The sequence below is a fragment of the Lissotriton vulgaris genome, chromosome 3_1 (assembly GCF_964263255.1).
Source record: "Lissotriton vulgaris chromosome 3_1, aLisVul1.2, whole genome shotgun sequence".
NCBI classification, from domain to species: domain Eukaryota; kingdom Metazoa; phylum Chordata; class Amphibia; order Caudata; family Salamandridae; genus Lissotriton; species Lissotriton vulgaris.
Window position 1 is genome coordinate 1,200,911,132 of NC_141689.1, and position 288,358 is coordinate 1,201,199,489.

Here is a 288,358-nt window from a genome sequence, read left to right on the forward strand (position 1 = left end):
AATCACTGACATGTTTATACCCACCTCAAAAATAATGGGCCCAATTCACAAAAGTAAATGTAGACTTTTGGTCTAAGTTTAGACCAAAAGTCAAACTTTACTACTTTTTGGAATTCACAAAGGTAAGTTACGAATAGAATCTTTCCAACTGCAGAGTTTCTGCACTCATGGTGGAAACTTCGCACTCAAGGTAGAATCTCCGCACTCGGGGCAGAGGTCTGCCCCGGGTGCAGTAACTCCTCTGTCGTAAGGACAGTACTTGTAACTTACATTTATGAATATCAAAAAGTTGTAAAGTTAGACTTTTGTCCTAAACTTAGACCATAAGTCTAAGGTTACCTTTGCCCAATGCTGGCTATAGCCTTACGGATGCAGTTCTTGTAATATCTTTGACTCCCATGGCATAACACTGCTCACTCCTTTGAAATGACTGAAATGGCATAGTTGAGGTTATTCCTTATATGTTATGGACATTGTTGTGCTAATGGTACCCATGTTTTGTGTAGCGTAATATTGGAAATCTTTAGCATTTGCGCCCATCCCTGCTATCACACATTTATCCATAATCCAAATTTTTTCTACTTTCCTTTCAAGCGCTTATCCATTCAAATATCCATACATGCATTCACTTACCTATCAATTATCCATTCCTTGAAACAATTATTTATCCATTCATGTACAGACCCATTAAACTTTTTGCACATCCTCACATTCACCAATTAAACCACTAAAACATTGCACAAACTCGGCAATAAAGAAGCAATGTCAGGGAGCATATTGCCAGACTTATTGGTTAAACCAATGCCTATATATTTTACCAAACACTAAAGTATTTTGCTTTACTGTGGCACATACAATTCTATTGATTCAGTTTGATCCTTAGTGCTAGCTTCCAAGTGTAAACACTTTAACACTCATTTACCACAGCTTCGGTGACGGAAAAAAGCAAGGCAGAATGCACAGCAGATAGGAAATTCTAGTTCCATGAGCATGTCATTTGCGTTTTTTTCCTCAATAAATGGGAGTGTTTTCTAAAAAAAACACTTAGGCGCATTCATATTGTGCTCGCTGTAGTTTTTTCTTCGGTTCGATTAAATCAAAGATAGATTGTGCGGACTTCTGCATAGGACGATATGGCGAGATTTCTCGAAGCTATCTTGTTTCCGACGCACAATGTGGACTTCTAGCAATAACATGAAACTTGGAGATATCAGCGGCTCTCAAATGTTTAACAGAGATAATTCCCTGTGAAGATGAAGCCGTTTTTCCTGCAGCCAGAACAATGACAGTCTTCCTCTTTTCAGCTACAACATGCAGATGGGATCTTGGAATGTAATTGTATGACTTTTTTTAAAATATTAACATTAGAGTTTTATGCAGATTACCACATCCTTCACAGGGGAGGTCACCCAGAGAATTTAATTGGTAAAACAAGAGACACTGCTTTGCACCTTAAACATAGTTTCCAACTGTATTGCAGATTATAGTAGGGATACATTGTAATGTTCTTTAATGATCAACGTTATTGATTCATCGATTTCTATCCCGGCCATGAGATAAAGTCATTTGTCTATATCACTGTTGAGCTTCCTCTGAAACTGTAACTCTGGGGAAGAATTATGTTGCATCTTCATTCTCGGAATTAGTTTATCTGTCAGCAGCAATAAGGCGCAGAAAGACATCAAATTGCGTCCATACCCCGTAGGAACTCACGTGACATCCAGATTATATTGAGTTGCTGATTGGTCTCAAGGGTAGACGTGTTTGCTTTGACGTGCACACGTCTTTAGGGGGCCTGGCTAGAGACAGCTCCAGCTGTCTATAGCAGAGAGCATTGCACACAACACTACATTGAGTGTGGACTTCATACCAGCCCTTCGACATGATTATACCTTTCTTCTCAATCTTAGCACTCTGTCCTTCTTTGATTGTATTCCCTAATGTTCTATGTTTATGCCTCCCATAGAGCACAGCTGGTTTACCCGTGTTGTTGATTAAATAGCGCATGATTTTCTGTGTTGACGTCAGGGAACTTTTTTTTCCCTTTACTTTCATTTATTAACCGCTTCAGCGCGGCACGAATTTTCGCGCTGTGCTGAAGATTCGAAAACGGGCGTGGCCCTGATGGAACTGTTCCGTCACCAGCACAGCCCAACTGACGCTCGTGACGGAACTGTTCTGTCACGAGCATCGAAGTGAAATGAAATGAAATGAATGAAACTTATATAGCGCACGACTTACCCTGGGGCATCTCCGCGCTTGCTTAGGGAACCCGTCCTGGTATTCCCCTGTGAGATAACCCTGGCAGGGTATCCACAAGGTGAAAGCCAGGCATCCCACCGCGAGGGGCCGTTGTGGAGATTAAGCAAGCTATTGCCCAGAATCGCAGAGTGTGAACCCGTGAGTCGAGAAGGCACCGGAGCGAGAATTATCGAGTCCGTGGAATTTTTGAGCCCAAGACCCGCCGAGGCTGGGAATTGAACCCTGGTCCAGGGCCGAACTCAAGCTCCAGGTCTGCCACCTCTAACCCCTGAGCCACACTTCTCCACTTCTCCACTTCTCCAAGTGGTTAAGGACTCCATCGGAATGCACGTCTGTTGTGTTGTAGTATTCTTTGCTAGAATGTTTAAGTGTTCTTAGAATAGGTGTGCATGCGTGGGGTTCCAGGCAGGGACAGTTGATGAGGGAACGGCGACATGTTGTGATCGTCTATGCTGTGTTAAACAGAGTTGCCAATAAAGAGCTTGATAATGATTTTGGAGTAAGAGCCATCGTTACAATTTTGGCGACGGAGGATTGGGCAACTCTGCGTGAACCCACGGAGTAAAAAAAAAAAGCCAGAAGTGAAGTGAAAAGAAGATACAGACGGAGGACGAGGATAATTAGAAAGAGGAACTGAGGAGTGAAATTGAAAAAGACGAAGGTGAGCGGAACAACGGAGTGAGAAGTATATGACCTTTTTGTTTAAAGTAACGTGTTACCGTGTGAAGCAGCGCATGTCAGCTGAGAGGCATGTGGAATCGAATGCAGTGGCAGAAGCAGCAAGAGGCGCGTGGAGGGTGATTCAGGCACTGCGCACGGCACGGAAGAGGCAGCGTCTTTGTGATTGTGACGCGTGAAAAAGGAAGCGAATGTGCACACGCTGATTGGCTAGCGTGTGACGTTACCACGTTGGCGGCCATTTTAACGAGTTGGAAAACTCGTATTCGTTTTAAAGAAGGAAACGAATGAGAAGAATCAGAAAAGCAGTTTAAAAGTCAAAAAGTCAAGTGTCTTTTGAAGAATGAAATTGGAACAATCAATCAATCAATCACAGCATTTATATAGTGCACTACTCACCCGGAGGGTCTCAAGGCGCTGGGGGAGGGGGGTCCGCTACTGCTCGAACAGCCAGGTCTTGAGCTGCTTCCTGAAGGCGAGGTGGTCCTGGGTCAGGCGGAGGTGGGTCGGGAGGGAGTTCCACGTCTTGGCGGCCAGGTAGGAGAAGGACCTTCCTCCTGTGGTGGCTCTTCGGATCCGGGGGATTGCGGCGAGGGCGTGGTCGGTCGATCGAAGTTGGCGTGTGGGAGCGTAGAAGTTGAGGCGGCTGTTGAGGTATCCTGGGCCTTGGTTGTGTAGGGTCTTGTGTGCGTGGGTGAGGAGACGGAAGGTGATTCTCTTGTTGACCTAGAGCCAGTGCAGATCTCTCAGGTGTCCGGAGATGTGGCTGCGACAGGGGATGATCAGGATGAGTCGTGCTGAGGCGTTCCGGATCCGCTGGAGTCTCTTCTGGAGTTTGGCAAAAGGTTAACAAAAGGTTAATAAGAGAAAGGAAGAGGAAGAACAAGCATAAACAAAGAAGAGAAGTTTATTAAAAGCATAAAGAATACTTTAATAAAGAGAAAATGTGTTCACTTTGACACCACCAATACCATTCTTAACAGAGCCTGGTAAAAAATTGCAACAATAAGGTAAATAAAAGCAGAATAAAAGAAAGGAAAAGGAAGAACAAACTCTAACAAAGAAGGAAGGTTTATTGGAAGCTTAATTAATACTTTCTGAAAATGTGTGCGGCACAAACATTTACATTAACGCCACCAATACCATTTTTAACAGAACCTGGAGAACCAAAAATAAGATGGCAAAAATGGAAAGTATATTTCAATAATTACATGTTCACTATCAAAAATGAAGAAATGACACCGGAAATAAAAAAGGGATATTGCTACATTCCTTAGGACCAGAAGGAATCAGGCAATATGTGCAGATGCAGAAGAAGGAAAGAGGTGAAGATGAAACTTGAGAATGCGTTAGACGACTTAGAGAGATATTATGCACCAACGGTATGTGCGGCAATTGACAGATACAAGTTTTTCAGGAGGAAGCAAGAACAGGATGAGAAGATTGATGATTATTTGAGCGTATTGAAAAGAATGGTGGAAAAAGGTAGATTTGGACAGATAGAAGAAGAGTTAATAAGAGATCAAGTCATTATGCTCAGAAACAATAAAAGGGTGCAAGAAAGATTATGGACCATGAGAGATGGAACACTGAATAAGGTGCTAGCGGTAGTAAGAAAGGCTGAAGTATCAGTCAGATGTGCAAAAGCAGCCCTGGAAGAAGAGAAAGGTAAAGATAGAGAAGAAAACTATAAGAGCAAGCAGCGTTGGTGCAGAGAAAAAAGATAAATTTGATGAAGAGAAGACGGAGAAGAAATATTTTCAAGCAACAACAAATGAATATAGAAGAGAAAGCACAACTAATTTAGCATGTTTTAGGTGTGGAAGTTATACACATCTAGCGAACAGCCAAGCATGTAAAGCAAGAGATCATAAATGTACAGTATGTGGATTAATTGGTCATTATGCAAGAGTTTGTTATAGAAGAGATAAAACTACAAGGATAAAGTATGTGACAAGGGGAGAAGATGAGTTGAGGAAACAAGTTAAAGAAGACTATTCAGATGAAGACGATTACATTTTTATGATAAGAGATTTTATTTTGGATGTAAAAAGTAAAGGAAGAAGTAAACCCAAATGTGAAATTGAAGTGGTGGGGTAAAGGTGATATTAGTGGCAGATTCAGGATCGCCATATACTATAGTTAATCTGGATATGTGGAAGGGAAAATTTGTGAAGGAGATTGGTGTTGATCTAATGAAAAGTGACATAAATCCAAGAGGATTCACTGGGAAAAGCATTCCAATCGTGGGGTGTCGAGATGTGACATTTGTGTTTAAAAGGAGAGTGGCAGAGTTAAGAATGTATGTTGCGGAAAATGGACCAAGTGTTTTAGGATGGAAAGATCAGGCAAGCTTGGATATAATACTTAATCCGAATGCAAAAGAGCAGGTTATGGTGTTGGGTGAGAATTATGATTTAGCGGAAGGAATTAAAGAGGATGATTTAGCGGAAGAAATTAAAGGAAAGTATAGTGATGTGTTCTCAGGAAAAATTGGCGTGCTTATGGAATTCAAACATGAGATAAAATTAGAAGAGAATGCTGTTCATGTAAATTATAAAGTAAGAAACGAACAGTTTACAGTAAGGAATAATTTGGGAAAGGAATTATTAAGGTTGGAGACTTCAGGAGTAGATGAGAGGGTTGAGTCATTGGTATGGATGGGTGCGGTTTTAACACAAAATGATGGTGGAGAGAGAGTTGTTTTTAAATTTGCATCAAGGAGTTTGACACCAGCAGAAGAACTTTATTCTGCAATAGTAAGGGAGACCCTTGGTTGTGTGTGGAAAATTGAATATTTCAGAACAGCAAGACTTTCAATGAGATTGCAGGATTACAATTACAGGATAAAATATGTTCCTGGTGTACGAAGTAAAGTTGCGGACTGTTTGTGTAGAATGCCCTTGCAGATTAAAGAAGTACCTAGAAGTGAGTGGAATGGGGATCACATTGCTGTGGTGGAGGAAGAGTTTGAGAAGTCAATTGAGTGGCTTCTGCATTATAAAAAAGATGGGTTGACGGAGAAAATAAAAGAGAAGGTTTTTGAAGTTGATGAGGTGGAAAGAGTGGCGAGAGGGTGCAAGGTGTGTGCTGATTCGGATAAAGGTTCAACACCTTTGTCACCTGTAAAATGTCGTGAGATGGTTGAGAATTTGATTGCCATTGATTTTGTTGGTCCAGTCAGGAATGGAGAGAGTAGGTTTATTATAGTTTTAAGGACTACTTTAGCAAATGGGTTGATTCAGACTTTGTCAACAAAGCTTGTGCAGAAACAGTGATAGGCTTTCTTTATGGTGTATTGGTAAAGAAGAGTGGTAGGGAACCGGTAACGAGAGACAATGTAGGATGGAGGGATAGTACAAAACATGTGGAATGGTCACCGGTAAGAGTTAAGGGGAATATTATAAAAGCACAGCAAGTGTGCAAAAAGAACCTTGACAAAACGAATGTGACAAGGGTGGAAGAACTTGAAGTAGGCGATAAAGACTTAGAAGTGGGAAAAGTGGCAAAAGGAGGAAGTGTATTTCCAAAGCCGTGTGGAGTTGTGGAGTGTCTGGTATGGCTTGTTAGTCGAATAGCTAAATATAAAAATGTAAAAAAATGGAAGAGGAGGATGTTGGGGGAACTGCAGCTATGTTCTAGGATTGGTTGTGGTTGTGGGAAGACGAATTGGAAGATGAAGTAAGAACTGAAGAAGATAATTGTATAGGAAATGAACTGGGAAGATTTGGAAGAATACTTCTCACAGACTTAAGGACTGTGTGTTAATTTAGTTTGGTTTATTTTCTTTTTTTCTTCTTCTTGCGGACTATTATGTTGTATATAGTTTTTCCTTTGCTCATTTATTATTGTTAAGGGGGGTGATGTGTTGTGTTGTAGACCATTATGTTGTATATAGTTTTCCTATGCTCATTTATTATTGTTAAGGGGGAAGATGTGTTGTGTTGTAGTATTCTTGGCTAGAATGTTTAAGTGTTCTTAGAATAGGTGTGCATGCGTGGGGTTCCAGGCAGGGACAGTTGATGAGGGAACGGCGACATGTTGTGATCGTCTATGCTGTGTTAAGCAGAGTTGCTAATAAAGAGCTTGATAATGATTTTGGAGTAAGAGCCATCTTTACAACATTTTTGGTTTGAGCTTGTAAAATGGGATGTCTAAATCTAAAATCCACATCATGTGATAGAGCGCACAGGTCACTTGACTATAACTTTATCATACTCACCTGAGCCCATAAATCATAACTCAATAAATTAATCAGGTAACCTTCGCTCTAGTACTAGTCTATTTTATCTACTAGGTCCTATACCATTGACTTACCAATCTTTGTCGCTGGTACCTGTAACCTATTGGATCAGGGAGTTAGAATAATAGAAAAAATAACATTTGCACTCATATAATAACCACAGACTTTGGAAAGTTTTAAACTCTTTATCTAAATTTCTTAAATGTTCATGATCCAAAGATTAAACACCACAAGACTCTCAATAATGAAAATCAGAACCAGAATGTAACTATGCAAAAGATGTATTAAACTGATTTCGATCATCTAGCAATAAGGGAAGGTAAGAAAAAGGAACATGCTATATATTCAAATGATTTAACATTTATACTTTAGATAAGGTAAGAAAAAGGAACACGCTAGGCAGTCAAAACAATCTAGCAATTTTTCAAAGGGAAGGTAAGAAAAGAGAACATGCTATATAATCAAACGATTTGAGCATTTATTCAAAGGGAGGGTAAAAAAAGGAACATGCTATTCAAGAATTTTCTAAAAGATTTTAACCATAGGGCAGGTAAGAAAAGGATATATATATATATATATATGTAATCAAAACCTTCACGTATAGGAGGGTATAGAAAAGGAACAAATATACGGTAACAAACCCACACAGATTCATATTTACCTAGAATGGTGTGAAGACCAACCCTGGCCCACGGGTAAGTTGAAAGACAGGAGATCCCCAAAAAGTTGCAGTTGCCAGTAGGCCAGCAGGTGCAGATCAGATTTAGGACAGGGAAACCCCAGATTTGGATCAGCACTGGACCACCAAAGGTTAAGACCGGCACCCGCAGTTCAATTGCAACGCCTGCGCTACTCCCTCTCTGCAGCGAACAGCCTGAACCCCCATCGGGTTATCGATTTCACTGACAAAGTGCTTCACCAGCACCTCAGCTTTCTTAACCACGATTGGATCAGCGAATCTTCTGACAGAGTGCTTCGCGGCCCCTCTGCTCTCGATCACCTATTGAGTGACAGGTCAGCTATTTGGACAAGTCGGACAAATTAACTTACTAGGCCTACCCTAGTTATACTATTTTTCAGGTCAGTGTACCACCCCCCAAAGTTGCAAGTGTAAGGATCCCCAATTTTGATTGGACAGAGAGTGAGGAGAGGTCATCACACCACACCAAATTTTGAAATCTCAGTGTTGAATATTAATTTTACGTTCCCGCCCATCAATTTTATTTTGACACAACATTTTTTTTTATTCCACCCAACAACGGTGAATTTAACATTAAATACATTGTAATACATTGGGTACAGTTTAGCTTCCTCTGGCAGGGTTAAAGTTCAGTTTCTCAGGCGCATCTTGGCTGTGACTGTCTTATGCTCTCATTCAATGACAAATGTTCTAAGCTTCTCTCTGGAGCTTGTCATGCGCAGAAGGACTTTCAAAATGGAGTTATGATGTCACCCAGGTCCAAATTTATCGTTTCATAAAAGAATAGAAAGAAACAGTTTTAGAACACAGAATAAATTAATAGACTGTATACCATGCATCTCTACTCTATACCCATTATTTTATATTTAACTATAGCATTAGGATAAGGCAGAACGAACAGCGTAGCAAAGCAGCAGTGCAAGCGTCTCGAATGTGAAAACATGGAGCAGCCATATTAATACCAGTGCGCAGAAGCGACAGATTCCCTCCAAAGCAAAGAATACGTCATGCCACTTGAGTATGACAGACTCATGCGCAGTAGAAACCTTCGCGTAGCAGCAGCCATTTTAGTTGCAAGCGTATTAGAGTTAGTAAAACACATAAGCAAGCTTCTCTCGGACACCCCTTTGAGTCGGGTAATTTTATAATAATTAGACAAACATATTGATTTAGTGTGTTAACGTTATTCGAGGTTCATGAATACATGCAAGTCGCTTCATATGCGAATTCTTGCTCCCTCACATGCACCCTGTCGCAATCCATAACAGTTCCAATGTAATATTTCTGCCATAGTCTTGTCCCTTGTGAGATCACGAGTTCAATCTCAGCTCTGCACGTGCTGACAATACTCTGTTATGATAGTGTTATTTACTTTAGAATGCTATGAAAAAGTCTCTCATTTTAATCACCAAGTAGTTCTGTAGTAATGGCCAGTTGAGTCCTTCTTTTATTCACTAAACATAATGAGGCGATTTGATCTATTTGCATTGTCTGCCTTATATTTCCACATTGGAAATCCCCATTCTAAAATAAATGCCATTCCGATAGAACGTCCTGCTTCTGTTGGTTCAGAGGCGGGATTGTTGGACAGATGGGATAACAGTGTACAATTGTGATGTTGTGCATTGAGCAAGGTCATCATTAAAATGAGTACAGTTGCTCAGAATGCTATATTGTTACAGTATATTGAAAGTTGATTGTGAACAAGGGGCTTATTTGTGAGAGGGTTGCATGTGTGACTTACACTATAAAGAGCCTGATTCCGAGTTTGGCGGTCTGTGGATCACCAGCAGTGGCAGTGCGGCTACAGCTGAACTGGCAATCCGACTGCCATATTCTGACTCTGGCGGGTCGGATTGCCAACAGACAGCTACAACCCTCAGGGATCCGTGATCCGTCGGTGGTGGTGCAGCAGTATGTGGTCTGCAATATGCTTGGCAGGGCTGCTGCAGCACCAACAAGCATATTATGAGTTTCCTTAAGGCCACAGTTTTCATGGCTGTGAGGAAACTAATTGGGCTCTCCAGTGCCCCATATTGCCTCAAGACCAGGGTATGCATGCAGGAGGGCACATGGTGTGCCTCCATGTCTGCATGCACCCCAGTTCCAGGACAGCATGGACTTCACTTTTCATGCCATGCTGGAACGCGCTGTGGCGGTCCCACAGTGCTGCCTCTCTAAGATTCTCCTATGAGCCTTTGAAAGGCACTGCTGTGGGACTACCATGGCAGGACCGCCCACCAGGATCGCCGGTCGGCTTTAGTGGTGTGGGAGACAGCAGTGGCATAGCAGCCCGCTCCCACACCACCAAAGTTGTAATCAGGCCCTAAGTCAGATTTTTTAAGCCACCCAACGCTACTTTGCATGACTCTCAGGGACAGATGTACGACCATTTAGTTTAGCGAGTCGCAAATTGCGCAGAATTGCGACTCGCAATTTGTGATTCGCTAAACTGAATGTACAACAGTGTCTCAGACACTGTTTGCGATTCCCAAAGGGTCGTCGCACATTGCAAACCTCATCAACATTCATGAGGCAAGAGCAATTTGCGACTTAATTGGGAATGGCTCGCACTCACAGGGATAGTGTCCTGCTGGGGTCATCAGACCACCATGTCTGTGACTGCATTTTCGATAAAGAAATGAAAAAAAAATTCAACCCATTTTCCTCGAAGGAAAACAGGATGCATTTAAAGAAGAACATTTTAACTTTTCAGTTTCATTTTATGAAAGCGGGCAGTGGCCCCTTGGACCACTTCCTGCTCTTAAAAAATATTTTTGCACCCATTCAAAAAGTGGAAGGGGTCCCCAGGGGACCCCTTTCCTTTTGCGAGTAGTTTACCACCTGCAATTGTTTTCGCAAAACAATCATCCAATGATGTTAGACTCGCTATTAGGAAGGGACAACCTTGGCACCCCCTTCCTAGTACTGAGCCGCAAATCATATTTTACGTGTCGCAAATAGGTTAGCGACTCGCAAAATATGGTTTATGTATGGGGTAGAGCAATTTTGCAGTCGCAAACGGGCCGAATTCCCATTTGCGACTGTAAAAAACGGTCATACATCTGCCCCCTGGTTGCTTAAAAAATCTGAAGTAATGCAATGCAGTGCAAATCACTGTGCTGCATACATTGCCCTGGAAAGGAGTTACATGGGCATTGCTTGTGTGTTCCCATGCAACTCCCATGGATTTTGATGCGCTAAAATCTTACGCCTTCCCTGGGGAAGCGTAACGAGGAAAAATAGCTTTATTCTGCCTCGTTTCTTTTACTTACTATGTGGGCTGCAATCTGACTGTTGTTTCATGAAGCCTGACAGTCAGGATTTTTCTAGAGAATGCATCTAATAATGTTTCTGCTCTGATAATGAAAAATATAAAGATTAATATCTCTTTTTTTAATTTGGAGTAACAACCTTTATTGAAATTCCAGTGCCATAGCAGTGATGAAAATCTCAGTAATTACGTTTTCTTAAATTTAAATATCATCCTCCTTTGGTGAAATAAGAAATCTGTGTATTATGTTATGGATCCCATTTGATTTGCACCAAGGTGCTTAAGATTGTTTTAAGGGTGAATCAGATCCTCTGTGAGGACTTGGGGATTCGTTTATAAAAGAAATTGGTGTAGGGCAGTGCTGCAAATCTTTTTGCTGCGCTGTCCTACGCCAATTGGAAAGGGCAGGAATGCACTGTATTGCGAGATATGGTACGTTCCTGTCCTTTCTGCCTGCACACAATTTAGTGCCTAGTGCCAATGTAGGCAAGGTGCAAGGGTGTCTGTGTTGTTGGCAGGATTGCTTTTGTGCAGGAACGGGCACCTTCCTGCACATAAAAATTCCCTAGAGGAATTTTTCTCATTCTTTGTGTGCGTCAGAATGCAGCACACATGGAAAGAGGGAAAAACGAGAAATTAAAACATTTCTCCTTGGTACCTTTCTCTGAGAGGCATAAGGTTTTGGTGCAGCCCCAGATGTACGTTATTTTGTAAATCTGGGTCAGCGGCAAATTCCATGGGTGTTGCATGGGAACGCCCACCGCAATGACCATGGAATGCCTCCTTGAAGTAGAGTAAGGCAAAGCAGCAATTTGCACTGCCTTGCCTTGCTCCATATCATTGAGGCCACACAAAGCCATGCAGGGTGGCTTTGTATCTTCTCATAAATATGATTAAGAGGCCTGCACCACCAGAGTGTCTGAAAAAGTGATGCACCAGCGGCTCAGGCCTCTTGTAAATATGAGCCTCAGTTCTTAATCTTCCTTCAGATTTATGCCTGCTGTAACTGCCAAAGCAAGGCTACCCCTATCACTGATCTCTCCACATAGCACTTGGTAGGAAATTTGCAGTTCCCCACAGATTCTAGAAGTTTTCCTCACAGACTTGTGAGGAAAGTGTTTATTTTTAATCAAAGTTTGCGGTTTGCAGGGCATTGTGTGTCAGAAAATGTTGTAGGATCGATGCAAAGCATTCCTGCCTGGACTCCCCTTGGGTGTCTAATTTTCAGAACTGTCTGGGTCTGGTATGTTTTCCCAGGTGGCCGCTTACCCAAGTCCAATAAGTACAGTCATTCACTGTTGCAAGTGGTGTGATATTGGAAGTTAGCCACACTATTCAGGCCCATATGTAAAAGCAGCACCAAAAGAAATCAAATGTCCTCTTCTTTACCATTGGTATGGGATTTATTAGTCTGCAGAGAAGCAGAAATACTATTTAGGTTTTAGGGGTGATGGTGGGTGGATAATATAGATTTTAGGATGGGCTAAACCCATATTACTGCCATACGCTGCCTGGCCCCCAGGGGCAAATTGGAACAAATCTCCTGTTTGCCCAGGGCGGTGGGCAAGATGACTGGTTTGTCCCTTTTTTGGTAGTGGGGATGTGGCCAGTGCCAAAGTGCCACACCTGCACCACATTCTTTTTCCACAAAAGCAAAATGTCAGGTGGACTTTCTACCCCCGGGTGCATATTTGGGGCAATCGCCCCAATTGGGACAAACCTCCTACCCGTCTCCAGGGGGGCCAAAATACAATATTGCTCCTTCAGAGGCAGGATCATGGCTCGATGCCAGGGTAGGCTACACCCTCTTTTGTTTGTTTTTGCTCCTTTTTGAAATGTCTGTTGTTGTGTGGGCGTTTAGCCCCCACTGGAAGAGATGAGGGATAAATATCTCCATCCATTCCCTTGAGAGGGCAGGAAGTCTATTGGACCATGAAGTGGGTGAGAGCATGTGACCATGCCCGGGGGGGCCGCTTCCCCACTCCAAAAATAGTACATAAATGTAATCCATGGTGTCTAGTGGACTATCTCCCCCAAGGGGGAGGCAAATTGGGGTATTTGCACCAATCCACCCTGAACAGGGCAGAAAGACTGTCTGGCATCTTGTTGAGGTGGGAGCAATGCAATGCCCATTATGGGAAGCCCCCACCCCTATATTTATTTTAATAATAGAACCCTCAGGGACAGATTGGGGGTAATTAACCCATTTAGCGACCAAGGAGGGCAGAAACACTATCTCATTTGCTGGGCAGGACTTTAACCAAGCCCATGATGGACAGCCCCCACCCTTATATATATATACATATACATATATATATATATATATATATATATATATATATATATATATATATATATATATATATATATATATATATATATATATATATATATATATATATATATATAAAAAGAACAGTCCAGGTTCCGAGTTAGTATCAGAGCCAGAGGTCAGGACCTCAAAACACCTTGTACCCAGCAATCCAAAATAGCCTCGAATAAGAAATACATCCAACAATGGAGAACAGGGAAGACATTTTAATGTAGGATGACGCGTTTCACTCTGCAAGAGAGCTTGTTCACACAGCGCGCCAGAAACAGGGAAGTGCTTAAATAGTAAACAGAAACAAAGGGCAAAATGAAAACAACCAATGTTACACGCCTTCTCACAGTAATAAACACAGTATATGGACTACAAAGTAACGCAGTGTAGAAACAAAGTAACAAAAACCATATGAGATAAATGCTGAATATACACGGTCCCATAAATTTACATGTTATTCATCAAGAAAATAGTAATAAGTAGTAATAATATGTACACGGGGTTATTTACAAAAGGAAGGATTATTTACAACCAACAGTGACGGCAAGTGCCTGATATTATCCTCCTGAAGCAATACTGTTCAAAAGAACATGAAAAAGTAAATGATGACATAGTGCCAAAATAACATTGCCAAGCCCAGCTTATACTTAGCAGCTAAGTAAATGCCCTGTGCAAAATATTACAAACGTACTAAATGAGAAAAGGAAGTAATCATGTGAATTGGACCTCAGCAAAGTAGATGTACACTATAAAGAAACAAACCAATATCAACCAACACAACTAATCAGAGAAAGCAAGAAAAAAGTGATAATAAAGTAAAGATAAAAGGGGAAAAAAGAAAAAGTATGTAAAGCCACAGCTGAGAAAAATATGCTAGACAGAACAAACAATAATCAAATGGCATAAGACTTTTCAAATAGGTGTCATATCTAAAAAAAATAAGCACAATTCAATATCATAGAGAAGAACACCTGAACAAAGTATATACATGTGAAGGCTAACCAGCCGGCCAACCACTCAGTGATAATCTACGTCACATCAGAAAAAATTGATAAATAAAGGGAAATAAAGACATCACCAGTCACAACACAGTTCACAAGAAATTGCTCAAATCTTCGGTCAGGTTCAAACCATTAGGTGCCTTGGTATCTAAGGCAAGAATCAAATGAGATTCTTTCTGCCGAAGAAGTTTCATTCTGTCACCTCCCCGTCCGGGTTAAGGTACCGAGCACAGAACTGTGTATTCGAGATCCCTCAATTTTTTATCATGTACAGCTCGAAAATGTCTAGCGACGGGATAGTTATTGTCGCTATTGACAATTGCACGGATGTGCTGCAGAATCCGTTGGTGTACCAGAAGTTTAGTACTTCCGATGTACTCCAAGTTGCACGTGCATTTGAGTTTGTATACAACATATTCAGAACTGCATGTAAGGTATTCTCGAATGGGAACAGGTGTGGAGCAGAATGCGGTGACATAATGCGTACTATTTTTGGCAAAAGTGCAGGCTCGACATGAAGTGCACCTGAAGAACCCAGTTTTGGTGATCTGGCTCTTTTTAGGTGGGTATATATATTACCTACTGGCGGTCGCCAGTAGGTATATATAGTTAGGAATTTTTTCCTATGGGATTTTTGAAAATTCTATGTCTAATAACTTTGGCGTTTGTGGAACGGAATTGGCTGACATTTTCAGAAAAATGGCACATTTTGTTTCTGAGCAGCCCCTGAAAATTTGGGGGGGGTTTCGTCAAGGGGGGGCCGAGAAAAAAGGGGGGTCCCAAAACGCGTTTTTAACATTGAGTTTTCCATAGGGCGGTTGGCCTCACTTTTAGCTCAAACGGCTGAATGGATTTGCACGAAACTTGGCAAAATTGTAGGGACTGTTAGCCCGATGTGCCTTTGCTAGGTCTCAATATATGTGCTCCAGTGGATTTTGAGAAATTAACGTTTAAAAAACAGATATATCTGTGACAGCGTCCCGGGTAGCGCTCCGGTTCGCGTACTTTTCGCGTAACGGAACTTTGCGAAGCGAAGCTGATTGGCTCTCCGGTGTCTGTCAACATTCTAAACAGTCCGGAGCGGCCGCCATCTTGTCTCTCGGTAGGATCGAGAGACAAGAGGAGGCCAACACAAAGGGGGAAATGACCATAAGGGGGCATAGTAGATCCTCCCAGACCCCCTAGGTTTGATGTGGAGGCTTTAAAAGCGCCCCGCGGGGCAAAAAAAAATAATTTTTTTTGCGTGGGGTGCGCCAGGTACGCGCACCGGAAAGCGGTCCGGGGAGCGTACTATAAGGAAACAAGAATGATAGACTTTTTAAATATTGTATGTTTATTGATTGTTCGTTTTGTTGTTTTTTTTGTTTTTTTTTATTTAAGTAGCAAAATGTAGGTACCAATGCAGTAACATAAAAAAGTTGCACAGTATACTATAAGTCTGACTTTACATTATAATCAATTTGGTACTAGTGTATGAATTACATATAAAAATGATTAAATACTCGAACAATTTTTGATTATTAAATATAAATGTATTCTTCTGATTCTTTTTCAAAATTTAATAGACTGTCTAACATTTGACTGTCCGAAATGTCCTCTTGTTGAGTGAACATAACTTCCCACATTTTATCGTCCTCATAATGAAGTAACAAATCCACAGATTCTACACATTGTAGAAGTTCTTGGTCTCGTGATTCGTCCATGAATTCCAAGTCAATGCTTTCAATTATTTCCTCATTTTTTTATCTCTAGGGCAATTTCAAAGGAAACGTTCTGTTCTCCTTCCATTTTTGTGCTGAAATTTGCATAAAAAATAAATATATCAGTAGAGATAGGGCAATGTTGGGTTTAAGTTCAGACAGGTACTTGTGAGTTTATAACAGAGAAGTTATCTATGGGCTCTGTATGGTTTCAGGCGTGAAGTAGTATTATTAAAAAGTGCTTGCGAAAAAGCCTAAGTAAATTCATAATTATAACACAGAAACGTAAATCAATCCATAATTATAATAAACAAGCCTTTCTCAATGTCTAACTCTTACAGAGGGATAGTATATAACTATCTGAAAATGTTTTCCAAATTATTTTAAATTGTATAACATAGTTCTCCGGTCAAATTTTTAAAATATCATCTTACCTTTTAAAAACAAGTTTAAGTTGTCAGTGAAAATGTTCTTGCAATGTACTTCAGGAAGTAGTAGTCAAAATGGCTGTGTTTTTCTCTCTTTCTTTATATATATTCAGGTAATAATAAATCAAATGTTAGGTAAAAAAAGTAGAAAATGAAAGTAACATTTTAATTGGTTGTCAATTCCAACACTTCAGATGTGTTTTGTGAAGTAATTTACCTCAGGGAATTTAGAGAGGTCTACATGCTAAATGGCTGAATGGAATTCCAACCAAATCTGTGAAAATGGTAGGGATTGGTATGTAGTATGAGCTAATGTATATTTGGTGAAAGTGTCTCCAGTGGTTTTTCTGTAAATTACTTTCCCACCTTTTTTAAGCGAGCGCTTCTCAGTGCGTGCCCCGGTACGCGAACCTGCAGCGTTACGGGAGTCCTCCATTTTGTGTTTCGGTAGAATTGAGATACAAGATGGAGGGTAAATAATGTTCAGAATGGGTAGAAGGGGGCACAGTAGACGTATCCTGACCCCCTAGGTTTTCTGAGGGTGACTGAGGAGTCCCATATGTGCGCGAAAAAATATTTTTATTTTTTTATTTTTCGCGCGGTTAGCTGCCGGTACGCGAACCGGGTAGCGAACCGGGAAGCGAACATAAGTGAAAATTAGTGAAAAAAGGTACATTCAAAATTTTTAAAGAGTAATTAAAGTTAAGGTAGCTCTGAAAAGAGCTTTTGGGTTCTGTGTAAGTTCTAGGTACTTATAAGTAGGTACCAATACACAGTCTTAAATTTTGTATAAAAACTCTGTTCCCCTCATCTGAGAAGTGCACGCCATCTCCTCTGTAGATATCTTGCATGTAGTAACGCAAGTTATTGTTGTAGATGCAGCCCATTCCATGGTCTCTCATGTAAGCTGAAACAGACTTATTTACATGCTTCCTCGATTTTTCAATTTGTGGACAAAATTGATTGGACCACCTCCATTTTTGTCTTTGGCATATATTGGAATATACCAAGGCAGTTTGAGGAAAAAGTGCCATCAATTGCTCAAAGGTGTCCTTTAAGAGCATTTCCAGACCTACCCCAGTCAAAGTGCCCAAATCATTTCCTCCACAGTGCACTATTAAGAGGTCAGGGTTTGGCAAATGCAAAAATGTTTTCACCAATGGTATCAATTGGTGACATCTCAATCCTCTTTGCCCAATCCATTTGCTTTCCACATTTTGTAAATTGAGGTTGTGTAAATTTCTGTTATCAGCATACCTGTGAGCCCAGTGGATGTAGCTATGTCCTAGAATCCAGACAGAAAACATGGCGAGAGGAGGTTCTACTGCAGTCAGATGAAGTGTGGGAATGAAATGGCAGTTGAAACAGTGGAGTTTGTAAAGAAAAAAAACTGTGGAGTTTGAGTGCTAATGATTCATTAGCAGTGATTGGTGGATTTTCATTGCTGAAAATAGAAAGTTAGGGTGCACGGATGTGTTCTTTGAAAGATGTAATTTGAATGGTTAATAAAAAATGATTTTATGAAAGATTGCAGTGGATTAGCAGGTGTAGTGAGATTTCAGAGTTCATTTGAAACATTGTTGTGTGAACTTGTAAACATGAGAGGTCTGGCAGAAGGTAGTTGCTATGGAAAAAGGGCAGAAAGGGCAGAGGGGGGAAGGGTGTTGATTTGAAAAAAGTGAGGGAAGAGTTTTGATTGGCTAACATGAGAGATATGTATGATGAATATCAGCATTTCTGTGCCTTTCTTGGTTGCAGCCTCTGGAGTGCATACCTTTTGTTCTGCTAAAGAAAAATTGGTGTGTTTCTGAGACTGTTTTGAAATTCAAAAAGCATTTGTTAAGGTGAGATATTGTTTCTTTATTTTAGATAGAGACTAGTATGTTTTTTTGAGAAAATAAGAAAGCCAGCTGTGCATTTAAAATGATGTTTTGAGTCAAGTGTTTGCATTATATTTTCAAAGAAGATTTTGCATTCTTTTACAAATTGTAATTGCAGATAATGTAAAGTATTGGTACTGACAAGGTGTGGTTGTACATAGGAGCTGTGCTGTGTTTTCAAATTATGATTAGAAAATCGTTTTTAAGGAAAAGGAAAGCTTTTAAAATTTATGAGAATTTATTTACTTGCGATGTGACTCCTGCAATGCGTCGCTTTTGCGGAACAGATGCATGATGCATCTGTGCTGTTTTTGCTCCATGGTGCTCCACAGTGTACATGTTAAAAGTGATGCATAAGTGGTGCAAAGGCCTTGTAAATACACCCCTATGTGTGCTTGGTCATTTTAAGTCACTTCCCCCTGGGGAAAGGGTCTTCTAAATATGTCCTCATGTGTACTTTGCAATTTTAAGTCACTTCTCTCTGGTGCAAGTTCTTTGTAAATACGCCGTTATGTGTGCTTGGTCATTTCAAGTCATTTCCCTCTGGTGCAAGGCCAGGGCCTTGTAAATACGCTCTCATGTGTGCTTGTCCATTTCAAGTCACTTCCCCCTGGTGCAAGGTCCTTGTAAATACGTCCCCATGTGTGCTTGGCCATTTCAAGTCACTTCCCCCTGGTGCAAGGTCCTTGTAAATACGTCCCCATGTGTGCTTGCCCATTTCAAGTCACTTCCCCCTGGTGCAAGGGCCTTGTAAATACGTCCCCATGTGTGTTTGGCCATTTGTAGTCACTTTCCCCGTGGTGCAAGGTCCTTGTAAATACGCCCCCATGTGTGCTTGGCAATTTTTGATTTTGATTGTTTGAGTTACATAGCCATGTTAAAAGTGATGGAAAAAAAGGTGCAAGGGCCTTAAAAAAACATTTTCTTGTGTATTAGGGCATTTTAAGTCAGTTCCCCATAAATGTAGGTATATATTTGTTTTACATAAAAGGTTTAAAAACGTTTTTTTAAATCAATTAGGTTTCTTGATATGTACTGCTAGTGTTTCATAGGTTGTTTGGGGCATATTTACAAGGCCTTTGAGTCCCTTTGATGTAATTTTTCCCATTTTAATTTAAGACATTTCCCCTGGAGCAAGGTCCTTGTAAATACGCTCCCATGTGTGCTTGGGTAATTTAAGTATTGATAGGGTGTGCTTCTACATAGGACGTAGACTACATCTGCACAATGAGATAACTAAGCTGAAGAAATACAGGGGATGTGATTGTTAAATGTGCAAAAATATTTGCACGTTTTTCAATTATATCACTTGTGTTTCCTAACATTACGAATCATATTGTGCAGATGAGGTTTAGTCGTGTTCAGGGAGATAGAGGAGGTCTGACCTTTGTTCAAGAGTGCAGTGGACATGATTCACTTCATTGGTAGGCTTGTACATGTATTATCACCTCTGTACTCTTCAACAAGCCTAAATTTCATCTGCAACCCTGAGTAGGCCTCACCTCAAACAAACTTCTAGATAGTCCACACCTTATCGTCATCCTGAATCAATCATTTAAAGTGTTAGGAGCAGATTTATGATGGCTGTGCGCCTCTTTTGTGCTGCTGTTGCGTCACTTTTATAATGCAGCAGTGATTTATAAGAGGCACCATGTTGCAAGATAGCAGCCGCGGGTCGTGGAGGGAGTTACGGTGGGGCAGGTAGGTGGGGAGGGGGAGGGGCAGGGTGGAGGGACCTAAACACTGGCATATGGATTATTGCAGGTAAGTACACAATTTAACGTGCGTCAAGTTTCATGTTGGGCTTTTTGTTGCAGGGTGGGCAGTCATTTGCATGAAAGCCCTGTAAAACTAACACAGTAAAATTAAGAAGATTTCACTGAATCATCTTTATGGCATTGCTGAATCAAATCCTTACTGTTATTGATTTACTGTTTGGTAATAGTGGTTAATAGCATTTTTAATTATATTTTACCACAGATTCAACTGCAGATTATTTAGAAATTAGACAATGCCGTCTAAGGATAGAATCCAAAAGGCTACGAAACGTCAAAGACAGCAGATTACTAAATGCTTGCAGCAGTCCTCTACAATAAAATCTCGTCAAAGCACGAAGAAAGCTCTGGGTAAGAGAACGAAATCATTCCTTAGAAACATTTGTAGAAACAAAAGTATAACTATAGAACAAGTTTTAGTCCTGAAAAAGAGAGCCAATTTAAATGGAAAGGAAAGGCCCGTCAAAAAAGTTTCTGCTAGAGCAGGAGATAACTCTGTGCATGGCAGTAGAAGGGAAAATACATTCAGGGACATTCGTAGGCGAATGTTCCTCAACAGGATAATTGTCAATTTGCTAAAACAATTTAAGAAAGGCCAACAGAAAGTGGCATTTTATAAGAAAAAGAAAAATGTAGAGAAAATTATTGATCAGGCTTTCGAAATTAAGCGAAAGTTATTTATTTTGGTAATCAATAGAATTAGGAAACTAAACAAGGTAATTTATGATTTCAAATCAAATAGTAGATTGAAGAGAGTAGTTAATCGAAGTAATTTTTGTGAAGTTTTCTCAGGAGAATGGATGCATAGTTCAAGTTGTGAGGCATTTTTTAATGAGGAGAGTTATTTTCAGGACAATGATTTGGTGTATGCAGTTGACACCAGTGGTCGAGCATATGAGGTAAAAGATGGTCTCCGGTTGAAAAAGAAAAACTTGTGTCTGCAGATGCAGAAGAGGTGTTAAGTGATGAGGTTTTAGGGAGACGTCCTAAGGGACCAGAGTACACCTGGAAGTGTAGTTCTATTTGCAGTGTGCGACAGGATTCCATCAATTTGCTTTGTGATTTTGTACGGACATTTAATAAGAAAAGTTTAAAACAAAAAATAAAGTTGTTGCAAGAATTAGATCCTTGCAGAGTGAGACAAGTGACAGGTTTGCATGGTCATTCACTGGCTTGTCTTTCCAGGAGAGTATGCCAGAGTGTTTTTCATCATTTCAGGATGCTAGCAGTGCATCATAATAAAGTGAGGAAATTAGTTAGAATGTTGTATTATGCTAAGAGTCCAGCAATTATGCTTAAACAATTAAGCAGTGCTCTTTTGCATGGTTCTGAAGTAGATGTGAAGAATATTTGTCAAGAAATTGAGTTCTGTTACTTTGCTGGTAAAGAGAACAATGTTGAAATTGACCCACTAGAAGAAGGTAATGTGGAAGAGAGTGTACAGATTTTCAGTACAGATAAGTTTCACAAGGAAATTTCTACGTTTATGGTGAAATCAAGTGAGAGGCCTAATTTCACTTGAGTGTGTTGTCGACGGACTTATTATAAGAATCAGACTAAGTTAGTGGATTTATATGCAAAAAGTGATATGGAAAACAATAGTGAATGGAAGGATTTTGCCACATACTTGATGGTAGAAAATTGTTTTGATTTGGGAGCGGACCAACGTATGTGTACTTATTGTTTTAACAAATTAAACCAAAACCAGATGCCTGCTAGAGCGGTTCATAATAATCTGGAATTGGTTGACATTCCTTCTGAATTGAAGGATTTAAATACTTATGAATCTATTTTGATTTAAAGAGTCCATCCCTTCCAGGCTATTGTATGAATGGAGCCAAAGACAGGGAAATTCCCTCCATCAGATTTACAAAGAGGATTAAAGGGAAGAGTTGTTATTTGGCTTTAGATTTGAAGAAAAACATTAATACAATTGGAGTAGAGAAAGTGGAAGAGGAACCTCTGGTTATCATAGTTAATGGGGTTCCGACAAAGAGTAATAAAATCTGGCAAGATTTAGTGGATGTTAGGAAAGTCAAAAAGGCAACATTGTATTTGATAAAAAACAATGAGTACTACAAGAATGTATGTGTTGCAGAAGAGGAAGTAAGTGAAGAAGAGGACAGCGATTTGTGTGCTGGACAAATTGAGAAAGTAGAAGCCTCTAAAAATGAAGAAATATATGAACATTATAGTGTTCATCCTTTGCATTCCAAGGAAGTCATGGGGAATGCTATTGAGTTGTTTCAAATGAAACAAGCCAAAGGGAGTCCCATTAGTGTTTGGGAGGAAAGTTTGGAAGCTCGATGTTTGCCACAGTTATTTCCCACAGGTCAAGGAGGAAGATATGATGAGCAACCTGTTCAAATTCCTGCTTCAGAATACCGGACTTTACGATTGTATGCAGAAGATCCTAGGTTTCGTCAATGCATTCCCTATTTGTTTCATCTACTGTTTGAAAGTGATCTCTCTGGATTGTCTTATGCAGTGAACCACATCTTGAAAAGTGGTGTACAACTGCGAAATATCTCGGCAAGGGACTTTATGGATAAAGTCAATGTGCAAGACAGTATTTTGATTCTCACCTGATTAATCTCATGGCTTGTCAGCGTGGTACTAATGAGTATTGGTACCGCCGTCATGGTGACTTAAAATGTATGCTGAGGAACTTAGGAACTCCCACATGGTTCCTCACTCTCAGCTGTGCTGAGTATGGCTGGGAAGACTTACTTGAATTTCTACGAGAGGCAAATGGAAACATTGAAAATATCGAATTCAAGACACCCGGAGAACTGTGCTCTTTGGATCCAGTGAATGTATGCAGGTACTTCAATAATAGATTTGAAGCTATGATGTCTTTCATCACAAACACGAAAAATCCACCTCTTGGAGAGGTGTTGGATTTCTTCTGGAGAAAGGAGTATCAAGCAAGAGGTGCTCCTCGTATACATATGCTGCTATGGATCAAAGATGCAACCAAATTTGGAACAGATCCGGATGACTTAGTGATGAGTTTCATAGAACAGTATTCTACATGTGCTGTTCCAAAGACAAAGGAAGATAAAAGTCTAAGAGAACAAGTTTTACGGTTTCAAAGCCATCGTTGTGGAAAGTACTGTCGTCGTAAATTCAGAAACAAGGACAAGTACTACACCAAATGTCGTTTTGCATTTCCACGATCGGTGATATCTAAAGGAAGAGTGAACAATTTGATGTCTTCGCTGCGACATAATGTGACGAGGAAATCACCCAAAAACACATACAATTTGAAAAGAAACAAAGAGTCCAAGTACATTAACGACTACAACCCAATTATTTTGTCCATGTGGAATGCTAACATGGATATACAGTTTGTGGCTGACAACTGTATGGCTGTGGCTCGGTATGTGACGTCTTACATCACCAAAAAAGAAAAGACAGAACTGAAGGATATGTGGGATTATATTTCCCATGAAAAGAGCCTCAGTAAGAAGTTGTACAGTTTCAGTCTGAAGATGTTGTCGCATCGAGAAATCGGAGCTTACGAATGTTCTGACCGGTTATCTTCAGCAAGTCTCTATGCCAAATCTAGGAGTATCATTTGGGCGAGTCTTGGTCTTGCTGCAACGCGTAATCGAGTTCTGAAACCTGTACGGGAAATTGAGTATTTGGCGGAGAAGGAGCCAAGCAGTACAGATATTTTGACGACCAACATGTTGGATACATATTATCCAAATAGAAGCAGTCACCTGGAGAATGTTTGTCTGTATGAGGTTCTACAAAATTACATTTTCAAGAGGAACATCAAAGAAGATATTGATAAAGGAGTGTATGCTGTAATTGGAAGTGATAGAACAAAAACAATGTTGTACCCCAGGATAATTTTCTCTCACAACTTTTGAGAATACAAGCAAGGGAAAGGAACCTATTGTTTTTATGGGTTATTTTATTTAAACCCTTTAGACAATTAATTGTTAAATCATTTTTAAAGACATTTTAAGGTAGAGAAAAGACACTACTTACACACATTTACACTATTTACACTATCATACAAGCAATTCTATACACAAGACAATATATACAAATGAATTCACAATTATAGGCAAGCTTCTTTTACAATAAGAAAAACAACAATTCTGTTCACACAGAAAAATTAATCTTTGTGAAAGATTCAACTTATTAGAAAGCCCAACCAGGGTCAAAACAACAGGGAAAGGCAACAGAAAAATCACTTTTTACTCAGCAATCAGTCACAGTTAACAAATTACTATTAATTTTGTTTAATCAAAAAATGCCTATTCGCCGTTATGCCGACGCGTTTCAAATCTGGGGGAAGTCACAGATTCTCTTCAGGGCTCTGTCAGTGTGGAATTCTATAAAGATAAAGGAAGCTTGATTTAGCCACTATTTACAAAGATTGAAAACCTTCCCCTAAAGCACAGGGGCAGAAGTCACAGAATTTTACCTGTTCATGTGGGTAACGCGGTCCCGCGTTCCAATGATTCAAATAAAGAGGGGCCTTTTGTTATGCAGGGATTCTGTTAAAGGATTACAACAAAGGATTTAGTACCAAGCGTCTCAGAGACATGCAGGTGGGTGGTCTCATGATTTAAAGCACACAATCCGTACCTTAGAATGTTTAAACGGGGGCACCACTAGTTATTTTCTCCAGAAGTGGTTCATCCGCTGTATGCCTATTTGCACAGCCGCCTGTAAAGCAACAGACATTGCGCTTACTTGATGGCCACTCGCTTGTGCTAGATAGAACTAAAGCGATTTGCCTAGCTGTTAGCGTACCTGAGTATCTTTGTGGAGGGCAGTGGGGGATTTCACAATTGTACTGACTCTCGCAGATGGGCCAGGAAGCCTCCACGGTGTTTCGCTGCGTGCTTCATTCTCGCTTGGATCTGAAAAAGTTATATTTGAATTGTAAAAGCGCGAAGGGGCTACTTGTCTAACATACTACAGGAGACGCGCTGACACTCACCTCTCTTTCCAACCACATATCAGGAAATGCGAACTCATTGGTGGAAAGCCACCATGTGAGGCTGTTACTTCATAGCTAATCCGCCGCTAAGCATTGTGGACTTTGTAGTTAACCAGGTACTTCAAGTTCATAGGCGGGATATCTCTGATAAAGAGTTGAGCCCCGTTTGGGTACTATTAAATTTTAGTATCAAATATGCTTCTTTTCGCAAAAGCATTTGATCGCTGCTTCCACTCAAATTAGTTTGGTTCAAGTTGAACAGCACAGTCCACTTGAACTCATTTTCCCCATGATTTTGATCGATAAAATGTTGGACAAGGGGCGCTGTGAGTACTCTGTTTTTAATGCGTGACCTATGTTGCGTCATGCGTGTGTTGGCCTGTTGGTTCGTTTTACCTATGTAAATCTTTGAACAAGGGCAAATGATCGCGTAAACCACGTTTTTGGTTCTGCAGTTTGTGAAGTTTGAATGGGTCCACGTTGTGGTAGTGTGGCAGAAAGTTTTCCCTTCGATCGTTGTATCGCAAGCGATACAATTACCACATCTGTGGTGGCCCTCGATTGGTTTGAGTCCCCATTTAGACAATAAGTCGCTTTTTGGTTTTGGTATTCTAATGTCTGCGCGAACTAATTGTTGGCCAATGTTCTGGTTTTTTTTAAAGGCAAATATGGGACGGGGGAATGGCATTTCCAAATCTTCTAACAGATGCCAATGTTTCAGAACCATCTGTCGAATTTTGTGAGTTTCCGCACAAAACGTGGTCACGCAAACTAAGCTTTCAAGTTCACGCTTCTGTTTTATCTCAAAGAGACATTCTCGTGGTGTGTAACGAGCCCTCTTAAACGAATGTTTTAGTAATTTACCTGGGTAACCTCGTTTTACCAATTCATCGCAAAACTGTTGGCCATGTTCCTTAAATTGGTCAATTTCTGAACAATTTCGCCGAATTCTCAGGAGTTGTCCATAAGGCAAGTTCGCCCTCAAGTTTCTTGGATGCGAACTGCCATAATGAAGGATGGTATTTTTATCCGTTTTCTTCCTGTATAAGGATGATTTCAAAAAGCCTCCCACATTACTCATTTCCACATCAAGAAAGGTCATTTTGACATTGCTTGAGTCTAGTGAGAATTGTATGTCACGGTGTCTCGAATTTATCCATTGGTGAAAGGTACTCAAGTCGGCGGGGCTCCCCTGCCACAGGAGCCACACGTCGTCGATGTACCGGTACCAATGCATTATATTTTGTGAGTAGGGGTTGTTTGTCTCTATGAATCTTTTTTCATATTCCGCCATGTAAAGAACGGCCATTTCAGGAGCATAAGGGCACCCCATCGCGGTGCCCTTAACCTGCATGTAGAAGTCGTCATTAAAACGAAAATAGTTCTTTTTCAGAGTGATCTCTGCCAATCGCAGTATAAAAGATGTGGGGACTTTGTGGGGTCTCTCTCTGGATTCCAAATACAGTTCAATCACCTCAAGTGCCTCCTCTTGGGGTATTTGAGTGTAAAGGGACGTAACGTCCATTGTCACCATTAATTGTACTGTATCATTAAACACAGTTCCCTCTACTTTTGACAGAAAATCCGTTGTGTCCCGTAGGTATGCCTTAACTTCAGTCACAAAAGGCTTCAAAAAGAAATCCACGAATTTGGATAGCGGCTCGAGGCACGAGTCGCAACCCGAAACAATTGGTCTTCCGGGGGGATCCGACGAATTTTTATGAATTTTGGGCAGAAAATATGCCACTGGGGTTCTAGGAAACTTTTTGATTAAAAACTCAGTTTCCTTGGGGCCTAAGAAACCACTGTCTTTGCCGGTTTGCACAACATCAGCAATCAAAGATTGAATTTGCTGTAAGGGGTCTTCCGACAATTTCCGGTACCAATCTTGGTTGTTTACATGCGAACAACCTTCAGCTAAGTATTTATCTCTAGGCCAGATGACAACGGCACCGCCCTTGTCAGCCTGCTTTATCACCAATGAGGGATCTTCCTTAAGGTTTTTTAATGCTGTCCGTTGTCCCTTCGTGATATTGGGTTTCACAAATTTCTGCTGATGTTCCAATTTATTAATAGATGACAAAAGAATTTGTTCAAATGCAAGTACTTGCTTGGGCACATTCTGGGTGGGTATGAAAGTGGATTTATTCCTAAGTCCCGTCGTCTCCATATTGCTACTTGGAGGTTGGTTGGCAAAAAACGCTTTGAGACGGATTTTGCGGCAAAATTCTAATGTCTCAAGTTTTATTTTGGTGAAGTCTGTGCGTCTAGTTGGAACAAACTTGAGCCCCAAGTTTAACACAGACTCTTCATCTTTTGACAATGCCCGAGTTGATAAGTTAACTACGGTGGACGGATTTTCTACGACTTGTAGTAATTCCTCCGGGTTCGCATTTCCCATTGTGGTTTGAACCTTACCTTTGACTGCTGGCCTTTGTCTAAAAAAGGAGTTTGTTTCTTCCCTCCTCTTGAGTCAGAACTAGATGACTCAGAGGACGAGGTTTCTGAAAAAGTTTTATATCTATTTCGCGATCTACCTTGAAAATTTGAAAGTGCTCCTCTAGATTCTGGTTGGGAGTAGAAATCGTCTTTTAGGAAGGGGTATGCTCTTTCTAATGTAAAGGATTTAGAGTCCCTTTCGTACTGTGCTGTCTTGTTATTGATTGTATTGTCTTTGAAGGATTGGATCTCTTTGTCGACCTAAGGGGTGGGACCATCCCGTGGGGGCTCCAGGTGAAAAATGTCCCAGTCATTTTTACTGAGGATGCAGACTATAAAAAGGGATTTAGCTGCATAAACACTAAGTGCAGCAGGGAGCTTATGGTCCACAACATCGAAACCGCCCAAAGAATATGCGCGAAAGAACTACAAGAGATTGAGGAACTTACCACAGCCATCAGAGACAACCAGGTGGTATCGGATTCCAAAGCACTTTTAGAAAAAATCGACAAAGAGATCCAATCCTTCAAAGACAATACAATCAATAACAAGACAGCACAGTACGAAAGGGACTCTAAATCCTTTACATTAGAAAGAGCATACCCCTTCCTAAAAGACGATTTCTACTCCCAACCAGAATCTAGAGGAGCACTTTCAAATTTTCAAGGTAGATCGCGAAATAGATATAAAACTTTTTCAGAAACCTCGTCCTCTGAGTCATCTAGTTCTGACTCAAGAGGAGGGAAGAAACAAACTCCTTTTTTAGACAAAAGCCAGCAGTCAAAGGTAAGGTTCAAACCACAATGGGAAATGCGAACCCGGAGGAATTACTACAAGTCGTAGAAAATCCGTCCACCGTAGTTAACTTATCAACTCGGGCATTGTCAAAAGATGAAGAGTCTGTGTTAAACTTGGGGCTCAAGTTTGTTCCAACTAGACGCACAGACTTCACCAAAATAAAACTTGAGACATTAGAATTTTGCCGCAAAATCCGTCTCAAAGCGTTTTTTGCCAACCAACCTCCAAGTAGCAATATGGAGACGACGGGACTTAGGAATAAATCCACTTTCATACCCACCCAGAATGTGCCCAAGCAAGTACTTGCATTCGAACAAATTCTTTTGTCATCTATTAATAAATTGGAACATCAGCAGAAATTTGTGAAACCCAATATCACGAAGGGACAACGGACAGCATTAAAAAACCTTAAGGAAGATCCCTCATTGGTGATAAAGCAGGCTGACAAGGGCGGTGCCGTTGTCATCTGGCCTAGAGATAAATACTTAGCTGAAGGTTGTTCGCATGTAAACAACCAAGATTGGTACCGGAAATTGTCGGAAGACCCCTTACAGCAAATTCAATCTTTGATTGCTGATGTTGTGCAAACCGGCAAAGACAGTGGTTTCTTAGGCCCCAAGGAAACTGAGTTTTTAATCAAAAAGTTTCCTAGAACCCCAGTGGCATATTTTCTGCCCAAAATTCATAAAAATTCGTCGGATCCCCCCGGAAGACCAATTGTTTCGGGTTGCGACTCGTGCCTCGAGCCGCTATCCAAATTCGTGGATTTCTTTTTGAAGCCTTTTGTGACTGAAGTTAAGGCATACCTACGGGACACGACGGATTTTCTGTCAAAAGTAGAGGGAACTGTGTTTAATGATACAGTACAATTAATGGTGACAATGGACGTTACGTCCCTTTACACTCAAATACCCCAAGAGGAGGCACTTGAGGTGATTGAACTGTATTTGGAATCCAGAGAGAGACCCCACAAAGTCCCCACATCCTTTATACTGCGATTGGCAGAGATCACTCTGAAAAAGAACTATTTTCGTTTTAATGACGACTTCTACATGCAGGTTAAGGGCACCGCGATGGGGTGCCCTTATGCTCCTGAAATGGCCGTTCTTTACATGGCGGAATATGAAAAAAGATTCATAGAGACAAACAACCCCTACTCACAAAATATAATGCATTGGTACCGGTACATCGACGACGTGTGGCTCCTGTGGCAGGGGAGCCCCGCCGACTTGAGTACCTTTCACCAATGGATAAATTCGAGACACCGTGACATACAATTCTCACTAGACTCAAGCAATGTCAAAATGACCTTTCTTGATGTGGAAATGAGTAATGTGGGAGGCTTTTTGAAATCATCCTTATACAGGAAGAAAACGGATAAAAATACCATCCTTCATTATGGCAGTTCGCATCCAAGAAACTTGAGGGCGAACTTGCCTTATGGACAACTCCTGAGAATTCGGCGAAATTGTTCAGAAATTGACCAATTTGAGGAACATGGCCAACAGTTTTGCGATGAATTGGTAAAACGAGGTTACCCAGGTAAATTACTAAAACATTCGTTTAAGAGGGCTCGTTACACACCACGAGAATGTCTCTTTGAGATAAAACAGAAGCGTGAACTTGAAAGCTTAGTTTGCGTGACCACGTTTTGTGCGGAAACTCACAAAATTCGACAGATGGTTCTGAAACATTGGCATCTGTTAGAAGATTTGGAAATGCCATTCCCCCGTCCCATATTTGCCTTTAAAAAAAACCAGAACATTGGCCAACAATAAGTTCGCGCAGACATTAGAATACCAAAACCAAAAAGCGACTTATTGTCTAAATGGGGACTCAAACCAATCGAGGGCCACCACAGATGTGGTAATTGTATCGCTTGCGATACAACGATCGAAGGGAAAACTTTCTGCCACACTACCACAACGTGGACCCATTCAAACTTCACAAACTGCAGAACCAAAAACGTGGTTTACGCGATCATTTGCCCTTGTTCAAAGATTTACATAGGTAAAACGAACCAACAGGCCAACACACGCATGACGCAACATAGGTCACGCATTAAAAACAGAGTACTCACAGCGCCCCTTGTCCAACATTTTATCGATCAAAATCATGGGGAAAATGAGTTCAAGTGGACTGTGCTGTTCAACTTGAACCAAACTAATTTGAGTGGAAGCAGCGATCAAATGCTTTTGCGAAAAGAAGCGTATTTGATACTAAAATTTAATAGTACCCAAACGGGGCTCAACTCTTTATCAGAGATATCCCGCCTATGAACTTGAAGTACCTGGTTAACTACAAAGTCCACAATGCTTAGCGGCGGATTAGCTATGAAGTAACAGCCTCACATGGTGGCTTTCCACCAATGAGTTCGCATTTCCTGATATGTGGTTGGAAAGAGAGGTGAGTGTCAGCGCGTCTCCTGTAGTATGTTAGACAAGTAGCCCCTTTGCGCTTTTACAATTCAAATATAACTTTTTCAGATCCAAGCGAGATTGAAGCATGCAGCGAGACACCGCGGAGGCTTCCTGGCCCATCTGCTAGAGTCAGTACAATTGTGAAATCCCCCACTGCCCTCCACAAAGATACTCAGGTACGCTAACAGCTAGGCAAATCGCTTTAGTTCTATCTAGCACAAGCGAGTGGCCATCAAGTAAGCGCAATGTCTGTTGCTTTACAGGCGGCTGTGCAAATAGGCATACAGCGGATGAACCACTTCTGGAGAAAATAACTAGTGGTGCCCCCGTTTAAACATTCTAAGGTACGGATTGTGTGCTTTAAATCATGAGACCACCCACCTGCATGTCTCCGAGACGCTTGGTACTAAATCCTTTGTTGTAATCCTTTAACAGAATCCCTGCATAACAAAAGGCCCCTCTTTATTTGAATCATTGGAACGCGGGACCGCGTTACCCACATGAACAGGTAAAATTCTGTGACTTCTGCCCCTGTGCTTTAGGGGAAGGTTTTCAATCTTTGTAAATAGTGGCTAAATCAAGCTTCCTTTATCTTTATAGAATTCCACACTGACAGAGCCCTGAAGAGAATCTGTGACTTCCCCCAGATTTGAAACGCGTCGGCATAACGGCGAATAGGCATTTTTTGATTAAACAAAATTAATAGTAATTTGTTAACTGTGACTGATTGCTGAGTAAAAAGTGATTTTTCTGTTGCCTTTCCCTGTTGTTTTGACCCTGGTTGGGCTTTCTAATAAGTTGAATCTTTCACAAAGATTAATTTTTTTGTGTGAACAGAATTGTTGTTTTTCTTATTGTAAAAGAAGCTTGCCTATAATTGTGAATTCATTTGTATATATTGTCTTGTGTATAGAATTGCTTGTATGATAGTGTAAATAGTGTAAATGTGTGTAAGTAGTGTCTTTTCTCTACCTTAAAATGTCTTTAAAAATGATTTAACAATTAATTGTCTAAAGGGTTTAAATAAAATAACCCATACAAACAATAGGTTCCTTTCCCTTGCTTGTATTCTCAAAAGTTGTGAGAGAAAATTATCCTGGGGTACAACATTGTTTTTGTTCTATTATATTACGGTCCAGTTGAACCCCTGTCCCAGGACCAAACTCCGTTTCTTTTCAAAGTAATTGGAAGTGAGGGATGTCTGGTCAAGCAAAGAAAATGTCAATTGGTAAATCATCGAAAATTGAATTGCTAATCTCCAGAAAGAAAAGAGTTTTTCTATTTAGCTCTTTTGCAACTTTTCAAGCCTTGGCGTGCAGAAGAGGAACTGCTTGGAGATTTCCTCTGTTACGAAGACTCTTTTAATGCAGCCAAGGAGTCCATAGAATGTCCTGTTTTTCCAAAATATCTAGAAATGTTGAATGCAGAAATCGAGCAGGAAGCAACAATTGCAGCTGAGATTGCTAGAGACAGTTCTCAGGACAGTCAGAGTTATGTTCCATTGAGTCAGGATCCACTAGGAGAACCAGTTATCGAAAATGGAGCTGCCACTGCTATGATTGAAGTGGAAAGAGCCATGGCACATGCTCAGGAGGATGCGGTTAACTTAGAAGATTTGGAAAGACAACTCAACGTTGAGCAGAGGAAAATATATGACGAAGTTACCAACCAAATTGATCATGGATTAAGTCATGAGAAGAAAGAGTGCTCATGTACGTCGTTGAAGCCTGTCCGACTGTACATGAGTGGAGAAGCAGGAACTGGAAAAGGTTTCCTCATTAAAGCAATTTCATGTTATCTGCAGAAAAGGACTGAGTCATCGCTGTCTTGTGTTGTCACCGCTCCAACTGGACTGGCAGCACATAACATTAAAGGTATTACTTTGCATCGGCTACTGATGCTGCCAGTGGAGCATGATAACAAATTACAATACCACAAGTTATCTGGTGATGATGATGATGAAGAAAATTTATAATGCGCAAAAACAATAACCCGCAGGTATCAAGGCGCCTAAAAATATGATCAAAAGTTGAAACAGACGTCCTTACATATAGGCTTGCCGAAAGAGGAGAGTTTTTAGGGCAGTGCGAAAGTTCTGTAAAGACGGAAGGGATCTCAGGTCCAGGGGAAGATCATTCCACCATTTAGGGGCTAGAGTGGAGAAGGCCCTGCCACCCCATCTAGCTCTTCGTACGCGGGGGCTGTCAGAAGCAATTTCCCGGAGGAACGCAAGTTCCTTCCAGGGATGTAGTGGGAAATGATGGACCCAATTCCCGTGTCACTATTTTTGGCGATGGCTCTGTAGGTCATGCATAAGACTTTGAACCGGATTCGATGTTCTACCGGTAGCCAATGCAGCGTTTTCCTGGCCGCAGTGGCCGAGGAGCGTCTGGGAATGTCCAGAACAAATCTGGCTATGGCGTTTTGGACTACCTGTAAGCGCTGCAGGTGGCTCCTGTTTAGCCCAGCATACAGCGCATTACAGTAGTCCAAACGAGAACCAATGAGTGCGACGGCTATTTGTATTCTAGCCTGCAAGGATAGATATTTCCTAATCCTTTGTAAGGTGTGAATCAAACCCCAGCAGGTGGAAACGGTTCTACTCACCTGGCTGCCCAAGTCAAGGGCAGGGTCTATCGTCACCCCGAGATTCTTGGCAGATGTTGTAGGGGAAGGGCATGTTCCTAGTGAGTCAGGCCACCAGTTGGCTGACCAGATGTTTTCTTTCCCCCCAAACACCATCACCTCAGTCTTCTCCCCATTCAGTTTAAGAGAGTTCGGAATCATCCAATGACCAACCGCCTCCATACAAGATCTAAACTTGGAGGCGGTTAGTACATCTGAATGGGGGAGAGAGACGAGTATTTGGGTGTCATCTGCGTAAGAGACTACCTCCATCCCGAAAGATCTTATTAGTCTGGCTAGTGGGGTCACATAGATGTTGAAAAGGGTCGGGCTAAGCGCCGACCCTTGGGGGACCCCACACTGCACTGGTCGGGATGGAGATAGGAACTCCCCCAGCTTGACTCTTTGTTCCCTCCCCGTAAGGAAAGCGGTCAAAAGATCCAAGCCTGCGTCCTTCACCCCCACCTCCCTCAGGCGAGATGAAAGTACTGAGGGGGAGAGGGTATCGAAAGCCGCAGTTAGATCTAGCAGGACCAGGAGGGTGGTCTGGCCCCCATCCACTGTCGTGCGGATCTTATCGAGCACGATGCTGAGGGCTGACTCGGTGCTGAATTCCCTCCTAAATCCATGATGGGAGGAGTCCAGGCATCCCGAGCTTTCCACAAAATCAGCGAGATGCTTGTTAAGATGTGCCTCAAGCATCTTCGCTGGGGCAGGAAGCAGAGAGATAGGCCGGAGGTTTTTTAGGACCTCCGGGTCCAGGGAGGCCTTTTTTAACAGGGGTTTTACTACCGCCTTCTTCCATTCCATAGGGAAAATACCGTCTCTAATGGCTAGATTCATTACCTCTAGCAGCGGTGGCAGGAGGGTCTCCCTACACTGCTTGATGACTTTCAGTGGGCAGGTATCCAGGGGAGAACCAGACTTGGTCTTATTTAGCAGTAACTCCAGATCTTGCAAGGCCAGCGGAGGAAAAGAGTCCAGGGTGCACAGTTGGGAGATGTCAGTAGTAGTCATGCTCATCTCAACCCCTGCAGTGGGCGCACTGATACAAGCTCTTTGTACCTCGAGGGCCAGGTGAATTTCCTGAATTTTGGTGTGGAAGAAGGAGGCAATCTTATCACATAGGTCCTGCGAAGGAATGACAGGATCAGGGGCTTGCAGTTTGACTAAAGAGTCAACAGTTTTAAAAAGCTCCTTCGGCGAGGAAAGCGAGGTAGTCAAGGTAACAAAGTAGTCTTGTTTAGCCTGCACAATCTCAGCTTTATATTTTTTAACAAGGAGTTTATGGGCTTCCTTGTTCTTAAAGTCCCAACTAGCACGCCAGAGCCTCTCCTTTCTCCTCACTTCTTGCCTAAGAAGTCTGAGGGAATCAGAGAACCAGGGGGCAGATGGTCTCTTTCTGGCTCGGCGGCGGGACTGTACTGGGGCCAATTTATTCAAGGCCTCAGTGGTAACCTGTTCAAAATGGCCGACTGCAGTCTGAACGCTGTCTAAGCCAATAATAGAAAGGCTTGCAGCCCAGGGCACGAAGGAATCACTGTTGATATTCCTAAAATTTCTGGCAGTTTCCATTATGTGATTCCCTTTTTTGCGGAAGTCCACCCTATGGCGTTCCAAAAGAAAAGGAACTGCCAAATGGTCAGACCAAGATAGATAGATCGGATCCTTAATAGTCAGACGAGGGTCATTGGAAAAAATACCATCCAGTGTATGTCCTGCACGATGGGTGGCTCCGGTAGAGCCTCAATGAGACAGGAAGTATCAGATAGGTCGTGCTGTTCTAAACGATAGTTAAAATCACCCAGAATAGAAAAATTTTCTTGGCCAAAATAGGGTTCAAGGGACTGGAGGAGGTTGTGCGTAAAATGAGTTTTCGAACCTGGAGGTCGATATACTAAGATTCCATTAAAAAAGGGACATTGCGCTTCCTTTATTGTAAAATAAAGAGCTTGAAAGCTGTCCGAGAAATCGGGTATAGGTACGATATGCCATTGCAAGTGGTCTTTATGAAGAATCGCTATCCCCCCTCCCACTCGACCCTGTCTATCAAGTCTGACCAGACAGTACCCATCAGGGACCGCCTCGATTAAATCAGGGTCAGACGAATCCTTGGCCCATGTTTCCGTAACAAACACTATAGTGGGTGTTCTATCCAATACCATCTCTTTAAACATTATCTTGTTCTTAACAAGGGAGCGGGCATTAATCAGAATGCCCTCTACTCCTACTATCTTAGGGCTAGATATGGCGGAATGGCCAGAGTGAAGGTGGTTAGGGGCGGGATTAGGAGGCCTACGCGTGGAATGACAGCCACATCGTAAGGGGAAAAGAAGGTCGTCCGGCTCATAGGAATGCGAGCAGCGTTGTCTGCGAGGTTTCAAGGCCAACATTTGGTGATGGGAATAACTGTGGGGGGAGGAATGAGTTTCACCAGAGTCCAGAGGCCAGCAGCCCAGCGCGTCCTCAGCGCGGACGGGCGCAGACGGGGTGGACTCTGGCGTGACTCCGGCGTCACTATGGCGTCCCCGCTGCGCGTACACGCTGCGCGCCATGTCCTGCTGTCTATGTAGGGCTCTGGCCAGACCATGTGTCTGCTTCAGCGAATGGCTGAGGAGCGCTAGTGACCCACCCAAGATGGCGTCCCAGACAAACAAAGCGCGGGGACCGGGCCGCCCGAGTGGCGGTGAATGCAGAACAGTTAAATGCAGCAGTGCGATCCGTGTCTAAGGGCACAGGTAGGGACCTAGTAAATTCTAAACATTATTTTCTAGCTATTTAAAAACAGGGGATAACGAGCGCAAATCAGAGAAGTAAATACAAAACGGGGTTTTAAAATACAATTACAGGCTTTCAATGCTTCCAGCGCATAGCACTATATGCAGTAATACAAAACGGGGTTTTAGAATTCAATTGCAGGCTTTCAGTGCTTCCAGCGCATAGCGCTATATGCAGGACGGGAATCAGGCAAGAGTGAAAGACTCTCCTACCTGGTTTTAAATACTGTCGTCAATTACAGCCGCTGGCCAGACCACGTGTCTGCTTCAGCGAATGGCTGAGGAGCGCTAGTGACCCACCCAAGATGGCGTCCCAGACAAACAAAGCGCGGGGACCGGGCCGCCCGAGTGGCGGTGAATGCAGGACAGTTAAATGCAGCAGTGCGATCCATGTCTAAGGGCACAGGTAGGGACCTAGTAAATTCTAAACATTATTTTCTAACTATTTAAAAACAGGGGATAACGAGCGCAAATCAGAGAAGTAAATACAAAACGGGGTTTTAAAATACAATTACAGGCTTTCAATGCTTCCAGCGCATAGCGCTATATGCAGTAATACAAAACGGGGTTTTAGAATTCAATTGCAGGCTTTCAGTGCTTCCAGCGCATAGCGCTATATGCAGGACGGGAATCAGGCAATGGGGATGCTTGTTGTGAAGTATCTAGAGTCCTGAAGAAGATGAAACTTCTTATCATTGACGAAGTAAGCATGGTTTCCAATGTCATGCTTGCCTTTGTGCATTTGAGAATGCAGGAAGTTCTTAAAACAGAGTATGATGTGTTATTCGGTGGCAAACACATCATTGTTTTTGGTGATCTTCTGCAGCTGACACCAGTGAAAGGACAACCAGTGTTTAAACTGCTTACGCATGAAGATACCAGGAAGTGCCTAGGGAGCATTGGCAACGTTAACATTTGGTTAAACTTCAATTATGCTGAGCTGCGTGAAAATATGCGTTAGGCGAAGGACGAAGATTACAAGAATATTCTACAAGATGCTAGAATCGGGAAAGTGACCGAGCGTGGAAAAGAATCTTTACATGCACGATTACTGTCAAATTTGTATCCAGAAGAAGACATTCTGCCAGAGGATATTTTTCAGAAAATTACTGAGAAGAAATCTGGAATATGTTTGATGCCAACTCTTGCAGAACGTTCCATCTTCAACAACAAAATGTTGAATTTAGAAAACCAAGAGATTGTGAAACTGGAAGCTATTGACAGAATAGAGCATATGCGAGCAACAATTATTTTGTCTGAGAATTTGAAATCTAAATTGGATTCATTAGAGAAGACTATATCTAAAACTGCGGGTTTTGAAAAGACTCTGAATGTGTGCTTAAATTGCCGTATCATTTTGAGAAGGAATTTACATGTTGAAAGAGGTCTGGTAAATGGATCAATGGGTAATGATGTTGATTTTGAGAAATACAGAAGTAGAGATGGAATTGAATTTTTAAAAACTAAATTTGATGTTATTGAGGAAGTACAGCTAATTGGTCGTTGCACAGCTAGGTTTTTGCTTGTAAAAGACTTACATGTTCGCCGTAAGCAGTTTCCTGTTTGCTTGGCATATGTGGTGACAATTCATAAATCACAAGGTTTAAGTGTAGACACTGCTTTAGTGAATATTGGCAGTTCTGTGTTCAAAGAAGGTATGGCTTATGTAGCATTGTCACGAGTCAGAACTTTATCGGGATTGTACTTGATTGACTGTGATGTCACAAACATTTGTGCGGATCTAGATTGTGTTAAGGAATACAATAGGTAAGGAAGAGAGTATGCGCCACATTTGCCTCAATATCCTTTGTTTGAGAAACGTGTGGTAGGCCGGAAACGAACAAATATCAGTAATAGTAGGGAGGTTGTAGCAAAAAGACCAAAAGTCGATGAACCGAAAATTGTAAGCAGAAAGAAAATGAATTCTGTTGAAGATGTTGTTGGTTTTCAATTTGAAAATAGTTCTGGTGTCAACTGCTATGCTAAAGTAGTGGTTAATGTTGTCTTTTCACTAGAGACTTTAAAAGAACAGATTGTGATCAATTAGGAACAAAGTTTATGCTGTTTGTTGAATTCTGTGTTAGAGAAATGTAGCGCTGATAGAACAAGAGTAGAAAGTGTGTCTGAAATTCGTTATCTGTTAGACGAATGTTCAGGTCAAACACAATTCTCTCAAAATATTCAGCAGGATTGTCAGGAGTTTTTAATGTATATGCTTGATGTATTGCAAGATGAAGGTGTAGATGTAGATTATCTGTTTGGCCTTTCTTATCAATGGCAGACTGATTGCGAGAACTGTAGGCTATCAAGTACTACTAGTGTAGACTCAGAAAGATTTATATATTTAACTTTGCCTGACAGTAAATCAGTATCCTTCAATAAGCTAGTAAAAGCAGCCGATCAAAACATGGAGTGTAGTCAATGTAAGTCTGCAATGCTGTCCACGTTAATTATACGAAGTTATGGCCAGTATGTCATTTTAATGTTCCAACGATGTAGGCCTGATGGAACTAAATTGACAACTTTAATTAATAATTTTGTGGCTTCGCAGTTGTCAATATCAGGAAGGACTTTTGTAACTACAGCAATTATATATCAAGACGGTCCTTCAACAACTTCAGGACATTACACAGCTTATTTAAAATCTGGAAACGGCTGGTCATTCTGCAATGATTCTGTTTTAACTTTCAAAAAAAGATTGCCTTTCCACCTTCAAAATTCTTACCTGGTGTTCTTACAACCAAAATTTTAGGGAAGGAATCTTGGGATTTGTTCTGAGGAATTTCAAGAGGTTCTAATGGCTCCTACTCTATATGGCCTTGTGGATAAGTGTAGTACAGAGCGAAAACTGTTTGTGTTTATAAGCTAATTCAAGCAGCAGATCAAAACAAGGAGTAGAGGAAATGTAAGTCTGCAATGCTGTCCATATTATTTATGGAAACTTATGGGTGAAATGTCATTTTACAATTTCAACTACATAAACTGGATGAAAATAAGTTGTCAAGTCTAATTAAAAATGTTTTGGCTACACAGTCATCGATTTCAGGAAGAACATTTGTAACTGCAGCTATTATATATTATGATGGTCAAAATGACAAGATCAGGATATTACACAGCTTATTTGAAATATAAAAAAGGCTAGTCTTTCAGTAAACATTACCAATTGAGTATGAAGCAATGTTGCCTTTTGACTTGTTTTCTGAAGTGAGAATTTAGTGTAGGTAACTGGACTATAATGATTCTAGGTGTTGATGTAATTTAGTGTGCTGTTTTAAATTGCTTTGTATGTCTCATTTTTCTTAAAACGATGGAGTTTATCTTTCAGAAAGTGGCGGGCAGAAAATAGTAACAGCACAACGGAGTATAAGCTGTTCATAGGACATCCTTTGACGTCATAGAAAGTAAGTTACTTTTGAGGAGTTCTTATTTCTGATTGATTATATTTTAAGGGTTTTTTAAACACAATCATTTTGATTGTGGTTTTTTTTCCCCGCTGTTATATGATGAATACCTTCAACTCACTGTTTTCAGTGAAATTTGATATATTCTGAGAACAGCAAAAATAAACCATTAAATATGCATAAATAATTTTGTACTTTGAATTGTGATTTATAATATGTATTCATCTTGTCTCATGCTCACTCTTTTTTTACTACCTTCTATTAATTTAAAAATTTTTGTTCTTTCTTACACAGATTAAAAGTATAAAAATTACAATTGACTAAGTTAACAACAATTATAAGGTAAGTGTTTAGTACTCTTTATGTTACATCTCTATCAAATTTAACTTTTATTAGTTCCACTGCTTCATTTCTTTAACCCTGTTTCCTGCCTTTGCTACTTCCCTCATTTCTTTTTCTATTACTTACTTATACTACTCTTTCCACTACTTTTCTCAGTCCCTCTTTCAACAGTAACTGTGTGTTACTCCCTCTATTTGTCTTTCTTTTAACATTACTGTCTGTTTACTTACTCTTCTTTTTAAAAAAAAAAAACTTTTTTTAGTTTGCTTCCGGTTCTCGTACCGGCGCGCGAACCGGAAAGCGAATCAAAAGAAATAGAGGTTGCTAGAGTGCTAAACATTCTAGCAATTTTTTATAAAGGGGAGGTACTTCTGAAAAGAACTTCTTTTTATTATTTTTGTTGTTTTATATTTTTTTCTGTTTTTTTGGGGGGAGGGAACAAACATGATTCATTAGAAAGGGCTCAACAGGAGCAACAAAAAAAAAAGAAAATTTATTTTCTGGGACGTTTTGTACATTGATGATGTTCAAAAGCTCTATTGATTAGAGTTACACTCCTCTCTCCACAGGAAATTAATTTGCCGCAAGTTAAACAGGTTAATTTCATTTGGCCAAAGTTCATCTGTAGATTTGGGACCGTCTCCCTTGCCTCTGATCCCGTCACTGCCTCTTCATTGATGGATGTACTGGCCACAGGTCGGGGGTTATCCACCAGATCACGTATTTGGGCAGCACTGTAATTTATCGGGTGCCACCTCTCCATATGGCGATGCATGGTATAATTACCACAACTGTATTTTTTTCTGTTCCTCTGGACAGTTCATTGTGGCAGATCAGGCAGGTAACGTACCAGGCATTTACCTTTTTTTGATGTGGGGGAAATGAAAAAAATTGCCAAATAAAATTTTCTTTTATATGGGACCTCCTTGGCTGTTCTTTTAAAAACCTCCTTGTCCCTTGCTCCTCTTCCTCTTCTTCCTCTTCTTCCTCCTCTTGTTGGAGGATGACGTGAGGAGATGGTCCTCTCTTCCTTGGAGGTGGTGGTGGTGGTGGGGGTCCACCAGCTGCAGCAATCATTGAAGCCATTTGTAAGGTCGTCAATGTAGGTCTTTCTCTCATAAAAATGAAAGTCAGAGTGAGGAAAAAAGGTGGGACTTTCATCATTTCGGAAAAAAAACATGTTCTAAACCAATGAAAAGTGTTAATTTTAAGTCATCTGCCCAAGCCTTCCATCATTAGGAAACTAAAAGTAAAATGAACCAATGAAAAGTTTTATAAACAAGTCACATGACCTGTTATGCTTACGTTACGCGCTCCGCGCCGCGCCCCGGATCACTTCCGGGGCGCTGCGCTTCGCGCCTCGATTCGCGTTCCAGAGCGCTTCCGGGTGCGCTAACGCGGCGCGTCATAAGACGCATTACGCAGTAACGCGATACGTCGCGCTTACGGGACGCGTCACGATGTTGCTTTCTAACGCGGTACTTGCGCTAACGGAACGTTTACCGGTTGGCGGACCGGGTCTCAGAACAAATTGAAGCTAACGGGAAGCTGCCTGGTTCGTGGACCGGCAGTGAAACAAAAAAAAATAATTAAATAAATATTTAAATTAAAAAAATATAATACAAAAATATAAAAAATATATTTTTGAATTAGAATAAGAATACATTTTTACAGCTTTTGATATTTGCTATTAAAAAACCATTGAAATTCACTGAAAAAACCATAGCTTATAGACCATATATAGTTAGGAATTAGCATTTACAAAACCTTGAAAATTCACTGAAAAAAACATAGGTTATAGACCATATATAGTTAGGGATTAGCATTTACTAAACCTTATTTTACTCACACAAAACCATTGAAATTCGCATATATAGTTAGTTGCACTAACTATATATCGCGCACCCGCAATCCACTGCTGATGATGTCACATATTACATCATTCATGACATGGTCAGTGACATCACTGATGACATCACTGATGACATCTCAAATGACATCACTGATGACATCACTGATGACATCTCAAATGACATCACTGATGACATCACTGATAACATCTCATTTGACATTACTGATCACATCACTGATGACATCTCAAATGACATCACTGATGACATCTCATTTGCCATTACTCATCACATCACTGATGATATCATTCATGTGATAATATGATGAACCTCTTCAGATTCTAATATAACCTTAGATACAATCAGTGTAAACAGACACTCACAGACTGTCACTCATCCATGGAGTTACTCACATACCTAGTCACTCATGCAGAAAATCAATCACACCTCCATTTCCTCAACTATACAGTTATACACACCTTACTTATTCAAACATATACTAACACATATTTACTCTCTTATACAATCCCTGATACAAGTTTACAATGATCCATACAGCCACTCACACATTCACTGGCTCATATGCACAGTAATTTATATATGACAACTCTCACATGTACTGTGTTTTACATATGTACTTACTTTGACATGTAGCACTGAGATATACATTCACTCACCAATACACCCATGCACACAGTCAACAACCCATACAGCTGTTTCCACATGCAGTTTTGAATCCATACATCTAGTGAATCAACTGTTGACACATCTATGCACAGAGTCACACACCTCCCAGCCACCCACACACACACACACTCTCCCATACAAATACTTGAGCAACCAATCAATAACCCATATAGTTACTCATATAGCTACTGATCAACACATGCAGCAATTTACAGAACAACAGATATGATTATGCACAAATTAAGACAGTTTAGTCACTAACCCATGCACTCAGTGAGACTAATTTAATCACTCTCTCATACAGTCAGTCATGCACCTACTAAATCCTTCATCCAGACACTTATACATCCACTCATTCTTCAATATGTAAGACATATTTTAACTTTACAGAAACATACAGTCACTGGATGTTGTCATCAGTGATGTCATCAGTGATGTCACTGACCATGTCATGAATGATGTAACATATGACATCATCAGCAGTGGATTGCGGGTGCGCGATATATAGTTAGTGCAACTAACTATAAATGCAAATTTCAATGGTTTTGTGTGAGTAAAATAAGGTTTAGTAAATGCTAATCCCTAACTATATATGGTCTATAACCTATGGTTTTTTCAGTGAATATATATATATATATATATTCACTGAAAAAACCCTAGGTTTTACACACATTATAGTTAGGAAGTAGCATTTAAAAAACCTATGAAATTCACTGAAAAAACCATACGTTTGACACATGTTATAGTTAGCTGCACATTTTACTCATATAAAACCAATGAAATTCCCCGTTATAGTTACTTTAGCTAACTATAACTCGCGCGCCCGCAATGCACTGCTGATGATGTCACACATCACATCACTCATGACATCATCTATTAAATGGGTTAGTTTTAAAAATTACATACATTTTACATATGTAGATCTGAAAGTTGATTGAACAAAAATGAAGTATATAAATGTATAACCGGTTGTTTTTTGGGTGAAAATAGATTCTATAACTGACTGATTAAATATATCTTAATGAGTACATGGGTTACTGAGTAATATTTAAATATATACATATCTGTGTCTGTCTATCAGTTTCTATTTTATTGGCTGAATGTGTTGATGAGTAGCTATATCATTGAAACATTATATCTATATAGGTTATTGTTTCTTTATTATTACCAAAAGTATCTCAGTGTCTAAGTGTTAATATACTACATTAGGAGATTTTACATATTATGCTACATTAGGAGATTTTACATATTCCATTCATGCAAGAATCAGTGACATACTATTCCTATATGTTGTAGACAGCATATGTGAGATACTAGATATTATCAGTGTTATCAAGAGTAATGTCACTAACCATGTGATGACTGATGTAATATGTAACATCATCAGCAGTGCATTGCGGGCGCGCGAGTTATAGTTAGCTAAAGTAACTATAACGGGGAATTTCATTGGTTTTATATAAGTAAAATGTGCAGCTAACTATAACATGTGTCAAACCTATGGTTTTTTCAGTGAATTTCATAGGTTTTTTAAATGCTACTTCCTAACTATAACGTGTGTAAAACCTAGGGTTTTTTCAGTGAATTTCATAGGTTTTTCAAATGCTATTTCCTAACTATAACGTGTGTAAAACCTATGGTTTTTTCTGTGAATTTCATAGGTTTTTTGAATGCTAGTTCCTAAGTATGAAAGATATACCTGAAATAAATATCGACATACCAATCTTACGTGCACAACCGAGTGCACGCACCCACCTATTTATTTCATGAAAGCTTTCCAATTTAAACCTAATGAATTTCTTCATAGACCAATGAAAGAACTTATAGTACGTTAAGACACTGAACCTAGGCTTTTTTTGTCATATAAACCTTTTAATTAAATGGAGCCGATTTTTTTTTAATCGTTCGTGCGTGACTGGCTGTACACACCTTTATATTTTTAAAAAAAATATAAAAGGTTTTATAATTTATTAATTGTATACTTAAATCGAGCTCTAAAAATATGTCAAATCCGTATGTGTTTGAATTCACTTCTTTTCACGTTTTTAAACTTCAGTAAAGAACATCGCTACTTCCAAATCACGTTCGTAACGAGAAAGTGTCACCGCCTACACGTCCTGAGAAGCGCATGTAAAGTCATGTGACTTGAAAACAAGACTTCCAATTGGTTCTTAGTAGTTTCTGTTCTGGAATTTACACGAAGCACTCCACCCACTTTCCTCACAATCTTTTCTACTCTCAAGAGACAACAACGTCGAGCATCTTCCGGAAAACTTTGCTGAAATGGCTGCCCTTCCGCATTCATCTTCCGAATCTGATGGAAATGAGCGACCACCTTTAAGGAGAAAAAAGGAATCTTTCATTTGGCAATTTTTCACTTATCCTGAAGATCAAAAGAAAGTGAATGCGCCAAAAGTAACCTGCACGATATGCAATTCGGAGCTCTCAAGGGGAAATCCAAATAGAAAATATTCCTTTTCTATACATACCATGCAGCGGCATGTTAAACAAAGGCACCCTGAGCATTATGCAAAAGCATCGACAAGAGCCCTGGCCACGCTATTACCATCAGAGGTGGCCAGAACATCTTCTGGTGGACGACCTGTATCTCCATCGAGTGCTGAGATGGACTTGAGACCATATCTTGCGAAGGTGCACATGAAATGCAACGAGTGTGGAGGAATTCTTTTGTATGGAGAGCAGAGCCTCGTTCTTATTAAACTCAAAATTGAAAATCACAAATGCCCCAAGAAAAGATACATTTCTTCACTTCATTTTCATAGTATTACATACTGAAAAATGTTGTTGCAACTTTAAGAAATTGAAAGCATCATAACACTTGTTTCCAAAAAAAAAAAAAAAGTTCTTTTCAGAACTAACTCTTTGAACCAAAACGAGCTCCAAGAGCATAATATGAGATGTTTTTTTGCCGCTTTCTTTTAGTGCGCGACCGGGTGCGCGCACCCACCTATCGCGTACAGGACCTGAGACTCGCATGTGAAGTCATGTGACTTGAAAACAACACTTTCAATTGGTTGTTGGTAGTTTCTATTCTGGAATTTACACGCAGCACTCCACCCACTTCCATCACTTTCTTTTCAACTCTCAAGAGAGAACAACGTCGAACATCTTCCCGAAGACTTTGCTGCAATGGCTACCGTTCCGCATTCATCTTCCGAATCTGAAGGAAATGAGCGACCACCTTTGACAAGAAAAACGGAGGCCACGCTATTACCATCAGAAGTGACCAGCACATCTTCTGCAGAACGACCTGTATCTCCATCGAGTGCTGAGATGGACTTGAAACCATATCTGGCGAACGTGCACATGAAATGCAAGAGCTGTGGAAAACTTCTTGTATACGGAGAGCAAAGCTTTATTCTAATTAAACACAAAATTGAGAGTCTAAATGCTCCAAGAAAAGTAAAATTTCTTCACTTTATTTGGATAGTATGACATACTGAAAAATGTCGTAGCAACTTTAAGAAATCAAAAGCATCATAACACTTCTTTCCAAAAAAAAAAAAAAAGTTCTTTTCAGAACTAACTCTTTGTACCAAAACGAGCTCCAAGAGCATATTAGCTGATATTTTCTCGACGCTTTCTTTTAGTGCGCGACCGGGTGCGCGCACCCACCTATCGCGTAGAGGCAGCGAGACACGCATGTGAAGTCATGTGACTTTAAAACAACACTTCCAATTGGTTCTTACTAGTTTCTATTCTGCAATTTACACGGAACACTCCACCCACTTCCCTGGAAAACCAGTTTATCGAAAAACTTTTAAAGCCTCCTCTTATGAAACATTCGACATCGTTCACATAGCAGTGTAGTAAATAGCACTAGATACACTCCGTCCCTTAATTATAAGAGACTTATTGCTATGTGAGAACAACTTTTTTTTTTCACGCGATAATGTGAAATGCTGAGCCTTTTACAGAATTTTCTTTCACATATATGTTACTATTCTCCTTCGAGCACTAACACCGTAGAAAATACCACCAATAGCGTTGATATTTTTTACACCGAGAACGGGCGATTTGTATCGCTTAGAGCCCTTGCTATTATAAAGTTTTATTTCCTAAGTCTCTGATCTCCAACTGTGCAACGTGGCTCCCCTGTGTGTCGTAATGAGGTGCTAAGAGCACCACGTACACTCTACTGTGACTAAGCATCCATAAATTTCACGGACATCTGTACCCTGCTATCTGCAATTGTAAACATCAAAAGGAGCTACGCTGCGCCCCTTGGAGAGGCCTCACTCCCACTGCTACAACGGCTTGGCAGTCGCCAAGATGCACAAGAACAGCGTCTCGGATCCATTGAACTTCTGTGACGGTCTCAATGAAAATAAGCACTAAACAATATTCAAGTATGTAGTAGTCCTTCTACTTGGTTAGAGACTAAAAATTTACTGCAGTGCTGCAGCGATTTCTACCGCAAATAAACCTTGGTATTAATGAGGTTTAACGCAAATGCGGTAAAAATCGTTGCAAAGCATGAGTATCACAGAAAAGTCAGCATTATTCATGCATAGCGACCTAATGCTATTAGCCATGTTATCCACCTCCCATTGGATAACATGGCTAAAAACTGCTCAGGGCAGGTGTTAGCTTTTAGAAATATTCCCGCCTAGCGCAAATATCTCCAAAAGCTAGTAATAAGAGATAGCGATGGTAAAGACTATTTTCAGTCGCTAACATCTTAGCACGCCCACTTTGCATCTCATTAGATATAAATGCAACTGACATGCAAAGTGGGGCCCAAAATGTTCACTATCTCCTAGTAAGTGTCCCTAACTGGTGTTAGCAGCAGCTAGGTAATAGAGAGATAATTTTATCTCTGCTTTCTTGGCGTTTAAAGCAAAAAACTACAGATAAACACCCTTGATAATATACCTCTATATTCAAATTGCTGCGTCAAGACCTACGCCTACTTCAATCACATGCACAGTTTTGAAACAACATGGTCCAGAAAGTCACTGAGTAAAATCTCCTAAATTACAGTCAGCCACTTTCACGACGCATTTCTTCAGAGGAACACTTCTTTATGATACAGGGCTCTAGAATGACACACATATCTCGTCTTTATAGAAACCCCTCAGGTTTTTTTAACAGCTGTTAATTGCTTCCATACTCATCACAAAGCTGCTCCATCATGAGCATTGCCTCATCTGTCCTCAGGACGGACAACATTTGTGATGAACTTGCCGCTGTGCATGCACAACACTAACATTGTGCTTCCTTAACACGTTCTATTCACTAAGCAGAACCATGACGGAACCACTCTATCATAAACACACCTGAACCATGGCTCATAAAAGGAGTAGCTCTATCATGACCATACAAGTACCACTAAGCCCCCCAGCCCCCTAATCTTGAGGCAGAATTGGCACTGCAACACAGGATTTAAAGTCCTGCAAAGAACACCATGTAACATTTAATATCATATCCACTATTGTTTTCATATATCACTTTTGCTAAACTCACTCAGTGAAATGTCGCTCATTTTATTAAATCACTTTTAAAGCATTCCTTCTAACAATGCACCCAATCCTATGTGGAAGTGTTCAATATAAAAGATGACATTGCTTTAAGAAGGATAGAGAAATAAATAACACAATGATTTAAAAATGTATTTATTATATATACTTACCTAATAAAAAGAAAAAAAAAGTAAATTTCTTATTAAAACGTAGCACCTCTGGAAAAAAATTAACAATAAGATTATAAAGTATATTATTTAAAGAAAAAACAATAGGAAACAATAAGAGAGATGCAAAGAAAACTGTCAGATATTATTAATTAAACTTACCTTATAAATATAATATCTGTGGAGGAGAGTAAAAAAAAAATCTGTTATAATACATACTTCTGAATGCAATGTAACAAAATAAGTAAACAACATATTAAATGATTTATTTTTGCTGTCCTCAGAATACATTGATTTTCACTATCAAGAGTGATTTCAATATTAATCATCATATAACAGCGGGAAAAAAAAACACAATCGAAATGATTGTGTTTAAAAAACCCATACAAAATCTGCATACATATTATAAATATTTGAAAAAACATGTCTTAAATGTTTTCCTCAAATTCGCAATTTCTTGAGTAAGCACACTACATCTTCCTCAGTTACAACCTAAGTAAAGTATACCACTTATTTTTCAAGATATCTCAACAAAGCCCCGTGCAGCAATCTCCTATAAAAATATGTATTTGAAAGAGAAAGTTTCTTCTCTCATACCTTTCCGTGTGGCCAAATTGTATAAGCTAACTCATTATCTTTTAAATACCTCTCCCAAAGACTTGCGTCCATATAAGTTTTAAAATAATTCTCAAAAGTACTCATTTTCTTCTCTCATATTTTTCCACGTGGCCAAATACTATGAGTTAAGTAGTTTTTTTCTGAAATTATTTAATCTTAGTCTTATCTATTGTTTTCTGTACTTTCACAATCAAAATTTGTACCATATTTTATACCATCAAACATTAAGTACATTTGTACCTGATGTTATCACTATGCAAAACACAAATTTCATTTATAGATTTGTACACCCTCATTTACATGATATTTGTAAACTAGTAAGTTTCAGATCTTCATAGTATACATATTCCTACAGCAAATCATTCTACTGAAATTTGGGTTCCAAAAATAACAAATAAGAGTTACTTAAGGCAAAAGGCAAACGTTTTTTAAAAGTCAATTGGCTATCATTGCAAAGCGTCCAGCCACTAGCACACTTCAAATAAGCTGTATAATGTCCTGATAATGTAGAAGGCCCTTCATGAAAAATAATGGCTACAGTTACAAATGTTCTTCTAGAAATAGAAACTTGAGAAGCCACAAAATGTTTAATTAAAGTTGACAATTTACTCCCATCAGCTCTGCATCGTTGAAACATTAAAATTACATATTGTCCGTATCTATGGATAAATAAAGTTGATAACATTTCAGACTTGCATTGAGAACAGACCATGTTTTGATGCACATCTTTAACTATTTTATTAAAAGGCACTTCTTTGCAGTCTGGTAATGTCAAATATAAAAATCTTTCACTGGGTATCTCAGTACTACTTAAAAATGAGCAATTATCACACTTATGTTCCCATTTATAAGAAAGCCCAAAAAGACTGTCAATATCTACACCTTCATCTTCCAAAACTGTAAACATATACATAATAAATTCCTGACAATCTTGCTGAATATTCTGAGAAAATTGATTTATTCCTGCACATATGTCTAAAACATTCCTTAGTTCCGAAACACTTGCTACTTCACTATCACCACTACTACACATTTCAAATATAGAATTTAAAGAATAGCAAAAGGTATGCTCCTGATTTTCTATAATCTGTTCCTTAACATTTTTCAGAAAGAAAACAACATTAACTACTACATTTCCATAGCAGTTGACACCAGACCTATTTTCAAACTTAAATCCAACAATCTCTTCAATACTAACAGTTGTGCTACGGCTACCAACAACAGCTACATCTTTTTTTCGTCGTTTCTGGACTACTTCAGCACATTTGTCGTCATTTTTCCTTTTCTGACCAACTATACGCCTTTCAATTAAAGGATATTGAGGTAAACTTGGAGCATATTCTCTTCTTAACCTATTATACTCCTTCACACAATTTAAATCTGCACTAATCTTTGTCTCATCATAATCAATTAGATAAAGTCCACATAAAGTTCTAACACGCGATAGAGCAACATACGTCATGCCCTCTTTGAATACAGTGCTTCCAATATTTACCAAAGCACAATCTACACTTAAACCTTGAGATTTATGTATAGTCACTGCATATGCCAAACAAATTGGAAATTGCTTACGACGGACATATAAGTCTTTCACAAGCAAAAAACGAGTTGAACATCGACTAATTTGTTGAACTTCCTCGATCCCATCAAATTTTATCCTCAAAAATTCAATCTCATATCTATTGGTATAATTGACAAAACCAACAACATTACCCATTGCTCCATTTACCAATCCTCTTTCTACATGTAAATTTCTTCTTAAAATTATCTGACAATTTAAACATACATACAGATTTTTCTCTAAACCAGCAGTTTTAGATATAGTTTTTTGAAGAGAATCCAATTTTAATTTCAACTTTTCAGACAAAACAATAGTACTACCTTCATGCTCTATTCTATCTTTAGCTTCCAGTTTCTTAATTTCTTGATTTTCTAAATTCAACATTTTCTCATTAAAAACTGAACATTCTTTCAGAGTTGGCATCAAGCATATCACTGACTTATCTGCTACCTCTTTACTATATATTCTCTCAGGAACATTATCTTCATTAGGAAACAGCTTGGAAAGTAATCGAGTTTGTAGAGTGTGTTTCGCATCTTCAGTTAATTTTCCAATCCTAATATCTTGAAGAATACTTCCATATTTAGTATCCTTTGCCTGTCGCATATTTTGAATCAGTTCAGTATATTTGAAATGTGACCATATATTTACATTTCCAATACTGCCCAGGCACTTTCTGGTCTCCTCATGTGTAACAGTTTCAAATACAGGTTGTCCTTTCACAGGAGTTAGCTGCAGTAGATCTCCAAAAACTATGACATGTTTACCTCCAAATAACACATCATACTCTGTCTTAAGTGTCTGTTGCATTCTTAAATGCACAAAAGCAAGCATTAAATTGGAGACCATGCTTACTTCATCAATAATAAAAAGTTTCATTTTTTTAAGGACTCAAGAAACTTCAAAACAAGCTTCTCCAGATAGCTTCTGATATTGTAATTTATTTTCATGTTCAACTGGCAGCATCAGCAAACGATGTAAAGTAACACCTTTTATATTATGTGCTGCCAATCCAGTTGGAGCAGTAACAACACACGACAGTGTTGACTGAGTTGTTTGCTGTAAATATGTAGTAATTCCTTTAATTAGGAAAATTTTACCAGTCCCAGCTTCTCCACTTACATATAATCGAATAGGTTCAAATGACATACATGAGCAATCTTTTCTCTCATGACGAAAGCCATGCTCAATGTGCTCTGTCACTTCATCATATATCTGTCTTTGCTCAACATTAAACTGCTTCTTTAATTCTTCTAAGTCGATTACTTCCTCTTGACCTTGCTGCATTGCGCTTTCCACCTCATCCATGGCGGTGGCTGCTTCATTTTGAATAATTGGTTGTCCCAGTGGATCTTGACTTAATGATGCCGAACTTTGACTACCTTGTGAACTATCTCTAGCAATCTCCGCTGCAATTGTCGCTTCTTGCTTTATTTCGTCATTCAACATTTGGAGATAATTGCTGAAAACAGGACATTCAATACTACTTTTAGATGCGTTGAATGAATCTTCATAACTATCAAAGTCTCCAAGTAGTTCCTCTTCTCTACGCCATGGTTTAAAGAGTTGCAAAAGAGCAAAATAGTAAAATTCTCTTTTATCAGGTGTTTTGCAACTCAGTTTCCGATGATTTATCAAGTGTCCTTTTCTTTGTTTTACCAGACATCCTTCATGTCCAATTACAGCATGTACACCTTTATCAATATTCTCCGTAACATTTCTCTTAAAAGTATAATTTTGAAGTATTTCATACAGACAAATGTTTTCAAGCAGAGTACTTCTATTTGGATAGTATGTATCCAACATATTTGTTTTCAAAATGTCTGTACTGTTTGGTTCTTTCTGGGCTAAATACTCAATTTCTTGCACAGGTTTCAGAACACGGTTTCATGTTTCTGCTAGGCCCAAACTCACCCAGAGAATAGTCCTTGATTTCACATAAAGACTTGCTGATGATAATCTGTCACAACATTCATATGCTCCAATTTCTCGATGAGACAGCATCTTCAAACTGTACGTATATAATTTCTTGCTCAGGCTCTTTTCATGAGAAATGTCTTCCCACATCTCCTTCAGTTCCGTCTTTTCAGATTTCGTGATGTAAGACGTTACATATCGAGCCACAGCAATAGAGTTGTCTACAACATATTGTATGTCCATGTTAGCGTTCCACATGGACAAAATGACTGGGTTATAGTCATTAATATATTTGGATTCTTCACCTCTTCTTAAATTGTACGTATTTTTAGGTGACCTCCTTCTGATATTATGTCGCAAACATGACATCAAATTGTTGACTCTTCCTTTTGAAAGTACCGGTCGTGCAAATCCAAAACGACATTTGGTGTAAAATTTGCTCTTTGATTTGAATTTTCGCCGACAATATTTTCTTTGAAAACGTAACACTTTTCCTCTTAAGTCCTTATCAGTGCTACTATTAGGAATGTCACAAGTGGCATACTGTTCAATAAAAGACAGTACAGTCTCATCCGAGTCTATTCCAAATTTAGGAGCATCCTTGATCCATAGCAGCATATGAATATGAGGAGCACCTCTTGCTTGATATTCTTTTCTCCAAAAGAAATCCAGTTCTTCACCAAGAGGCAGATTTTTCTTGTTAGTAATGAAAGACATCATAGCCTCAAATCTATGATTGAAATACCTGCAAACATTAACTGGATCTAATGAACACAGTTCTCCAGGTGTCTTGTAGTTTATGTTTTCTATGTTTGCATTCGCCTCCCGAAGAAATTCAATTACATCTTCCCAAGCATACTCTGCACAGCTTAGAGTTAAAAACCATGTTGGTGCTCCTAAGTTTCTAAGCATGCACTTCAAATCTCCATGACGACGGTACCAATACTCATTAGTACCCCGCTGACAAGCCATTAAATTAATTAGATGAGAATCCAAAACACTATCTTTCTGTTGCACTTTATCCATAAATTCCTTTGCTGAAATATTTTGCAGATGTACACCACTTTTTAAGATATGATTTACTGCATAAGACAGACCAGATAAGTCACTCTCAAACAGAAGATGAAACAGATATGGAATGCATTGGCGAAACCTTGGATCTTCTGCATATAATCTTGTTGTCCGGTACTCAGATGCAGGAATATGCATAGGTCGATCATCATATCGTGTACCTTCACCTGTAGGAAATAACTGTGGAAAACAACGACCTTCCAAACTTTCTTCCCAGACACTAATAGGATTTCCTTTCGCCTTTTTCATCTGAAATAATTCAATAGCATTCCCTATTGCTTCTTTGGAATGCAGTGGATGAACACTGTAATGTTCATAAATTTCTTCAGATCTGGATACATCAACTCTTTCAATTTGTCCACTAGACAAATCACTATCCTCTTCTTCACTTACATCTTCTTGTTCTACGTATACATCTTTGTAATACTTATTATTTTGCACTAAATACAACGTTGCCTTTTTCACTTTCCTAACATCCACTAAATCTTGCCAGATTTTCTTACTCTTTGTAGGTACACCATTAACTAGAATAACTAGAGGTTCCTCATCTACATTTTCAACACCAATTGTTTCCATATTTTTTTTAAGATCAAGAGGCAAATACACAACTCTACCCTTTAATCCTCTTAGTAAGTCTGAAGGATTTAATTTACCAGTCTTAGGCTCCATTCGAACAATAGCCTGAAAAGGATGTACACATTGAATCAGAATCGTCTCATAAGTATTTAAATCCATCAATTCTGATGGAATATTTACCAACTCTAGATTATTATGAACAGCTCTAGCAGGCATTTTATTTTCATTTAATTTATTATAACAATATTTACAAACACGTTGCTCAAAACCCAAATCAAAATAGTTTTCCACCAACAAATAAGTTGCAAAATCTTTCCATTGACCATTACTTTCATCTTCACTTTTTAAATATAAATCAACTAACCTCGTTTGACTTTTGTAATGAATGCGTCGGCAACAGACACAAGAAAAATTTGGTTTCTCACCTGCAATTACCTTAAACTTTATTATTTCCTGTTCAAAATTTTCAATATTTACATTCCCAACATTTTCTAACACATTTCCTTCTATAATTATATCACTTTCTGCATTATCTTCCTCTGGACCAAAATAACTTACCTGAATTTCTGCACAAATCTTCTTAACATCTAATTCACATACAAAAGAGCACTATTTAACTGTTTAAGTTTAAGTGCTGGACTTTTTGCATAGTACAACTTTCTCACTAATTTTCTCATTTTAGTATGATGCACTGCTAACATCCGGAAGTGATGAAACACACTCTGGCATATTTTTTTAGAGAGACAAGCCAGAGAATGGCCTTGCAGACCTATTTTCTCGCGCACTCTGCATTCATCTAATTCTTGCAACATTTTAATTTTTTTCTTTAGACTTTCTTTAGTGAACTTACGTAAGAAATTGCGAAAGAAATCAATTGAATCCTGTCGTATACTACAAATGCTACTACAATTCCAACTGTAAACAGGAGCATTAGGATGTCCCTCTAAAGCTTCCCTACCCATAACATCTTCTGCATTTCTAACCACAATTTTCTCTTTCTCAATAACACAACCATCCTTCACCTCATACGCTCGACCAGTGGTGTCAACTGCATGCAACAGATCGTTACTTTGAAAGTAACTCTTTTCATTAAAAAATGGCTCAGAAGTTGAAATATGCATCCACTTCCCAGAAAACACTTTACAAAAATTACTCCTATTTATATGTCTCTTCCGTTTACTTTTGCCTTTGAAAACTCGAATCGCCTTATTTAAAATATTTATTCTATTAAGTATTAAAATAAATAATTTTCTTTTTGTCTCAAATTCGCGCTCAACAATACCCTCTATATATAGTTTTTTTAAAAGAAAAACAGATCTTTTTTTAGAAACGTTCTCCTTTTGTAATAAATTCGCAACGACTCTGTTGTAAAACATACGCTTCCTGATTTGGCTGAATTGATTGCTCCGGGTTTTACTGTACTGACTTTCATCTTTCCTAATTCCTGTATTAGTACTCTGTTGAACTCCAGATCTCCTTTTAGATGGTGAAATCGTTTTCTCCTTCTGAACTTCAACATTTACATTTTTCCTTCCCAAAAGGCTTTAAAAAAACTTTTTAGTTTGCTTACCAGGAGCACTCTTCTTTGTATCCGTCCTCTCAGTCTTTGAAAATAATTCTGTACTTTTCTTCTTTAAACTGTACGTCCGTTTGTAGAGTTTCTTTTTTTCAATTCTGGTCGGCATATTAATTTAAAATTTTGATGAGATTGTGAACCTGTAAGACACAAAAATAACAAATATTATAGTTTACTACTAGCATATACCGTACAAATTAAAACCACACATTCATTTTCTAATAAAATACAGATAATAACAGAAAATCTCTGAACAAAGTAGTAAATCCTGTAGTGAATTTTCCTTGTAAATTTATAGAATTTTTTTTTATTTTTTTTTAAAGCATACAAACAGTACACTTTTTTCAAGAACTATCGGTCATCATAAGTGTTTTAATCTTTTTTTCTACAATCTCTTTTACATTTTATGAGAACATATCTTATCATTCTCATGAAGCACTTCATCGACGAATATATCAAGAAAACTATCATCACGAATGCTTTGCTATCATTTTTTTTTATTTATTTAAAAGTTCATAATTTAAAAGAACTTCTAACATCAGTTCATCAGGGACTTCTTCAAGTCCATTGTCCTCCTCTTGTATCAGCACTAAATATGCTGAATCTAATGAAATGTCCATAAAATAGTCATTTTCATCTGCTTCCTCTCCAACAACCGCGTCTAATATTTCCTCCATCAGTTCATTTATAATTTCAAAATGTACTTCATTTTCTTCACAAAAATTCTCCATTGTATTTTTTCAATAAATTCTTCTTTATCCTTTTAAAAAACATATAAAGACTAAATTATATCTTTGTCCATAAGTGTATAATTGAAAACTACCTTTACTAATTTTTAAACTACAGATAATTTTATAATCTCTAACTTATTAACTCTATAATTTGTAAGATACCACATTCCTCTTGTTTTGAAAAAGAAATTGGCAATATAACTCTAAACATTGACACTGTGCTTTTTTTAAAATTAAATAATTACTGTTGATAAAAGACATTTCACTGTAAAATTTATTTTTAGATTTTCTACATATTTGAAATATTTATTAACTGTACAATAATTTTTAGAGACCCATTTCTTTTATTTCATCACTACAAAGTGCAATATAAATTTATGCACTCTAAAGAAAAGGATCACACTATACAAACCATTTAATTCACTTTACAGATTACTACTTCCCACAGAGACAGTTCCATTTATATTACAACAGTATACTCACCATGTCAATGTCTTAGCATATGCAAAATGTCATACTTACCATGAACAACCACCTCATAATAAAGCTCTACATTAATATGTAAAAAAGTGCCTATACATAGTATATTCACAGATATGCAGGAAACATGAGCATTACATTTAGATCCATATCATAATACCTCTCTGTAATAAAAAATGGAACACTGCCAAACATAATACAACAAGATTTCAAAAATAATGAGCACTTCACAAGTATTATTAAAACAAACCTGAAAGAATTATACTCCAATGATTTCTAAATCTGATTTCCTTGCAAAAGAACACATATCCCAAGCTCATTAAAAATAATTTGAACTGTCAATGGAGAACATCTCAAAAAACATATGTAGTATAAGCAGATAGAACCACATGTGAAAAATGTAAGATAAAATTATGTTCAAAACATTTACAAATTATTCTTTATTATTTTCATCACCACCCACAGAAATTGCCAAAGCATAAAAAGGAACTCACCTGAAAAAAAGAATATATACTCTCAATATATATCTTCAAATAGGAGGTTGATCCTTACAGGCACCAAACACTCTAAAAATGGAAATAATAAAATGTTATTAACTTATTACAAACTTATTTCCTACACAATATACAATCATTATAGCATTGAACAAGCATAACTAATAAGTTTCCCAAAATCCTCTCCATTAAAAATAAATACAAAATTTCTCATTTATAAAAGCATTGTGCCACAGATATGTCACTTTTCCCCATGTTAAAATTCATGCACCTAGAACAGTAGGCTTTCAAAACTAAAAGGCCGAGTCACAAAAAAAAAAGCCTTATTTATGAAAACATTGCGCCACCACTGCGTCACTTTTAGCATGGGAAAAGTGACGCACAGATGGCACAAGGCCGTCATAAATAAGGCCCCATTTCCATAGACAAAAACTACAGTGCCAGCATTATACACATGCAAGCAGTACACTTGCACAGAACCACAAAACACCAGGAGCCACCATGTTAATATATATCCTTAATATAATAAACCTCTGAGAATGGATACATATTTCTGTGGCACCCCATAACAGAAATTTGGCCTCCTCTGACTCTGCTCCATTACCAAACACCCTAACCCTCTCCCCCCCCCCTCCCTCTTCACTAAACTCCGCACTCCACCCCACCCGGACCCCCTATTACAAACCCCCTACCTACCCTCCCTGCCCAAGTCCACCATGAGCCTCAAACCGCCCCTGGTAAAGTTATAAGACACAGTATTACTAAAATTCAAAGAATAGGCAACAGGCAGATAATCTAAATAGTACATAAAGACACATATTTTTTACATAATACTATTGAAAAACATATAGGGGGTCATTATGATTGCGGATTTTCCGCATCCTCGGGGCCGGCGGAAGCCACCGCCGGCCCGAGGATGCGGACAATCCGCAGCGGACTGACCAAAGACCCACCGCCAGATTAGGATGGCTGGTGGGTCCTGGTTTCCGTCCGCAGCTTTTCCGCCGCGGTCGGATTACAACCGCGGCGGAAAAGCTCTAATATGGTGACGGTGTCTTCCAGACACCGTCCACCATATTAGGATGGCCAGTAAAGTATGCTTTTCCGTGGCAGGTTTTCCGCCGCGGAAAAGCATACGTAACTTCACTGCGGGGGCCCGTTGCGGGCCCCCTAGGTGAAGGGGGGGTGGGGGGTGCACATGGGGGGTACCTATGGTACCCCCCTGCATTTGCATGCAGAAAGCGGCAGGCACCGCGCGGTGCCTGCCTCTTTCTGCATGCAAATGCAATGCATGCATTTTTAACATTGCCGCGGGTGCAGCTTGAAGCTGCACCCGCGGCAATGTTAAAAATAGAGGATGTGACCGCCAGGGTGGCGGTCACATCCTAATTGCACAGGAGGGAACTCCGCATACCATGCGGAGGTTCCCTCCTGCTCTGGGGTCGCGGACGGACTAATCGACCCCATAGTATTTTTTTTAAATCTATCATGCATCTGGACCTCTAGAACCGCTTTCAAAACGTGAACTATAAACCTTTACATTTCATTTTTAAACTATACAATTTCAATTACATTATTTTTTTATTTACAATTCATGTAATGTTACACACCTTTTCTAAAATACACCAGTCCCTGTTATTTATAAGGATTTATTTTCAGTCTTCATCAGTGATACTTTCTTAACATATAATGAAAATCACTGTAACTTTTTAAACGACAATGCTAACGCGGTAAAAATAACCCTCCCTTTGCTTTCCTTTAAGAATGTAGACTATCCACCCCACGCATGCGTTTCTTGATATTTGCATTTGGCAGCGAATACCGACCTTGAATCGGAAGACATGAACAAGAGCTCCATTGTCACATTTAAAACTGAACGTAGCATCTGCTCTCACACATATCTTTCACTTAGCTAACATTCATAGAAAACAGCATTGCTGTAAAAAAAATTGACCTTGCTTTACAACTTGCTCAAATGACTCCCTTATTTTTTAACGCATCCTCCACTTCAAGACAGGCTACTTTTTTGATAACTACTAAGCAATATTTAAGTGACTAGACTCCTAGAAAATGTATCAAGTCATTCTGCTCCTCTCCACTGCATAGCCGGCGACCTAATTCTGTGGAGTTGCTATACAACCGGCACTGCTGCGCCGTTTCCTTTACCATCTGGATAAATTCAAAATGGATGTCCCTCCTGCCTTCGCAAACGAGCCGGACCACTTAGAACTATTTCGACAGAGAATGCTTCTCTACTACGGCACCTTAGCACTCTCAACTTTGAATACTTCATATCGATTATCATTTCGATATTCGTATTTCACCTGTGTGCAGCCTGTATTTCATTGCCTGAGCTGTGATTTCACGTGGGCCCTGGATTTATGTCTCTGCAATTTGGTACCTCCTGAAGCGAATTACAATCACCTCATGAATCCGTTACTTGATCATGAACAGCTTTGTTACAACGGAGGATTTATGGCCTTTGCAGCGATACAAGGAGTTCTGGGTCATTGGAATATATTCGCAGCGGCGCAAGATTTCCTAACAGAGAGCTACATCGAAAACCCACCGAGCTGCCCACTCATGGTAAGAGACGCTCCAATAATGACAGATCATGAATGCTCCTTTCCTCTTCTCAATTGGATGGCTGACATGTTTTCAGATAATAACAGTGATTTCCTGTTAGAAGCACTTGCTGCCTACTTTGCCTACACAATGGACGGTTAACTCTTTCCTAACAGAGAGCTACATCGAAAACCCACCGAGCTGCCCTTTGATAATAAAAGAGGCTCCGATTTTAACAGATCATGAGTACTGCTTTATTCTTTTCCATTGGATAACTGACATACTTTCAAATGATAAAAGTGATTTCCTGTTAGAAGCAGAAGCTACCTATTTTGCCTAAACAATGCTTCGATAACTCTTATGCAAGCCATTGACGTCCTCATTTCCTTTTCCTTCCCTATATTCTTCACGTTCTTTTCCATATTTTCTTATGAAGAACAGACCTATTGGCTTTAGTAACAGTGGACATTATGATTTCGTGCTGGTTACATTTTGGTCTTTTATGTGGACTACATTTCTCTCTTCAGCTACTCGATTTTCAACTTTATTTTTTTACAGTCTAATCTCAACCATTCTATTGCATATCTTATCTAAGGTTATTTCAAATGTACTCGATGCAAAACTCGTTAATATATGCTACATGTGCCCTAATTAATGTGTAAATTTTAAACGAGTTTTTTATAACTGTAAACGCCATTTCGCATCTCAACTGCTTATTTCCGCCTCACACGCCTCTGCTCCTTTAATTTTCTATAAAATTATTTTTTAAAAATACTTTACAGAAAAATATGTTCTTTCAACAATATTTCCATTGTTACTTGTGCTGTATTTCAAATGCAATACTGCAACCTTCAAAAGATATCTCAATACAGTAGTTCTCCTCAATAGTGATTTGTGCACCATCCAGCACATTACATACATGCACCTCTCACCATTTTGTCGCTTTTGGCGCCTTTTTTTTCCCTCACACAGTAACATAACACAAACTTGATAGTGCTTCGCATGTAGACAACTTTTTTCCCTCACACAGTAACATAACACAAACTTGATAGTGCTTCGCATGTAGACAACTGATTGATAAAGTAATGATATAGAACCACTTGCATTTTCATATATCTTTCCTAAACTGAAACGCCAGAGACCTCTCACCATTTTGTCGCTTTTGGCGCCTTTTTTTTCCCTCACACAGTAACATAACACAAACTTGATAGTGCTTCGCATGTAGACAACTTTTTTCCCTCACACAGTAACATAACACAAACTTGATAGTGCTTCGCATGTAGACAGCTGATTCATAAAGTAATGATGTATAACCACTTGCATTTTCATATATCGTTCCTAAACTGAAAGGCCAGAAACCTTCTTCCATTTATTAAAATATAATGTACTTCCTTATAAGAGTGTACAATGTTTTTTTCCAACTATATTCATTTTTCTTCAACTATAGTGTTTGTATTCCATGTGCTACTGACAATACCAATTACTGTGTTTTTTTTGCAATTTCTGTACTCATATTACATAATGATTTGCCTTCAAAACAGTACTTTTCTAAATAAACATTTCAAATATTCACGTTTTCTCTTTTAATCCATAATCTCAACTGAAATGATTTCATATTGAAAAACGAATCATGGGTTCCACGTAACCTCAACTGTAGTAACTGAGGACCTTATTTATAAAGACCTTGCGCCGCCGGTGCCTCATTTTTTAAAATGGGAAAACGTGACGCACCGGTGGCGCAAGTCCTTCATAAATAAAGCCCTGAATGTTTTCTTTTCTCGACCTCACTTACTGATACTAGAACCTGCAAGCCAATTACGGCCCGTGAACTCTTTCTTAGTAGGTCGCGCACCGTACAGACAGTTATACCACTGTTAAAAATTTTTTTTTACTGTTACCAAGCACCACCACAGTTCCGCTTCACTCAGAGTTAATCACTGCTCCCACGCTTCTACAGGCCAGACGCTATGTCGTATTTCTCTCCTTATCACCCTTTCATCTCCACAATAACAAACAGTTCTCCGCCAGCCACCAGAGAACAGAGTCAGATGCAGAGGCACCAACGAGTGAAATACGACAAACCGTCTGCTCTGAGAAAGCAACCAAGCGGTAATTGTGAAAGAAAACATTCAGTAGCGCTTTAAAAATACCAATGCAATTATATAATTATTTTTTTGAAAACGTTCCAATTACTTTGATAGGACTATCTGTGTGTGCCTCCACAGCAAACTTCCTCAGCATGGACTGAAGGCAGACACACACAGACAATAAGATAACACAGGGCAACGGAGATTGAAAACAGAAGGGACATGAAGATGCAGTCAAACAGCAGGACTGAGAGAGATATTTATATACTCCGTTTCCAACCTCAATGTACGAACACATTTACTGCACAAATCTCTGTACAACCTCATGGTCAAAACTTTTCATTTTATTTCACTCGACCACCTCCCTCACCCCACCAGTGCAAACGGCGACCAGAAACCGCACTATAATTTTGACGTCTAACAGAAACTTTGTGAATACCTTACTCATTACCACTTTAGCCCCCTTCCCCGTCCCTCTCGCCCCACCCCCACCAGTGCAGGCCCCGGCCACCAACCAGCCTGAAATTTTGTCGACTGACAAAAAGTTTACAAATTCATTAACCATTAGCATTTTTGACAACGGTATCACTAGTAATTTACCATTTCTCTCTCTATCTGCATTATCTGTCTCTCTGCTAATATCATTTCTTCATTTCCTGAACAACTTCTCTCATTATATATAAACGCTTCAAAATTTCAAAAATAATTACTCTCTATATTAAAAATACTTTTTACTGCGTATTCAACATTTAAATGGAAGAAATTACTTTTAGAAATAGAACACATTATGACAGCCAAAAAGTTAGTTTTTACATGGAAAATCAATCATTGTTTGTGATTAAACTATATTATACGGTACATGACAAAACAAAACAGTTACACACTTACCTTTACCAATGCTTTGAACGATGTAGAACAGTGAAAGTCACAAAACAGATATTCGTTTGTGGAACTCTGAATAATGCTACTATCACTGCAACCAAAATTCAATGGCACAGATATCCAGTCAATACACACTCATATAACTCTCTTCAGCCAATCACTTTTTCTCACGCAAAATTGTAAAATCAAATTTACATTTCAATTGGTTGTCCTTCACAATATTTTCAGTCTCACGTGAGAGTCACCCATCACCAACTGCCATCTCCGGCTGTTTCCATGGTAACACCTCATTCTGCACCTTGCTGAAGGCACAGGTCAAAAGTTCATGTCTCAACGTTCTACAGCAAACTAAAAAGACTGTTTTCCCTCCAGAAACACCTGCCAATCCACAGCTCTGTTACATGTCTTTTTTTTTCACACCCAATAGTACTTTTCGTTTAACATAAACATTAACATGCAACGTACTCTTCAATCTCCACTTATTACAATGAACCAATCATTTTTATTTTTTTAACCACACCCAGCCTCATCCTTTTTTTATATCCTGACTTTCAATTTCTAACTACCATTCCACTTCCAGAACCGATCGGAGGACGACTACAAATCCCTTGAAAATGAAGGTCTGGCTAATAGGACACAGTTATATTCACTGGAGTGAAAAATATGCAGTAAGCAGACGAATTTGCAACCTCGGCTTACCAAATGTACACATAACATGGATTGCCAAAAGAGGATTGAAATGTCACCAATTGATTCCATTGGTGAAAACTTTTATGCATCTCCCAGAACCAGACCTTATAATTGTGCACTGTGGTGGGAACGATCTAGGCACAATCACTGGGGTAGGTCTGGAAATGCTTCTAAAAGACACCTTTCGACAATTGATGACACTTTTTCCTCGATCTGCCTTGGTATATTCCAATATATGCCAAAGACAGAAATGGAATTGGTCCAATCAACATTGTGCACAATTTGAGAAAGCAAGGAGACATGTAAATTAATCTGTTTCTGCTTTCCTCAGAGATTATAGCATGGGTTCTATTTACCACAACAACTTGCGATACCACATGCAAGACGTCTATAGGAGAGACGGTGTTCATTTCACGAATGAGGGAAACAGAATCTTCCTCTGCAACATCAGGCTCTGCATCGGTACTTACTTATAAATGCAGAAAACACTCAATTAACACAAGGGCTCTTTTCAGAGCCACCTTATATCTAAGCACTCAAACTTCTGATTTATCTCCATTTTCACACTCTTGAAAATAGGTGTGCGCAACCGGGTGCGCGCACCCCGTAATTTTTTTAAAATAAAAAATAATATCTTTTCGCGTTTAAGGGCCTTACTGCACACCCCGAGAAAGCCTACGCAGCAAGACTATCTCTACCTTCTCCCCTTCCCATGTTTCAACGCTTTGAAATGAACAATATATTTCCTCGCAGTGACAAAATGGCGGTCAAAACTTCCTGATTTCCTTCGATTCGAACGTTAACAGACGTCACGCAGCAGAAAAAAAATCCGCTCACGCGTAGCCACTTGGGTGCGCGCACGCGTGCGCGCCTATAGATATATAATTGACTTTAACTTTAATTTTCTCAACAACTACTGAACGGATTTACACCATTCCAAAAAAAGCGTAATCTGCGAACCGGACTCTACAGTTTTGCCAAATTTCTTATAAATCCATTCAGCCGTTCGACCTGTAGCCGAGTCTAAAGGTCCTATGGAAAATAACATGGAGAAAACACGTTTTGGGACCTCCTTATATCTCAGCCCCCACTTGACCAATCCCCCCCAATCTTTCAGGGAAGGAGCGCAGCGGACCGAGCCGTCTTCTTTGAGAAATTCGCTAAGATTCTTCAACCAGGGCCAAAGTTATTCCAAATAGAATGTTGAGGATTTCCTATGGAAAACAATCCTAACTATAACTACCTATTGGCGACCGCCAGTAGGTAATATATATATATATATATATATATATATATATATATATATATATATTTTTTTTTTTTTTTTAATGTCCTTGGTGTCTAGTTGACTTTCTGCCCCTCTCCCAGGGGGCAGATTGTCGGAATCATATCTGCTCTCTGGGGAAGGGAAAGACTGTCAGCATTCATTTGGGTGGATGGGGGCATGGCTATGCTCATAGTGGGCAGCCCCCAACCCGAAATGTATTTTAGAAAAAAAAGCTCTGGTGTCTAGTGGGAATTCTGCCCCCTGGCAATCAGATTGGGGTAATCACCCCATCTGTGTATCTCCTGTTGGGGTGGGTGCATGTCCATGACCATGGTGGGCTTACCCCACCCCCTATATAGATTTATTTAAACTTCCTTGGTGTCTTATGGGCTTTCTGCATCCCGGGGCAGATTTTGGGTACTTGGGGAAAGACTATCACCATAGTTTTTAGCGGGTGGGGGAATGGCCACGCCCATATTTGCCAGTCCCAACCCTATATTTATTTTAAACAATTACCCTGGTGTCTAGTAGGCTTTCTGTCCCTCTGGGGGCAGATTGGGGTATTTATCCCATCTGGCCCCCGGGGGGCAGAAAGACAATCTATCCGGTTGGAGTGGGAGCATGGCCATGGCCATGGTGGGCAGCCTACCCATATATCCTTTTTATTTTATTTCCTGGGGTCTAGTGGGTTTTCTGTCCGGGGTTTAGATTGGGGTTATCACCCCTACAGAGGGAGCAGAAACTGCTGTTTTAGGGGGTGGGGGCATGCCCATAGTGAGCAGCCCCCACCCCTATTTATATGTTAAAAATAGACACTGGTGTCTAGAGGCCTTTTTGCCTCACTGGGGAGAGTATATCAGGGGTAAATACCCCCATTTGCTCACCAGGATGAGAAGAAATACTGTACCAATATGGGTGTGGGGGAGCACAAGCCCTTGCCCAACCCTGGCTGGTCCCCAAAAATTCCTGGTGTTTAGTGGGTGGATCCCTGCATGGGAATCACTCTCATATGGCACTCCCCAAGCAGGAATCCAGTGGGGATGGATATCACTGAAAAGGGGAGATTCTCCACTTTCTAATGATACCTCTCCCATCCCAATCAGTCCTAGGGACTGAGATGTGCCCCAGTACACTGATGCAGTGACTGTAAAATGAGCCCATCAGCTCGTTTTACTTTCACTTTAGTGTAACAACGTCATCGTGCCCTAGGCCCTGATCGGCATTGCACCAAGCAGCTCGAGTTCAAAAAACATAATAACGTTATACCTCTGCACCTGAGAGGCCTTTATTTACCTCACAACAGATACTCTGGGGAGGTAGTACGCAGTAAAGGGGTTAATGGGTAAAAATAATGTATATCTATATAATGTTTTTGTTGCAAAGTCATCCTGTGCCCTGGGCACTCCCAACCTTTTGCTGACTAATACTGGTGGTAACTGACTCTGACTGACCCTGAGCTCTGCCTGACCAGCCCCAGGGCCAGTGCTATGCTGAAAGAGACACATTAGAATACAGTAAAACACCTATATATACTAGGGTACACAATGGTATGGTGGGGTACCCCTGTGATTGGCATGACCTATCCTATATGCCCCTAGTATATAATAAGGCAGGGGGATTGAAGCTACCTAGAAGTCCCTAATACCATAGGGCATGGCAGTTTAGAGGCCAGCAGCTCTTTTTGCACTTGCACGTGTCCACTGCTGAATCCTGAGGTCAGTTTAAAAGCAGCCCTGCTTGCCAGGACTCATTTTAAAAAGTAAATTTTGCCCAAACTGGACTTTGGGGTTTGGGGCATTTAGAAATGGATAGCCTACAATATTGTGGCATAATAAGAACCCCCTGGATCTCCCCTAGGTATTCAAGGGGTGGGGGTCAGATATGCATAAGGTACCCCCTTATAAAATGAGTTTTATATGCCCTGGGTTAAGTGAAATTTAACATTTCACTCCCCACATTGTGGTAAAGTGCTGCTCAAATTTGACTTTGATGCTAGGAGCACCTTGGAGGGAGGATCTGCAATACTTCTACAGATGCAGAACCCCTGAAGTCTCCCCTATTGCACAGGGGGTGGGGTTCCTTTAGACATAAGACAAGTACTTCTAAAATATGTTTTTGTAAATCCTGGTGCTGGAAAAATGGCCCAAATCATTTTTCCCATTGCAAATCCCCTGTTACAAAGGTTAACATGGCAGGAAGTTATTGATTAATAACTCTTTGATAGGAGAGTGCTAGAAAGGCCATTTAAATACTTCCCCGAATGGTATTAGTACATCCAACAATATCATATTGGTAAATTTCTCCTAAAGTGTACATATAAGAAGTTATAAGACTTTTTTTTATTTGTAAGTCCAAATTCAGCCTTCCAGTGGCCTGTCCTGATTAGTCAGAGTTAAGTGGATTAGCCAGGCTGTATTGAAGTGGTGATAAAGAGCCCCTGGGGTTAACCAGCTCTGCTGGCAGGGTAGAGTGCTGTTCCATGCCAGGCCAGGAAGTCGTAAACTATGTTCTTCAAAGAGGAGAGCAGAGAACAGTGTCATTTACAAGTCTGAACTGCCCACTTTAGTCAGATGTTTGGATTAAGGAAGGTATGAGCAGATGCAGAGGGGAGAGTATATGTAATTTAGCCATCCTAAGGGTGTGTTTAGTCAGCTCTTACCTCCTTGCTGGAAAATCAGCCATTATAAATTTAGAAAATTTGATGCACTCTGGGACAAAAGAATGCCACACTTTACAGGATGTGGTCATATATTGAAGGAGTTACCCTTCTCCCATTGGTCAGGAGTGACCTCCTGCCTGATCAAGGAAACTTGGAATAAGTATCTGAGAGGGGCAGAGCCATCCAGATCTGCTGCTTGAAACTTACTGAAGCAAGACATTGCCAAGCTGAGAATATTGCTCTGCAAAGATTTCTAAGGCCTGACCTCTGAAGACTGCACCATCTGAAACTACAGCCCTGTGGATTATCCTGCTGAAAAAGATCTACAGAGTGGACTCTCTGAAATCTACAGGTTAAAAGAGCTCATCTGGAACATCACCAACTACATCTGCACCTTGGAGAACTACCAGTGGATTTGTAAGGGTTTTGTACCAGTGGATTGTGGGAACTGAAGTCCTCAACTTTCAAGGACCTTCTTGGTGCTTCCAGACCCTTGGAGTGAGTTTGAGACACTTTAGGACCCCCCGAGGGACCTCTGGAAGAAGTTCAAGAAGTTTGGGGAACTTTGAAGCAACTTTGGAAAAAAGCTCTATAGAGGGACCGACTTAACCTGGCCAGCCAGGCCACCTCGCTTCAACCACGAGCCGGCCAAACCAACCAGGTTCATCCCGCTAAAAGCTTCAGTGATCTAACTTCCAGAGTTTGACCGGGACTAGAAGAAAACTGAAGCTGTTAAACCATCACCAGATCCGCCTACATGAGGAGCATCGAGAGATCCTGAGAGTAAATGCTCCAGAAAAGTTTATAAGTGCGCTTGTAGAAAAGGTGACCAGGAGCAACCGTGAGAGCCAGGCCGCCTGCCTTCCATTGCCTGCCGCACTGGATTTCTGGGTTGCCCCACTGAAGCGCTAAAGGAAAATTATCTACATTCGCTCCAGGGAAGTGGTTCTGGAGCTCGTCGAAAGGCAAGCCAGCGAACCCTTACCGGATCCGGATTGGCTGAGAACTTTGAGGGCCCTCGGGAATTATAGCTCCAGAAAAGTTTCTAAGTGTGAAGGTAGAAACCGAGACTGGGACCTGCCACTAGCTGTAGTCTCTCAGGGCTCCATCGTGCCTGGCCTGAAACTTTGACTTTGTCCCGGTCTATCGCGAGCAGGTATCACAATATGATGCTATATGTTTCTAAGTGCTACATTTGATTAAATCTTTGAAAATTCATATCTCCGGTTCCCTACATTGGATTATTGTCATTTTGGTGTCATTTTAAAGATAAGAATATTTCATTTTTATATATATTAGTATTGGATTTTTATTATGTGTTGTATCTTAATTATTCACTGAATTGGTGTTTTAAATGTTTTACAATCCTGTCTTTGAGGTTAGGCCTGCCTGCTCGCAGTCAAGCTACCAGGGGTTGAGCATAGGAATAATTTTCTAAGACCTATGCTGAGTCCTACCATGTTTTAGTGGGCTTATTGCCAGTGGCATACATACATTTGCCCCTACCAATAACCCTCTGCTGTCAAACAGTTTTTCAATAGGGTGTTGGGTTTTTAGGGGCTAAGGGAGGGGACAGTTTTATAAAGTGATTATTTGTATAGTGGGAAGGGGTTCTGTCTCTCCTTTAGTTTCCAACACCTTGTCCAAATCGGTTTATATTGGGGTGAAAATGGTATATGTCACCAATTTTGTGCCCCACACCTTCCCCAAATTGGTTAAGTGGGAATAGTAATTGTCACGCCTTTAGTTTCCAACACCTTCCCTAACTTGATTTAGATTGGAGTGGTAATAGAAAATGTCACTCCTTTAGTGTCTAGCACTTTCTTCAAAATGGTTTATGCTGGAGTGTGATTATTTAATTTAACTATTTTAGCCAGACATTTATGTTGTAGGATTAGTGCAGTGGCGACTCCTCCGCTCTGGTGGAGGAGTGTCACACCACAGCGTTTGAGCAGTGTAAAGGAAAGGAAATATATACTGAGAATAACTTTTCAGTTATTATAATTTTATGTTTCCATTGCTGGGGCTGCGCTGTTCACAGAGCAGGGCACGGCAGGTGTGGTTTGGCCACTTCTAAGTGCACAATATATGTTCGGTTGGCCCTCTTGGGTCGCCTAACCCATTGTGGGCACTTTCTCCACTCTCCATGCAGGCTTCAATACAGCCTGCATGGAGAACAAGCCCAGGCTCCCATTTCCTGGTTGAGCATTGAACCAGGAAGCTCAAAGCCATTCACAATGCTGCATTGCAGAGTTGTGATTGGTCACAGGAGCCTGGGTGCTTTCCAATCACAAAACTGCATTGCAGCATTGTGATTGGTCAGGGGAGCCTGGCTGTTCTTCCTAGCTTCCTGTCCCATGACGAGAGTAGGAGCAAGGAACAGAGACGCGGTGGTGATACTGGCAGCAAGGTAATTCCATAATTTTTTTTTAACATTTTGATTTACAGCTACCTTAGGCCCGTGCCTCCCTCATCCCCCCATGTTTGCCCCTGCTCCACCACCCGCGAGTCATGCAAACCACCACAGGATTAGTGTATGTCATCTAATTAGTGTTGCTAGTGCTTAGAAAGACATGACAAATAACACATTTTTTGGAGCTCCTGGCCCTGATGGTGTAACGACCGACTTGTTCTAAAATGATAGGGCACTTTGGCTAGAGTACATACTTGTTCTAGCAAATGCAATATCTATTGGTGCACCAACTCCCACTTTCTGGAAGGGCACAGAGATTTTACCAATATATAATAAAGGCGGTCGTTCCTGCCCGGTCAATTATCGACCAAGCAGTCTTATAGATGCCATCCAAAAAGTCATAGCACGAATGGTACTTAAAAGAATATTAAACTGGGTTGTTGAAAAGGATATATTGTCCCCATTCCAGGTAGGGTTTTGCACCAATGTAAGTACTGTAGATCATGTCTTTAGATTTGTCTTAATATATTGGCGTGTAGTTGTGCTGGCTGGAGGCACTATTTACGTCGCATTTGTGGATTTAAAATCCGCTTTTGATTGGTGTGTCGAAATAAACTGTGGGAAGTTTGTAGAGATTTAGGTATGCCTGTAGAAATATTAACAGTTGTGATACATTTGTAAAGAGATAACTATGCATAAGTATGCTGGAGTCCACAGGGCAATGTGACCAATCGATTCCCTGTATCTTAAAGGGTGAGGCAGGCATGTGTTTTGGCGCCAAAACTATTTTCACTGTTTATCAATTGAGTTATAGGATATTTTTCCTCATTCCTGACTAATGCACCAATTCTGGCAGGCGTAAGAACACCTATACTTATGTTTGCCGATGATACTCTCATTATTTCAAAAACACAGAGCGGTTTGCAGAGGGGCCTGAAAAGATTTGAGGGATTTTGCAAGGAATGTGGGCTGGAGATAAATGCTAGTAAAACCAAGTATATGGTCCTCCATAAGCACCGGAGCATTAAAGGAAGGGTGTCGCTAAATGGAGATCACCTAGAACAAACCGAACCTTTTAATTACCTGGGGATTACAATAGGGATTAAACTCAGCTGGAGGCCCCAGATAGAAACTATGGCTATAAAGCATGGTAACCTCACTGATGCATTAGTGAAGGAACACAAGTTGTCCCTGGCCCAACCCATTTACCCACTACTTTTGCATACCAGGCCCCACAAAGAAAATGGGTACAGCAAGGGTACATGCAATAGCAATGAGAATTTTATTAACCTGCAAAGAAGTACCATGTGTAATAGCTGTCCCTGAATTCCTAAGTTGGATGTGGCTAATTCGTGATAAAAAATTTGAAAAACTGAATAGGCCGAGAAACTCCAATGGCTGTACAGGAAGATAACAGATAAAGGAATGGTTAGGTTAATAATCTTGTTGTTAGCAGCTTAATGCATAAATGGTGTGTTGTCCCAGGCACCAGGATCTTTCTTCTTCCCTTTATAAACATTGTGATTTAAGATTTGCCACTGTATGAATTTGTATATACTTGCTATTTAATTATTCCGAATAATTGTGCTCATCAATGATTGTATTTTGTTAGATTTTTAAATAGTTAGTAGAATGGAGTTTTACTGGAATTAAGATTTATGTCTTAATATATCTATGAAATGTAATGTCTTTTTAATAGAAGAATGTCCATTTTTATATATGTTATGTTTAAATATGTTGTAACCCCTAAATGGTTTGGTTAATGTTATATTTGTCAATGTCTTTTATGATCTTAAGTGATCGCAATAAAAATTATATGATACTGGTGAATAGGACATTTTTTGTTTTTATTCATTTTTTGAAAGTGTATTTATTGCATAATTTTACATTTGTAAACAAATATATTACAAGTTCAAAAAATATCTATTGATAAATAAATATTGTTATTAAATAAACAGTGTAAACCATTTTTAAATACCAGTGTATATTGTATATTTTTAAGGATTTTTTTCTGTTGCTTTACATTATTTAGCATTTCTTAAATTCTTTCATATACACATCTTTAACAAAATGTTTACATACTTTTTGTATATATGGAATCATTTTTTGTATATTATTATTTTACTTATATGTTACATTTTTTTAACGGAAAAAGGCAAAGGTAGCTACATTTTTTGGTGTTTTGGTGTTTTGCCCTGGTTGCAGGTAACAACTCGTCCCTAGGTGTCATTAAGCAATTGCTTCTGCCTCTGGGCGTAGTTCAGAGGATACATTTAGTCCCGGGGTGTCGGTAGGGGATAGCCTGGCTTTAGGCTAGGACCATTGTTTGCCTAGACCCAGGGTATCAGCAAGATATAGCTTATACCGCTGGACTTGTTGACAAGTTGGTTCACATAGGCTCTGAGTGTGATATAGAGCCAAAACCTCAAACTTGAACTTTAGTTTTAAAAGCACTTAGGGCTGTCAATTCTGACTGTGATAGCACCTGAAACAAGTAAGACCTGCTCCCTTTTTTCTCTCTGCTTTGATCACTGGGCATTAGGAAGTAATGAACATAACCCCTGGGTGTAATATAGGGTGTAATTCGGCAATTAGGGAATCATTTTGGTCCTGAATGAATTGGGTATAGCTGGTGTCTGGCCATGGTGAGCTGATACTTATCAGGTTATTCTTGTTTCACTGTTTAAATGTTTACTAATTTTTGTCAGCCGTGCCGATAGTGACAGACTATCAGGCTCACCCTTCTTCACCTACTGTGTGGAGCATCCCCTCTCCTCTGGCTATAAGCATTAGGAGAGGGCTCAGATCGCCTTTACTGATGGTGCAAGAGTGAGGTCAGCATTCTCCACACTAGATGGGCACTACCAGTACCGGGTGATGCCCTTTGGGATGAAGAATACCCCTGCCACCTTTCAGAGGTTGGTCAACCAGGTGTTGGTTGGACTGGAAAAGTTCAGTGCTGCTTACCTGGATGACATTGCAGTGTTCAGCACCAGTTGGTAAGTACATCTGCGCCACCTCTGGAAAGTGTTGATGGCACTGCGGAGGGCAGGCCTCACGATCAAGGCGAGTAAGTGCCAGATCTGGCAGGGTTCCGTGGTGTACTTGGGACACCAGGTTAGGAGGGGCCAGGTGGCGCCCCTACAGCCCAAGATTGAACCCATCCTGGATTGGGAGCACACTAAGACCCAGACAGAGGTGAGAGCTTTTTAGGACTCACTGAGCATTACAGGAGGTTTGTCAAGGGGTATGGCAGCATTGTTGCACCCTTGACAGTCCTGACTTCCAGGAAGCAGCCCAAGAAAGTAATTTGGACTGACACCTGTCAGAAAGCTTTTGAGGCCCTGATAACTGCCATGTGCACAGCGTCCGTGCTCCTGACACGCAACTTCTCCAGACAGTTTATCGTTCAGACAGATGCTACAGAGCATGGTGTGGGGGCTCTTTTGTCACAGATACATTAGGAGGGCCTAGATAACCCATAGCCTTCATCAGTAGGAGGTTACTTCCATGGGAACAGAGGTGGAGTGCGATTGAGCATGAGGCATTTGCTGTGGTCTAGGCACTGAAGAAGCTGAGACCATACTTGTTTTGGGACGCGCTTCCAGGTTCAGACAGACCATAGGCCCCTCAGATGGTTGATGGAGAAAAGGGGTGAGAATCCAAAGCTGTTGAGGTGGTCCGTTTCCCTACAGGGATATGGATTTCACGGTGGAACACCGCCCTGGTACAGAACACACCAATGCTGATCGTCTGTCCAGATTTTTCCGCCTTAGTGATGAGAACTCCCAGGAGGTAGGGTAGTTCTCCCCACATTTCAGTTGGAAAGGACGCGTGTTAGACCTAGCACCTTGGTGTGGGTATCCCTTCCTTTTTTTGTAGTTGCCTCATGTGTTTTTGCTGGTGTTCGATGCTTTGGGCACTGTGCAACTGCTATTCAGTGCCACAGTGCAAGTGCTCCCTTTGGTTAATTGATGTATGGATTAGTGATTCCATAATTGGCTTGTTTGGTTTACCTGTCAGACCCTAGTACAGTACACCGTGGGTGTCCAGGGCTGGTAAATCCAAATGCTGCCCATGGGCTTGCAGCACTGGCTATACCACCCACAGAAGCAGCCTGTAAAATTCTGCCTAAGGCTTTCCATTGCACAGACTGTGTGCAGTCGGGTACTGCCATGCTGACTGGGCATGTGCACCCACTTGCCAGTCCCTAAACCTTCCCTTTTCTTAATATCAGACACCCCTATTGTAGGCCCAAGGGCAGGGTGCATTGTAGGTAAAAGGTAGGACAAGACCTGATGTGTATGGCATGTCCTAATAGTGAATTAGAGGCATTTTCGTTTTTCACTATTGCAAGGCTACCTGTGCCCCATAATCCAGAATGGCCAGTTTGATTATTACATCTTATAATCCTAACTGACTCAGGGAACCTGGTCGAAATTTGAGTTTAGTATGCCTGAACTCAGAATGATAAAATACATATTTTAGTGAAGTTGGTTTTAACATTTTGTGTTTGAAAATACCACTTTTAGAAAGTAGATATTTTCTTGCCTAACTATCGAAGCCTGCCTCTGCTTGGTTGTGTATTCCTTGTCTGGAGTTTGAGTAACAGCGGCTGGAGATTCCAGGAGACAGCATGAGTCAGCACAGGGTTGAATAGAGAGATCTGCATGCAGATGGGTGGGAGGAGTTGCACCTGGGACCTGAATAGGACTGTACCTTCCCTCCACAATGCTGACTCCACCTCCTGGGGTGCGTCTGATGTCCCTGCCCTGCACTGTGAAAGGAAAGAAGGAGTCATGTAAACAGAGTGCTCCAGGACTGCCCAAAACTGGTTTGGACTAGGCAAAGGCCTCTCTACCTTCAGAGAACAAAGAGAAAATGTATAATAAAAGTGGGACCCAGACCCCCAGGACTTTAGATTACTTTTGGGAAATGAGAAGAAACCTTTGCTGAGGAAAGGAACCAGAGAAACTGAGGAGAGACTAGCCCTAAGCTGAAATTCTACATGGGGGATTGGCCTGCAGTGGTTGCCTAACTGCCAAAGAGAGGAGAGAGGAACTTTGTGTGTACTTTCATCAACTTGTGAAGGATCTCCAAGGGCTTTAGAAAGTCTCAATGACAACAGACTTCACCAACCACCTCCCCAAGAGTTCTTTGGAAGTGCCTGCAGTTGTGTTGGGCTGTTTGAGGGACTGTGTGTTGCAAGGAGCTGGAAGCGCGACTCACAAGGAAGAAGTGTGTCGCCGCCGTTGTCATTGCATTACTGGAGAAGAGCATCGCCGCTGCAGCTGTCGCTTCACATCGCAAAAGCATCTCTCATCACCGGAGAAGCATGTTGCTGCCACAGCCACTGTTGTCGCATCACTGAAGAAGGGTGTGGCCGCTACAGCTGTCGCATCGCCAAAGCGTCTCGCATCAGCGGAGAAGCTTGTCGCCTCCGCAGCTGCTGTTGTCGCATCATTGTAGAAGGGTGTCACCGCTGCAGCTATCGCATCGCCAAAGCACCTCAGATCACCAGAGAAGCTCGTCAGGGCCGGTCGCTACTCAGAAGAATTGTTGCGTCGCTGTACGGCCATCGGGTGTGCAAGCATTGTGTCGCATCAAGAAGAAGACGACATCTTTGTTTTCATTGCACCAGATCTTCATCGCTTCATGGCATTGCGGGTTGCACCGCCATGGAAGAGCAGTAAGAAACCAACGCATCTCCATTCCTGCATGTAAGGAACCGACATATCACCTTCCCTGCAACACTTTCGTTGTATGGCGCTACGCATGTACATTGAACGCAAAGTGTCGCATTTTTACATCTAAAGAGAACTAAGCGAATTTAAAGTACAGTATTGTGGATTTTTATTGTTGTGGTCTTGTGTTAAATCTATATAAAGGATACTTATTTTTAATATACAACTGGTGTGGTGTCCATCTGTAGTGATGTCACTGGGTTACTGTATATGTTCACAAATGCTTTACACACTGCCTCTGAGATAAGCCTATCTGCTCATGCCAAGCTACCAAAGGGGTGAGCAGGGGTTCTTTTAGGAGTGTACCCCCTTACCCTGACTAGTCGCAAGGGTCCCTATTCGTCAAAGGTGCCTACCTCTGCCAACTAGAGACCCCCAAATCTAACACAGAGAAATGTAATTAGCGCATTATCCCAGCGAGAGCAAGGTAAGGAAACATTTAGGTGCAGAGATGCCAAAGTACATGAATGGTCAAATCATCCCTTTATTTTTATTTGAAAGGGATGCTCTTCACACGTCAGAAATTCATTATTGGAACTTACTTTGGGGCATATTTTCAAGGAGGGCGTTAATATTATCGCCAGTTTAGCTGCAGAAAATTGCTGCTAAAGCGGCGGAATAAAGAATTCCAATCGAAGCCCATGTTGACGCCAGAACATGGACTTCTATTGGAATTCTCATGGGCATATTATCAAGACCATTATTGCCGCTTTAGTGGCAGTTTTCTGCCACTAATCCGGCGATATTTTTAATGCTGTTCTTGATAATATGCCCCTATATGATTACAATTATCCAATAACATGTGGGAAGTTACCTCATCATTTAAAAATTAATTAAATTCTGTAATATTACTAATTAAAATGTCTTTTGAGTTAAGTTAAGCAGATAAACTCCTGCCCATTTGATTCTCATCCCATTACACCTTGTGGGAATGATGTTACTAACAACAGAGGGAAATTGGTAAGTAAGTCAAACTGGGAAGCGGTCCTCTTTGGACGCCATCCTCTTTCTGAATCATGTTGGCAGCCTCCTTTGAGGAACACATTTTTTTCTTTTTTTTTTTTTTAAGTTTTCCATTTCAGAATGCAAACAGATAGTGGTCTGCTGTCCTTTGTATTTGTAACAATTACCCCCACTGGTAATTTTGTAAACTGACATAATAATAGATAGATTGCTTCATTAAAACAAATATTAGTCACAACAACCTGGTGCCAAATTTATAACCATTTTTCACAACCAGTCTGATAATTCATTTGGCACCAAGCTCTTTAGATTTGATTGTAATTGATGTGAATGTATTAAATTATAGATTATGTACTTGTGGATAATTATTTGAAAGCCATGAAAAGGGTTTTGTATCATATCCTCACTCATCACTCAATTACTTCCTGCTGTGATTATTATCATTGGTATTTGTAATTTAAAATTAGTCCTCTACTGTTGATATCTCCATGTCAGAATATTTATGGTAATGCAACATCCCATTAGCCTGATTTCCTCTAGGCACTTGCTCTAAATGGTCTTCAATGATGTGGTTCTTGATTGCTACTCTCTGGATGCTTTGTTTCATCATACATTCTAGGATTGCAACCAAACCTGTGTAACTACTTTTATTTTTATCCCAGCATGTATTAATGCAATCTTTCAAAAGTTAAAAAGGCCTCAATAAGAAGGAAGTGATCATAGGCCAGTGCAGGGTTTTCTTTGTCTTCCTTTAGGACCTCAGAGTAAATGAGTTGACTCCATTCGAATTCAAAAATCCCCAAAAGTTGACTCCAGATTAGATGAAAATCACATATTGCTGTTCCCCACTCAGGATATGCTTCCCCTGGGGAATTTTTTTCACCCATAGAGGACAAACAAATTGGTATAACCTGATGATAAATAAGGTAGACACATGTTTTGCAGCACCAGTTAAGAAGTGAAATGGCCCTCCTGAGAAGCTCTTTTCAGAGTTCCTTAACCAGAATAAATAGTTTGACAAATCTTATCAACTAATGAAAAGTTTGTTGAAAGGAAATCCCCATAAAGCAAAAAGAGTGTAAGAGTTGGTGTCACAGCAGGAGATAACGAAGTTTCAAAAGAAATATGGATCACTTATTATGGAAAAGAAAAAAAGCATATGAACGAATCGTAAGTAACTGAACCTATTGAAGCAAATCACCTGAGAAAATTCTGAAGATTAGTAAGATTAGGATGTTGAGGATTAGAGGGGTTTAGGTGATGAATCTGTATGATTTTGTAGGTGAAGCCTTAATGAGGTAAACTAAACAATTCATTATTAGGTTATTGTCTTATTTTCCTTGCAATCAATAAAAGATAAAAATGATATCAATTTGTTTGAGTAAATCTGCTGGCCCCGCCATTTTATTGGCAGTTGTTTTAAAGTCTAATGTGAATTGGTGAGCTCAATAACTTTTGATTTTTTTTCCAATGAGTGATTGAAGCAGGGCAATGTGCTTTTTGTGGAAAGATGCAGTTGTGAAGCCCATATTTAAGAAAATGGATGATAACATTCCTTCTGACTCTAGGAATTAAATTTGATCAGCATCTCCACCAAAGTTTATTAAAATATAATCTTACAATATAGGAATGCTTGGATCACTAACTAAAATCTAATAGCTTCAGAACAAACCAACTTTATTGAGGGACACTCTACCATAGACCTTTGTGTTGCTCTGTGGGAAATAGCACAGAAGTTGGTAGAACTAGTATGAACTTTAAGTTGTTGTTCTATTGCATTAGATTTGGTGAATATAGAACAGCTTTGAACAAAGCTTACTGCCTGTAATATTTTTCTAGTTCTTCTTTATATTATTGCTGTACTCATTCTTCTAATGGAAGCAGATCTGGGATGACTTTGATAAGTGTCTTTCTCAAGGGTTCCCAGTCAAATCAAATCAAATTTACTTTATTCGGTTTCTTTTCAAGACTTAAAAACCATAAAAGCGTAGCATACAAATACAGAATGTAAACATTTAAATTCTTTAGTTTAAAAAAAAGAACCATCCATTGTATTATAAAAAATTGTCACGTGTTTCCAAAGCAACGGTCTAGTCATTTCATCTGAACAAATCCATAATTTACAGAAATGCTTTATACAAAATAGACAAGTCTTTTTTAAAAATAGTATTAAATTTTTCTGTGATTTGATAACAGTTTTTAAAAATAACGCTATATTTTTTTGCATAACAATCCTTCTCCAATAAATAGTTCAAAGTAAGCCGGGCGACATTGCCTCAGACCCCACATTTTCAAAATTGGGATGATCCATATTTTTCCATATACCCCATAATATTTGCAAAATAACACGATGTGAATTGTTGATTGGGCTGCAACCCCATCACACGGGCATGGTCCTAAGTTTCTTGACCAGTCGTTTGTTTCATGGAACAACACTAAATGATAAAAGCAATCTAGTCTGCATCTGACCAATACAAATCTTTCATATCTAGTTAACTGATAAGTCAGATATGGTTGCATTCCTAAGGTGGAAAGAATCGACTGGTTTTGGCGAACTGTGGGCCTGTGAGCTTCACTTACATGTCTCAACTTGTCCATGTGAAGCATACACTGTTTTTTAAAATCTTTTCTGGAAATGCTCTTCAGCTTTGCTGGATTACTGAAATACTCAGGCTGTCCCAAGTCCATCATAAAATCTTTAATATATTTCAGCCATCTAATATCTAGGGCTTTCTCTAGTTTAAGGGAATCGCTTATAACGCTTTAATTAAAAGTTGTCTTTGTTGACGTCCATATACGATGCCACAATAAGGGTGGCTGGACTCTTATTTTTTTCCGTAATATACTGCAGTCCCAGCTCTGAATGACAGACAAACGTTGAAGTAGAGGATTGGACTGCCAATACATAGCGGATCAAAGCGTTTTCTACTTTTTGTATTATCAATACATTACAATATCCCCAAATCCCCACCCCGTATAAAACTGCACTAACGCATTTGGCCTCGTATATCTTTATAACTCCAGGGTTGATCTTTTTCCTAGCTTCTGGGCAAAATTTACAAGAGCAGTGGCTTTCATAAATAAGAGTTTCTTTGCCCGTATGGCCTCCTGCCAGGAACCCTTATTATCCATGAAAATACCCAGATATGGATATGATTTTGTGTATTCAAGTTTACCGCTACCGATAAAAATAGATTTCTCTTTCCTGGTAGCTTTCCCACAGGCCATTACAAAGGTTTTTGTAGCATTTAGCTTTAGGTCAAGACTTTCCATGTATTCATTATATTTATGCAGAGCCCGCTGTAGCTCTATTGATGTTAGGGCCATTATCACGGCATCATCGGCGTAGAGTAGGGTCGGTATCGGTCTATTTTGAACAAGGGGCAGTTTCTTGCACCCCTCAAGCATCACCCGCTCTAAACCATTTGTGTACAAAGTGAATAAGAAGGGTGCCAGGACACAGCCCTGCATGACCCCCCTTTTTACGCCAAATGAAGTGGTGATTTCTCAGGTAGGTCCAAACCTTACCCTTGCTCTGGCATTCGAATATAATCCTCTTACCACTTGTACTAGAGCCGCTTCGACTCACATTGCTTCGAGCGTTCTCCACAGTTTCTCGTGACATACACAGTCAAAGGCTGTGGAGAGATCAACGAAGGCCAGGTACAGTCTCCCATTCTTTGCCCTCATATATTTTTCTATCATAATAATTAAATTTAGGCTTCGTTCTATAGTTTCCAGGCCTTCCAAAAAGCCAAATTGCAGGTCGGTCAGTATTTTATTGTCCTCAACCCATTCCTGTATATGATTTAAAATGATGCGTCCCAACACCTTCCCCACCGAGTCAAGTAAAGAGATCGGTCTATAGCATGTTGGATTTGATCTATCGCCTGTTTTGAAAGATTGGGACCATTAGTGATTCTGACCATGAGCCAATTAAACCAACTTTGCATGCTGCTACAAGTACCTGTTTTATAATGGGGCCCCATAGCTCTGGATTATATTTAAATATATCTATGGGCGCCCCATCTGGTCCCCGAGCCTTAATACTCTTACTGGCTTTCAAGGCAAGTTGTACATCATCGAGAGTAAAATTAATATTAAATGGGAATGAGACTTTGGTAGGGCTAAGTGATAAAGGACAATCATATTGACGGTTGACTTCCTTCTTTTTTGCATACATTCTGGAAAAGTGCTCTACCCATTGATCCTCGCTAATGGCAATTTCCAATCTCGGGTTGTCTCTGATCTCATAAAAGGCTATTTGACCGCACGCCAAAACGCAGTCATATCCCTATCTAGACTTGCCTTGTGCAAGACAGCCCACGAGCCCTTTTTTAGTTCCTTTTTTCTTACTTTAAGGGCTTGATTGTAACTTTTCCTTCCTTGAATTATTTCGACTTTATCTCGTTCTTTCTTGTGTAGGGCAATCTTTAAGTTGTTATATGCCTTTGTACAATTCTTGACAAACCAACCCACTTTCTGTCTTTTCGCTTTTTTTGCTTCCTTTTTCAAAGAATCCGTAATGGAGTCTGTAATACGTACATATGCCCCCAGTATGTCTTTGTGCGATGCATACTCCTCTAGGCATGTAAGAATATCATCCATGCTTTTTTCGACCACTATTTTAGTTCTACCTGGCCCCATTTTAATGAATACCCATGTAATTTGTTTAATTGTAAATGCTGTGAATTTAGGGTTCTTTCTGGGCATACTTTTCGTGCTTTTGTTTCCACGGATACCATCATACTTTGGGGGAAATGGTCACTTAAAGCATTTTTGTGGGTTTTAAAACTTTGTACCTTCACGGCCATCCCATTTGGAATTATTATAAAATCAATAATGGTATTCGTCGCTCTACCATGAAAAGTCTGTGAAAAATGTTTGGGCAGCGAAGTCATGACATTTACAAAACTCATATCTAAGAAAAACAAAAATTTGTTTAGGGCATCACCCTGTGGGGTATGTACAAAGTGTGGAATACTACATTCTCTCACGTCTATTAGGCCACACAATATTTCATCACTAAGTGGGCACAAAGCTGTATTAAAATCACCCATCAAACAAATATTAGATCTCTCATATGTTCATTCAAATTTTTTAACATTACTTTTCTAAGGGCCAGATGTAGTTCGACCAATACCGGTCGGTAACAGCAGAAATTACCGAATTTCGGCCGTTACCGGCCGTTACCGACCGGTATTGGGCTTTTTAGATGTAGGTGGCATTTTCTTAGGATTCAGTATTTTACCGAATTGGTAATTTAAGGATTCTGTAAAATACCGAATTCTTAACATACCGATTCGGTAAATTACAGAATCCAGGATGTAGGGAGCACCCAAGTTAGTGCATTCCTTAGTTAAGGATTCATTATTTACCACCAACTACAAGTTGGTGGTAAATAATGAAAACCTTTAAAAAAGCATTTTTTTTGCTTTTCCAACAATGCGATGTGGCAGACATATGTTTGCCACATGTGCACCCATACACAATTGAGGGGTGCAACAGAGTCTCAAAGTGACACCCTGCCACCCGTCAATGTTTTCCCCCTTTTACCGAATCGGTAATTGCCATTCGGTAATTGCCATTCATTCCTTTGGGCCTGAGCCCATAGGAATGAAAGGCAATTACCGAATCTGTAAATACCGATTCGGTAATTACCGAAACTTACTGATACGGTAATTATTAAAGAAAAATTTCCTACATCCCATTTGCCTATTCTTAAATACCGAATTGGTAAAATTTGGTATTTAAGAATAGGTAAATTGAGATTACCTACATCTGGCCGTAAGTTGTTTTAACATACCTATTACAGTCAAATATCACCTGACTTAGGGCTTTGAACTTGCAGCTATCCCATTTGGTCTACATCTTAATGATGTGCAATGCAAATTGATAGGATCTCTGTTATTCTTCTCTAACATAGATGGGGTTCATGTCTCTTGGTTAGTTTATGCAGATTTTATTGGATTATCTCCCTAATGTTCTGCAAAGGATTCTGATGGCTTTACACGATTGCTATGCTGATAATCAACAAACAGTAAATGTTGATAAAACCAGATTCTCATTTTCAGGCAAAAGCACAAAACATTTTCTTGGTAGTTTGCAGGAAATGGTGTGGGGAGACTAGAGTGACACAGATATCCAAGTCTGACATTTTAAAATGGTCAGATCACTTACAGCATTTGAAGGCTCAGGCCAGGGGCTCATCAGTTGGGCAAGTTAAGTTTCATTCTGAATTCTGAGGTTTATTGGGTTATCATTTTTGCCTCTTGTATTTTCTTTCAAAATATACATTCCTCCATTGATTCTGGTGCACAATTACTGGCCTGTGACCGTAGGCTTTCTTTGAAATTTATTGAGAAATGCATCTCTAAATATATGCTGAATGTCCCACCTAATATGATCATAAAGCCAGATAGAAGTGAGCTGGGGATAACATCAGGTATGATATGACAGGAGTCCACTTTATTAGATTTATTTTGTACATGCCCTGCCTTCTGTGAATCATATTAAAATGAATCATATGTTTTAAAAGAACTGTGAAATGAGGTATGAACCTCTTGTATTCAGTTCCTTGTCTAGTGGTCCAGTATTTTGCTAACAAAGGATTTGTTTTTCTTTTTTACAGCTTAAAATTTTCAAGTTGATTAAATAATAACATGTGTAGTTATAACGTGTTGAAGCAGATATACACACGTACCATAATCAAATACAAAGCATTAGCAAGCCATTGAAATGTAACAAGCAAATATAATAAAAATGAAGGAAATTATTTAGGCATCATGTATTAAAAATAAGGATGTTTCCATAAATTGATGGATTGTCATCTGCTTTTATCTTTGTGTTCACAGACCATAAACTTGTTTTGCTAATTATAGTGTTTTGTCCTGGTCAACTACTAAGAATATTTTAGTAGGCATGAGATATCATGTAGATGTGGCCAAGCTTGCCCATGTTTTATTATCTGTAACAATTTTTTTTTCCATTTATGATTGTACATTTTGATTGTATTTTCCATGATGTATTATAGTTAACCGATATCTGAAATAAATGTGCTGTTATATTGCTTTGCTTCAGGTTATTATGTTGTGTTCTATAGTTACTATAGAGACAACTTTAGAAAAACCATACCACTTTTAAGGTGAAAGTTGGACGTCCTCTTTCTATGCCTGTTGTTTGCATACTGGGAGCTACCCCGGAAGGGGGTTGGCTTCAGTAACTGTGAGCTTCTGTTCAGGCACTAGGTGTGAGGACCTCTCAATCTGGTAAAGGAGGGGTGGGAGCAAGCTAACAGGATGGCCACGACAATTTGCTCAACTACATGCTGACAATCTGTACCCAGATAAACCAATTTTGGAAACAAGCTAAGGTGAACCTAGACACCAAAAAGGGGGTCATGAAACAGCAGTATGACCAGAAGGTCACTCTGGTTATGATTAAGCCTCGCAAAAAGTGTGGGTGATAGAGGCTGTGGAGCTCCGGGCCCTGCAAGATTGTTCGTCTGGGCCTTATAAGGTGAAGGAGCACAAGAATGAGGTCACCTACTTGGTGAACCTCAAAACTTCCAGTAACGTTTTAAGGATTTTGTGCATCAACCACCTCATACCCCACTTTCCTCTATATTCTCCCTTACTCCAGGACTCACTATATAATGGCCATTATATAGACAGAGAAAAGCACACCGGTGAAGAGTGAAATCTACTGATTGTCTGACAAGGTGAGAGGAAGCATCAAGGAGGAGGTCTCCAAGATGCTGTAGTTAGGGGTTATTGAGCCACCAAATAGTCCCTGGTCGAGCCAAGTTGTGTTGGATCCCTAGGCTTTTCCTCCAGGTGCCACCAAAGAATGTTAGTTCTCGGTGGATTACCAGGTGCTAAATGTAGTCACCAAGACTGATGCACATCCCATCTCCAGAGCTGATAAGCTCATGAACCTGTTGGAAGCTGCAAAGTTCCTCAGAATATTGATCTGACATCAGGGTATTGGCATATTGCCTTAACTGAGGAGGCTAAAGTGAGGTCTGCGTTCTCTACCCCATAAGGGCACTTTTAGTTCTGGGTAATAACCTTTGGTTGAGGAATGCCCCTGCCACCTTCCAGACGTTGGTCAACCAGATTCTGTCTGGGTTATAGAACTTCAGTGCTGCCTATCTAGATGACATGTGGTCTTCAGCTCTATCTGGGAGGACCATTTGTATCTCCTCAGAGTAGTGCTTCAGGCTCTGCAGAAGGAAGGCATGACTATCTAGGCCAGTAAGGCCCAGATAAGGCAGTTATCAGTGGTCTACTAGAGACACCAAGTGAGAGGAGGCTCCATCCAGCCTTTTTAGGACTCACTCGCTAATACAGGAGTTGTAAGGGGGTTTGGCACCATTGTTTCTCCCTCCACATTCCTGACTTCCAAGAAGCATTTTCGTCAGGTGATCTGCAAGAGGCATGCCAGAACCCTTTAGGCACCCTGAAGAAGGCCATGTACACAGAACCCATACTGAAGGCCGCTGACTTCTTCAAGGAGCTCATTGTCTAAACAGACACCTCAGAGCATGACACAGGGGCTGTGCTCTCACAGCTGAATGGAAGAATGGAAAGGGCCTGTATCAGCCTGTATCCTTCATTAGGTGGAGTTTACTTCTTCAGAAAAAGAAGTGGAGTCTAATAGAGAGGGAAGCATTTTCAGTGGTCTGGTCATGGAAGAAGCTGAGACCATATATAGGAAAGTTGGATCTACTTTTATGGTTACCCACACTTTTTGCTGGAGTCATTCTGTTTTTCTACTAGTCAGACTGCGATCCTGCTAATCAGGACCCCAGTGACTGTGCTTCCTCTTTAAATTGGCTGTTGTGAGTACCTTGGTACATTCCTAATTGGCTGCTGGTGTACTCTAGGAAGTCCCTAGTATATTGTACTAAGATACCTAGGGACTAGGTATACCAGGAGTCCCCCATGGGCTGTAGCATGTATTATGCCACCCAAGAGGGACCCTCCAAACTCTGACTACAGGCCTGCATTGCAGCCTGTGTGAGATGGCGCTTGCACCTCTCATGAAAGACATGTTTCCTTATATTTAACAGCAACGTACTTAAAACTTCTAAGTCACCCCTCTAGTAGGGCTTTCAGTACCAAAAGCAGGGAGCTCACTTCTAAAGTGTGAGGGTGTGCCTGCATGATCAGGACACCCCTGCAACCATCAGGGTCCATTCTCCTTTGTTGTCAGTGCCTCAGCCATTACAATATGTAGAGTGGCCATGCGTCATTACGCAATGACATCTCTAAACAGGCTGTAACCAACCCTATCATGTTTGGCATCAACCATGTTGGAATCATGTCCCCACACCGTAAAGGGTGTGTGAGGTATGATTCCATGCACTGTAAATCTCCATCTGGAGGCCCTCAGAGCTCCCGGTACCAGTCTTCCAGAACCGGCCTGCAAGCTAGGGCTACTGCCGACCTGAGACACAATTCTGCCCTCCTGCTGCTGAGCCAAGCTTGAACAGAGGAAGGCAGAACAATAGGTATCCAGTCACAGGGAGATGTGACCACCTCCCAGACAGGGTTTAGTGTATTGGGACAGGGTAGGGGCATTAGCCAGTGCCACCCAGACTGCTTGAGGGGTACATTTGGTACCCTCCCAAATGATGAAAAGTTTCACTGGGAGGTTGATTTTCCTCACTCGTGGTCGCCAACTTAACATTGAAAGTTGCAACTTTTTTAAAACTCTACGAGCTCTGCGTAATGTGGAGTGCGGGAAACTCGGCAAACTCCCCGAGCAGAGCGTATTCACTGCCCAGCTTCATACCTGAAGGTTGGTCCCTTGATTTATTGTGGGATTTGATTCAGATGTAACTTTGTGCCTGAGACTGCAACAGGAAAGACTCTGTCTGCTCCTGAACACTTTGATCTGCAAGCCCACTGCACTGTCAGGTTTTGTGCTCCATACAGGTCCCATCCAGGACCTGTGGACATCCAAGGGCAACCGAAGGAATCTCTCTTGGAGTGAAGGAGTCACTCCCCTGCATTGGCAGGCACCGAAACTTAACTGACTAATTTGCTGATACTGGGGCTCCTACAGACCCAACAGGGTCGGTAACACAGGTAGCAGTTCTACAATTTCCTAGAGGCCTGCACTGTCTTCAGACTGAGTCTGAAGCCAGGATCCCTTGTCGACAATGCCGGAACCGAGTCCCTCTGCACTGTGTCGACTGGCCGTTGCTAAGGCTGGGTGACTCTCATCTCCAGAGATATTCGGGTCCTGTTGAGGGTCTTCTTTGATTACAGCAGGCTCCCCTGCTTGCTCGTTGTGAGAAGTTGGCATGACATATGCTGTCCACTATTCTAGTGGGCACCTTGCACCAGTTCAAATGACCCTTTTTGATGGTAGGTTAAAGACAACCTTTATTGAAAGCTATCCTAGTGGTAGCTATGGAAAGCAGCCTTCAGGTTAAGTCGTGGATGAATGTAAAGCAGCTTGTTTTACCAGTCTGTAATCTTCTGAATGACCAAATGAAAGGAGAACCACACCAGGTATATATTTATGAGGCTAGAGGCAAAATTAGATACAGAAAACTTAATAGCACACAGTAAAATAGCACAATATACGTTGAGCCCTAGGGGTGTACCAAACCATATATTAAGAAAGTGGTATAAGAACCACGACTTGACTAGACACAAGGCCTAGAGCCTGTAGAAGTGCTGGGGCTACAAGGAATCACCCAAGGTAGTGACACAGGGGACCGAGAGGGGACGTGTGCAGTATATAAACACAGCCGCGGATTACCATTAACTTCAATAGGGAAAGTCGCAGTTGGAAATTTAAAGATAAAGGACACTTAGGGGAGGACTTTGAGCAAACCCCTTTAGACTTAATGGGTTATAGGGCAAACACCCATGGAAGCACAGAAGTACTCGAGTTACCTCACCCAGAGAAGCCGGGTGCATAGGTGTCTTTGGTGTCTGGAATCGTCGTCGTTTCCAATGGCTATCTGCTGCAGAGTGCTGCTGCCGAAGAAGTGGAAAGTGTCCAGGGTGATCCAAGCCTGAATTGAAGATGAGAAGAACCTGAAAGCAGAGGGGACAGAGTCTGGGTCACTAGCCAGTGACCAGGGGCACGGAAGTCGAATACCCACAGATGTCAGGTGATTTCAGGTGATAGAGGTGAAGCTTGACTCTTCAGCCATGAGGATCTGGAGACATTGACAATGACCAGGTTCTGGAATCGAGCTGTCACACAAAGTAAAATTGAGTGCTGCAGTGTCGATGCCCAGATTTGACCCAACAAGCCTTGGCAACAGCAACCCACACAGAATCAAAGAGATGCTTCGGTGTAGACCAGCAAGGTCCGAGGGACTCACCACTTGGAGGGGAGTCTGGGCTCATCTGGAGCAACCAGGGAAGCCCAAGGAAAATCAAAGTTGCTTTCACAGGGACCCAGCAGTCGACAGACCAGGGATCGTGAAAGAGCCTCAAGCTGAAACGGGCTCACGGAACAGTCGTGGAGTGTAGACCCACAATCTTCAGTGCAGATAGTCGTTTTGGCTTGAGGTACAAGTAACCCCAAAGCACAACTTCAAGAGATGTCGATACGTTAATGCACTTGCAAATGTGCATGGTATCCAGGTGTTCCGGTTCCACGTCACTCATGATGGCTGCGGGTCTCAGCATTGCCATCTGAGAAGTCTGAGAAGTCTGGAAATCCTCTTCCTGTGTTGCAAATACTTCAGAGTAAGGCAGGAGGTTCGGAAATGCAGACCAGCAAGATGCTTCTTTATTGCCTGCAAAGCAGGGGAGTCACACCTTGACCCCAAGGGAGATTCTTCCGTCCTCTAGTCTTTAGTAGAGGGTTGAATTCCAGGATTCAGTTTCAGAGTTTCGTCCAGGTATAATCTAAAGTCCTGTTGCTAGGGGCTCCTTACTTATACTCAAGAAAGGAGTTTGATATACTCTGGGGACCCACCTATGGGAGGGTCTGGAAAGACGGGTGGCTACACCCATTTCTTTTGTCCAGTTTTGCACCAGAGCAGAGGCTGGTAGCCCCTGCAACCATTTTGACCTGGACTATGCACAGGGACACAAAATGTGCCCCCAGTGCTGACTTCAAAGCACTCACAGAGTGTACCCACCCAGCCCCAATACACTAAAGCCTGTCGAGGAGGTGGTTACACCTACCTGTGACAGAAAACCTATTGTCCAGGCCTCCCCTGCCGGCTTTTCAGTCAGCAGCAGGAGGCCAGATTCGTGTCTGTGGCTGCAGCATCCATTTTGTGATGCCAGGGCTCTTTTAAACTATTACCTGTTAGACCAGTGTGTACATGTCTCCCTCTCTAGAAGGGTGGAATTCTACCCCTGATGCCAGGAATGGTGGGGGTAGGATTCTAGTGTTTGACACCAAACACAAGATGTTTCCATGCAGCCATTATAAAGTTAGCATTTACAGCAAGGTTATAATGCACATAAGAGTATATGGTCTGGCTGCATCACAGAACAGCCCCAGAGAATAGATTTGAAAGGCTGAAGAGGGGTCCTGCTCATGAATGGGCACCCTCTCACATGAAACCAAGCACCCCGCCTTCAGGATTGATAAGGCCTGCCATAGGGGTGACTGATAGGTTTCTATGTGCAGTGATTTAAAGGTAGATATAGGTAACTAACCCTGGGCGAAGGACTTCGCTACGTCCACGGAGTGGGCGTAGTGTTGCCTACTTCGCCCTTTTTTAAAGTAGGCGTAGCAGGCAACACTACGCCCACTCCGTGGGCGTAGCGAAGTTGCCCGCCACCCGCCTCCCTCCGGCCCTCCCCTACATACCTAATTTGTGTTCCATTGTCTTAGAAAAGTAAATAAAAAGCACTGACCTTGTCCGCCGCGTCCCGGGGCTCCCTCTTCTAATTGCGCCGCCGTCTTGGATACCAATGCGCATGCGCGGCCACCCGCGTATGCATATTTCTTGCGAGAAATGCGCATGCGCGGGCGGCCGCGCATGCTCATTGGTATCCAAGACGGCGGCGCGATTAGAAGAGGGAGCCCCGGGACGCGGCGGACAAGGTAAGTGCTTTTTATTTACTTTTCTAAGACTATGGAACACAAATTAGGTATGTAGGGGAGGGGGGCAGGCGGCGCGTAGTGGGGCTACGCGAAGTGCGTAGGTGGCAGTAGTTTCTCGCCCACTTTGCGTAGCTTCGCGTAGCCCCACTACGCATACTACGCCCAGGGTTATTGGTAACAGTTATCTTAGTAAGGGGTGCATGCACCACCTTGCCCAGGCTGCAGTAGCAGTCCTGTAGTGTCATTTTGGAAGGCTTCCCAGGGGTGGCATAATACATGCTGCAGCCCCTGGTAGGCCTCTGGGGTTCCTATACCCTTAGTACGTAGTGTACCATATACTAGGGACTCACAAGGGTACCCCAGTAACCAAACTGGAGTGTACCTAAAGTACATGCAATCAGTATAGAGAGGAAGCAGCTAGGCTGGGGTCTGGGATAGCAGGGCCTCAGTCAGAATAAAGCTGGAAAACAGTGAAACACCAGCAAAAAGTGGGGGTAACCATAGTAAGCAGCTCCTACTCTCCTACACTCGGGGCCTACCCTGACTTACTTGAACGTGATGAGTCACTTGGAGCTTGCTGGTCCTGACACTGCACCTTTTAGTCTTCTCTTATGTGTTGCTGTTGCCAAAGCCTGTGGGTGCTCCTGCCGGACTACGTCCCCCCCTGAATAGGAACATCCGATGAGGGACAGCTCGTATACCATTCCTGCTTGTCCTCAGCGCCACCACGCCCACGTTCTTGCAGAGACAAGGGAATAACAGTCTTTATTTAGATATAACACAGATATCTTTAAAAGAAAATTACAAAATTCACATTATATACAAGCTGTTTAAAATTCGATAAAAAGCTGCAAAACTTCGATAACCATTATAAGAATAGAGATCTCCCACAACCTGAACCTCCTGATTCAATGACATTTTTAAAAAGATACAAAGCAGAATTTTAAAAAGTAATGTACAAAACTATTCAGCCATTTTTTTGTTGCTCTGAAAATATGCAACATACATATAAAAGACAAACCAGTGTACTATGAGGTACTATTTGATGGGTTGGCCTATCAGGTCACAAAATATAATGATCATTTCATTTCATCTTCCCTGGAATTTTATTAGCAGGGCCTCTTTTGGATAAAGTTGCGATATGCTTGCTGAATAAAAGTTATTAGCCTTAGGTTTAGGTCTGTATTTTTGAGGTTCAGAGCAGCAATTATGGCTTGCCTACATGTCCGAACACCCAGCCTATGCCACTCAACTTTAAGTTTACCCCTGCATTGAGAATTAAGAGCTGGGCAAAGAAAAAACCACGTGCAACAGAGTTTCAGCTGTCTTGCTGCACCCTCTACAGATTAAGTTTTCCACCGTACGTCGCCAGGGGGGCAAATCGTGAAGAAAACGCCAGTCACCCATTCTGATTGCCATGAAACTACGTTTTAAATACAATGAATATGTGCAAGACAGGTAAGTGGCGGGGGCTAGCCGTCTATATGAATTTACAATGGCCCAAGCATGGCTTCGTTTGGTAAAAAGTGCCTTATCAATTATAAGGGAACTCCTTCTCATGCATTTTTTAATGCCGGTTTTAAAAGCTGACCGACTGGGATTAAGGACTCATAGATCACTCGCCGACATTTGATGGATGTAGTCCTTGAAGAGGCAACCAAACGTACCTCCAGGGTTTTTCTGGGTGATTTCTAGCCAGACTAAAGATTCTAGTGTACCTAGGTCCGCTTGCCTCAGTTTATGACAGAGGTTTAGATATGTACCGATGTTAGAAGCCTCATAATTTAGTATCCCTAGCTCTAATCTTAACTGAGCTGCGGATGCGGAGTACAGCAGATGGAGTACCTTTTTTATAAATTTTGGTCGTGTGTTGATTTAAGGCAGTGTTCAATTTGCCCCTGAATATCTCTATGCCGTATGATAAGGTGGGGCCAGTTTTTGCTCTCAGAACTTCTAAGAGTGGCGAGAGAGTTGGGCCAGAGAGATTTTTCGAGAGCTTAGCTAATGACACCGCAAGGGTCATTGCTTTAACTGCGATCTCGTTACGATGTTTAATAAGGTTGCCCCTAGATTCCAAATGGACACCTAGGTACTTGTACGAGTAACTTATGACGAGGCTTATGTTGTTGTATGACCAACCTCCAGCAGTGTGCCGTTGCAGAGACAAGGGTAACATCAACTCTCCTGCAACAGCCAAAATTGGTGGGCACTCGACTCCCGTGCCACCTCGACACTGCTGAGTGACATAGACTCTGTCCCCTTTGCTTGCCAGTACTCCTCTTCTTGAATCCACTCTTGGATTCCACTGGAGTCTTCCAGCTTTTTCGCCTGAAGCATCTTGCTTGAAGTCCTCCATTGGGATCTATAGCTGTTCCAGACGTCAATTCGTACCTATGCACCTGGTTTCCCTGGGGCAGGTAACTTAGGCTCCTGAGTATCCATGGGTTGGGTGACTTTTGAACCGTCCATCTTCCACAGGGTGTCTTCCAAGTCCTTTGGGAAGGGTCCTTTTTCCTAAGAACTGCAACTTACCCATTGACTTACCTTGAGCACGCAGTCATGTATTCACTTAGCACACTGCCTCAGTGCGGTTCCTGGTTCCTTACCTTGAGTTGTTCCTTGGTCCCCCTGCACTTCTATGTCTTCTGGGTCCACTCTTGACTTCGGTCACCAGTCACATTCCACTATTTTTGTATATGGTTTGGTCTCCCTCTGGAGCTCACTGTATTTTCGTGCTACTTACCTGTCATATTATGAAAGTGTTGTGTGTATTGTAATTATATCTCATGGGTAGGAGATATTGCACTGGGTTAGTGAGTGTCTGTAATAGATAACTATTATTATAACTACAGTGTGTGGCTCTTTTTCACTTAATCTGCACTATAGGATTAGATGCTGTTTTATTAACAGTTGTCCTTCACAGTACCTGATGTTTGGACCCTGACCCTGATAAAGCGCTTAGAGACCCCTGGGTTATAACGCGCTATATAAGTCGAATAAATAAATAAATAAATAAAAATAAATAAACAAGCTGCTTTATACTCCTCCTAGACTTAGCCTGGAGGCTGCTCTCCACAGCTACCACCTAGAGAGCCTTCAAAGGTTGACTAAACCACTAAAAACACCATAAGGGTTGTCCGGATTGGTGCAGGGTGTTACACTTGAAGAAGTGTGCACCATATACCAAGCCAGCCTACTATACCATGGTAATGGTAATGGTAAAAAGTATTTATAAAGCGCTAACATTCATCCTAAAAGGATATCATGGCGCTAAAATTAACAATGTACATATAACTGGTAGTTGTTGATGATGATATTGTGATTTAGTGAGTATTAGGGAACAGTGTTGTTTTAAGTTTTTTCCTAAAGATAAGATAGTCATCTGTGAGTCTCAGATCTGTCGGTAAGTTGTTCCACAGGTTTGCAGCTAAATGTGAGAAGGCACGGCCTCCCGTCCTAACCTTCTTTATTCGAGTGGTTCTCGCTCTTGCTGTGTGTTGGGAGCGAAGATTTCTATTTGGAACATAGAAATTGATTCTGTTTTTTAGGATGGTTGGGCCTGTTTTGTGCAATGCTCTGTGGGTGATGCACAGCATTTTAAATGTGGCTCTTTCTCTCATTGGCAACCAGTGTAAGGCTCTCACTCAACTTGTAGCGGAGTCATATTTTCTTTTGTTACATACGGCTTTTGCTGCCGCATTCTGGACAAGCTGTAATTTAGAAAATAGGTAATCTGCCATGCCAACGAATAGGGAATTCCCGTAGTCAAGTCTACTAATTAGTAGTGACTGTACTAAGATTTCTACATTCCAGGGGAATCCATGGAAACACTCTTCGTAGCATTTTCAGTAGTGCAAAGCCTTTACCACAGATAGTTGTCACGTGGTTTTTCATTGACAATATATTGTCAATGTAGATTCCCAAATTCCTCGCCATCTGGGTTGGTTTGGGGGGGCGCCAAGAATGTTGGGCCACCAGGTGTCATCCCAAAGTTGTTGGGAACCGTTGAACAATAAAATCTCCGATTTATCGGCATGTAATTTCAGACAGTGATTATGCATCCATCTGGATAGTTCAGAAAGGCAGTTGAGCAGTCTGTTTTTGGGATCTTCTTCACCATCTAAGGCAATCATTAGTTGTGTATCATCGGCGTATGAGCAGATGTTAACGCCCCACTTTTTCCCAATAGTAGCCAGTGATGATACATAAACATTAAATAATGTTGGACTTAATGATGCCCCCTGTGGTACACCATACTTGATCTTACAGGGTGTAGAGGTGTAACTGCCTAATCAGACAGATTATGATCTGTCTGATAAAAAAGAATTCAACCAGGTCAGGGCTTTTCCCTGCAGTCCTTTTGCAGCTAACATTTGCATCAGGAGGTTATGGGATACGGTATCAAAAGCCTCTGATAAATCTAACAATATCAGGGCCACCGTTTTACCTTCATCAACCTGGCTTCTGATGTCATCCAGTACTGCCAAGAGAGTTGTCTCAGTACTATTATTCGACCTGAAGCCTGTCTGCGAGACATCGAGCAGGTCATTAGTTTCCAGATAGTTTGATAACTGTTTGTTCACTAACTTTTCCAATACCTTTGAAAGGTATGGCAGCTGCGAAATGGGCCGATAGTTGGCAGGGTTGTTTATGTCCGTACCAACTTTTTTAAGTAAGGGGGTCACTACTGCTGTCTTCCAGATAGCTGGAAATTCCGCTTGGTCTAATGACTGATTTAATGCTTGCGTCACTATTGGACCAATTAAGGGGATTAGTTGTAGAAAAATGTGATGTGGACATGGGTCCAATGGTGAGCCCGATTTAATTTCTGACATGACTTTATTTACTTCTTCATCTGAAAAAGGGCCAAAGGCAGAGCAGGTGGCCAGCGGGAGATGCTCTGCATCAATATGGTGCTCAGTCAATTCCTGGTCATTACTGGTGAAGGATGAATAAATTGTATCTATTTTATCAAAAAAGTAATTGCTGATTTTATCACATCCCTCCTGTGAGGGTGGCAAATGTGTTGTAGGGCTAGGGGGGTTGCACAATTCTTTAACTATTTTAAAAAGTTCTTTAGAGGAATGTTTGTGTTCTAATATTTGTTGGGAAAAGTGATCTTTTTTTGCCTTTCGAATAGCTACGTTATAGGCTTTCAATTCTTTTTTATAAATGGATCTATCGATCATGGTTTTGCTTAATCTCCATTTATGTTCCAGCGTAGTGCATTTTCTTTTGAGTACCTTGAGATCAGGACCATACCACTTTTCCGACATTGTTCGCCTAGTTGTACATTTAGTGGAGTTTATTGAGCAATGTTCAAGTGCTTCACCAATACTTTTCTGTAGTTGGTGTATTTCTTGTTCAGTGGAGGAGCCTAAATTAGTATAGTGAAAATCCTGTTGAAACTTCTCCAATGAGAATTTGCTCCAGTTTTTGGTTGTAACTGGTTTCTGTGTCATTGGTCTCACTTTATGTATTGGTAGTCTAATATTAAAATCTATTCTATAGTGATCGGTCCATGTAAGAGGCATAATATTTTTAATAGTAGTGGTCTCGATATTTGTAAATATCAGGTCCAGTCTGTGTCCCGCTCTATGTGTGTCCTGGTTGACTAGTTGTGTTAATTGTAGGATTTGCATATTATCTGCAAGGTGCCTGGTGAGCGGATTATTGTATGACTCAAAATGTACATTAAAGTCTCCTAATACTAAGATATTTTTGTGCTTTAAACATATCAGTTTGTTGCTCACTTTCGGGTTCACACAGACCACAGATCCCTCAGATGGCTAAAATGCAGACGAGGGGTGTGAATCCCAAACTGTTGAGGTGGTCAATCTCCCTACAGTTAATAACCTTTAGGGTGAAACACCATCCTGGAACATACCATGCCAATGCTGATGGTCTCCCCAGGATCTTACACTTTAGTGATGAGAAGTACCAAGGGTTTGGGTAGTTCTTCCTGTTTTCAGGGAGGTACATGTGTTAGACATGGCATCCCAGGCATGTTTTTTTCCTAACTTTCTGCCTTCAGACCTCCTGTTTTTGCTGAATTTGTTTTTGCAGGCCTTAGGACTCTGCTCACTTTACCACAGGTAACGAGTTCTAAAGTGTGTGTGCTCCTTCCCTAAAACATGCTAACATTGGCTTATACACAATTGGCAAATGTAATTTACTTGCAACTGCCTAGCAAAGTGGCACTACCTATGCCCAGGGCCTGTAAATGAACTGCTACTAGTGGGTTTGCAGCACTGATTGTGCCACCCACTTAAATTGCATTTTAAAGAAGTTGCATGTGAGTGCAATTGTAAACTGTCATTTCAACCTGGAAAAATAAAGCTTTTGACAGGCCCAGATCTTCCTTTTTAATTCATATGTCACCCCAATGTAGGCCCTGGACAGTTACAAGGGCAGGGTGCACTGTAATTAAAAAGTTGGACACATACTTATAAGTTTCACATGTCCTAGTAGTGAAAAATTCTTAAATTTAATTTTTCACTACTCCAAAGCCTACCTCTTCCATAGATAACATTGGAATTACCTTATTAATATGATACGTGAAATGTCCAAATGAGTAAATGTAAATGTAAAGTATTTGTAGAGCGCACTGCTACCAAGCGGTTTCGTGGCGCTATTACTCATACCGCTGTGGAACCCTTCCTGGCTTTCCCTGTGAAGTGTCCACTCCTGGGCACCCCCAGGGTGAAGCCAGGCATCCTAGCGCTGTTGGGGCCGTTGTGGAGATTAAGCAAGCTATTGCCCAGAGTTGCAGCGTGGGACCCATGATTGGAATAGGCACTGAGGCGAGAATATCTGGTCCGAGGAATTTTTGAGCTCGAGACCCACCGAGGTGGGAATCGAACCCTGGTCCCGGGCCAGAGCTCTGCATCAAGGTCTGCCACTCTAACCATTGAGCCACACTTCTCCACAGTACAGGTAATCCCTACATGCTTGCTGTCATTGAAATCACAATTTAATATCCTAACTTATGGACAAGCTGTATTTTAAATTCCAGTTCTGGAAATACCACTTTTACAAAGTTACAAAAAGAACAATTGATGGCAGAATGCAGAACAATGTGATACATTCAGCCCAGTCCAGAGATCTGGGCGTAAATCCATCGTTTTTTTGCTCACCATCCCTTTCCAGTTTGGACCCAGCCATATGCAAATCAGTCTTGACCCTGCGCCCAGTGGGAACAGTCCTGCTCGAACTGGCAGACCAGGTCCTCCCTGGACTTGAAACAAGCATCTTGGACCGGTTTTAGGGTTTCACCCCTCATCAGCCAGGATAGCTGGACTCCAGTGGCTTGGAGAGCACAGGACCCGTGTTTGGGTATACCCGGCCCACTCGGGTGATAAATGCAAAAAGAACAATTGATGGACAGAATGCAGAACAATGTCATACATTCACCTCAGTACACAGTGCTGGGCCTAAATCCATCATTGTTTTGCTCACCATGCCTTTCTAGTTTGTACCCAGACATATGCAAATCAGTCAAGACTGATTTGCATATGGCCAGATCTTAACTAGGGTGGCATGGTGAGCAAAAGAATCATGGATTTAACCCAGATCTCCTGACTGGGGGGGGGGTGAATGCTTTGATTTGTTCTGCATTCTGTCCATCAATTTTGTGTCTCTTGCTTTCTCGCCCTAAGTGCGCCGAGTATGCCCAGACTTGGGTTCCGGGCTCACTGTGCCACTGGATTCATGCTGATGAGGGGTGAAACCCCAAAAGCGGTCCTAAGATGCTTATTTCATGTCCAGGCAGGACCTGGTTTGGCATTTCAGGCTTGACTGTTCCCATGAGGCACAGGGTTAAGACTAATTTGCATATGGTCAGGTCTTAACTGGGGTGGCATGGAAAGCAAAAGAATATGGATGTAACCCAGATTTCCTGACTGGGGGGAATGTTTTGATTTGTTCTGCATACTGTTCATCAATTGTGTGTCTTTTACTTTTAGAAAGTTGTAATTTTCTTACCTAAGCCATTTGGTACCTGCAGCCCATCTCTTTATCACATTACTGAGTGTGGGTGACAGTTGGACTTTGTGTTGTGTATTCCTCTTAGACAGGCACACACAATAGGTAGCTTAGATGTAACTGGATGGGCCATGACTTACAAGATGAAAGGGAGGAGGTGGGACCAGACCCACTCACACTTGAATAGAATATATCCTGTCTCCACACAACGGCCTGCATACCACCTGTAGTTAGTCTGGAGCCAGAGCCAGGGTGGCAGGGTACCAATGCACTTCTAAACATACATGCCTTTAAAAGCTTTTCCCCACTCCAAAGGCACAACTGGGTGTGAATACTGGTACACAGACACCACCACCTCAGTAAAATACTAGACCTCTGGACACTCTGCCAAGTAGAAGGACTGCTGTGCTGCTAGAAGGACTGCCACTTTGCTAGACTTCTGTGCCAAAGGAACTGCTGCTATGCGCTGCTGATCTGCTGCAAGCTGCCGTTGTGGCTGGATAAGAAGGACTGGACCTGAATTTCTTATACCCAGAGTGTCTCCAAGGGTGAGTTGGCGGGCCTCCTGATTTGAAGCCCTAGGGACACAACAGGCTTCCAACAACCTTGCATCTGCACCTGGACTATGCCATCTGTGAGTCTTACCTGCCAAATGATGACACCCCAGTCCTGGACCGATAGAAGTGAATATACAGTGCACTGCAAGGCCCCTGTGGATCCAGCAGAACCAATGCATACCCTCTACTGCAAGGTTCAAACCTGAGAAGAACCGAGGCATTCCACTCCTGCATGGATTGGACCCGTCGCAAAGACCGGTTTTGCTTTGCAGCTCTTCAGATCCGCTGCCTCGCCTGATTGTATGACGCATCCTCGGCCCAGGCAATTGCATCCCTCATCAACAGCAGCCTCGAAGCCACACTCCACAGCACAGCATCATAGCTCTTTGGAACCAATGCATCGCCCTGACTGCATGCCGCTACCCTGGTGCTGGACTACCCATTGTAAGCCTCGTTGGCGGGTTCCTCAATGATGAGGCAGGCCCTCTTATCACAGCCTTGCTGCATATTGGAACCGACTCATCTCTTTGACTGCACAATACATTTTCGACACAGATCCTTGCAACGCTATGCAAAACAGGATTTAAGGTACTGTCTTCAGCAGCCCTTGTCTCGGTCTCTGTAGCCATATCCACAGTTAGCGCTTTGCCCTTTTTGGTGCTATTTTTACTCAAATATTTCAAACGGAATATCTCTGGTTCTACTGGTTGGATTTGATTTTTTTGGTATTGTTTTGTTTCATAAGGCACATTCTATTTTTCTATCCTGGTGGGAGCCACTTTTATATGAGTTTTTTCACTTTATTAGGATTTGAAGTGTTGCACAAATACTTTACACATTGCCTGTAAGTTAACCCTGCCTGCTCTGTTCCAAGCTATCAGCCGGTTGATAACAAGCTAATTTAGGGTTGTAGTTGCTGGTGGGTCACATCACTCACCCCAGTCAACCAACAACCCAATATCTCACAACTGGCAGCCAGATGGTGAGCAATAGTGGGTGCAAAAGCCACACAGTGAATGTTAGAATTTGGAGCACATGGCAGGATGTTTGTGGTGCAAAAATCTTAGGCTTGGTCACTTCTACCTCACCCTCCACTAATCCTCATCACTGATCAGCCCCCTTTCAGTCTCCCTGAGACAGCATGTCACATTGGGTGGATCAGAGTGGTGGTGTTATAATCATTTTCCTTGGCCACCGTTGTGGTGCGACCATGGGGAATCGACCTTGGCAAACCTGTGCTACGGCAACCTGGTGATATCATTTCATCTGTCCCAACAATTGTCTTTATTGGTACGTTTCACTGGATGGGTCACTCTAGCAATATTTTTTTTCAAAGGCCATCATCACAGTGGACTTATGGGGTATACTCTGAGAGGTTGCTCCTTAATAACCCTGTCTTGAAGCACCCCTTATTGACTTATGGTCATTATTTTAAGTTCACCTCATGCTGTGGGTCGCTACTCTTCAGGATAAGAAAAAAATGGATAGTCCTTAGTAAATGTTACCAAGTGAAGAGACCTATTTCAGTTTCCTACCTTTCCTCTCATAAGAAAAGCTGTTACTGCAGGTGCTTTATTAATGAGCAATGGTTATTGTATTATCGATGCGAGGCTTTGGAAGAATCAAGGTGCTCTACAGGCAAACTTCATTGTTATCAGCAAAACATTGTATGCCAATATCAGGAGGATACCCTGAGAAACCAGAGAATTCAAATACGATGATATTGAAGATTTCTATCAATTCCAGGTTCTTGTGGTGCAAAGCTGCAGCTTTGTCTGCTAATGGTGCTAACATGTACCAAACAGTTTTTCACCATTGTATAGCTTTTAAACATGCTCTCACACATTTATACCAAGTGTATAATGGCAGGGATTGGCTTCTTTTGTGAAAGAGTACTTAAATAGTGGTAACGTAAAGATACTGTGGTTGGACAGACTTGAATGCAAAGGTGATGGACAGCCATATGGCACCTTTTGTGGATTAAAATTGTTCTAACCTGATTTTGTGTGGGTGTGGGGCTGGTTTGAGGTGAATATATTTGGCCAGAAGAGGGCCTTTTCCTCCTAACTGTACCCAAAAGTTTGCTCACTTCTTCATGCGTTCTTTTCTGGCAGGGTTGTGATGGTGTTCCATCATGGGTGGATTTCCCTGCTATTTGGCCTAAGTATTTTGTAAATTAAAGAGTAATGGCACAGTGTATGGAACTGACATCATATTTTACCCAATGCTGTTAATGCTATTGAAAGGAATGATACCGTAGGGTACATGCTCTGGTAATTTGTCAATGAATGTAAGTTTATCATGCATCATTTTGAATGTATTGTGCCAAAGATTATCATTAACAAGTTAAACGACAAATATAAGCTGGCACTGGTTTCACTGATACCTTTCATGTTGAGGTTTTGAAATCAAAATTACCTACCGCCCCTTTATGACCCAAAGATGGTCCTTTCTTCTACAATGTGTGATATCTGAGTGCCAACACTAAAAGACAGTGCAAGATTACCTCTCAAGGGAGGGTGGCTTAGGTGCAGAGGAGGATGTACCCCTGTTAGAGGAGCTCCGTGGTGGCTCGGGAGGGTTGTGGACTCCTGTCAAGAATGAAAAGGAAAATCCATAGGAGTCGACGCTAGTCCCAACGCCCCACCACCTCAACAGCCACCAGATAATAAATATCGAATTAACTCCTAAAGCGGGGGGAAAGTGGAAGTTGAAGAAAAAGAGAGACAGCCTCTGCGTAGATGATGATGGTACTTCTAGTTGGTCCACCCAGGCTCTTATGTTTGCGCCCAGCAGAAAGACACAACATATAACACCAACCAACCCAACCAGCAATTGTATTAACACATTTGGTACATTAGATTTACTCTCACCCAGGACTCTAGGCTATTGCTGCTCTCTCTGGATTTGAAGTTTAGGAATGCAGGTATCTGTAATTCTGTGTAAACACAGCACTATCAGTAATGTTTCTTTTTAACTAAGCATGACTCTATGCAATTCTTAATTTCCTTAAATACCTGTCACAGATTTGAATCCTCAGAAAAGAATCTTCAACTGTGGTTGAGCAAAGACTAGGGAATGATGTCGCTGTTCTCAGGTTGTTATATGTACACCCTAATTATGAGTAACTAAATGTTTATTTAACCTACTCTAAGAAAACTAAGTACTGCAATGTATCTTGACTAAGGTTTGACTCTGATAAATAATTTAGCTAAAGCAACAAAGAAAATACTTGGGAAATCCTTCACCAGGAGCCTGGAAATGACAATCCCACTGTAGCGTTGACCACTGCTTCAACAGTCTCTAAAACTTGGTAAATAATCTCTTACAAGGTATCCCACGTTGCGCATGCAATTTAAACTGGAACTTGCTTGACGAATCTTGAACTGAAATACGCTGACAGTAACAGTTGAAGTGCGTAGTTCGTTATTGGAACGCGCACCTCATTCCCGCTGCCAGCTGCGAGCCAAGAACACTAGACAGGCAACCTTGAATAGTGCCGCGTCTCAAAGCTTCTCCATTACCTTCCCCATGATCTTGCAACACGGACAGACACTGTCCTAAAAATAATGGTGACACCACATGATGCCTTCTCCATCGCGAATATTTAAATCGCGCATTAACATGAGAGATGTTTCTGGATTTTTGCTTGTCAGATAGTGTTCAGAAAAGGGGGTGGTGATGAACAGAGTGTCTGAATTAAGCAGACCACTCTTACCCAGTCCAAAGATCAGGGCTTGATCCATCACCGTTATTTAGCTCACTGCACATCCCAGCTCAGAACCTGGCTATATGCAAATTAGTCTGTCCCTGGCCCAGTGCATCATGGGAACAGGGCAGGCCAAACTACCAAGCCAATTCTTCACCAGAAAGGAGACAAGCTTCCGGGGACCGGTTTCTGGCATTTCAGCCGTCGTCGGCCCGGCTTGCTTGAATCCTGATGGTGCAGTGAGCAAGGGACTCATGTCTGAGTATACCCTGCCACACCTATAGTGGCCAAAAACGATTCAGAAAAGGGGGTGGTGATGAACAGAGTGTCTGAATTAAGCAGACCACTCTTACCCAGTCCAAAGATCAGGGCTTGATCCATCACCGTTATTTAGCTCACTGCACATCCCAGCTCAGAACCTGGCTATATGCAAATTAGTCTTTCCCTGGCCCAGTGCATCTGTCCTATCTGAGTCGCCATGCCAAGCCACCAAAAATGTCGCTTAACCAACTCCATGGTTTTCTTAACTCCCTTATGACCAGCAAGACGATCATCGTGACAACCTCTCATAGCTTTCTCTTGCATTTCTCTTGATGGTAGGTACAGCTTCCCCTCATAGAATGGAAGGCCACCTACAACAGTTTTCTTACAGTCTGATTCTGCCCAATCCTTTAATTTCTCCGAGTAGTTCTTCTGAATTTCATTTGTAAATTCTTCTAAATTAATTGCTCCAATTAGCTTACTCGAGGGAATAATTGGTTCTGGAAGTGAAGTTCTGACATCTTCAGAAGAATTCAATCTCGACAGAGCGTCGGCCTGACCGTTTTTTGCGCAGGTCTGTATGTGATCACAAAATCGAACTCAGAGAAATACAGGGACCATCTTAGTTGTCGTGGCGTGAGTGTTTTTGCGGATTTTAAAAATTGCAAATTACGATGATCTGTGAACACAGTCACGCAATGTTTGGCCCCTAAGAGATAATGTCGCCAATCTTGAAATGCCTCCTTGATGGCCAACAACTCTTTATCTGCAATAGAATAACTGCATTCGGGCTCTGATAGTTTCCTTGATCGGTAGACTACCGGATGGAGCTGTCCTCTGTTTGTTTATTTCTCCGGAATAAAATTCCTCCTGTAGCAAAGTCTGATGCATCGGTTTCCACATAAAAAGCTTGTTCAGAATCTGGGTGCATCAAAATGGGAGCCGTAACAAAGGCCTTTTTTAAGTTCTGAAAGGACATCTCTGCTTCATTGGACCATTCAAATTTCTTCCCCTTTTTATGCAATTGTGTGATGGGCAAGAACTTGTCTGAATAATTAGGTATGAATCTTCAATAACAATTAGCGAATCCGATGAAACTTTGTATCTCTTTCACACTTCTTGGCGAAGACAACTCCTGGATAACTTGGACCTTTGAATCATCCATCTCCACTCCATCAGCGGACAGAACGAATCCCAAAAATTCCACTTGATATGCATGAAATGAGCATTTTTCAAGCTTGACATACAGATGATTCTCCAGCAACTTCTGCAAAACTGCCCTTACATGCTTCACATGTTCTTCCTTGCAATTTGAAAAAATCAAGATGTCATCTATACACTACAGCCACTCGATCCAAAAATTCCCTAGGACATCATTTACCAAGTGCTGGAAAGCGGCTGGGGCGTTGCTTAAACCGCAGGCCATTACTTGATATTCAAATAGGCCATATTTGGTCCAAAAAGCCGTCTTCCACTCATCGCCTTCAGTTACTCTCACCAAATGATACTCCCCTCTTAAATCTAGTTTTGTATAGATCCTAGCCCCTTTGACCTGATCCAAGAGTTGAGAAATGAGTGGTAGAGGGTATCTGTTCTTAATGGTGACATGATTCAGGGCTCTGTAGTCTATACAGGTTCGAAGAGTTCCATCCTTCTTAGGCCGGAAAAACAAAGGCAATGACACCGGTGATTGAGATGGCCGGATAAATTCGATTTTTAAAATACTCATCCAGATATTTTTTAAGATAAGTGTTCTCGGATTCAGTTAGAACGTAGATGCGACTGCAAGGCAACACAGCTCCCGGCTCAAGTTCGATTTTGCAGTCATAATCTCTGTGTGGAGGAAGTTTTTCCGTATTCTTTTTGTCAAAAACACTAGCGAGATCTTGATACTCTTTGGGTATTTCCTGGGTTTCCACAACACAAATGCTGGTGGTGAAGCTGGGGACTCTTCAACCTTAAGTCTTGTTCTAGAAAAACAATTCTTTTGACAATGTTCAGAGTTCATCTTCACTGTTCTTCGATCCCAATCTATGGTGGGATTATGTTCGGACAACCATGGCAATCCCAGTATTAGTTGAAATTGCGGGGCATCTATAAGGTTGAATCTTATATATTCACGATGACCCTGCTACGCTACCAATTCCAATGTCCCTGTTTTGTCCACAATAGAACCTGAGGTAAGTTTAGTACCATCTACAGCCTTCAACACTTCCGGATGTTTCTTCTTGATGGCGTTGATACCAATTTCCTGTGCGTCCCTCAAATCGCAGACGTTCCCCGTGGCCCCAGAGTCAATCATGACTGACACTTCTTTAATCTCTTGCAAACCAAATTTCACAGAGAAAGAGACTGTAAGATGTGGAGCCGACGACTGCAATGTGTTGACCAACTGTTGATGTTCAAGAGTTGACTTATCGCAACATCCCACCAGGGCAACTCCCTCTACTAATGGGATTTGTCTTTTAACCCCTGATTAATTTTTGTTTTTTTAGAAGACCCTTTCACAAAATTTCCTGGTAACTATAACTGGTGTGAAACCTATGGTTTTTTCAGTGAATTTAATAGGTTTTTTAAATGCTAATTCCTAACTATAACTGGTGTGAAACCTATGTTTTTTTCAGTGAATTTAATAGGTTTTTTAAATGCTAATTCCTAACCATAACTGGTGTGAAACCTATGTTTTTTTCAGTGAATATATATATATATATATATATATATATATATATATATATATATATATATATATATATTGCCACAAAACGAGTAGAGAAACCACATGCTGGCGAGACCATGTACCAGACAAATGAGTTTATTTGTCAACCCCCGGACGCGTTTCGCCTGACCAGCAGGCCTCGCCAGCGTGTGGTTTCTCTACTCGTTTTGTATCAGAGGAAAGAAAGTGTTGTTTGAAGGCGGTCTCTAATTGGGTTCATGACAATAATTTAGTAGGGTCTTCGAAAGTATAAGTAGGCAATGCTTGTGACTGTACACTGCACACCACACATAGCGCTTAAAATTAGGAGCGGTTGTGACCTCTGTGCCTTACATTTTCCCCATTCTACTTGTATGGCTTTATGCTATGCAATACTTTATTCTGAAACTTCTACTGAAGTTTAATGCTGACATCTTGTGTTCATTATATGAATCTAATCTAAGTTGTGTTTAACATTTTATAATCTTCCTGCATCATAGACAGGAAGATCGAACTTTTCAATCTTCTTATTCTGTTGTTGTATTGTTATTCTTTAGCATTGTTTCTGAAGTTCTCATTGGTTACTTACTATTGAGAATTAACTTTATTCATAGAGCTGGAAACCAATTGATAGTTCTGTATTGTTACGCAATATTATTGAGACTGATTTATATTACCCTGAATATAAATTTTTAATAAATATAAGCATAACCTGATTTTTGACTAGGGGTTTTAAAGTGTAGCCACATGGGTTGCACTGTATTTTGAACTTGAATTGAATACTACCTCATTATTTCTTCAAGCTCCCTAAAACTTTCAGGACCAGATAGGACAAAATGGCCCAAATCCCCACCCCTGGAGTAATTGTAATATCACTGATGCTTCTCAACGGCAAAAACTGCATACATGGTTTCAGACATCTTCTTGGATATCACATACTTGTTAGAATAGCCATACAAACGGATCTTCATAAACTGATGTGACAAGTGATGAAAGAATGCAGGATGCGGACTAGTGCTCAATAAAAATGCTTCCCATTTTGGAGAAAGTGAACCTAGAAAAGCCTAGGGAGGAATAAGCAGACATAGAAGACGTAGATGTTAGAAACAGTGTGGGAACATTTCATTTGAAAGAGTGTACATAGAAGGTCAACTGACAGCAGAAGACAGACATATTTACAATTAAATAGTTTTTAAAAAATGGTTTCAGATTGTGAGGAGGGGCTTTGAAAGGGGGAAGGACATTATGCCAATAACCGCCTAAGTGGCACTTTTGCCCATTCTGACCACCACCCAACCCTCTGCCCCCCAAATAAAAGTTTGCTGAGGATGTCCTGGGTCTTTTTAAACCCCATAAAGGGCACAGACTGATCAAAGCCTCAAAGGGTTTGCTGGAAATCCACTTTGGGCAGTGGTTTCCAGCTTGTCTGCCCTGATACCTTATGATATGGACTCCTCACTGAATGACCATGTGAAGAATGCTGATAAATTGTAACACACAGTGACATTGTGTGAGATGGCAGGTTTGGGAATAGCAGGGCAATGAATTGATAACAATGCAGGTAAGAAAATTGGGAGAGAAAATACAGAGCTGGAAAAGCACTCAATGCTTTGACGAAGCAGAGCCCAACATGGAGTTAACAGGTCGGGTTCAAAAAGGAGTGAATGCTGGCACTGAAGCAAATGGGCCAGTGGAAACACAACCACTGGCATAGCGAAAGAGCAAAGTGGCTAGTGCCTAATTTGTGAAAAGGTAAGTGTTCAGGTCCTCAGCAGGCCACTGCAGGGCATTAGTAGCTGCTACCAGACGGGGTTGGTGAGGTGGGGTGGGGGGATGAGGGTTACATATTTGAAAAAAACACTTACCTTGGAATGTCCGGCTGGACACCACCTTCCATGCGTATTCTTCCTTTCTGCAGTGAGGCTAGCAGCAGGAAGCACCCAGCATACAGGCTTCCCTGAGTCAATCACAATGCTGCAATGCAGCATTCTTATTGGTCTGATCACCATGAAACAGCACCCAGACTGGAGCAGGGACCCTGTGCATGTTCCTCACCAAGCTGTCTAATGCAGCCTGGTGGGGAACATGCAAAATGTGCATAAACTGTATGGTCGGCCCAAGAGGTACAGTCAAACAGTTCATATGCACTTTGGGAGTACAAACTACTACTCCCCTGCTCTGGCCAGCCCCGCCGCGCCCCACACTGCACAAAGGCCACTGAATGCATACAATAGGAAAAACTCCACCACTTTTAGCGGAGGAACCGCCACTGCTGCAGGGACCGAAAGGTGCTCCACATTTTTTTTCAGGTCCCTGAAACTCCAGCCAGTCCACAGCCCTTCTAAGTCACCAATAGGAAGCATGGGGAGGGCATTGCAGTAGGTGTACTATTTCCTAAAAATCAAGATTGATTGAGGCATTAAACTTCTTTGTGCATGCAGACAAAAGTAATGTCTTTTGAAATACATGTTGCATGACTTTCATTGTTATTTATAACCCTTTGCAAATATAGTAAGGTTTCTGTTGTTATCATGACCTTCAAAATATTGACCTGTCTGCACGTGGAAGGTCACCTCATGCTTATGGTCATATCTATCTCCTTTGTCAAAATCAATGATCCTACCGATAGATTTTGTCAGCCTTAGAGTGTAATTAGTAAACACAATGTGTGTGTGTGTGTGTGTGTGTGTGTGTGTGTGTGTGTGTGTGTGTGCCATACCATTACACATGACTACCCCAAAACAGGTTCTTTATTCAGGATTACACACCCCAAGAGCATGAACCATGGAAAGAAATAGAATCTTCCACTGAACTCTTTAGCTTCCAGTTTGCACTGGACTTTCTTTATTATCCTAGAAAAAGGCACCTCTGACATCGACATGTTCTTTTTTAACTCTATATTTATGATTTGCTTCCATTTAAGCATCACAGACAGGCCAATTGAAATCTTTTTACAAATGAGGTGAAACTTTCCTTTACTCACTCCTTCAGTCTATGACATTGAAATATATCTAGTGGAGTGGCATGCCCTCTGCCCAGAGAGTCAGTATTTAAGATTAATTGTCTGTCAACATCTAATTTGCGGTATGTTAACCAATGTCCTTTTGTGTAATTTCGTCATTTTTGGTTCATGAGTGATCGGCAGCTTAGTTTTGATATCTAGCTGCATATGAGGAGAGTATAGTGTATCCACTCCACACTTCTGTGCTAACCAAAAAAAAAACAAGCAACCATGACCAAGCCCATATTGTGCAGTCCAACATGAGTATTTTGTCCTGTGGTCTTATAGGGGTCTTTATTATTGCATTTCTTAGCTTATGCGGCTGGGACAAATCTTATTGTAGTCCTTTGGGTGAGACCTGTCTTTTGCTGTGTATCTCATGTAAGGCAAATCGTACCTGTGTAACTGCTTTGGTTGTATGGATTTTGGAGTGTTTTCAGACTGATGCGAGTCTACCCATATCAGTTTACCAGCAGGGGCTTTCGTTGATCAAGATATGTTTGTGTTAAAGTGATTGGGATATTATCGAATAGGTATACTACTTGCAGTCGAAGTTCCATTTTAGTTAGGGGGAGTTTGATCCATGTGTTTTTGTTGTTTGTTGTTTTGCTCACTGCTACAACATCATTTTCCCTCCTCACTATCGCTTGGTCGCTGTTTCTTGCCATTTCAGGAGATAGCTTAGGACGGGGATGATGTACCATTTCTTAGTGGCTTCATTACTGATCATTTCCAGTTATGTCTTGTTTATGATAAGCTCTTACCATTTTCCAAACTGTTTTATATCGTCAATTGTAGGTTCCATATTAACCTCTGTTTTTGTTTATGATCAGCAAAGTGTCTTCTGCATATAAGAAGACAAGATGCTTTTACCTGCCAAATTGTGCTCCCGACGGCTACAGACTTCTCTTCATAAGTATACTAATATGCTAATTGGATCTATTGTGATTATGTATTTTAGTTTCTTATTTTGATATTAAGGAGCAAATTACTCCTCTTCCTTCTTGTTCTAACTAGGCAAGTGTGACAATTACTAAGTACTGATGGATGGACACCAACAAGGTCAACTGGCAGGCAGGACTGTGGCATCTGAGAACCAGCCTCCCTCTTCTTGTGGTCTCTCTCAGACCCTGCATAAACCACCAGGAGTCTCCCTTGCCCAGCGCAACCAACCGCCTCTGGCATACATGGTTGCTTTTTTGGCTAAAATCAAAGGAGGTGAGCTTTGGATCAATGAGAATTAAACCCGGAAAATAGAAATTCATCCATTTACTACATGTAATGCCACTTACTATTGATAAACACAAGGGTGGTGGGTGGTATTTTTGTAAAAATCCAAGTTCCAGTCAATTTGATGAAGATCAAATAGCTTTATTTGAGAATCCAGGCAGATACCTCCAGCACAGCTTCACAGCTCACAGATCAACTCCTATAATCAAAAGCTAACATTCTATCCTAGCAACATAGCTAACATTCTAATGATGACATGCAGATACACTCAACTCTACACATCTCCCTACTTAACATAAACTAAATAAATTATACTTTTTTTCCATATAAATTATATTTAAGGAATATAATACATTTAAATTTTTTATATACAAAATACATCAATCTTCAAAAACATGAACTGGAGCACAGCATTTGCATATATTTCCAGTCCTCCAAGCTGATCCATCGGATAGGATAACAACATTTCTTTTTATAGACTTCATTTGAATCGGTGCAGAAAATTTGCTGTCACCCTTTGTAGTTACACCAACACATATTATGGTCACCCAATCACCAATTTCAAACTTAATATCTTTCACACTCTTCCTATCATTATAATATCTAGTAGATTCAGCTTGCATTTTAACTACTTTATCTTCCACAGCAGTTCTGTCCACCCACACACAATCTTTCACTTTCAACCAACCAGGAACCTCTTTGACACCAGGTTCACTTCACTTTAAAGATATAAATGGAGAAACCCCTGTTATTGAATGCGGCGTAATCCTGTAAGACCACACCAATTTTTTTAATTCTTCACGTCAAGACAATCCATTAGACAGGGACAACTGAATATTATCCATAATCAATCGGTTAATTTGTTCCACTAAACCATTAGCTTGTGGCCTAAATAGAGCAACCCTCTCATGAATGACCCCAAATTTTGAAAGAAATTCCTGCATATCTTTCGACACCAATTGCACACCATTATCGGACCCTAGTGTCTTGGGTATCCCTTCATTCATAAACACCCTTTCCATAAAATCAACAATTCTTTAAGTATTTAAAAAATCTGTGCTTTCCACCACAAACCACTGTAACCCTCAACACATAACATAAGCTCCGCATATTATCAATAACAACACCCACTACATGTACTTGATCTGATTGCGTCTGTCCCGACTGGATCTTGGTCCTAAAAGTTTTGGCAATATGTCCCCTTTTTCCACAAATTCTACACAAGGGATTCCTCGCAGCACATTTGGGAATAGAAACAATGTGACCAGGTGCCCCACAATGGTAACACTTAACAGTCCTCATGTCAAATTTTGGAATATTAATATTACCTACAGATCTATCAAGTTTGAGAGGATTTTTATAGGATATTTCTCTATTTGCTTAACTAATTTAGTTTCATCAACTTAGGCTTGAGTTTCACATTTCTTATTATTCTGATATCTACTTAATTAATCACTACAAACTTACATTTCCTTAATCCATATCTGAGTATGTTCTAGACTTTTAGCAATTTGAATTGCCTCTTCTAGAGACGGATCTTCAATGAGAAGTTTTTCTTGTATTCTCTTATTGTTAGTACATCTTACTATCTGGTCTCGAATAAGAGAATCTGCTAGGTTTTCAAATTGGCATGTAAGAGATAGACGCCTTGCAGCAAAATAGGTACCAATATTCCCAGCTCGTCGCCAATTTAAAGATCCAATTTCCAGTCAATTTGTTGAAGTTCAAATAGCTTTATTTGAGAATCAAGGCCGATACCTCCAGCACAGCTTCACAGCTCACAGATCAACTCCTATAATCAAAAGCTAACATTCTATCCTAGCAACATAGCTAACATTCTAATGATGACATGCAGATGGACTCAACTCTACAATTTTCTTTGCCAAAATTGCCAGTGGGTCCATATAGTTCTTTCATGTACCTCTGCTGAAGAACTAAGACTGCCTACAATTTTCTAGACTCATTTTCATCACAAAGGGCAGCATTTTTACTGTGACTTATAAAGGACAAATTTAGCTAGAGAGCAATGAAGTGATGCCCAAAGTAATGGCAGGGGAAATGATTTATGCATGCGCAACGCCTAACTTAAAGGGTGGGTATAAGTACCAGACACATTTGGTGACACAGACTTATTTTTCATCATCACACTATTTGGCAAAGGGCAAAATAGTGAGAAAGACAGAACAGGGAGAAAGAAAGAGGAAGAGAAATATAGTGACCGAGAATGATAGCAGAGATGAAAAAGAACCAGAAGTGAGGAGTAAAAGAGACAAGAAGCACAAGGGGGAGAAAAAAAGAAGCATGAGGTGTAATCAAAACTAGGCAACGTTGGTATTCCTCAATCCCTAGCATTTGGCAGCACCAGTGGCAAGCTCCTAAGAAAAACGTAGCCCTCCTGCTCCATTTGCAAAATAATAAAATCCCGAAAGGGGCTTTCTTTCTAAGCTACACAGTTGTTGGCAGATTATGTACTTAGTAGTGTATGTAGCTCCTTTCAGAACTGCTAAAGTAGTAGGATTAGTATAATATGAGGGAAATAGTTTTACAGAGCCTGAGTTACAGCTTAAGAAGCCTTGGGTCAGATGTAGGTAAATACCATTTACCGATTCTAAAATACCGAATTTTACTGATTCAGTATTTTAGAATGGGTAAATGGTATGTAGGTATTCATTTGGTAATTTTTACTGAATCGGTAAAATTCGGTAAATACCAATTCGGTATTTACCGATTCGGTATTCCCCATTCATTCCTATGGGCCTGGAGGGCCATAGGAATGAATGGAAATTACAGAATCGGTAAATACCGAATCAGTAAGAGGGGGAAGACCTACAAGGGTGGCAGGGTGTCACATTGACACCCTGTTGCACCCCTGAATAGTGCATGGGTGCACATGTGACACACATGCATGCCCTAAAGACATGTATGTCTGCCACATGGCACTGTTAAAAAAGCACAACATTGCTTTTATAAAGTTTTTCGTTATTTACCACCAACTTGTAGTTGGTGGTAAATAACGAATCCTTACAAGTGAAAAGCACTCACTTGAGTGCTTCCTACATTAAGGATTCGGTAATTTACCGAATCGATATTTAAGAATTCAGTAATTTACTGATTCCTTAAATTACCGATTCAGTAAATTACCGAATCCTTAAATTAGGCGCCTATGGGCCCGATGTAGGTAAACGCGATTTTCCGATTTCAAAATACCGAGGCGGGCCGAATCGGTATTCTGAAATCGGAAAACGAGATGTAGGAAAAAAATACCGAATGAATACCGATTCGGTCGGCATCGGTAATGAGATTCGGTACGTTCCGATTCTGCTCGGTCCGAATCGGAAATTACCGAATCGGCCAACAACGAATCGGAAATCACCGAATCGGCTACCACCGAATCGGATATTCCCGAATCGGCGAATACCGATTCGGTAAAAGCCGAATCGGTAAAATCCGATTCGGCAATCATAGACCCATGGCGAAAAAGCCCATAGGAATGCATTGAATGAACCGATTCGGCTTTTACCGAATCGGATAATACCGAATCGGATTTTACCGATTCGGATATTACCGAATCGGTAAAAGCCGATTCGGCAATAGGCGATTCAGCCAATGAGGTGGCTCCCCCTCCCCCACCCAAACAGGGAGTGGCAACCCTGGCAGGTGCAGCTAATTAAGAAGTTTCTAGAAGTTTCTGGAAAGCCTGCCTGAGCCCAACACACACAGTTAGCAGCAGTGGGAGAAGGAGGTTGCAAACTGAACAGGAGAAAATGGCAGATCAGGCAGGAAGCCAGAAGTCCTCCCAAAAGAGGAAGCCCAAGTTCACCACCACCGAACTTCAGGTGCTGGTTGAGGAGGTGGTGAGGGTGCACCGCCAGCTGTTTGGCAAGCTGTCCCTCAACGTGCCAGACAGCACCAAGAGGAGAATGTGGGCCGACATCGCCCAGAAGGTCAATGCTGCTGGTGTCACCCCCAGGTCCATTGAGGAACTGAAGAAAAGGTTTTACGACCTCCGCAGCCTCACGAAGAGGAAGCTGGCGGACATTCAAAGGCAGGCTGGACACACCGGAGGAGGCCAGAACCCGGCGCCACCCCTCACCGAGCTGGAGGAAATTGTCTCCAGCACCATCGAGAGGGCGAGCATCGTAGGAATCGGGACCCTGGACAGCTCTGCGAGAGCCACAGCTACAGGTAAGAAGCATGCGCATCATGACACACCCTACCACACACCTCCCCATTAGACACAATGCATAGGCAAACACCAGCACTGTACTGTCACCAACATACAAGAGACAAGCATCATGGTACATGTAGTCAGCAGAAGTTAGCCAAATATGTCAGTGCAGAATCTCAAGACAGGAAACAGTGTGACACAGTGTAAGGAGATGCAAGGACATGTGGAATGCCATAATTGTACTGACTGTAATACATCGGCACTCAGTTTACAAATGCTTCTTTGTACCTAGGGGCACCATCAGGCGGCACAACTGTGACAGCAGAGGGAGCAGCAACGTCCAACACTGCAGTCGCAGGGCCGAGCACCAGCCAGGCTGGCCAGGAGGAGGAGGAGGAGGATGAGGAAGGAGACACCCCAGGGCTAGGAATGGAGGGAGACCTGGTGATTGATTTCCAAGCAGTGCACTCCCCAGTACTGTCCAGCACACCCCCCTTGCTATTCTCACCAGAAAACTCCCCTAGAAGGCAGACCATTCCGCCTACACCAGCTCCTGCCACAATCGTGGCCTTGCCACCTGTCCAACCAGTCCTGGGAGCAGGGGCTCAGGGACCGGCCAGCACCACACCCCCACCAGTGGCACCCCAGCCCACTCAGCAGGCCGGAAGCAGCAGTGCCCGACGCCGTGCCACCACCACCACCACTGCTGCACCAGCACGGGAGGGCAGTGTGTTCCTGGGCCTGGAGGGACAGATGGTCAAAATCCAGCGCCAACAGGCCAGATCCACCATGGCCTGCCAACGCCAGCTCCTGCAGCACAACATGCAGATGGGGGAGTTGGTGAAGGGTTTCCAGGCTGTTGTGGACAGCAACAAGGAGGTGGCAGCAGGGTTAGGCAGGCTGACCACTGCCATCACCCACTCATCTGCCCGACAGGAGGAGCATGAGGTTGCGCGCAGGAGGGATGCCCGGGTGCTCAACCGGGCCATGGCCCGCCTTGCAGCGGCGACCGCACAACTGTGCCATCGCAGCTCCAATCAAGAGTCTGTGCTCAGTCAGCATACGGCTGAGCTGACTAGGGGGATGGCCAGGATCACCACGGCCATGGAGGCCATGATAATATCAAACACCGCCTCCAATCCTGCCCTGGACCTGGGTGATGCTGGAGACAGCAGCAGCCGCAGCAGCCCAGCCAGCGCTGCATCAGAGCCACGGAGGAGCACCAGGCGATCCGCTGATGCTGCTGGGCATTCGGAGGGGGCCGAGGGACACCCCAGTGGGTCTGGAAAGCGGGCCAAAAAATAGCCTGGCAAGGGGGGATGAGCAAACCAGAACACTGGACTTTATTTGAGTTTACAATCTCCATTTTTTGATGCACATCAGTGCTGTAACTGTGGTGCATCACTATTAAAAATTTATTTTTTGCAAGCAACATTTAGCTGTCTTTGCATCTGTACTCAGTCAGAAATAGTTCTCAGTGATCTCCTCACGTCTGTATCTGCCATCACTTGGCGTACACACCCCAGCTGGCTGTGTCAGTGGCACAGCTTCGTCGTCGTCATAGTCCTCGTAGTCAGACAACTCCACCTCAGTGCCCTTCTTGACCGCAAGGTTGTGTAACATTGCACATACAGCTATGATCTTGCAGCAGGTGATGGGGGTATACTGCCTTGCACCTCCACTCTTGTGCAGGCATCTGAATCTACTTTTCCAGATGCCAAAGGTCCGTTCAACAACATTCCTGGTGCGTATGTGGGCCCGGTTATACCTCCTTTGGCTGGGTGTGGAGGGGTTGAGGTAGGGGGTGAGTATGAATGAGCGGAGGGCATATGCACTGTCGCCTGGAAGAGAAAGGGGTCACATTAGACACATGCATACATGTATTACACCTACCTACTATGTGTTATGGGGGTCTGATGATGTGGCTCACCTAGGAGGTATCCTTCTCCAAAATCGCCAGCCATCAGCCGTGCATATATGCCGCTCTGTTGGAATATATAGGAGTCATGGGTACTTCCTGGAAATTTTGCTACCAGGTCTGTGATGGTGCACTTGGCATTGCAGATCACCTGCACGTTGATGGTGTGTGTAGATTTCCGATTGCGGTATATGTATTCGGTGTCCGCTGGTGGGCAAATCGGAATATGCGTGCCATCTATGCAACCGATGATTTGGGGAAATTGTGCCATCTGGTAGAAGTCAGCTTTGGTTTGTAGCAGTTCTGCGTGGGTTGCAGGGAATGAGATGTATTGATCCATCCTGTCTATCATGGCGTCAAGGAATATGTGGAAGAACCTTGACAGGCTGCTCTGGCTCACCCCTCCTGCTGCTGCTACTCCACTTTGATAGCTGCCAGACGCTACCAGGTGTAGGCTGCATAGCACCTGGACGTGCGCAGGGATGGCGTGTGCCCTTGGGGTGTGGTGGTCCAAGTATGGCTTAAGGTCCCTGATGAGCTCAAGTATGGTGTCAGAGTCCAGCCTGTATCTCTGTAGGATCTCAGCCTCAGTGAGCATGAACAGGGTTATCCTCTGTCTGTAGACCTGTTCATTTCTTAGCCATTCCCTCTGTCCTTCCTGCTGTAGCCGTAGCCGCCTCGCAATGACATAGAAAGCTGCCATCCTGCAAGTTGCAATGCATTTTGGGACTGTTTATATGGGTTGGAGTTGGTTACCACCTGATTGCAATCCATGGTAAATACCGAGTGAATTCTACCGATTTTGAGCCGATTTCGGTGTTTCTGTGCCTCCCTACATCTCCCCAACTGTCGGAATCGGGGAATTTCCCGATCGGAGAATCATACGAATCGGCATGTTTTCCGATTCGGCTCATGTCCGATTCGGTATTTTTTCCGATTCGGTACATGGACCGAATCGGTGATTTTCCGATTCGGTGTCACTTACGAATCGGTAGTAGGACCGAATCGGTGATTTTCCGATTCGGTGTCACTAACGAATCGGTAGTAGGACCGAATCGGTGATTTTCCGATTCGGTGTCACTAACGAATCGGTAGTAGGACCGAATCGGTGATTTTCCGATTCGGTGTCACTAACGATTCGGTACATGGACCGATTCGATCTTTGTAACCGATTCGGTGTTTTTCCGATTCGTTACATATCCGATTTTCGGTATGTACGTATCGGATTCTTTCCCATTCGGTACTCATTCCGATTCGGTTTTCTATCCGATTCGTTCAGTTTTTGGTTCCCTACATCTCGATGGCTGTTTACCGATCGGTAAGGGCCAAAAATCGGTATTTTCGGCCGATACCGATCGGTACAGCCCTACCTACATCGGGCCCTATATCTCAAATGCCTAATACCGGTCGGTAACGGCCGAAATTCGGTAATTTCGGCCGTTACCGACCGGTATTAGGCTTCCTACATCTGGCTCTTTGTCTTTTAATTCTTGCCTTGCATTGGAATCTTGAAATAGTGGGGGAAAACCTAATCCAGCATGGAATCAGTAATTATGTGGTTCTGTGGCGTTTCCTGTGTAATTATGGATTTGCATGCTTGCCACTCAATCCACCGTCTTCTGCATACCTTGCAATTTTTACAAAAAATTAGTTTCTTGCTTAAATGGATCAAAGTTACTATAAAATGCTACCACACGTGTTACCACACATCGGCAGGCTTTCTGTCGGGCAGAGGCAGATCACCTTTATGTTGCAGTTTCCTATATTCAAATGTTAACCTGATATTAATGAGATAATCCTTCCCTAAATCATGTTAACATGTGTAATAGAGAAGTAACTCTGCTTCAAAATGTGCTGCATTACGTCGCATAATTCGTTTTTCTTGCCACATCATTTATTCTGCCCAGCTGTATAATTTGGTCTTCCCTGGCCACATAATTCCGGTAGCCATAATCATGACTGAAGAGGCCACTTAGACCTGCCAGTTCAGCAAAGGGCCCAGGTTTATAACTAATCTGCTCAATTGGTAGAGGACTGCCCGCCATATGGTGAGAACCACATCAGCCTCATAAGGATCTCACAGCCTCCCCTGTATCCGCTACAAAAGGGAAAAAAGTTTGTCAAGCAGGTGCGATGACATTTTCCTCTCACTTGGCAAACGTTTATTTTCAGGAACAATATCCCCCACACAAATCGAGGATGTGTTCCCGAAAAACAATGTAAAAAAATGGTCCAATGTGCTAAGAGATTTCCCCAGTGCCCGGTAATGTTTCCTGTTCGATACCACAGGGCATTTTCTGATTCTTCCATACAGGAAAATTTTATGTGAGAAGGACCACTATAAAAAGGATTTGTTGTCATGCGCATTGACCTATAGCCCTGTGGTGAATGATTCGCCAGGCCAAAAGTTTCCAATGGTAGAGCCAGCAAGACGAGGCTCCACCATAAGAAGTGTGTCTCTTCGCTCATATCTAAATGAGTCTGTGGGTTGGTTGGGGGTTGGGGCTCTGCGAATTTACTACAGAGCTTCCTCCTGACAAACTCCCTTATCAAGTAGCTTTGAGAGTGTGCTAGTAGATTTCCAAGCAAGTAAATGGTTCTTCCTGATTGGGTACTGCAACTGTTGTTCACTTTTTAAATGTAGCAATTTATATATGTATATAAAAGTTTCAGTAAGTTATAGTCCTTACCATCATAAAAAAAAATTCTCACCAGAATACAGGAATTATGCAAATCATGGGCATGCATCTGTAGAGTGATTTTTCTGTATTAATGAAGGTCAGATCTACTAGAGTTCATAAGACAGCTCACGTTTTAGCAATACTACAATTTATTCAACATGTCCTCCCGAACACACAAGTCTGGTACACTCAGGATATTCCTTTGAGGTGGGATGATAAAGCTTTGTCCCTTTCATTTGGATTAAAATACTGGTGCATTCATTTCCTCACTAAACAATGAAAAACATACATTAAAATCACAACTCTGAGGTCACAATTACGATCAGAAAATACGTACACATTGCTGCATCTCTAAAGTTGATTTCCATCCTTTTTTCCCTCTTCTGTTTCATCAAATTACTGCAATTTCTTTCAGTCCCCTATCTTATGCAGCTTGTTCATCTTGGTTTGTGTTTTCCTGTACTGAAGGGGGTGCTTTCACAAAGAAATGACGCAGCATTGCACTATTGGCAATTTAGCAGTGCACCGCCACATTCTTTCATAAATATAGGGATGCGTTGTATCCACAAGAATACGGCGGAACCCTATGTTTTCTTTGCCCGGCGCTAAAAGAGCTGCTTAGCGCCAATGCAGACACCCTTGCGCCATGGTTCAAGGGTGCCTATGTTGCTGGATGATTGTTTATCTGCAGGAAGGGTAGCTGGAATCTTATGATGTAACTGGATGCGGTGGAATAGCATCACAGTTAAGATTCCAAGAATGACCAGAATTGAATCTGTATTCCTGAAGGTTGCTGGTATTTATTTCTCTTCAAATACATCACTTTAGGAACCCTTAATTGGAGCTGTCTGGATTACTGCAGACATCTTCCTGCTCATTAAAGGCAATTTGCTCCTTCTATGTGTACTGCAGAATGCACCTCACATAGAAAGAGCAAAAAACAATGCGCCCCTCTAACGTCTGCTTGGCGCTCCCTCAGATTTACAGATCCTTGTAAACCTGGGGCAGCATAAAAAATCAAAGGTATCTACGGGAAAGGGTATTATATTTACAAAGCAGCGTTAAGCCACACAAAGTGGCTTAGCACTGCTTTGTAAATATGTAGCAGGGCATTGTGCCACTGGATTTTTAGAAAAGTGATGCTCCGGTGGCACAATGCCCTTGTAAATATTTCCCTAGGTTCTCTGAAAAAAATGGACCACTTCATTCAGTTTGTTTGCTGATCTACATATCTCTCAATCACACTGCTGCTCTGGTCAATATTATTCGAGCTAACCCTAATTACGGTGCTCCTGGAGGACAGTATTTGGGCCTGCACACAACCGTGCTCCTTGTCAATGTAGCTCCTTCCTGGCTGGCTAAATTATCATTCTTGGAAGAACAACATTGTGTGACAAGCGTGACAGTTCTGGGATGTTGTCATTAGGCATGATTGGGCTTATTTCGAAAGAGTGCAAGTATGGAAACCTGCCATTAACTTAACTGAGACAGAACCAATTCCAGCTGGAAGACTGCCAAAAATTGGATACCTGCTCATCAACTTTTTTAGTATAAAACAGCATAATGATAAACAGGCTAAATAAAACAATAAAAGCAATACTGGGAATTCTATCTAGGTCAACACCTCTTGAGAAGGATACCCAAGGTAACTGCCAAACTTGTTCATTATAACTTTTTGACAATTTCTTCAAGACCATTACTTATATCTAGCTTTAATATGGAGAGAGAACATTGAATGGCTAGATGGTGAGATTATTCTGTGGGGTTTTTATTTCAGTCTTGTGCCGGCGTGCAATTGGTTCCTTAAGATGTGAAGCTCTGCGTGGCCAAATAAAAAAGAGCATCTTGGATCCACCCCCAAATAGTGCAAGAAAGAAGCAGGAGTACCTTTACCAGCATATCAAGAAATAATGCCCATGGCGAGTTGGAATTTAAAACATGGTTTACTCTTATTGTATGTACAATAGGAAGTTTATCATTAGGTTGAGCCTATAGTGGAGCGCGCATGCGCTGCTCGCTTTGCGAGGCATGCAGTTTTCTAGTATGGAGTGGGTTGATTTGAGTTGAGTTATTACTTATTAGTCGCAAGAATGCTGCGGCGTCTTGGCACTGACTGTGGTACATGGAACTGAGAGCATCGCGGGTAAGACATTAGATCGTGGAGAATAGCCAGGTTTCAGCAGGAGCTCTGTGGAAGCTCTGTCGACTCCACGCCCATGTTTTTAATAGGCTTGTGTAATTGTCTTTCGTAAATGTTGTCTTCTGATTGTTTATGAGGCTTCTTAGTATTGCCTTCTTGTGCCATGTCGTCATTTGTATCCTTCCATGGCTACTGGCCCCTTTACTTCGAGTGTTAGACTGTAAGGTATGTGATATTTAGTGCACTATATTTTTCCCCTCCCCCGCCTGCACTCCCGCTGTCAGTGCCTTTTCGCAAACCCCCACGCCCCCCGCCCGCACTCCCCGATTGCAATGCAAAAGGTCCTGCGTAATGTTAGTCCTATTGCATTGCAAATGCTTGTTATTGTAAACAGTTCATAGGATACAATAGAAGCAATAAAGCAGCATAGTAATGACACGGTCTGGTTCCATGTTTGCCTCTGTGTATCTCCTCGTCAGCGCCTTGACACTCTTCTGAGCCTTTAGTGCGCTTCAACATTTCACAACATAATATGAGAGGTATTGAAAGTTAACAACCAAAACAGGCCCGAGGCAGATATACACACATGCCTTAATAATACACACATGCCTTATTAAACTGGCTCCCTTCGCCTGGCATATGTAATATCCCACCCACTCGAAAAACCAAGGAGCTGTGACAAACAGAGACTGCAAGGACACACACACATCTGTCGGGTTCACGGAGTACTTACTCCCAGGAAACGAAACGCCTGCGGACATTTACAATAAAGAGAATTATTAGTCAGAAAAGAGTCCAAACCCCTGTGAGTGCCTTGAAAGATGGCTACTGTCCCGGCCGAGCAGCGCAGCCAGGCCCCGCCATTCACTGGCCCCTCAGGCGATGCAGAGCCGGTGCGTCACACACAAGCTTGACAGAAACATTGACCAGATTATCTTAAAGTTTATTGTCAGAGTAGGCCCCGAACTAGTGTTCTCGCTTCCGAAAAGCATAATTATGGTCTGATTTCTAATTAAAAGTACTACGTGCAGCGGTCAAAGTGCATCTAAAACAAGCATTTGCAATGCAATAGTTCTTACAATTACGCAAGTTTGAGCTATTGGCATTCTAAATGACAATGCCTTTCATTAATGTTTTCGTTTTTAAAACATAAATAAAAGGCATTGTCATTTACGTAAATGCGAGACCTATTGCATTGCAAATGCTTGTTTTTGGGTTGGTGATCCACCTGTGGCAGTGATGAACAGCCCTGATAGAAACATAAGAACTCATCTGAAACCCAAAATTGACAAAGGTGTTTCTGTGTTCTTGGTTAGTGAAAGATATCTCAATTATCTATTGTAAAGAATAGTGCATTGCAAAAGGCATGCTTACTTCCCCATGCATCTTCTACACTTGTTCGGTCCATTTCCCTACTCAAAGTGACCTAATATGAAATAAAGGAGCATTACGAACATTATAAGAGTTCCAGAGGCACCTGTCTTTAACCTGCACACAAACCCAGTGTGAGGGGGAAAGTCATTGTAAAAGGAGTTGAACTACTTGTGCTGTTCAGCACATTAGATACTGAAGACATATCGGCCTAGAAGAACTAAGAATATATGATGCACAAGAGAAAACAGTCTCAATTTCCAGTGGACAGTTTTCCTGCTGACAAATATTGACACTCATAGGGAATTTCCTATATATTTAATAAAGTATAATGCTTCTAAGCGACCTTTGCACTTATTCATTTCTTATTCAGGAATGAATAAAGCCAGAATATAGTTTATGCAGGAATAAGTGGGCAAATGTTTTGCTGTCTGTGAATTCAGCTTTAGACACTAGTGTTATCCTATAAAACTATAGGTTAATATTGCACAATGGACAGTAGGCTCTCAACAGATGTTAACTTTGGACAACGCAGTCCAGCAGCAGCCCGCTACACAATTTTAGGTCTAGCTGCAGATAGCTTAGTTGTTTACCAGACTTTTAGTCATTTTTAGGTCGAGGACCGTCGCACTGCGTAGCAGTGGACGGAGTCCGAAGATTTTATGTTTTTTAGTTAGGGGGGCTTGAACCCGCCCCTCTTCTCCATTGGCTGGCTTCCTAAACAGAGGCCAGCCATTGGAGGAGAGGGGCGCCACTCGGTTGAAGCCCCCTCTTTTTCGGATTCGGGGGCGTGTTTTTTGCGTTCTTTCGCCCTGTGACGTCATCCGTCACTCAGAACGCAAAAAACACGCCCCCGATTCCAAAAATTTTGGACGTTTGCGGCCGTCATTTTTTTGTTGTTGTTTGTTGCCCGGAACAACCTCGCTGCCAATCCAGGTAAGTTTTCTTCTGCCCCTGATTGTGCTGTTTTTCTTGTTTTTAATTCTCCTTACATTGTTGTGCTTGGCACAAAATAGATAAGTGAGCGTAGAGACGCCTGCAGGGGCCTCGATAGGCGCTGTGTGCAGCCGCCTCGTAGCAGTTAGGAGCCCAGGACACACCCAAGACACCGCCTCAGTCTTCCTCACACATGCACATCGCCCCTCCCCATGCCTGGAGGTGGCATCGCGCTCTTTTGGATGAGCGCCACGCAGCAGTATCATGCGCCAGCCAGGGGCGCACCGGCCTGTATGGAAATGGACATTATTGAACTGGAGAGAGTCAGGTGCGTGCCAGTCTGTGGCGCCAGCTACCTCCAAACTTTAAATTGGAAGTGAGCCGGTAGCAAGTAGCCCCCACTCATGCCAGCCACTCCTAGCTTCCAAACCAGTCACCATCGGTGAAAGACTTCTCCCCTTCAGTCCCAAAGCACTCCAGCACTTATGTTCGTCGGGCCGGGGAAGGGACCAGCACCGAGGAGTTAAAACTGCAGCGTGCAGGGCTGGGCATCTGTCTGGGGAGATGGACAGACAAACTTAGCTGGGGGAGAGGTCCCATGGATTATTAATAGCATCTTGCCCACACACAGGGGACGGCCAGTGTGAGTCTGGTGGACGAGAGGCCAGAGACCGCAGGGTCAGCGTGACGCAGCATGCTGAAGGCGCTATACCAGCCGCAGAGGCATGCCGCTGACGGAAGATCGACTGCCGGGCAGAGCAAACTAATCCACTGCATAAAACGCCAGCCACGCCATCCTCGCCCCCTCTCTCAGCAGAAAATGATGCCCTTGCACTGGGGGCTGAGATGGACTTCCCAGATCACTGACATAATATCGACAGACAAAATTTTGACCTACAAAAATATCGAGTTAAAAATATAGAATGCCAGAATATCGACTGCCTATCTACAAACAGGTAAGTACAAAAATATCGACTCCAAAATATCGATTGTAAAAAATATAGACTGTCAAAATATCGAATTTTTTAAATGTCTTAAAATTAATTAATAAGTAATATAATAATAAACAAAATTAATTTAAACATACTTAAAATAATTAACTAAATCTCAAATTAATAAATAATTAATGTAACTTTAAAATACCCCCCAAATTTTTTGGGATATATATATATATATATATATATATATATATATATATATATATATATATATATATATATATGTATATATATATATATATATATATATATATTACCTACTGGCGGTCGCCAGTAGGTAGTTATAGTTAGGATAATTTTCAATGTTAAATCTCAACATTCTATTTTGAATAACTTTGGCGCCGGTTGACGAATCTGCCTGAAATTTTCAGGAAAATGGTCTCATGGCGGTCCGGTCCTTCCCTGAAAGTTTGGGGGGGATTCGTCAAGCGGGGGCCGAGATAAAAGGGGGGTCCCAAAACGCGTTTTCCCCATGTTAATTTCCATAGGGCGGTCGATTTCACTTTTAGCCCGAACGGCTGAATGGATTTCCACCAAACTTGGCAAAATTGTAGGGACTGGTAGCCCGATGTGCCTTTGCTATGTCTCAAGATATGTGCTCCAGTGGATTTTGAGTAATTTAGGTTCAAAAAAATATATATATCTATAGGCGCTCTCCCGTGCGCGCACGGGAGTGCGCTCCAGGCGCGACACGCGACTTGCGCGCAGGAAGCTGATTGGATCTCAGTTGTCTGTAAACATTCTAAACAGTGCGGAGCGGCCGCCATCTTGTGTCTCGGTAAAATCGAGACACAAGGGGTTTGAAAAAAAAAGGGGCAAATGACCATAAGGGGGAAGAGTAGACCCCCTCTGACCCCCTAGGTTTGATGTAGGGACTAAAATAGGGTCCTGCAGGGCATTAAAAAATTTTTTTCGTTTTGCGCGGGGGAAGCGCATGGTACGCGCACCGGAAGCACGGGGAAAATTCAGGACCATATTTATGAAGGCCCTGCGCTGTTAGTTTTGCGCTTCCTGTGCGTCAATTTTTGTGACGCACCAGCGGTGTAAAAAAATGCGCATTGTTATGCAATATTTAAAAAGTGACGCATCTATCTAGATGCGTCACTTTTTAAATATAGTGCAACGAGGTACATTTTATTACACTGCTGGTGTTATGCGTCACTTTTCTGTGCGCACTCCTTATGACATTCCAGATGTGTCATATTTAATGTATGACGAATCATGTTGCAGATACAATATGGCGCAGAGTTTTAAAAAGTGACCCATGTACCTAGATGCGTCACTTTTTAAAAATAGCGTCAGGTATAATGTATGCAGAGGGGGTGTTCTCCCGCAAAAAGCTTTGTAATAGCGACGCAGTGAAATCTTTGAGATTTCACTGCGTCAGTTTTAGGATGCTGTTGCGTCAAAATCTTGTGCCTGCTTTACAGCAGGTGTTAGACTGAGGCAAGACCTTTCATATGCTGCTTTCCCCATTTGAAAGGACACATTACTGGAGTTGCGTCACTTTTGTGACGCACTCCAGCAATGCGTTACTTGGAATGTCATAAGGAGTGCGCACAGAAAAGTGACGCATTGCACCAGTAGTGTAAAAAAATGTGTTGCGTTGCGTTATATTTAAAAAGTGAGGTATCTAGGTAGATGGGTCACTTTTTAAAATCAAGCGCCACATTATATCTGCGTGAGGTATAATGCATGCAGAGGGGGTGTTCCCCCACAAAAAGCTTTGTAATAGCGACGCAGTGAAATGTTTGAGATTTCACTGCGTCACTTTTAGGATGCTGTTGCATCCTTTAAATATAGTGCAACGAGGCACATTTTATTACACTGCTGGTGTGATGCGTCACTTTTCTGTACACAGTCCTTATGACATTCCAGATGTGTCATATTTAATGTATGACGAATCATGTTGCAAGGAGTTACAGATACGTCAGTATTTCTGACATATGTGTAAACATAAAAGTGATGCGAGGCCGGCGCAAAATTTTGACGCAATAGCATCCTAAAAGTGACGCAGGGAAATCTCATAGATTTCAGTACGTTGTTATTACCAAGCTTTTTGCGAGGGATTGCCCCCTCTGCATACATTATACCTGATGCAGATACAATATGGTGCAGAGTTTTAAAAAGTGACCCATGTACCTAGATGCGTCACTTTTTAAAAAATAGTGTCAGGTATAATGCATGCAGAGGGGGTGTTCCTTGCAAAAAGCTTGGTAATAATGACGCAGTGCGTCACTTTTAGGATGCAGTTGCGCCAAAATCTTGCGCCTGCTTCACAGCAAACCTTTCACATGGTGCTTTTTCCATGTGAAAGGACACATTACTGGAGTTGCGTCACTTTTGTGACGCACTCCTGCAATGCGTTACTTTTGTGTTTACAGATATGTCAGAAATACTGACGTATCTGTAACTCCTTGCGATATGATTCGTTATACATTAAATATGACACATCTGGAATGTCATAAGGAGTGCGTCCAGATAAGTGACGCATCGCTATTTTCACGTAGCGATGCGTCACTTTTCAGAAATGAGGCCTCCAGTTTATTCACTGTGTCATAACTTTCTTTTCTAACACTCACCTTCTTTCAGTCCTCCTACTTCACTTCCTTTCACCTCTCATACCTTTCTGTTCTTTCTTACTCATTCTCCTTTCAATTATCAATGCACTATATTTCACTTACTCTTCATTTTTTAAGATTATAGCTCTTTGATGAGAATTGGAGGTAGTTCTGAAAAGAACTTTTGGTTTTCTTCTTTTAACTGAAGAGGAACAAAAACAGGGAATAGAAACTGCTCAACAGGAGCAAAAAGAAAAGAAAAAAATTAGGGGTGGGAAGGGCAGTGATGGTTCTCTAATGCCCGAACCATGAGCAGGACACTTTGCTCCCCATAGGTGAGGAGTTGATTGCAGTATCTGCATCTGACGACCCCATGGTTGAATGCAGGTTGAATGTTTGCTACCTGCCCCTGAGATTGTTCTCTTCCAGAAGAAGTTGCTCCTCCTGTTGATGTAGAGGCCCCATCTCTGGGAACCTCCTGTGCCAGAGCCCTGACACTTTCCCGGGCAAAATTCTGGGGGTGCCTGCTCTTCACATGGCGAATCATGGTGAAGTTGCCAAAAGAGTATTTTTTTAGGGGGTTACCCCGTGACAGGACATGTTTGCAGATCCTGCACTCTACTTTTGGTGCATTCACCTTCTTCTGGCCTTCTGGAAACTTAAAAAATTTCCAGATGAAATGTTCCTTCACCTTTGGGGTAGGAGGCTCTTCATCAATGAAATCATTGGAGTCATCTTCACTGCTGGATGGTCTGGCAGCCATGATGAATCCAGGAATATGGAGCAGCAAAAAAGGCAGGTCTTTCAGTCACAAAAGTGAAAGAAGAAGTGAAGGAAATGGGTGGGGATTTCATTCATTGTAAAAAAAAACTGTTAGCAACCAATGAAAAGTGTTATTTTAGGGTCACATGACCCGACGCGCTTACGTTGCGCGCTCAGGTGCACTTCCGGGTGCGTTTACGCAGCGCGATCGTAGGCGCTTCCGGGGCGCAAACGTGGCGCGATCGTAGGCGCTTTTGCGTGCGTTTAGGCGCCGCGCACGGAGGCGCTTCCGAGGGCACGTACGTTGCGCGCCGAAGTGACGTCATCAATCTTTAATAGAAATGCATAATCATTTTCCATATTAAAAAAAACAAATTTTATTTGTATGGTACGAAATGTTTTGCATTATTATTAACTTTTCATTCATATTTTTTTTTCACGAACGACAGTTGCGCTCTGGGTGCGCTTTCAGATGAGCGCACGGAAAAGCTTACAGGAGAGCTTAGCTGAAAGCTTCCCCGAGCGCGCACCCAGAGCGCAAAAGAAAAAAATTATAAAAAAAATGAATACTTAAAAAAAAACAGCAAATTGTAAAAAAAAAAAAGGTTAGAAACTCGATATACAAAGGAATTAGCATTTAAATAACTTTGAAATTCACTGAAAAAACCATAGGTTTCACACCAGTTATAGTTAGGAATTAGCATTTAAAAAACCTATGAAATTCACTGAAAAAACCATAGGTTTCACACCAGTTATAGTTAGGAATTAGCATTTAAAAAACCTATGAAATTCACTGAAAAAACCATAGGTTTCACACCAGTTATAGTTAGGAATTAGCATTTAAAAAACCTATTAAATTCACTGAAAAAACCATAGGTTTCACACCAGTTATAGTTAGCTGGAAATTTTACTGATATAAAACCATTGAAATTCCCACGTTATAGTTAGATGGACTCACTATAACTTGCGCGTGCAATGCACTGCTGATGATGTCTTATTAAGCCAGTTAACCAATCAATTTTTAAAAACCATCCATTTAGACACTTATTTAAACATTTATTCTTCCATCAACTTTTACATATACATATATAAAATATATTTATTTTTCAGAAAGACACACATTCACTGGATGGTGTCATCAGTGATGTCATGAGTGATGTCACTGACCATGTCATGAGTGATGTAATATGTGATGTCATCAGCAGTGCATTGCACGCGCAAGTTATAGTGAGTCCATCTAACTATAACGTGGGAATTTCAATGGTTTTATATCAGTAAAATTTCCAGCTAACTATAACTGGTGTGAAACCTATGGTTTTTTCAGTGAATTTAATAGGTTTTTTAAATGCTAATTCCTAACTATAACTGGTGTGAAACCTATGGTTTTTTCAGTGAATATATATATATATACACACATATAATTAACAAAACATATACAATATTTTTTAACATAGGACAGCAAGAGGTTTAAATTTAATATAACCACTCCAGTGAGCGCAACAGTAGGAAAAACATTGGATAGAGTAGAGATAAAAATTACTATTCCAACTCCAAAGAGCGCAATAGTAGGGAAAACGTTGGATAGCGTAGGGGTAAAAATTACTATTCCCACTCGAAAGAGTGCAACAGTAGGGAAAGCGTTGGATAGCATAGGGGTAAAAATTACTATTCCCACTCCAGTGAGTACAACAGTAGAGAAAACGTTGGATCACGTAGGGGTTAAAATTACTATACCAACTCCAGAGAGTGCAACAGTAGGGAAAGCGTTGGATAGTGGGAAAGTAAAAATTACTATTCCCACTCCAGAGAGCGCAACAGTAGGGAAAGCGTTGGATAGCATAGGGGTAAAAATTACTATTCCCACTCCAGAGAGTGCAACAGTAGCGAAAGCGTTTGGTAGTGGGAGGGTAAAAATTACTATTCCCACTCCATTGAGTGCAACAGTAGAGAAAGCCTTGGATAGCGTAGGGGTAAAAATTACTATTTCCACTCCAGTGAGTGCAACAGTAGGGAAAGCATTGGATAGCGTAGGAGTAAAAGTTACTATTCCCACTCCAGTAAATGCAACAGTAGATACCATAGGCGTAAAAATTACTATTCCAACTCCAGTGAGTGCAACAGTAAGGAAAACGTTGGATAGCGCAGGCGTTACAATTACTATTCCAACTCCAGAGAGTGCAACAGTAGGGAAAGCGTTGGATAGTGGGAGAGTAAAAATTACTATTCCCACTCCAGAGAGCGCAACAGTAGGGAAAGCGTTTAATAGCATAGGGGTAAAAATTACTATTTCCACTCCAGAGAGTGCAGCAGTAGGGAAAACGTTGGATAGTGGGAGGGTAAAAATTACTATTCCCACTCCAGTGAGTGCAACAGTAGAGAAAGCGTTGGATAGCGTAGGGGTAAAAATTACTATTCCCACTCCAGTGAGTGCAACAGTAGGGAAAGCATTGGATAGCGTAGGGGTAAAAATTACTATTCCCACTCCAGTGAGTGCAACAGTAGGGAAAACGTTGGATAGCGTGGGGGTTAAAATTACTATTCCAACTCCAGAGAGTGCAACAGTAGGGAAAGCGTTGGATAGTGGGAGAGTAAAAATTACTATTCCCACTCCAGAGAGCGCAACAGTAGGGAAAGCGTTTTATAGCATAGGGGTAAAAATTACTATTTCCACTCCATAGAGTGCAACAGTATGGAAAGCGTTGGATAGTGGGAGGGTAAAAATTACTATTCCCACTCCAGTGAGTGCAACAGTAGAGAAAGCGTTGGATAGCGTAGGGGTAAAAAATACTATCCCCACTCCAGTGAGTGCAACAGTACGGAAAGCATTGGATAGCGTAGGGGTAAAAATTACTATTCCCACTCCAGTGAGTGCAACAGTAGGGAAAACGTTGGATAGCATGGGGGTTAAAATTACTATTCCAACTCCAGAGAGTGCAACAGTAGGGAAAGCGTTGGATAGTGAGAGAGTAAAAATTACTATTCCCACTCCAGAGAGCACAACAGTAGGGAAAGCGTTGGATAGCGTAGGGGAAAAAATTACTATTCCCACTCCAGAGAGTGCAACAGTAGGGAAAGCGTTGGATAGTGGGAGGGTAAACATTACTATTCCCACTCCAGTGAGTGCAACAGTAGAGACAGCGTTGGATAGCGTATGGGTAAAAATTACTATTCCCACTCCAGTGAGTGCAACAGTAGGGAAAGCATTGGATAGCGTTGGGGTAACGATTACTATTCCCACTCCAGTGAGTGCAACAGTAGGGAAAGCGTTGGATAGCGTAGGGGTAAAAATTACTATTGCCACTCCAGTGAGTGCAACAGTAGGGAAAACGTTGGAAAGCGTAGGGGTAAAAATTACTATTCCCACTCCAGAGAGTGCAACAGTAGGGAAAACATTGGATAGCGTACGGGTAAAAATTACTATTCCCACTCCAGTGAGTGCAACAGTAGGGAAAACTTTGGATAGCGTAGGGGTAAAAATTACTATTCCAACTCCAGAGAGTGCAACAGTAGGGAAAGCGTTGGATAGTGGGAGGGTAAAAATTACTATTCACACTCCAGAGAGTGCAACAGTTGGGAAATCGTTGGATAGTGGGAGGGTAAAAATTACTATTCCCACTCCAGAGAGTGCAACAGTAGGGAAAGAGTTGGAGAGTGTAGGGGAAAAAATTACTATTCCCACTCCAGTGAGTGCAACAGTAGGGAAAGTAAATACTTCATATATATTTGAAAGTAAATTAAATATTAATACCAAATACAAATTAATTAAAATTAATTCCCAATTTAAGATATTATAATATTTATTCAATTTAAAACAATAGCATTAATTTAATTACTAAAAATTAATAACCTATTAATACAAAATATTTACAAATAACAATACATTATTAAAACATTTAAAAATAATTAACAATTATTTCAAATTAAAAAGCAATTTATATATTCATAAATTTAATTAATTACAATTAAATGACTTCCCAACCAATTCCCCTATAAACCCACAACCCACCACAAAAATTAAATACATAAAATCAACATACTCATCAATTAATCAATTAATATAAATTAATTACCAAGTAAAACTAAATAATTACCAATTACAAATTAAATTAGAATTAAATCCAAATAAATTCCAATACTAAAAATATATTCAATTATTTATAATTAAATTACTTCCCACCCTATTACCCCATAAACCCACAACCCACTCCAGAAAATAAATGAATAAAATTAACATAATTATCAATTAATAAAAATTAATTACCAATTATATTTTAATTAATTTCCAAACAATAATAATTAACAATTATTTGAACATAAATACCAATAATTTAAAATATTTAATTAATTATAATTAAATTACTTCCCACCCTATTCCCCTATAAACCCACAACCCGCTCCATAATTATATTACGCAAAAATTAAATACCATAAATTGACTTAGTTACTTACCTAAAATTTGATATTTTTGTTGTCTATATTCTGTCCCTCGATATTTTTTTTTGTCTATATTCTGTCCCTCGATATTTTTGCTATCTATATTCTGTCCCTCGATATTTCTGTTGTCTATATTCTGTCCATTCGATATTCTGTCTATTCTATATTTTTATGTTATGTTATGTTATGTTATGTTATTTTATGTCTTTTATAGTTCTCAGCTACTCAGAAGAGTGTCCCGGCGCTTTATTGACAACTTAGGAAGACAAACACAACACAACAGATTAAAAGAAAGCAGGGTCAACAGAACACGGAAATCTAGGAAGCAAAAAGCCAAGTTTTCAGGCCCTTCCTAAAAGCCAACAGATTTGAGGTGCTACGTAACGTCAGGGGCAGAGAGTTCCAAAGCTGAGGGGCTCGGAGCATAAATGAACGACCTCCCATCTGAGGCCTCCTCACACGAGGGACAATGGCCAGGAACTTCGACTCTGACCTCAAGGATCGGGCAGGACGATAGGAAACGAACCTCTTCTGAAGGTATTTAGCCCCTGTGGCGTAGAAGGCCTTGTGTGCAAGGGTTAAAGCTTTAAAAACTATCCGCTGTCGGATCTGCAGCCAATGAAGCGACTGCAACAGGCCAGAGACTTTGACTCGCCTATGCAGGCCAAAAATGGCACGTGCTGCCGCATTCTGGACCACCTGCATCCGTTGCAGGAGATATTCGGGCAGGCCAAGATACAGGACGTTGGAATAGTCCAGTCTTGAACCGATCAAGGCCTGCACCATAATCCTCCTGTGGTCCTCCGAGAGCAAAGGAAAAAACTTCCGAAGCATGCGGAGAAGACCAAAGCAGGTGCCAGTGAGGGCGAGGATCTGAGATCTTAAAGTCAGACCGTTGTCGATTTTAACCCCCAGATTCTTAGCTGACTGGGACGACCGCCCTGGAGGAGACATGTCAGCAGGCCACCATACCTGCCAGTCCAGATCGGATTGACAACCGAAGAGCACCTCCGATTTATCTGAGTTGCACTTGAGGCTGTTCAGTTGGAGCCATTTAAAAACAGCCCCAAGGCACTCATGGATATTCTCTCCATCGAAATCCTCTCCTTTCCGGCAGGTAAAGAGCAGCTGGGTGTCATCTGCGTAGGATACGATCTGGGCCCCGAAGGAATCGGCCAGAGCCGCCAGAGGGGTCATAAAGATATTAAAAAGAGTCTGGCTCAATACAGAGCACTGCGGGACTCCGACTCCCAATGGCGGCATCTCGGCAGAGCTAGAAGAGGCCCAGACCGTCTGACGGCGGCCGGCCAGAAAAGATGTAAACCAGCTGAACACCGTCCCCCTCAGACCGATCTCATGAAGTCTGACGAGCAGATCCTCATGGGGGACGGTGTCGAAGGCCGCCGACAGATCGAGCATGATCAGCATAGCTCTACCACCCAAATCTAGCGTCTCCTTGATGACCTCAGACACCTCCAGCAGCGCCGTTTCCGTACTAAGATTGGGGCGAAAGCCCGATTGCGTGGAATGAAGCAGATCGTGTGATTCCAAGAAATTGGAAAGCACGTTATGCACGTGCTTCTCCACGGTCTTGGCCAGAGCGGGGAGAAGAGAAATAGGCCTGTAATTGGCCAGGACCTCGGGGGCCAGGCCGGGCTTCTTGATAAGGGGAATAACCATAGCTTGCTTCCAAGCCGAAGGGACCACACCCTGGCTCAGAGAAAGATTCAGAAGGGGGTTGACCAACGGGTTTACCACTGCCGCCATCTTTGCCAAAAATTTGGCCAGACATGGATCGAGCGGCGATCCAGATTTGAGATTGGCCAGAAGTGTCAGGGACGAAGCAGTTGAAATAGGCGGAAAGTCTGACAAGACTGGCCCTAGGGGAGCCGATTGAACTAAACTGACCTCCGGACAAAGGACGGCACCAGCCGGCCGCGGTGGAAAGGAGTCCTGTATTGACTTGATCTTTGTAGTGAAGAAACAAGCAAGATCCGATGCCCACGACTCTGTGGGAGCAGTCTGGCCAGCATTCGACCGTGGAGCAATAAATTCCCTGACGATGGTGAAGATCTCTTTGCAGGAATTTTAGGCATCCTCAATCCTCCTAGCAAAGTAGCCCTTCTTCTCGAGGAAAATATCTCGGTGGTAGGCTTTGACCACGGTTCTGTATTCGAGTCTGGCGGCTGGATTGTACTGAGCTCGCCAGGCTCTTTCCACCACCTTGCACTGCCTGCGAGAGGCAAGTAGCGCACCAGTGAACCATGGAGCAGAAACTCGTTTAGGCAATGGACGGGGAGCCGTCAAGGGGGCCAGGTCATTCAACCTGTCCACAAACCAAGCCTGCAAGGACTCCAGGTCCCTGTCCAAAACCCCAGTAAGAGGGCAAGGATGTTCGCACAGTGCCTGTGACAACATTTCAGGGGTCACCCGGTGAAATGCCCTTGACGCTGATCCCAGCTGCCTAGGGGCACTACTCAGGGGTTTCTTATTGGCCAGTATGTAAAAATTAACTAGACGGTGGTCAGTCCATAGGACCGGCAGAAGTGCCGCCACCTCTATGGGGGAGGCAGAAAAGACCTGATCCAAAGTATTGGATATTATTGTCCTTCTATTCAATATTTTGTAGTCTATATTTTGTCTTATCGATATTCTGTCTACTCGATATTTACAACTCGATATTTCACTACCTCGATATTTTTGTACTCGATATTATGTCTGTATACCGGAATTCCCACCTGGTGACAACGGGCTGCATCCTTGTAAACTTGGAAACTCTGCATGTGGTCCTGAGGCTGCGTAACTAAAGCGGCTTAACATGACACAACACACCTCTCCTGCTCGAGCTGCGCAGGCACATCACACTTGGGCCGGTACTGAGGAGCCCAGTGCAGCATACCATGTATTACAGCTTCCTGCCAAGAACGCAGCCAGACCTGTTGTTTCCCTTTAAGGCATAGCGGGACCACGATATGCAACTTGGCAGCGATGCATTAGGTCTCAACCTGACCCGCTCCCATGACCCTGCGGGGAGTTGGCATTTCTCGGGGCAGCCCTACATGGCCTATAACTTCCCTGGAGCGTTGTCTGGGGTGCCTCTGCAGCCCTGCCAAGGGAGACAGCGCCTCTTCCCCCTCAGCCTCCTTACCTTGGGGACAGTCATGCAGAAGCTCCACAGGAGAAAGGTGGCAGCGTGCCAAGATGCAGACGGAGGCTGGTGAGGGAGGGCACCTGTGCGTCAAGCAGGCTGCAGGAGGCTGAGTAGGGCTGCCCGTGGGCTAGGATGCAAGAGCAGCCTGCGCGAGGAGGGATGCCAGGATGCAGCAGGAGGCTGGGCACCAAGGGCATGCCAAGGCGCTGCTGGAAGGAAGGGAGAACAGCTTGCCAGGAAGTGGGAGGATGCTGGCAGGGAATAGTGCATGTGAACCGGCGTGGGGTGCAAAGTTGGGTACCCACGTGTGAGGATGCAGGGGCAGAGAGGGCAGAAGGGCGCCTGCAGCGGGACTCCCTCTCTTCCTCCGGCAGAGAGGACTGATCATCAGTGGTTATTGGCAGAAGAGGGAACCGCCTCCCACTTCTGTTCGCCCCTGCTTCTCCCCGCCCCCTGCCTCGCCTCCTCCCTCCAGGCTGTGTACCACTCCTGCCCCCACTGGCAAACTAAGTCGGCCCTCGAGCTGAGCACTGATGCGGCAGTCTGGGCTGGGCTGATGCCACCCTGCCTTTCAGCCTGCAGAGGCCCTCTTCTACTGAGGGCACCGGTGTAGGGGCAGTGACTGTAATCAGGATGCTGAGCCCCAGGTTAGGGATGTTTTCTTTTGGCTGGGGATGCAAAGTGCCGGAGATGGGGTGGGCGCCTTGATACCAGGAAGCCCTCCTCATAGCCACCAGGACCAAGTGGCATCCTGGCACTATTATTATTGGCTGTGTTCAAGCTCTTACTGCCAACTAAACGCAAGATTATAATAGCACAATTAATTGCCATTGGCTTAAGCCTAACTGCCTAGAAGGTCATGCATGACATAAGACATCTTGGTTACTAGGACTATTGAGGGGAGTTTACATGCCCTCTGAGGTGCGGATTGAAACATCAGTTGGCCCCTTTGCTGTCTGTCAGGAGGCACTTGAATTCTTAAGTCTCCCAGTTTCAAGCCTGAATTGCTGCTGACCCTGTCCAAGATTTCTTTTAATTCTGGGACTTTTAGTCTTGTTTGCTAATTGGGTGAACGGGACTAAAAAGCCCAACATACAAACTCCGGGGTGGGACAATCTAGTCATGTGTGGAATGAAGTAATTTGAGAGTAGTGAAAGTAGATAGGGTGCTCTGAAAATGACGTCAGCGTTACTGGGGGGCAAGGTCAGGGTGGTGCCCTAACAGGGGCAAAGAAAGAACCATAGGGAGGAGAGGGTACTGAATTTACTGGGTGGAGCACAAGGGCACTATCACGATGAAGTAATCACTGAGTATGGAATGAGGCAGATAGGTCAAAAAAGTACCTACTAGCCCATAGCCTAAGACCCTGCACCCTGGCTGTGCTTGCTCCCCTGTCCCCTGCTGTACTTGCTCTCCTGCACCCTGGCTGTGCTTGCTCCCCTGTCCCCTGCCTGTGCTTTTTCCCCTGCCCCCTGCCTGTGCTTGCTCGCCTGCCCCCTGGTTGTGCTTGCTCCCCTGCCCCCTGGCTGTGCTTGCTCCCCTGCCCCCTGGCTGTGCTTACTCCCCTGTCCCCTGGCTGTGCTTGCTCTCCCATGTGTGTGTGGCTCTGGGTGTGTATGTGGCTCTGGGTGTGTGTGTGTGTGTGTGGCTCTGGGTGTGTGCGTGGCTTTGGGTGTGTGTGTGGCTCTGTGTAGATAACTTTTTTTGTAGGTGGCTCTATGTGTGGGTGGTTCTGTCTGTGTGAGGGTGGCTCTGTGTAGGTGGCTCTGTGTGTGTGGGTGGCTCTATGTGAATGACTCTGTGGGGGTGGCTCTGTATGTGTGGCTCTGTGTGGGTGTAAATGCAATAGGTGATGCATATGCGAGCGATTAAGCTATTGGTATTGGCATTGTAAATGACAATGCTATTTATTTATGATAAAAAAAAGTCATAAGCAATGCCAATAGCTCTAACATTAATAAGGCTGAGACCATTGCATTGTAAATGCTTGTTTAGATATAAGTTGGCTTTGTATCTGCCCAGAGTATTATTTCCCTCTCAGTTAATTTACTAGTGGGTTGATGCGTCATTCAACTCATGTGGTGTGCTTTCATCGCAGGGCCTGAGTGACTATATGACATCTCAAAAGTGCAGTGTATTATGGTTTATATATTTTCATTCATGTGAGTCAATAACACATACAGCAAAGGCATATCAGGCAGATAAATGGGAGGGATTGTATGGTAGTCTAGGAAAGGGGCAAATGTTGTTACAAAGAGGGTGGAGGGACAGGACAAATTAAGGGTAGAGAACCTCATGGGTGACATCATTGTATGCTGCTTGGTGTCATCAGACTTGGCAAAAGTGGTGCTTCAGTGTAGTAATAGTCTCTCTTCAACATGGCGGCCATGAGTGGGTAGAGGGCTTGTAAGAACTTAAAGTATTTTGGGCCGGGGAGTTCTCTGACGCTTAGTGACAAAAATTGAAGTCAAGGACCCCACATTCTAGTGAACTGTCACTACTTGTTTACAAGTTAGACCATGAGATTTTTCTGTTCTTGTATGTCCCGAAGTCTTTGGAGCTAATCATTCTGTTATGGTGGGGCATCAGTGCCCCACTTGGATGTGATTACCTGTTTGGCTGTGCATGAAGCCACAGTGATGCCCTCCCCTCCCCTTGGTAGAATATAGTGGGTATGTTAAAGCATTTGTATGTCTATCAGGACATAACTTAGAAGGTGAGGAATATCTGTATTAAAAATCTTGTTTATGTCTGTCAGAACCTCTTCTGAATAAAGTATGAGTTTGGGGCAGTGCCAGAGTAGAAGCGTTAAAGTTCCCGTGTAGCCACAATTAAACCAGCAGTCCTCGAAAATTCCAAGCCTCCACTTCGCTATCCTCGCTGGAGTATAGTACAGTAATGGGATATTTTGAGTACTGCCTCTTGGACAGCTGTACTAAATGAAGAAATCTATACCCTGTGAAGTGTATGGATCCATTCTGTGGGAGTGAATGAGTGTTACAGTTCGGCCGTCCATCTCTGTTGTGCAGGGGAATTATTGATTTTTATTGCTTTATTTAGAAAGGTGATCTAAGAGCAATCCTCTTTTCCCGGCTCTTGGGTTATGCCATTTTTCAGTTCTACAGGCAAATGTGCGTATTACAGGTTGTGTGACACAGTGCTTAAGGGTGAAGTAGTGCTAAATTTCTCTGCCCAGGATCTCTTAGCTAGCCTGTAGTTGTGGGAAGTCCATAAGACCAGTATGATCAAAGAGGCCTTCAAATGTTTTGCATTGTGTCTCCCGCCAAGCATGATATGTGTTACCTGTTGCAGCGGGGGGCGGGATGTAGAATTGCCAATAATCTTCTGGGGATCATAACTTTAACCTATTCTGGCCCACACAACTAGTGATCTGTGTATATCAGTGGGAGGATGCTCTCTGGGGAGCCAGGGGACATTCTAGATGAGGGTCCAGATGGTGCTTTGATCCATGAAGCACCAGTGCCTCTCCGAGAAGGTCTGTACCACTCCACCATATAGCAGAGTTGGGGCACCAGATAGTAGTGGGTGAAATGTGGGTTACCCAGACCTCACTCCGCTACAGATAGAAAGGCCCATTTCCTAGCCATGTGGGGTTTCTTTCATCCCCAAATGTAGGTTTCCACCATATGTTGTAGTTTTGTAAGAGTGTGGGGGTGTTTGTAGGGGAAGGGGTTGCATGACGTACAGTATCTAAGGTAGGAGGGTTATCTTTTCAGCAGTGATCTTGTCGTAGTTGGCCCGTTTTGATTAGCGATTAGCCGAATCTACACGTTGTCCTCCTTAACTTGGCTATATACGACAAACGCCATTTTGAATGTTGCAGCGGCCATCTTAGACCATGAGCGGCCTCGTGGCCGACGTGCCCTTTAGTCCTTTTTCCGTTCCATTGACCACTCTCATCTGCCCAGCAACAGGCTATTTTTAGTACTGGTCAAGCCACACATGCGCAGTTCTCACTGACCCGTAAACCTTCAGGAATGTGCCGCTAACTGACCCGCGGGTTTGAAACTCTCCAATGAGCTGGCAGTATTCCAAAACATGACCATATATGTCTCTAAAACTGTGTCTTAACTTGCGCCGCCTAAACTTTTATTACCCCAAAATTGTATATAAACGGGGTCACACCGGTGTTCGGTGTGATACCTCTTGCATTACCGAAGGGTGCTGTTTGAGTGTACCACCACCCCATGGGGTCTTAATAAACTTGTTCTTTGCCTTTTACAGTTTCCGTGCCAACAGTTCTTGTGTGTAAGTGGGTAATCTCTGGAGCGTGTAGGCCTTGGGAACCCTGAAATACTTCAATTGGCGACCACGAAGGGACTCATCGGCGACTCGGATGCCCGAAGGAGAGGTCGTGACGAAGGCTTGGAAACTCGCCATGGACGCGCGCTGCCACGAGTGACCCGAGTCTTGGCTGCCACGGTGTTTTTTCCTTTCCTTCCGATCTGACCTTCCAGGTGGCGCCGGTCTCCGACTGAGTTTCCGAAGTGTCTGCATTGCCGAGAGAGTGCCGTTTGGCTGATTTGGCTTACAAGACCTTGGCAGTTGGAACCTGGACCTTTGGGAATTTGGTAAGCTTTGTGGTCGGTAAGGTAGTCTTTGGACGCTTACCGAAGTTCTATGACTTGTGTTCGGTAAGGTAGTCTTCGGACGCTTACTGAAAATTTGCGCTTTGTGATCGGTGAGGACGCTTGCCGAATTCTATGAACTTTGATTTGAGTTAGCTAACATTGTGAATTTGTGATCTTTGAACTTATATGTGTAGTGCACTTCACATAGGCAGGCATGTAGAGATGTTTCTCTAACTTTGTTTTTTTCCTTTGAGCGGCACGATCGTGTGGAGAACTGTAAGTGCCATTTTGTCCGGTGTCACGCCTTCGTGATACTTTTTGAACATGCCTGTTTTTAGCACACTTCGGGGAATGTGTTGTTTTGGAGAAGGTACCTCAATCAGGTTAGCGGAATCACAGCCGGCTCCCCCAGAGGGAACACCAAATAGGGACATGTATATCAAATTCGGCCTTCCACCTATTATGTACAGTAAATTATGGCATAAGTACACTAAGGCCGATCCCGAATTGCAATGGCCCCTACACGGGTCATACGATTTAAGTAAAATCCAATTTGTAGAGCAATGTATGTTTCAACGCAGGTCTAGACAAAATATGTTTGATTGCGTGCGAATGTGGGAGAAAGCGGCGCGTGAGCGAATGAAGCGTGAGGTTGCCTTGGCGGACAAAGAGCAGCGTAAGGCTGCTCGGGATAAGGCTTTACAGCTTGAGGAAAAGGAGACTCAGGAGAAGAAAGAAAGGGAGGAACGGGAACGTAATTTGCAAACTACTGGTCAGTTTCCTATTCGCCGACCACTTTATCCTGTCCTTAATAATGAAGTTGATGATTTTTCTTTGTTAGATCGGTCACCGCCTCCGTACGTTACGCCGACGGCTCCAGCTGTGGATTCTGATGATGACGGACGGGATAAGTCGGGCAAGAAGGGTGTATCGGCTCTCAGGTTCACTGCGGAGAGGTCCGCTCATTTACGTAGTTGGGCTCGCAAAGTGAATAAGCATAGTGTCACTCAGGATCAATTGATATCAGAGAAAACAGGGTGGACGGATCTTGAAGTGATGTATTTTCTGTCTTCTTTGGCTGATGAGGTTGTAGGCGCATATCGAGATCTTTCTGATACGTTAGAACCAAAAGTGTTGTCAGTATACCGTGAAAATTTAGCTAAAGGCGATTTTGATCTTTCAGATGTTGATGACCTGTTCAAGCAATTGATCAAGCTGCGGGATGAGACAACCCAATTGCGGGAGGAACGGAAGCGGAGGCAAAAGGAGTCCGAATCGGAGAATAATGGGCGGGCTAAGGAGTGTTCTCTCCGTGGTTCAGATAAGAGTTCTGCATTACATGTTATGCCTATGCGTGAAGCTGCGCCTTTGTATGTTCCACTAAAAGGGGAAGGTACGGATGATGATAAGTTGTCGAAGGATGCGAAAGGGTATTTTGTGTATAATTGGGTATATACGCCATGGAATAGAGCAGATGTGATGGCCTTGAAAAATTCTTTACCTGATCTTCGGAAGAATCCGGCGGCATTTTATGAAGGGGTGGAGGGGGCTATTTCGTCTTGTGTGATGACTCTTGTGGACATAGATTTGTTTTTTGGGCTAATTTTACCACCTGATATGTGGAGGCAAATTCGTAAAACTAATGATGAAACGATCTTGGGGGGGACCTGGAAAGAAATAAATGCTGCAGATTTAGATAGGGAACCAGCATGTAAGCCCTGTCCGCTAATCTTAGATCTTCCGGCAGCTATTTTGCATAAATTGAAAACGCTTGTTCCCGCCAAAAAGATTGATTGGACCATGTTAACGTCGTGCAAGCAGAAACCCGATGAAACGGTCTCTGATTTCTTTACACGCTTTGAGGAGGCATTTCATGATTACAGTGGTCAATCTTTAACAGACGATACGGGTCGGCATCTGTTTGTAGATAAGTATGTAGCTAATCTCCTACCAGAGATTGCTAGGCGATTGAAATCGAGTGAAAGTTCCTGGGCCACGGCGACCCCTGCGTCCTTGTTAACTATGGCTCAGTATTATGAGCGGCAGGAGGTGGAAGCTAAAGAAAGTGTAGAGAAAAAGACGAAGGAATTGAAAACGAAGGTGATGTTGGCGCAGGTTCGGGGAACACAGGGTAGAGGGAATGATAGAGGTAGACGCGGTGGGGGAAATGCATCGTATGGTCGTACGGACATTGCGGAGGATCAGTGTGCTTATTGTAAGGAGTTTGGGCATTGGGCCGAAGATTGTCCGGTACTTCGCGAACAGCGTAGTCAGCGTGGTCGAGGTAGTGGAAGGTCAAGAGGAGGTTATACTGGAACGAGAGGTGGCGGAGGTGATCGTAGACAGGTTGAGGAGAGGGGCCGTGGCCAGGACGAACGAAATACGTTTGATAGACGGAATCAATATCAGATTTCGGAAGGAGAAAATGTGGAACATCAGGATTACGTGCATGCATAGGATTGCGTAGGATGGGGTAAGGAATCAGTTGAAGTGCCGGTAGATCAGCAAGGTCCATATGTAACAGCGGGTATTTTGGGTTCTACTGATCAATTTCTAGTCGACACAGGAGCTACTCGTAGCGCTCTGTCGAAAAACTTGGTTCCGAGGGCTCCCCTGTCTGGCGAAATGATTACGTGTGTAGGGTTTGATGGCACACCCTCCCCCAGCCCATTGTCCAAGCCCCTTGCACTATGCATTGACAAATATTTTAGTTTTGGCCAATTTTTGTTATCACCCCATACCCCAGATAATATCCTGGGCATTGATTTGCTTAAATATTTTCGAGCAACAATACGCTGCGCTCCAGAGGGAGTGCGGGTTATCTTGAACGACAACTACCCTGACCCTGATGATTGCATTGAACCCGACAGATTTTATGCCATTTTGGATATCCCTGCTTTGGCCTCTCTGCCGCACACGCTGTGGGCGACCTCAGATACGGATGTGGGAGAGATGCGCATTCCACCAATACACATTACTGTTAAGGAAGGGGCCCCTCTACCACGAGTGCCACAGTATAAGATCTCGAAGGAAGGTGAAATTGCACTGACACATATTGTTCAGGATTTGATTTCTGCAGGGGTGGTGGAGGAGGTCCCTTATAATGTCTGTAACAGCCCTATTCTACCGATTCTTAAGAGAGACTCAGACGGCAAGATCTATCGATTTATTATTGATTTGCGTGAAATAAATAAAATTGTCATTCCCCAATACCCAGTGGTGTCTGATATCACGACTTTGCTTACTTTGGTTCCACCGACAGCCACCACTTTTAGCGTTATTGACCTAAAGAATGCGTTCTTTTCTATCCCTGTTCATCCAGATAGCAGATATCTGTTTGGTTTTACGCTCAATAATAAATCGTATAGATTTTGTCGTGTTCCCCAAGGATATACCGAAAGCCCTAGCATCTACAGCCAGGCTTTGAAACGTCAACTAGATTCCTTTAAATTGCAGTCTGGCGTGGCGCTCATCCAGTACGTGGATGACCTTCTGCTCGCCGCCGACTCCCATGCACAATGTGAACAGAGTACGCTTGCATTGCTTTCCTTTTTGGCACAAAACAATCACAAGGTTTCAAAGAAAAAGCTTCAATACTGTAGACCCCAGGTGACCTACCTCGGTCATCTGTTGTCTAAGGAGGGGCGGGCATTAACATCTGATCGAATTCAAGCAATTTTAGACACGCCAGTCCCCCGCACGCAGAGAGATGTGCGTGCCTTCATAGGGTTGACGTCCTTTTGTAGGCAATGGATCATGGGTTTTTCGCATATCATAAAACCATTGCTAGCATTACTGTCCAAAGCCACACCAATGCCTCTTGAGTGGACAGACGAATGTCAGAAAGCTTTTGAGCAGTTGAGGCAGGCCCTTTGCTCCGCACCTGTGTTAGGTACACCAGACTATACGAAACTTTTTACATTGTACGTGCACGAGAATGATGGGTGCGCGTTGTCAGTGTTAGTGCAATTACACGGGGATAAGCAGAGACCATGTGCATATTTCTCTGCAATTTTGGACCCTGTAGCACGAGGGTTGCCAGGGTGTTTTCGAGCGGTAGCAGCAACTGCAGTAGCCAAACGACAGAGTGAGGGAATAGTGTTATCACATAAATTGTTGGTATTAGTTCCTCACGCAGTAGACGCCCTGTTAAACCAAACCAAGACCCAATATCTCACGAGTGCACGGCTAACAGGATACGAGCTGACACTCTTGGCGCCACATATTACATTGAAAAGATGCGCTACTTTGAACCCTGCCACTTTATTGCCCTATCCGGCCGAGGAGGGTCAGGAAGAAAAACATCATGACTGTGTTTTCCTGACCGAGGAACAGACAAAGGGTCGTGTTGACTTGCAGGATGTGCCACTTCCAGATGTGGATGGGGAACTGTGGGTTGATGGATCGTGCCTAAGGCTGCCAGATGGCACGACATCCGCAGCATATGCGATCACGACACTTAAGACAGTGGTAGAAACAGCTAGGATACCACAAAAATCAGCTCAGGCAGCAGAGCTGATAGCCTTAACAAGAGCCTGTGAATTGAGTGCCGGATTATGTGTGAACATATACACGGACAGCCGGTATGCCTTTGGAGTGGCCCATGACTTCGGGCTTCTTTGGAGGGAACGCGGGTTTCTGACATCACACGGAGAACACATTATGCACGGAGAGCTAGTGCGTGATCTCCTAAATGTGTTGCTTTGCCCTAAGAAAGTAGCGATAGTGAAGTGCAGTGCCCATAAAAAGATTACGGATAAAGTGGGTCAAGGGAATGCCTTTGCAGACAGCATAGCAAGGCAAACGGCTATGTCCCGAACTAGCTCCCCCATGTACGTGGTACAATCACAGGCTGAGCGATGGAGTGATGCTAGAGCAGAGATACGGGATATTCAAAAATCAGCCACAGAATCTGAACTTGCGGCTTGGGCAGTAGATGGGGTACTAGATGACGAGGGTTGTTGGAGAAGCAAAGACATGGAGAAGTGGAAATTGCCTGCGGCTTACTTGCAGGCGATGGTCCAGATGACACATGGACTGGCCCATGTTGGAGCTCTTGCAATTACTCGGCTTTTAACACGAGTTTGGGAGCATCCCGAGATTGCGAACACTGCAAAGAGAGTAGTGCAGACCTGCCTGGTATGCTTGCAACACAATCCTGGAAAGGGGGCCTATACTCCGAAAGGAGGGTTCGTTCCACCTTCTGCACCGTTTGAAGTGCTTCAAATGGATTACATCCAACTCGAGCGCTGCAATAACCTGAAGTATGTTTTAGTGGTGGTGTGTGCTTTTAGCAAATGGGTTGAGGCCTACCCCACGAAAGACAATACGGCTTTGACAACAGCTAAGGTGTTGCTTAAGGAATTCTTTCCTCGCTTTGGAGTTTGCAAATTTTTGTGGAGCGATAATGGGCCCCATTTTGTTGGAAAGATTGTGGAATATGTGCTGAAGGGGTTAGGGATTCAGCAAAAGTTCCACGCTGTATTCCACCCTCAGTCAGCAGGTTTGGTCGAGCGGTACAATGCCACGTTGAAGCTTAAGCTGGCCAAAATTGTGGCGTCTACATCGTTGAAGTGGCCAGATGCGTTGCCGTTAGCACTACTATCTCTCAGATCAGTACCCCACTCACGAACCGGCCTTACGCCTTATGAGGTGGTGTTTGGCTGCCCTATGAATATCTGGGGGGTGCCCAAGCCGCGATTAATACATGATGTGCCTTGTGTTATGATGAATGATTATTTGGCACGATTAACAAATGATTTGCTTTCCATTCATCAACAGGTTCGAGAAGCGCTCCCTGATAACTCCACTGGAGAAGGCCACGATCTTCGCCCTGGGGACCATGTGATGGTCCGTTCGTTTGAAAGAGCAAGCAGTTTGGAGCCCAGGTGGAAGGGCCCCGAGCTGGTCCTCCTGGCAACCCGCACCGCAGTACGAGTGACCAACAGGAAGCGGTGGGTGCATTCGACACATTGTCGCCGAGTCTCTCCGGATCTGGTGACTCCTGCTGTGCTGACTGATTACAAGGAGATCTTGGAGAAGGAAAAGAGCCCAGCTGTGACGTCGGCCGAAGTGGAGGGAGCCTTCCCGGACCAATCTGCTACCGGAAGAGAGCGCTACAATCTACGACTGCGATAAGAAGATTTTTGTTCCTTTTTTTAGACTGGTTGGTTACCGCTCCAGGTTTGTGAAACGGAAACCGGGAATTCCAAGGGGGGGGGATCAGTTCTGCCAGAGTAGAGACACCCGTCTTGGCCCGGAGAAGAAAACAACGGCTACCTCGGAGTTCAGCACCGCATTTTTCCTTTTTTTTTTTAGGTATACACGCATGTGTATCTGAGACAATTTGTGAAAGCCCTGTGAACAATTTGTGCAACTTGAGACTTTGTATAAACTTTCTTGAACAATGGCACCAACGGCATCTCGTGATAAGAAAATATTGGGTGCCTTTCTTTTTGTCTTGACCATTGTGGTGATTGCTGTTATAGCCTGGGTAGTCGAACTTGTGGTGCCTGTACGTGAACATTTGCTGTCGACTACCCCGGCACCGTCTGAACACTTTCATTTTACATTGCCATTCCATGAAGAGCGTCATCGCCAAACGTATTTAAATAACAGCTTCATTCAGATTCTTCACCACACGCATAATATGACTAATACCTCTAACTGCTGGGTGTGTGGAATGTTGCCTGGGCACCAGAAGAGAGGGGGCACCCCACTTATTCCGCTCCCGTTTTCGCACAATGGGTCATGCAATGCCTGGTACACCCTCCTCTTTACTTTGAGATGGCCAACAAAAGGGGGGGTGCTTTTCCGTCTGAATAAAGTATGTTCCCATGATAAGGATGGGTTTCCCCGGGCTGAGGGTACACGTTTTAAATGGGAAGAGTACAGGCCTGATAATGTATCTGCTCCACGAATATATAGCAATCAGCGAAATGTGAATGTATCTAGTGCTCATGTCATAAATGTCATTGCCACAAAAGCCGATTTATGCATCAGAAACAAGGGCACGATTGCAGTGGGGAAAAGCGAATGTAATATTACTCTTACGTTTGATAGCCCGAATGGCATTTCATTTGTTGCATCTCGAAACACCTACTTCATCTGTGGAACGAAGGGGTACCATCAGCTTCCAGTAGGGTGGTTGGGCACGTGCTATGTATTGTTTGTGCTACCTCCTGTGTTTATTGCCCCTCCAATGTACCACAACGACTACACTCTGTACCACGATTTTGTTTTGAACAGAGTTAAACGAACTGTTGCCCTAGAGGACATTGATCAAACGGACACTGCATTACAACAGTATGTGGATTTTAATCTGGGACTATTCTCCTTTGTGGGGGCTGCATTGAACAGCCGGAAAATAAGACGACTAACACGCATTGTTGAGGCTGTTGCGAATGACACTGCCGTTGCCCTGGGGAATATTACTGAGGAACTGCAGATTTCCAGAATTGTCACCCTCCAAAACAGGATGGTTTTGGATGTTGTTTTGGCTGATCGTGGGGGGGCATGTAGAATTATCGGAAGCAGCTGTTGTGTTTACGTTCCTGACAATTCTCCATCTGTGTATGATGCCATTTCCAAGCTGCATAAAATAGCTGCCGAAATACACCCGGACAATGGAACTTGGACACTGTCAGGATGGTTCTGGTCCATGATTGCAACTTGGGGCTGGAAACTATTGACAATTCTCTGTATACTTGTGGGAGTAATGTTCTTCATATGCTTGTGTATCCAATGTGGCCCTGCCTTATGTTCAATGTGTTTATCAGTTTGCTTACCATCGAGGCGAGCTCTTGCCCATGACAAACTAATGCTACACAAAGAGGTGACACAAATTATGTTAATAGACATCGAGGACGAACATCCAGACTATGTTCATTATGAGGTAGATTCAGCTAAACGCTAAAAGGGTCGTCTGTCGTAGTTGGCCCGTTTTGATTAGCGATTAGCCGAATCTACACGTTGTCCTCCTTAACTTGGCTATATACGACAAACGCCATTTTGAATGTTGCAGCGGCCATCTTAGACCATGAGCGGCCTCGTGGCCGACGTGCCCTTTAGTCCTTTTTCCGTTCCATTGACCACTCTCATCTGCCCAGCAACAGGCTATTTTTAGTACTGGTCAAGCCACACATGCGCAGTTCTCACTGACCCGTAAACCTTCAGGAATGTGCCGCTAACTGACCCGCGGGTTTGAAACTCTCCAATGAGCTGGCAGTATTCCAAAACATGACCATATATGTCTCTAAAACTGTGTCTTAACTTGCGCCGCCTAAACTTTTATTACCCCAAAATTGTATATAAACGGGGTCACACCGGTGTTCGGTGTGATACCTCTTGCATTACCGAAGGGTGCTGTTTGAGTGTACCACCACCCCATGGGGTCTTAATAAACTTGTTCTTTGCCTTTTACAGTTTCCGTGCCAACAGTTCTTGTGTGTAAGTGGGTAATCTCTGGAGCGTGTAGGCCTTGGGAACCCTGAAATACTTCAATCTGACCCTTCCAAGAAAGATTGCCCCCCCACCCCTGGTGTGTAGGTCTGAATCAGCTGTATCGAGGTGTTCGGGGTACTTATGCTCCACTGTTTTCTTCAAAGAAGGGCACATATAGTGCTCTAAGTATGATACCCAGTGGCTCGCCCTGGAAAAGGAAACTGGCATTCAAGGCTGAGTCTATCTGAGTACAGGACCATGAATTTAGGGTTCTGTGATTTCTAAATATTTACTTGAAGCCAGATACGAAGACAAATGCCTTAAGCTAATCCAACAGGTCTGAAAGGGAGGAATGATGCTACATAAATACCACCACAACATCATCCGTGTATAAGGCTATTTTGTGCTCTTGATGGCTGATAGTTATGCCTTTGATTTGCCTGTCAGCAAGTAGATCCATACACAGGGTGAACAGGAGTGAGGATATAGGGTAGCCTTGTTGCGTGCCCTGGCAATGGCAAATGCCTGTGAAGTTAGTCAATTAACATTCACTTTCACCTTGGGATTGGTATAGCTACACTTCACCATTTTTTTAAATGTGTCCTAAGGCCGGTCCCAGCCAGTCCGTCCCAGGGGAAAAGCCAACCCACCCAATCAAATGCTTTTTTGGCATTGATAGATATAAAAAGCGCAGGAGTGCAAGATTGGATTGCCTTATCTATAAGGTGTAGTAGTCATTTGGAATTATTGCTGCAGCCTTTCTCCAGTCTAAAGCTGGTTTGCGTTGGGTCAATAAGGCCTGGCATGTAGGGACTGGAGGTGCAACTAGTATGATAACACAAAGAGCATGAGGGGATGTCCAATGGAGACAGTTTAAAGACCTGCGAGAAGAGATTCCACCAACATTATAATCATAACACAAAAACCTCTCGGGTCTATGCTAGCATGAAACCAGTTGGGGAAACAAAAAAGAAGAAAGAAATGAATCTACATCTCTGTTTAAAGCCCCAAGCGGGAGCAATCCCTTTTAGGATGAATGCCCTCACCCACCATAGGTGGCATGCTTCATCATATGGGCTTCTCCTCCCAGTGGGAAAACCTAGACCCACTGAGGGCGCAACTCCCTCACTCTGAGGGAGGAGCTTTGGGATGTGTTCAAATTGTTATAAGCTGTTAAGGATGCTAAAATCCCATATGTGAGCAATAAGGTGTTGTCAGGGTGCATCATGATTTGTGAGTGAAAGTGAATTTAAAACTACCTAGTGAGGACAAAAAGACTCTTTATTGACTTGTCCAAACTGGCAGGGTTAAAAAGCAGTGCAAAGCAGTATAAAATCAAACTGCTAAGATGTATAAGAAGGTTGACATGTTTCAGCCTAAGCGATCTATATTAGTATACAGGCTTTCATCAGGACCAGAACTAGTAAACAAAGCTGCTGCTGTGGATGTGAAAAAGAAGTAAAAAGTGGTTCAAAACCAGTAATCCTGTGTATAGTTCGGTATTACTGGAACTTATCTGTAAACATTAGACACAGAAAAATTGCAATAAGTCAAAACCTTAGTACCTCAGGATGAGACACTTGCCATAATGGAGTCACTACTGGACTCTAACCCCACAGACAGCATCACTCCAGTACACTTCATAATGACATGTGCACATCTAGCCATGAAGGAAAACTTTTTCAAATTTGAGGATGAGCTATATTTTCAAACGTCTGGGACATCCATGGGCAGTATTTTTGCCCCGAGCCTGGCTAATCTTTACGTGCAATATTTCAAACAGACCATCGTCCTTCAAGAGAGTAACCCTTATGGTGAACACATACAGGTCTGGAAGCATTACATCAACGATGTGTTTTTATCTGGAGAGGCACCCCGGACACCATTGTATCTTTCGTACCAGTGGTTTATGTCAGGGTCTGACAATTGTGCCTGCCTAGATGATGAACTACACCTACCAGAATGCTTTGCACCTTGGAGGCTGCTGTCAGGGAGTATAAAGTCCTGTGGTAACTTGTAATAGGTGCTCGTGATTTGTCCAATGGTATGTTGTTGTTGGCGGACGCCCTGTCCCCGCGGATCTGCTGGGAAGGCGTGGTTCGTCTTTTTGCTCTGCGGCTGTAGAGCAAGTTGGAGCGAGACGAGTGAAGACTGATCTTGCGTGAGTCATCCGCAAGGCGCGTGAGACGCCGGATTGCTCCCTCAGCGCACTTGCGGAACGGAACTCAATGTTTAGTGAGTAACCCGGAGACGCCGGATTGCCCCCTTCGGGTCGCTCACGCACGTAGCCAAGAACCGCGTTCTCGGCACCGGCTGGTGCCTTGTTTGTTATTTGCGTGTGAGACGCCGGATTGCCCCCTCCACGCCTTTGTGTTGTTCTTGCTACTTTTCCGGGCGTGTTCGTGGAGACGCTGGGATTTCCCCCTTCACTACACGCCGAGACTATGAGCTCATTGATGAGTTAAGTATCACGAACAGGAGACGCCGGATTGCCCCCTCCTAATTCGTTCGTGTGTAACACTGTACCGAAAATCTTGTCAAGAGTGAAAAGCCGGTTGGCTGCATTTCAGTTTAGTTATAATATTATTTCGATCAGGAACATCGGAGATTTCATCTGACGATAAAGAGCGGGGGGAAGAGCTTGATCTTTCCTTAAATCCATTGGTGATCTCCTTACTACATCCCTTCTTTTGGCAACTGGTGAGTGAATGTGTGTTGAGTTGTTAGAGTACATACACTTGAAACATAGAGGGTTACAAGAGAGCCATAACCACTGTTTTGTTGTTCTACCTATAGCTGAAGAAGGGACACAAACAAGGGAAGGGTCGCATCCTGAGCACTATCAGGTGAGGGTTCGTGTTCACACCAGTGAGATTAGGATTAGAATACCAGGGAACCTTAGTTAATGTATTCCTCTTATCATTTCAGGTCCCTGTCCCGGATGTTCCTGTTTTCTACTTAAATTTTCCCTCGCCTGACTGCCTTGCACTCTGAGGTTTTTAGTTAGAGTGCGGGGACGTCTGGAGGTGGACCCCATTAGAGCATCATTCCGACCCTGAGGATCAACAGCCGTGACAGAATCACGAGCCCACGTTGCTATTACCTCCTGGTCGGAAGAAGGCTCAAGCTATGGCAACTATGGACGACGTGCTTCAGGCCCTGTTGTTAGTACAGCAGGAACTGGCGGCGTCCAAGTTGGAGGCCACTGCCTTAAAAGAGAGGTTAGATCGTCAACAGGCTAATCCTTTTGATGCGGCACCAGGAGGTCGCTCCATTCAAGTAACGATGCCTCCTCCAATACCTTTAGTCAGTCCAAAGAGATACTCTGGTGACCCTCAGAGAATTCAAGCCTTTCTGACCCAAATCACCCTTCATTTCTCGTGTAGGCCGGCTTCGTTCCCCAATAATATGTCCCGAGTGGCGTTCGCCATTTCTTACTTGTCTGGGGATGCAGCGAATTGGGCTGTTCCCTTTGTTAGGAACAATGATCCCATATTAAATGACTGGACAGCGTTCCGTAGAGAGTTCGAACGGGTGTTTGATCGGAGAGCGACAACACTAAGTGCAGATAGGGAATTATTGGGGCTCCGACAAGGGAAGAAGGATTTAGTGTCATATATGACTACTTTCAATCGTCTTGTGACGGAGACAGGCTGGCCAGAAGACAAAAGAATGGCATTATATTACCAGGGCCTGTCCGATGAGTTAAAAGATATCATAGTACAGATTGATCCCCAACCCACAACATGTATTGATTTAATCAATCTCACCCTGCGCCTGGACCATAGATTAGGGGAGCGGGGAGGCGACCGAAGGAAACATGATAGGCCCTCTGATTCGGTGGGTCACGTACTTCCGCCGGTTCCACGGGCTGGAGACAGTTCAACGGAACCAATGGATGTCGGGGCCATCCGATCCCCTCTTACTAAAGCCGAAAGAGAGAGCCGCCGCTCTCAGGGGCTATGTATGTATTGTGGGAAAAAGGGACACTACGTTAAGGAGTGTCCCTCCAAACCCAAAAGGTCCAAAACCTTTTACTCGGCTAAGAAGGTGGCTCTTACCACTGTTGATCCCGATACCAGTGATGAGAGCCCTTCCGTGAGTGAAAGGCAGAAGACAAAAGAATGGAGACTGACATCATTGGCCTCGGTTGAGGGCAAGGCCCCTATAACACATGTTGCCTTATCCTCCCTATTGTTGAGCCAGGGCAAAGAACATGCAATGTGGAGCATGATAGACTCAGGGGCTACTGGGAATTTTGTGGACGAAGGCCTCGTGCGTCGTTTGGGGCTGGGAAGAGTGACTACAAAAAATCCAGAAACCGTGCTGGCAGTGGATGGTACCCCCCTGAAATCTGGTCCTATCGTTGAACGTACCGAAGAGGTGGTATTGGTTCTGGAGAACAGCATTGTCAAACATACTGAGAGTATCATTTTGAACATCATCGAGGCTCCACAATATGAGCTAATACTGGGTATCCCATGGTTAGAAAAACACAACCCTTCCATAGACTGGAGGGAAAAGACTGTGAGCTTTCAGTCGGAGGAGTGTCAGAAAACTTGTATGAGTACCCCATCTTCACATACGATAGCCTTGGCCCAGATAACACACATAGCCACTGCGGTGGAAAAAGTAACTGTCCTACCTATGGAATACCACGAGTACAGTGAGGTGTTTAGTGAAGCACAAGCTGAAGTGCTCCCTCCCCATAGGGAGTACGATTGTAGAATAGATTTGGTGGAAGGCGCTGTTGTTCCCTCTTGCAGGGTGTACGCCTTGTCAGAGCCTGAGTCCAAACATCTGCAAGAATACCTGACACACTTCAGTGCTATAGGGTTCATTAGACCTTCTCGCTCACCAGCAGCGTCTCCTTTGTTTTTCACGACGAAGGCCAATGGGGAGCTGCGTACCCTCATTGACTATCGCCAGTTAAATAAACAGACCATAAGGAACCGGTACCCTCTTCCCCTCATCCCCGTGCTGCTGGACCAGGTGAGTGAGGCAGTGATCTATACACGGTTGGATCTCCGTGGTGCCTACCACTTGGTCAGGATCCGTAGTGGTGATGAGTGGAAGAAGGCCTTCAAGACCAGATATGGTCTTTTCGAGTATCTGGTAATGCCGTTCGGGCTTTGCAATGCCCCGGCGGCATTCCAGTACTTCCTTAATGATGTATTGAAGGAATACCTGGACCAGTTCGTCATCGTATATATAGATGACATCCTTGTTTATTCTGACTCACGTAACCAACACACCGATCATGTTCTCCTGGTGTTACAGAGGCTGTTGGAATACCGACTCTACTGTAAGCTCAGTAAATGTGAGTTTGATGTAGAAGAGGTGGAATTTCTGGGGGTTATACTTACACCTAGAGGGTTTCACATGGCAGAGAGGAAGGTTGATGCGGTGAGTGCATGGCCAGTGCCAAAGAGTGTGAAAGAGGTGCAATGCTTTCTTGGCTTTGCCAATTATTACAGACGTTTTATTTCTCAGTTCTCCTTGTTGGCTTCACCCCTCACCAAGTTGTTACGAAAAGGAGTTCCCTTTCAGTGGAATACCGAAGCCATGAGGGCGTTCGAGTTGTTGAAGGAAGCGTTTGTTTCTGCCCCAATCCTGAAACATCCGCAACTGGATCTACCCTTTATAGTAGAGGCGGACGCCTCTGATGTCGCAGTGGGAGCTGTCCTATCGCAGAGAGATAGAGAAACAGGCCAGTTACATCCAGTTGCCTTCCTGTCCAGGAAATTGAACTCCGCTGAAAGCAACTACTCAATATCTGAAAAAGAACTGTTGGCAATAAAACGAGCCTTCCAGGAGTGGAGACCTGGTATCGGAAAAAGAACAAATAAAAGCGATCATCGCACCCGAGAAAGTGGTGTGTTTAGTAACAGCTGATCGCTTTATAGAACAAGTACAGAAAGAACGAAACCAAGTGCAATGGCAGAAGTGGGTAAGCCAGAACCGCCTCCGAAGTCTCCAACACGGGGTGCCCTTGCATGGAGGGAAATTGTTTCTCCCCTCTCACGATCTACGGCTTCAGGCCTTCAACTGGTGTCATGGGGAAGTGCTGGCCGGGCATCCCGGGGTGACAAAAACCATCCATCTGGTAAAGCGACATTTCTGGTGGGAGACAATGTCAAGAGATATAGAAAAGTGGATAGGACACTGCGATACATGTGCAAGGGCAAAAGGGGATCATTCCATGAGTCGTGGGAAACTCAGACCACTACCCACTCCGTCCCGCCCTTGGCACACCATTAGCATGGACTTCATCGTGGGGTTGCCAATGGACCAAGGATACAACGCTATCATGGTGGTGGTAGACAGTTTGACAAAAATGGGACACTTTATTCCATGCAAAAATCTTCCTACTGCCAGTCAAACTGCTCAATTACTGTTGACACAGGTGGTCCGGATTCACGGAATTCCTCGCGTGATCATCTCGGACAGGGGACCACAGTTCGTGGCGCGGTTTTGGCGCATGTGGTGCAAGGCTCTGAGGGTGGAGGACGCTCTATCCACCAGTTTCCACCCTCAGACGGAGGGCCAGACCGAAAGACTAAATCAGACACTAAAACAGTACTTGAGGTGCTATTCAGAAGAAGCTAGCCGTTCCTGGGTCTCTCTTCTCTGGCTGGCTGAGTTGTCTTATAATAATGCATGGCATAGCTCAACTGGGGAAACACCGTTCAAGGCCAATACAGGCTTTCATGCTAACACCCTTCCGTTGACCATACCAGAGGAAATCCAGAACCACCCTACGGTGGCCGCCCATGTGAAGGCCTTGTTAGAGTCACATCAACGGATACAGAAAACTCTTGTCCGAGCAAAGACCACATACAAAAACTGGGCGGATAAGCACCGACAGGAGAGTCCTCTGTATGAGGTTGGGGACAGAGTTTGGTTGTCCACAAAGAACATTCGATTCCGTTATCGCAGCATATTCCACCCCGGTTTCATTGGTCCGTATGTGGTCATCAAAAAGATCAATCCCGTGGCTTACAAATTGAAATTGCCCATGTCTATGAGGATACATCCTGTGTTCCACAGCAGCCTGTTGAAGCCGGCCAGTTCTATACGGAGCAAGGCTGCCCCGCCGGTGCTGAGAGATGGTCAACTGGAGTACGAAGTGCGTCGCATCATGGACGCGAGGCTCCGTCAGGGGAAGCTGTGGTTCCTTGTTTCCTGGAAGGGTTACGGCTCAGAGGATGACTCTTGGGAGCCCAGTCATGAAGTCCATGCCCCTCGATTGATCCGTTCATTCTATGCCCGTAATCCGAGGAAGCCCGGTGCTAGGAGGCACTGGGCAGGGGGGCATACTGTCAGGGTCTGACAATTGTGCCTGCCTAGATGATGAACTACACCTACCAGAATGCTTTGCACCTTGGAGGCTGCTGTCAGGGAGTATAAAGTCCTGTGGTAACTTGTAATAGGTGCTCGTGATTTGTCCAATGGTATGTTGTTGTTGGCGGACGCCCTGTCCCCGCGGATCTGCTGGGAAGGCGTGGTTCGTCTTTTTGCTCTGCGGCTGTAGAGCAAGTTGGAGCGAGACGAGTGAAGACTGATCTTGCGTGAGTCATCCGCAAGGCGCGTGAGACGCCGGATTGCTCCCTCAGCGCACTTGCGGAACCGAACTCAATGTTTAGTGAGTAACCCGGAGACGCCGGATTGCCCCCTTCGGGTCGCTCACGCACGTAGCCAAGAACCGCGTTCTCGGCACCGGCTGGTGCCTTGTTTGTTATTTGCGTGTGAGACGCCGGATTGCCCCCTCCACGCCTTTGTGTTGTTCTTGCTACTTTTCCGGGCGTGTTCGTGGAGACGCTGGGATTTCCCCCTTCACTACACGCCGAGACTATGAGCTCATTGATGAGTTAAGTATCACGAACAGGAGACGCCGGATTGCCCCCTCCTAATTCGTTCGTGTGTAACACTGTACCGAAAATCTTGTCAAGAGTGAAAAGCCGGTTGGCTGCATTTCAGTTTAGTTATAATATTATTTCGATCAGGAACATCGGAGATTTCATCTGACGATAAAGAGCGGGGGGAAGAGCTTGATCTTTCCTTAAATCCATCGGTGATCTCCTTACTACATCCCTTCTTTTGGCAACTGGTGAGTGAATGTGTGTTGAGTTGTTAGAGTACATACACTTGAAACATAGAGGGTTACAAGAGAGCCATAACCACTGTTTTGTTGTTCTACCTATAGCTGAAGAAGGGACACAAACAAGGGAAGGGTCGCATCCTGAGCACTATCAGGTGAGGGTTCGTGTTCACACCAGTGAGATTAGGATTAGAATACCAGGGAACCTTAGTTAATGTATTCCTCTTATCATTTCAGGTCCCTGTCCCGGATGTTCCTGTTTTCTACTTAAATTTTCCCTCGCCTGACTGCCTTGCACTCTGAGGTTTTTAGTTAGAGTGCGGGGCCGTCTGGAGGTGGACCCCATTAGAGCATCATTCCGACCCTGAGGATCAACAGCCGTGACAGTTTAATATCAAAAACAACTTTCTGAGATTCACTTTTGAATTTTCCAACACCAGCCTGCCATTCTTGGACATGAGGAAGACGGCCTCAGCTTCGAACTATACAAGAAGCCAATGGCCCGGAACGCACTCCTATCATACAATAGTTACCATGCGAAGGACCTCTGAGAGAATTTGCTCTTCTGGCAATTTCTCTGGATACGGAGGAATTGCTCAACTATTGAAAAATACAAAGAGCATGCCGGTACATTGAGTGCCCACCTGAAGGAGAAGAACTATCCAACTAACACGATCCGCAGATCTAGAAAGAGAGCTGCTAATAACAATAGGGAAACCCTGATTGAAGTGGCTCCCTCGAAGGAAGAGCAATCCAGGTTGACATGTGTTAAAATGTTTGCAGCTACTCCAAACAAATAAAACAGAGCATTCTGAAGCATTGGACGATCCTCAAAATTGGAAGAGAACCTCTACCAACTCCAATGTTTGCCTTCAAAAGAAGGCCAAAATTCAAGCCGTAACCCTCAGCCCAAGAATCCTTATGGGGATTATCACCCATCAAAGGGCATTTTCCATGCTGTTCCTGTGCAGTGTGCCCACAATCCTCACACATGACGGAGGTAGATATGGGCACTAATAAACCCTGGATCCTGTCAAGACATACCAACTGTAACAGCAACAAGGAGGTCTACTTAATCACCTGCCTGTGCATTTTGCGCTACGTGGAAATGACCACATGCAAAGTCAAAACAAGAGTACTTGAGAACAAAAGCACCATCCGGTGTAAAAAAACATCCACAAAGATGACTAATCATTTTTTGGATATGATTCACCATGCAGACGATCTACGTTGGATCGTTTTAGAGCAACCTCACAATCTTCCACACGTCATGGACATATCTAAATTTTTGTTCCACAGGGAACAACGTTGAGTCTACAGGATCAAAGTAATACTACAGGGCTGAATGAAGAGATTCCCTGGCTATCGCTGTGAATATATGAATCTGGTCCCTGCCATGTATGAGTTTCATATATACCAATGCAGAATATTGAGCATTAATTTTCAACCCCCCATTATCCGTTATCACACAACCGTAAACAGGACCAAATTTGTCTTCATTTGCCAGATGACTTTCAAAAGGATATCAAGTGCAACTGCTGTATTGTGTAAATCTTGCGCAATCCATTTAGTAGAGATATTGCAATCGCATATTTGACATAAGCACATATTAGTTTCATCTTTGAGTATAGTCAGCAGGGCACTCGCAATGTATAAGGCATTAACTAGGCAAACCCTACAGATAACATTTTCACATATTGAGTCAAGACTAGTGATAAATAACTAACTACACATGCACGATCCATTCAGTGGAGATATCGCGATCAAATATTTGTCTTAAGTACTCATTTGTAAAAATTCCATCTTTGAGTATAGTCAGCAGGGTACTCGCAATGAAAAGACAAACCGTAAAGTTTTTTCATATTGAAGCCAGACCAGTGTTAGGCTCCGCACATGCGCATTACGGACAGCAGAATACTCTATCTCTGAGCCTGCGCCGTGAGAGAACTATAGCGCTCACACATGAGTACTAAATAGATCAGGCAACAGAATAGGACACCTTGAGGTCTTCGTATGGCACAACTAAGGTTTCTATGTCGGTATTTATAAGCCTCATACTTCTCCCATCAGTACCTCCGGTTGCAGCTTCAGTACCATGATGGGGTACTGACGGAGAGGGGAGTGGGTATAGCGGACATGGGGCGGAATGTTTTCCAGCAAAGGCACTTTCAAGATAGAATTGATCTCCTTTAAAAAATATGCAGACAGGCTACTACAGTGCCAGACGTAATGTTATATAAGCCTTATGTTAAACAAGTGGTAGTCACTCACTTTGGTAATTGGCACTGAGCCATAGAATTGATTAATCCTAGCACTTGTTTTTTTAAACTACCAAATAAGAGTAATAGCGCGTAATCTTGACAAATCTAACGTTGATCACTTGGCTGTTCATACTATTAAGTAGGAGAAGTAGGGCTTAAGCTTGACCACTTCAGCAGTGATCGCTGGATAAGGCAGATCTATATTTGACACTAATGCCTTAATGCCGAAACTTCAACAGCGCACATTAGTATACCGCACCTCCCAGCGAAACCGTACCGCGCAAACATGAATATACAACCCACACTCATAAATGCACTATGTAATCGGTAGCGCATGGCAATAGTTTTTAGAATTGACAGCTAAATCGGTTATCTATCCATTTCCCACTGTGTCTTGAACCGTTAGGTACACCACCAGCACATCCTTCAATTTAGTAGACAAGAGTCCTCATTCCACACCACAGATGTGTGACGCATGATTTTGTTTATGCAGAGCGGGCCCCCTTCCCAAAGTTGTAACCAGGTTGAGGTGGGGTAGCTTATCCTACAAATTTGGGTGAGTAAATAGCAAAGGAGTACCCTTCTGGACTCAGTAATGATATGTGACCAATCCGTCATCATAAGTATGAACCATGTTGAGAGTAATGCATTGTTTTGATTTGTTGCAATTTTTATGTGTCTCACGTTATTAGATAAGTTCCAGTAATACCGAACTATACACAGGATTACTGGTTTTGTAACATTTTTTATTTCTTTTTCACATCCACAGCAGCAGCTTTGTTTACTAGTTCTGGTCCTGATGAAAGCCTGGATACTAATATAGATCACTTAGGCTGAAACATGTCAACCTTCTTATACATCTTAGCAATTTGAATTTATACTGCTTTGCACTGCTTTTTAACCCTGCCAGTTCAGACAAGTCAATAAAGAGTCTTTTTGTCCTCACTAGGTAGTTTTAAATTCACCTTCACTCACAAATTACGCTGCACCCTCACAACACCTTATTATTCACATATTTGATTTTAGCAACCTTAACAGCTTATGACAATCTGAAAACATCCAAGAGCTCCTACCTCACAGTGAGGGAGTTGTAGCCCTCAGTGGGATTAGGTTTTACCACTGGGAGGAAACGCCCATATGATGAAGCATGCTGCCTATGGTGGGTGAGGGCATTCGTCCTAAAAGGGATTGCTCCCCCTTGGGGCCTTAAAGAGAGACGCAGATTCACTTTTTTCTTGTTTTTTGAATTTTTTCCTAAACTGGTTTCATGCTAGCATAGACCCGAGAAGTGTTTGTGTTATGGTGCTGCTGGAATGCCTGTAAATAATTTAGCAGCAACATTAAGCAAGGAAATAAGGCAATAAGAGGAACATTTCATAGGGTCTTTTCCTGGTTTGGGTGGTACTGTGATCGCTCCCTCTTGCACAGAGACAGTGAGTTTGTCAGTGTCACCAAAGAGGTAGGTGAGATCGGTCCTAAAAGTTGTAAAAATACTGGGGATAAACCCTTCCAGACGGAGGCCTTCCCAAATTGTATTTGTGATATGCTAGCTAGGACATCATCAAGAATAATGTCTGCCTCTAGTGTGAATGAAACCAGAGGCAGCAGGGGAGTAGTACTACAAGTGGAGAGATATGTAGGGTATCGGAGTGTGCTGTTACTTCTGCAGTGTATAGATCAACATAAAAACACTCAAGGGCATGCACAATTTCCTTATTAGAGTGTATACTGCATCCTATCAGTGGAACTCTGTGATCCTGCTTTTGTAGTTCTGTGCCAACAACTTATGTGCCAGAAATTGCCCCGTTTTGTTGCTGCTTGCGTAATAGTTTTGTTTCGTACTTAGGAGGCCATATTCAGCCCTGTCCATATCTAGCACTGTAAACTGTTTTGTTGCCTAGGTCAATTGTCTCTGCACAATTCTTATGAGTCTCCTTGAGATTTCTTACACATTCCTCAAGGCCGGCATGCTTATCCCTCCTCAAATATTTGAGGCCGGTGGAGATAGCTATCATGGTCCCTCTCACAATTGCTTTCAGCGAGTCCCTCGGAAGAGAGATGGGAGTGTCTGGGGTATTGTTAGTCTGGAGAAAGTGCTTGATCACTTTGATAACTTCTTTTATAGTAGAGTCATAGGTTAAGAGTTTATTGTTAAGGCGCCTGGTATATTCAATATTGGCAAGGCCAGACTGGCCATAGCGGGCACCTGGTAATCCCCCGGTGCACCGCACTGGTGGGGGCCGGTTTTGGGCCCCTGGGGGCCGATTTTGCAACATAGATGCAAAATCGGCCCTGTAACAAAATCGTCCAAAAACCGGCCCGACAAACAGCTTGGTAGCTCCTCCAACCCCCCAGAGTGGGGAGGGGGCCGGCCGAGCACTTTGCCAGGGCCGGTTGTGGTTCCCAGCCTGACCCTGCATATCGGTGCCCCAATATAGGCCCAGGTAACATCCTAACCCTTCACCTATATTCTTCCCTACACTACATACATAATGGTTCTTCAGGACTGACCTTTTACCTAGATACAACACTGCACTCAGAACTCAGCATTTTCCCTGGTAAAGGCCCCATACCTTATGCATGAGGATTCTTGGAAACTCAGCAGGGCTACCATGTCCTGTACAATATCTATGTGTAAAGTTCATTCCCAACATCATCCTAAGTCCGACAAGTGTCACAGCTAGGTAGAACCCTAGGGAAACCTTTGGGTATATAAACGACACATCTTGCTGAGACAAGCAGAGGAAATCAGGACTTCGAATGCGACGTACTGACATGAGACGCTGAAGCCCCTGCATGCAAATACTCCAGCTTGCAGTGGTCTGACCTCCATTGCGGGGTGTCCAACCCTAGACCAGGACGGGTTCCTACAGTTTCTCACTTCAGGTAGTGGGGGTTGACTTTTGCCTAGAGGGATTCTTGACTTAACAGCTACATACATGCTAGGTACACTTTGGTAAAACTAGTTAGGGTAGCATCAGAGGAGTACACATTTTTTTTTCGTGTATTTCATATACTTGCCTGTATTCATGTTTATCCCCTTCTGTGCCCATGACGAGCTGAACATGTCATGGCACACAGTCCCCGTGTGCTCATGATGAGCTCAGCTCGTCATGACACCCACCCACTGGGGAAGCGCTGGAGCTCCGGTTGTGGGCGGTCGATCTTTAAATTTGTTATAGGGAAGGCAGGGGAAGACCTACCCCTGCCTCCCCCGACACCCCTCTGCGTCATCAATGATGTCAGCAAGCGAGGACTCTGACGTCATTGGAGGTTCCCTTTGTTTACCGACGGGCAGGGAAGCCATTTGCTTCCTGTGCTTCGGTGAAGAAAGAGGTACGTTTTGGGGCTAGGGAGGGAGGATTTAAAAGAAAGAGGCATCGGGGAAAGAAAAGGGTTTTCCTTTCCCTCGATGCCTCTTTTGTGCATTCCTGCTGCACGATTGTGCGATCGTGCAGCAGGAATGCCCATTAGCGTCAGGGATTATTATTTTTTTTAATTTGGCCAGTGTTTGTTGGTTGGGGGAGCTGCCCCTTGGGCAAGGGTCGCTCCCCTTTTGGGGGCAATATCACAGGCTTTGTCTGCCCCCTGGGGGGGCAGAGTTTATTTATTTAATTAAAAATTGACCCACACGCCAATGTGCTGCGGAGTGACCCCCTGGGCAAGGGTCACTCCCCTTGGGGGCAATTTTAGGCAGCCCACAAGTTTTTTGTTGTTTTGGGGAGCGACCCCTTAGGCAAGGGTTGTATTAAAAAATCAGCCACTGGACCAATGTGCTGGGGGTGGCCCCTTGGGCAAGGGTCACTCCCCTTGGGGGCCATTTTAGGAATCGCACAATGTTTTTGTTTTTGTTTTGGGGAGCGACCCCTTTTGGGGGACATCATTTTTGCTTTGTTTGCCCCCCGGGGAGGGGCAGATTTACATTTAAAAAAATGTATTCGGCCCACTGGGCCAATTGAATAAATGTAGTGGGGAGTGGCCCCTTGGGCAAGGGGTCACTCCCCTTTTTGAGGCATATAGTTTTCCTTTGTCTGCCTCCTGGGGGGGCAGTTTTAATTTTATTTAAAAAATTGGCCCACTGGGTTAATGTAAAAAATATACTGGGGAGTGTACCCTTGGGCAAGGGTCACTCCCCTTTGCGGGCCATTTTAGTATGCCCATGATGTTTTGGTTGGTTTAATCCATCATCATGCTTTAATCCATCATCATGCTGTAGCTCACTCCACCACCCCAGTTCAGACATGGCCATATGCAAATTAGTCTGACCCTGTGCCTCATGGGAACAGGCCAGCCCGAACTGCCAAGCCATTTCTTCCCTGGCCCGGAAACAACCATCCTGGGACCAATTTCTGGCTAATCATCCATTATCAGCCATGCTAGCTTGAGTCCAGTGGCAAAGTGAGCAAGGGACCCACATCTGGGGATACCCTGCCAATTTAGGGCAAAGAAAGCACACAGGGTCAGTCTGATTTGCATATGGCCATGTCTGAACTGGGGTGGTGGAGTGAGCTAAACAATGATGATGGATTAAACCAAGATCAGTTGATGGGGGGTGAGATTTGCTCAAGCGCTCCGTCCATCATCCCCTTTGGTAGCACCTTGAGGGGTCGTTCGGCTGTTTTTTTTTTGTAGGGCCACTAGGGCACCAGGGTCTATTTTTATGTTGGGGAGCCGCCCCTTGGACATTGGTCGCTCCCCTTTATGGGAGGATGATTGTGGCCATTTCTGCTCTCTTTGGGTGGAAGAGTAGCAGTATGTGTTTAGGCCCATCTGCCCCCAAGGGGGGCAGAAGCCACTCGACACCAGTTTTTAAAATTGTTGTTCTGGTGGTGGCCTCAAGGCCACGGGTTGCTCCCCTTTTACGGGGGTGAATATTGAATTTATACTGTTAGGCCCACCTACCCCTTAGCTTGGTAGGTGGACCGGTGCATTATTTGCATATGTGATTGTAATGTTTTTTTCTCCTTTTAAATCTAGTGTAAAGCTTTTGATTGCTGTTTGTGTTTCAACAGTGGTTGTTCTGCAGTTTTGTGTAGTTGCATATTTTTTTTGTAAGAAAAACATTTTTGTTGTATGTACTTTAATGAGTAATATTGTAATGTATTAATTCATTTTTTTGTAAGTGGCGTTATAGTGGCAGCATATTTAGTTAGTGTTTTGAGCATGAAAATCTTTGTGATGTGTTTTGCATTGTCTTATGTGTATTTTTTTTCTTTTTTAGTGGGAGATTTGTATCTCTTTGCAACTTGTTTGTGTTTTTTTTTGTATAAAAAATCCTAAATGTGATGGCCGTGTGTGTAGGCGGGTGCTTGGCTGGCGGTGTGCATGGACTGGCACTTGGCTTGCGGTGTGTGTGGACTGGCGCTTGCCCGGTGGTGTGCATGGACTGGCGCTTGGCTGGCGTTCTGCAAGGACTGGCGCTTGGCTGGCGCTGTGCTGGGACTGGAGCTTGGCTGGCGGTGTGCGTTGACTGGTGCTTGGCTGGCGGTGAGCGTGGATTGGCGCTTGGCTGGTATTGTGCGTGGAGTGACGCTTGGCTGGCGGTGTGCGTGGACTGGCGCTTGGTTATCGGTGCGCGTGGGCTGGCGCTTTGCTAGCAGTTTGAGTGGACTTGCGCTTGGCTGGCGGTGTGCGTTGATTGGTGCTTGGCTGGCGCTGTGCGTGCATTGATGCTTGGCTGGTGGTATGCATAGACTGGTGCTTGGCTGGTGGTGTGCGTGCATTGGTGCTTGGCTGGCGGTGTGCGTGGACTGGCGATTGGCTGGCAGTGTGCATGGACTGGCACTCGGCTGGTGGTGTATGATTAGTGACTTGCTGCTGCTCACTACACACACTGCTAGCTGAGCGGCACTCCACGCAATCCATCAGTTTGTGTAGTTGCTGTGTCTGGAATGTGGGCGTGTGAAAATGATGGGCCCTTGAATGGCGCTGTCTGCTGGTGTGAGTGTTGTAATGTGATGGGCTCGCGGCTGGGGGTGTGAATGTTTTGTATGTGTCACACGTATGAAAGGTGTAAGAGGTTGGTGCGTTGTCGTGGCTTTACAGCTCACGAGATGTGAGTCAGTGGTTCAGTTTCTTGTCTTTTCAATTATTAACAGTGCATTTCATTTTTGTGAAATCACTTGTTAATACACTTGTATATACTGAACCATCACTTACCCTTGTGCCAAATCCAACCAGAATGTGTGTGTGCTTGAGGATTAGATGGCTGTGCAGTAATATTTGTCTTTCTGAAGCTGGTGTACCTTGTCCCTTTTTGTGAATGTTGTAATGTGTTGGTTTTGTGCCTGGTGGTGTGAATGGTCTTGTGTGTATCACGTATGAAAGGTGTGTGAATGGCCTGTAAAACGGTTGGTGCCTTGTCGTGGCTTTATAGCTCTTGAGCTGCTTGTCACTGGTTCGGTTTTTTGTGCATTTAATTATTGACAATGGATTTCATTTTTGTGAAATCTCTTGTTAATAACATTTTATGTACTGAACCATCACTCGCCCTCGTGCCAAATCAAACCAGTATGTGTGTGTGTTTGAGGAATAGATGGCTGTGCTGGAATCTTTGTCTTTTGAGTCTCTCTGCCAAGGTGTACATTCCATCTAAGAATAACCTACCAACTGTTGATATTATCGCTAACCCATGGGAGTACATGGTGATGTCTCTCTTGTGAATTCCAACAAGTATTTTTATCCACAATGTCCTGAAAACTTAAAAATGTCTGTCACATTTTCCTTGCAATATTGTGCCAAAAATCTCACGCTTCAAAAATAAACACATAATTAAGTCAAAACAATTTGATTTTGCAAGGGAGGTCTCCTAGGTTTTTGGTCCCGTGCTCGGTGGCCATCTAGGGAAACCTACCAAATCTACACATTTCTAAAAACTAGAAACTCTGGGTCTTACAGGGAGGTATGCCTTGCAAACCTAGCTTAAAAAATCAGTTTTTTCACACATTTTTGTGTGGGAAAGTGTGACATCACCGGGCTCACAAAAATGTCCTACTAACCAGCGTTTCGCCAGGTCTCCCAATAAAAATGGTGCCTCACTTTTGTGGGAGGCCCAAGTACCTGCAACAGACAAGGGCCCAAAATTTTTTTGGATAGGCAATGTTGATGTTGCCTCAAAACGTTTTGTGCCCTTGCATGTCGCGGGTACTTGGGCCTTCTACAACACAAGTGAGACACCATTTTTATCGGAAGACCTGGGGGAACGCTGTGTGGTAGGAAATGTGTGTGATTCCGGTGATGCCACACTTTCCCACACAAAAATGGGTGGAAAAAATTATTTTTTTCAGCTAAAATTGAGGTTTGCAAGGGATCTGGGTAAGGAAACGTTGGGGGATCCATGCAAGCCATACCTCATTGGAAGCCCCCGGGTATCTATTTTCCAGAATGTGTGTGTTTGGTAGGTTTCCCTCGGTGTCGGCAGAGCTAGGGTCCACAAAGTATAGCTAGGCACTTTGCCAAAAAAGGGTCATTTTTCACAACAAAATTGAGGTATGACCACATTGTGTTTTGCACCGTTTCCTGTCGCGGGCACTAGGCTGACCCACACAAGTGAGGTACCATTTTTCTCATAAGACTTTGGGAAATGCGGGGTGGGTAGAAATTTCTGGATACACGCAGATTCCAGAACTTTCCACCACAGAAATGTGGAGAAAATGTGGCTTTTTTGCCAATTTTTTAGGTTTGCAAGGGATTCTGGGTAACAGAACCTGGTGGGAGGCAGTGAAGTCACCCCATCCTGGATTTCCATGGGTGTCTACTTGTCAAAAATGTATAGTTTTGCTAGGTTTTCCTAGGTGCCGGCAGAGCTAGGGTTAAAAAACTACAGCTAGGCCCTTTGCCAAAAAAGGGCAATTTTTCACTGCAAAATTGAGGTGTGACCACATTGCGTTTTGCGCAGTACCCTGTTGCAGGCACTAGGCCGACCCACACAAGTGAGGTACCATTTTTCTTGTAAGACTTTGGGGAACGCGGGTTGGGTAGAAATTTGTGGATCCACAAAAATTCCGTAACTTTCCACCACAGAAATTTGGGGAAAATGTGGCTTTTTTGACAATTTTTTAGATTTGCAAGGGATTCTGGGTAACAGAACCTGGTGGGAGGCAGTCAAGTCACCCCATCCAGGATTTTCCGGGGTGTCTACTTTACAAAAATGTAGAGGTTTGCTAGGTTTCCCTAGGTGCCAGCAAAGCTAGGGTTAAAAAACAACAGCTACACACTTCGCAAACAAAGGGCAAATTTTCATTGTGAAAATGTGGTATGTTTACGTTGGGTTTTGTGCCCTTTCCGAACAGCTATCAGCTAGATTCATGAAAGAAAAATCGTCTCGCAAAGGGCCGGATTCTGCAAATCTGGTCCTTTGCGAGCGCAATTTTTGCATTTGGGATTCATCATCCCAAATGCAAAAATCGCTAATTGCGAAATCGCATATTTTCAAGGAATTGCATTTAAGGAATCTCTATTTGAGATTCCTTAAATGCAATTCATTATCCATGTATTATTTGCAAATTCGCTATTTCTGGCCTCTATTTACAGCGAAGTGTAACTTTGTGGTAAATAGCGAAAACTTAGTAAAATGCACTTTAGTGCATTTTTCTAAGTGGTATGTTACACACCACATGTCCTTTGGACATGTGTGTGAGCAACATCAGGCTACATTTACATTTCAGGGGTGCAACAGGGTGTCCATTGGACACCCCTGCACCCTTGAAATCGCAAAATCAAAATGCACAATGATATGTCTTCCCATTCATTCCTATGGGCCTTTAGGCCCATAGGAATGAATTCCTTGTAATATCTCCTCTGAGTTCTCCTTAATAAAAGCCCTACGGCTTCGCTTCCCACCAATAGCTCAAAAATTGATGGTATCTCCGCCTGCCTGAGGGTTGGGCCCCCCGGATGGAATAGAATAGCCATGTCTGTGAGGAGACATGCAAGATGATAGCTCTTAATATCTGGCAGTCCCAATCCACCTCTATTTTGTGGTAATGACATATATCTATTTGACCGCCTTATTTTTCCATATTGCCATATAAATTTCATGAAAATGGCCTCAATCTTCTTAATAATTTTCTCGTCAATTTTAAATGGGATTGATCTTAATTTGTAAAGCACCTTAGGAAACATTGTCATTTTTATAACGTTTGCCCTCCCAATCAGTGATAGCTGTAGTGAGTCCATTCTTTTTAGATCTGTTTCCATAGATTTGATAAGAGGGGTGTAATTATCGTCAATTGTTTTACCTGGTTCTGCATTTATTGTTATACCCAGGTAAACTACAGATCCTACATATCTTCCGTCCACCTTGGCTATTTTTTTAGAACATAATACCTGTGTTTTATCCACATTTAGTCGGTAGCCCGACACGTCTCCAAACTGACCAGTTATGTTAACTACCTCCCTCATAGCTAGCTCTGGATCTTTTGTAATGACTGCTAAATCATCCGCGTAAGCGAGAAGTTTAGTATGAAACCCATTTGATATTACTGGTTTAATAAGCGCGCTGTTCATTAATTGTGTAATTAGGGGGTCTATGTAGAGCGCAAACAAGATTGGAGAACATGGGCAGCCCTGTCTCGTACCCCTTGTGATGTTGATCCTATCTGATCTTTCCCCCATTGATTGAATTCTTGCCGTAGGTGATGAATACATAGCCTGAATGGCTTGACAAAATCTAGGGCTAAATCCCCTTGCCTCCATAACCTTCCATAGGAAACTCCATCTGACGCGATCAAATGCCTTTTCTGCATCGAGGAGGATCATTGCGACCTCCTCCCCCCTAGCAGCACCGATGTCAAATAAGGTGATAGCTCTCCTAATATGGTTTGTGGTTCCTCTTCCTGGGATAAACCCATGCTGCCAGGGGGAAACCAAGGATGCAATGATCCTTCCCATGCGAGTGGCCATGATTTTAGCATATAGGTTGTTATCACTGTTAATCAATGATATTGGTCTGTAGGAGCCCGGGTTGGTCTTTGGTTTCCCTTTTTTGTGAAAGATTACTATATTAGTTTCTTGCCAGGACTCAGGTATTATTCCGGTATTCATAACACGGTTGAATAGATCTAAGAGCATTGGTGTTGTTTCCTCCCTTAGACTTTTATATAGCTCTACCGGTATAGCATCTGGGCCCGCCGCCTTTCCGCTTGCAAGATCTTGCAGAGCTTCCAATACCTCAGACATTGTAATATCTTGTTCCAGTGATTCGATCTGGCCTGATTTTAACTTACTACCCATGTCTAACCAACTTATATTTGGGGGCTCTCCAGCTGCTTCTTCCTGATATAATTCTTGATAAAATTTCCTAAACCCCTCCAAAATTTCACCAGGCTTGTCATATATTTGGCCCTGATATTCAATTTGTGTCACAATGTTCTTACTTGCCACCTGCCTGATTCGCAGGGCAATGAGGTTCCGTGACGGTTCCGTGACGACTTGAACCCGTGTTTTCAAGTTTGTCGGAAATACATAAAATTAGTATCAGCGAACCGCAAATGATCCATTTAGTATATCCTAGTGTTTTCGCTACGCTACGAGCAAGAGCACTCCTTCCACTGACACATTTCTGATATACACACGGCATCCATCTTAGATCGTGGCCGCCATTTTTGTGGTTCCTTGCCCTCACATATGCAATAGCCTCTGATCATTCCATTCACTCCACTTTGATTAAGGACACGTAGCCTTAGCCGGAGATTCACCTCTTACATGACACGTGCACCTTAAACCAGATCACGCTGAAGCTGCATGACTCGACAAAGGCTGCCTCCTCTGCCCGAGGCCAGCCCACCTGAACTGGTTTTCCTGTCCATTGTACCTGATCATGATTAGGCGGCCGAAGCCGGTAGCCTTGCCCATTTACAACCCACAAACATCTCTTATCCCGTTTTCTATCTTCTGCACCTGGCTCTGCTCCTTTTCCTTCTGGGCCTTTATTAGGGGGAGGTAACGAACTTTACGATGAGGCGGTCCGGGTCTTGAATGCAATATTGACAAGGGATTGTGATGGACTGGTGGGAACCCCTCTTCGTGATGTTTGGTATCAGATATTATCGACAGTTCCTGTGTAACGCCAAATATTTATTGTTTAGAGACACAAAGGTTTGGGAATGTACCGACATGTGAAATATTTGCCTAGAGCACAATTTTTAGTATATAAGGAGCAACCCACTTTGTACAAATCGAACAGTCTCCTAGATTCTGCCCGTGTGTAGATTCTGTGACTTCTGTGTCCCTGCAGTAATAAACCTTTGGTCTTTGACGCCACCATCGAGAAGCCCGTGTTTCTGTTCATTTGTGCACCAAGGCAGGTGGGACTCCGGGGTCTTTGGGTGTTGTACCCTGACACCTCTGGACGGAACCAAAAAGTCCAGAACTCCAATTGGCGCCCAACGTGGGGCGACGTCATTCGGTACCGGTCCAAAAGCCTGAAGAGTTCGAGAAGCTTCGTGTGAAGATTCCTGAGGGAGGCGCCCCACTTCATCGATCCCGGCATATCGCAAAAGTGGCCCTGAAGTTCTCTTCCACGAGGGTTCCCGTTCAGGACGGCTGCAGTGGGCCGTTGCCTTGACCGTCGCCCTGTCTTGGACCCGAAGTGGTGCAGTCCTTAGTACGGCGAAACGTGACGGGTTTCTCCTTGGTGACGTCTTCAGTGACTCAGTTAAGTATTTAGTGATAGCTAGCTGGTTACTTTTGTGAGGATTGTTAAAAATCCTTGATCGGTTCTTGGTTTTGTTTGGTTTTGTAAGATTATCACTAGTTGTTCTAGTTACGATAATCTATTTGGTTCAGTTTGGGTATCGATACATCAGTTCGTTTTGGTAGGCCTAAGTTCTTGGTTCAAGTGCACAATTTGTTTCGTGTTTTGTTTGTTTTGTGTTCCGGACTGAGAATGGTAAGTCGGAAAATGTTGTCTTGTTTTAGTTGCAACAGTGACTCACAATTAGAGGATTCCTGTCTGGTTCCTCCGATTGGGACTCCCCTATATGACCTATATTGTAAGTATGGTGTGGGTCCTATAACTTATAATGAGATATGGGTCCGTTATTGTAAGAAGGATGGTGTCCTTAGTTGGCCACTGCATGGTAGTTTTGAACAAGAGATTCTCGACAATTTAGAAGCGAAATTGTTTAGGAAGAAAGCCCGGCCGGCAATGTTTGACTCTTTTCGTTATTGGCGGAAAGAATCCAAACAGAGAGAAATGAAAAGGTTGAAGAAAGAACAGAAAGAACTAGAAGAGTTAACTCTAGAGCAAGCGACTAAGCAGTTGCAGGCTGACGAGTGTGAGAAAGCCATAGATGTAGCCATTAGAGAGCGTAACTTAGCGATTGACAAGTGCTATCCTGCCTTGCCATCGAAAATGGCTAAGATACTGGAGGATTCCGAAAACGATCCTCTGCTATCTTATCTGTTACGGTCGCCTCCACCGTATGCACAAGGTGCTGCGGCTCCACTCATCCCGAATGTTCAATTGCCGGTTGCTGGACAACCTGGTGCTCCTGCTCTTGTTCCTCAGAATCAAGTTCCTTTACTTCCTGTGGTGAATGTAAATGTTCCTACAGCTCCTCCTCTTCCCGCACTGCCCGCTCCTATATCTACCACTGTACCTATTGGTCCTCAAACTATTTTCCTCGATACTCCTACTGTTTCGTCATCTATTCCTACCTCTACTGCGTTCTCTATGTCTGCGAGTGTACTAACTCCACTTTCTGTTCGTCGAAGAATTACTGATTCTGTTACTAATATGCTGTCTCCTATATATAAAACCTTGATTAAGACTCCTACTCCTGACTCTGTTCAGAGACGGAGTCAGCTTCCAAGTACTGAGGAACGGGGAGTTTTAGACTCCACAGCTCTCAGATGGATTACAAAAGTTAGAAGATATAGTACGAGAGATGTGTTAGAGACATTTATGCAATGGGGAGAGCCAACACAGCGATACGTCTTCGACGAGATGTGCTCGTTGTTGCGTGAGGAAATAGAAGAAGACGATGTCGAATCAGATTTGGAAGATTTAATTAAGATTCAAAAAGAGTTTGCTGCTGGAATGATAGTGGGCGATAATATAAAGGAAGCGATGGAACTCATTTTGAGTTTTAGGAATGATCCATCTCTTCGTTCCCCGAGAGATTTAGAGAAAGGTAGAATGAAGCCAAGTCGCCAATATCCTATGAGGGAGGTTCCTCCAATTTGGCGCGAAGCAGTACAACGTGATGATAATGCGGGTATTGCAGCTGCTCCAGCACAGTTCCAAAGAGTATGGATACATATTCCGTGGAAGCGAGCAGAAGTGTTAGCAGTGAAACAGGCCTTGCCAGATCCACGTAAGAATCCAGCCGGATATTACAAGGAATTGACACAGACAGTTGAGGCTTGTATAATGAACTTAGCCGACATTGATATGTTGTTTGGTAATGTAGTTCCACAACCAGTGTGGGCTAAAATTCGTAGAGAGGATCATCAGGCTGCTTTAGGTGGTGATTGGGCAGCTATCACTGCAGCAGATGCTCAACAAATAGGTGGTGCGAAACCCGAACCCCTAATTGCTAATCTTCCTGGCAGAATAATAGATTTAATGAAGACTCTGATGCCAGCATTGCGTGTTAATTGGGATAAATTATCCGCATGCAAGCAGAAGAAAGACGAAAGTGTCTCCGACTTCTTCACGAGGTTCGAAGAGACTTTTGTAGACCATAGTGGTCAGGATATGAGCACTGAAGGAGGACAGAGATTGTTTGTCGATAAATTCGTGCATAATTTGTTACCCGAATTATGCAATAAATTGAAAGACTCAGAAAGTGCGTGGGCTGTATCTACGACAGCGCAAATACTTGCGACTGCACAGTACTACGAAAATAGGGATAAAGAGGAAAAGGAGAAATCAGAGAAGAAAACGAAAGATTTAAAGACTAAAGTTCTTTTACAGCAGGCGTATCCGCCTCGCACGAATCAGACTAATATGCAACAGAATTCGTATCAAAAGACAGATTATAATTCGACCAGGCCTCAATACCAGTGGAATCAGTGTGCGTACTGTAAGAAAGAGGGTCACTATAAAAATGATTGTCAGATCTTAGCGCAAAATAATGCGGCAGCAGCTCAGAGAGGTCGTGGTGGTTTTGCACAGAATTCTAGAGGTCGGGGACGAGGTGCTATGCCTCCACAAACTAATGATCGTCCTTCTAATCACTTTGATCAGCGAAATGTACAGTCAGCTCAACAGAATAGATCTCAGCAATATCTTGTTGAGGATTATTGTGAAGTTGAAGAGGGATTTCAACAAAATGGGTACTAGGACAGCCATGGACAGAGAGAGGGAGTAGTATCAGTTCCAGTGGATCAGAGTGGGCCTTATGTCGCAGTAGCAACATCAGGTGTAGTCGAACCGTTTCTGTTGGATACTGGTGCCGCAAAAAGTTCTATCATGCATGCGAAACTCCCTGGCGCACCTTTGTCTGGCTCAACAAATGTTTCCGTAGGTTTTTCAGGCGCCCCTGTGTACAACCCGATATCTGGTCCTTTGTCTATTTCTGTTGGACCGTGTCAATTGAAAGCACCCTTAATTTTGACGACAGGTTGTAATGAAAATCTGCTTGGTTTAGATTTGTTAAAACGACTATATGCGACATTGTACTGTTCTCCGGAAGGAGTACAGCTTACTTTGGGTAAAAGACTCACCTCTCCGATGTACTTGTCAATGGACAAACTCCCGCCGGAGCTACGTTCACTCCCTGATTCTCTTTGGGCGACTGGTCCCAATGATGTAGGTCTACTAGAGATTCCACCGTATGTAGTAACTTTGAAAGCGAATGTGAAATTTCCAAGAATTCCTCAATATAAAATATCGAATGAAGGTGAGCGTGCACTCTTATTGATTGTGCAAGATTTGATTAAAAAAGGTGTGGTTGAAGAAACGCGAGGAAATGTTTGTAATAGTCCTGTATTGCCGATTTTGAAACGAACAGATCCTACAAAGCCTCCAGTCTATAGGTTTGTCATAGACCTTAGAGAAGTTAATAAGATTGTAATTCCGCAGTTTCCTGTAGTGCCAGACATTACTGCTTTGCTAACATTGATTCCCGCTACAGCCAATTGGTTCTCAGTCATCGACTTGAAGAATGCCTTTTTCAGCATTCCGATAGCCGAGGAAAGCAGAGATATTTTTGGCTTCTGTTTAGGAGGTCGCAGTTTCAGATTTAAACGCGCTCCACAAGGCTACTGTGAAAGTCCATCTATTTACAGTCAAGCTTTAAAAAGCCAGTTAGATTCTTTTGTCCTTCCTCCAGGTTCTGCCCTAGTACAGTACGTAGATGATCTTTTGGTGGCTGCCGATGACAAGGAAACTTGCAAGGCAGCTACAATTTCACTATTGCATCATTTGTCTAATTTGAATCATAAGGTGTCACCTTCCAAAATGCAATATTGCTGCCAAGAAGTAACCTACTTAGGTCATCTCTTGTCAAAGGAGGGAAGGAAGTTGACCCCAGAAAGAATAAAAGCAATTACGCAGATGAGTGTTCCACGCACACAGAGGGAAGTACGTGCCTTTCTAGGTATTACCTCTTACTGTAGGCAATGGATCCCAAATTTTTCACTTTTAGCAAAATCGTTGGTAGCTTTGACTGGGAAAAATGTTCCGAGTCCGGTGCCATGGTCTGATGAATGTCAAGAGAGTTTTGCTGAATTACGAAAAGCTTTGTGTTCAGCTCCTGTATTGGGCACACCTGATTACAGTAAGCCATTCACGCTCTACGTTCACGAAAGAGAAGGTTGCGCGTTGAGTGTCTTGACACAGAAGTTTGGTGATAAACAACGCCCTTGTGCGTATTTCTCATCAACATTAGATCCGGTAGCTAGAGCATTGCCTAGTTGTTTGAGGGCTACAGCGGCAGCTGCAGCTTCCATTCGACAATCTGCTGGTTTGGTGATGAACAATATGCTAGTGGTCATGGTTCCTCATGCAGTGGACACACTCATGAACCGAACGAAGACACAACACCTTACTAGTGCGAGATTATCTGGTTACGAGCTGACGTTATTAGCGAGTCATATTCAGATCAAAAGATGCAATGTATTGAACCCAGCAACATTGTTGCCGACTGATCAAGAGTCGAGTGATTCTGAGCCACATGACTGTTATTTCAAAACGGAGGAAGAGACAAAAGGTCGTATCGACTTGAGAGATACTCCTCTATCCGACCCAGATGGTACGCTGTATGTGGACGGGTCATGTTTTAAATTGGAGAATGGTGATGTGACTGCTGCCTACGCGGTAACGACTTTGAAGACGATTGTGGAGACTGCAAGAGTGAGTCAGAATTCTGCCCAAGCTGCAGAGTTAATAGCTCTTACGAGAGCGTGTGTTTTAGCTGAGGGAAAGAGAGTGAATGTGTTTACAGATAGTCAGTACGCATTTGGCGTGGCCCATAGTTTTGGCCGGTTGTGGAGAGAAAGGGGTTTCATTACGTCCCATGGGACTAAGATTCAACATGGTCAGCTAGTTAACGACTTGTTAGAATCTCTAACCTTACCGACTGAAGTTGCGATTGTGAAGTGCAGTGCTCATAAAGCAATCACGGATGATGTTGGTCGGGGAAATGCCTTTGCTGATGAAACCGCTAAACAGACAGCTAGAGACATGATGAGTAGAATGTATGTTGCTACGTCTGCAAGATGGATTGCTGAGTCTGGAATGTGTGAGGACACAATGGAAAGTGTGAAAGAGATTCAGAAAGAAGCGACTGAGGAAGAGAAACGCGTATGGAGAGAAAGTACGGGCAAATTGGACTCGAATGGATGTTGGATCGATTTGACAGAACAGCAGCGTTGGATGTTGCCTGATGCGTATGTGCTTGCAGTAGTAACGATGGCGCATGGAGTGGCGCACATAAGTTCTAAAGGGATATGTAAGATGTTAGCTCCGGTTTGGAAGAATGAGGGAATCAGTAAGTGTGCAGAGAGAGTGGTGAAAAATTGTATGGTGTGCTTGATGCATAATCCTGGCAAGGGAACTCCAACTCCAGCTGGTCATTTTGCTCCTCCTTCCTGTCCCTTTGAAGTAATACAGTTAGACTTCATTCACATGGAACGCTGCAACAATTTAAAATACGTCCTGGTGGTAGTTTGTGCTTTTTCCAGGTGGATAGAAGCATACCCACTAAAGGACAACACTGCTTTATCAACTGCCAAAATTCTTCTCAAAGAATTTTTCCCTAGGTTTGGAATGCCACGGATTGTATGGTCAGATAACGGAAGTGAGTTTATAGGGAAAGTTATGCAGAGTGTGTGTGCTGGTCTAGGATTGAAACAAAAATTTCATAGTGCGAACCATCCCCAGTCTGCTGGTTTAGTCGAGGGTTACAATGGCACCCTCAAGCTTAAAATAGCCAAAATTCAAGCATCCACAGGTTTGGCTTGGCCAGACGCACTTCCTTTGGCCTTGTTATCAACGAGAGCAACAGTGCATTCTAGAATAGGGCTTTCTCCATATGAGATTGTATTTGGCCGCCCGGCAAATGTCTGGGGTGTGCCAAGGCCTAAACAATTCTGCTCCATTGAATATCCTATGTTGATAGACTATCTTTACGACTTGACTGCTAAATTAAGTCTTATTCATCAACAGGTCTTTGATGCTTTGCCAAAACCTCCGGAGAGTCCAGGGCATCAGCTGAAACCCGGCGACCACGTGGTGGTCAGAAATTTTGCGAGGACAAAGAATCTTCAGCCTCGCTACATCGGCCCCTTCCAAATCCTGCTGGCGACGAGGACAGCTGTACGTGTTGCTGGTCGCAAGCACTGGATCCACGCTTCTCACGTAAAGCGTGTTCCACTGCCGCTGCCCTACGACGACTGGGTGAAGAAGGGAATTGGTGCCTCCGAATCTGAAATAACTCCAAAATTTGTCCCTTTCAGCGATGCCGATTTGATTTCTGACACTTTGAAACGTGACTCTCCTCTTGAAAAGACTACTTTGAACATTGAACATTTGTCTCCAGCATCAGAAGAAACTTTGTCATCTGCGAACGTAAACTCTGCAACAGCTGCTAGTGATACACTATTTTCCGATCAAACAGTACCAGCGAAGAAAAGATACCACCTTAGAAGCCATAAAAGGACTAATAAAGCAGGCAACTGCATACTGTGATTTTGATATATTTATATATATTTTGAACTTTTGCCTTCAGCCAGGAAGTTTGCTATTGTTTATTGTTTTTAATAAATTGCCTTGCCGTCTGGGTAGCCGTAGGGTCGTGGCTGTGTGCCTAGTTTGAATTTGCAGGGGTCTGACACAAGGTCGATCTTTCTGTTAGTACTGGGAACTCCCAGGGCTGACAGAGGCATTTTCATCTACGTACACATCATCAGTGGTCGCGAGCGGATTGTAGAAGATGGAACTTCCTGCGCTGCAACGAGAAAGTGTGATTTACGTTCGCAGAAACAGACTAAATAGAATTCTTCATAGCAAATGTTTCTTGATGCAATGTGCCATTACATTTTTGATTGTTTTAGCAACACTGGTGGGTGGAATTGTCTTTAGCATAAATTTGATTTTTGTGCCAGTATCTACAGTACCTCCCCTTGATCCTGCTATTTCTACTGTTTCTTCTATACACTCTTTTCACTCGTTTCCGGAACATGAGCAAGCTCGACGCTCAGAATTCATTAATAATACTTTTGTACAGCTCTTGCACCAACACCAACTGGTAGTTAACACGACAGACTGTTGGGTGTGTGGCTTGATACCTCACACTATGGATAAAGGTATTCCCTATCTGGTTTTGCCTTTCAGCTACAATGGATCATTTCAGGCCCTTCAAACCATCTTTGCTTATGCTCTTGAGACCTATCCTCCACGTCCACCACGCTCCACTAAATATAACTCTGCCAACAAAGCTTTAGTCCAGGGAATTATTGACATGGTCAAAGACGTCAATAATACTCCATCATACCCTAGAGACGAATTGCGAGTATATTTAAGTTGGAATACTTCAGAGTATCGCCTTAGTTTAGGAGAAAGCAAGCGTAAAAGCTCAACTCCAATCTGGGTCGTACCTCACCGAGGTCAGGTCTGTTTGCAAGGTAATGGGAGAAATCCGAGAGCTCAGCTAGGGAGGAGTGAGTGCGTAGAGACTTATGTGTTTCCGGCTAACTCTTCCCCTGCCTTCCTTACTGCCAGGGGTACCTACTTCATTTGTCGAGACAGAGCTTATACATGGTTGCCTGCCGACTTCTCAGGATCATGTTATATTGCTCGATTATTGCCTCCGACATACACTGCTTCACCTGATTACCACAGAACAAGAGTAGCGAGAGGTGTCTTCAGCAAGGAAGATACAGCTGGTCAGGAAGCTGGAGACTTCTTCAAAGGCTTCCTTCCGTTCTGGGGGCCTATGGCCAATAGTAGAAACATACGTCAGCTAACACGGGTAGTTGAATCTACTATTACCGAAACTGCTGGTGCCCTTAGCAATCTGACAGCTGAGCTTCAGGCGGATAGGCTCATGACATTGCAGAACCGTATGGTTCTAGATGTTATACTTGCAGATCGAGGTGGGGTATGCAGAATGATCCAATCGAGCTGCTGTGTCTTTATTCCTAATAATGCTCCAACAGTTTACGAGGCGATCTCTAAGTTGCACAAGATTTCGGACTCCATACATGTAGATGAGGGAAACTGGTCCTTTATGGAGTGGGTTTGGGCTCTGATCTCAGCGTGGGGATGGAAGGTTCTAATGGTCATTGGTGTCATCTTAATATTACTATTCTCATGTTGTCTGATTATCCAGTGTGGTCCTGCTCTGTGTAGTCTTTGTGCTACAACCTGTTTTAGGAAACCACCTGCATTTGGAGAAAAGACACGAGAAAGGATGATGATACAACAGCATGTCACTGACCTGATGAGCATAGAACTAGATTCAGACATAGATTGAGTAATTGCCTATGTAAGGGCAAAAGGAGGGTCTGAGGTTCCGTGACGGTTCCGTGACGACTTGAACCCGTGTTTTCAAGTTTGTCGGAAATACATAAAATTAGTATCAGCGAACCGCAAATGATCCATTTAGTATATCCTAGTGTTTTCGCTACGCTACGAGCAAGAGCACTCCTTCCACTGACACATTTCTGATATACACACGGCATCCATCTTAGATCGTGGCCGCCATTTTTGTGGTTCCTTGCCCTCACATATGCAATAGCCTCTGATCATTCCATTCACTCCACTTTGATTAAGGACACGTAGCCTTAGCCGGAGATTCACCTCTTACATGACACGTGCACCTTAAACCAGATCACGCTGAAGCTGCATGACTCGACAAAGGCTGCCTCCTCTGCCCGAGGCCAGCCCACCTGAACTGGTTTTCCTGTCCATTGTACCTGATCATGATTAGGCGGCCGAAGCCGGTAGCCTTGCCCATTTACAACCCACAAACATCTCTTATCCCGTTTTCTATCTTCTGCACCTGGCTCTGCTCCTTTTCCTTCTGGGCCTTTATTAGGGGGAGGTAACGAACTTTACGATGAGGCGGTCCGGGTCTTGAATGCAATATTGACAAGGGATTGTGATGGACTGGTGGGAACCCCTCTTCGTGATGTTTGGTATCAGATATTATCGACAGTTCCTGTGTAACGCCAAATATTTATTGTTTAGAGACACAAAGGTTTGGGAATGTACCGACATGTGAAATATTTGCCTAGAGCACAATTTTTAGTATATAAGGAGCAACCCACTTTGTACAAATCGAACAGTCTCCTAGATTCTGCCCGTGTGTAGATTCTGTGACTTCTGTGTCCCTGCAGTAATAAACCTTTGGTCTTTGACGCCACCATCGAGAAGCCCGTGTTTCTGTTCATTTGTGCACCAAGGCAGGTGGGACTCCGGGGTCTTTGGGTGTTGTACCCTGACACCTCTGGACGGAACCAAAAAGTCCAGAACTCCAGCAAGAGCTCTACCTGCTTGCTCACCAGTTTCATAAAGGCGTGATCTCTGTGCCTGATAATTTGCTGCCGCCTTTCTTGCTAGTTGTTTCTGGATCTCAGCTTTTAAGGAGTTTACTCTATGTAGGCTCTCGACAGATTGAGCACCTGTAATTATATCTTGTCTATGTTGTATCTCTGCCTCACTCAGTTTTTCCATCAATGCTTCCCTTTCCCTATTAACCTTTTTCCATACATTGGTGGTATAGCTTATAGTTTCTCCTCTTATTCCTGCCTTGAAGCTATCCCACACCCCTCCCCTTGATGCACTATACCTATTGGCGTAAAAAAAGGACTGGGACCATATTTTCATATGAGTGATGTAGTCGTCATCAGCTAATAATTTTTTATCAAATGACCAAGGTCTAGGAGCCTTATATGGTCTATTAATGACCATATTTAAAACTAGGGGATTGTGATCTGACATGATTTTGGGAAGCTTATTTATTTGAACGCTCTTAAGTAGGGTAGTAGAGATCATGAAATAATCCAATTTCGAATATTTATTAAAAGGATGTGAAAAATAAGTAAACCCTGGATCTCCAGTCAATAAATTTCCCCAGACATCGTCTAAGCCATGTGACTGCATTATTGACGTGATTGCTCTAAACACCCTTGGCTTCCTGCCTATGTATGCACTACCAACCCTAAAATCTGCAGAGATGTTAAAATCGCCACATAATACTATGGGGGTATGCCAATCAATTAATTTGTTTTCAATATGACTAAAGACTTCTGGCTCATCTATGTTGGATCCATATACTGAGCAAATAGTGAAACCTAAGTTCATTTCGCAGATTGCCCATCTTCCTAGTGAGTCCGCCTTACACCTTTTGGCCCCCCCTAACCCCACTTTGCCAATTATGGCCACACCTCTTATCATAGAAGTCTGGGATGTACATGACAGCAATTCATAACCTTTAAAATTCAACCAGTGTTTTTTGCTCCAGGGTAAGTGGGTCTCTTGTAGACATATTAAATCTAAGTTTATCATATTTAAATATTGTTCAAGCTTCCCCCTCTTTTTCCAATCATTTAATCCTCCTATGTTAAGAGATCCAATCCTTAGTTTAGGCATACCTAATTTTTAAATATTTCCATAACATCAACCTGTCCAGATACCTAATGCATACACAATATACATAATAAGAACATATCCTTTGTTTCAAATTTACTCTTTCTTTCGAAATCACTTTAACAGTACGAACTCTCTTCAGTTTTTTATTTCCCCCCCACATCCGCCACCCAACCCCCTTTCCCCCCCTCCCTTCCCCACCCTCTTGCCCCCCCCCCCTCCTGCCACCCTTTGAGGCAACCTGGGTTTGGACTCACCCAGCTGTTGATGGCCGTGTGTTCCGCACGCCTGGACCTACCACCTGGCCTGATACTACATGATCATTCTGAGTGTCAACCTTATATCAAATAATAATAGTTAATAGTTTGTCGGCACTAAATGCCTTCTTCTATTCAGTTACCATTGTTTTGTTTCATTCTTGCTTCAACCTCCTTAAGATAGGCCTCCGCCTGGATTTCACTTGTGAAGCTCCTAGTTGAGCCTTTGTATGTTATTTTTAAACGTGCCGGATTTTGCAGATAGACCGTTGCTCCTAGCTTTTCGAAAGGGGCAAACAACTGTCGCATTCGCCATCGTCTTTCTACTGTTGCGTGTGCAAAATCTGGTCTTACAAAAAACTTAAAGCCCCTATATTCTCTTTGAGCCGTTGGCCTGGCCAAGCTATATATAGTGTCACGTACCAGAAAGTTTCCAAAGTTGACTAAAAAAGCTCTAGGATATTTTGGAGAATTCTCTGACCGTTTTGGTAATGTTAGTGGAAAGCGATGTGCTCGGCATACTTCTTTATCCATTTCCCAGGAGTTGAGTTCCAGGAAAGAAGATTTTAATAGATTGATCATGAAGTTTCTTGGATCGCTCCCTTCCGAGCCCTCGGGAATTCCAAGAAATTGAAGATTATTCCTTCTTGTTCTATTTTCTTGGTCTTCAGCCTTTATCATTAAGTCCTTGATTATTTCCTCGTGCTCCTTTGCTTGGAGCTGTAATCTGCCGACGTCTGATTCCAGGTTTTCTGCACGAACTTCTACCGAGCACATTCTATCTGAGATTTCTTGGCATGTATTGCCAACTTTATTGATAGCTCCTTCCAATTTTTGAATAGCAACATGGTTTCTTTGGCTATCTTTCTTTACATCTTGATGAAAATTTTTGATTGATTCGAAGACTTCACTAAGTGTAGGTTCTCTATGCTTCAGCTGCTCGTCATCATCCGGGTTGTCAAAGATATTTTTATTTCTTTCAGATTCAGCATTTGTTTTGCGATGAGGACTTTTGCGTGAGAGTTTGGTTCTCACTGTTGTTTGTTCTGGATTACTCCCAGGATCTGTTGTTTCATCATGAATTATATTTGGGTGCCTTTTATGTTTACTTCTTTTTCTCCCCATTTTCTTTGTTGGTGTATAATCGTATAGTAGGGCATTTTTAGATCCAATTTCTGTTGATGAAGATACTTTTTTGTCCAGTTCCTCCTGTCTGGGATTCTTGCCAAGATCAGTCTCTTCACTGGATTTGCTGGATTCACTGGAGATTGATATTCCTGTCTCATAGATCTCTGATTCAGAGCCATCGGAAACTACTGCTGAAGCGTACCCCTCCGTAGCTCGGTTTATATTCGAGACTTCTACTGAAGTGCTGCCTTTCACCAGTGGATTAATATTTGTGTTTGCGTCTATGTTAGGGCCATATCCGCCTTCTTCCCTCATATTTTCATGTTCTAGATGTTCTACTGGGACTATAACCTCAGCTGCTGCAATTATGGTCTTATTTTGTAATCCTTGTTGATCCATTGTGATTGATGTAGTTTCATTGGGAGGGCAATTCTGCTGACTTTCTTTAATTGCAGGGCTGAATATGTTTGAAATTCTGGGTTGGGAACCTGTTGAGTGCCCAGTTATGTTAGCCGCAGCTTTTACATTTTTGATCGTCTGTAGTCTTTTGGCCTTTTTCTCCAATAGATCAAGATTCTCTCTGCTTGCCAATTCCTTTTCTGCTTCTTTTACTCTCTGTTTTTCCTTGGCTTTCTTTTTTGATTTCTCAGCTTCCTTATGCAGTTTCTGTTCGATCTGTTCATTCTCGATGTTTCTGTCTCTTCGATCAGACTTGATAGCGCTTATTTTGCCATCGTCATTATTTTTGTTGATATTTTCCATCGCTTTATAACCCCTGGTTTCGGGTCGCCTCTGTGTTTCTTTTATCTTCTGAGATCCTTGTGAGTTAAAGATCTCTTTGGTATTTCCCCTGTTTCTGTCGTCTGAGTTCTCTTCCCTTTCTTGACTTTCTTGAATTTCTTGTTTTTCTTGATCGCCCTCACCTCCTTGAGCCTGGGCCTGGGCCTGGGCCTTTGCTTTTGCTTTTGCTTTTGTATCGGTTATTGTATCATTCTTTATCCCTGTTTGATTCTGTTTTTGAGTTTGATCTTGAGAATCAAAGTCACTGGTTTCATCCTTATTATTGCTTTCATCTTTCTCCATGTCTTTCTCCATGATTGCGCTCAAAGTCTGTATGGAAATTTCCGTTATATTTGCTAGCAATACTGCGTTACCTCTGGTCCCAAATCCTCCGCCTCTGAACCTTGTAGTTGATTTAAGTAAGTTTGAAAATCCAGCATACACTCTCTTTCTCCGAAGAATATTAATGTTTAGACCTGTTTTTTTCCCAATTGTAAGTCTGAATAGATCAGCTGAAAGTTTTGGCCAACCACCAGAGAGCCCATACGTGGTTCACCTCCTTTTGCTCCAGGTATGTTATTACTTTTTAGCTTTTTTTAGCATTTTTTTTGTTGAATTCCTTAATTTTCCTTAAGTTTCCGTTACTGTTCCATTATTATTGTCCTTTATTGTCCTTTACTATCCATTATTTCTCCAAATTTTCCAATATTTTTTTTTGTGCCCCTTTAGTATTATACTTTGCTGTGCTGTGATGTATTCTCGCACTCTATGCTCCTTTTTTCTTCAGTTATTCTTCAATTATTCTCGGCCCTCTCCCGGGCATTCCAAGCTAACAGCGTCGTCTCCCTTGACAACGACGCGATCTCCAGCCTTCTTACGCCCTGCCGCCGTGTCTGCAGATGACGGATGACAGCATGCAGTCAAAGAAATCAAAGCAGCTGCAGACGCGAGGCGAGGCGGTGAGCAGACGCGAGACGGTGAGCAGCGAGCAGAACGGAACACGGGAGGTGGCGGAGATGCAGAGAGTGAGAAGCGCTTAGCGCTGATCTTGAGGAGACAGGCTTCGCTACTACTACCCAGTATTCCCCTTTCAATGGGGTAACCTATTCATATTCATGTTGAGTACAAGATATTAGTCCCTGCCAACCACAAGGTCAGTGAGGTACGTGGCAGTTGATGATGTGACGAGTATTAATGAGTATAATTTGTTCTTGGCATCCTTTGGTGCGTATAATGTGGCAAGCATAAAGGGGTAAGCACTTAGGGTAATTAATAGGGATAAGAGTCTCCAAGATAGTTTTGCTTGCATTTGTTTGACTCGTCCCAGGGAAATAGTAGTCAGCAACATCAGCAAGCCTGCATTCTTGCTTGGCAGTGAGAAGAAATATTGTTGATCAAATCATCAGGATTTCATCTCTCCCCCAACAGTTTGTCATCACAAGGTGCATCTTTTGTAGGAGATAGATATCTCAATTGGAATCCCTGAGTAGTGCTAGGAGTGCCAGGCAGTTTGCAGGAACATTCAGGCCACTGACCTTAAAGCTCAGAATTTTGAACATAAGTGTAGCAGTGGGTGGAGAACATTCTAGAAATTGGGAAAGAGAGAGCCCACAGTCCACTGCATACTGTTGTCTTATGGGGTTGTACATTGTGGCATGCATCAGGGATTTTGGGTATGGGGAGAGCATAGGACAACTGGAAAATGGCCATGAACCTCAACCACTCCCCCATGGGAGCCACACATAAATACTATCAGTTTGGGGTCCATGGTATTGGGCATGGTAGTCGATTGGGAGCAATATACATATGTGGGGCCCCACCAGCCTGTAAATGTGACATGCAACAGTGTACAAATGCTCCTGGCCCCTTATAATTAGTTATAATTATGAGATTCAGGAAGTACCCCTGGCTTCATAAGGTTTACCAACTAGTGGAGGTCTAAAGTGAGGTAGCTGAGCAATCAATCTTAGTCTTGGACAGAGGCTGCCTCATGGTGCTGAAGTTCCCGTGTCTGTGCTGAGAATTCCTCTCAGCTTACGCTTGCCGTTGGTTTCAGTGTGTGTCTTTTGAAGTTGCGCTACATCTATTTGCATCTTGGATGTCGTGGACATCTTCCAATGAGCGTATAATGTGGGTTTCATTCTTCCATACAAAGATCATTCGAAATGGGTGTCACATTTGAATATGTATTTTCATTTGACGTCTTACTCACAGAGGAATGTTGTCAGGGAGTGAAAGAGCAACATCACTTTAGTGTGGTAGGAGAGAGAGTTTGGTAGAGCCATAATTTCACTCTGTTGCATAAGACAGGCCCTAATCATGCACCACTGCCATGATTGCTCCCTCTGTCCTGTAATTATGGATGAAGGTGAGGATATCCTGTATGTTCCTGCTCTGTGAATGTGATCTAGGACAACATCTTTCCCATCCAAATCTGGGAGTACATGCTGAAAAAGCGAGTGACATAGCCCTCAAGGTCACCCGAGTCTGGGTGGAGAGGGATGCCACTGATTCTAATATTGGAGCGCCACAAGCAGTTTTCAAGATCTTCCAAGTGGATTTGCAATTCTGTTTTGCGGTCTTGGAGCTCCAGTGGTTTGATCTGTGGTGGTCAAGCTCTTCTTCTCTAGTGTCACTATTGTTTTCGAGGTTGGCCACCCACTGACCTATCTCCACCACATCCTTTTTCCCACCCTTGATCTCAGTGCCAATGCCGCCCCAGAGGGCTACAATGTCATCTCTAAGTTTGCCAAACAGGTCCTACAAAAACGCACAAATGAGGGGTGCCTCATGGTCCAAGTGATCCAACCCTTAGACTGTGCATTATGGGTCGAACATTGGGGTATGATTTGCATTTTTGGAGGAGGCCTTAGTGAGCATATCATCAAAGGTAGAGTACTGTTGTGCTTTTTGCGATGCAATAGTAGCTGCAAGTTTGCACCCCACAGATGTTATTAGGTGTAGGAAATTCCTGGGTTCTACCTGATAGGAAAGCCTCTTCAGTTGATAGAATATAGCAGGTGAGGGACCCTCAGAATTCTCCTACAATTCACAATTGGGTTTTGTCACCTGGCTCAGAGATCTGTGCGAGGAAGGGTCTCAACATGCTGGGGAAGGATGATCACCCACTCATTGCAATCCTAATGCTGACCTCCTCCACACACGTCGGGTCCAGTTTGGCATTTCCTGAGGTCCTGTTGAGCGAAAACAAGCAGGCACATACCAGGCTACAGTGTGCTAGGTGTCAAGCAGGTGTTCTTTATTGAGGGTGCACAGAGCTCTGCACCCCTCTGTTTTGCCAAGTGGTAGGCCACAGTCAGGACAGGGCCAGCTGAGCTGTTATGAAGTACCAGCAGCAATGAGGTTGTCAGAGCAGATGGGCAAGTGCTCCGGACGCCTAGGGCCATATTAACAGACAGCCACTGTCCTTGATATTCCGGGCGGTGGACCTCAACATATGCTTTGGGCCAGGGCTAGAGCATGGCCACATCATAATATAGCCTCTGTAGTGGCCATCATCTTGAAGTGCAGCCACAAGATCGACCTTGCTGAGAATCAGGCAAATGCGGTCCCAGGCAGTATGCATAGAGACCCTGTGTTCAAGGCGGCTCTCCACTATTGGTTGTTGGCCTCTCGAGGTGCTAATGTTGGCTTAGGATGGGGCGAACAAAGATGGATGGCAGAGCCCAGCAGAGACGCTCCTACCTAGCTGCCATCTTGGCCACGCCCAAGTACATTGCGTCATAACACATTAAATAAGTCATCTCATACATGCATTGTATACAAAAATCAATCCTTTTTCTGTTGTGTATTCAATGATGTAGACTTTGGTCCTGATTCACAAAGGTAAGTATACAATTTTGAGTAAGTTTACAATTGGTTGTTACTCACAATTTATGGGTAGTATCTTTATAAGTGCGGAATCTCTGCACAGACAAAAGGTCTTTTTATGTGCTGAGTGCAAAGCCTCTACTCATAAAAAGATAGGTCTTTTCATGTGCAGAGCAAACAATCGGAATCTTACTCAAAAGTGTAAGTTTACCTTTGTGAATCAGGCCCTTACTGTTGTACTAAAGATTCTCGGGTCAGCCTGACCTTAGGATGGTCACTCTATTGTGTTGTCCCTTTCCAGATTGAAACAGCCTAACCCCTAAATGCTCTTGGTCTTTTGAGATCAGAAATACAAGTTTTAATCTTATAGACTCCCGGTAGTCATCTTGAGCCAGACCATATGTTTGCTAACCAATACCTGTTATTTCAGGCAAACTCATCAATTCTTATTGATATAGGGAGGTGAAAGACATCGCAAACATTGCCTGAGAATATGCCAGCAGGTTTAATGGTATTATGTCTACTAATATACAAATGAGGAAGCATTCGAGAAAAGTAAAATAAATTGTAATATAAATATATGTCCAGCCGAGAATGGAACAGTGCTCAGTAGCAACAATATACAGCTGATGAAAGGTTCGTCTTTTAGCAAGGCAGGCAGAGCAAGATTCAGGAAGGTAAACATGTGGTCACCGCAACTGTGGGTCACGTGTAGGGCATTTCTTGGTCCATATTTAATTTTAAAAACACTGTAATTGTGCATGCAGTTCCTTGTGGTATTTTTCGTTGCATTTCCTTGTGTGAAGCTCCCTATATGTTCAGGTGGACGCTGGTGCACGTTAGATCTAACAGAATATTAGGGCTTGTGCAGGCTGGAATAGTACCCCATGTGGGGCAGGAGATTTCCTGTTTACCAGGCTCTCAAAGTAACTTAGTTGTGTAGAGCATTATGCGACAGCCAGTGCTGCCTTGCGGAACTCTTCACGGAAATTGAAGAACATTTGATTGTGAAGTACTCGCTGAGTTGGAAAGAGCATAGGGTGTTCACTCTTGATAATCATAGCGTCATGAGAGGGGGGTTGATGGGATATTGATTGCTAAATGAGTGGGATACAGTCCAGTCCTGCTCTTTCTTTATTCAATATACCAGAAGTACCTGCTGTTCTCATATATGCTGCTTATGGACTCACTGATGACTGGGCCACTCAATTTACATTTTGAGTGCCTGCAGATGTCACTGCCAGCAGACAGGTAGGAGATCCATCCCCACAAGGAGTAGCCTGCCAGTACCATGTGTAAGTGAGCAAGTCCACAACACTGGGCATGGCGGCCAAGATGTGGCCAAACTTATCAAAGGTTATGATTTGCTGCATGGCTGTTGTGACACATGCATCAACCAAAGTTACCAACGTGGCTCCTCCCATTGTAAAAACTACATTAAGCTTTATAGACAAACCCCAGCCCTAATGCTGGAAAGTTCAAAATCCAGCACATTTTCCCTCGACAGTGTGGTGAGCTTAGAACTGCTACACTGGTGAAGAGAAATAACTGTCAATAGCCGCTTAGTTATTTTTGTAGCGCCATTATTACAATAAATATTTAGGGCCTCATTTATGAAAGGGTTGCATCACGTTTCCACCAAGCAATGTGGTGTAAGCGTGTGCAAACCTAAGTCAGACTTTTGAAACCATACAAAACCACTTTGTGTGGCTGTGAGCAGCTTCAAAAGTCTGGAGTTTAAACGCAGTGCAAATCGCTGCTCTGTGTTACTATCCTCTGAGTAGGTGTTCCATAGGCGTTGCATGAGTATTCCCACACAACTCCCATGGATTCTGAAACATCCCCAGATTTACAAGGACTTGTTATCCTGGGGATGTACCAAAAATGTACACCTTCCGGGGAGGCGTAACTGGAAAAAATATCTTTATTTCTCTTTGTTTCTTCCTCTTTCTATGTGTGCTGAAGCTCACAATATGCCTCCCAGGATTTGTTTTGTGCAAGGGTGTCTGCCTTGGTGGTAGACTGCTAAAAGATTGCCAGTGTAAGGGAAAGGACAGGAATGTGTCATATTGCGTTAAACACAGCACATTCCTTCCCTTTCCTTGTCAAACAGTGCAGTACTTCCTCATAAATGAGACCCATATCATTTAAAAACCTGCCTGTTTTTCCAATGACGGCAGGAAGACATATTTGTTTATTATTACAATGACGTTATTGGGATCAGGTTGATATCATTCAAGAGAAGTGGTAAGGGTATGCATGAGCGTGTTGTGTGTGAAAGAGAGTGGCAGAGAGAGAGAGAGAGAGAGATGATACTTCTGTGAATTTAGGATTGATAAAATAGGGATAATAACACAACAAGGACCTTTCAACTGTTTAGCCTTAAGTCTACCGACAGGGTGCAGTGGAAAATATGCAGTACTTAGTTTTTTATAAGATATTCTTGCCTTTATATTCCCATCTAATGACTAAATAGGATAATTAATGTGACATAATTCAACATGATGATGGCAAATGTTCAATGATTCAACACTTTCAGATTATTTCACTAATTAAAATCAAATATTCTCTACTCCAATATACTTAAATAGTCATGGGAAAGAAATTAGTTGTCTAGTGAATGTCAAGCAAGTATTATTTTTTTTATTTCTGCTCATTCTTTTTTTCTGTAATTGTAAAAAAAACATATCCCATTCATTTGTATTATTTATTTTTCCTTTTTATATTTTTCAATGAATTTCTGTAAATGGCATGCTTCTACCCTTTATATTTAGTAAGGGTACTCACATATTTACTTTTTAGGTCTAGAGGAGGGAGAATAGACAACAAATGCGAAAACAGAACCTCTAATCTGACCTATAAATCCTTCATGGTGGAATTAATCTGAAACTTACACAGAGATGCAACAATAATAGAAGATATTCACATAGACATAGTACTCTTTAGTTGATCAATTATTTTCATTTTCATAGTTTAAGATTGAAAAAACATGTTTTAGTATTTTTAACACAGAACAAAAATGTGAGACAGTACTAGAAAATCAATGTTTTGCAGTAAAAAGACTTATTTTGAACCCCACATAAAAAGTGAACAGTGCGAGCAATCTCTCTGTCACTCAATCTACATCATTCATACAGGTTACACACATACTCATACTGATGACAAAATACAATAAAATACAAAATAAAACGTAAATACATCTGAGTATCCCATAAGCTCTATTGTGATTGGATTTCCATATTTTTCTCCTCTTTGATGAATTCAATTTCTATGTTACTTCTTCGTTTAGTTCTTTATGCGAGGATCCCAGATGTTTAGGGCCTACGCACGTTTCGGTGAACTATTTAATTTACATCACCTTCATCAGGGCCAGACAAATGCATAGACATACATATATACATTAAAATGAGGGGGTTCTTCACATTTGTAAAGTAAAGGAACCGCTTTGCAAAATGCAGTTCAGCTGAAGTTACTTTCAGATTTGTTTAATACACTTTTAGCTGTATTAGAAACACGTGCAGTGTCTGTTTAGGAGGATGCAGTGGTCTATTCAGGTGCTAATGGAGAGCTGACTCTTTTATCTCACTTCTTTTATTGAGGACGGAGTCCTTGGGACACTATTATCCAGTAATTGGAACGTAATATCTTGATTCCTCAAGTGTTTATAAAACTGGATACCGCTCTACCTAGGTAGTATTATCCTATGTCGCATTCGCAATGCTGCTTCAAACGTCCGTCCTGCTCCTACGAACAATTATTTATTTTTCCTTTTTATATTTTTCAATTAATTTCTGTAAATGGCATGCTTCTACCCTTTTAAATAAATAACAATAGAGATGAACATATTTTTGTAAAAAGAATAATTGAATAAGGAAGAAGAGAAGGTCACTCCTGGGACAATAAACATCTAAATGCATTAAGGAACACATGACTTAAATTTGACCCAGGTGGATCAGAAGTTCAAGGTGCACGATTACCTTATTTTATGTATTTTGTGATAGGACAAATCTAATTTAAGAGAGCGCTTTACAGATAACCATTATAGTGCAGTTAAAGCATCTCAAAGGCAATGTGCTATTTATAATACAGTATATTACATGGAAACCTACAATACAAGTAGGGATCTGATATGGCAAAGCGTCCTGGCTTCAAAATTATAACACTGAACAGGGAGGGGGGGGCGTGGCTGCGGCACAGACGGAGATGGCTGCTGTCCCGAGGAGCTCTGCAATGACAAAACACCTCCAAGTGCCGCCACCACTTTTCGAGCCCGTTGAACCACAGGCTCGAGTTGCGGAACATCTGGTGCCTCTTTTGGAGCTTTTGCCGATGCATGGGGTGAGAGGAAAATGTCCTTTTTAACATTTTGTTGGCATTGACGGTTCACGTCTCACCGCGTCTCACCGCGTCCACCAAGTCATGCGCAACTCACTTTTTCCTGCTAATTAACTCCTGCCATGACCTGTTAAGGTCTGTTTACCCTGTTCTCTGGACTCTTCAGCAATATTTCTGCTTTTGACACCAAGCGTTTTGGTTATGGGCTACATTACTTCAAGTTTTCAGCTCACAGTAAGTATTTGGCCGGCATTTTGAGGTGATATTTCCTTCATAAACCTCTAGTTGAAGACTTAATTGCATATTTTCTATATTTGCTCCATATACCAGGATAAATACTGCAACTCACCTGATTTTTATGGTTCTTTCTCCTAATTTCCACGGATGGAGAGTTACTCTGTATTACTCTTTACTATTCATTCTTAATTTTACTTGTCAGAACATTAAATTTTGTGGGACTTTTTGTATCTTGTTTATTTTTCACTGTACATTCTTATAATGGCTATGGCACGCCAGAACCATATTTCTTCTCAACAAGCTGCACAGTCTTTGGAAGATGTTAATCAATTTAGTGTTCTGCAGGAGAATTTGGATGACGCAACCAATGACTCGCTTTCTACAAAAAGTTCCCCTCTGCTTACCTCTCGCTCAATCACCAAGGGTAATACTAAAGCCCCTTCTTCATCTGCCTCTACAGGGAAACGAGTAAAGACAAATCCCCCATCACCCACCAATATGTCTGCTTCTATTTCTTTGGAGATTATTCTAGAAGAGATTTGTTCCCTTAAACCATATATGGAAGAAATTTGTTCACTCAAACCTTACATGCCAGATACTAATTCTCGTCTTCAGAATCTTGAAGATAATTGGTCTCACACGGAGTAAAAAGTCGATCACCTTGAAAAATCTCTCTCCTCAGTCCAAGCTCTTACCAATCAAGTTCCCAATATGCAGAAAGAGTTTCAGAATCTTTAAAGTCAAGTGGAAAATTTGGAAAATCGAAACAGGCGCAATGACCTTCGCATTTACGGTCTTGCAGAAGGTCTTGAAGGATCAAATCCCATAACTTTCTTTCAATCTTTTCTTCCTCAGCTCTTTGGGTCTCCCAAGCTCTCCACTTTTAAACATCCAACGCGCCCATCGTCTTCGTCCACCTTCTCGTATCTCTACTTCTTCCTCTTCCACAGTAAAGCCTAGAGGTGTCATTATATATTTTCTGAAGTACACTGATCTGCTTAAAGTGCTTCAATCTGCCAAAAAGAAAGGGAAAATCTCTTGGAATGGTTCTAATCTCTTCTTTGCACAAGACTATGCCAAAACTTCCGCTGATCGTCGCAAGAAGTTTTTGGATATGAGACCTGCTCTTCTTTCCCTGAATGCTCCTTATGGCTTATTCCACCCATGCCTCTTTAAAGTGACTTATAATAACAAGACGATGAACTATGAAGATCCAGCCCAGCTTCAACTATTCCTTGACTCTTGTGCAACTGACTTGATGGACATTCCTCATTTATAATTACTATGCATAACTACTCTCTGTCGTGAAATGTGTCTCGTCATGGCATTACCTTGGCATTTTTCTCCCTTTTGTTGTATTGAATTTTGTAGTTCTTATCTTGTATCTTGTCTTATATTCTAACTCTGTATCACTTTATTTAGTTTTAACATTATTTCTCTAATATTTCCCTAGATGCAGTTTTTTGTGGCCTTTCCAGTTGTTTCATTCTTCATGTCACTTGGCGGTTGTTCTCCCCACGCACGTCCTTGTGGTCTCTCCGGTTTGGTGTGCTCATCTCCCCATGTGGTTCCACCACCCCCTGTCTCACTGTCTTCCTGTGGTATGTCTTTTTATTGTTTTTCTTCATTGCCGTATGATATTCTTCATTTATATTTTTGATTCCTACTTCTCGTTCTTTTCCTTGTTCTTCTTCCTATCTTATCTTTCTCTCTCTTTTTCTCGGATATCCTTTTTTCTATCCCTCTTCTTTCTCTTTCTCCTTATTTACACTTTGCATTTTTATATATTTAACATTACCTGACCTTTCCTTCGTTTTCTCCTCTTCTCTCTCCTGAATCTCTGACATCACAACTCCTCTCTATTTTCTTTTCCCTACCTACAAAGTTCCTATATTTTCATAAGGTTTATATAATAATAGTTCATGGTTTACTTATTAGATACCTGTTTTACTGTTTTCATAACAATTACATATGTTTGTTTTTAATGGTTTATCTTTAGAGTTGTAACCTGGAACGTTAAAGGAGTTAATCACCCTATAAAAAGGCAACGTGTGTTGACTCACTTACCTAGATTAAATACTGATATTGCTTTTCTTCAAGAAACTCATCTATCAGAAGTTGAGGCAGCCAAATTGAAAAGAGGTTGAGTTGGTCACGTTTTTTCTTCCCCTGCTTTAGGAAAGAAAAATGGCTCCTCTATATTGCGTCATAAAAAACACCAGCCTTCTGTCATACTCCAGGAATGCAATCCTAATGGCCATTGGGTAATTACTAAATTGCTTATTGATCGCATTCCTTTAGTATTATTTAACGTTTATGCACCAGTTAATATTGATAATAAGTTTTGGACCCAAGTTTCTGACACACTTCTTATGTTTGATGATGAATATGTTATTTTTGGAGGTGATTGTAATCAGATTCTAGACCCTATTTTGGATAGATGCTCCCCAGTGAAATTCGCCAACACTAAAATGCAATCACAATTTACCTCTGCTATACGACGCAAAGCTTTAACTGACATTTGGAGGCTGTGTAACCCAGATCTACAGGAATATACCTTTTACTCTCCTCTCCACAGCTCCCAATCCAGAATAGATTACCTTTTTCTCAGTAAGCCGCTCTCTCAACTTGTCTCACATGCCGAGATTGGTTCTATCCTTAAATCAGATCATGCCCCAGTTTTTTGTTTGACTTTGGTCTGCTACCTTTCTCACCTAATGCTGGTAGATGGCGTTTTAACAATTGTCTACTATCAGATCCCATTTTCACAGGCCAATTCACCTCTTTTGCTACTGAATTCTTCTCTATCAATTCCACCCCAGAATCCTCCCCAGTAATGATTTGGGATTCTTTTACAGTGGCTGCTAGGGGTTTTATCATCAATTTTGTTTCTTCGAGGCCAAACATGCTCAGTTACTGGCAAATATTAAACGTCTTGAATATGAATATTATCACTCTTTTTCTGAATCAACCTTAAAACGTCTTATTGAGGCGAGGCAAAAATGTCCTTTAATAAATCCTCTACAGAAGCTGCTTCCTCCTATCTTTTAAAACGTAGTGCTCGTTATTATGGAGGCAAAATAAGATGGGTAAACTTTTAGCAAATTACTTAAAAGTACATCGGGAAGGGACGAAAATTGAGTCCATTCGCAATCCTGCTGGGGATGTGCTTTTTAAGGAAAACAATATTTTAAATGAATGTGTTTCTTTCTATGAAAATGTATACACACCGGAGCAGCAACCATCTACTGCTGATCTTTCCTCATTCTTTCAATCGATAAAATCTCCTCTTACCCATGACACCGATTTAACTCCGCTGGAATTGGACATCACTATATCCGAAATTAAGCATGCAATGTTGGTTCTGAAACAAGGTAAAACACCGGGCACGGATGGTTTTACCATTATTATTATTATTATTATTATTATTATATTTAAGTTTATAAAGCGCTCAGCTACCCGAAGGTTTCCCGGCGCTAAAACCAACTAATAAAGAGGGGAAGTCAGAGGGGAGGAGGCTACATGTTGAATAACCAATTTTTCACCTGTTTGCGAAAGCTAAGGTAGTTGGGCTCTTTTCGTAACTGAAGGGGAAGAGAATTCCATAGTGAAGGGGCTAGCCAGGCAAAAGAGCGGCCTCCCATTCTGGCTTTTCTGATTCTGGGCACTGAGAAAAGGTATTGGCTAGATGAGCGCAGAGTGCGGGGGGGCGATGGTGGTGAACCAAGGATGTCAGATAAGGTGGGGCCCGGCCAGTGTTTATTTTGTGCATGAAACAGAGAGCCTTGAATTTCGTGCAGCTTTCGATACGGAGCCAGTGTAGTGAGCGGAGGGAATTAGAGGTAGGAGAAGTGTTGGGGAGTTTGCAGAGCAGTCGTGCTGCCATATTCTGGACTGTCTGCAATTTGCGGGTCACCTCTTTGCTGGCACCCAGAAGAAGAATGTTGCTGTAGTCCAGCCTAGAAGTGATTAAGGCCTGGACTACAGTTTTCTGGGTGTCCGCAGGCAGCATCCAGATGATCTTGCGCAACCACTTAATGATTGTGATGCAGGTGGAGGAGGTTTTGACCACATGGTTTTTCATTGACAGCTGGTCGTCAAAGATCACGCCTAAGTTGCGTGCTGATTTAGAAGGGGTAGGAGGAGTGCCCAATTGAGTGGGCCAGTGTTGGGGTCCCCATAGAGTGGTATTGTGGCCAAACAGCAGAAGTTCTGTTTTTCCACCGTTCAGTTGCAGTTTGTTGTCCAACATCCAGGCTGCGATGTTTCTCAATCCTGAACATAGAGCGGATGAGGGGGCAAGAGAGTCAGAGGAAAGAGAGTAGATGATCTGGGTGTCATCTGCGTAGGAGTAAATAGTGAGCCCAGCTTGCTCTGCAACAGACGCCAGAGGTCTGACGTATAAGTTGAAGAGCAAGGGGCTCAAGATGGAACCCTGTGGGACTCCATACGCAGATGTAAAAGTTTGGGAAGCGGATGATGAAGAGAAGACTTGGAAGGTTCGGTTGGATAGGAAACTGACAAGCCAGTTGAGGGCTGAACCGGTGATGCCAGATGATCGGAGGGCGTTGACAAGAATGGGGTGGGAAACCGTGTCAAATGCGGCGCTCAAGTCCAGCAGAATGAGTGCCACGGTTTCCCCCCTGTCAACACGGTGACGGATGTTTTCTGAGACTCCCAGCAGAGTGGATTCCGTCGAAAAGCCTGATCGGAAGCCGGATTGTGACGGATGTAGGATTCCCCTTAGCTCAACGTGGGTGGACAGTTGAGAATTAATGTGCTTATCTAAGATTTTAGAAAATACCGGAATAAGCGAGATGGGACGGAAGTTGGCTGGAAGGCTGGGGTCGGCATTAACTTTTTTTAATAACGGCATAATCATCGCGTGTTTCCATGCGGAGGGTACAGTAGCTTCTCTAAGGGAGGAATTTAGAAGGTCCATAATGGGTTCTAGGGAGGATTTGTCCAGTTTTTTTAGAATTTGAGGGGGAATAGGGTCCAGTGGGGAACCGGATTTGATTTTACTGATGATGTCGGAGAGGGTCTCAATATTGAGCGGATCCCATGTGTCGATCAGCTGAGTGACCGAAGGACAGGTATCCGATGGGGGCCTAAGGTCACAGGAGGGCGTGGGTGGAGAGGGGGGGATCGATGAAAAGTGGATGGGACTATGGTCCTCTGGTGTCCCTAGATCGGAAGATGAGATTGTGGCAGGTAAGTTGGGTAGAGAGGGAAGGGGAGATGAGTTCTCAAAATTTGAATAGATGTTATCAATTTTGGCGACAAAAAATTCGGCCAGTGAGTTACACTGTACCTTGTTGAGACATGGAGGTTTGGGCTGACAAAGTGCGCCCGAGAGTTTTTGTACTGCCTTGAAGAGTGCCTTTGGACGATTTTTTGCTTCAAGGATGGTATGATTGACATGGTCAGCTTTAGCAGTTTTACATAGGAAGTGATATTTTGTTAAGGCAGCTTTATAGGTTTGCTTAGAGCAGGAGTCATATTTTATGCGCCATTTGCGCTCCAGGCTTTTACAGATGGTTTTTTCTTTTTTTAAGGCTTCAGTAAACCAGGGTGCAGGTGGATGATGAAAATTGTGCGTTTGCATTAACTTTTACTCCCATTTTGCGTCCTTATTACTTCCCCATCTGTTATGAATTTATTCATTTTTTATTACGGAAAAGTCCTCTTCAGGCCCTTTTCAAGATGCCGTAATCTGTTTAATTCCCAAAGAGAATAAAGATCCTTCTTTTTGTAAAAATTACCGTCCTATCTCATTAGTTAATTTGCACTACAAAATGTTTGCGAAGATCCTTGCTCTCCGTATTGACCCCACTTTACCCAATATTATTGGCCCTGAACAATCAGGTTTTGCCAAAGGCCGTTTATCTTCAGACAATTCCAGAGTTTTCTTTAACATCTTAAGTAAGGCTTCCTCTCTTGACTATCCCATTGCTGCGATAGCATTGGATGTTGAGAAAGCTTTTGAAAGGATTGGATGGGATTTTATGTTTCAGGCGCTTAAATGGATTGGATTCCCTGCTAAATTAATTTCTCTTATTTCACTGTTATACTCTGGTCCTAAAGCCTCTATTTTTGTCAATGGGAAAACTTCTGATTATTTTCCTCTTTTCAGAGGAGTCCATCAAGGATGTCCCTTAAATCCTCTTCTATTTATTATTGCCTTAGAGCCTTTTTTAATGAAACTTCGATTAGACGACAGGATTTCTGGTTTTAAACTGGTACCACCCAGGTTAAGATGTCTGTTTATGCTGATGACATACTTCTCTATTGCTCTAATCCCTCTATTTCTCTCCCTGCTTTTCTTTCTCAAGTGGATATCTTCTCGAAAATATCTGGATATCATCTTAATTCAGACAAATGTGAAATTCTTCCTTTAAATGTTCTCTGTTTCTAACAGGATTTTACCTCTAATGGTTTTTCCTGGAAATCATCTAAAATCAAATATTTAGGATGATGGTTCTCCCCCCCTAATATTCCAGAATCCTTGGAAGAAAAATTCAAGGCTCTTTTCAAGAATTTCTCCGCATCTATTGACCGATGGCACCCACTTTTCCTTTCTTGGTGGGATCGTTTAGATTCTATTAAGATGATGCTCTCCCTGTTAATTCTTTATCTCTTGTCTATGATCCCAGTCCACATTCCTAGTTTTTACTTCAAAAAAATGTATTCACTCCTAAACAAATTTCTTTGGAAGAATAAATCTCCCAGAATAGCTCTTAATGCTCTTAAAGTAGACAAAAATTCTGGTGGTCTCAAATTCCCTAATTTCAAATCGTATCATTATGCTTTTTCTCTAAGACAGTCCTCTCGTTGGCTTTCTTCAGATCAAATTGTTCATCCTCCTCTTTGGTTGGCTATTGAACAAAATTTTATAGCCGCCTTTCATTTAAATGAAGTTCTTGCTTTCACTAATAATATTTCTTCTTTCCGCTGTTTAGTGATCTCTCATACACGTAAATTATTGATTCCCCTTCTTCCATCCTCTTACCCTTCTTATATCTCGTTAGATCAACAACCGAAATGGCATAATCATTTATTACGTATTAAAGGTCGTACTTTTTATTGGAAAACTTGCAGACTCAAGGGTTTACTCAGGATTTCACAATTAGTTTTTATAATCTAACTTTATCCTTTTCTGATATTCAATTACAATTTTTTTTTACCCTCTTCCTGTAAATCTCAGTATGATTCCCTCCTTCCTTTCCTTTCTCAATATCTTCTTTCCTTACCTCCTACACATAATATCCCTACTAGATGTTCTACTCTGTTCCCTTTATTATCTACTGCTACATCGGCTTCTTCTCTCTATAGATTCTCGTTCTTCTCCTCGGATAGAATCAAGGCGAAGTCTGAATTGGCCTGGGAAAAAGATCTTTCTGAATGTTGGCCCACTTCTCTTTGGGACAAATTGTGGTTAAAAATTCATAATATGTCAAGAGCAGCTAATACCTCTCAGACTCTTTATTTTATTTATAAATGCCTCCTTTTTGCTCCAATGAAGTTACCGTCTTTTTCCACTGATATCTCCTCCACTTACTGGTCATGTAAAGAAACCTCTGCTGATCTTAAACACATGCTTTTTGACTGCCCCTCTCTGTCTAGTTTTTGGCAGTTAGTTTGGTCCCAAATTAATAAAATTTTTAATACCCAAATCCCTTTTTCCATTTCCAACATCTTTTTGGGCTCCCTATCACCTTCCTGGCCATTTTCAACTTCTAACCCCTCATTAATTGACTTGTTGCTTGCCATTGCCCTTCATTTAATCACTTCAAATTGGAAACAAGTTGATAAGGTTACTTTTAGAGCTTGGTGGAATGCTGTTTGTTTTCATCATAGATTAGATACCAACAATGTTACTCCTATTTCTTTAGCCATTAAAAGGGATCTCCTATGGCTCCCCTTGTCCTCCTACTTAACAAACATTACTTCCTCTTTGGCCAGTTTATCTCCAAATTTGGATGAAGTTCGAAAGCCTCCATGAATTCTTTGTTGCCTTTCTATCTTTTATTTCTCAAATTTACTCCTTGTTCCTACTCCTTTTATCCTTCTCATTATTGCAAATGTTTTTTTATACCTTATAGTTTACTTGATATTGTTTCTTGTTGATGTATTAAGATTTATGATTCAGGTGTTTTTTTTCTTATTTGTACTGTTTTATTCTGATACCCCCCCTTTTTTTTAGCAATTATCAGACTGTATTTTTGTTCTTTACTGTATATTGTTATTCTTTCTATGTATATTATACCTTTTCCTTTAATAAACTTTCAACTTAAAAAAAATAACCTGAACAGGGAGCTGTCATGTCATAATGTCTGTTGCAAAGTTGAAAAACAAGTCACACAGCATAATTTACAGCTGCAGTTTAAACAGTTGTCCTGTATTATGATCTGTTTTTCCTAAAAATGAATAGTAATTTGCACAAAAGAGTGATTTATTTAATCTAATTTCCATTAAACTGATTCTGAAATATTTTTGCAGACATTTTCTAACTGCGGGGAATATTATCAAGAACGGCGTTAAAATTATCACCGCTTTAGCGGCCGAAAACTGCAGCTAAAGCTGGGATAATGGCTCGATAATATGCCCTGGAGAATTCCAATAGAAGCCCATGTTCACACAAGAACATGGACTTCTATTGGTTTTCTGACGCTAAACCAGCGATATTTTTTAACGCCGTTCTTGATAATATGCTCCTGCTTTCAGTGTGTTTAATTTCACTCTAAGGAGTCCACTTTTTTATTCTTCATGTCTGCAACCGTTCTATCTCTCTCATTTGAAGCAAGACACCAAGGGTTTAGGCTGTTTGTTGGATGGTGTGACCATGTACTAAAAGGAATGTCCTATTACTTCGGGTAATCTTCATTACTCCGGGTCCCGTAGTCCTTGACACCTTCAACACTAATGAGATGTTACTATCTCTGACAGAAAAAGAAAAAGAAGGAATGCTGGACCTACCCTCCCCCTCCCGCCGGGAGTACATAAGGGTACATGTCCCAGCATTCCCTCTGAAATACCAAGCCCAAGGATGAAGGCCGGCAAACAGGGCGGGAGGGAGGGAAGTCATGAAGGTGTCGAGGACTACGGGACCCGGAGTAATGAAGATTACCCGAAGTAATAGGACATTACCCCCAGGTCCCTACATCCTCGACACCTTCAACACTAATGAGACATACCAAAGCAAACTCCGGCATTCATCCCAGAAAACACAACAAACAACCAGTACAGCAAAAAACCAGGCATTTATTGAGCACAGAACAGAAATCACGGGCGAACACAACCCAACACCCCCAAATCAAAACCGCCCTCATCACCCAGCAAATTGAGAAGACGGTAATGCCTGATGAAAGTATTGGAAGAAGCCCAAGTGGCCGCCCTACAAATCTCGGAAAGAGGGACACCCCGGATCTCAGCCCAGGAGGCCGCCACCCCCCTCGTAGATTGACCTTGAACACCCACAGGAGGAGGGGACCCAGAAAGAGAATAGGGCAAGGAAATGACCTGCTTCAGCCAGCGACCAATGGACACAGATGAAGCCTTACGCCCACGGGAAGCAGCCCCAAAAGAGACAAACAGGGAGTCAGTCATCCGAATAGCCGCCGTGCGCTCAAGATAAACACGCAAAGCCCGGCACACATCCAACAAGGACCAACAGGGACCACCCGGGGAATCCAGAAAAGAACCCAACGCAGGCAATACTAACTGCTGGGACCGGTGAAACTGAGAAGCGACCTTAGGCACGAAGGAGGAATCAAGGCGGAGCACCACCCCGCCCTCCGAAAAGGACAGGAAAGGTTCCCGAGACATCAAGGCCCCCAACTCGCCAAGGCGCCGGGCAGACGTGATGGCCACCAAGAACACAACCTTCAAGGTCACAAACTTCAAATCCACCTCCGACAAAGGTTCAAACGGAGGACCAATCGAGGCCCGAAGGACCAAGGGCAAATCCCACAGGGGAAAGGAAGTCCGGGAAACCAGACGAGAAAGAGAAAAACCGCGGAGCAGCCTGGAGACCAAGTCCTCACCATCAGAAAGATTACCCCATGGGGAACGAAAAGCCCGGACAGCCGCCCACTGGGCACGCAAGGTGGACACAGCCCAACCCTTCTCAAAACCCTCCCACAAAAACTGAAGCACCGCCTGTAAAGAACAGTGCAAAGGGGAAAGGTCCAAGGCCGAACACCAACGACTGAAGTTACCCCAGTGGTGATCATAGGACAGGAGAGTAGAAGGCCTACGGGAACCCTGAATGGCAGCAGCTAAATGCTCCGGTAACCCGCGCCGCCGCCACCCCTGCCTCTCAACCTCCACACCGATAGCCGCAAGCGGAGAAGAGACAGTGGCGGGGAGGACCGCAGGGGAGACGGGGACAGAGGGAGGAACCAAGGGCCCCGCACAGCCAGAAGACGAACCGTCGGAAACCAAGACCTCCGAGGCCAAAAGGGCAGAACCACAACCACCTCCCGATCCTCCAGACACAGACGGGACAAAAACCTGGGAATCAGCGCCAGAGGGGGAAAGGCAAAGAGCAGGCGGGACGGCCAGGGAACCGACAGGGCATCCACCCCCCAACAACCCTCCTGCCAAAACCTGGAGCAGAAGCGTGGAAGCTGCGCATTCAGCCGGGAGGCAAAGAGGTCCAGAAAGGGACGCCCAAACTTCCCGCACACAAGCCGAAACGCAACCCGGGTGAGAGACAACTCCAGAGGAGCCGGAAAGCAGCGACTCAGGACATCCGCCGCACAGTTGTCCACTCCCTTGATATGAATCGCAGTCAGAGACAGCAGATGACCCTCCGCTCAACAAAACAAAGGAACCACCACTGCGTTCAAGGAAGCCGAATGAATCCCCCCTTGATGGTTGAGATAGGCCACCGACACCATATTGTCCGACCTCACCAGGACTTTCCTGCCCAGCAAACACACCCGAAAACCCATCACGGCACGGGACACAGCAGTCAACTCCCGCCAGTTGGAAGACCTGCGACTCTCCAGCCGGGACCAACGACCCTGAAGGGACTGAGAACCCAAGGTCGCCCCCCACCCCAAAGCGCTGGCATCTGTCATCAAGACCAGCGACGGAGATGGCTGCAAGGGGAGCCCCTGAGACAGATGGACTGGATCTGACCACCAAAGCAGAGCAGGCAGGACTACAGGAGACACGGGCACCAGACACTCCCAATCGCGGGACAACGGATCCCAGAGAGACAGAAGGTAACACCACAAGGGGCGGAGGTGAAAACGAGCCCAAGCCACCGTAAAGACAGTCGCTGCCATCAGACCCATAAGACGCAACCAAAGGCGCACTCGAAAGGAACCCCCCACCCGGAATCTTCGAGCAAGGGACAACAGGGTCACAACCCGAGGATCCGGCAGGAACACACGGTTGAGGTCCGTGCGAAACCGAGCCCTAATGAACACCAGATCCTGCGAAGGAGTCAGTCGGCACTTCGGCACATTGATCAGAAACCCGTGCCGCCGCAACTCCGAGCACACCAACTCTCTCGCCTCCAACAACAGGTCCCGAGAGGGAGCATGGATCAACCAATCGTCTAAATAGGGATACACCATCACCCCCCGGAGATGAAGCCAGGCAACCAAGGGGGCAACAACCTTCGTAAAAACCCTCGGGGCAGAGCGAAGGGCGAAGGGCAAAACCTGGAACTGAAAGTGGCACCCCTGAACACAAAATCTCAGGAACCGACGGGACCTGGGATGCACCGGAACATGGTAATAGGCATCCTGCAGATCCAGGGTACACATGAAGTGACCCGGCAGCACCAAAGGATCGATCCGCTGCAAGGTCTCCATGCGGAAGGGAATCCGCAACACCCACCGGTTCATGACCCTCAAATCCAGGACCAGGCGGAAGCCCCCGGTATTCTTGGGCACCAGAAAAATCAGGGAATAGAAGCCCGACCCCACCTCCGAAGGAGGAACCGCCTGAATAGCGCCCTTCCGAAGAAGATCCTCCACCCCTTGAACCAGGTGGGCCCTCCTGGACCGGCAAGCAGGCCAGGGAGTCGGGCGGAGGCCGGAATCTGGAGGGGGAACAGAAAACTCCACCTCGTAACCCTCCCGCAGAACATCCAACACCCAAGCGTCTGAACATGACTGAACCCAGGCATCCAGGAAGAAGCGCAGCCGCCCTCCTACCAACAACCCGGGAACCACAGCCAAAGAGTCAGGATCGAGGTTTCGGGGGAGGAGGAGACCTAGCCTTACGGTCCCGACCCCCGCCAGAAGAAAACCTCCCTCGGCCCTTCCCAAACTTCCCACGAAAGGAAGGCCGAAAGAAAGATTTAGACTTAGAGGGGGCAGAAGAAGCAGGAGCAGAAGCAGAACCCTTAAAAGAAGAAGAATGTTTCTTTTCTTTAAACAGCTTGTGCAGTTTGGTCTCCAACTCCCCCCCAAACAGCATAGAACCCTGAAAGGGCAAACGCAAGGCACAAGCCTTCTGCGCAGAGTCTGTCTTCCAGTCCTTAAGAACAAGACTGCGACGAGCCGCCACACAGGCCCCACCAGAAAGAGCAGCAGCGCGTACCACATCAAAAGACACATCGGACAGAAGTTCAACCTGCCGCTCAATGTGTTCAAGAAGACCTGAACAGTCTGTGGCATCGTCCATCGACTGGTAGAGAGACTGCGACAAATAAGTACCATAAACACCGGCCCTTAAGGCCAGATGAGAGCCAGAATAAACCTTCCTCAGAGCCCCGTCAGCCTTCTTATCCACAGGGTCCTTCAGCACAGCGTCCTCAGACAAGGAAGTGCGACCCACCAAACTCGCAACAAAGGAGTCAATGGGGATCGAATCAGGAAGATCCGTAGCCATATCCCGGAGGGGGTAAAGACGGGCCATAAAACGTGGAACCAGAATGCGATCCGGATCAGCCCACTCCCTCTTCAGGACATCCTTAATAAAGGGATGAACAGGAACATCCACCGCGGCAGAACTCTGGAATTGGCGGAGCAAAGACCCCCCCGAAGTACTGGGAACAGCGTCATCAGCAAAGCCCATATTCTGCTTCACGTGCATCAGGATACCAGGAAGAGCGTCCTTGTCAACATACTTCCCCTTCAGCTCAGAGTCCCCAGCCCAAGCCGACTCGTCACAAGAAGAAGCAGAAGCACCCGAAGCCGCAGCAGGAACCTTGCGTCCGGCTCCACCAGAACCCATTTCTGAAAGGGTCTCCCTGATCAAGCGCTTCAAGCGCGCATCCCCACCCCCACTACGGCGTCTGGACCGGGCAGGAGAAGGAGAACGTGAGACACTGGAAGAAGAAGAGGACCTCTCCCTGTGATGCCTCTTCCTCGAACTTTTCCCCATCCTGCACAGCAAGGAACAACACAGGAGGCAGTAGCAACCAGCAAACAGCACAGGAAATAAACACCGCTACGCGGTACTCACCAGCTGCCCCCGTTTATATCCGTAAAAAAAACGACCGGGCAGAAGCGCCTGACTACGTCCCAAACCGGAAGTCAGGCAGCGCCATCACAGGAAGGCAGTCCCAAACCAGCCAACCCAAGACGCGAAGGCGGCCGCGCCCCCTAACAAGCCCGGCAGGCAGGAGGGGCGGCCATCGGGCAGACGCGAGGCCCACGCGGTCCAACATCCACGCGCGGCCCAGAGGAGTGTCAGAAGCAGCCCGCGCCACTCCCCCCAAGCCCGTCAGGGAGGGAGAGGCCATCCAAGTCGCCGAGGACAACGAAGCCCCAGCGGAGGTAAGTTCGGCGCAGGAGCTTATTCCAAGCTCCACGCGCCACAGCAATCCCTGTCAGAATGACAGAAAAAAGAAACAGAGGGAATGCTGGGACATGTACCCTTATGTACTCCCGGCGGGAGGGGGAGGGTAGGTCCAGCATTCCTTCTTTTTCTTTTTCTGTCAGAGATAGTAACATCTCATTAGTGTTGAAGGTGTCGAGGACGTAGGGAGCTGGGGGTAATAACATATCTGCTGCTTTATGGTAAAAGATATTGTAAGTCAACTTGGAGCTTCATGGCCACTCTATTGTCACTGAACTCCTCATTATGTGTTCCAGGGTACCTTCTCCTCTGTATGTTGCTAATGGGGACTAATTAAACCTGGATTCCAGAAATGTGAGTTGGGGGCACATAACTGAGACAAACACGATTTTTACATTATACCTACATTTTGAGGTACAATTATTCAGAACCATGAGTCTTTTGATCAATGGAAAGCGTTGTGATTAGAATTTGATTTCCAAGTGCAAAGTCAGGGACTTAACCAATAAACCACGTCTCATGGGGAATTTAAATTTCCACCAGTGAAATCCATGATATTTCTGAATTTCATGTAATTCGCTTTTAAAATTTCACAGCTGTGACTTCACGTCATTTTCACTTGCAGGAGACATGTTTCCACAAAAAATTCCTGGCTGAGAGACATTTTAGTCTCAAAGTGTTCTCCAGCCGGTATCTCATATGACTTTTTATGAGAAGTATTTTCTGGTGTGATTAAAGTCATGCAATATGCCAGCAAATCACATTTTGTTCTAAAGCCTAATTTCACAGTTTCTCTCATTTCCACGACATTTCACAAATATTTGCTGAAAAATAATATACAATTTCGCACAGCAAAGATACAGAAGAGCTTAGTGAGTGAGTGGATGTTTCTTGGAATTCGTGACGCAATTTTGCACTGCTCTGACGGCTCCTACCGTGTGTGCAAGACTGACACTGATTTTCTTTCATTGAATGCACGATTCATTGAATCCAGCCGCTAATTAAAAAATCCCCGACTAACTAACCCAGCTTTCTGCAGCTTTGACTTACGTTTGTTACAAAATGTATTGCAACATGTTTACTTGTCTTCTACTTTCGAATGGATTCCAATCTACCATGTATTTCCATTCCTAATATATCAAACTCAGTCACCATGCTTTCTACAGTATTTTTGTAATGTCCTTGAATCAGAAACCGCAGCCACTTCACTTTGAAGGGAGCTTTTCTGTTCTGAAACCCTGACATTGATTGTTCTGTCACATAAAAAACATAAAACAAGCAGGTTCTGATATACAGGGGCCTTTTCCCTGGCTCAAGGCAGTCTTCTAACTGCCTTAAGTAAGGGAAACATACTAAACTAGGACCTCTGAGTTGATGTAATTGCGTATTTTTGCTTTTAAAGATTTTGCAAGAAAGTACCCAAAAACGTCAAATTACACACACAGCAAATGTTTTGCATGTAGTTCGCACGACTTTTGGGCATAAGGGCATAGCTCACAAACAAAAGATATGCAAAATACCAGCAGCAGAATTTAGTTGATCTGAAAATAGCTCTTGTGTGCAGCTTTACTGTTTCTGCCAGACAGCTTCTGCTTGAGCCAGTTTCCCACAAAAGGTGAAGTGAGGACATTTGAGAAATGTTATAATCTTCACAAGAGTTGTCCATGTAACCAACTTTTTGACTGGGCCAAGCCTAAACCAGTATTAAAACTCTTAAGCCAATATTTTTTTACTAGGATATCAGGCCGTTGATTCTGATTCCCTGTCGCATACCAATGCACATATTGTATTTACCATTAAACCTTGAAGGGTATGGCTCCTTAAGTTTTCGTCACAAGTGTATGAGTGTTATTGTACTTCCAGAGCAATTGCTATTCTTTCCCAGCATTCACCTGTATTTGTTTGAGACTGTACATTGTAGTCAGCTGTTAATTACATCACCATTCCGTCATGAATTATAAGCTTTGCTGCAAACTTTCTCTCCGTAGAAATTCATTTTTCTCAGTGTTTTAGATAGCTCTTTGAAAACATTTCAGTGCTGACTGTTACTAATCATAGTTATATTTATAATAATTGCTTATTGACAAATTATTAAACTATTTACTTTTACACATTACCAACCTGTAGTCTAATCTTAGCATCAAATGGATTTATAGAAAGGTCCCACTCTTCCTCTTCGGAGTCCAGCACACTATAGAGCAACTGTTGCCCGCGCTACCCAAATTCAGCATAAAACACTTGTTACATTTTCAGAGTGACCCTTTATCAGATCAATATAACACAGCTGCCCTCTGTTCACACCTAGCACTTCCCATGATGGAAACACCAGATACCTAACAAGCCTCAAACACTCCTAGAGGTTTGCAGCAGTAAATCACACATGGCGCCAGGACATAATACCTAAAGAAATGAGTCACATGCCCACACTAATTAATGCTCAGCGGTGGGCCTGCATTCGGCCCAAGGACATGATACCAGAGCACCCAGTCAGTTGTATTCATCAGATAAAGCCCAAACAGTGCCTAGTAGTAAGCATCACTCTGAATCACACACATGACACCCGGCCACCTGAACCACCTCAGAATATGACCTCTAGTTGGAATGTATGTCTCCTTCCATCAGAGTAGGATCAGGCATCTAAACATGCAATTTATTATCCACTGTACCAGAACTTCTTGCCCAATGGGGTACAAGCTTCACTTTATTGCACCCATTGTACAGTATAAAAGCATGCCATGTACCTAAAGCAAATTGAATTGGCTCTAAGAGATTAGGCCTGGCAGTAAAATTCCTCTTCGCTCATGGAGTTTGCGGTGTTTTGCCCACTCCGTATAGAGCGCGGAGTTCCAAAAAACTCTGTACAGCGGCGCAGAGAGGAGTACATCCTCTTGCCCAGCTACCCAACATTAAGTTGGTGAGCAAGGAAAATCATATACTGGATCACCTCCCGGCGCGATTTCTCAATGCGGGAAGTCGCGGCAGGTCGCTACTACTCGCATTGAGAAACTAGCTGCTTGCATTGAGAAAGATGCCACTTAAGTAGGCCATCTGCTTGAGCAGTAAAAAGAAGCAGCGCCCTCTCGCACTGCTTGTGGTGCCATTTGCAGTGATTTAGCAGCACAGGGCTAACTGCTGGTGTTAAAAATGAGCAAGAGCAACACAACCTACCTTTCAATTACACTGTTTGTGGATTTCCACAGAGTGAGGCAGAGTATTTATCGTCACTTCGCAGAACTCTACAAACTCCACCCAGGCCTAAAAGAGATGTGGCTACTATTCCTGGCTGTTGTTGTTTAATTAAACTGTTCCTGATTGCCAAGCCTCACTGTTCTCCTTTTTGATAATCAGAACCTGCTTCTCCATTTGGTGAGCCAGCTAGGAGCAGATCACAGCAGACAGACTACAGCCTGTGGATAGAAGGATCACACCACCCGAGCCCACACTGCACGCATTGCAGTAGAATGACGTGCAGCAGGCACCTCTCTTTATTGCAAGCCTGCCAGCCCATGGCAATCTCGATCCATACTGGCTGCCGTCAGAAAGGGTTATACGCTGCAATTAGCTTTTCTTCTTTTTAACAATACAAACTGAGGGATAAAAAATAGAATTCCCATGCATAGGGAGTATAGGGGCTTAATTATGTTAGCATGATGCATCTATACGTACCCTTTTGCTTGATATATACATATATATACGTGCATCTGCAAGGAAGAAAACGTTTATTTTATCCTTGCGTATTTACTGCTATTAGAGTAGGCCGAGAACCATACAGACGCCATTTTCTGAACCTATGCTCCAACACGGGCTGTGATCACGTGTTAGTCTCTGGTAGTTGTCAAGCCCCAGTTCATCCAAATTACTGGGAGCAGCTGAACGTAGGCTGTCTACCCGACTGTCTTGAGACTCAAGATCGCATCTGGCTTTGGGTGATTTAAGCGCATTCCTGGAGGCGTCGTGCCTACACTCCCGGGCACCAAGACGAAAGGGAGTCACCCCTCCTGACCTTCTCAGTAATAAATAGATAAGCTTTGACATAATCATGTGTGCCATATATGGTCCTGCCCTGGAGCTCGAGGGCCAACTGGTGTTTTTACTTTTACAGTGATTATATGTGTTGAACTGAAAAGTATATAACCTCATGTTTGAATATGAGCCAACAGTCTTCTCCGCGCACCTGATGGATCAGGGTTGGAGGGGCTCCTCTATAGAGTATTTTTGCTTAATAAATGATTAAACTTTCTTTACTGTCAACTGACTGATTATTTGGTAATGGGATTGGGGCTATTGGTAGGTATAGCCCTTTATGTTATTTTTATGGTACTTCAGTTGGTGACTCTGGTGGGACTCCGTGATAGGGTCGTCCTCCCCGTAACCGGGTAGAAAGGACAAAGAAAAGGGGAGCTCTGGTCGAGCGGGTGGACGGACCGATTTCTTTTTACTTACTCCGCTCTGGCGATCAGAGTGCCCCCACTGCTAGTGACCCTTTGCTGGAGTCCTACACGCGTAACCCAGGAGCTGACCGTGTTGGTCTTCAGGAGTTGGCAGTGGAGAATACACAATTGTACATGCGTGCACCAGGTGAATGGATTGTATTTGATGTATTTTGGAGCGCGCTGTTGAGCAGTGCTTTTGAAACAGTTTACTGTGTAGGATTTGGTGGTCGGTGTACCAGGGAGAATCTTGGGGGTCTGACAGGGCAGCATTGAGGCTGCACGGGCAGACGCTCCACTGACTTGTTTTGTGAAAAATAGAGATGCGGATCGGACGACCTGGTGTGGCTCGTGTGGGGTGCACCCGGCCGGACTGGTCCCGGAAAGGCCTGTGGTTGTACCTCGGTAGCCTTCGGGACATATATAAAGCAGTGCTAAGGAAGCAGGCTTAGTCAGAATAGTCCAGATGGTGAACCAGGAAGACTGTAGGGTGGTCTCTAGGACAGTCTGTGGTTATACCTGTCTGACGGTCTCTTGGTAGTCTTTGGACTGCTTGATTTTGGTATCTGTTGGTCTGGAATCTGAATTGATTGATTCTCCATGAACAGGAGTCGACGGGCTCTGTTCTTTGTTTGGAAAAACAGAAAAGACACATGTTGTTTTGGACATCTTTGTATGTACATATATCATTGTTCTGTGTATGTTTTGAATAAGCGTGAGGTTGAATATGTTGTGAATGTTTGAACATGGCCATGCTTGAAAGTATGTTTTTATGATTGAATGAGGAGTATGTGACAACAATCACTATGCCGTGTGTTTGCAAATTGAATTGTTTTGGATGTTTTTGCCGCCCTAAGGATACGCAATTGGCTGAAAGTAAACCTGCCCCGCCAGAGGGCAGCCCGAGTTATGATATGTATGTAAAGCATGGTATCACACCTATCTTGTTTAACACACTATGGCATAAATGTACTAAGGATAATGTAGAGTTGCAATGGCCTTTAACCAGGTTTTTTGATGAGAAAAAGATAAATTTCCTGCAGGATCGATTGTTTTCTAAACGTAGTCAACAGTCAATGTTTGATTACCTAAACCTATGGCAGAAGGAAGCAAAGCGTAGATGTATAGGGGAGGAGAAATTATGCAGAATGAATGGAGGTCAGACGATAACGCAGAAAGCCATTGCTTATGATAAAGCTCAAACCGAACAGGCACTTGATTATGCGTATAGGCAATTTAGATTGCAAGTGGATAAGACCTACATGGCTAGGAGGATGAGATGGAAGATTTAATGAATACTCGTCCACCTCCACCTTATGCACCACTGTGTATATATCCCGTTGTTCCCCTACTCTAGTACAGGCCCCTTCAGCCTCTGTCCCTGTTGTTTCCTCTTCCCCTCTCTCTCAAGGAACGTCCTCTGTTTTTTCACCCTCAGTGTCTGAGACGGCTACCTTATGGTCCGTTACATTGAAATCTTCTGTTATATCCACAGCTGTTTTGTCTCCCCCTACCCTTGCGTTGGCTTCCTATTCCACAAGCACAACCTCATCCTTGGCTGTTTCAACTCCAGTTCGTGCTCCGGGGGATTTCAACAAACGAAAGTTGTTTACTCGTTCGACTGTAAGACTATATGAGAAACAGATGATTGAAAGTCAGTCATCCCAGTGGATGTGACAGCCTATTTATACTATAACTGATATATGGAGCACGCTTTGAGACTTTGAGCCTGTTATGCAGCAACATGCCCAGATACACATGGCCACATGTCTTCTTACTTTATGGGAACAGTGTTTTGCAGGAGGGATGATGATATTGGGGACAGGGCTCATAAGTCTGAATTTAGACCAGAGGAAGTGTACAAAAATGTTAACGTTTTATTAAGTTATCAAGAGCAGATGCACCAAAAATGTCCCTCATGGGACTCTCAGCATCCTATCCGAGAAGTCAATCCTTTCTTTCACCCTGAAATACCGGAATTTAAAAATGATCAGGATGTGGTGACTAGACCTCGTGTAGAGGCACGAGTGCAGGAGCAATGGGTTTACACCCCCTGGAAGAGGAGTGAAGTCCTCTTGCTAAAATCACAACTACCTGACCCCCGTAAGAATCCCAAGGCTTATTATAAAGAAGTCACAGAAGCGGCTTCCTCAGCCTTTATGACCCTAGCTGACATAGAGATATTTTTTGCATTGTTAGTCCCTGTTGATGTATGGTGTCAGGTGCATGATCAGCACCATGTTCAGGATTTGGGTGGAACATGGGAACAGATAAAAGATTGGGATAAGGAACATAGGCTTGGGGATATACCAAAACCCGAACTATTGGCGTTACCTGGATATATTATTACTTACATGCATTCCTTAAATCCGCCTCGTAAGGTGGATTGGGATAAATTGACAGCATGTAAGCAGAAGAAAGACAAAAGCGTTTCCGATTTCTTCACTAGATTTGAAGGTGTGTTCATTGATTTTAGTGGACAGGATTTTTCATTGGAAGGCGGTATACGATTATTTGTTAATCGTTTTGTGACCAATTTGTTACCGAACATTTCTGCGCGGCTACAAGCCGCTGAAAGTACCTGGACCACGTCTACGCCTTCGATAATATTGAGTATGGCCCAATATTACGAACATAGATAAAATGAGAGTAAGGATAAGACGGAAAAGAAAACGAAAAATCTTAAGACACAAGTGTTGTTGCAGCAAGTTGTTCGAGTACGAGGCAGAGAGAGAGGTGGTAGAGGGTTCGTCCCGAGGGGGGCGGGAACCGGACGAGGCAGAGGGCCTGCTGTTGTTTTGGGAATAAACCAGTGCGCTTATTGTAAGGAGGAAGGGCATTGTCGATTTCAGTGTCCATTGTTGTTGGCTCAGAATAGGGCTATGAGAGGAAGAGGAAGAGGTCGAGGTGGTGTGGATCACAATGATATGCGACGAGAGGAGGCGACGCACGTTGGATCCGAAAATAATTATTTCGACAATCCGAGAGGTAGGCAGTACTGTAATGAGGACTGTACGATGAATGCAACCGAAGGGTATGCTTATATATATGACAGGACAGAGTGGGGGCCAGGTGTCCGTACCCGTTGATCAGCAAGATCCTTATGTAAACGCGGATTTGATGGTGACGTCTGAAAAGTTTTTAGATGATACGTGTGTGATGAATAGTTCTATTTCTCATTCCCTGGTCCCAGGGGCTGCTCTGTCCGGGCAAAATAATGTTTCGTTAGGATTCTCTGGGATTCCGGTGGTGAGCCCCAGTTCCGAACCTATTCCATTTACAATTGGTCCAGTAACGGTAGACTCCCCGTTTCTTTTGACTTCCCATTGTGGTGAAAATTTATTGGGCTTATATTTGTTGAAGAAATTACACTATTAACACATATTCATTGTTCGCCTGATGGAGTTTATTTGACTATCAATCCCCTTGGCAAGCATACTTTGCAGTGTTTCACCAAAAATGAACCCCTCCCTCCTGAGTTTGCTGCTATCCCAGCAACGCTGTGGGCCACTGGAGACACAGATGTAGGATTATGAAGGATTCCACCCATTTCTATCACATTGAAACAAAATGCTCGGCTTCCACGTATACCTCAGTACAAAATTTCTCCGGCAGGCGAGAAAGCTTTGCTCTCCATCATACAAGATTTGATCAAAAAGGGTGTGGTGGCGGAGACAGCTGCTAATATATGCAACAGCCCCATTTTACCGATCTTCAAAAAAGGCCCCTGTTGGAAGTGATCCTGACTATGTTGATACTTATCATTTTGTGATTGATTTACGTGAAATTAATAAAATAGTGGTGCCCCAATACCCTGTGGTTTCTGACACCACTACTATTCTCACTATGATTCCTCCCACTGCAAAATATTTCTCTGTGATTGATTTAAAGAATGCTTTCTTTAGCATTCCGATACATCCTGATAGCCGTCATATTTTTGGCTTCTCATTATCTGGTTGCAGCTTCCGGTTTCGTCACGCTCCCCAGGGGTACACGGAGAGTCCTAGTATTTATAGTCAAGCTTTGAAGACATTGTTGGATGATTTGGTCCTACCCCCTGGTAATTTGCTTTTGCAATATGTCGATGATCTGTTAGTGGCCTCTGACACTGAGGGGGGTTGTAAGGAAGCCACTGCACAATTATTGTCTCATTTGGCCGCTAATAGCAATAAAGTGTCTCTTTCTAAATTTCAATATTGTCGACAGGAGGTGACCTACCTAGGTCATCTACTGTAGAAAGAGGGGAGGAGACTAACCCCTGAGCGTGTGACTACCATTTTTAATATGTCTGTACCTCGTACTCAGCGTGATGTTCAAGCATTTCTCGGCATAACTTCTTACTGTCGCCAATGGATCCCTAATTTTTCTCTTCTTGCTAAACCTCTCCTGTATTTAACCACTAAAGATGTGCATGAACCTTTACCCTGGACTGATGCTTGCCAAAATCCTTTGGACTCTTTGAAATCTGCGCTTTGCTCTGCACCCGTTCTGGGTACCCCTGACTACCAAAAACCTTTTGTGCTTTATGTATACAACGTGGACGGTTGCTCGCTTTCTGTGTTAACACAAGGATTTGGTGGTAACCAGAGACCTTGTGCATATTTCTCAGCGGTGTTGGATAATGTCGCCAGAGCACTCCCTAGCTGTTTACTGGCTACTGCTGTGGTCGCAGCGGCTATTCGACAGTCGGAAGGGCCCGTTCTAAATACTGATCTCACAGTGATGGTACTGCATGCTGTGGATACATTATTAAACAAAACGAAGACCCAGCACCTTACGAGTGTGCATTTTACAGGTTATGAATTGACTTTGTTTGCTCCCCACATTACGATTAAATGATGTGCCACTCTGAACCCTGCCACGTTAATACCCCTCCATTGTTTCAAATTACCAGATGGCACGACAACTGATGCATATGCAATAACTACTCTTCACACTGTAGTTGAGGCTTCTCCAGTAGCCTATCAATCAGCACAGGCAGCTGAATTAGTGACATTGCTTCGGGCCTGTGAGTTAAGCAAAGGATTGAGAGTAAATATTTACACTGACAGCCAGTACGCCTTCGGCGTGGCTCATAGTTTTGGCCAGCTTTGGGCAAAAGAGGTTTTCTTACTTCCCATGGTCAGCAAATACAGCATGGCCCCTTGATTTTGCGATTGCTGACAGCATTGACATTACCAGAGATGGTGGCTGTAGTTAAATGCAGTGCACACAAGGCAGTGGTTGATGCAGGGGGTGAAGGTAATGCCTTTGCTGATCTAGTAGCTAAGGAAACTGCGAAATCCAAATTAACCTTAATGTTTGTGACTAGCTCTGTTAGGTGGGTGGCTGAAACAGAGATGTTTAATAACATCATGGAGAGTGTCCGAGAAATACAGAAAGAAGCTACCCCTATTGAGCTGGCTCACTGGAAAGAGAAAGTGGGGAAATTATTTGCAGATAATTGTTGGATTGATTTGACAGAAAAACAGCGGTGGTTGTTGCCTAATGCATTAGTGAATGTAGTGGTGGCAATGGCACAAGGTTCAGCGCATATTGGGGCAAAGGGTATTTGTGTATTATTAGATCCTGTATGGTACAATCCCAATATTCCAAGGACCGCTGCTCATTTGGTGCAATATTGCATGGTGTGCTTACGACATAATCCTAGGGGCAGGGAGCCTGTTCTGAGTGGAAACTTTCCACCACCATCTTTGCCTTTTGAGGTGCTCCAAATGGATTATATCCAGCTGGAGTGCGTAAATAATTTGAAGTATGTCCTGGTCATGGTGTATGTTTTCAGTAAATGGGTGGAAGCCTACCCGACCAAAGAAAATACTGCTTTGGCAATGGCCAAGGCGTTGGTAAAGGAATACTTCCCACGCTATGGATTGTCTCTGGTGATCTGGAGTGATAACGGGGAACACTTTAATACAGAATTCATCAGTCACATTTGTAATGGACTACAGATTAAACAGAAATTCCATGCGACTCGACACCCTCAGTCCGCTGGGTTGGTCGAGAAGTATAATGGGATACTGAAGCTCAAATTAGCAAAAATTCAAGAAAGTACCGGATTGAAGTGGCCAGATGCTCTACTGCTGGCATTAATGTCAATATGAGTTACCCCACATTCTCGTTCTGGATTATCTCCATATGAGGTTATTTTTGGGTGCTATGCTAATGTTTGGGGCATCCAGAGACCCAGAACATTTCGTGATATAGATCATCCTATGTTGACAGACTATCTGCATGCTTTGACTAAAGATCTCCGTTCCATTCATCTACAGGTCTCAACAGTTTTGCAGCCCCTGCCGGAGGGTCCCGGACATCTGTTGGAGCCAGGACAGTGGTTTCTGGTCTGTAATTATCAGCAAAAATCCAGCTTGGATCCCTATTGGTCGGAACCATTTCAAGTCTTGTTGGCCACGCGGACCGCGGTAAAGGTGAACCGCAAGCGACACTGGATCCATGTGTCACATCTGAAAAAACTCTCCCTCCCGCTTCCATTTGATCAGCAAATCCAAGAAGGGGTTCTGAACCAGGAAAGTGAGCGAGTTCCTTGATTTGTCCCTTTTTCTGACGCCCAGGTAATTGGAGAAGGGCAAGGAGAAGGGGTACCAGGCTCTGAAGGGGCTCTGTCATCAGCACAAGCGATTGCCCCAGATTCTGTTGCCCCTACAGCCAGACGAGAGGCTCGCAGTACCCCTGTTTCACCGGATTCATCATCCTCTGTTTTGTTCTCTGATCAAGAAGTGCCTGGCCATGCTCTATACAACTTGCGGCCCAGAAAACAACGCAGTACCCCGGGTGAACATGGTAGGAGGTAGGGAGAGACTTGAGTGATAGGGTACAGACCTGTTCCACGAAAATCTGTTAGATGCGCTTCTGAGGTACTGATCCAGACACTGGACTGAACGCGCTGAGATCCGTGAACATTTGCTTGCTGTGTTCAGAAAGAAAGGCTGAATTTATTGTTTAAAGGGGCCCAGGTTGTGTTTTCTTCAAGGGTTGTGTGAGAACATAACTCCAATGTGAGAAGTTTTGTTTTGGTATTATCTGTGATGAACGATAGGAGCCTGCCTGTGAGGCTCTAAACAGACACAAGAAAGAAGCACCCTCTGGCAGGTTGGACTGCATCGCCCAAGTTTATTTTTAGACTTTTAGTTAGTATGCATCCCTTTGCTCGTTTCTTTCCTGAAGAGGAACGTCCTTTTGTACCGTGTTATTTCCCTGCATATATGCCTGTTTTTTCTAGTTGGACACAACGAGTTAAAATTGCATTTATAGTTATTATAGCAACATTACTAATCACATTGATGGAAGTATTCATCTATTTAGAATTTCGCCAATCTATGCATACTGTTTTAGGAACAACTGCCCCACCTCCGGAACATATGTTTCATACTTTAGCCCCACATAAGGAAAGGCATCGTCAGACTTATGTGAAAAATGTATTTGTTGAAATGCTTCATCAAACACACAGTGCCACCAATACTACAAATTGTTGGGTTTGTGGTCTTTTACCACCTGTTATGCACAAGCACGATTTATTCATATCCCTATCCTTGTCTCATCTGGGGAGTTGTAAGGCTTGGTTTAAATTACTTTCAATGATGTATATGCATTATACTGTAGACACTCAAAGGTTTTCGGAAAAGGATTATGAAATGATTTTAGCATACATCAAGGTTCATCAAAGATTTGACCCGAAGGGAATAATGGAGAGGGAACCTTAGATCCGAATGCATGTATGAATATGTATACAACGCATGAATATACCACTTGGTTGAAAAATTAGATTTTGGATTTTGTTGAGTTAAATTTCACTCAGTATTTTCGACATTTTCAAGACCGCAATGTTACTGAAGATAGGGCTATTCCAGTGCCTATACTAAATAGTACCTCTGCGTTCTGTGTTCAGGGAGTAGGGTACATATCAGTAGGAGATAGAAGATGTAATTAAACTTATCAGTTACGTACTTTTAGCAGCCCTCCATTATTAACCCCTCCTAATGTATATTTTGTTTGTGGAGAAAATGCCTATACTTGGCTTTCACGAGGTTGAGCTGGACGTTGCTCCCTGTCCTTCCTGTACCCTCCAGTCTATATTGCCCCTTCTAATTATCACAAGGATCACCGCTTAGATAAAGGAAGTGTGCTTGTAAGGAGAAATAAAAGAGAAATAGATATGACCGATATAGATCAGACAGATACTCCACTCAGCATTTTACAGACATTATAAAAGGAGCGTTTCCCATTTGGGGGCCTAAAATATCCATCAAGGAAGTACGGCGTTTGTCCAGAGTAGTTGAAGGGGTAATTAACACTACTGCAGGAATATTGACAAATTTAACCGTAGAGCTAAAAGCGACCAGACTTGTTTTGCTTCAAAATCGTATGGTTTTAGACGTTATCTGGCAGATCGAGGAGAGGCATGCCGTGTGATCGGCAGTTCTTGTTGTGTTTATATCCCTGACTCCGCACCTCCATTAATTTGGCTATCTAGAAGCTACATTGTTTGGCTTCCGAAATACATGTAGAGACTGGTACGTGGTCCCTCTCTGGTTGGTTCTGGGGTTTGTTGTCTACCTTTGGGTGGAAAATTCTGATAGTGCTGGCAGGTATAGCCGGTATCATATTCACGTGCTGCCTTTGTGTATAATGTGGACCTGCATGTTGCTCCTATTGCGCAACTAAACTCAACTTCAGTGTGGCCGGTCCATCCCCAGCAGCAGTAAAGGCTCAGTTAGTTCAACAGGAGATCAAAGATTTAATGCAGATTAATGAGGGAATATTTGAAGATTGAGCTGTTTTAGGTAGCTACATCATGCTAAAAGGGCTGTTCTGAGGGATAAAAAATAGATTTCCCATGCATAAGGAGTATCAGACCTATATTATGTTAGCATGATGCATCTATACGTACCCTTTTGCTTGATATATGCATATATATATATATATATACGTGCATTTGCAGGGAGGAAAATGTTTATGTGCTCCTTGCGTATTTACTACTAATAGAGCAGGCAGAGAACCATACAGACGCCATTATCTGAACCTATGCTCGAACACGAGTTTGAGGGCCAACTGGTGTTTTTCCTTTTTCAATGAATATATGTGTTGAACTGGAAAGTATATAACCTCATGTTTGAATACGAGCCAACAGTCTTCTCCGCGCACCTGATGGGTGAGGGTTGGAGAGGCTCCTCTATAGAGTATTTTATTTTTTTTAAACATTTTATTAGAGGATTAAATGGGTTACATAGCTTCATGCCTACAACCAGTCGTGTGGCCGGCAGCGCTTACGGATATTGTACACTATCGATAGTAAAGAAGAGCAGTGAACATTTCTTAACACAGTAAGCCGCCTACAACCGCTTAGGGCCGGACGTGTTTTAAGGTTTAGCCAATGTAAAAAATATACGTGTGCATGATAGAACCCTAATCAAACTAACAAAGGTGCGGTGTACACAGAGGTTCTCTGGCTAACTCAAGCCAAACAGTGATAATCAACAAGTACTACTTAGCATCTCTTTACACATTAATCTTCAGCTCATTGTACATCCCAACATATGCAGAGCAACGTAAAAGTGCAAAATTATAGAAGGGAGCATCCAGGAGCCCCCACTCTATAGTTCAACCCATCAGAGTGTCATGGAACACAGGAGTCCGCAGTCCGGAAATCACATGCAGGAAGGTCTAGTCCGATCACTACAAGACCTGGGGAGGCTACTCAGTCACCTAAGTATCTACAATTTGTTGGTCGTCTGCCTCAGTGCGGGACAATAGATAAGCTGCGAATGAGGCCCATATATGTCTGGGCGGAGAGCTGCTGGGTAGTAGTTCAGCGTAAAGGGCAGAGTGTTCTTGGCAGTGTAGCATGTCTGCAAGCCAATCCTTAAATTTCGGTGCTCTTCCCCTACCCCTCCTCTATCGAGTATTTTTGCTCAATAAATGATTGAACTTTCTTCACTGCCAACTGACTGATTATTTGGTAATGGGATTGGGGCTATTGGTAGGTATAGCCCTTTATGTTATTTTTATGGTACTTCAAAACAGCATAGCATGGCAAACAGAAGCAGTAAGTGTAGAAATAGATTCACCCAGCACTCATAGATACAAGTGGCCTGGAGGCTTTTTAAAATATTTATATATTATTATTTATTGTGGACTATTCACCCAGCACTCCTGGATGACTACGCTTAGAGTACATCCAGAGTGGCAAGAGGTATTCTAAACGTAACAATGGTTTTATCCAGTACTCCAGATTAGAGTGGCCTGGATGTACATGAACATCAACCTCATATTTTTTAGCTAACTGCAAACTTGGTGCAGGAGGGTTTCTTAACATCACCCGTATCTCAAAGGAGTGTTGAGAGAAGAAAAACATTGAGAAAGCTGTTTTCAACTCAGACCAGGAACAGTGTAACAAGGAGACTAGGCCTATCCCTAGAAGCAACCAGGAGGGGCTGTTCATCAATTGTACCCATGAGTTGAGGTAATTACATACATAGATGCTGTACGAATGAAGCATGAGTGTTATCTGAGTGAGGTAAGCCTGTGCTGCAGAAACACATTGATAATGTTTGCATCATTGTTGTCTGAGTGAAGGAAACCTGTGCTGCAAGAACGCATTGATATTGTTTGCATTATTGTTGCCTGTGTGAGAGAAGCCTATGCTTCCGAACTTCATTTTCACTGATTGCATTATTATTTTTTTGTGGTCAAGAAGAACCTGTTTAGCAGGATCCCATTACCACTGTGTCTTTCTTTATTAGCCTAATCACCTATTTACATTGCCGTGCACACACCCGACTAGCACACCCCACCCTTTTTAGGCCATTTTTTCTTAAGGGCCAGGTGTTCTCCAAGCCTTTGCATGCACTGGTAAAGGCTGCACTCCAGCTGACATAACAAAACTCTACAAATGGTTACACTGTGCACCCCTCTCTCAAAACCTGCATTTTTTTGTATGCATGTTAGTCTTTGGGAGTGCTTCAAATGAGAGTTCTGGTAATATGGCACTCTCTGTTTTCCTGAGTGTATTGACAATTTGTTCATAATTTGACTGTTGATACACTGTGCACCCCACTCTAAAACAGTAATTTTTTTGTGCGCGTTAGTCTTTGAGGGTGCTTCACATGTGAATTCTGATCAGACGAGCAGTCACTGTTTATCTGCGCATTTTGATGACTTGTTCATAATTTGATTGATATTCTACAGTGCACCCTGCTCTACAAATGCGCATTTTCTTGTGTGTGCGTTAGTCTGTGGGGGTGCTGCACATGTTAGTTCTGGTCATATGCGCACTCTCTGCTTTTGTGTGCATATTGGCCTCATGTCCCTAATTTAATTTTCATCATAAGCCCCCACCTCGGGTCTTTCAAGAAGCACGCTCTGTGTGCATGTGCCTGATTCCCTATAGTACGCGCAGTCTAAATTCTTGTGTGCTCCTTTTTTCATTATATCCCTCACCTTTCTGTCCTGTCACGAGCCTCTGCCAACTTTCCTTACTAACATAAAGCAAAGAAAGTTTTTTACTTTTTTGAACTATTTATGATTATATGCTTGTAAAAAGTACATTTTGAATGCCATTGTATTGCTTCAGGTTGAAAAGTGAACTGTTTTTTCCCACACAAGTTATAGCTGCTAGCCAAAGACAAGACATGTCCATTCACACCACCAGGGCACCACTGAACGCCAACACCATCAGAAACCAGGGTCAAACCCATGCCCTTCTCAGGACCCCTTAAATCACCGAACTTCGCACTCCTCTGGAGCACATGCAAGGAGCCTTCCCAAATGAAATGGCACTAATTAGTAAACATTGCCAAGAGTGGAACTTGCAAACCAAAACACACACGCTCCCCTGACCTAAGGAGGGAACTTTGATCCCAAAATAATTGAGCATACCAAACTACACATAATGACCAAACACAAAGGACGTAAGAGGGAATGGAGGGAGGGAATCCTTCACCTCTGGTCTCTGTTAGAAGAAAGGACCCAGCCCTCTGTTGAGACTTCAGCACCTCCCCCTCCATACACTGGCATGTGTGTGGTTACCCGTGCAACACCAGTCCTTCAATACAGTATCCCCCCCATAGAAGAAGCAGAGGAACTACCCACAAAAGGGGAGCCCAATTATCCTCACCCCAAACTACTCCACTGAGCCTAGGCCTGCCAAAGTCTTAGGCCACCTCACTTAGGAAACCAGCTTGCAGTACACAACAGCTGAACCAGACCCCAGCCCCTCCAGGGTCAGATGTGGGAGGGTGGCTATCTGAGCAATTTTTAGCCATCCTAGATAAAGGTCCCGCAAGCTTTGCTAATGGCGGAAGCTTTAGCTCTTCGGGGTCAAAAAGCAGAGCTGTAGGGGGCATAAGAGTGAGAGAAGAAGAGACTTCCAGTGGAGGAACCACAGGAAAGTCTAGGACAAATACAGATATTTCAAATGCAGGGACATAGCTACAAGACTTCTAGAGGAGGGAATAACTATCCATGCTCTGGAAGAGGAAGAAAGAAGTGAGGCCAGGTTTGGAGAGTGAAGGGAGCAGGAATTAGAAGACGAGAGGCTACTCTCCAGACTAGCGTCATGTTGCAACAAACTGCCACTCATGTGTAAATCCCTGAGACATAGGGCAGGCGAGGAGATCAGGAGGCAAGGACATCTGATCCTCACTGAACCTCAATGCTCCAAGAATAGGATACTAATAGAACAGACAGGTAGCCCCTCCCCAGTAACAGCAACTAATGACATGACACTGGCACTTGTGAATGGTAACCACACCCCAAAGGAGATAATTGCACTGAGGAGAGGTGCATTTTAGGTTCTCCCTTTTTATTGTTTGTTAGCCCAATGGACAACGAGAGAGGGAAAATATTCTGAGCCCTGGCCACAAGAAGGGTCATTTTAGCCAGAAGACATGGTCATAGCAGAGGATTGCAGTAGGCATGAGGGGTAACCCAGATTGGAACTTCCTCTACATACAGTAATGTCTCACAAAGTGAAGAAAATATGTCAAGGACAGGCCAACCACCCCTTAGATTCAAGGCAATTTTCCTTGCTCCAGCAAGAGGCCTCGGGGTTTGTTTATGTCCATTTTGCCCAGGTGGGCAAACAAGGGCTTAAGACTCAGCTTCCATCCCTATTAGAGGGGGCAGGGAAGTGGATAAACTGCTTTGTAAAAAAACCACAGCGGGTATCACAGTCACTATAGGGGACATTAAAAGCCTACTAAATAGCCTGATAGGTGTCCAGACTAATGCGGTGTTCACCCTAGCCCACATACTAGCAATAACTCTGACCAATACCCAACACGATGGGACAGTGTTTAACCATATTGACGTCAGTTCTGGACAGTCCTGAGAGAAGTGTTTCCTGACTGCCCCTGAAATAAGGGGACTGATGGCAGAGACTATTAAGCCTGATAATGGGATTAACAATTATATAAGCAGAATAAAGGAAAGATGGGGCCAGGAGACAGGACAGCCATGGGTTAATAAGGCCTGCAGCTCACCTTTTTCTTCAATAATTTTAAAAAGGGACTGCCCACTGAAGTACAAACCAGACTAGACAACACAGTCGGGATGGACACAAAATCATGGCTAGAGAAACAAGCCCATAGCACACATTATTACAAAAAGAAAATAGAAAAAGACAAAGACAGGCAGAACTAAGTACAGAGGGACACAGCAAAGTTGGTACTGCTGAAATTTAAAAAAGCAAAGTTGGAGGGAGTAGTTGTAGCTGTAGCCACACAGACGGTCATGGTCCCCATGGGAAGAGACAAACATAATTTCCAGGGATTCTAAACTAATTATCAAAAGGAAAGAGTAAGGGGAGACCCAATGAAAGCCAATACAGCATGTTTCTATTGCCTTTAGATGCGACACCTAGCAGTAGATTTCAGGACCAGAATGTATCATGAGAAACAGAGATCTAGGTGGGAGTCAAGGTACACATAACACCGCCAGTCCCAGCCCAATAGCAACCCACAACACCCTCAGGCACAGAATGCTCCCCAGTGGGCCCCACTTCAAAGAGGGCATATCGGAGCCCCCCCTCACCACAAACACAGATTGATGGGCCACACATATGGCAGGAACAGCAAAGAACCGGGGACTTATCCCAAGTCTTAGCAAAGGGCCCGGAGTTCAGTTCCCAACAGCATAAGGAGGAGCAACAGTAGGGGAGGGAGCTCATTGTTCCAGGCCCAGAAGTCGAACCTGCCACTGGTCCAATGAAGGTGCCCAGGAAACTCCATGTGTACTGTATTGTCAGTCACGCACAGGTCAGATGACAAATACAATGTGACGGTGGCTATCATTAACATACCTTACACCTTCCTAGTGGTCACTGGAGCCACACGATCTTGTCTCAAGAAAGGGAATGTTCCCTTATCATGTACACCATGGACACTAAGGGGTTCTCAGGGACTGTGAAAAGTGTTCCCTTCACTGAAATACTTTACTTGGAGATAGCTGGAAACAAACTCCTAGGTCAATGACTGTATCATCCTCCATTCCCTACCAAACCTCTCGGGAGAGATCTAATGGCCAAACTAAACTTGATCATTCACTTTGCAGAAAATGGAACCATGACATGATCAACCCTGGAATCTCCCCTTTATGATGTATGACCCTTAGACCCAACTCTGGTAAGAGGGGCACAGTCTGAGCCCAAAACATTCTCCAAGTCAGTTCTGACCCTCATCACCAATGCACCAAAGCTTTTAGGGAGACAAGCACAGCTGCCCAAGGAAATGTTGGGGCATATTACCAAGCAATAGCGATAATTATCGCTATTGCTTGGTTAGAGACAAAAATTTACTGCTGGGCTGCAGCGATTTTTACCGCAAATAAACCTTGGTATTACCAAGGTTTATCGCAAATGCGATAAAAATCGCCGCAATGCATGAATATCGCTGAAAAGTCAGCGATATTCATGCATTACCGAGCTATTGCTCTTAGCCATGTTATCCACCTCCCATTGGATAACATGGCTAAGAACTGCTCAGGGCAGGTGTTAGCTTTTGGAGATATTCGCGCTTAGCGCAAATATCTCCAAAAGTTGGTAATAGGAGATAGCGATGTTAGCGACTGTTTTCAGTCGCTAACATCTTGGCACGCCCACTTTGCATATCATTAGTGATAAATATCACTGACATGCAAAGTGGGGCCCAAGATGGTCGCTATCTCCTACTAGCTGTCGCTAACTGGTGTTAGCGACAGCTAGGTAATAGGGAGATAATTTTATATCCGCTTTCTTGGCTTTTAAAGCCAAAAGAGCAGAGATAAACCCCCTTGATAATATGCCCCGTTATTCTGTAAGGAATAACACAAAGAGTGGGAGCCCCTGGAGGAAAAACTAGTGCCAGTTAAGGCAATGAAGATCAGGCCCAATGATGGTGTCTTGATGGCCTCTAATGACAAATCACATGGTCATGCATTATTTTCTTATACGCAGGTCCCCACATATGGGACATATCAGACAAATAATTGTTTGCTGACTTCCCAGAAGCCTCAACAATAGTCTTTGAAGATGCATCAGAGTTGAACTGCAGCTCATGGCCCTTGTGCCTGTCCCCAGTGCACCATCCCTCAGGGATCAAGATATCACAGAGGTACCGCCACAGCTATGGGCAACTGGTCTACATGATGTGGGGTTCATCAACACCACACTAAACTAGCTCCACTTCCGGGCACACACCTGTAAAGATAGCATGCTCACCCACCTAGAGCTAGACTGGTTTATGCCCTACACAGCAGAAATTATCTCTATGTGCCTAAATGAGTCCACTGTATGCCAGTGGCACTCACCTAAATGCACACTTGACATCATTGCCTCATCTACCCCGAGACCCTCTGAACCATTCCACGCACTAAACATACATTTTCATCACCATGATCGACAGGCAAGCCACCTACCAGAGGCAATGTATAAAGCATTTGTATACACACACACACACACACACACAATAATCATAACACTTTATTTTGATCATTACGACCATAAAAGTGCAAGTGCATACAGTACAAGGAAGCAATATAAAAGCATATAAAAAATCATTAACTGCAAATCATCAAGGTTCAACTGGATTGACTTTCCTAGACATTGATATAACGAATTGAAATGACTTTCCCAATGGTTAGAGCTGTGACAGCAAGAGCCTATGCTGCAATGGAGTTGTGCAAATGCAACAAACGATGGACGGAATGATGAATGATTCAAAGATTCTCCCCCAGTCAAGAGATCTGGGTTAAATCCATCATTCTTTAGCCCACTACACCACCACAGTTTGGACCCAGCCATAGGCAGATCAGCCTTGACCTTGTTCCTCATGGGAAAAGTCCAGACTGAACTGCCAAGCCAGGTCCTCCCTGGACTGGAAACAGGCATCCTGGGACTGGTTTCAGGGTATGTCACCTTCATCAGCCACATTAGCTTGAATCCAGTGGCATAGTGAGCAAGGGACCCACGTCTCTGCATACCTGTTCCACTTAGAGTGAAAAGTATAACTGCAACAAATAATGGACGGAATGCTGAATGATTCAAACATTCTCCCACAGTCAAGAGATCTGGGTTAAATCCATCCTTTTTTGCCCACTACGCCATCCTAGTTTGGACCCAGCCATATGCAAATAAGTCCTGACCCTAGACTTCATGGGAACATTCCAGACGGAACTGCCAAGCCAGTTCCTCCCTGGACCAGAAACAAGCATCCTGGGACCAGTTTCGGGGTATGTCACCTTCCTCAGCCAGGCTAGCTTCAATCCAGTGGCACAGTGAGCAAGTGACCCAAGTCTAGGCATACCCGTCCCACTTAGTGCAAAAAGTGTAACTGCAACAAATGATGGACGGAATGCTGAATGATTCAAGCGTGCTCCCCCAGTCAAGAGATCTGCGTTAAATCCATCGTTCTTTTGCTCACTACGCCACCCCAGTGTGGACCCAGCCATATACAAATCAGTCTTCACCTTGTGCCTCAGGGGAACAGTCAGAATGAACTGCCAAAACAGGTCCTCCCTGGACCAGAAACAAGCATCCTGGGACTGGTTTTTGGGTGTGTCACACTTTATCGGCCAGGCTATCTTGAATCCAGTGGCACTGTCAGCAAGGGACCCACGTCTGGGCATACCCATCCAACTTAAGGCGAAAAGTCTAACTGACACAATGATGGACGGAATGCTGAATGATTCAAACATCCTCACCCGGGCAAGAGGTCTGTGTTAAATACATTGTTCTTTTGACCACTACGCCACCCCAGTTTGGACCCAGCCATATGCTAATCAGTTGTGACACTGTGCCTCATAGGAAAATTCCAAAACGAACTGCTAGGCCAGGTCTCCCCTGGACCAGAAACAAGAATCCTGGGACTGGTTTGAGGGTATGTTACCCTTCATCAGCTAGGCTAGCTTGAATCCAGTGGCACAGTGAACAAGGGCCCCACGTCTGGCCACACCCGTCCCACTGAGGGCGAAAAGTGTATTTGCAACAAATGATGGACGGAATGCTGAATGATTAAAAAATTCTCCCTAGTCAAGAGATCTGGGTTAAATCCATTATTCTTTTGCCCATTACGCCACCCCACTTTGGACCCGTCATATGCAAATCAGTCTTGACCCTGTGCCTCAAGGGAACAGTTCAGACCGAACTGCCAATCCAGGTCCTCCCTGGACTGGAAATAGGCATCCTGGGACCGGTTTCAGGAAATGTCATCCTTCATCAGCCAGGCTAGCTTGAATCCAGTGGCACAGTGAGCAAGTAACCAACATCTGGGCATACCCATCCCACTTAGGGCAAAAAGTGTAACTGCAACAAATGATGGATGGAATGCTGAATGACTCAAACATCCTCCTCCAGTCAAGAGATCTGGGTTAAGTCCATTGTTTTTTGTCCACTATGCCTCCCCAGTTTGGACCCAGCCATATGCAAATCAGGCTTGACCCTATGCCTCATGGGAACAGTCCATACCGTACTGCCAAGCCAGGTCTTCCCTGGCAGGGCATGCAGTCAAAGAGCGAAAATGTCTCTATAGTCAAACCTAACAGACATATATTTAATTAAAATAAGACAAAAACAACTAATGATCCCCATTTTACAGAGAAACTTAGCAACTGCGCAGGTAACTAGGAAACTAGAGTAGGATTTTAAAATGTGCAATGCTTCTTGATGACGAGTGCCAAGCCGCCTACAGACAGGGGATATCCATTTAGTTCTCAGGGAATGGTACATGGGACGCACAAAGAAAATGTGGCTAATTGACTCAACTGAAGGGGACAACACACACACAGTAAGACAGCAAAAACACTGCAAAAGGAGTCCATACCAGTTTAGGAACATAGCCAATATTAATCTGAATAATTAAAGACCAAAACGTCAATAATACAGTATACACAAGTAAATATATAATTTTTAAAACATTTAGCAAGTTTAGTCCATAGAAATCAATGGATGCGCTTGTTCAGGACAAATTACCTTAGAAGCATCAAAAATCGAAGACAATGCGAGGCACCGTGGAGATGAAGTGTCGAAAAAGCTGGTGAGGCTTCGCTTCCTTCCTGCTAGGCAGGGGGTTGTAGCGTTGGTTCCTTATTTTTGCAGGTAAGGTGATACACAGTTTGTGGGCATGATGCATCAATTCCTTTCTGTTGTGGGGTGTCAATGGAGAAATCAGCAACTAGGGATAATGTGTCAAAAATCCAGTGGTTCTGCATTGGTTCCATAGGGATCAAGCAGGCACTGCATTGGAGTCAGAATGGTTCATCACAGACTCCAGGGATGCTGTGCTCGAAACTCACACAGCGGCGGTTCTTCTGAAGCACTGCAACAGAAAGCAGGGGCCTGGGTTGTATACCTCGATCATTGCATCAAGTGGGTAATACACGGTGCTGGCATCGGCGATGCATCAAGTTTTGCAGCAATGCATCAGTTCAGAATGTTGCTTGAAGTCTATGCTTGAATTTTCTCCTTGAATTTACCAGAATGCACTTTCAAGACCCCATGAACTGGATTTGGCACCACTTGGCAGGTCAGGACTCTCAGCAGAAGAGCCCATGTACTAGCAGGTGAAATTTGTGATGGCCCTGCAACTTCATAGCAGGAGGCAATCCCAAATTAAGGCCCTGGAAAACTTAGAAGCAGGATACAGAAAATAATGTCCAGTTTTTTCACTGCCAGGGCAGGAGCAGCAAAGCAGCCGGCCAACACAGCAAAACAAACATCAAAGTGGCAGTCCTTCCTGACATTTATCCAGCTCTTCTTTCTGGTTTAACATCCTCAACTCAGAAATGTTCTCATGATATGGGGTCACAGGTCCAGTGATTATACCCATTGTAGCCTTTGAAGTAGGCAAACTTCAAAGCACAATCTTTAAGTGCATACTATCCTGCCTTTTTTTGCCCTTGCTCCAGGCTCAATACAGGGGGTAGAGATTTATTTGTGTTAGGACCGGCTCAGCCCTATTCAAAAGTCAGAGTCAACTCATCCCACCACTATAACTCAGGAAGACCCATAAGCCTGGTGATGGGCCCTCGAGAGATGCAGGGCTCCTCTCAACTCCATTTGTGTGACTGCCTGGAGTGAATGCACAAACAGCAAACTGTCATCCTAACCCAGACATGTATTCAGAGGCAGGCACAGGCACAGAATAGTTAAAGTAAGAAAAATCCAACTTTCTAAAAGTGGCATTTTCAGACCTGCAATTTAAAAACCAACTTCACAAAATCATTTTTTGTGAGTCCAGAGAGCCCAAACTCCAATTTTCTATCAGCTCCCAATTTGGTAGATGCACTTGTAAGATGTTACAAGGAAGCTCCAGTGCTAACTTATGGGAGAGATAGGCTGTGCTGTAGTGAAAAGCAAATTTAGCAGTATTTCACAACCAAGACAGGTAAAACACAACTGAACATGTCTTATCTTTTAAATACCCTGTACCCTGCCCTTAGGGCTACCTCGGGACTACCTTAAGGATGCCTCACATGTGATAAAAAGGAAAGTTTGGGCAAGGCAAGTGGGTGCACTTGCCAGCTCAAAATAGTAGTTTAAAAATGAACACACAGACACTACAGTGGCACTGCAGACACATGTTTTCAAGGCTACTCATGTGGGTGGCATAATCAGTGCTGCAGGCCCACCAGTAGCATTTGATTTTCAAGTCCTGGTCACACATGGTGCACTCTACTAGGGACTTATTAGTACATTAAATATGCCAATCATGGAAAAGCCAATTACTATCATGTTTTAAACAGAGAGCACTTGAACTTTAGCACTGATCAGCAGTGGTAAAGTGCCAAGAGTCTTAACACCCACAAAAACAATATTCAGCATATGATCAAAAACAGGATATTAGAAAAAAAAGACAGAGGAAACCACACCAAGAGCTGACTTGTCTAACAGAAATATATATATACATTTCTGTTAGACATGTCAGATAACATGGAGAAAACAAATTTTTGAACCCCCTTTTTCTCAGCCCCTGCTTGACACATCACCCCGAAATTTTCAACACAGCTTCTGACCCAGCCACCTCATTTGTTTTGAACATTTAGTGAAGATTCGTCAAACAAGACCAAATATATTAGCAAATCAAAAAATGCTATTCCCATGGAAACTTGGTCCTAACTATAACTACTTCTAGTGACTGTCAGTAGTTAGTTATAGTTATATTACCTACTGACAGTTCCCAGTAGGTAGTTATAGTTAGGACCTAGTTTCCATTGGAAAAGAGTTTTTTGATTTGCCAATATATTTGGCGTCGTTTGACGAATCTTTGTGAAATTTTCAAAACTAATGGAGCAGTTAGGTCAGCTGCTGTATCGAAGGTTTCAGGGTAATTCGTCAAGCAGGGGCTGAGTAAAAGGGGGTCACAAAAACACGTTTTTTCCATGTTAATTTCCATAGGAAACTTTAGACCCGAACTGCTGAACAGAATTACACCAAATTTGGCAAAAGGGTAGTTCTTGGTTCAGAAAGCACTTTTCTTGTTAAATTGTGTAAATCCGTTCAATAATTTCTGAGAAATGTAAACATTTCTTAGATATACATCTGGGGACGCAGAGGGTACGCAAACCCTCCCGATCTCATGCCTGCAATCTGATTGACTGTCAACACTTCAAACCAGGAAGTGTTAGCAGCCATCTTGTGACTCAGTTGATCCGAGTCACAAGAAAAAAGGTATGAAAAAATTGAAACAACAAGAAAAGGGGTCAGGGTAGAAACACCCTGACCCCCTAGGCCACAGGAACCCTCAAGGCCGAAAAAAGCATACAAAAAAACAAATTGGATGGATTTGCAGTGGGCCCGGCCAAATGGGGGCAAGGGAAATATTAGATGTGGGGGGCCCGTGTGGGCCCCTGCAGCCCTCGGGGCAGCCACCTTCTACATTCAGTGCAGGGGGCTATGAGGCCCCCCACAGCCCCGGGGACTGCTACCTCCCCAGGGCTATAATTTCAAAAAACAATGCGTGGGGGGGCTTCTGACTGCCACCTCCCCGGGGCGATGTTTGTGAAATGAGGGGGCCATGCATCCGCCACAGCCCCAGGTACTGCCACCTCCCTGAGGCTATCTAGAAACTTAGGCGTGGGGGGGCTCCTGCCCCTCACACAGCCTTGGAGTTATATTACCACCTCGCTGGGGCTATGTTTAGAATAATGTGTTTGGGACTCAAGCCCACCCCCCACCCAGCTACCGGGACTACTGCCTCCCCAGGGCTACTTTTCAAATGGGAGGGGGGCGCTAGGCCCCCCTCCTGCAGCAGGATAATGGCCCTGGGGACCGCCACCCCTCAAGGCCAGCTCCAGCAATGTCCCGGGGTGCCCACCCCCAGACATTGCACTTTGCTATGGGAAGGCAGCACCACTGCACCCACCAACCCATAAGAAACAGTGTGCTCGCTTTGAACAAGTTAAGTACTTTGCTCTTGCGTGTTCAAAGCAAGTACACTTTGCTTTTTACCCCCAGGGAACTGCATGTCAGCAGCATGGGAGTCGCTGTGACTCTAGCAAGGTTTTGTACTGGAACAATTCCTTTCCAGTACATAATACTATGCTTAGAGTAACGTTAAACCTTTCCATATTTGCATGTGTGCTGTACAGTGCAGCACACATGCGAATTCGGAAAAGAAAGAAGAAATAAAAATAATTTCTCAATCATAGCGCCTATCTGAAATGGGCACTAGTTTCTGATGCTAAACCTTGTCTACAAGTTTACGTATTAAAGGCTTAGAGTCAGAAAACCTTGAGTGGTTGCATGGTAATGCCTATTCACCACCCATGGTATGCCCCCTTGGAGCTAAGTGATGTATGGCAGCTCTATTCGATGCTTCGCATTGCTTTCAAGTTATTTCCCTCCATATAACAAGCTTTACGCTGGAAAGAAAATAGGTGAAAAAAGATTTAGGGATTGATTACGAGCTTGGCACTCTCGAGACCGCCTAACCCCTGGTGGTCATTTGACTGCCGTAACCTAGGCAGTCTGTCACCTGATTTCAAGTCCGGTGGTTGGAAAGCCACCAGCCTGTCACAACACCACTGACATTGCTAGGATCTTGGATCCCGCTGTGCTGGCAGTGTGCAGAGTGGGGAGGAATGGAGGTGGTGTTGAGCTGCCATTCATATTACAACTTCCTTTCCGCAAGCCTTTTGATGGCAGTGAAACTGCCATCAAAAAGTTGGCGGAAAGGCGAGGAGGGATCCCAAACAGGGCACGCGAACTTGTCAGCCCAGGGGAGATTGTGCATGGGGGCACATGGGGGCACATATTGTGCCCTGTTGCAATTGCACCTTAGTTCATGTGATGTGTGCCATGCACGACAAGGTTCATGACACAGGTTGCATGGGCGAGTAGACGGCACTGGACCATGGCGGCATCTGCTGCAGCTTCACTAAATGGCGGAGCCATGCCACCTTTGTGGGAAAGCCAAATTCCCACCGCTGACCTGATGCTCCACTTGTGATGAGGTGGACTAAAGACCACCATCATTGCAACGTATGCAGCTTCGGCGGTCTGGCGCTAGGACCACCGAAGTCGTAAAAAGGCCCTTAGTGTTGATTTGCATTAATTTTGGGAAACAAACACAGCGTCAAATCTTAGTAAATAGACGGCTCAGTGTGCGGCTATATTTTGCTTTGCCATATACTGCAAGCCCTAAGCCCCCATTTACTTGTGAGGGTAAAGGGTGCGGACAAAGTGGTGTGGGGTATATTTTCTCTGACAATCGAAAGAAGAAATGAGTATGCAGACTTACTCCTCCCCATTCTTTTTAATATTCTGGGGGGACCACCATTGAAGTGGAATACATAGAAAACGTCTTTCACAATTATTCCATAGTTTGTGGGCCCAATTTGGGTATCGAGAGGAAGATAGCACTACCACAACATTGATTAGGAACGGAGGGACATTACATTCTAGAGCATGTACCTGATGCAAGTGCTGATGTATCCAGAGTGTTAACTAAATATGAAATAAGCATAAAGAAATTAGATAATCATTTCCTTCTTTTGATCAGTACAATCATGGAGCATATCATTTGGGGAAAAAATCTCATAAAAGGAAGGAGAAATAATAAAGGAATTTGTGTCTGAGTTGCATAAAATGGCAGCCTCATGTAAGTTTGAAGCAATGAATAATAAATGCATCAGGAACCAGTTTTTTTTTTATTGTAAAATTGAAAGAATACGCGAAGAACTTTGGCTAAAACATAATCCTCCTTTGGGAGATGTGTTGAAAATGGTGAGTTGTAGTGGATTCCCTTCTGGGCCCACTTTGCTTCTCCCTCAGTTTTGCGTATTAGATGTTTTAGGCTGCGTCTGCTCTGCACAGTGACATATACTACATTAGTTTGAATTATTTTAGAAATAGGATGTACATGTTTATTGTTATTCAGCCTTTCTTTGTGGGAGACTGTCAACGCATTTTGTAACAGTTTGCCTGGAATACATAACCACATGGTATACTGTTTTCTTTGCTTGATTTAGCAACAGCTCCTAACGTTTTAGACATAACAAGTAGCACAGCTGCAGCTTTCTAACACAATAGCTTTTATTAAATAAACTGTATATTTTCCATATTGGTGGCAGAGAGGAGAATTGCAGCAGAGAGACATGTCCTGGAATGAATGAACGCTGAACCTGACATGCACCATTGTGTAAAGGGAGTGTACACTCATGATGCGGACCACCTACACTAGGTATGGGGTCTGTTGCCCATCACAGAGATCACTTATGTATATATCCCAGTGCTCACACAGCAAGGGTATGCCTAGACAGATAGATAATTTGTCGTAGTGGGGATGTTTATTGTATACAGCCTGATAGCAATGTTCATTACTTTGTTTAGTTTTAGCTGCCTCGTGTTCGCAGAACATTTTCTTTATAATAGACTATGATAGTTTTAATAAATGTTTCGGAAGCTTTCTTAGTGTATTCCTTTTGTTTATTATGGGCATGCTTGAGTGAGTGACGAAAGGTGAAAATCTGTTTTCCCTGTTCCCTTGGGGACTAGAGGTCCATGTTCTAGGTTGCCAAAATCACCTGCTACTCTGAGAAGGTTAGGAGTTCAGATAAGGCACTGTGAGAAAGCCAGGATTTTGGCTGACATTGTAGGGAGACTCAGTCACTACATTCTGACGTCCTGTCAGCCCAAGGCACAGTTCTCCTTTACCAACATAATCCCTGACACATGGCATTACCAACATTGGTCAGGTACTTACAGTTGTGGCTTCTGCAGTATAGAAGTGGTGGTGCAATGGGCAGGAGGGTAGGGAAAAAAATTAAGACAAGATGACTTACCAACCGGCTGCCGCCTATCATCTGACAGCTTCTGTTCCTGTGGACCCCTGGCAGCACCCAGGCTCCCACAATCTGATGATCCAATCACGGCTAATAGTATTAACCATATGACAGCAGCATTGTGATAGGTCTGAGTGACCTGGTTTGCCACTTAGACAGTAGTTAGTACATTTCTCCACCCAGCTGTGCAACACAGTTGGGTGGAGAAGTCACATCCGTCACTCCCTTGACTCAGACCATTGCTGCCTCCTGGACCTGTCAGCAGCATTCAAAATGGTTGATCATAATCTTATCATCAAGGCCCTCAAAGAGAGAGTTGGTGCAGAAGAACAGGTTCTGCAATGGTTCTCATCCTTCTTCCAGAATTGCTACCAGAGAGTCAAAATCAAGTTTTTCACTTCTCTCCTTCTCCCAGTGAACAGAGGCTTCCCCAAGGTTCCCTTCTCTCCCCGCAACTGTTCAACATTTACATGTTACCCCTCGCTTCAATTCTGAATAAAGCCAACATCCCCTTCCATTTATACGCAGATGACACCCAGATTTACCTGGAATCCTCCTCCTTCAATGACATTCTAAGACTCAATAATACTCTTAAAGATGTCTAAGAATGGTTACCACCTGAAACTCAAACATGGTAAAACAGAAATCCTCCTTATCTCCAACAAGGAAGAAAAACCCACTAGTGACGGAGTGGCTAAAAGCCATTGATACTCTCAACGTGAATCCCACTCTGACTAAATCTGTAAAATCACTAGTTATCACCCTTGACCACAAATTATCCATGGCGAATCACATCTAAAACTCTGCCAAGAGCGCCTTCTTAAATCTGAAGCTACTCAACAAAGTCAAACCCTACATTCCCCCTGCGGATCTCAAACAAGCCACCCAATCTCTTGCGTTATCCAGACTGGTCTACGGGAAAGCGACTCTCTGGTACCCCCCTCTCCCACCTATTACCCCTAAAAACCACCCTCAATGCAGCGGCCAGAATGGTCTCAGGAGTAAAATAATTTGTCCACATTTCTCCCGCACTCAGAGATCTAAAATGGCTCCCAGTGGAAATGTGGGCCAGCTTTAGAACACAAAACCTTGCACACTGGGAAACCAGAATACCTAGCCTCCAAACTCAAGAAAGCCGGTCAATCTAGAACACTCAGAAGTTCAAACTCCCTCCTTCTCATCCCCTTACAAACACGCAAACAGAAATCGGCAAATCGCTCTTTTGCTGGGAATGCTCCAAAAATCTGGAACGCCATCCCTGTGGACATCAGAACTATTCCCTCCTTTCTAAAGTTTAAACGCCACCAAAAAGACCCCTACCTCAACCGTGCCTTCCTGAAACCAATTACGTAACTTTCAAGCCCTAACTTGTTCTGCCACCAGACCGCACGCACCTGCAACCGTCCTCTCCTCCCATTCCTCCCCATCACATGGGGTCGGCACCGCTGCGTGAAGCTTCTCAAGATATTACTTTGCCCTCATTGCCTCTGGTCCAGTTGAACACTTATTTGTATGCTTATTTTATCTGTGGACTTGTTGTATGTTTATCTTTGTGTGTATTGTACTCGTTATCTGACTTATACATATCCTGTTGTGAAGCGCTCCGATACCCTCGGGTCTGGCCAGCGCTATAAAAAAACTCCTAAAATAAAATTAAATAAAAATAAATAAATAAAATAAATAAAGTGCTGATTGCTTATTTTAGTTTGGCCATCCTAAGACGGCCAGCCAAACCAACATGTGCACTAATGGTGCCCACCACTCCTCCTTCCTGTTTGCCATGACAGCCCAGCCCCGCCTCATCCTATAATGGCACAGACTCAGTACTGAAAAATATTTTTCCTTGTTGCACTGCTCAGAGAGCCGTGGGATGATTCTCCTCTGCTTCAACAAAGGGTTAACTGCTGGGTACTTATTTAACAGGTCTCCTGAATAGTAATTGTGAGTGCCGATAGTGTCTTACACCTCCTCCAGAGACGTCCATTGTGCTGGGGATTAAACTCCTACAGTCTTTTTAAGAAGCACCACATTGTTTCTATTAGTTTTTTCAACCTTGAACCTTTAAAAGGATTACCAATATTTGTTTTGCACTCTGTTTACATTACTGTTTTGTTTATGGTGGCACAACAGCCTATACATATATCTGACAATTTGCAAACCTGCAGTCCATGCACATTTACTTTTCCATGGCATTTGCAATGCAGGCAGTGATGTAATCTTCGTGGTTGAAGTCCACGATGGCCATCATCTGAAAGTATCTTATTTTTGTGTACTTTTTTCAGCTGTGGATGCTAATACACAGACATTTCATGAATACACTGAGGTTGCACCATCACAGCAATACAGAGCGTATCAACTCTTAGAAATTTCACTTTCTCATTGGGAACATCATAATGGGTTCAGAGGCGCTGTAATACATGTACTTGCTCCTGTACAGACAGTTCCCCCTAGTAAGGAAGGGACCACCTGACCTGCGCCGGCTGGTTGTACACCGCACCCTCAACTACAAAAGTTCAATGTTAATGAGTTATGGCAATTATAAAATGGTCTAGTTAGACTATATAGATGCTTAACTCAATATGTTTTGTGCACCTTGATTGTTGTCTCAGCAAGTGCAGCACTAGCAACATGACCACATTTGCCTGTAGTACCTACAATAAGTCCTGTCACTTTTTATTCAACTATGAGTAAAATTCCCAAATACCGTGAGGAAATTCCTTTTTGGATAGCCCAAAAAACTGATCAGATTCAAGCCGTGTTTCCTTATGGGACCAAAAGACAAGCACAGAATATTGACTACATGCTTATCTCATGGTTCCCCAAATAGGTGACAATGCCACTTGTGGACAGTCTTCGCTGCAATCTATACCATCACTCATGGTATTCTTTCTATGCCAGTCTTGCCGGAGGTGTTAACGCAAATACAGAATGTACACAGGGCAGCTGCTGCCTTAGATTTGGGGTTGAAATTATTGGGAAACGTTCCTGTGGTCTCCTCAATGATTCGGTCAAACAATAAAGGCAAATCAGCAACCTTGGCCATATGTCAGAGACTCACGAGGTCGCAATCATTTCAGATGGGATAAGGACTATCCTAATCATGTAATACCCATAAATTCCTGCCCACAATTGCAGCCACAATACCCAATAAAACGGAAGGCTAAAGCACCTGTCTTAAAATAGGATTATTCATATCATATAGTCTTGGACTATAGACATTGAAATAGTCAAAAACACACATTTGCAATGCAAAATACAGACAGTATGGCACATATAAATAATATAGTCTGTAAAAATGTAGACCAACCTTGGATTTTTCCAATGTTCTTTTCTTTCAGAATATAGCTCCTAAAAGACGGGATTAGATTGCTTTCATTGTGCTAGGATTTTAATGTTGCTTTAGTAAACTCCCCATGGGGTATGGGAACACTCCAGGAGTGTTTGCTGCCACCTTTGTGTCAATTCTACATGATATTGACCCAGACACATTATCCTATGTAGATGATAACTACCTGATGGATAATGAGTTAAGCACACGTTTAGCCAGAGTAGATTGCATATTATTGGGATTTGACAGAATCTGGCTACAAGCTCACCTTTAGGAAATCTAGGGCCAGATGTATGACTCTTTCATTTAGTGCCTCGCAATTTGAGACTCATTGCAACTCGCAAATTGCGAGGTGATAAATGAAATGTACAACAGTGTTATTACACAGTTTTGCGATTCCCAATGGGGTTGCAAATTGCGAGGCTCATTAATATTAATGAGCCTCTCACAATTTGCGAGCCCATTGGGAATGCCAGCCCTCCCAGGGATCGTGGCCTGCTGGGCTCAGCAGACCCCCATGTCTGGGACTGCTTTTTAATAAAGCAGCTTTTTAAAAAAAAATGCAGCCCGTTTTTCTTAAAGGAAAACGGGATGCATTTTAAAAAATGAAACCTTTTTGTTTCATTTTTTAAGAGCAGGCAGTGATCCCTGGGACCACTCCCTGCCCTTAAAAAGTATTTCTAAAGACAGGTATAAAGTAGAAGGGATCCCCTTCCAAATTGCGACTGCATTACCACCCTCTTGAAGAGGGTGGTAATTTGCGAGTCGAAATTCCTAAATAGCAACTCGCAAATGAATTGCGACTTGCTATTTAGGAATTGTACATTTGCCAACAGTGATTTTGCATGCACAAACGGTTTCGCAAACCCGTTTGCACATGAAAAATCACGTCGTACATCTGGCCACTAATATCGCATTTCTAAGTGTCCTATTTTTAGTATAAGAACTTACTGATGAGGGAAAAAGCCTTGCACCACACTTAAAAGTGTACTCTGCACTGGGCAATCGGCTGAACTAAAAGTTTTGCTTCTTGCACTTGAAAAAACGGATCCTAAATTCCCCACACTTATAGCGTGTGATTCATATTATTGTATACAGTCTTTTAATGTCAATTTGCATTCTTGGTGCCTAAATGGATTCAAGGATTTTAAAGGCAACACTACTAAGCCCAAATTGCTCTGGGTGATGGTGGCAGACCTAAAAGATAGGTTGCCACAGACTCATGTCATTCATACATTGAGTCATCGGTGTGTGGGATCACTCAATTTAGGGAATTGTTTGGCAGATGAAGCGGCCAAATCTGAGTTTCGACTGAGACAGTTGCTACAGTTAGTAATTTTCATACAACTATAGATGACGATGTACTATCTGCCGTTAATGCTATGCATGATGGCACCCCTTTTCCACAGCCCTTTACTGCTAAATATAAATACCATTTAAGTAAACAAATGTTTTCTTTGTTACGATTCCAGTGATTGGTGATCTGTGATTCCCGGCCAAGACCGCAGGCTACTGTATTGATAGCTGCGCATGAAGGTGTTTCTTCTGCAACCGCAGGTGTAGAGGCCACAATTTCTTTACTACAGCAAAGTTATTGGTGGCAAGGCTTATATAAACAGGTGAAGAAATATGTCCTTTGTTGTGTCATTTATCAACAAATTAAAAGTCTAGCCATGACAAGCCCACCGCTCACACACCTGTTGAATTCCAGCAAACCATTTGACTGCATTTATTAAGACCCTTTTGGTCCTCTTAATTTAGATGGAGCATAAAAATGTATCCTCCATGCAGGTGATTCTTGATCTACATTCCTCTGTGTGTGGCCACAACATTAAGCTGACACTTACATTGCTATTAAAGATCTGCAAATATTATCTGAACATATATGCTTGCACTACATTCCACTCGGACCAGGGCACTGCTTTTGCTTCTATGGGAGATACTGCATGGCTTGGGGCAGGCTTGGATCAGACTCGGTCACACTAGCATGGTGCCATGGCCCCAATGTTGATACCCCTAAATTCTACACCTCACTCTGGGGTAAAATAGCAGAAATAGGTTCCAGTCATATAATCTGGGGAGGCAACTTTAACGTTACTTATAACCCTGCTGCAGACAGATTGCACCCAGCCCCTCACCATTACACTAAGGCACGCACAATCATCCATGAAGTACTAGAGGCCAACAAACTAATTGATGATTGGCGACATATGCACCCTCACAAAAAAGAAGGCACGCACTTCACTGTGCAAGCTGTATCCTGGGCGCGATTAGATTATTGGCTCCTGTCACGAGGATTGGGCCTGCCATAGCCCAGGTTACACATTTGGCAAGAACATACTCAGACCATGCTCCTATATGGCTCACATTAACCTCTTAGGGGTATGGAACCCCCCCGCAGCACATGGAAAATGCAACCCTTTGCTTTACTACATGCGGTGTTTTGTACTGAACTGGGGGAAGAAGTTCAAGATTTTTTTCAGCGAAATTAGGACTCAGTAGATTGCGTAGAGACCATCTGGGAGGCTTTCAAAGTTACACTCCGGGGATACTGCATTTCCAAGACATCGGGAGAGCTTAAAGATTTAACTAACACTCTGCGGACATTAGAAGTTGAGCTTAAAGCACTCTAGACACAGCTATTATTGGGACCAGATAGCAGCACCAAACAAAAATCTTGTGAGAAGCTTACTGATTACATGGATACTGCTGCCCGTGAGGTACGTTTCAGGGGGAAGTATTGGGTAGCTCGCCATTTTGGGGAAGACGAAAGACCAGGCAAAGCGCTGGCAGAAACTATTTGCAGACCACGCTTCTCCAACTATATTTTAGAATTAGCTGGACCGGGGGAAATACTCTACTGAGACACCACAAACATATTGAATGCCTTCACTAACCATTATTCCCAACGATACTCGTCCAGTAGGGAAGACTATTTAGATCTTGATGAATATCTGGGAGATGTAGCGCTGGGATGGCTAGGAGACACACAAAGGAAATTCTTGACTATATTCGTCCAGTAGGAATGACTATTTAGATCTTGATGAATATCCAGGAGATGTAGCGCTGGGATGGCTAGGAGACACACAAAGGAAATAATTGTGCGCTTCCTTTGAGTTGGATGAGGTGAGAGAGGCCATTATGCACATGCAATCCGGGAAATCTGCTTGCATGGACGGTATACCCGTAGAAAAGTGTAAAAGGTATATAGATAAAATGGCCCCTATCCTACATGAGGTGTATGAAGACTCACTGGAATCTGGAAAACTTCCACCATCTATGAGGGAGGCACTTATCACTTCCCTTCTCAAACTGGGAAAGTCACCCCCCGGAGGCAATTCATACAGACCATTGTCCCTCCTTAACTGTAACACTAAAATACAGGCCAGGCTGATCACCTCAGCCTCCTGATGGAAAAGCTGATTCTCCCTGATCAATCAGGTTTTGTGCCCGGGAGGACCACCTCACACAATTTAAGAACTCTGTTTACAATAATCAATAATGTTGCGCCTGAACTGCCTATGGCGACTATCTTCCTAGATGCCACTAAGGCATTTGATTCTGTCGAATGGGACTATATATTTGGGGTAATGTGATTTATGGGCTTCCCACCATTATTTCTTTCCTAGATCCAACTCCTGTAACACATGCCTTCTGCTAAAGTCCTCATAAACGGTCAACAGTCCCGGGCCTTCTCCATCACCAGAGGCACTCGACAGGGGTGTCCACTATCCCCCCTCCTTTTCGTCCTGGCAGTTGAACCGCTGGCAGCCAAGCTAAGACAACATCACCAAGACAGCGCACTCCATTGTAACTTGCGCCAGATCTGTGTATCCCTACACGCGGATGATATTACCCTACATATTCGAGTCCACAAAAACTTGAACCCGGGTCCTCAGGGAGTTCATTGTATTTGGGAAATTGTCAGGAGTCCAGATTAACTGGGGGAAATACCACATCTTCCCCTTGACAGCGGCAACAACTCATTTCACCTGTTGTGAAAAAAAGAGACAAGGCTAATTGAAGAGCACGACCAGTTGTGGCGCCTGCTGTGTGTCACGTGTTATAATTTCGGCATTCAATTTACGACGGTGCCCCAGAAAGGAGGAATATCCTGAAATCCCCAAATTGGACCTAGGTCCCTAAATACAATACAACATGGGATCTGTGCACACGTCAATTATTATGCTGTACAATATCGACAGTTGATTCAACTGTCGATATTGTACAGCATAATAATTGATGTGTGCACAGATCCCATGTTGTAACTCATTTCCCCAGGACTATCCGCTAGAGTGGTGTGACGCTGATCTGCACAATTTAGGCATTCGCATTGCTCGAGACAGAGAGGAGATGATGCGCCTTAATTACGGCACCGCTCGGGATCGCATCAATGGTTATGTCACATGCTGGATCTCCTTGCTGCTCTCACTGGCGGGAAGAGCATCTTTATTCAAGATGGTAATACTTCCCCAATTGCTGTACATTTTTTGAATATCCTGTTTCAACCGGGGGGTATTTTTTAAGAACACTCTGGTCTGAAATGATACGTTTGGTGTGGGGGGGGGGCAAGCAGCCACGATTGCAGTGGGAAGCACTTATCAGGCCATATGCTCAGGGGGCGTTGGCATCCCCAATTTGGAGCTATACTACCTCATTGCCCAAGCCCAGTATGCCTACTATTGGGTACATCCACAGCAGTATATGCCACAGGTTGCGGCAGAGCATTGGTTGGCGGACCCTGTACCGATCGACAGAATGCTACACACAGTATCATGCCGCAGAGATAAAAATCCAACCACAGTCACATATACAATAAAAGCTTGGCATCGTGTACACAATCTACTGCAAAGCCCCATGCTGTATTTGCCACTGTTCCCACTTACCTACCACCCCAGCATGCCTCTCCAGAAATTTAAGGAAAGGACTAGAATCGCCACATGGGGGGACCTATATCACAATGGCCAATTTCGGGCATCCAAACAAATATTTCAGGGACTTCACCCAACTCCCTTGGATATTTTCTTATATATACGACTACGGCAAGGCATTTGTTCAATCACCTCAGAATTCCCTCAGGAACCTCCTGCTTTTACACCCCTAAACCTGATGCTAAGAGCTGTATTCCCAGAGCATCTAGTCTCCACCATATATTGCACAGTACACACAGGTCAGGGAAGCATCCCCTTCCATCTCGCGTGCACATTGAAATTCAGAATTAGGCTATGAATTGTCGGATGATCAATGGGAATATTGCTGCTCCCAAACTGAACAAATCTCTGCCAGCAGCAGACTATGCATAGCACATTATAAATTCCTCCACAGATTACATTACACCCCAGTTAAGATGCATAAATACAAGCTAAGGGAGTCCGATAGCTGCGATAGGTGCAGAGCCCCGGGAGCGGACTTTATGCACTTGGCTTGGAGCTGTCCAGAGATACATGATAATTGGAATCAAATCTTTGATGCCATAGCATTAATGACGACACCTCAGTTTGAGCGTACCCCGTTGGTAGCTTTGCTGGGCTTTACCAAACTACTTCCCACATTACACCGACTATATATTTCCTTTGCACTTCTGATGGCTAAACGCCGGGTCGTGTGCCGCTGGGGCAGGGGGAGGGCCCCCAAGTTCAAGGATTGGATTAACAACTTGATATTCTGCCAAGAGCAATTATCCACCTATGCAGAACTACCCTCACGTACTTCCCAGTCTAGAGACATTTGGGGACCCCTTACAAGCTACCTTCCAGCGCTTCCACCTCCCCAACTACCTTGCCTGTACGGACACGCCCTGAAAACGCACCACCACAGACACGAGTCTAACCATCATGAGTCCGGAAGCAAGCATCTTATGAAAATTCCTCGCCCCTTGCAACATGCCCTCTACAAGTCACCGTAGCATTATGACCCTCCCTTTCCGAGACATAAAAAGGATGGGATATACTATAATAGGCATGGTATGTAAAGTGGGATATCTGTTCAATAATGAGTCTATACTATCATAAGTGATTTATTAGAATGTCATCAGCAACTGAAAATTATACAAGAGAATGACAAACTGCAGTATGAATTCTTTCCATACCATAAAACAGCAACAGTAAACCAACAATGTAATTCAATTCACTGTACATGTCATGTGCCTATGCATAAAATGCCTTTATTATCGATGTACTATTCTATAGAAAGCCAATAAAGAAAATGTAAACAAAAAAAATGATCCGGCAGGTCTGTGTTAAGGACGTTGTGGCTTAGGGGCCTGAGATTGTGAATATAGATGAAAGGAGAAGTGTGTGGTTTACCCTGGTGCTGCCTACAGCGATGACACTGTGATTAGACAACATACATGCAATGCATTGAAAGAGCTAACAGAGAGGAAAACTACTGGTTAGACTATAGTGGAGCTGAGGGGCACTGAGGGCAAAGCACTATCCCGAAAAGTATCTTAGAAGTCTTACGAAAATATAGGGGTATTGATCTTTACTGCAAGGAAGAAGTGATGTTGTTTAAAACGTGCCTGATATTTTAATGGGAGGGAAACTGGCAATGCTGCAATTGTGCTGCACCTGTTTTATGTGTTATGGATTCTTTCATTCCTACTGGCAGTTTTGTAACTGTTTTGTTTGTGAAAGATGTTTGAACTTGAGCTGATGCATATATTTTTTGTGCAATAGATGTTTACACGGCTGCCGTCTGTGTTACACCTGTTCTGTTTGTGAGAAAGCCTTCACTTCTGCTGCTATGGTGTATGCACTCCTATGATCTGAATGAGGCTGTCACTGCTGTGGTTGTGCTGGATCCGTTTTGTGTTCCAGAGAAACTTTAAATACTGGTGCAGATGCTGTAAACTGTCTATGTTTGCTAGTGAACCTTTAGAAAATATTTACATTAACCAAAATTCAAAATCATTGACTTTATCAATGGCTGGTGTATTTCCGATGGGCAATTGAAGGAAAGACCAGAGGGACGATGATTCTCACCAATCACGATGCAGGTAATGGCTGTGTTCACTCAGCTTCCTGATCATGAGTCAGAGAACAGGAGTAAGTGCCAGGCCCAAAGTCCATTGTCTAAGTGTATGATGCAGGATTGCACAATGTATGTGAAATTGCAGAAGCCTGCATACACTCACCAGAAGTGTTTTTCCGCCCAAAATGACAATAGGCTGCTCATGTTTGCCTGCCCTAGGTGAGCCAAGCACAACAACCAAGAGTGTAGCAATATCCAGTGACATACTTCTAGGAGGCGTGGTGAACTGTTATGGTCCGACGAAGGCCCTACATGGAATAACTTTTGTAATGGTCTGACAACCTTTGAGGATGCTTGTATGCCTTGAAATCTACTTCCTTTTCTCTGGAAGACGTATTAGCAAGTAAATATGAAGACGCTCATCCAGAAAAATGCCGTCCATTGTACCACAGAGCGATATGTTAATGTATTAAAAAGTTGGGGCATACACGCCTTATGTTAGAGACATAATACCTCATAAATATTAGCAAATCAATGAATAGGTTGCAGTTTGTAATACACAACACAATCTATCCAATCCATTTGGAATGGAAATTGTATTAGACATTTTTCTTCATCTTGGATGCGCATAGTTAATTTAATCCCATGAGAGAAGCAGAACTTTCGGTCAATACATGTTTCAGTCATATGAAGGACAGTGTAACCAGGCCTTTTTCAAGGCGTGGCCATGAATGTAAAGTACTTTGCAGAACAGAGAAGAACTCTGGTTATCAAGAATGAACAGAGGCACTGTAATAGAAAGAAGTCTGCTCAACTATACAGTATTAGAGGGAAGCTTTCGGTCTATGGAGTAGAGAGGAAGTGGAATAAATGAAAAAGGCACTATATTTTCAGCTCGACAAACAAAGAAAGAGGTTTTATAAAATCGTCGTGTTAGAAAATGGAGCATTAATAAATTAACCATATTTAAAATCTCAATGTACTTAGATAACCCACAATTCAAGCGTATATCAGACAAACCAATCCATTGGCCACAAATTGATAAAGTCAGTGAAAAAGAAAGAAAAAGGTACGAGTTATCCATTCATAGAGAAAGAGCTCCACTTTGAAGTGTCTCTTAGTATCTTTTACGATTTTTTACTCTTTTACTTTCAGAATTTCGGCTTCCTTCTCAAATAGTTGACAGAAAAGTGTCCACCAGTTATTCATGGCAGGTGGACAGGATGATTTCCATTCTCGAGTAATACAAAGCCTAGCTGTGGCTATTGATATAAACAAGATAGCTATATATTGGTTTTGATGATTCCATTCAGTACACATAAAAATGTTCTCCATGCTAAGCTTGAGATCATCTTGTAACCAGATAAATACATAAGAACTAGTTTCAGACCAGCAGCTATATAATTTTGGGCAAGTAACAAACAAATGCACAATATCTGCATTATCTAACATACACCTTGGGCATGAAGAAGGTTCACCGCTTTTCCATCTGAGTGCAATATAGCAAGCAGACCGTTTTGAAGTGTTACATTTTATGCCTGTCAACGATCAAGATTGCACTGGCCAATAAGAAGGATTGTTCATTCTTGTCTGGGTAGACATCAAAGCCGATTTTAGATGTCCATTTAGAAAGTAGCTGATCCAGATCATCTACTCAGTGGGATAAACAAATGTCATAAAATTCTTGGGAAGCGATTTTGTTTCTATCGGAAAAAATGGAGATCTAAAAGATCTGTTTTACCATGATAAATGATAAAATGTATTCCCTTCAGGCCACCTTGATAATAAAGACAGAAATTCAGATATTTAAAGAAAGAAGATTGCAGCAGAACAGATTTTTTGTTCAGATCAGAAAAGGTGCAAAACACCTTATTTTTATATGGTTGGCCAACTTTACTACAACCTTTGCGAGTCCAGCTCTGAGATATGGAATCATGGAACATTTCAGGAAAAGATTAATATTTCCAAAATTCCATAAAATAGTTGATCAACCATAGGCCATAGTTCTTAGACCACTCCAACCAAATTTTTGCAGGGTCAAAATGATGTTAAACTTGACACTAATAATATATTTAGGATCAAAATGGCGAGAGAAAACTCCTCCCTCCTCCCACCCTAACACCGGAGGATAAATGCCCAAAAATTCTCTGTCTCATTTATCAGAAACCAACCATCATATTCTTTGATCCAAGGCAGCCCAATAATTTAACTTAATAAGCATTGCCATAGCCAATAGGTCTCACTTTTGGGACCTTATAAGTATTTAGTTATGCAGTACAATATCCTTACTGCAACAACATTAACTGTTGCATGGCTAAAAACTTATAAGATCCCAAAGGCGAGACCTATCAGCTATGCCAATGCTAGTTTAGTAGGCCGTCCCCATTGCCAGCCAATCCCACTGGTAATTGCTTTGTGTTCGAGTTCCCCATTAAGAGCATTTTACCTCCAGATCACAGAACATGCTTCTGTAACCTCTAGCGTTGCAGTGCTGGGCGTAAAAAGAGCGAGGTCTCTTCACTTTAGGGATTGAAAATCCTTTACGCTTCCTATAATTCTGCTCTCTTATGGTTGTCAAATTCGCAGTGAGAACGAATGAGGTCACATGGACCGGTCTGCGCAGCACCTAAGCCAGCTGTGTATTTAGTGCCCCACTCCACACAGAAATTAAAATAAGGGGATACAGTTATACTTCCCATGTTACCGTACTTTCATTTTTGAGTAAAAGCAAGGGGGGCGGGGCATGGGGGAGGCTATTTAACAGAGGCGTCCTACAGACAGCCCTGCAGAGGCCACATCCTGTAGGAACCTGAATCTGTAGATAAAACATTGATTCTTGTTGACACAGTCTCAACATTCACTTCAGACCATCTACCTGGTGAACATATTTACTTACGTAGATACATTAAGCCGGAAGAAGGCACAGGCGCTTTGGGTTTACAAAAAAATGCCATTGCATGACCACCACATACTTAATAGGTCATTTAACATGCATCTATTTAAAAGGTACATTTTAATAAAAGATGTTACAAAGCTGCACACCTGGTTTAAAAATTACTTCCCTACATGCCCTACGTAGTGAAAAAACATGTTCCAGCTTTTCATCCAACCACTTACTCCATTTTACATGCCTTAAATTAAGTTTGGCATACATTGTATTAGTAATGAAATTAATTTGCTCTCTGTGTTAATGCACAGGGCTATACCAGTGAAAGTGGATTTTAATTAAATGCATTGCAATTCAAGAGGATAAACAATTTTGACTGGTCGACTAATGGAGGGGATTGGGGAGGTGGAGGGGCAGGACTTTATTATGCTAACGCCTGAAGGGTTAATAGGCAACATTATCGCCATACACATCATTATTCGCGATTAGAAAAATAGTTTAATTTACTGAATTTATAACTTGCACACAACAAATTAAAATAAAATCCATACACGCTGAGAGCTGTTTAAAAATGCTGCGCCACGTGACATCCTCACTGAACGGAATTGCGTGTTTCTTTAGTTCCTCTTGATGCCTGACCTGGCCCTGCACTCTGGTCCCCATTATTGTTTTTCGGTCGTTCATTTCTGATTTACATATGGCTACAACCATTCTGTATGGAACTAAGGAGCTCAAACACAGTAGAATGGAATGCTACCTTCAAAATGCAGTCTGCTATTCTGTCAGTGCCACCAAATCATTTCAGTTGTTTATTTGTTGTGAATTTATGAAAAAATATATAAACAGTGGTGGTGTAGTGTGAGTGCACAGTGTTCCGCCTTTTTATAATATTACAAATTAAAATACCTTCTACCGCAGTTTGAGGGTAAACAAAGGTAACAGGCTGCAGCAAAGGGCGAGTCCCAGCCCAGTTAAAGCAAGCATTGGCCGCGCGGCCAAAAAAGTAACATGGCTGAGAGGCCGTAAAAGCGAAAAGGAAGTGATCGCGGGGATGCGCTGCGTGGTGGGGGAGGGGCGGAGCGAGGGGCTTGGCAGAGCAAGCAAAAGGAAAGGGTGCTGCGAGGAATGAGCAATGACAAAAACCCAGATGGCGGTTGCACGCATGCATTCGCGTGTAACCGAAAGCTTGAGGCCAGGAAAAGCTGTAGTAGGACTTTCAAAAACCCACTTACAAAATGTCTCGCCAAGGCAACGCATGCGCTGGCTCAGGCGAGACCTAAAAACGGGAAGAGCCCAGCCTCCTTTTTGCAGAGGTCATGCATAAGGCGAGTCCCTCTTCTTGCTCTTTTATAAGGTCAAACAAGCTGTTATTTGCTGAGTCTAACCTTTAAAAATAGAATTTGGGACAAATAAATGGATAGCTTGACATAAATAATCGAATTAGGAAGTATCACTCTTAATAATATTGCAGCACCCTATTAAACTGATAGGCAGCCAATGCTACTGGCAAAGCAAGACAACAGTTCATTGCAAGAGTACAACGTAATTTAAACAAGCAAAATCTTGTACCTGGCTTAAGAATTTAATCCCCAAATATACTGCCACCTTAGCGACCCCTGAATCTTTATCCCTGACCTTATATTTGACCAAGATCTAGGTTTTCATCGCATGGATTTCATATCATAGACCCTATCAAATTTCATCTCAACCTCAATATGTCTGACAGCTTTTTCTATGTCAGAAGAATATATCACCATGTCATTGGCATAGGCAGAAATCTTGATTGCATGCTCATTAAGGATAATTGCCCACAAAAAAGGCAATGAAACTCCTTGAAATCCTTCTTGGCATACAATAATATCGTCTTGACCCAACTCCCTAGAACCTTAGCAGCATCAAATAATGACATTGCAATTGTAATGTGTAAAGTATTGTCTCAAGAGGGAATAAAGCCATGTTTTTGAGGACACACCAAGTTCTTGATAATGGGGGCAAGGCAATTAGCCAATATTTTATAGAAAGTCTCTTCACATCCGGCTTCTTCCTGTCTTTGCCCAAGGACTTCCGGGTCGTCGCAGAAAGCACTGCGGCACGGTGGGGAAAGCAGCAATAATCCAAGGTCAGCACCCGGTACCTGGACAAAGGACAACACTGCAATGAGCGGGGTGGACACCCGCACCGTAATTGGCAAAATGCGGAGTGGCAGCCGCGAAACAAAGGCGGCCAAACGCGGGGTCAAATGCAGGGTGGGCACCTGCTCTGACCAGCAACACCAATAGAGCGCTCCCCAGCGCTAGGGGATAAGGGAAATAGCAGCAAAGCGCTCCTCAAGTGCTAGTGGGACAAATACAGCACTCCCAGCACTGTAAGAAACAAAATCAAGTCCAGGACAAAGGTCAGGCCCCCAAAGGATTCAGGGTCATCCATCAGGCATTCAGGGGCTGGGCAGGGCCCAGGGAGGCAAGCCTTCCCCTGGGCCCAAGCAGCAGCACGCCCCTGTCAGGATTCAAGTAGCAAGACAAGAACATCTTCAGGGTATCACAGCACCCTATTTATACAGCATTTCCCTTTGTGTCTGCAGGGTGGGGGGAAAACAGGCGCAGCTGGTTTGGGAGCACTCTTGATGTGCTCAGCCACCCCTCACATTCACTAGTCAGGCTAGGGTCATCAGTCGCACCACAGGGGGCGGAGCCAGCATTGTGTGGGGAAAGCCCAGGCCTATTCAGGTCCGAGGTGCACCCCTCCCTCACATCAGCATGTTAATCTCTCCACTCACCACTGGGGCAGACCCATCCAAACTCCTGGAGCCAAGCTCACCAGCCTGCTCGAGCCAATCACGTGCCAGCAGACTCACTGCACAAACATGCCAACTTCCAGAAGTGGCACTTCTACACTAGACACAATCATGCAGCATAAATCATTGCGCAGCATTCAATCTCATGAGTTTGCACATACCAAACTCGACCCTGCACTCCCCACACATCAGGAACTACCAAGGTCACACATATTCCCCATGCATTCCTATGGGAGGGCAGGTCACTCTCACCACACACACAGAGAGCGCACGCCCTTTACACTGGACCACAGTGAAAAAGTGCGCAGAGACCTAGAATCACCAACACCAGGTTACAGAAACAGGCTAGGCAAAAGCAAAAAGTTTCGGGGTGAACCTGCCAAAAAGGGTCGGGTCCAACAGTCACTAATATGTGGTAACTAGTAAGGTGTGTATGTTACAAATTTGTAGAGCAGCATCTAATTGTGGCATCCAATGACAAAGAGTACTGTCTGTATGAACTCTCGTAAATACTGTATTTTTTTTTTTTATATTTTGTCACTGCCTAATACGATGATGTGTTTTTAATATGCCAGAATGATGGGTTTTATTATATAAAACTACCTATGATGTGTTGACACTCATAGAAAACTTTTATCAAATGTTGTTTGTCGGAATACATGTTATATAGTTTGTTATACATTTCTAGATATCTTGTGCCAATATTTGGGAGACCCTCGAGTGCTGGTGGGTTGAGATGATTAGTGAATGTGCTGTACAATGAGATGAATAGATGTTTAGGAACTGCATTGTACTCAGAGGACATTTTTGATATAGTTCTTACATGAACCCTAGTCCTTTGGGTTTCCAAAGGGTCCCTCTCTTTTTTTGATAAAGTAAACGGGTCATAGCCAGATAAATCACTATTTAACCCTTGATACAAATCTTTAAAAAAATCTAGTATACCACCAGGGTGAGATAAAAGTCGACCATTGCTATCCTGGAGGGGGGTTATAGTGACCTTCCTACGTTTTCCTGTCATCTTAAAGGCAAGCACCTTAAAACAAAGAGAGAGTTGAAGACAAGCAAAATAGGCCACTACAAGTATGGCTGTTGCTTGAATTGGACATTTGATACAAAAAAATATTTAATGACTCCATTCCCAGGTTTTCATGCCTATGTTATTCCTGACTGAATTATAGTTTTGCTGCTACAACAGCGCTAAAGAATGTTAATATATATGAAAGCATTGGAGCACTGAGAGCTCCATTAAAACTAACGATGTGGCAGAAGTCTAGGAACACTGGTGCAGGCCACAAGCCAGAAATATCTAAATGCTCGAAGTCACAGACTCTGCCATCCCCTCCAAATATGTGGAACCCTACACAGGAGTAGGATAGGTAGTGCTCAATGGAGGAATGAGGAGTTGTCTCCCTCTAAACCCCCGGTTCTTTTAACACTGTTATTCAACCTTAAGTCAGAGCTAGAGAGAAAGGAGGAGGAACACTATGCGGCCCCTGTCCGCGTTGTCCCATATAGAAAGCCAGACGTAAATCAGTTTGAAGAGAAGAGGGCAGGACAGGGGCTGAAAAAGTTGTGTCCTCCTTTCTTCCACAACTCAGCTGTCCGTGTTTGACACTTACTACTGTGACTGTGCATTACAACATGCTGGCATGCACAGCACACGGAGTATCACTCTACCATTAATGGCACCAATACCGGGAGATGAGAGGGGGAGCACAGAGCCAACTATATTAAAAAAACGTGGTCTTAGATTTAATAAGTATAATTTGGACACCAATGCAGAGCTGTGCAGTTTTGCACTGCAACCACAGACATGGTAAGCAAATCAACACAATTCTTTGTCTCATTTTGCGCTATGTGAGTAGACACATCCTTTATGATACAGTCTTTACCTTGCAATGCCTTTACCACGCATACCTTTACGAAACGTGTAGTTAAAAAAAAAATGATACAGTTATTTAAAAAATAAAAAAGACTTAGGGGTGGGTAGTGGTAAAGAGATGTAAGGGTAATGTTAGGGTTTACATATGGGAAGTAGTAAAGTTTAATAAGGGTATTTTAAGGTATAGCGATGGGTAGCGGTGAAGGGAGGTAGGGGTAATTTTAGGGGTTGGGATGGGCATTGGTAACTGGCAATAAGGGTAGTTTTACCATAAAAGAGGACTACACGCCCCCACCCCCCACGTTGTGTCCCAAGCACTACAACAGTATTTCTTAAATGTTCTGTATCTGTAATGCTGATCTCACTTGACGTCTTTGTCAATCAATTAGTACTGTTGCACAGCTACCGCCTGCCTTAGAGTTTTTTTTAATCGTTGTTGGTTTATTGCTTAGAATCCACACAAAATGCTCACTTTTTTCCTTTCTTTCTTGCTATCCGCATTCTTCTGTGTGTTGCGTACATGCCTAAGGATTTAAATTATCTTATACATGCAGATGTATTTGCTTAATTATGTAGTATCTTCCATTTCTTAAGGCTGCACAAATGAAATGTATATAAAATAATATTGCAATACATGCACATGCTTGGCACATTTGGTGCAAATTGCCATTTCTTGGGTGTTGGAAAGGACGATCACAAATTGTTCTAGGAGAAAAAAAGATTGTCTTGGTTCGGTACTGCTGAAGTGGGTCTTTATTCGCCAGCATTGTGAGCTGAGGAATGCTAGGAGGCCATAATTTGATCCTGAGGGCATGCTGTCGATTTCTGCCAGATGTGACTCAGACAATACATTCACACTTGTTGATCCCCGCATAACTAATTCAATAATGTTTGTTGAGGATTAGCTTCGATTTTCTTAACTAACCATTCACTCTGAATTAATTCCAACAGGAACAAGCCTTCATTCAACTGTATTTGTTTACGTTTCGGTAGTAGTTCCTTGAGTTAAAAGCTAGTTTAGAACAATCATTGGCTCAGCCTATAGGACTCACCTTTCAAATCTATTGGCTTTCTCAATTGGCAGAAAGCAAGAAGCTTATTGTTGATGCTGCATAAAATGGCAAAAAAAAGATAAAAATGTATGATGATGTGACTGGTGTTGTGGCTCGAGTAATTATGTAGGGGCACACATGCATCACCACGCATCCATGTTCGTACAGAATTACATGGGTGACAATTTTCTGATCCAGGATGCCAGATGCCACTTGGATCTGTAAATAAAAAATATTCGTTTAGTAACCACTATAGCAGGGATGGGGCAATGAAGTAGCAAGTGGGGTGAGCAGTTGGGGGATGGGAAAAGCAACACCTGAAGGTAACAGCTGCAGTGGGTGGGGGCGGAAAGTACGTGATAGAGAGAGCAACAAGAAGCATGGGTCGGGGGCTGGTGGGGAAGAAACCCATGAGAGAAAGAGCATGTAGCACACAAGAAAGAGAGCAACTTAGGGGCAAGGGGAGAAGCACATGAGTGAAACAGCAATCAAAGAGCAGGGGAAACAGCGGAGAGGAACACATGAGAGAGAGTGAGCAGCACACAAGGGAGAGAGCCACATTGAGCATGGGGTGAGCAAGCCCACCGTAAGTTCTCAACAGGTCTTTTGCAACGAGGCAGCTTGTGCTTTCTGGTAGGGGTGACCTAAAAAGTAGGCCTTGAAAACCATGGTAATTATATAAATTTTTTCGGAGGCATTTAATTTAAGAAAATGTTTGCCCATCAAGACTTGCACTGCTTTAAGCAATGATGGAAAGCGGATGTCTTTCCCTAAGGCCCTCTTTTAAACGAAAGACAATTTGAGAATCACCAGCATAGAAATGAAGTCCAACAATGAAATAATAGAGTAACTACATTAAGGGGTTTACTTCCTCACTGGACAGATACCCACTAAACGAGAATGTCATGGTTCACAATGTTGAAGGCTTAATCAGCCCTCCAACAATGCTACCATCCGGTATCACTGAGGTCACCTTCACTCTTGTATGAATTCCAAGCATAAAACCTGATTGAAAATCATCAGTTTATAATTCGTCTTAACAGTGCGTTCTCAAGCAGTTTGGGTAGGTGCTTGATCAATGAGCTATGACTATTGGTATCAAATTACTTTTTCTTTTTGTAAATAATAGTTGAATTCCAGTAGCTAAGATGGAGTTGATGATATAGAGCTCCATTGGAGGTACTTTATTTTAAGGACTGAAGAACATATAAGCTGGACAAATCCCAGGTGCTTACAGAGACTGCTTATTTTGACATGGTGCACGTTAAATATTTTTTCAGCAGTAGTTCATCTTTACTAAATTGTCCTTCTGTGGGCCAAGCTCCAAGAATTAAGTAAAATCAGTTACTGATGTAGGTGTGTCTTTGAATTCCTCTTGGATCTTCTTCACCCAATCATTAGAAAACCAATAAATAGCCTTACCCTACAACTCTACTTATGAAACTAAAACATTCTGCTGTTCAAGGGGAGCTGCAAGTCGTTCAAGCGTTTGAAACATTTCCCAGGTTGTATTTATTGCTGACTGTGTCTTAATAACATTTTAGGAACTGTTCTTTCTTCTAACAGGATAATCGTATTTCCTTATTTGATTCCTTATTTGTTTGTTGTCATTTTCAGTGCCTATGCTTAATGCTTACCAGTCGTTCTTGTATTGGGGTAATGCAATTTTGGGCATGCCTAAAATTACATTACACCATAGCACAAACCAACTAAAATTCAACAAATTCTATTATTGATTTTTATTTTGAAAAATAAGAGTGCCCTGTGTAATCTATCACAAAATGTGTGTTTGGATCTCTGAAATATTTCTCGAAGTTGCAATCTCGGGAACGTTTTTAATAAAACATCAAGTGAAAAGGATAACATTGTGAGTAAAATAGCAGCCATTTCTGGCACACTACTGAATGAGCATTAAGCTTGGAATTTGAAAAAGTGCACCAAGCTAAAGCCAATAATAGAATTCGCCCTTTGGCCTAAAGAGCCTCTTTAGAAGGGGGGTGCCTCATTTGTGCTGGTGAGCAGTCAAGAAAGGCCCAGCTTAGAAGAGTAACTATAATTGAATTATCTTCTCTAGTTTTGACCTAGGAATTAAAACAAGAAGCCCCGAGCGTGGGGCATGACCGGTGTGGGGGAGCGTCCAGGCAACAAGGGGGTCACCTGGGCGCTCCCTGCTTCTTTATTTCTGGGGGGCGTGGGAGGGGGCGGCACGCCCTTCACCCTGCCCCTCCACAGCCCGCCCCTCCGACCCGGATGTCGACTTGATGACATCCGGGTCAGAGAGGGCGCCCGCCAATCGGTGGTGGGGCGCGCCTCCTCCGACGTCATCACTGGACGCCGGGAGGACATGCCCCACCACCGAGAGGCACTGGGGGAGGGGGCGGTCGCCGCACCGCCATGCAGGCAGGGGGGGCCAAGAGCCCCTCCTTTTAAGAATATGCCCTTTTGATTTGAAACTACCAGCATACTATTTCCAACTGACATATTTAGATTTGTTACAAAAAGGGATGTGTGATTAAATCACCCGAAGGAGCAGAGATCACTTCATAAACAGTTTCCAACTTCTTCACTATGCCATCTTCAATGAAAATATTGCCCAGACGCACTTGAACATTATCAAAGCTGGAGTCGGGCTCCTCTGCAGTAGCTAGATTCCACTTCTGGGTCTCAAGTAAGTGGGAAACTCTTGAGTCATCCTCCTTTGTCCCAACTTTCACAACAATTTCAAAATGAATTAAAAAAATTGGTTGGTCCAAGGTAACTGAACCAGGTGATCTACTTATGTGAATATGGGAAAGCTGAAATCTACATCTAGAGTATGCCTATGTAAAGGAACCAAATTGTCATGATTCTCCTGTTTCTGTCTAGTGATTCAGTACTTTACTTAAGCACATTACACTCTAAATTGTTCAATATCATGCACGTCCCTTACGGACTTGATAGCAGTTATGTACAATCTTAGTACATATCTGCCTTATCCCCTTTAAGAAAACCCACCCATTTCCCGTGCACCAGCACCTCTTGATTGAAGTATGTAGTGTATTTTTGGACATTATTTTATTGTAAATTACAGTTTGGCATTTCTGGGTTATGTATCGAAGTTCTTATGGGGATATTTCTTTTCACTCATGTATTGCGAATATTATTCAGGTATCTTTTGTGAAATCAGCAGAGATATTTCAAGTTTCTAGCACGCAGCAGACTAAAGACGCATCCGCTTTCATTGCCGTTTTGAGGCAGAAAGCGAAGGCGGCTAAACGTGCGTACGCACGTTTCTCCTGGGTGCGGCCGGTATTTAAACCGCACCCAGGCTTCTGGAACTCGCTTTGCCTCTGCGTTTGAAGAGTGCAACAACGCGAGTTCCAGACTCCGGATTTCCGTCCTCCTGGGTCAGCTCTTCACCGGGGATCGCCGCCTGGAGCATCAGCGCTTCTCCTGGGAACGTTGCCTGGAGCATTAATCATCTCGACCTGAAAAGAGAAAGAGAAGATTATTAAACTAAGTGACAATTGACATTTGCAAGGCGCCCAACGCAAGAAAGAGACTTAGACAGAGTGTTCCTCAGTTCAGAGACTTTTTGAAGGTTTAATATTTTTGATGTTTGTATCTTTTAGGAAAAAAATAGAAACAATCTAATCCACAAGAAGTAAATTGTGAGTTAGGCCTGCATAGGATGTATCTTTTCCTTTTTTTGTATTTTCATTTCTAAGGTACTAAGGTACACAGGAAAACCACAGAACCCACCAGTAAAAATTAAGAGAAGATGATTTCCATGTAAGTTTAGGTAGCAGGGTAAGGGGGTGAAGAAGAAAGAGAACATTTTGTTGAAAGAACAGTTTTAATAAGATAATTGTTTATTTACAGCACTTCAATCATCTCAAATCAAGACTCCATCAAACAAGACAACTCCAAAAAACACCACTCCCGACAAGACAAGAAATACTGGACGAAGGACAGAACCAGACTGATTGCAGGTAGGATACAGTTAGATTCATAGCTCACTTAGGAGGGGAGAGGGTCGAGCAGTCTAAGTAGGAATTCAGAAGGCTTGAGTTATTTAAGTAATAGCTGCTCAATTGTTGTTTCGCAGGTCGACAGCAAAACGCCCAACCCTCCAACCAACGTCCAGTACCGGCCCTCCCCCCGAAGTTCTAGTTAATACTTAGCTGTGAATTCTAGTCAGCAAAGTTTAGTTAGATTTTTGGGAAGTTGGTCCCTTGCGTCTCTGCGAAATCTCCTACGTTGTCTACAAGAATCATAACCACTCAAAGGTAAGAGACAACGTAATTTTGGTCTTGACAGAAGGCAAAGCCCAAGAAGAACTTTTCGCCCAGACGCAATGGACCAAGTTTCCTTACAGGATATAGCAGCAGTTTTAAAGGACATAAGAGATGAAAACGTTTCTTTAAGAAACAACATGACTGCGCTACAAGCTGCTCTCCAACAGCATCCAGTCACCTTGCAGGCCTCATCTTCTGACTCTGGAGTGCAAACTCAGATTCAAGTGGTTACCCCAATGCCTACTCCTTTAGCTCAACCCGAACGTTTTTATGGAGACTGTAATAAGTTCTCCATATTTTTGCAACAATGTCATTTACATTTCTTAGCCAAAAAGTCAGCCTTTCCTGATGAATCCTCCAAGGTAGCCTTTATGTTATCGTACTTTGGGGGTGATGCAGCTCTTTGGTCAATTCCTTTGGTTGAAAGGGATGATCCGATTTTGTATAATTTCAGGAATTTTGAACGTGCCTTAAAAAAGATTTTTTCAAAACATGTTTTCGTGCAGTCTGCAGTCAACAAATTATTGAATTTAAAACAAGGGCCTTCTGATTTACTCCATTACATTTCCCATTTCAATCGATTGGTACTTGAGGCTAACTGGCCGTATGATAAAAGAATTTCAATATTCTACAGAGGACTTAGGGATGATTTGAAGGACATGGTAACCCAAATTTTAGAACCCCCGGACGATATCAATGAATTCATTGATCTCATTGTAAAATTGAATCACCGCCTTAGTGAAAGAAAGGGCGAAAATGGAAGGAGTGATCATAAAATCCTATTTGTGAAAGATAAGAATACGACGGTAAAAGAAGTAGGCTCTAAACTAGATCCTGTAGAACCTATGCAAATAGGAACAGTTCGAGGTCCACTCTCTAAAGATGAAAAAGACAAAAGGAGAAAACTAAACCAATGTCTATATTGTGGTAAGACGGGACATTTTGTAAGAGACTGTCCAACCAGACCTAATAAACTTAAGCCAAAATCTTCAGATTTAGCTTTAACACAGGAGCCGTCGGAAAACTAGAAAACTCGATGAAAGCTGAGGTCGGTTCATCGAGTGTAATTTCCAGTTTGGCCTCTACTGTTCCACCTTTGGGATATAAGCATTTTGGTATTCAAATTGAGTTAAGGAGTTTATATCCTTCCTCTCAGACCAAAAAGGTAGAAGCAGTTATAGACTCTGGAGCAACGGGAAATTTTATAGACACACAATTTTTCTCCCAGTTAGGCTTTAATTCCATCCTAAAAGATCATCCTGAGATTGTTAGAGCAGTAGATGGTAAGGAATTAACTTCTGGACCGATAAACCGACAATCCGAAATTCTTGACATGGACTGTTCTCCAATTCACCGTGAAAAGATCCAATTTGACATTATTGACGCCCCTCAATTCAAGGTGATTTTAGGAATTCCTTGGTTGATCAAAAATAATCCAAGTGTAGATTGGGTATCTCAGACGATAACTTTTCATTCACCTCATTGTGTTAACAAATGCTTTCTTCTAGAAAGATCTGGAGATGTAATCCAAGGTTTTAATTTTCCTTCAGACTCATCTTGTGTTCTGGCATTAGAAGGTGTTCCACCAATGTACTCCGATCTTCAAGATGTTTTTGATAAAAAAAAGGCAAATACTCTTCCTCCACACAGAGATTTTGATTGTAGAATAGATCTCGTTCCTGGGGCAACTCTACCATGCAGCAGGATATATGCGTTAACGGAAAAAGAGAATGTTCATCTTAGAGAGTATCTAGATGAGTATTTAGCAAATGGTTTCATTCGTCATTCCAAGTCTCCCGTCTCTTTAGCTCTCTTTTTCATTCCGAAAAAGGGAGGTGAATTGCGCACGTGTATTGATTATAGGGCTTTGAATAATGTAACTATTAAAAACAGATACCCTCTGCCTCTAATTCCCACCCTGTTAGACCAGATCAAAAAGGCAACCATTTATACAAAATTGGATTAGCGTGGAGCTTATCATTTGGTATGAGTTCGAAAGGGCGACGAATGGAAGACAGCATTCCGTACAAAATTCTGACTTTTTGAATACCAAGTTATGCCCTTTGGACTTTTCAATGCCCCTGCCGCTTTCCAATTTTTTATAAATGAAGTTCTGCATGAATTCATTGACGTATGTTGTGTTGTCTATATAGATGACATACTTATTTTTTCTAATTCAGAACAGGAACATGTGCAGCAGGTCCATGCTATTCTTCAAAAATTGCTTTCGAATTCTTTGTTTGTCAAATTGGAAAAGAGTCTATTTCACGCTACAAAAGTAGAGTTCTTAGGATATGTTATCAGTCCCAAGGGAATAGAAATGGATCCTAAGAAGGTAGAAGCGGTGGAATCTTGGCCCAGTCCATCTTCTGTAAAACAGGTTCAAAGCTTTTTGGGATTTGCGAATTTCTACCGCAGGTTCATTCATGACTTTTCTAAAACCATTACTCCCATCACAAAATTGTTAAGAAAAGGTGTAAAATTTGAGTGGACTGATCTCGCTGAAGAAGCTTTCCAAAGTCTCAAGAAAAAATTTACTTCGGCCCCTATTCTTTGCCATCCAGATCCCAGTCAGCCTTTTATTGTAGAGGCTGATGCTTCTCACTATGCAATTGGAGGCATATTGTCTCAAAGACATCATGATACTGGACAGATGCACCCAATTGCATATTTTTCTAGAAAACTATCTGAAGCAGAATTGAATTATGCAATTGCAGACAAAGAACTTCTGGCAATAAAAGCAGCATTTGAAGAATGGCGCCATTACTTGCCAGGAGCTAGACACCCGGTAACCATATATACGGACCATAGAAATCTTCAAGCTTTGAGATCTGTTAAAGCTCTGTCTGCAAGGCAACTGAGATGGTCAATGTTTTTTAACGATTACAATTTTGTTATCACCTATCGACCAGGAAAAGAGAATTTGAAAGCTGATGCCTTGTCTAGAATGGGAGAAAGCTTAGTAGATACTCCTTCTGACATAAATCCGGTAATACCTCTTTCACGATTTCAAGCCAGTATTACTGTAAGTGATGTGATTTCTGAAATTAAAGAAGAATTAGCAAGGAAAGAATTCAAGGTATGGAAAGAATCGCATCCCTATCTTCAAGAAAGGGATGATTTGATCTTTATGCAAAATCTAATTTTTGTACCCACAGACGCAATAAAACAAAAGATAATTCATTTCCATCATGACACGGCTTTAGCTGCTCATCCAAGTAAAATTAAGACCTATGATTTAATCAGGAGAACTTTCTGGTGGCCTTCCATGTTTAAAGATGTGCAACTTTTTGTTGAGACTTGTGGTGTTTGTGTTCAGAATAAATCATCTCATCAAAGTCCTAGCGGTTTGTTACATCCTCTTCCTGTACCACCTCAACCATGGCACACAATCTCTTTAGATTTTATTGTCGAACTTCCAATCACTAAGAGAGAATTTACCACCATTCTGACTATTGTAGATCAGTTTTCACGTATGGCGCATTATGTCCCTCTTAAAAAATTACCAACTACCATGGAATTGGCACATTTGATGATGGAAAATGTTATTCGCTTGCATGGAATTCCATCAGTAGTTATTTCTGATAGGGGGTCGCAATTCATTTCACGTGTGTGGCAAAACCTGAGTTCTCTCTTAAATATGGATATTCGTTTATCCTCCAGCTATCACCCTCAAACTGATGGTCTTACAGAACGTACCAATCAAACGATTGAACAATTCATTCGCTGTATGTTAACCAATGTAGATGAGGATTGGTCAACGCTCCTAAGGCAATTAGAATTTGCTTATAACAACGTTGATCATACCTCCTTGGGAATGTCACCTTTTTTTTGTAACCTAGGTTATCACCCTAAGTCTTTTCCAAAAGAGATTAAAGATCTCAATCATGTACCAGTTGTTTCAGAATATGTATCCAAACTGTCTTCAATTCAAGAACAAGCCACTTTCAATTTAGCCAGAGCTAAGGAAGATCAGAAAAGGTTTGCTGATAAACATAGATCTAAACAACCACTTTACATCTGGAGACAAGGTTTGGCTAAGTACAAGAAATTTAAAATTAAAAGGGAATCGTAAGTTTAATCCTAAGTTTATCAGTCCCTTTCCTATTGAAAGGGTTCTTAATCCAGTTTGTGTGAGGTTGACTTTGCCTGCAAAATATCAGATCCATCCAGTATTCCATGTGTCTTTAATCAAACCTTTTCATTCTCAAACTCGATTCATCCAACCTCCCTCCTCTATTGATGTTGAAGGAAATCCAGAATTCGAAGTAAAATCAATTTTGGACTCTAAGAGGTCTTGGGGAAGACTGTTTTATCTTATAGACTGGAAAGGATACGGTCCTGAAGAAAGGTCTTGGGAACCTCTAGAACATTTAAATAATTCTCCCAAATTACTAAAAAGGTTCCATGCTCGACATCCCGAGAAACCTAAACCTATTTCACCGGTTTTAGGGGGGATCTTGAGGAGGGAGTACTGTCATGATTCTCCTGTTTCTGTCTAGTGATTCAGTACTTTACTTAAGCACATTACCCTCTAAATTGTTCAATATCATGCACGTCCCTTACGGACTTGATAGCAGTTATGTAAAATCTTAGTACATATCTGCCTTATCCCCTTTAAGAAAACCCACCCCTTTCCCGTGCACCAGCACCTCTTGATTGAAGTATGTAGTGTATTTTTGGACATTATTTTATTGTAAATTACAGTTTGGCATTTCTGGGTTATGTATCGAAGTTCTTATGGGGATATTTCTTTTCACTCATGTATTGCGAATATTATTCAGGCATCTTTTGTGAAATCAGCAGAGATATTTCAAGTTTCTAGCACGCAGCAGACTAAAGACGCATCCGCTTTCATTGCCGTTTTGAGGCAGAAAGCGAAGGCGGCTAAACGTGTGTACGCACGTTTCTCCTGGGTGCGGCCGGTATTTAAACCGCACCCAGGCTTCTGGAACTCGCTTTGCCTCTGCGTTTGAAGAGTGCAACAACGCGAATTCGGTGATGGATCAAGCCCTGATCTTTGGACTGGGTAAGAGTGGTCTGCTCAATTCAGACACTCTGTTCATCACCACCCCCTTTTGTAAATCGATTTTGGCCACTATAGGTGTGGCAGGGTATACTCAGACATTAGTCCCTTTCTCACTGCTCCATCAGGATTCAGTGGTTGTATAACTTGTTTAAAACCTCGCTCAAGCTAACCACTAAAGTGCGGTTATAAACATTTCTATCTTCGCCAAAAAGAATGTTCCTGTTAACATCCGCTCATTTTAAACAACATGTAATGTTTAACTTTTAACAATGACTACTTGACATATGAACCTATAAGATGGCCGCCACTTTCGCGACAATTGTAGTCCTTTCTTCAGTGAACTATTCAAGTCAGCATCACGCTGATAGAAGTCCTACTTCTATTATAGCTCCCTGCCGGCTTTATAAACCACTGGTTTTCGAAACATGGCCGACACTGAATGTTCGCGACGTGACCCGAGAATACTCTGCCACCGGTTCTGAATCACAAGTAAGCAAGCATGCATGTCTCTCTGTTCGAGTGAGAACGACTCTGCCGTCTGAGTATAGATACTTTTTTAGCGTTATTGCTAAGTATCGTCTTTGGGAGACATGGCTTTTCCAAGTCAGTCTCCTGTTTCCAAACAATAATTAACAATGTGAGAACGACTCTGCCAAACATACCAGTTTAGCGCTATTTCGAACTACCGTTTTCAAGAGACATGGTTGCCCCAAACCGGTCTCCTTTTCCTAAATAATACCCAACAAAAATTTTTAGCTATCAGGTTCTGCCAATGTATACGGAACTTGGCTCTTGCTAAATGACTAAGTCACGATGCGGATAATGAACAGTTCTGCTGCATGTAATTACTTCACATCCATGGGAGACTCTGTACTTGCCAGTAATTACGGTAGTACCTTGAGTGCGCCAGAGTCTCTCTAACTCCATTGAAAATTGTAGATGTTATTATAAAGATCCCTATTCACGAAGCAGTTATTCAATGATGCCTCGGCTTTTTAAAAAACCCCTACAAGTCATCCAGAATCGTAAAACGCTTGGCATTATCTTTGCAGATTTCAACTTATTGACCCTATATCTCAGCTGTATGAATTCACAAGATCGCTGACACCACACACGCTTCGAATGAGGTAGGTCTCTAAGCAAACCCCCTCCCTCTTTTGTGATCAACCATAATTCGGATACTTACAGACACTCTTCTCCTTTCCTCAGAATCGTTTTTAATGTACTGAATTCCACAAGAAAACAGCATTATTGGAACTTTCAGGTGACAAACAATACCAAAAAAAATCTTTTTCTTTGCTATGTGAGAAAATGTATTAGCATAATATCGCTGAATGTAATAGATACAAATTGCAATGTTTTCTATAGACAACCGATGAAAAGTAATGTAGACACACAATTGCTCAGCAATGTTTTTTCAAAGATATTCAAAGGAATGCATTTTATATAAATATGTGCTCTAGCTAGGAGTTTTTTAACTTTTCAGTTGATCTCTAAAAACAGTTTAGAATAGAGTTATTAAAAATGACTCTCTATCAAGTGTCTCACTCCGTTAAGTAACGAGTAAATGGAGAATGCTACGTGTCATTTAATTAGAACACCAGGAACAATGGGGCTCAATTCTCCCATGTCTGTAGAACACTTGGATGTATGAAAATCAATGTAAATAACTGCAAACACTCTTTAGGTTTGTTTTTTAAGCTATTATCCAAGTAGTACCAGGAAGGGGTACTACATATGGACTATCTGTTGTTGCATATTGTTTATTTTAGATACACGTGAGAATTGTAATTTAGTGATTACTCTGCCTTTTTAATTGTTGTAGGAAATGTAATAATGTAACATTTATTGTTTTAACTTAGGGGGTTTTTTTACCTGCAAATGAAATTCATGGTCCTGATGATGGTCTTGACGACGGCAGCAATATAAGACCGAAACGTCGACAGCTACATCATCTCCTTCACTGTTGCTTGGGCACAAGCATACAACCATTATTAATTGATTTTTTTTGGTTGTTGTTATAATTTGATTGGAGTTGATGTTCAAGTTGTGAATTGATGTGGTGAAGTGATACATACCCCTTTTCACTTCTTTTTTGCTTTTCATGTATGTCTCCCCATATTTTGACTCGAAATTCACTTTACTGAATCAATATAAAATTTTGTGAAGAACAGATTTCACCTCTCCGTGTCTCCTTTGCCTTCCACAAGATTGGTCTCTATTGCAGTAAATATGTGATACTTGTTACACAGGAGGTTGATACGATTGATACGACTCCTAACTGAGTTTTAATATTATAGAAAAAAATCCCTTGTAGCACTCCTTCGACTTGAAACAACCATTGCCCAAGCCTACAAGGGTCTATTGGGTTTCCCCTGTTACGTCTACCATCAGGATTCAAGCAAGCCGGGCCGAAGACGGCTGAAATGCCAGAAACCGGTCCCCGGTAGCTTGTCTCCTTTCTGGTAAAGAATTGGCTTGGTAGTTTAGTCTGCCCTGTTCCCATGATGCACTGGGCCAGGGACAGACTGATTTGCATATAGCCAGGTTCTGAGCTGGGATGGGGCAGTGAGATAAATAACGGTGATGGATCAAGCCCTGATCTTTGGACTGGGTAAGAGTGGTCTGCTCAATTCAGACACTCTGTTCATCACCACCCCCTTTTGTAAATCGATTTTGGCCACTATAGGTGTGGCAGGGTATACTCAGACATGAGTCCCTTTCTCACTGCTCCATCAGGATTCAAGCAAGCCGGGCCGAAGACGGCTGAAATGCCAGAAACCGGTCCCCGGTAGCTTGTCTCCTTTCTGGTAAAGAATTGGCTTGGTAGTTTAGTCTGCCCTGTTCCCATGATGCACTGGGCCAGGGACAGAGTGATTTGCATAAAGCCAGGTTCTGAGCTGGGATGGGGCAGTGAGATAAATAACGGTGATGGATCAAGCCCTGATCTTTGGACTGGGTAAGAGTGGTCTGCTCAATTTAGACACTCTGTTCATCACCACCCCCTTTTGTAAATCGATTTTGGCCACTATAGGTGTGGCAGGGTATACTCAGACATGAGTCCCTTTCTCACTGCTCCATCAGGATTCAAGCAAGCCGGGCCGAAGACGGCTGAAATGCCAGAAACCGGTCCCCGGTAGCTTGTCTCCTTTCTGGTAAAGAATTGGCTTGGTAGTTTAGTCTGCCCTGTTCCCATGATGCACTGGGCCAGGGACAGACTGATTTGCATATAGCCAGGTTCTGAGCTGGGATGGGGCAGTGAGATAAATAACGGTGATGGATCAAGCCCTGATCTTTGGACTGGGTAAGAGTGGTCTGCTCAATTCAGACACTCTGTTCATCACCACCCCCTTTTGTAAATCGATTTTGGCCACTATAGGTGTGGCAGGGTATACTCAGACATGAGTCCCTTTCTCACTGCTCCATCAGGATTCAAGCAAGCCGGGCCGAAGACGGCTGAAATGCCAGAAACCGGTCCCCGGTAGCTTGTCTCCTTTCTGGTAAAGAATTGGCTTGGTAGTTTAGTCTGCCCTGTTCCCATGATGCACTGGGCCAGGGACAGACTGATTTGCATATAGCCAGGTTCTGAGCTGGGATGGGGCAGTGAGATAAATAACGGTGATGGATCAAGCCCTGATCTTTGGACTGGGTAAGAGTGGTCTGCTCAATTCAGACACTCTGTTCATCACCACCCCCTTTTGTAAATCGATTTTGGCCACTATAGGTGTGGCAGGGTATACTCAGACATGAGTCCCTTTCTCACTGCTCCATCAGGATTCAAGCAAGCCGGGCCGAAGACGGCTGAAATGCCAGAAACCGGTCCCCGGTAGCTTGTCTCCTTTCTGGTAAAGAATTGGCTTGGTAGTTTAGTCTGCCCTGTTCCCATGATGCACTGGGCCAGGGACAGACTGATTTGCATATAGCCAGGTTCTGAGCTGGGATGGGGCAGTGAGATAAATAACGGTGATGGATCAAGCCCTGATCTTTGGACTGGGTAAGAGTGGTCTGCTCAATTCAGACACTCTGTTCATCACCACCCCCTTTTGTAAATCGATTTTGGCCACTATAGGTGTGGCAGGGTATACTCAGACATGAGTCCCTTTCTCACTGCTCCATCAGGATTCAAGCAAGCCGGGCCGAAGACGGCTGAAATGCCAGAAACCGGTCCCCGGTAGCTTGTCTCCTTTCTGGTAAAGAATTGGCTTGGTAGTTTAGTCTGCCCTGTTCCCATGATGCACTGGGCCAGGGACAGACTGATTTGCATATAGCCAGGTTCTGAGCTGGGATGGGGCAGTGAGATAAATAACGGTGATGGATCAAGCCCTGATCTTTGGACTGGGTAAGAGTGGTCTGCTCAATTCAGACACTCTGTTCATCACCACCCCCTTTTGTAAATCGATTTTGGCCACTATAGGTGTGGCAGGGTATACTCAGACATGAGTCCCTTTCTCACTGCTCCATCAGGATTCAAGCAAGCCGGGCCGAAGACGGCTGAAATGCCAGAAACCGGTCCCCGGTAGCTTGTCTCCTTTCTGGTAAAGAATTGGCTTGGTAGTTTAGTCTGCCCTGTTCCCATGATGCACTGGGCCAGGGACAGACTGATTTGCAGATAGCCAGGTTCTGAGCTGGGATGGGGCAGTGAGATAAATAACGGTGATGGATCAAGCCCTGATCTTTGGACTGGGTAAGAGTGGTCTGCTCAATTCAGACACTCTGTTCATCACCACCCCCTTTTGTAAATCGACAACGCGAATTCCAGACTCCGGATTTCCGTCCTCCTGGGTCAGCTCTTCACCGGGGATCGCCGCCTGGAGCATCAGCGCTTCTCCTGGGAACGTCGCCTGGAGCATTAATCATCTCGACCTGAAAAGAGAAAGAGAAGATTATTAAGCTAAGTGACAATTGACATTTGCAAGGCGCCCAACGCAAGAAAGAGACTTAGACACAGTGTTCCTCAGTTCAGAGACTTTTTGAAGGTTTAATATTTTTGATGTTTGTATCTTTTAGGAAAAGAATAGAAACAATCTAATCCACAAGAAGTAAATTGTGAGTTAGGCTTGCATAGGATGTATCTTTTCCTTTTTTTGTATTTTCATTTCTAAGGTACTAAGGTACACAGGAAAACCACAGAACCCACCAGTAAAAATTAAGAGAAGATGATTTCCATGTAAGTTTAGGTAGCAGGGTAAGGGGGTGAAGAAGAAAGAGAACATTTTGTTGAAAGAACAGTTTTAATAAGATAATTGTTTATTTACAGAATTTCAATCATCTCAAATCAAGACTCCATCAAACAAGACAACTCCAAAAAACACCACTCCCGACAAGACAAGAAATACTGGACGAAGGACAGAACCAGACTGATCGCAGGTAGGATACAGTTAGATTCATAGCTCACTTAGGAGGGGAGAGGGTCGAGCAGTCTAAGTAGGAATTCAGAAGTCTTGAGTTATTTAAGTAATAGCTGCTCAATTGTTGTTTCGCAGGTCGACAGCAAAACGTCCAACCCTCCAACCAATGTCCAGTACCGGCCCTCCTCCCGAAGTTCTAGTTAATACTTAGCTGTGAATTCTAGTCAGCAAAGTTTAGTTAGATTTTTGGGAAGTTGGTCCCTTGCGTCTCTGCGAAATCTCCTACGTTGTCTACAAGAATCATAACCACTCAAAGGTAAGAGACAACGTAATTTTGGTCTTGACACCAATCCTGTTATGACTAGATTTACAGCGCATGATTTTAGGATTCCATACCTGCAAGTAGAGCCTGGTTTGCTTTGTTTTCCAAGTCATGTATCCATATATATCAAGGTCACTGGAATTATGCTGCAGGGGAGCACCAAATTATGAGGCTGGGTTGACTACATTGTGCAGCAAGAAAAGGCAACGTATGCAACATAAAGCTGCACATTCTTTGATAGTTGTACTTCATTATTTTATATCTTTACACATGGTAATACTGACTGACCAAAGATTTCACCTCATTAGTACCATTGACGATCTGAACAGCTCTCTCAATATCAACCTGTACTTCACGAAGATACAAAGACATCTTTGCTGAACCAAAAGTGTGATGCAACCCCACGACTCCCGGAGTGTACATCAGTGTAGCTTTCAGAAGCATTCCAGTAGGGTGAACCACCACAGACACACAAAGCTGAGTGAGAGAACAGTAATCTTGCTGAGGAGCAACCCCTTTTGCTCTAACATTGGGTCAATCACACAATTCACTGAGTACCTCTCCATCCTCGCAAGGACAAACCACATTCACTTCATTAAAACATCAACTCAAGGCTCCGTCAGTGCACTTTGCCGAAAAATTTAAATATCTGCCTCTTTAAGCAGCGGCAGCTCCTCCATTAGGGCAGAGGAGCGCCGCCCCACTGCTTTCTTGCAGTGCAAGAAGCAGAAACATAATTCTCGCACTGCGAGAAAGCAGAAGACAGGGGTATGCCTGGTTGGGGGCGGGAGGGAGTTTATACCCGGTTGGGAGTGGGCGGGTGGGTGGGTTGGGGAGGAGTGGCTTGCACCACTCTGAGTACCCTGACTGTTTGGTCGGCCCTGGGGCCGACCAAAGCAGTCATACACACTACATTTTCTCTTTATAGGCTACATGCAGCCTACATAGAGAGAATGGCCTCCTTACAGTTGCCCGGCTGGGCGCTGTCCGTACCTCCGCAGCAATTACAACGCTGCCATTTCAGTGCTGTGATTGGCTTACAGGAGCGGAGGGAGCATGCCTGTTCCTGTTTCTGATCAGAACCCGGGACCCGGCCCAGGAGCAGTGGTGGCGCGGGACCCTGTCAGGTACAATTTCTTTTTCTTTTACTCCTCCCCTTGCGGTAAAGCCTGCGTGAAACCCCGCACGACACCCCCCTCCCACCCGCGATTATTGCGAGCCGCTTCTGCCTTCATTTATTAGGAAATGAAACGCTCCAGACTAACCACCCTCCACAACCCTCAACTCTTTACACAACTTCATCACCGTCTAGGCCTCCTACAGGTCTCACCTCCAGAACTGCGCCTCGTTTGTGGGCATCTCCCAGTTAGGGAGCACTAAAGAGCTGCCATGAGATTGTGTCACAGGGAAACCCGTTCTAGTCTATACCTCTCTCGGGTGACACACTCCTGGCGCTGGATAGGTACAGCTCTAATTACAGCTGACAGTGACCACCGAACTCCACACTAAAGTTACAGATTTAACAAGGATATATTTTGTGGGATGATTGCTGACTGTTCAGAGGTACAACACTTTCAAAAACGCCTCTCTTCTTGTGGTGCCCCAAAGACAATGTCAGGGTGAATAACCACGAGTCCTACTGAACAAAAGAAACACGTGCAGGGAAGGCGGTGCCAACTAGTCAATGGCCGGGGTACAGACAGGGTTCCCTAATACAATCTGTTCAGGCACAGAGACGAATTAGGTGCCCAGAGTTCGGCCTGAAAAGCATGGCGCCTAGAGCTCTGGCAGGAGCTGCAGGGCGGGAGCTGCGGTGCGAGGGACGGCCTGGTTGAGCAATGTTGTGGTGTTTACCGTCTGATAAACAGATGGCAGCAGGGTCAGTGAAGCCAGCCAGACGCCAGCTAATGTAGAATGAATCTTCTAAAAAAGCAAGCAAATACACAGATAACTGTGTGTGACTCAAGAGAAACCCACTCACTGAAGCGAAAACTCAGCAAGATGCAAGCAGCTACAAGTGAACATTACAGTGCATGCGGCAAATAAGACACGAACAAAAGAGGCGTCACCCTTCCCCAAACAACGGTGTCGTGTAAACATACCGAGAGCCTGAAAACCTGGTGTGCCTCTCGATAGAAAGCCCTCAATAATTTCGGCCCAGAAGACATGCACTGGCAGACATGAATGCTCATTAAATTAATAATGCCAGTCAAGAGTCTGAAATAAACAGAATAGACCAGTTTATACATCACAAAGAGGTACCCAACTAATGAGCCCTGAAGAAAAGTCCGATAAATGAAATACGGGCTTGGAAACGCGTCGGCTTTGGTACATTCGTCGTAAAAACGAATGCTCTTTCCGCAAAAGGCCCTATAATAATTCCATGAATGTAATGGATAAAAAATTATGTATTATGTTTTGAGCCTTTGCGTAATCAGGTTTTAACCAAAAATGTCTAATATATAAACCTGGTAGAATTATTTGGTAGGGTACAATCGTGAAGTTAGACAACAAAAATATTTTTTTGATAAATGTATTGTGTAATGTGTAATGGTGAAATGTCTTCAATGTCTTTTGTATTGTAAAAAGTGTTTGTAGTAAATGTAAATATATGTCCCGTGCACGGCCACGAAAAAACCTCAGACTTGTTCAAAAAATCGTTGAAATTTGTATTATCCCTTTTGCTTAAAAAAAAGTACATAAAAGCACCCAAGGATTAATTACCTTCGGGTGTGATTCTGCTCAAAATAAAAGAGTGGCAGATCAAAACAGTGACCGGGTCCCTCTTTTTTCATAAACTCAAGAGAAACCCTGGCACACGGGTGCTCATCATTTAGATAACCACCTTAAGGATGATGTTAGCACACAGAATGGAACAGCCAAACCCAAAATAAAGACGAGCAAATCTTCTGAAGCAGGACATTCAAGACTGGATCCTCACATGTTTTGCAGACTTGGATTTTCACTCTAATCGTGTTGAGTGTTCGCTGACCCCCACCCCTACTGTATTAGGCTAACTTTATCAGAAAATCACCTGACACAAGTACCATGTTCTAAATATCATCTACAAATATACTGCCAGATTTGTGTTAGTAATGCTCTATTACTTACCGGTAATCTTCATTACTCCTGGTCCCGTTGTCCTCGGCCCATTCAGAAACTTATGGAGATAACCATCTTCCGACAGAAAATAAAAACAAGAGGAATGCTGGGATATCCCTACTGCCCCTCCCCCCGGGAGTATAAAGGTAGGATCTACCCAGCAGCCCTCCTGTACAAACAAGCCCAGACAGGAAGGCCGGCCGCCCGGGAGGGAGGGAGGGGCGTATGAATGGGCCGAGGACAACGGGACCAGGAGTAATGAAGATTACCGGTAAGTAATAGAGCATTACCCCCAGGTCCCTTATGTCCTCGGCCCATTCAGAAACTTATGGAGAAATACCAAAGCAGAAAAAGCCGGCCTTCCCAACCCAACAGAAGCCAACCCAGGAAACCACACCAAGGCAGCAACCGCAGAAGGAAAAAGGAAGAACCGGGGAAACCCCAGGCCGAGCCCCCGACAAGAGGGACCCCCACCAGACCAGCAGACACCCAACAAGAGCAAGGGCGCACAGCTAGACGACCAGACCGGCCACCACAGAGGCCAACCAGCCCACCGCAGGAACACCCGACAGCCAACCAGCGACAGGGTGAGCACAGACACCCAAGCCACCATATGCAAGGGGACAACAGCAGAAGAGAGGCCAAACAAAGAGAAAGGCCAAGAACCACCAGGGCAAAAAGCCAGAAACGGGCAGGAGAAAACAACCCACTCCAGAACCGGCAGGAGACAAGCGGACCAGAGGAACTAAAGGCCCAACCAAGACGAACAGCGGAAGCCCACCAGACCCCGACCCGGAAGGCAAGACCGAGCCCAAGGCCAGGGAAAGAGAAAAATCCCAGACACCAGGGAACGAAGAGCAAACCCTAGGAAGCCAAGCCACCAGGTCCCGCAAGACGAGGACACAAGGCAAAGGGAACCAGCACCCCCATGAAACCCGAGCAAGAAGAACCAACAAGGGCAACCAACCGGGACAAAGAGACCCGGAAAAAGAGGAAAGGGAACCGAAGGAACCCCAGGAACCCCAAAACAGAACTCCAGCCAAAGCGGAGGAAACGGGAGCAGGAACCCACAGCCCGAAGAAGGCAAACCCGAACACCAAATCAGGAGAGCAACCGGACGGGCCAAGGACCCGGAGGACCCAAGACAACAGCAAGGAACCCACTAAGGACACAACAACCACAGCCAAGCCAAGCCAAACCAGAAAAAGGCCAGGCACAAAGACCCCAAACAGCCCAAGCAAAGGGCCGGGGCAGAAACCCAGAGGCCAGAGAGACAGAGGTAAAACCACCCCAGAGGACCTCACAGAAGCAACCGCAGCCAGGGAGGAAAGCACAAGCAAACCACAACCCACAGCCCGGCAAGACTCAAGGCAGGGCCAGCACAGGGGACGAACCCCGCACGGCGGAAAGCCGCAACCAAGGATACAGACAGGAAGCCAAAGCCGAAGCCAAAGCAACCCGGAGAACCAACCCAAAAGAAGGGAAGGGCAAAGAGGGCAAGACCCCGACAGAGCACAGGCCCGAGAGCCAACAGCCCCGTTGAAGCCCCAAAGAAACCCCAGCAGAGGCAAGAAGGGGAAACAAGAAGGCAACAGCGTGACGGCCAGAAACAAGAACCAGACCGGAACACACCACACCCACAAGCAACCGGAACCCCACGACACAGGGACCAGACACCCCACAGGCATACAGGGCACCCGCAAAGAAGTGCCCCGCCACCCATGAAACTCCCAGAAGAGACTCCACCAGGCAGCCCAGGACCGCAGAAAGAGCACAACCAGGCAACCCAGAGCAGGACGCACAAACAGAAGGAAGACCAGCCCAGAACAGGAGCCAACAGGGAGGAAGCCCAAGGCAACAGGCCACCACAGAAAGCCACGGCCGAAAGCCAAGCAGAAGCAAACGCAGGCCACGGCAACCAGCACAGCGCGCCTCCCACACGGCCAAGCAACGGGGAGACGCGCAGAGCGACCCCGAAGAAACGGGGAGTCGGCGCCCCCGCCCCAAAGGGCCGAGAAACCGGAACATCGGCCAGGAGGAAGCCATGCCACCCAGCAAGCCCGGCAGGCCGGGAGGCAGACCCAACAGACATCCAGTGAGATAAGAATCCACAGGCCCAGGAGAGGCAACAACAACAGCCACCCCGCACCACCACCAAAACCAGAAGAGGCAGGGAAGAAACCCACAGGAAGAAGCCAATCGCACCCCTCAGCACCAGGCGGCCAGGCAGAAACCAACCAGGCCAGACCAAGCTACCGAGCAGACTGCGGAGCGTGGGGACAACACTCCAACCCCGAGACAAGGAGGCATGACAGGACCCCGCAGCCGCCCGGAGGCCCCAGGCAGTCAAAACAGCAGACACAGGAGGGGATGCCAGGGAACAGCAGAACCCAGCAAAGGGAAGGCCACAGCACCAGAAGGACCAAGCAGGCCCCCACCACGCACCACGCCCGACAACAGGCGCAGGCCTGGAGGAACAGAACAGCCGGACCCAAGGCAGCACAAGCCACCCAAGCAGAGGCAGAGGGGAGAGAGCACCCCAAAGAACCAATGGCACCAACGAGAGGAACCAGGCGTAGCCAAGGAAAGGGAGGAATAGGACCAGGAACCAGAAGCCCAAAAAAACGGACAACCACACAGAGGCCAGGACGGGGAGAAACAGGACCCCCAAGCAGGGCAGAGGCCACAACATCCAGACCGCAGTGGAGGCAAGGCCACCAAGGAAGAATAGCACGGCAGGCCCACCGGAACGAAGGGAGCCCAAAGGACCCCCCCCCCCCACTGCGCAGCGGCCCCAGAAGCATGAACAACGACCCACCAACAGACGGTGCAGAGAGCCGGAAGCAGAAGGCAACCCAATCAGGCCGCCTCAGCAGAATAAGAAGCGACATCGACACCAGAGCACCAGAGGGCAAGGTGCAAGCAAGCAGGCAGGAAAACCCCAACCACACAGGTAACCCAAGAGCAAGCAATGGCAGGATCAGCGAAAAGAACCAGACACCACAGAGGCGACCGGGACCCCCGCCAGCCTGCGGCAGCCCGAAATGGAAAGGGCAAACACCCCCAGAGGCGCCAAGAGCAGGGGAACACCCCGAAGAAGAGAACCAAGGGAACAGACCCACGGAACTCCCACCCCCGGAGAACCAGGGCCAGCAGAGGGCAGCGCGGACCCCCAAAAAGGCAGCAGCAGGAAACCCCAAAAGGGAAGACAGCACAGAGCCTGCAAGCAAGCCCCGACACCAAACAGAGGCACACCCAAAGCCGCACAAGGGACCGGAGGACCGACAGAGGGCAAAGTGCCAACCAACACAGCAAAAGAAAGTGCCAGTCAAGGCAACCCAGGAGGCGGACGAGCAGCAGCACGGCAGCGAGGAGCCTACAACAAGGACAAAGGCACCCACACCCAGCCGCAGCGAAACAGCCCGGCAACAAGAACAAGTAACGTACCCCGCACAGCGACACACCCAGACCCCTGCACAACAAGCGTACAGCAAGGCCAAAGGAAACCGCACACCCAGAAGGGAAGAGGGCCACAGAGCCACCAGACCCAGCACAATACAGACGCCAAAGAACTGCCTAACAAGCCATCACGGCAGGCAGCAGCCCACACACCCATCCAGACCCGGGCGCAAGAAAGCACACCAGAAAACCGGGACCCAAACCCCCTTGCAGCAAACGCAAGCGCGGCGAGAGGACAGGAGGCCTGAACCAAGGGTGGCAGACGAAAAGTCGGCAGAGCCAAAGACAAGAGGGCAAGACCGACAGCGAGCCAGGGACAGAGCAGCCCTCACTACAGCGGCAGGCAGCACACCCCCCCAGACCCGGGCCCAATAGAGCACGGGACAAAGCAGTGCAGGAGCAAAAAACACCCCCGTCGCACACCTCCAACAAAGAACGCCCATGACGAGGCGAGCAGAGGGGGCGCAGGGCAGCAAGTATCGCAGCAACCAAACAAAAGCAAGCTCCGGACAAAAGGAAACCTCCGGGACCAGAGCCTGCAGCCAAGAGGACAGACCAGAAAGCCCCTGCAAACAAGAAAACGGCAGGACAACAAAGTACAAGGAGGCATCCAAACTCCGGCAACTGTTGTACTGACATGCTGGCAATGAGACACAATGTCATAGGCAGCACGTATCCCATTCCTGATACAGTCAACACAAGCCGGAAAAGTAGACTGCAAAGCCACACTTCACGAACACACTGCAGGCAGAGAAGCACCAACTGAGCAGCCACCGGGTGTACAGGCAGAAAAAGCAGCCCGAGATCGAGCAACACGCTCCGAAGCAGGCCACATCAGAGTAATCCTTTCATCACTGCTACACGAAGCTCAAGTAAAGTCAGAAAGAGTGGTAAAATTGTGTTGAGACATCCGGCATAGAACACAATCAGCACCTCCGAAGATGTGTTCCGAGGAAGCAGGTGCCGGACCGGCAGCGTTGTACCGAGACACCCAGCCCAAGTGCGGAGATGGACAGAGAAACAGCATTACACACTCAGATAGGGCAAAAAACACCGCAAAGCGGGACTCACCCGGAGCGGGGGCCCGAGCAGCAACAGAAAGGCCCCCACACCAACAGCCGGATCCGGGAACGAAGAGCCAGCGCAGCGCGTCTCCCACCCGGCCAGGCTCGGGGAGACGCGCACAGAGACCCGGAAGCAACCGGGAGGCGGCGCACCAGCCGCAAAGGGCCGGAAACCCGGAACAACGGCCGTGAAGAAGTCAATCCCCACCAGCAAGCCCGCCAGGCCGGGGGGGAGCCACATCAGGAAATCCAACCCCTGCCCGCGAAGCCAGGCAGCCGGGCAGGAGGAGCCAGAAGAGTCTGCACGCCACTCAAGCCCAGCAGGAGCCGGTGCAGCCCCTCATCACCAACAGCATCCATCAGCCATTCTGTGGAAGACAGAAAAAAAGAACAGGAGGGCTGCTGGGTAGATCCTACCTTTATACTCCCGGGGGGAGGGGCAGTAGGGATATCCCAGCATTCCTCTTGTTTTTATTTTCTGTCGGGAAGATGGTTATCTCCATAAGTTTCTGAATGGGCCGAGGACATAAGGGACCTGGGGGTAATAGAAAATCTACACTCAGTTGGGTGATACTTTTGTAAACGATATTTTAGACAGAATACTTATCTGAGAAGTGATTTTTCTTCACAATATTACAACCCTCGCGTGTGAACTTTGGTCTGTAGATCAGTTTGTGTAGTGTCACAGAGTGAAGCAGCTGCTGGTGACCATAAAGAACTGACCTGCTTAGATGATGTCTGCGAAGAATGGACTACAGTTATGTTTTTTTACCAACACTTGTATAGCACACCTCTGCCATATTTATGATTTTCTGGATTTCCTTGTAGGTTGGGGTTTTGATGGCAGCATATTGTTGTGTCTGGTGTGCTGAGAGTGTTTTAGACATGACTGGCGAGTAGTGTTTACATTGTGTATGGTGACAGTGATGTGGCAGAGAATCGCCTTGAAGATCGTCTGTTGTATTGAGTTGATTTTATTTGTATGTTTATAGTCCCCTCTTTTTTGTTGAGTTTACCTGTTTGCATTATATGATGGATTTATTAAAACGGGTGTTGTGTTATGTTCTGCAGTTTTAGTTCATACAGGTGATTTTCACTTGGTGGCCCATGTGATTAGCAGGCATAGGCATCAAAGTAAATACCGGGAGCAAAGGGGCAGATTATCAGTACCGGTATTTTTGCATTTGGGATGCATCATCCCAAATGCAAAAATTGCAATTTAAGGAATCTCTAAATTGAGATTCCTAAAATTGCAATTGCATTTAAGGAATCCCAAATTGAGGTGCTTTAAATGCAATGCATAAAAGTCAAAAAAATTGCGAATTCGCTAATAAGAGTACCTATTTACCATGAAGTTGAACTTCATGGTAATTTGCTAAAACTTTGAATAAAGCACTTTTGTGCATTTTTCAAAGTTTCATGTTGCGCACACACATGCCCTAAGTGTGTGTGCAACATTTGTGCACAGATCGATTTCAGGGGAGCAACAGGGTGTCATTTTGACACCCTTGCACCCTTGAAATTGCATGAGCAATTTGCGAGCATCTACTGGTACTCGCAAATTGCTCATGCAATATCCAATTCATTCCTATGGGCCTGTAGGCCCATAGGAATAAATGGGACAGCATTCCTAATTGCGACTAGCAGTTTGCGAGTAGCAATTAAGGAATATTTTGGAATCGCTATTTAATAGCGATTCCTACATGCATAGGCTTTTGCTATTCCTAAATAGCGATTCCTTAAAAATCGCTATTTAGGAATCGCAAAAGCCTATGTTGATGCATCTGCCAGTAGAACTTTAAAGTGTTAGTGCCTAAAGTTTTAACAGCAGCGCTTGTGCTTACATTGCCTTGGCTGGGTACATGCATGGAATAAAATCCTTTCAACATTAGTTGCTATTCTTAATTGTATTCACCCATGGGTTTCACACTGCATTTAATAGCTGTCACTGTGGGTGTGAGGGTTCACTTTCAGTGGGGCAGTGTGGGGCCCTTGTATGAGCAGGGGTCCCCCGTGGGGACATTGAGGGTGCAGAGTGCATTCATCCTTCAGGGAGTGCTCAGTGTGTTTTAAATCGAGAGTAAGCGGTCACTGCGACCAATAAGTGAATGCCCTGCTGAGAAGGTGGTGGGTGGGTGGGGGTCAGAGTAGGGGTCATGTGAGGTGTGAATATGGGACCAGTCTCAGGCCATGAAGGTTAATCTTGCTTGTCTGGTGAGTGTGTGGGGGCATGTTGTGTTTGCAGGGATCCTCGCTGTGGGGCATGACCTGTGAGGGCCGGTGTGCACACAATGAAAATAAAGAAGGCATCACTGTGCATGTGGGGCCCCTAGCGTGAATAAGCGGACGTCGATGGCTTCCTTGCAGGGTTGGGGTGGCAATCTGAGAAGGTGCAGGGTAAGCTTCATGCTGCGTATATATGCAGGTACCACGCCGGGTACATTATACACGCAGATGGGTATTGCATTGTGCACACAGCTATACGTGCCAGCACCCGGTGGGTGACTAGCGCAGGCCAGTTGATTAGTAGGAACTAGGTGAGGGGCATGGTGAAATGGAATGTTCAGTTTGTATGGAGGGATCACGGAAGGGCCATGAGTGGTAGACAACCTTATGTGCAGACGTGGATTTCTTTGTGCCACTTGGATTTTGAATGAGTGTGGGGGACTGTAAATGTCACATTACTTCATGTGGTGTTGATATGTTGGGTGCACTGTCAAAGTAAATGGGCCCAATGCCTTTCATTGTGCAGTGAAGGTCACTCGGTGTAAACGGAAATGTACTTTATATGTAGGTACCACACAAAGCGCATTGTATAAGAATGTTGGCGCTTTGATTTCACAGTGGGTGTGGAGTTCACCCCAATGGATTGTGGGTAACTATGAATCTTTACATGTACTGTGCAGCCAAGCTGTATATTCTATGAAGAGGCTGGTGACGGCTTTTTGTATGATCATGCAGATAAACAACTGCGTTCTACCTCATCTGTGCATACGTCATCCTATTTTATGCATAGGCCCACCTGTAATGTATTTATTTACAAGATACAAGACTAATACACTTACGTAACCCACACAGTCCTGAGCACCAAGAAGCCAAGAGAATAGCAGACCCTGCTTTTAGCAAATACCACAGAACTTAGAATAACTCACTTGCTCATACAACCAAACATTCTCGATTTTTCTACTGTGCATTCCAGCATCTTTAGGCCTTTGTTGTTTTCACAGATAAACACACCAGCAGAGTGCATCCACTGGTTGAATTGCTACTAGTTTCCATGTGCATAAATGTATCATTATTAATAGTTAAATAGTCAGTCAAATTTCTTTTTAATTTCGATAACAAGTATCATAAAAGCCTCGAAGAAGCCTTTTAAAAATGAACTATGTACAGATAAAAAAGACCATAAAAAGTCATATCAAGCACATAATATTTGATCAATCAGAACATAATAACACATCATTTCATCATAATAAAATGTTCATTTTGATAAAAACATAGATTAAAAGAAGATATTAATTCAAGCAATATTTAGTAGTTCATCTTGTGCTATAGCATGTTCTCTATGGGGCTTATAAAGTGAAGTTAAATTGCCCTTCGTAAAGCTTTATGCCTGACTATCCATGCGCAACTCAAGAATTTCGCCACTCCGCAAACAAAGAGGGTTCTTGAATCAGATTTTAAGATGCGTAGTGCAGTGCGATGGTCAAGAGTGCCTACTTGTTTGCAGATTGGTGTTAACCATTTAGATCTTGACTTTTCGTATGCCGGACAAGCTAACATTAAGTTGGCGATGCTCTCCTGTGGCACCCCACAGCAATGACAAACTTCAGTTGTCTATTTCGGGGGGCGCTATTTAGCAGTGAGCACAGGGACTGGAAGTGACCCAAATCTGAATTAACAGTAGAGCGCCCTGTCTCTTGGTATGTAGATTATGTCCAATATGGTTCAAGGCTTCTATGTTGTTAATGCTCAAAAAGTTCTTTCGTTAGCCTTCCCACATTTAGATTGCTAAGATCCCTCATATCAACCAAGTCCCAATATATGCGTTTAAGTTATGTTATGTTATGTTACGCCATACTTTTACAGCGCACGGCTACCCCAGGGGGTGTCCCGGCTCTTTGACAAAGAGGCCTGAAAACCAAAGAAGCACAAAAGCAGCAAAAGTTCAGCTTTACTTGGGGTAGTTTGATTGTCCCAACAATCCTTAAGGCCGAGGGTTAGCATTAGTTTCTTGACATTAGATATCCACTTAACCCTATGATTAACATCTAGACTCATGACTTCGGCAAATCCTTTTGCATAGGCCATGAGTTCAGTGGTCTGCCTAAGGCGGGCCCAAAAAAGCAACAGGCGTAGTTTGGTGATATCGCTAAATGAGCGTCTGCCCATATCGTACATCAAGGGTGTTAGTGGGACGTTCCGGGGTAACATAACCAAATCCCTCAAGAACTTGTTCCCTGACCTGCAGATCTCATTGACATTGTCGAATCCCCATAGCTCGGCTCCGTAAAGTGCCAAACTAACTGCCTTCAATAGGAGATGGTGCAGGTGCACACCTAAGTAGCAACAGTTTTATGTGTGATTCTAAATATGGGGTAAGTTATTTTGTGAGTTTATAAAGAGGTTGCGTGCCATTCCCTTGTTGGGAAACGACCCTAGTTTCCCATGTTATAATAGCAAAAAAGGCTGTGGGAAAACCCACAGTGTGGGGAATGAACAGCTAAAGGACAAAATGTCTCAAAACAATTCTTATATCAAAACAGTTTCAATATTATTGAAAAACGCTCAGAGGCAATTAGTTCATTTGAAATCATCAAATTTAGTAAGTATTAAAATACTCAAATTATGTACAAGAAACATTGTAATCATTCGCGAAACATTTGAATTCAATATAGACTACCCTGTCTATCTTGAGGAAATCCTAAACAAACGCAAAGGTATATACATAAACATATGGCTCCATATGAGTATGGTTCTCTTTTCAAAAGTCCCAATGCATTTCGGGTTTATTACAAAACCCTTCGTCAGGGGAGTCCGGTTTCATGAATGTGGTGATCTTCACAGTCAAAAGAGCATCCGCAGAAATCTGAACACTCCTAGAAGCACGGGTGCAACAGGGAGTCTATTGCAATATTGAATAGGTTGTGAAGGGTTCAAAAAGCCCGAGGGGGTTCTTTAGCTCGCTTTGTGGAAAATGCTTGGGAAATCAGAGGTCCTTTTTTCCTAAATAGCATGACGGGCGCGGGGAATAGAAAAGGTTAAAGACTTGTTGACAACGTCACCTGCGAGACAGTGGGATCTGAAAGGATTGTTAGCTTTACCGGAAGAATGACAGAAAACTGCTGATAAAGCAGCGATAATAGGCTTGATAATATGCTCTATGGAATTTTAATAGAAGCCCATGTTAGATGTCTTCATATCTAACATGAGCTTCGATTGGAATTCCATAGAGCATATTATCAAGACCACTATCGCCGCTTTATCTGCAGTTTTCTGCCGATAAAGCGGCGATAATTTTATCGCCTGTCTTGATAATATGCTCCTGAGTTCTTTACAACAAAGAAAGAAAGAAAAATTGTCCCACAACAGGGAGCGTTCATGGAAGAATACAAGGAGGCAATCAAAAAGTTATAAACAAGCATTTGCAATGCAATAGGTCTCGCATTAGGAAAGTTTGAGCTATAGGTCTTGTAAATGACAATTTGTTTATTTATGTGTTGGTTTTGAAAATAGCTACATTAATAGCTTTGTCATTTACAATGCCAATAGTTATAACTTTCGCAAATGTGCCACCTATAGCATTTGTAATGCAACATGTTTTGTATTTACGTGGCTTAGATGTATTGATATTACAAATAACATTGGCTTTTAATTTTTTACAATAATTAATACTTAAATAAAAGTGATTGTAATTTATAATGGCAATAGCTAAAACTTTTATAAATAACTTTTGTGAAGATTATGTTCAGTGTATTTTATTTTGACGAAAATCCAAGAACAGAAGTAAAATATTAACATATTTTTGTGACATTTGTAATAAAGCTTGAAACATTGAGAGAACATATTAGAACCAGTTGTTGTTGAATGGTTGCACAGATTGATGCTGTAATGGCCCTGGGTGATGCTGTAGTGGCGCATAATGATGCTGTGGTAGCGCTGAGTGATGCTGTGGTGGCGCTGAGTGATGCTGTGGTGGCGCTGAGGGATGCGGTGCTGGCGCTGAGTGATGCGGTGGTGGAGCTGAGTGATGCTGTGGTGGCGCTGAGTGATGCTGTGGTGGCGCTGAGTGGTGCTGGAGTAGCGCTGAGTGATGCTGTGGTGGTGCTGAGTGATGCTGTGGTGGTGCTGAGTGATGCTATGGTGGTGCTGAGTGATGCTATGGTGGTGCTGAGTGATGCTGGGGTAGCGCTGAGTGATGGTGGGGTGGCGCTGAGTGATGCTGTGGTGGTGCTGAGTGATGCTGTGGTGGTGCTGAGTGGTGCTGTGGTCTTGCTGAGTGTTGCTAAGTGATGCTGTGGTGGTGCTGAGTGATGCTGTGGTGGTGCTGAGTGATGCTGTAGTGGTGCTGAGTGATGCTGTGGGGGTGCTGAGTGGTGCTGAGTGATAATGTAGTGGTGCTGAGTGATGCTGTGGTCGTGCTGAGTGGTGCTGTGGTGGTGCTGAGTGATGCTGTGGTGGTGCTGAGTGATGGTGCTGAGTGGTGCTGTGGTGGTGCTGAGTGAAAATGTGGGGGTGCTGAGGGGTGTTGTGGTGGTGCTGAGTGGTGCTGAGTGGTAATGTGGTGGTGCTGAGTGATGCTGTGGTGGTGCTGAGTGATGCTGTGGTGGTGCTGAGTGATGCTGCTGTGGTGCTGATTGGTGCTGTGGTGGTGCTGAGTGATAATGTGGTGGTGCTGAGTGATGCTGTGGTGGTGCTGAGTAGTGCTGTGGTGGTGCTGAGTGGTGCTGTAGTGGCGCTGAGTGATGCTGTGGTGGTGCTGGGTGGTGCTGAGTGATGCTGTGGTGGTGCTGAGTGATGCTGTGGTGGTTCTGAGTGATGTTGTGGTGATGCTGCGTGATGCTGTGGTGGTGCTGAGTGATGCTGTGGTGGTGCTGAGTGATGCTGTGGTGGTGCTGAGTGATAATGTGGTGGTGCTGAGTGATAATGTGGTGGTGCTGACTGATACTGGGGTGGCGCTGAGTGGTGCTGTGGTGGTGCTGGGTGGTGCTGAGTGATGCTGTGGTGGTGCTGAGTGATGCTGTGGTGGTTCTGAGTGATGTTGTGGTGGTGCTGAGTGATGCTGTGGTGGTGCTGAGTGATGCTGTGGTAGTGCTGAGTGGTGCTGTGGTGGTGCTGAGTGATAATGTGGTGGTGCTGAGTGGTGCTGCGGTTGGTATGAGTGGTGCTGTGGTGGCGCTTAGTGATGCTGGGGTGGCGCTGAGTGATGCTGTGGTGGTTCTGAGTGATGCTGTGGTGGTGCTGAGTGGTGCTGTGGTAGTGCTGAGTGATAATGTGGTGGTGCTGAGTGATGCTGTGGTGGCGCTGAGTGGCGCTGTGGTAGTGCTGAGTGATGCTGCAAGCATTAGCTTAATTTTCAGTTATAAGCAAAAGTGTAGTTTTTCAACAAAAAGCAGGGCCAAGACTGATTTCCACATGGCTAGGTTTAAACTGGAATGGCGTGGGGTGAAAAAAAAACAATGGATTTAGACCCAGATCTCTGAGAGGGGGTGAATGATTGACATCGTTCAGCATTCTGTCCATCAATTGTTCTTTTTGCACCTATTCCTCTACACGTCATTAGCAGGGGTAGCAAGCGATATTTAAATGCAATTACAACACAATCCAATGAGTGTTCTGAGACACCTTTGTATATCCTTTCATTATCCAAACACTAGTGAAGGAGGGACTGCTTGAATCACAGTACAATTTCTCGGTGGCTTGGTGATCTTTGAGAAATGACACATTATCTTGTAGCCCAGAGTGCACTGCTGCATCAAGGCTTCAGCTCTTAAAGGAACACGGTGACTCAACCTCTGGGGGTGTCCCAAGTGGAATCGCAGTAAATTGTGTTGTTTGATAATGGTGTTGAATACCCTATAGATTACCAACCGTGCTCGCAGCACTGCTGTGTCTCCCTATTGTAACAATGAACCAAGATAATCAAACAGACACAGGAAGCTTGTTTACAGTGTCAATCCTGGCACTCCACTGGAACCAATCAGTGAAGGCAAAGGGGGCAATGCGAGCAGGGACCTGGTGAAATTCCGCGAAGCACTTTCCAAAGAAGAAATGAAGCAGCTGAAAACTAACTTTTGAAACTCCTTTTTAAAAAGCAAAGAACTTCAAATGTCGATTGTATTTCTGAAATAGAAAACTGAAAAGCTTCCATTAAATTCCAATTGCCCACTGGTAAATGGTTTACACTGACATTAATTGAAACGTGCGGACTGCTTGCTGCTTGTTTCTACCATATATATATATATATATATATATACATATATATATATATATATATATATATATATATATATATATATATATATATATATATATATATATATATATATATATATATATATATATATATATATATATATATATATATATATATATATATATATATATATATATATATGTATATAATATAGTCACAGAGAGAGAGATTAATCGATATAAAAGTAGTAAGAGAAACAAATAGACTCCAATAAATGATGACTACTATTTCACCAATTCAGCTTAAGTTAGCCCGATCTTTTTTATTCCAATTCATTAAACTCCAAACTTAAACGTTGCTACCTCTTTGATCCACTAGAAACCAACGTTTAAATTGATCGCCACTTCTGCCCATTCTAGTAATTCTGTAAAATAACCTAGCGTGTGACCCTGATAATTACATAAGCAAGTATTTGCCCAATATGTCCTCGTATCCTTGGATACCCTAATTTCAGCGACGAAGTTCAATTTGTTGTACATAAATAGGAGGTTCCGCGGTTGCCTCCCGGCCAGGAGCCCCGACCGGGGGCAGGTTGGTGCTCCTCTGGCATATTGAGGAAATTATCCAATTAGCAGGAGGCTCGAGGAAAGTTGCACGGCACATCGCAAGGCCCAATTATTCACTGGCCTCCTTGTGCAATGTCTGCGACTGCCGGATGTATAAACAGGGCTGTAAGGCCCATATTCTGCCCGGAGAAGTCTACTGACTGGGTTTTTAAAGTATTGTGTGTTTTGTTTTTTGTTTTTTTGGGGGGTGGGGTACCATTTAAATGTTTTTCATTAAAGAGCTACCCCATAGGGGAGCAGGCTGAAATCCCCTACTGTTGTGGGCTGTTTGAATCTCCCCTTAATGAACAATGTACTCTGGCATTCCAATTTGGAACTTCGCCCAACCGGGTAACTAGCAAAATAGATGGACGAGTCCCTCCCTACGTGCAGACTCTGTGCAGGTGCCTCCGTTTAGTGTTCATAATTTTGGTTTAAAAAATGGCATAATTTAATAAACGTAGAAGTAATAGTTGCAGCTGGGAAACGGCACAATTCCCTAAACATCTGAAGTTATCGTTTGGGCCAAAGAATGACCAGAAACGTTTTCACGCAGAAGCGTGTCTTATGAGGACTGAAGTGCACTGAAACAATGAATTTGCGAATGATTCGTTAGCAAAAAGCTGCATTTTCCGCCGAGGTCAAATAAATAAGTGTATTATTTAGTAAATAGGTTTGTGCTCAATGCCATGTCGGCACAGACAGTATCAATATTGTATTAACCAGGGCACACGTCCTAAACAAGCTCTTGGCATTGCTGTGGGGAGGAGGGCAAGAGAAATGCACTGCCTGTCGGCCTTGAAAGTGAAGTGAATAATTAGGGGAGGAGAAATTCCTGCCTGAGGCCGAGCGCACGCTGGGGGAAGCTTCAGATGCCAGTGGGAGGGAGGCTAGGAGGGAGGCTGATTGCTTTGATGTGGACGCACAGATGGTGCCTGTGGGGGAAAAGCGCGTGCTTGTTCACGTGAACTGTTGAAAATCCTTGAAAATCCACTGCGTTGGTTTGACAATTATTTTGCCCACTAAAATTCGATCCTATCCATAGGCTCGACCTAACAAGCCATGCTGTCTTTTGGCAAGCAGACAGCTCGTCTGCCTGGTAGGCCTCGACCTACAAATGACTTAGAGTGGAAGATCTCTTGTTTGTAGTTTCAGTTACCCTTCCAGAGGCAGCAAGATCTAAACACAAATAGTAGCTTATTTCTGGTGGTACGAAAAACTATTAAAAGACAGGGAGAATTATTACAGCAATCAATGTTAAATTACTCTTTTTTAAAGCCCGAGCTCCCTAAAAGGTATCTGGAAGTAATGTTCAGTATGAGATGCATGACTAAAAAAGTAAAATAGCATAATACATTATTATTTGGGTATATGTTTCAACTCTCAAATGAAAAAACATTCATAATGCATCTTAATAATTACATTTCCTACCAATATGCAGGGGGGAAACAACAACTAATATAATATTTTAATAGAAAAACTGCTGGCCTTTAAAGTGATAGAAAAAATACAAATACACTGATATCAATGAACAAAATAAATATTGTCCTTGAAGCGTTTTCACACGTTGAGTTAATGCATATTGTTCTCCTTTCATTTGGAAAATATTAATGCATATTTTATGAAAGGTAGTTATTAAACCAATTTATAAGCATGGCGATAAACCTGAAGAAAAGCATCAAAGGATTTCAAAGTACTTTGCAGACGTTGGAGTTCTTAGTATGCACGTGGGCATTATGAGACGCCATTTTTTATTTTGCAGTACTTTATTGTTTAGTTGAATTCTGTATACCTAGCAATGGTTGTTTTACCCATTTTATTGTTGATATAAACTCTACTGCCAATCAAGGCGCCTTTGTTATGCTTCATTTTATTGTTACTTTCTTAAAAGCAGATACTGCTATGTACACGAAAGAACAACGCACAGAATAATACTTTAAAAGTGTATGCCTTGAGAGAACCCTCCCAGGACTCCAATGGAGCTCAAAGAACCCTCAAGCGTACAATACGACAAGAAACGAGAGCCATCCTTTGCTACTTAATAGCCGTTATATTTATTGTCACTATTTTCTGAGATTTTCATGTTTTCAAAATATTTTTAATAAAACACAACATTGTTTCTTGCTACGTATCTATGTACTATTCTCTTTAGAGCTCAGTAGCATTAATATTTCGATGAATTAAATATAAATGTTATTTTATGCTTCTTCCTCGTGCTTTATTACTTCATGGTTTAATTGCAGCGTACTTGCCTGACAAATCAGTGCATTGCGGGTGGGTATAATGATTTTCTGGCAGCCTGAAAAGTGTAGCAAAACAAAGGCGCTCCTTTTAGGCTTTTTTGTTCATTTACAAATGTGATTGAGGAGCTCACATGCATGATTACAAGAGGTTGTGTTCACGGAACTTTTTTTTAAAACGTACGCAGCTTCACTCTAGTTACCTGTGGGGATGGTTGAAAACCATGCATCAAAATAGGACATACACCAGCTTTGTTGCATCTGTGATTGAAGGAGCCATGCGCACGCAAATAGATTATAGTACCTGCTCCTATCGCACAAGTGGATGATGGGAGTGAGTCCCACAAGGTAAAGCTATATTTACAGGGCGAAAGGGGGAAGAACAGAAAACAAGCAATCCAAAAACTCAACTTACTAAACCAAAGGTGCGCTGTGTCACCGGGGTATATTTTTCGAATCCAGTAGAGGGGCAGTAAGGTTGGGGGAATGCAGTGAGGTGAAAAGGGGTGAGGGGGCAAGTTATACAGGATCCCATCGCACCATAATGCAAAGTGTGGCAAATACGTCATTAGGGTTACCATTTGGGAGAGACAACATTTTAATCTTCGTTCACTAACTGGAGTGGGAAGTTGGCGGCCATCCGTGCCTATCAGTGGAATGCCCTGTAATATCTGATCCAATGCTTAAGCATGGTCAGGGTTGTACCATCTCCTTTGGCGAGGTCCCCTGGTATAGGGTAGCTTCGTTTTAGTGTGCTGTAGCTCCAAAGCCCATGCTAACCTGCAGGCGGGCAACACAGGACTCTCAATACCTGCTTCAGGGATCTCAGGGTGAGGAGAATGGGCACCAGGGAGAACCACGTGGGAGAAAGTTGCTGTCCCCTTGAGCCACCATTCCATAGCACATTGTGCCAGAGCACTGCCCATTTCAGTTGTTGTTAGATTTCAGGGTCTCTAGTTGGCACAGGTAGGTACTTGTGAAAAATAGGGACCCTTGCCTCTAGTCAGGGTAAGGGGGATACACTCTTTAGATAACTCCTGCTCACCCTCTTGGTAGCTTGGCACGAGCAGACAGTCTTATCAAAGGCAATGTGTAAAGTATTTGTACCAACACTCACAGTATCACAGTGAAAACACCACAAATGGACTCCACACCACTTTAGAAAAATAGAATTATTTAATCTATACTAAACAAGACCAAAACAACAAAAATCCAACATATACAGGTAAAGAATATGATTTGCAAAGAGTTCTAGGGTTTGCGTTAAAATAATCAACAGTTGCGTAACGTTTAGCCCAAAGTACCTGTAGATGAGACAAAGTTCCAAAATGAAGCTGCAGCGTTGAAAAACAAGCGATGTGTCACTCCTGAGACCCTGGGGAGGCGATGCGACAGCCCCGCTAGCCGCAGCGGTCGTGTTGCGATGAATCCGGTCTGTATGGGAAGGGATGCGATACCTTGTATGGAGTCCAGTACGCAGGTTCGGTAGGAAGCGTCTCACACAGGTACGATGCGATGATCTTCGGGACTGCGATAATCTCAGGTGCGGCGGTGATGCGCAGCGCAGCGTCGATCGTCTCCTCTCGAGGCCCCTTGAGGCGATGGCTCTGCGACGACACTCGCAGCGATATGATGTAGTCCGCAAGCAAGCGGTGGGGCAATCTCACCCAGCGACGACAGGCTCTGAGACAATACTTGATGCGATGGTAATATTCCCACACAGGAGCGATGCGTTCCACAAGCGATGGATGCGTCGGTTCTTGTAGCGGCAACAGGCACTGTGATGATCTCGAGCTTCATGGCGGCAGGAATTTCCTCGCACTGTCAGGGAGGCAGAAAATTGGTGTGGGAGCACACTGCTTCACTTCCCAGCAGGGTCGCCTGCACTAATCTGCACCCACCTGGTGAAACACTCTAAAGACTTTGCAAGTGTACTCGCTTGTCGGACTGCATCTACCTTGATGCTTAGGGGCGACCCTGCTGGGAGGTAAAGCAGTGTGCTCCCATGCCACTTTTCTACTTGAAGGCTCCCTAGAGCCGCTGTGGGCTGACGAGCTCGTGGAGAGGCACCTGCGCGCCTGGAGAGATACTACGTTCCAAGGATACGGCAGCCTGCTCAGCAACCCCAAATAATGCCTAATCTCTGCTGATGACAGATAATAATCTAGAAACACGTGTCCAGAGATGGCCAGCACTAATCTGCACCCACCTGGTGAAAACCTCTAAAGACTTTGCAAGTGTACTCGCTTGTCGGACTGCATCTACCATGATGCTTAGGGGCGACCCTGCTGGGAGGTGAAGCAGTGCGCTCCCACACCAATTTTCTACTCGAAGGCTCCCTCGAGCCGCTGTGGGCTGACAAGCTCCTGGAGCGGCACCTGCACGCCTGGAGAGATACTACGTTCCAAGGATACGGCAGCCTGCTCAGCAACCCCAAATAATGCCTTATCTCTGCTGATGACAGATAATAATCTAGAAACACATGTCCAGAGAGGGGCGACCC